Source organism: Microtus oregoni, unplaced genomic scaffold (genome assembly GCF_018167655.1).
Source record: "Microtus oregoni isolate MIOR12 unplaced genomic scaffold, Mior012 000002F_ref0000024, whole genome shotgun sequence".
Lineage (NCBI taxonomy): Eukaryota > Metazoa > Chordata > Mammalia > Rodentia > Cricetidae > Microtus > Microtus oregoni.
Genome location: NW_024543061.1, coordinates 84,716,867 through 85,005,224, shown reverse-complemented (window position 1 = coordinate 85,005,224; position 288,358 = coordinate 84,716,867). Strand labels below are relative to the sequence as shown.

General features: G+C 45.6%; 4 protein-coding genes across 7 annotated transcripts; 2 read left to right on the top strand and 2 right to left on the bottom strand.

The window, feature by feature from the left end:
• The first annotated feature begins 101,959 nt into the window (after window positions 1-101,959).
• On the top strand, window positions 101,960-137,077 carry Kras (KRAS proto-oncogene, GTPase). 2 transcript variants are annotated; one of them, XM_041680236.1, is made up of 6 exons: window positions 101,962-102,160; window positions 105,300-105,421; window positions 118,325-118,503; window positions 120,565-120,724; window positions 128,698-128,821; window positions 132,911-137,077. In XM_041680236.1, exons 2-5 carry the CDS (start codon window positions 105,311-105,313, stop codon window positions 128,815-128,817), a joined length of 570 nt encoding a protein of 189 aa, XP_041536170.1. In that variant the 5' UTR covers window positions 101,962-102,160; window positions 105,300-105,310; the 3' UTR covers window positions 128,818-128,821; window positions 132,911-137,077. The 2 variants fall into 2 exon arrangements, with proteins under 2 accessions (XP_041536175.1, XP_041536170.1); XM_041680241.1 differs by lacking the exon at window positions 128,698-128,821 and having other exon boundaries at window positions 101,960-102,160.
• Window positions 137,078-137,250: 173 nt separating this feature from the next.
• Window positions 137,251-140,586, bottom strand: Etfrf1 (electron transfer flavoprotein regulatory factor 1). 3 transcript variants are annotated; one of them, XM_041680254.1, is made up of 3 exons: window positions 140,454-140,586; window positions 138,271-138,353; window positions 137,251-138,192 (listed from the first exon to the last, which is right to left on the bottom strand). In XM_041680254.1, the coding sequence occupies exons 2-3, from the start codon at window positions 138,319-138,321 to the stop codon at window positions 137,977-137,979; spliced, it is 267 nt and encodes an 88-aa protein (XP_041536188.1). In that variant the 5' UTR covers window positions 138,322-138,353; window positions 140,454-140,586; the 3' UTR covers window positions 137,251-137,976. The 3 variants fall into 3 exon arrangements, with proteins under 3 accessions (XP_041536188.1, XP_041536197.1, XP_041536206.1); XM_041680263.1 differs by having other exon boundaries at window positions 140,462-140,583; XM_041680272.1 differs by lacking the exon at window positions 140,454-140,586 and adding an exon at window positions 140,221-140,433.
• A 191-nt stretch (window positions 140,587-140,777) lies between these two features.
• On the top strand, window positions 140,778-187,271 carry Dnai7 (dynein axonemal intermediate chain 7). The gene is made up of 15 exons (XM_041640089.1): window positions 140,778-140,847; window positions 148,242-148,323; window positions 151,027-151,118; window positions 154,136-154,237; window positions 161,570-161,707; window positions 164,445-164,591; window positions 167,333-167,436; window positions 168,427-168,820; window positions 175,137-175,218; window positions 177,956-178,113; window positions 180,621-180,777; window positions 182,243-182,457; window positions 184,873-185,040; window positions 186,078-186,191; window positions 186,999-187,271. The coding sequence occupies exons 1-15, from the start codon at window positions 140,845-140,847 to the stop codon at window positions 187,269-187,271; spliced, it is 2,229 nt and encodes a 742-aa protein (XP_041496023.1). The 5' UTR covers window positions 140,778-140,844.
• A 173-nt stretch (window positions 187,272-187,444) lies between these two features.
• On the bottom strand, window positions 187,445-240,062 carry Irag2 (inositol 1,4,5-triphosphate receptor associated 2). Its single transcript, XM_041639832.1, has 20 exons — window positions 239,768-240,062; window positions 227,350-227,427; window positions 223,744-223,891; window positions 223,130-223,236; window positions 213,532-213,578; window positions 213,370-213,434; window positions 213,122-213,217; window positions 212,175-212,245; window positions 204,467-204,524; window positions 202,972-203,035; window positions 202,860-202,887; window positions 202,320-202,460; window positions 197,987-198,121; window positions 193,853-194,000; window positions 191,942-191,985; window positions 191,367-191,429; window positions 191,209-191,258; window positions 190,688-190,789; window positions 188,885-188,992; window positions 187,445-188,270 (listed from the first exon to the last, which is right to left on the bottom strand). Exons 4-20 carry the CDS (start codon window positions 223,151-223,153, stop codon window positions 188,027-188,029), a joined length of 1,488 nt encoding a protein of 495 aa, XP_041495766.1. The 5' UTR covers window positions 223,154-223,236; window positions 223,744-223,891; window positions 227,350-227,427; window positions 239,768-240,062; the 3' UTR covers window positions 187,445-188,026.
• Window positions 240,063-288,358: the final 48,296 nt, after the last annotated feature.

Below are 288,358 nucleotides of genomic sequence, written 5' to 3'. Positions count from 1 at the left end.
GAGGAAGCCCATTCTTCCCCAGTCCTGCCCAGATCATGGAAGAAGCAAGATGTGACTGCCCCGCTGAAAAAGGTTCTGAGCCATGTGGCTAACATAGATAAGAATAATGGGTTAATATAAGCTACAAGAGCTAATAAGAAGCCTGAGCTAATGGGCCAAGCAGTTTATAACCTAATGTAGACTCTCTGTGTGATTTTCTTTGGATGCTTACCGGCTGTGGGAATTGGGCAGGACATAAACCCCAACAAGCAGCCCCTCATGTCACACACAAACACACACACACACACACACACACACATTTATAATCCCAAATACATAAATACAACCAGCTTGTCTGCTTGGTCTGGATGTACCTGTGTGTAAACCTCAGAGCTGCCCACTTGGTATTAGATAACCAATTGATGTGCTCTTCCTCTCTTGGGCTTTCTTTAGTTCCTATAGTTCTTTCTCTGTGGTTAAGGCCCCTGGAGCTTCTATGATAGCGTGTCCATTGGTCGTGTCCTCGTCTAGGTCTTGCTAAGGCAGCCATGATGAGGAGAATTCATGGTGTAGTAGCTTTTCTAGGAGACACAGTCTCACAGAAAACTTCCTGTTCCTCTAGCTTCCACAATAGTCCTACCCCTAGTCTGCAGTGATCTCTGAGCATGGGGGTGCCGGAGCTGTGTTGCAGTTGGACCCAATGTGACTGAGCATCAGGGTGCTGGAGCTGTGTTGCAGTTGGACCCAATGTGACTGAGCGACAGAGTGCCGGAGCTGTGTTGCAGTTGGACCCAATGTGACTGAGCGTCAGGGTGCCGGAGCTGTGTTGCAGTTGGATCAATTGGGACTGAGCATCAGGGGTGCTGGAGCTGTGTAGAAGTTGAATCAGGGTGCCGGAGCTACGTTGCAGTTGGAACCAATGTGACTGAGCGTCAGGGTGCAGGAGCTATGTTGAAGTTGAATCAGGTACAGGAGCTGGGTTGCAGTTGGACCCACTGGGACTGAGCTCCACAGATTCTCTAGTTCTCTACATTTTCATCAGGTTTTTGTTGTTGTTTTGGGTGATGCTCTTCCTCTGTTGCAAAGAGAAGTTTCCTAGATAAGCAGTGGGAACTACTCTTGTCTGTGGGTGTAAGGACACGTACTTACAATACAGTTAGGAGATGTTATGGTTTAGTAAAGGGGCAGTTGTCGGCCCATCTCCAAGATCCATGACTTCACCAGCTCTGGGTAGTTGGCTAGGATTCCAGGAGCAGACATGGCTCCGCTCTTGTTAAAGCAAGCCTACTGGTCTTTTTAAAAGCCTCTTCATTTACCAGGCATACAAAACAGAACAGTCAAGCCTGGCATTTCTCTAGGCGGTAAAGTGCCTGCTCCAGAATGTCACACACAGAGTGCATTCAGATTGGTCAGTTACAGAAAGATGGCTTAGCAGTTGAGCGCTTGCTTGCTGTTCCAGAGGACCTCAGTTCAGTTCCCAGGACCCTCTCTAGGGGAGATTTAAGAGACCCTCTTCTGACCTCTGTAGGCATCAGCACACAGGTGCACATGCAAACAGACACACATAACTAAAAATAAAACCATCTTTTAAAAACCTTGCACAATATTAAAATTGTTGGAAAAGTGTTCGATACAAGTATTTTTATATTTACACTGTTAATTCAGAAAATAATGTTTGCATAATACATCTGCCTTTTGCTTTAATCCAAGTTGGTCGTAAGGTAAAACCTGTTTTTATTGACATGTGAAGGCTTAAAAATCTGTGAAGCAACTCTCACAACTGTAGTAACAAAAACCTGACTTCTGTACTTCCAGCTAACAACATCCTGAGGCTCACCCTCCCACCTCGCTCTGAGGAGGCCCGCACACCAGCCCACCCAGTCTTTCTCTTTGGGGCATCAGCGACGACGAGAAGCATTGGCCAGCAGGGGGAGCGCTTTTGTTAAAATCCAACGCGCTTTTTTTTTTCTAAACAACTGCGTTGTCCCTAGCAGCCCCCTTGAAAGAGCTTGAGGCATTGTCTTCACTCTTAAATGAAGTCGCTAAAGGGGCGATGTCACGGCTGAACATAGATGAGATGTAATTTAGTAAGATGCTCACGGCTCGCGCTTTTTGTCTGAGTGCAGCGGCACAGGCTAGCGGACCTCCCTGCCGCTCGAGTCGCGCCCACTTCAAGGACCAGGCGTTTTAACACACGCTGGAGAAAGCCCCTGTGGTTTCATTTGGTTTGGGTGTCTGTTTGCAGATAAGGTCTCTCTATGAGGCCAATCTTCCTGCCTCAGCTTCACCTTCACAAGCGACTGGGAGTCGAGGCACGAGCCACCACACCCGACTCGGATGCCCTTTAAACTCGGGTTTAACCCAGGAGGCGTCGACCTCCCGCGTCTCCAAGCCCTGCTGGTTTTCTTCTCCAGCTCACCGTGTCTTACAGCGACCACACAGTTTTGTTTTGGTGTTCTCAGCATCCGAGTGGTCAGTTATCTCACAGAGCCGTGGCCGGTCCAGATCTCACGTGATTTAAATTTAGCCGCTAGGAGCCACCGGCAGCATCTGCTCCAGGGTCCTAGAAAACTTTCTTTCCTTTTCGTAGAAAGCGAAAGGATCCAGTGTCAACCGGCGAGGTAGAGCTGATGTTCTGGGAAGGTGCAGGGGGTCCTAGAGAACCACCATTTATTTTATTAAAAATATGTGTAATGTATGTTCACACACGGGCATGTAGACACACACGCGCACATGCACACGCACACACACACCATACATAGGTAGTCTTGTTCTCGACATTAGCATGTAGCCCAAGCTGGAACTCGCAGCAGTCCTCCTGCCTCAGCCTCTCCGATGCCGGGATGACCGGCACCGGCCACCACGCCCGATCCCACTCGGGACTCAGGTCCCAGGGTCCAGTGACTCCGCCCACGGTCCGGCCGGCCGGGGAGAGGCGGGCGCGCTCCCGCCCAGGTCGCCACGGGGTTGGGCGAGCCCAGTATGCAAATGAGGGACTACGGCGGCCAATCGGAAGCCGGCGGGGCGGTGACGCGCGCGCCGAGCCCGGTGGTATTTATAGCTCGTATTTAAAGAGCCCTGGGGAGTCTCCCGCTCGCTGGGCGGCGGCGCGGAGCTGCGCGGTGGCTCGTGTCCGCGGGAGGGGGGACGGGCTGGGTCTGGGGACAGAGTGCACCGTGCGGGAGGCTGGCCCTACAGCCAGCCCAGCGGCTGCGTTCCTGGAGAGAGAGCGAGCTCTGCCCCCTGAACAATTAAGACAGAAAGTCACTCTAACCTAGACCGGACTGATTATCACTCTGTAACTCAGGCTGCTGGCCTGTCCTGGAACTCTCGCCGAAATCTTGCCTCAAGGCTGAATTTACAGACTGATAAAGCAGGCGTGCACCATCACCCCTCGCTTGACTATGCATACATATTTATACATACATATTATAAAATTTTTTTAATCATTTAAGAAAGATAGGGATTTGGACTCAAACAAGAGCAGAAGATCCACTCCGACCCCACCCCAAGCCTCAATCCCAGCCACCAGCAGCGGGGGTTTCCTGGTGCAGGCTGCTTGGAAGCTGCCTTCCTGGGGGGAGGGGAGGACAATACGAGCTGGAAAGCCAAGAGTCGTGGGATTAGGGGGCGGGGCTGTTGGCTAGGTGACAGTGTGTTCACGGAAAATAAACTGCAAGATAGCGGCGGTGAACGTCTCGTCTCAGGCGACTGACCTCCAGACTCTGCAGCCAGAGAGCTGCACTCTGCAATGCGAAAGCAGGAAGCGCATTACATCAGAGGACAGAGGAGCCCTGGATGGAACCTGCTGCCTGTAGAGTTGCCAGGCTTCCTCTCCCTTCCACTACAGGCACTATCTTCTCGCAAAGTTTGGCCTCAGACGTGGGCTCAGGCACCGGGTGCTGCCCCAGGGAGGCATTGTGTTTGGCAAACCTGGGTGTCTGTTCACCTGATTGTACAGAGATGCAACCTCAGACTGATCTTAAAGATGGCCAGGTAGTTAGATGTGTTTGTAGAAATCCCATGAAGGGAACTAACCTTAGCGTGATTACTACCCTAACTTCAGTCACGTGGGTGGCAAATGGGGGGAACCTCTAGTATGCAGGACACAAAGGCTTCTCGACTTGCTTGGCAAACTCCTTTTTCAGTAAGCCAGGATCAGGTTGTAACTCACCAGGGACTGGGTCCTGTCTGGTCTCCTCGCTGTTTTTTCCCTTGGAAAGGTGTTTGATATAGATCTCTCCCTGTAAACCAGACTGGCTTGGAGCTGTGTTGTCTAGACTGTTTTATACTCACAGCCTCTCCAGTGCTGGGATTATAGGTGTGTGCCACAGGATCCAACGTCACTGTTCACCGAGCCCTGGACAAAGTGAAGCCAGATAATAAGTCTTTCAGTGCATCTGACATCTTGGAAGATCAGTCCCATGCCTCACCTGCTCTTCCCTGCTCTCTGGTCTACTGCACTCACCCCTGCTCTCTGCACTCACCCCTGCTCTCTGCACTCACCCCTGCTCTCTGGTCTACTGCACTCACCCCTGCTCTCTGCACTCACCCCTGCTCTCTGGTCTACTGCACTCACCCCTGCTCTCTGGTCTACTGCACTCACCCCTGCTCTCTGCACTCACCCCTGCTCTCTGCACTCACCCCTGCTCTCTGGTCTACTGCACTCACCCCTGCTCTCTGCACTCACCCCTGCTCTCTGGTCTACTGCACTCACCCCTGCTCCCTGCACTCACCCCTGCTCTCTGCACTCACCCCTGCTCTCTGCACTCACCCCTGCTCTCTGGTCTACTGCACTCACCCCTGCTCTCTGGTCTACTGTACTCACCCCAGCCATGATTTAACACGGTCGGTGTCAAGTGTACCTAACACGAGTTGGAAAATAGTTGGGAAAGCAAGATGGATTAAGCTAATTTTTCAACAGGCTTGATTTTTTTAAAGGTGTCTTGTAAAATTGCTTCACGATTAAACTCAGAGAGGTGCTTTGCTCCGGGTGTCATTTGGTGATGGTGGAATATTTTATCCCTTGTAATCATACAGAGATCCTAAAATACTGAGCGAAGCTCAGAATTAGCTAAAAACCTTCAAGGTCAAATGAGTGTGCGCTCTCCCCTCGTGAAGTGGTTGTTGCTGTCTCTACTGATCCCTACTGATCCGCCAGAGCAGACTGGATTAGCCTCCCCTGCAAAGGGGGCGGGCCTGCGGGGGCTGTCACTAGGATCCGGGGGTTTTGAGTGAGAAACTGTTGAGGCAGCTGAGGCAGAGTGTCTGTAGACCACAAACGTGAGGAATGGACACAGAAGATCTGGAAGTTAGCCATCGGCCTGGGTTAATGCTGGCCCCTTTCCAGCTTGATGGCCCTAGGCACACCTATGGAGTCAAAGGCCAGTTTCCTCATCTGAAGATTGGAAATTACCTACTCCTCCTGCCAGTGGCCTTACTCCTGACCTCTCTGCCTCCTCTTCCTCCCCAGTCCTTTACACACTGGAGTCTCTGGAGTCTCTTGGAGCCTTCTTAAACCTGGTATCTGAACACACTTTCTTGGGCCACGTATGCCCACTTGCTACGCTGTGACGGCTTCCTGTACGGCCCAGCTGTGGGTTCCCAGCTAGTGGGGTGACTTGGGTGTGTGTGTGTGTGTGTGTGTGTGTGTGTGTGTGACCTTTAGGAGGTGGAGCCTGCCAGAGGAAGTGGATCCCTGGTTGCAGGTCTTGAGGTTGGACAGTCCAGCCCCCATCAACCCATCTGCTTGTTTGCATCCTGATTGCTGACAAGTGTGCCCAGCTACCGCCTGTTCCTGCTGTGTGGCCCTCCACGCCACGATAGACAGTATCCCTGCTCTTTTTAGAGCTAATAGCATTTATCGTTTGGAAGTTTCAGACATTTATACTATGTAAACTGGTCATGTCCATCCACGGCCACCTTCAACTCCTCCAGGGCCCCATCCCTTTTCCTACCCAACCTCATGCTGTTATTGATAACCCCGAGTCCAATTAGACCTGCCCCTGTGCGCACAGGTGTGGTGCATGCACTGGAGCACACACGGCCTTCCTGAAGCGTCAGTCAAAACAAGTCCTTCTTTCCCTGGGCTTCTGCTAAAGCCATGAGAGGTAACTAATGCAGACCCTGCAGACCTCACCTCCTCCAGGAAGGGATCCACGCCCCGCTGTCCTTGCCTGCACTCCGCCCTTCCTCTGCCCCCCACTTTGTTGTTTCCTCTGAGCTCTAGCATAGAATAGGGTGCTGTCCCACCTGGCCTACGGCCTCTGACAAAGCCGCTCCTACTGCTCTTCCAGTTTTTACTGAGTGCAGCTCCCTTCTGAAACTGTCCTCGGCTTCCACCTAACTCCATTGCCATGTGGGTACCCCTCCACTTTGCCCGGGTAGTATATCACCATCACAGCACTAGACACTAGAAATGTAAGTGTTGAGTGTACATTCTGAATCCGGGTTCCGGTCTGTATGGAAGAGCTTTGGTCACGCTGAACCATCAGCATGGATAAAGCCATCTACATCCAGGTGGAAAGGGGCTGAACCCCACTGCCATAGGTGGGGAGTCCATGAGGAAAGAGACTGGCCTGTCTTGCCTGTGTTTCCCAGGTGCCTGGCACAGTATGGGGAGCAGAGAGGTGATGCCCTACTCGCCACACAGACTAGGAGGAGAGAATAGAATTAAATATGTTTAAGTCCCCTGGGTGCGGAGGTATCGAGTAAAGCCCAAGTGTCGTCCTCTGCTTGCTAACACGGGACACAGTTGTCATCTGCTCCTTGGGCCTGCCCTCCTTGTCACCTTCCAGCCCCTCACTGAGCGAAAATGGAAGACATTTAGAGCAGATTCTTAGCCTCACTGCCACAACTGCGCTGGCGTGGGGTTTGCTATGGTTTTAAAGACACCTTAAGGAACTTGGCCTGAAGCCTGATGGGATGAGGTCAGCCAGCTAGCTTGCCAGCTGTCTCATGTCTACCGTTTCTCCGACGGTCTGTTTCTTCATTGGTGCTTGGCTGGCTTGTGCGGGGCTTTGTGCCCGTGTGAGTGTAATCAAGTGTGTGAGGAGGTGCACATGTGTATGTGTATGGGTGTGCATGCCCCTAGAGGCCAGAGGTGAATACATGTGTATGTGTATGGGTGTGCATGCCCCTAGAGGCCAGAGGTGAATACATGTGTATGTGTATGGGTGTGCATGCCCCTAGAGGGCAGAGGTGAATACCGAGTGTGTTCTCCCATCTCTCTCCACCAGAGTCTAGACTAGCCAGAATGCCCTGGGAGTCCTCCTGCCACCAGCCACACAGGGACCGCAGCTGCACCTTCCCCTCACACTCGGCCTGTCACCTGAGTACTAGAGTCAGATGCGGGTCCTACTGGGCATTGCCCCAGGCCTGTTGGTTGCCAAAGGAAGGAACTCATTTCGTGTTTGTCTTTGATTTGTTTATTAAGACCCGGTCTCCTGTAGCCCAGACTGGCCTTGAACTCCAGATCCTTCTGCCTCCACCTGGTACTACCCTGTGCTACCATGCTGAGTAGCAGAATGTTGTTTCAAGAGATGGGACAGAAATTCAGGAGCAGGAAGGCTAGGATAGAAAGGTCTGGCTCTGGAGCCCGTGGAAGCCAAGCAGAGATCAGTTAAGCAAAGGGTGTCTGCAGGCCTGGACAACCTAGTGTAGTCCTGCCCCAAAGAAAACAAGACATGGATGGCCCCAGAGTCAGGTTAGGATTTGAGCTGAATTCTGTGGCCTTACCCAGCACGCAGCCACTCCTTGAAAAGCAAATGTTCTGTTAGTATGCAGTAAACTCCACTTGCCAGAATACAAATATTTTGCAAAATATAAAGTACTCGGGCTGGAGAGATGACTCAGCAGTTAAGGGTTCAAGCTGCTCTTTCAGAAAACCTGAGTTCAGGTCACAGCACCCATCCTGAGATGCTTACAGCTGTCTGTAACTCCTATCTCCAAGGGTCCAACCCCCGTCTTCTTCCGGGCTCCAAGAGTATTGTACTCACGTGTACAGATCCACACACAGACAACCACTTTATACATGATTAAAAATAAATTTTTTTTTAAAGATGTGAAGTATATGCATGTGCAGATGTTTTCACATAGAATGTAATCATAAATATGGGTAGGGAATTGAGAGTGAGGAATCGGCACATCTGCTGTACGGTTAGATGCTAAAATGAAAAGCTGATGGAAGCATCTGCATCAATCAGACGTCAGCTCTAAGTGCATTAGAGACATAGTTCCGGGACTCTGCCCTCCAGGGGCTCGTGTCCGTCCTAGTGACAGAGGCACAAATTCATGGAAAGAAACGAGTAAATGCCAAAATTGTCAAGTGGACACAGAGCAGGGAACTGATCATGTGCTTCTCAGCGGGGAGGAGGTGTCAGAGACAGAAGGACATCGTACCTGAGCATCCATGTAGGAAGGACAGACGCATGGGGGGGGGGGTGAGGAAAGGCAATGAGAAGGGTCCGGAGAGGGGAGAGAGAGCATGTGGTGTGTTGGAGAGAGATGGCAGTGTGTGGAGATGAGGGAAACAGATCAACTGGGCGTGGCCTTGGAGGACTTTACAGCCCCTGCAGACAGTGACCACCAACTGATGAGTGGTTGTTCACGACCCTCTGGTGGACATTCCAACTGTGCGTCACAACCCGCTGGAGGACATTCCGGCTGTGCGTCACAACCCGCTGGTGGACATTCCGGCTGTGCGTCATGATCCTCTGGTGGACGTTCCTGGGGTGCTTCACAACCCTCTGGTGGACATTCCGGCTGTGCGTCACGACCCTCTGGTGGACGTTCCGGCTGTGCGTCACGACCCTCTGGTGGACGTTCCGGCTGTGCGTCACGACCCTCTGGTGGACGTTCTGGCTGTGCGTCATGACCCTCTCTCTGGTGAACGTGCCGGCTGTGCGTCACAACCCTCTGGTGGACGTTCCCGGGGTGCGTCACAACCCACTGGTGGACGTTCTGACTCTGCGCTGTGATCACTGGAGGGACCTGAGATGGTCATAGTCACAATCTGTGTTTGGAAATAGGAGAGTCAAACAGAAAAGGGAATCTCAAAGTACCCCATGTCACAGGTGAAGAAGGTCAGGAATCTGCCGATTGGTTGCTGGGCTTATGTGTTACACACAAAATGTTGAGGACATTGGAATTTTTCATAAACTCACTTCTAAAATGGATATAAATTATCTTCTAAATGAGCGACATTGAGTTGCTTCAGACATAGCAAGTACAATGACAGGAATATTGTCTGTCGACACAGACAGCATCGTTTTGGATATAAAACATGACAGGGAAGGGCCAGGGAAACGCTCGGTGGGTAAGCTGTTTGCTGAGCAATCCCGAAAACTCGAGTTTAGTTTCCAAAATCCACGTACAGGTGGAAGGAGAACACCAACTCCCCAGGGCTGGCCTCTGACCTCCACACGGATGCCATGGTGCATGCGTGTCCATTTGAGTGAGCATGTATACCCATAATGATGATGATAAATCATAAAACTATTAAATGTGACACAGTTGAAGCCTTTATGTATAATGTAAGGATTAATAACTGGAAAAATGATAGAGAGACAGAGTATTTACTTAATTATTCATGTAGGTCTGCGCAAACCCACTTACAGGTGCAGCCTTTTATATATACATATAATATATATTAAATATATAATATATGTATTAAATATATTATATATATTAAAGTTTATTATATAATATATAATGTCTGTGAATAAATTTGAACAGTGGGATGCATTTCCTCCACCATAACACAAGATGTATGTCTCCCTAGGAGTCATGACTGAAGCAAACGGGGGCCAACCTGTGTCTCCTTGGATAGAGAGCTTGCCTGGTGTTCCCAAAGCCCTGATTTGATTTCCAGCGACAGGCAAGTCAGCATGGAGAATCACACCTGGGATCATAGCCTGGCGTGGTGAGCAGGCAAGAGAGCCTTGGCAGAAGAGTGAGTTTGAGACCAGCCTAGGGTGCCAGAGGCTCTGTCTATAAGTAGACACTGGCGGAGAAGATTGTAGCTGTCTATGGGTGTCTATGGGTAGAGGGGATAGATGGAACTATCAGAGTAGCTTCTGAGGGAAAATAGGTAAGTCTTCCGGCCAATCAGATAAGGGAATAAACGGGAAATCAGCAATGATTCGCTCACTTCCAGAGTGCCTGGGGATGCAGTGCGAGTCATTCTCACCAGCAGCTCCTTTAAAGAAACAAAACCTTTTTTTGTTGCCCATATGTGTTTCTTTAGGATGGGGGCGTGTGACAGAGGACAACTCGTGAGAATTCGTTCTTTCTGTTTACGGCATGGGTGCCAGGATGAAACTCGGTAGGTTGCCAGGCCTGCTGAATCATCCTGCTGGTCCGAATGCCACCAGCATCTCCTGGCAGGAAATAGAGAAGCACTTAACTGTAGAAAGCACAGTTGGGACCCACACGTCCTAATGGGGGACAGAAGAGACTCTTTCAAGGCTAGAGAACGGGAGTCGTCGCCCGCCACAGTCCTAGTCAGGCACAGGCCCACGGGAAGTTTATCCTGGTTTTTTTTTTATTGTTGTTGTTTGTTTGTTTTGTTTTGGATTTTCAAGACAGGGTTTCCCTGTGTAGCTTTGAAGCCTGTCCTGGAACTCACTCCGTAGGCCAGGCTGGCCTTGAACTCCTTCCTCTGTCTCCTAAGTGCAGGGATTAAAGGTGTGTGCCCCCACTGCCCGGCTATCCTGGTTTTGCAGAGAACTTTCCGAAAGGGAACAGCCTTGAGCTGAGTCTAGAAGGAGACCTCAAGAGAATGGGAAGCAGACAGGATAAAAAGAAAAGAATGTCACTGTGGTCAGAGGAAAGGGTCAGAGAAAAGGGTGCTCACGTGACTGTGGCCATGTGAGTGCACCTTGCGAGTGAACACAGTATGGTAATTCCATGTCAGCACGAGGCTAGGAAGCCACAGCTGCAGCTGGGGTGGACATAATGAGGTAAACTCCTTGCCCATCATTCGAGGGAGGCAGCTCCTGTGAGCCAGTGAGCGGCCAGGTCACCGGCATCTCCAGCGGGATGGGGAGGCCGGTTTGAAGGAGCCCCTCTGCCTCTAGACCTGCTACTCCTGGGCTAGGACATGCAGCAGAGAATCCTTTCCCTCAATGAAAGGTTTCAGCATTAACACAGAGTCCACGGCCCTCCAGGGGACCTGCTCCTCAGCCGGAGTCAGGCAGGCCTCCAGTAGTGACGCTGTGGAGAGTCTCTCAGCTGATCTGCTGTTTTGGAAATCAAAAGGTAGAAGCTGTTGTCTGTAGAGCCATAGTCATGGACTTTCTGTCCCTATTCCCTGCCATTGCTGCCTGTCTCATTAGGACTTCTGGTGCAATCTGCTGGATTTCCTTTTTTAGCTGAGAACACTTAGCCACGGTTAGAACGCAATTCTTGGAACCAAATAAAATAGCTCCATTAGTTCCATTGCAGCCAGAGAGAGAGAGAGAGAGAGGTCTGAAATTCAAGCTCACAGAGATCCTCCTGCCTGTGCCTCTGAGTGCTGGGCCTAGGGGAGTGAGCCCCACAGCTGCCTGCCTACCCCTTACACTCTAAGGCCACTCCTAGCTCTCCACCCCTTCCAATTCTCAACTTTCTTTTTAAATCATGGACGCTCAGGCTAGATGCGTTGATGACATAGATTTGATCAACCCCGAAGGTATTAGACTGGTTCCTTTACAGTTTGGGCAGATTGGCAACCTTTTTTTCTAAGAGTTCAAAATTCTTGCTGTCAGGTCCAAAGGAAACTTCAATTCCCCAAATTCCAAAAGACAGAGAGACAAATGGCTGCCTGTGGTGCCCAGCGGCAAACCAGCATGCTGGGCTGGAGGCTCCTTCAGTATCACAAGTGCCTGTGACCCCCTTCAGGATCCATGCTAAATCCTTAGCTGCTCTCACCTTTCCCCTACCCTAACTTCCCCAGCCCCCCCCCCCCCAGCTACTCCTTCTCCTTATACTCCTGCTATCTCTGCTTTTTCTGCCCCTTTCCCCCAGCCAATTCTCCCTCCCTCCCTCCCTCCCTCCCTCCCTCCCTCCCTCTCTCCCTCCCTCCCTCCCTCCCTCTCTTGTCCTGTCCTCTCTCTAGCTCACTCGTGTTGAGGCCCAATCTGCCTGCCAGATTCGGTCACTTTCTCTCTGGGCCGGGGACTCTGCTGCCTCTACTGCTCTCTCTCCTGTATCTAGAATCCAAACCTTCCCCTTAGTCTTACCATGGAAGGGTCAAGCTGTCAGCTGATACACCTACCAACGCGTTGTTGAGGACATGGAAATACAGTGAACACTGACAGTCGGGTCCGGTGTGGAATTTTAGGGTTCAGAGCAGAGTTTGCCAGACTGAGGGGAGGGGATCTCCCCGGCTTGGTGTTTCTAGCTCTCTCCCACTGGTTCTTTGGAGACTATCTTGTTGCTTTCTGAGCTGCACGCTAGGTCATGGGGTCATGTGTCTAAGTCGGGGCTCTAGGCCTTTAGCATGTCTGCACAGGTGCAGGAAGCCCTGACTCCAGTTCCCACCCTGCAGGAGGAGCAGAAGTTCGATGCTAACCTTGACTACTTAGGGGTTTGAAGGCAGCGTGGAATCTCATATCAATTAAAAAAGCAAAACTGTTCATGGTGGGATAAAATCAGTAAGACCGCCGAGGCGCAGACCACATTGGGCCAGCAGGAGAGAAAGGATGCCTTTAGCTTCCTCAAAGACCACAGATGCCACCCTTGGTTTGCCTGCTGTGGAGATTTGAGAGTGAAGTGCCGGACAGGTTCCTGTGTTTGAAGCCTCATTTCCCCAACTGGTGGGGTTGTCTTGGAAGTGTGCACGCTTCAGGAGGTGGAGCCTCTCTGGAGGAAGTGGGTCGCTGGGGAGGGACCTTGAGGTAAGACAGCCCAGTCACACTTCCTGTCCCTGCTTTGCTTCCTGCCTGGGGACAGACAAATGCACCCCGCCTGTTCCCCAACTCGACAGGCTGTGTTGCTTCCTACCCGCACTTCCTTTAGATGCTTTTCTCCCAGTTTGGTCATGGTGGCCCCAGACGTGGGGGCACACCTGCTTTGGCAGCAGGGGAATGCCTGGGAGTCTCTCTGGATAAGCTGTCTGTGATCTGCCTGTTCTCCGACTCTGACACTGTTCCCTGCGTGTACATAGTCTTTATGTGAGTCAGGGAGGGGAGCGAGTGGCTCAGCAGGGAAAGGGGCTTCCCACCTAATGACTTGAGCTTGAGCCCCAAAACATGCATGAATCCTAGAGAGAGCCAACGCCTGCCGGTTGTCCTCTGGCCCCAACACACTGACATATGTGGTATATGTGGGTACGCACATAGGACATGTGGGTACGCACATAGGACATATGGGTACACACATAGGACATATGGGTACACACATAGGACATATGGGTACGCACATAGGACATGTGGGTACGCACATAGGACACGTGGGTACGCACATAGGACACGTGGGTACGCACATAGGACACGTGGGTACGCACATAGGACACGTGGGTACGCACATAGGACACGTGGGTACGCGCATAGGACACGTGGGTACGCACAAAAGACACGTGGGTACGCACATAGGACACGTGGGTACGCACATAGGACACGTGGGTACGCACATAGGACATTTGGGTACACACATAGGACATGTGGGTACACACATAGGACACGTGGGTACGCACATAGGACATATGGGTACGCACATAGGACATGTGGGTACACACATAGGACACGTGGGTACGCACATAGGACACGTGGGTACGCACATAGGACACATGGGTCCACACATAGGACACGTGGGTCCACACATAGGACTTGTGGGTAGGAACACAGGACATGTGTATCTGCACATATGTCCGGACATGTAGGTCTGCACATGCAAAATAAAAATAAATAAATGTAGAGAATTTGAGTTTGTTTCTCTGGTGTAGATGACGTTTCTATTTTTAGAGAGTCACCAGGCCACCCTCATGGCATGATTTTTCCTTAAGTAAAAGACAGATGACATCACACGCCAGCCACTCCCACATACTCTAATTGCTCTGTTTAATTTCCTCTTCTAAGAATCAAATGAAGTTAATTATGTTTTCAAATTTTCACTTACTTTTATTTTATTTACATGAGTGTTTGGCTTCTTTGTATGTATGTGTGTACCACATGTGTGCCTGGTGTCCACAAAAGTCAGAGGAAGGCATCAGATCCTTTGGAACTGCAATTGCAGACAGTCATGAGCTACCACATAGGTGCTGGGAATCAAACCCAGAGCCTCTGCAGGAGAAGCCAGTGCTCTTAGCCACTGAGCCACCTCTCCAGCCCCTCACAGGGGGCACAGCAGTGTGTGGTTAGCTTCACAGTGATCTGTTTGATGTGACTAGTTAAATCTAACATTTAGGAGACGTTTGCACATTTAATTAGATTTATCGTTTCCCAGGCATAACTTATGTTGACATTCTTTCTGGGTTGGATGTTGCCTTTTTAGCCACGTGTATTTAGCCACGTGTATTTGGGCCGCGTGTACTTAATGCCTTTTGTTCCTTTTATGTCTTGGATAAAACATTTTTGAGGTTTTTTTTTGAAGGGAGTGCTGGGGGTGTTAAGGGGGTGTCCCACGCCTGAGGGTGTCCTCACAGTCACCACCTTTAATATTTGATCCTCGTGGCTCCACCTCTGGAGCGCTGAACTACAGGCATGTCACTTGCTTCGTGTGTGCTAGGGACTGAGCGCATGCTTCCCACATGCCTCACCCACGCCACACCACTTTCTCCTAACTGAGATACATCTGCAGCAGAACTGGCCCCCTTTTCAATGTGTAGGCCAATGAGTTTGGATATGTTCACAGTTATGTAACGACAACCCCAATCAAGATTCAGACAGTCAGGGGCGGGGCTAGGCAGGGCACTGGCCTCGCCTGCACAAGGCCCTAGGTTTAATCCTCAGCACTGCAACAGAGGAAAATGAAAAGATATAAAGTGTCTGTCTCTTCGTCATCTAGAAAGTTCCCCAGGGCCTTCCATACTGTCCAGCGTTGGCCAGTTTTCTTCTTAGTCTTTTAAATGAAATTTCTGTCATTAGAAGTGCTTTAGGGGAGCGGGTGAGATGGGGGAGCAGGCAAGATGGCTCAGTGGGTAAAGTGCTTGCCCCAAAAGTATGAGGACCAGACTGTACACATATAAAAAAGCCAGCCCGGGTGGTATGAGCCTGGGTCTCAGCACTGAGAAGGCAGAGGCAGGTAGGTCCCCGGGACTCACCCACCGGCCTAGGACAGCAGTGAGCTCCAGGTTCAGCGAGATGCCCTGACTCAAAGCATGAGGTGGGAGCAGCCATTGGATGACCCCACCCTGCTGCAGGGTGCAGGGCACTAATGCTAACAGCTAATAAAGCCTTGCTTCTGAAGACATCAAGAATAGTAAGGTAGAAAATGATTACAGAAGACACCAGTGTTGGCTTCTGGCTACACACAGGTACACAGACATGTACCAGCACACACATGTACACATACAGATACTGTCTTGGGCCAGGCTTGTGGTGCAGGTTTGTGATGCAGACACAAAGAAGGCTGAGACAGAAAGATGACAAGTTCAAGACTGGCCTGGGCTGCAGAGGGACGTCAAGGTCCGAGAGAGAGGTGGTTTGATGACCTTCTGTGGTAGAGTGAATCTGGGCTGTTTAATAACAATGGTTTGGTTTATTGAGTTATTGGCACACGTGATTATCTTTGGTCTCTTGAAACATGATTATTAAAACCCAGTAGGGAAATTGGGGTTCAACCTGAAGACCCGAAAAGCAAAACAGCCAGTCACTGGCTCTTACGTTGACCTCAGTCTGAAATGACGATCCTGCCTTTAGGAATCTCAGAATGAGGCTGAGCCTGAGAGCTGTCTTCTCCTGTCTTATATTCCCCTGTAGAGCTGGGATTAAAGGCACACACCACTGGGATTAAAGGCGTGCACACCCGGTTTCTAATGCAAACTAGTGTGGCTACTGGATTAAAGGTGTGCATTATTCCTGCCTCATCTGTAAGGCAGGCCAGTGTGGCTGTTTTACTCTCTGAACTTCAGGCAAGCTTTATTTATGAAAATGTAAATGAAATATCACTATAGTCTCTTATCTGCCTTTTCTCCCTTCAAAAACATTTACATTAATAGGCAGTCAAAAAGTCTAGCTAGAAGATGTTTATGCTACATTTCCAAAAGCTAAAAAAAAAAAAAAAAAAAACCCGAATTAACCAAAAACCCTAACTAAACAACATCTCATTATGTTTGAGAGGGTTTCCTGGGATGTCGAGAGACACTTGCTGGTCCCTAGTCACGACTGCTCTAGTCCCAGTAGCTGGAAAGTGGAACCAGACTAGATGCCCATCAACAGATGGATGGATAACGAAAATGTGGGACATACACATAATATTTTATACAGAGGCAAAGAAATGTCCAGTTGTGACATTCGCAGGAAAATGGGCACAACTGGAAATCATTCTTTTAAGTGAAGTAAACCATGCTCAGAAAGAAAGACAAATTCCATGTTTTCACGTCTTTGTGAAAAGTAGGTTCAACTATACGTGTGAGCGTGTTTGCGTGTGTGGTGTGGTATGTGTGTATGGTATATGTGTGAGTTGTGTGTATGTGGTGTGTGTGTGGCCCACTTCGTGGTCCCTGCGCCTGTGGAAACTCTCCCCACCTGTACCTTCGTTCCTTGCCTCGGGTTTGCCTTGGCTCACTGGATCCTCCAGAGCTGCCTTGTTTCCAGTCTAACCGCTGGTTCAAGGTCTACCGTGTTTGTTACCTGAGCAAGGCTCACAAGCATCTTCCTGCCTTAATCCCTTTGGTTGTACTTCTTTTGAGAAGTTCAGGATTGTATTGTCAAGATGTCTACACGTTTGCTCTCAGCCTGTGCTTTCCCCAGCACAGGAAGGGAGGTGTCAGCGAACCAGAGAACAAGGGCAGGCAGGCACCTTCTGGAAGGATGACTTCGTGCTCGATCGTTGTTTTCCAAAGCAGGGTATTTTTTTAGCCCTGTAGTTAAAAGGAACCTATACTCGGATTCACTTGTGTTTGATGCTGCCGTGTAGACACCGACCTGGGACAGTTCATTGTCCCGCTTCCTACACTGCCCAGGCCGACTTAACTTTCTCTAAAAACAGTTGTTTTGAAAAGCCAAGTCGTTTCTTTCTTCTTCCATTCTGAGCCCTTTGACTCCTGTCAGTCTGTAGCTGAGGACGTTGGTGCAGGAAAGCAAACATTAGCACAGATTCTTCGCAGACCCTTCCTCGAGCAATCAACAAGGTTGACAGAACTGAAAATATTTCAGCAGCGTGCATTCTCCCTACAAATGCCGCGAGAGCCAGCAGCCAGGGTTCTAAAACATCCAGCAGCAGCACTTTTGTTCAATGTGCTTTTTAAACGGTTAGGTCTGCTTAGCTTTTCAAAGGACAACTTGTCAGGCGGGTGGAAAGGTGCCATCTTACAGCGGTTTGTGTTCCTTTAAAGGGGAAATGAGCTCTGTTTTCTTACCTGACCTTTTTCAGTGTGTGCATGTGTGTCTGTATGTATTGTGTGTGTGTGTGTGTGATATGTGTATGTGTGTATACAAGTGTGAGTGTATATGTCAGTGAGGATGTGTATATGTGTGTACATGTGTGTGAGTGTATGTGTGTGAGTGTGTATGTGTGTGAGTGTGTATGTGTGTATATATGTCTGTGAGTGTGTGTACATGTGTGTGAGTGTATGTATGTATATATGTCTGTGAATGTGTATGTGTGTACATGTGTGTATATATGTCTTGAGAGTGTATGTACGTATGTATGTATAGGTATGTATGTATGTGTGTGTATATATGTCTGAGGGAGTGTGTATGTGTGTGTGTACAAGCACAGGTGTCCTGTGTATCTTCAGCCAGGATGGTTTGAGGAAGCCAGGTCTCTCCCACCGTCCCTGCCCAGGTCGTCAGGCTTAGGGGCAACTCCTTTCCACACTGATCCATCCCACAGCCCTCACTTTCGTGCTGACTTAGGGTAAGGAAAAGCGTGTATCTAGTTTCTGCTGCAACCACATTCCCATCTGTCTGATTACCAGACACGAAAGGGCCTTGAGAGCACGTGGTTCTCAGAATTAATGGGGTGGAAGTCAACACCCTAACATTGACTTAGTACTGCAGAAGAGTAAATTGCTGTGTTCTTAAGAACCCTTTTTATTGTTTTGTGCGTGTATGCGAATGATGTGGTGGGCGGCCCATGCCAGATCACACATGTGGAGGTCAGAGCACAACTCTGGAGTTGGCCTTCTTCCACTGCTGACTCAGGCAGCCAGGCTCGCGCTGCGAGGGTCTTTACATGCTGGGTCCTCTCACCGGCCCAAATCGCTTTTGTTATTAAACTTATGTTTCTGTTCAGCTGTGTGTTAGCTGCTGTAGCTGTGCGACAGAGGATGCTGAAGCTTGGAGCTTTACCACGACATTTATGATGTGACCATGAGGTAGAGTCACGAGTGCTAACCCAGGCAGTTCAGCTTCTTCTCAAGAGGCTGGAGTTTGAGGTCATGGCTTCACTGAAGGGACAAGCACCCCATTCTCACGCTTGGCAAGTTGCTGTTGGCAGGCCTCAGTTTCCCTCCTCATTTGTTGTCTCCCCAGAGGGGCTAAAATAACGAGCATGCAGCGTATCAGGCTTTCCTAAGAGCAAGAAGCCTGAAAACTGTGTCAAAGTCTCCTTCCTTCACGAACCGTGTGTCTTGTGGGCTGAGGACACAGTTCCGTGGTGGCATGTTTGTGTAAGCTGTGCAAGGACCTGGGTCTGACATACATATGTACATGCAAATATATCACACATGTATATACACAGATATACATACACACATGTTCCTACATACATGCACACACGCACACATGTATATACATATATACATGTACATGCACATGTGCGCAGACATACACGTACATACATGCATGTATACATACAATTATACATGCACACATGTACATACACAATACACACATGCATACGCTCATATACATGTATACATGTACAGACACATATATGCATATACACATGTGTACATATACAATACACACATGTGCATGCACACATGTATATATGCATACATATACACGTGCATGTGCACATATGCACAGACACACATGTACACACACAATATACACACATGTAGATACACAATACACACATGTATACGCTCATATACATGTATACGTGTACAGACACATATATACATATACACATGTGTACATACATACATACACACATGTACATGCACACACACAAATATGTCTTACTATCCTGGTTCCTCGTAGTAACCCTGGTTTAATGTGAGGACAGACCACACAGGGACATGAGCCCTGGATGCCGTGGACATGAAGGTCATTGGCTCCCACAGTCTATACCATAAGGACTTATGGGTACTTTTTAATGGCGACCAAAACACAAAAGCACTGTTGTCTTTTCAAATATAAAAATCATTTATACATATATTTATGTTTTCTATGGTATAAACATTTCTATAGTAACACCTGATGACATGCACATCCATCTTATCTCCCAGACCACGACTCAGGCATTCCCTGAGAATGTGCCCAGGATTGCTGCTGGAGCACATTCTCCTGGGCATGTGACGGTCATGCCAGCTTTATCTGAAGGGTATCTTTGTATCTTTGTCAGAATGAGATCCTCTAAGAAAGGTTACGCATGGAATTCAGCCCCAGTCCTAGGCTGTGACTGTGCCTCCTGCTTTCTGTGGGAAGTTCTCGTGTTCTCTTGGTCCTGAGTGAGCCCAAGCTGCTCGCTAGGATGGAAGAACGGAAATTCTACACGTGTTTATTTTTCATTTCTCCTTTTCTTTTTCTCCTTCAACCCTTTCGCCTTCCTCCCCTCCCTTCTTCCTTCCTCCCTCCCTCCCTTCCTCCTTTCTCTTTTCTCCCCTCCTTCCCTTCCTCCCTTCCTTCATCCTTTCTCTTTCCTCCTCTTCCTCCTTCCCTTCCTCCTCTCCTTTTTCCCTTGGATGGAGCCCAGACCCTTCTGCATTCGGACCCACCCTCTCTGCTGAGCTGCCCTGTCATGCCCCCGCCCCATGGCTATTCCCTGTTACCGGTACTGATACTACAAAGCCTGCTGCATACACAGATCTACTGGGATTTTCCTGTAATTATATGTTTGCTCACAATGAAGAAAATCTGTCTGGAAAGCTGTGTGATGGGCTGTCAGTGTAGGAAAACAGAGACCTTTATTTGTCTGTGTTCTGTGGCAGAGCTTTCTCTTGAATCAATGCCCTCCATTGGATATATATTCTTGATCAGTGCCTCTGTCTCCCTTCCTATGTGGCTGCTCTGGCTACAGGAGCCACTGGCTACAGTACTTGATTCAGAGAGGACCTTTTGACCAAGCCTGACAAACCAGAGGACTTACTCTGACTAATTCTGGTTGATCAGAGGTCCGCTGACTTCTTTTAGGAGGCAGAGGAAGATGTCTGCAGTTTGAAGCCATGTTGATCATTTGCAACCTGCTGCCAGTTATTTCACACCGACTGGAGCAAAGCCAGTCTGAGAGACGGAGTTAAGATCAAAGAAAAGTCGCGAGGAGACGGAGGGAGCAATGAGCCACTGGTCCTCAAAGATCCCAGGTTGCCACCGTTGCCGCCACCGTTGCCACCCTTAGCCCTGATTGGATGAGCGAATGGGTCTTCCATTTGTTTAAGCTGGATCTGATTGGACTTGTGTTAATTACATGCTCAGACTCTAACTAGGACATCTTCAGAAGGAGTAAGGGGATTCGTGCTTTCACATTTTAAAAACTATTGATTATTATTATTTTGAGACAAGATCTCACAGATCTCCAAGCTGGCCTGGAACTCACTATGCAACCAAAGTGGCCTTTGAGCTGATCACCCTGCCTCTACCTCCCAAGTGTTTGAACTTCTGATCATCCTGCCTCTACCTCCCAAGTGTTTGAACTTCTGATCACCCTGCCTCTACCTCCCAAGTATTTGAACTTCTGACCATCCTGCATCTGCCTCCCAAGTATTTACATTACAGGTGTGTACTTCCACACCCCATTTATATGATGCTGGCAATCAAACCCAGGGCTTCTTGTAAACCAGGCAAGCACTCTGCAGACTAAGCCACACCTCCAACTCCCACGGTAATGGTATTCATGGTTTTTTTTTTTAAACTGTGTGTGGCAGAAACTGTGCACTAACACAGCAAGGCGGGGTGGGCACTAGATCACACACCCAGCGTAACAAGGTGGGGGAAGCAGGCTTGAGAACCTAGAGTCAAGGACCTGAAAGTCGCTGAAGTTCTCTCTGCCTTGGCCCCGCTGTGTCTACCACTGGGGACATGGCTGCAGTTGCAGGTGCTAGTCTCAAACAATCCCAGTATCTGAGAAGAAAATTCTTCTCTTCTACTTAAGTCAGCAAACACAAGGTCATTCGTCAGTTCTTGGGTAGTTATGTCACCAAAACACAGGTGCTGTCGTTGCCCGAGCTGATTCTTAGCCCCTGTTCTGTGGCCTTGACTCACGAGAGAGCAGGTAGTTTCCATCTGAGGTGCTGTCTAGAGTCAAGGAAGGGACTGCTTCAGAAATGAGAGGCCGGGCATGGTGTTGTACACCTGTGGCCTTAGTACATAGGAGGTAGAATCAGGAGGACCAGGAGTTCAAGGCTAGCCTTGGCTACATAGTAAGCCCAAAGCCAGCCCAGGGACTGGGACCCTTTCTCACTTTCTAACCCCCCAAAAAGTGAGAGCAAAGGACTCTGGTATTGTCACCCAAGACATCATTACAAGGATGGCATCCATCTGAATTTGCTCATATGTTTTGTAACAAATAGATACTAATGTTAAGGAGATTAAAATCAAATAGATCACTGTACATTGCGTCACATATTATGTAATATTATTAAGTTATAAATGTATAGATGTGTTTTTGCTTTATATTAAGTGATTTCCCCTGGAATAAACCAAGTTTCAGTATCAAACCTCAGAAAGTGTGCAGTTTGATTACTGCTAATACAAAACACGGTCTCACGTTGTCTTGGATCAGGGCTTCACGTCTCCGTAGATACCGTGAAGGGATACACATACAGTCCTCAGGGAGATAAAGCATCAGCCTGTGCAGCGCAAGGTAGCCCTCCAGTTCCCTCGGAAGCCACTGCCTCTCCAGTAGCCTCCCATTGGGACGGGTTCAAAGCAGCGACACCGCTCATCTTAAAATAACCTGGGTGGGGCATGTGTGCCCTGGGATCTACAAACCCCACTATAGTGAGAGCTTAAATCATTTTCCTTGCCCCGTGGTCAAAGCGGAACCCTTCCCATCGAGGTACAAGCTCAGCCTGCCGTGCTGAATGATAATGGGTGTATTACTTAGCACCCTGAATTCTTATTTGTCCCAGAACTTCTACAGGGTCCAGAGAGTGATTGTGTTCCGCTGGGGACAGCGCTGCCCTCTGGGACACTGTGGAGTGTAGTCCTTTCCCAGAAACATAGGCAATGCAGAGCCATGGTGTTTAAACCATGCAGGCTGGCTCCATATGTCTTGAGAGGGGTGTAACCAAATATAAAACACTACAGAGGTGAACTCTTCAGGGAGATTTATTTGTTCAGCTTGACTTGTCAGACAAAACAGCGGTGATGTAGAAGGAGCCGGTCCCTGAGGGTTGGTAGTTAAGAACAACTGCTTCAGTCCTACATTTGAGAGTGATTTTGCCCTTAGGGGCGTAGACAAGGTCTCAGGTAAGACAGTCACTAATTGGCTGGAGGTTTGCCCTAGTGCGTTGTAGGAGTTGTTGGGGGAAAACAGGCAGGGGCACACTTTGACCCTGTTCTACCTACAGGCTGGGTGCCCTTTGACTTGTATTACGTAACATTTTAGACCTCTGTTTCCTCGCCGTGATTTAAATATGTGTATTACTAAGCACACGCTTAGACACACATATGCATATTTCATCATGCTGAGCCATATGCTTGCTGATGTGGGTTGCATAAGAGAAGTGGGTGAGGCCGTGTGTCTGGGGTGCTGTGGGCCCTTGTTCAATTATATTCCATAAATTCTGTCATAAGAGAACCTTTCCCAAATGATCATGTGGTTTAAAGAGAAAACTGAGCGATCAAAGATAAATATTAGGGAAACTAATAATTAGTAGAATATTCTGGAAGACATTCTGGCATAGTTGTAATAGTTATTTCCGCCCCCCCTTCCCTGAAGGAAAGGTCAGAGTTCAGACTCCTTAAAGCCTGTTTGCAGGACCTCTTAATTGCTGACTGATAGTCTAAGGTCCTCTGGCTGACAGCCATGAATACCACCTGAAGTGGGAAGTCCTTCTATATGCTGTAAATATGTTTTATTACTAGTGGTTAATAAAGAAGGCAATTTGGCCAATAGCCAGGCAGAATAGAGCCAAGCAGGAACCCCAAGCAAAGGATACAAGGAAAAGGAAGGTGGAGTCAGGGAGCTGCCAGCAGCTGCTGGGGAAATAAGATGTGATGTAACAAGACATGAGCCTCCTGGTAAAATACAGAATAATAAAAGCGGGTTAATTTAAGTTGTAAGAGTTAGTCAATAATAAGCCTGAGCTAATAGGCCAAACAGTTTGTAATTAATCTTAAGTCTCAGAGTGGTTATTTGGGAACTGGTGGGCAGGAGAGAGAGAGAGACCCCCAGTTACAACCACCACTTCACCCTCCTGGAGCTTGTCCTCAGTCATGGGTCACCCCAGCCTTTCCTGTTTCTCGGCTTAGCCCTGCCCCTTAGCTTTAAGGAGGCAGAAGGAAGAGGTGCCCAGAGCCACTCCCTAGCAAGTAACTGACAGACGCTGTGGTCACTACAGGTTCAAATTTTTAAATATCACCAAAACTCATAGGTTATGACAATGACAGTAGGACTGTGTGAGCATCGTCATGTGGTTGCTGCTTTCTGGAAACTGGTCTCCAGTGGCCAGTGAGACACCTAAGCTTGGGGACCTGGGTTCAATCTCCAGAACCCACAAAAAGGAGGAGAGAGAACAGGCTCCCCAGACTTGCATCCCATGGTACACATGTCCTCCACACTTCTCTCTCTGTGTCTCTCTCTCTCTCTCTCTCTCTCTCTGTGTGTGTGTGTGTGTGTGAGAGAGAGAGAGAGAGAGAGAGAGAGAGAGAGAGAGAGAGAGAGAGTAAATAGACAGGAATCAGGATGCGGAGTAGATCAGGTCAGGACTACATAACATCCTTGAAGACAAAGATGAAGTTGAAGCCAGCCTGAGACACATAAAATTGTTAGACGCCAAGTTAACCTGGAAGCCCCACCTGCCCAAGGTAACTGGCTGGGATTCTGGGAGTTAGAGTTCTTGGGAACTAACAGCAAAACCTCATGGGAAAGTACGGTGGTCTGTGGGTTTTGCCCATGTAAGCTCCGCCAACAGTGCCAATTACCTGGAAAGTTTCCAGGTGCTGGTCCTGACCGTGTTCCATCTTGGTCCGTATTTAATATTTCTAATAAAAGCTTACTTAAATTCACTCAAAATGGTGGAACTGTTTTTTTTTTCTGGCAAATTTCAGGATTAATGACAATCCTGTCTCAAAAAATACAAGGGAAATTGTCTCGAGGGACAGTTGTCCAGCCCCTAGTAGGTGAGGCTGACCAGCAGCAACCCCTCCCTGTCTCTCATAGACAGCACCAAGGGGCCACATAATTTTCTTTCTTTGGTCTCTTCAATCCTCTTCCTGCTTTTGTTGTTTTAAAAACAGCACACACACCTCAACCGACCAGGGTCTCAGTCTTTAGCTCAGATTTACTATCCTGTCTCAGCCTCCTGAGGGCTGGGATTAATTTTGAAGTTAGAGATGTACAATGTAACGCCGATTTCTGCTGCATCTCCCATGCTGTGGCTTCTCCACCTTCCCCAGCACCAGGCTTCTCTCTCCACTTCAGAGACATCCAGACGTTGGAGCCGTTCTCTGCATTTTTGCTTCAGGGAGTACAGGACATGACAAACTTGGAAAGCCACTGTCTGAGAAGTGAGAAATAGAGTTCTAAGAAGGAGATGAGATTCCATTCCTGTGGCTGAATCAGGATGAGAAGCCCCGTGTGGAAGCCAGGCGTGGCAGAGCACACCTTTGATCCCAGCAGAGGCAAGCGAATCTGTGAGTTCGAGGCCAGCCTGTCTACAGAGCGAGTTCCAGCACAGCCAGGGCCACACAGAGAAACCCTGTCTTGTGTATGTGTAGATGGTGGCGTGTATGTGTGTGGAGGTCAGAGGTCGACGTCAGGTGTCCGCTGTCAGGGAGGCAGGATCTCTCTGAATGGTCACTGGCTGGCTAGTGAGCTCCAGGGTGTGGATGACCTAGGGCGAGACACTGCAGCTCTTTAAGGCTGGCGAGGGAGCTTGTCTGCAGAAGCTCAGTATTGCTAAGGGGCTGGTCAAGGCGACACCTCTGGTTCCAGTCAGAACACCAGGGGCTCTCGTGGCATTAGCTGAGTCCTCTAAGGAGCCCCTGGAAAATGTCCCTCTCCCTGAGGTATGGAGTTTGTTATCTTGAGAGGACCGTAAATACTTGGAGGGTGAGGTATTCCGAGACTGCCTAACCAGGCCGGCACCGGATTCCTTAACCTCAAAGACCCCGAGCCTGGATGCTGAATGTGCCCAAAGAGAGGCGGAGGGCGGAGGGTGAAGGCCCTGGCAGCCGGCTGTGCTACCTCCTGGAGGGCCCGGCTGCAGCAGCGAGCTCTCTCCCCACAGTCCTGCTGCTGGCTTAAGAGTTCCGCACATATTAATTAGATGAAGGGCTTTGCCGCAAGTCCTGTCTTTACACCTGCCAAAGGGCTGTCAATCAGAACCACAAATCTACTAAGATGTTTTTGGTGATCCTGGGCAGCAACTCGAATCCTTTATTTTTGTTAAAAAGGGATATTTGGTTCTTAGTATAAAAATTTGACATTCTCAAAACTGGAAATTTGATAAATAAGTAAAACTATCAGTATACACACACATATGCACACACGCGCTCATACATACACACCTATATACACACACATAATTGCACACACATATACACACATACATACATACACACACCTATACACACATACATACATATATACACACATATACACACACATATATACACACATACACACACATATATACACACTCATATATATACACACACACATACATACATTCACGCACACCTATGTTATTTCTCAGGGTCCAGAAGATTTCTCAAAACTGATTGGCCCCAAAGCTTGAAGGTGGGACCCAGAACCCACACTTACTAAGCATCACGGGTGACTCAGGTGAAGCTCCGTGGCCGGACTCTCACCAGTAGTTTGACAGTAATGTGTCCTTGGAAACCACTCATTTATTTCTTCTTCATTCAGAAGTCACCGCAGACCTCATTTCTCCCAGCTAAACAGCTGTGCCTGCCTGCAAGCAGAGGCAGGCTCTCCCTTGGGCCTGTTGATTGTCAACATTCCCGCCTAGAAGGAGGGGGGGGGAGGGTCATTGGATGCTCACCTGAGAAAGCAGCTGCCACCCCCACCCCCACCCCCACCCCCACCCCACCCCCACCGCTGCCTGTGAGCAATCAGCTCTAAGCACACCTGGTCCTTGCTAAAGCCTGTAGGCCAGGGTAGGTAATTGAAGAGAGCCTCTGACCTGAGGCTAACGCTGACAAGACCGCCCGGGTCACCCAGCGTGAACTGTGGTGGAATCTTTGGTTGTCATTGTTTAAGTCTGCCCAGGGAAGGGAAGCTCGCCCAAATAGAGGAGAGCAGCCTTGGTTCTGAAATGCCTGCTTTATAAATGATTTGCAGGTTCCTAAAAAGAAATACCGAGTTCCTACTGAATTAGTGCTGTACTCCGATCAGATGAGACTACAAAATGCGAGATAAACACAGGTCAGCTGGAGAAGACAATGCCGATGTTCTTGGGGTCACAAGAGACACCTGCTCTCTCTGATCTGGGAAAGCAGCTTTCTTAGAGTCCGCACAGACGTGTATGAGGGTGGCACACCTTTGCCCTTCGCCCTTTGGTTTGATTTCAGTTTCCCCGCACCAGCTGTAGTGAGCGGGTGCCTGTCTCAGGTTCCTGGATCAAGATTAGCAGGTGGGGCTGCAGCCATCAGCAGAGGCAAGTATATATTTCCTAACCTCGGTCTCTGTGTGGATTTCCAGTACTGTAGCTTTGAAACAAAGACAAGCAGGCTCTATTCAGCTCCCGACAAAAGCAACCGAAGTTGGGAAAGTTTAGTTTGGCCTGTGGTTTGCAGAGATGCAGTTCATCAGGGTGGCAGGGTCGCGAGACAGTTGGTCACTTTCCACTTGAAGTCAGGAAGCATTTGCTCTCTCTTATTTTGTCTGGAGCCTCCGGCCCATGGGACAGGACCACACTGTTCATGGTGGGTGTTATGATTTTCTGTCTTTTTAAGAGACAAGCCACACCCATTCCCTCCCCCATCCGCTGAGGCAGGCTGATCTTTAGCTTCCTGCCCGAGCCCGCTCTTTTTTCCATCTTCCTCTCAGAGAGGCAGCTTCACTTCTGCCTCTCTTCCCACTTCTCCGCTTCCCTCCTTCTCTGTCTCTTTCTCCTCTTCTCTCTCTCTCTCTCTCTCTCTCTCTCTTTCTCTCTCTCTCTGTCCCCCCTTCACCTTTCCCCTCCACAACCCCCTGAATAAATATTCAACCTCACTCCGCAAGTTGTGTCTATCCATGTTTCTGTCTCCTGCCTGCCTGCCATGTGTCTCCCTGCTTGGGACCAGTCACTGCTCAAGGACCGGCAGCCATCTCTGGCTGTTCCCAGAGCCCGCTGCCTGCCACCACATGGCCCGCCACCATCGCTCGGGCCACGGCTCTGGGACCGGCAGCTGTCTCTGTCTGGGACTGGCTGCTCGCAGAGCCCACTGTCTGCCACCACATGGCCTGCTACCACCATTTGGGACCTACAGCATTTCTGCTGCCTACTGCTGCTGGGGATCTTGAAGCATTTTTAAAAAAATATATAAAAGTGGTCTTCCTCAGGAAAATGTCTCTAGAAACACCCTTCTAGACACACCCAGAAGTGTGTCTCCCAGGTGATTCCAAATCCAGTCAAGCTGGCAGATGAAGAAGGAGTCACCTGTGGGTTCCTGGTGCCTTCTTCCACAACGGTCACCCTAGCAGTGGGAGAAAGATAGAGGGAGATGGTAGCTCATGGGAAGGGGGGAATCTATGCAATTGTGCAAAAAATAAGATGTTACTCTCTACAACATGTTCTTGCAAGTTTTTATATAAAGATGTGTTGCCTGGTGTGGGTTCAAATGTAATTCTACAATCAGGAGGCTGAGGAATCTTTAGTTTGAAGCCAGACTTAGAAGCATAAAGGTAATAGTGATAGCTCACCTAAAAAAGAGAGAGAGAGAAATGGGGGTAAGGGAGGATGAGAAGAAAGGAAGAAGACAAAGATTGCCCTCTGGCCTTCCCCCCCCAAATTCTCCCAGTGGTCAGTGCTCTAGGAAGCTGTGATGTTCCATCCAAAGGCTATTAATGCCCTCCTTGAGAAAGACACAGCAGTTGGGGGAGGGCAGCTATCTAAACATCTCAGAACGCCCGCAGTTCCTCCTGAGGGCCTCTCACAACCCAGTGTCCAGCTCCCTCCACAGCATCTGTCCTCTCCAAGGCCTTCCGTTAATTCAGACATGGAGTGTTGGGGTTCCATGGCTGTTCAGGCTTTAAAGCTATGTCAGGTGAGTGCTGGTCTCTTGTTCTGTGTCCCAAGTCTTTCTTAGTATGACCTCTCCTGCTTGAAGGGAAAGCACAGCTCTATAGGTATCATGTAGTCCAGGTTGGCCTCAGATTTACTAGGTAGCTAAGGATAACCTCCAACCCTAGATCCGCCTGCCTCCGCCTGTTGAGGGCTGGGATTAGAGACATGCAGCTGGCTAATGTGGTTCTGGGGTTTGAACCCACGGCCCTGTGCACGCTGGACAAGAGAGCTACCAACTGAGCCACAACACTTGGGGCCCAAATCCATAATCTAATAGCCTCTCAAGGACTTCACACTTTCATGCTAAGTTTAAAGATTACATGTGTGCACTTATGCACACACACAAATGTCACAAGGCTCATGTGGGGGTCAGGGGACAACAGCTGGAGCTGGCTCTCTCCACTACAGGGGTTTCGGGGATTAAATTTAGGTCATCGGGATTTGTGGTAAGTGTGGAGCTGGCGCCCTAGCTCAGATAATAATTTCTTTTTTAAGTTACACATTGACCAGGTATTTAGAAATTGAAGTAAGACATATTTGACCAAAATTAGTCGATTTTTTCTTTTTCCTATCTCTTCTTTTCTTTCTCTCTCTCTCTCTCTCTCTCTCTTTCTTTCTTTTTTGTAAGAGAAGGTTAAACTTAGACCCATTGTGACTATTTCCCCAGAAGGTTTCTTCTTCAAGAAGATAAGTGAAGAAGTGAGAAAGAACACACACCCAGTTGTTAAGAACAAAGAGATGATTCCAAGGCAGGAACCCAGCATCCTGGGAATCTCGCTATACATAGACAATACCCACTGAAAATGGTTACATGCAGCAAATTGGCTTATTTAATTGTAGACACCAGAAAATACGTCAAGAAAAAAAAAGAGCCATAAAGACTTTGGCTCTCACACGATTATTAGTCAGTTCATCGAATATGTTGGGGTTCCAGGGTCTGGCTAACTTCTGCCCACAACGCCTTAGTAACCATGCGTGTAGCGCTAGGGATTACCGATATCTATTTACTTTATTATTTTATTTTGCTTATTTGTAGCGCTGGATACTGAGCCTGGGCATTTCAGTGTACTAAGCATGTGCTGTAGCATCTACCTACCCCAGCCCTTATTATTTTATCTGAAACTATCGTCCCACCAATTTCCCATGCTCTGCCTTCCATGAATGATCTGGACAATGACCTGGGACTACTACGCCGAGTGGCCAAGTCATGCTGATTTCTTTCCTGTTTTTCCTTTTCTTTCTTTGGGGTCTTTTATTTGTTTGTCATTTGCTTGTTTGTTTTTGAGACAAGGTCTCTCTATGTAGCCCTGGCTGTCCTGGAATTACAATGTAGACAGACTGGCCTCAAATTCTCAGAGATCTACCTCCCTCTGCCTCCTGCCCCATCGTGTTGATGTCTTAAAGAAATATAGGACCAGAGTTACAAATTCATTTTAAACTTTATTCTTTCTGTAAGACATATTTTGTTTTGTTTTGTGTGCGTGCACCTGTATGGGGGTGTACACAGGTTACACACATGCTATGTCATGTTGGGGTGTCATAGGACAGTTGGTAGGTATTCTCTCTTGCACCACGCGGGTCTCAGGAACTGAACACAGGCAGTGAGGCTTGGTCCAGAGTATTGTTTTCAAATTATCTTCTGTACCTGTTGTTAAATACTCATGAGCACAGATCACAGAGACCTCGTGGCTGAGAGACTGAAGGGAAGTCACAATGTCTGGAAGAGATGAGCCTGCGGAATCAAGGTTGACCAGCGTCCATCCCTGAGAGCCCCCACACACAAGAGTTGGGGAACACTGCTGAACCACCGTGATGTGACATGATCTGAGCTGTACCTGGCTGGGCATTTTCCTTTCCCCCAGGCTTTGCCTGTACTGAGCGAACTCACTGATACTGGGAGAGGAGAGGGGCTCACTGCTGCTGCTTGAGGTTCACTGCTGCTGGGGGAGGGGTTGCGGGGTGGGGGGCGTTCATTGCTGCTGAACTGCATGCCCAAGCCCTGCAGGGAACTTGCTCCCAGGAGCCACTGAGTGTAAAAACTCCAGATGAGAAAATAAATATACCAATCAAAACGTTTCTTGAGATATGATTCTTTGGAGGAAAATGGGCTTTACAATCTGCTGCAAAGATGGGCAGGGGGTCGATTGATTCATGGAAACTGGTTCTGGCCTGCCTTTCAGAACGGTAACACGCACTCTCTGTGACTGCCAGCACAGCCTAGGACCACACTCTTACCCATGGAATCCGTGGTGAAAGCAAAGTGAGGATTTTCATGTTGTCAGGGTGTGTTCCATTTCAGAGCTGTGTCTGAAACCTGCTCGTGATATGGACTTGAAATGCCAGCATGGAACTCTCCCATGGACCATTCCCAACTTCAGTAAGTTATGGTAAATCTTCAGGGAAATACAGTTCTTGTTTTCCCATAATGCCTCAGACTTCCTCCTCCCGGCTCTGGCTCTGCTTCTATGTTCATGCTGTACTGATGGATTTCTTATGTGTGTCTGTGCATGTGCAGGGGAACACGAATGCACAGGTGTGTGTGTGTGTGTGTGTGTGTGTGTGTGACTTTGAACATGTGTGTGCTTGCCAGAGGACAACCTTAGGTGTCAGACACTGTTCACTTTGTTTTGGTTTTTCTGTTTTGGTGAGTCTGGGTCTTTCTCACTGGCCTGAAACTCACCAAATCCTGGCCAGTGAGCCCCAGCGACCCAGCCATCTTCTCTCCCAGTGTGGGCCATAGAAACCCGAGCCACCACAGCCAGCTTCTTTAAAATGTGGGGATCTGGGAATCAGGCTCATACCCTCGTGCAAGCACTTGACCGACTAAGCCATCTTCCCAGCAACGTGTTGAACGTTTTTGGTTTTGTTTTAACACTTATATATTATTTTTGGTGAGTATGTATATGAATGTGTAGAGATACACACATGTGAACTCTGGTGGCTACTGAATGAATAGCACCCCTACCATGTGTGTGATGGCGCCGTGGTAGAAATGCTTTCTGGCCCTGCAAAGCCTCGCCTTTTATTGCTATTTTTCTGTGTTAGCATAAACAGTTGCATTACTAATTCAGCTTACATTTATAACCCCATGTCAGTGCTGTGTCCCTACATAGCACAAATTCTAATTGGTCTTAATAATAAAATCCCGGAGTCAGATATTAAGGGTGAAAGCTGAAAGATAAGAGAAGCAGAGCAGCCAGCTACTAGTTCTCACCTCTACTGAATCCTCACACAGAATGGGTATCCTGTTTCTATAGTTCTCAGACTGAATCCTGAGCTCCTGTCTCCTCCCGCCTTACAGTCCTCTCTCCGCCCAGCCAAATCCCTTCCCATCTCCACCTCCCTAGTGCTGGGATTAAAGGTATGAGCCACACCACCACTTGGCTCTGTTTCTATTTTAGACTAAATCAATCTTGTGTAGCCCAGGGTAGCATTGAACTCACAGAGCTCTGTCTGCCTCTGTCTCCCAAGAGCTGGAATTATAGGGGTCACCACCTGACCCCTATGGCTAACCACAAACAAAATGTCACCAAATCCCTGGTTTCTTATGTGTCAGTACCGGGAAGACATTTTGCATTTAACTTTTTATGTTATACCAAGAAATATCCCTGCATATCTTTTTATAACTACAGTGCTCCTGACTGATTTCCTGAAACTCTAGCTAAGAAAACTCTATCTTCACACCAAGTACTATGACTCACACCTGACTCACACCTGTAGTTTCAGCAACCTAAGACTGGGTAGGAGGACCGCCGTCAATTTAAGGCTGTTCTGAGCCACATAGTGAGTTTGAGGCTGGTCTGTGTTAATATCAGACACTGTCTCAAAAAATAGTCTTCAAGACTTATCTGGAAAAAAAAATATGTCTGTGGAGTTTTAAGCCAAGTGCCAGGGACTGTACATAATAATGTATTTGATGTGCATTCATAATCACAGTAATATTGAGAAGCTCTCACTTTAGGAATACTGGAATTGTTAGCATTATTGCTGCCTCACAGGGACCAGGAAATACTTGGACAGGAAGACATCGAGAATAAAGCCACGCTTGGGGAAGAGGTTGGGTCAGTCCTGGAAGAAACTGGGGAAAGATGATAGATAAAAACACTGTCCCCCAAAGAACAGCTGTGAGTCAGAGCCACCGTTGTGAAGGACACAGTGGCAGAGCCTTCCCTCGGGGCCCTCTTAGCACTGGCCCCAGTCTAGGAGAATGTTAGCCCGAGGGTCTAGTTATCAGAGGAAAGAGAGAGTTACCCTCAAGGCAGGGCTGGCCTGTGTGGGTCAGAGCGCAACGCTGTACTTCTCCCAGGGCTTGGTCTTCAGAACTCTTTACACACACCTCAAAATTTACATGCAGTCTAGATGCAGGAACCCACAATTGACATTTGAAGCGGTAACCTCACATAAAGTGGCTCCTTGGTCTCTTGATATTTTCCCCCAGATGTCTTTCTGCCGCTAGAAAGTCAGCTGAGTTCCTTTTCACCTGTCAGTGCAGTAGCTTGCAGGCCTATATCCTGAACTCCCTCTTTGCTGTTCATCTGCAGTCTTAGCCCTTCCTTGCTGTTCTTACATCAAACTCATGACAATCCTCCTGCTTCAGCCTCCCAAGCCCTGGGACTACTATTGGCCAACACACCCAGCTTCCTTGCTGCTTTTTAAGCCAGTTTGGCAGTCTCCTGCCTCAGGATGTTCGCACTCCCGGGTTATCTACACGACTTCTCCAACCACTCTCTGGTCTCTCCTCACCTTTTCCAAGTTCTTCTGTCTAAAATAGCAGCTCCCTCCACACCCCTCAAGACACCAGCACCCCTCCCCTTGCTGGTATTTCTCACTTATCTAACTGCGCGTTCATTTTGTTAAATTAGCAGCATTCCATTCTGTTTGAGAGGCCTGTGATTACAAGGGGCAAAATCGTTTTTGTATTAGAAACACTTGCAGCCGACCACAGCGTGAAATGATACAGCGCCCCTTGACCCGGTGGAATACAGTGTTTCCCTCTCTTGCTAAAATGTGGATTCCCTTGGGATGTGGATGTTTGCATGCATGGCTCACGGGTGTTATTCAGCACATCGTGAGTGCTTGATACATATTTATGGATTGAATGTTTAGGGGATAATGAAGAGGTGGTGAGAAGCCTCCTCTGAAGACCAGACGTCTGTTCTGAATTGCAGAAACCTTTCAGGGGAGCCCACAGTGGGTGAGTGGATGTGTGGTTTGAATTTTCTTAACTTTCAGGTGAGAAAGGATCTTTGGAGCCTACAGCAGTGTCTGGGATCCATGAAGTGCTTCATAACTATTCATCAAATCAATGAGTATGCACAGAGTCATTAGGTCCTTTTAAAACTCCTCCCCACACTGACTGGAAGCTCTTCCATGGGGAATAGTACTAAATCATTTCTTTGAGTCAGGCTATACATACTCAGAAAACTCCACAAAGCAAACATAACATTTGGGCAAAGTTAGCATCAAGCAAGGGACTCAAGTACTTTTTCATCTGATGACCAGGGTTTATTAATCTGATGAAGAGCACTGCCCCAAGGGAGGTTGCTGGACGGAGTGAGGCCAGTGGTTGGGAGGGAGGCTGTGAGAGAAAGGCCTCAGAACATAGCCCCTGGGACCTGGTACAAGAAGAATGTGGAGGATTGAAAGGCCATGCCTGACTCCTGCTAACCTTTGACCCAGAGCAGAACTACGGCCAGGGTTGCCTGCTCTCTGCTGTCTTCCACCATCCCGCCTCCGTCATACTTCCTCCAACTGATGTCTCTATTAACCAGTGCCCTGTTGTGCTCTCATTCCATGACAAACACCAGTCCATCACTAAGAGGACTCAGGGCAGGCCCCGGAGGCAGGAGCTGAAGCAGAGGCTGTGGAGGAAGTCTGCTTATTGACTTGCTCCCATGACTTTCTCAGCCTGCTTTCTTCTACAACCCAGGACCAGCCATCTGGGTTGGCACCTCACAATTGGCTGGGCCCTCCCACATCAATCATTAATCAAGAAGATGCCTCACACCCCGATACCAATACCCAGACACTCACCAGAGTCTCAAGTACCCCAGTCTGGCCTCAGACTCCTTATGTAGGCTAGGATGGCCCCATGTAGCCTAGGATGGTCCTGAAATCCAGTTCTTCCTTGCCACCACCTCCTGAGTGTCAAGATTACACTCCAGCTCAATTAGTTTTCCCTATACGCATGAAAATCTCCAATGAGTAGATTTCTTTTGAATATCCAAGAATCTGAAGCATGTATTATTTTTCAATATATATTTTATTAGTCTTGGATAATTTCATTGAGTATATTTTGATTATATTCACTTTTTGTTCTTCCCTCTGACTCCTCCCGGATCCCGCTTGACCCTGAGCTCTTCCCACATCCATGCTTGCTTGCCTTTTCTTTGTTTGGGTTTTGGTTTTTCAGCTAACCCACCAAGTCCTGTTTATGCCACCCATACTCTCAAGGGTGCGAGTCACCCACTGGTGCCCAGAGACCTACCAGGGAACACAACCGCAAGGAAATTTCTCTCCTACTCTGACACTCAATATCCTACCAACTATCGGTAGCCCCTGAGCCAGGGGTGGGGCTCTGAGCACCCCTCCTGTGAAGCACCCCCTTCTATGAAGTCTCCCTGTAGCTCAAATTCAAACTGGTCTTAATAATAAAAGAACTGGATTCAGACATTGGGGTAAATAGTGAAAGATCAGAGGAGCAGAGCAGCCAGACACAAGTTCTTATCTCTTTGAAATCCTCAGACCAAATGGGCATCCAGTCTCTAAAGTCTTCAGACTGAACGCTGTCTCTATGAAACCTTAGACTGAAGCCTGAGCTCCTGTTTCCTCCCACCTTATATTCCTCTCTCTGCCCAGTGGTGTCATTTCCTGTCTCTACCTTTCTAGTGCTGAGATTATAGGTGTGAGCCACCACTGCCTGACTCTGTTTCAGTTTTAGACTGATTCAATCTGGGGCGGGAAAGGGTGGCCTATAAGCCCAACACTTGGGAGAGTAAGGCAGGAGGATAGCCAGGAATTCCTGACCAATCTGGAATGCATGGTGTTTATAAGGTAAGACCCTGACACAAACAAACAAGCAAGATATAAAAGTGGATCATTCCAGTTTGAAAATTCTAAGTTTTAAGCATTAGCTCTGTAATGGGCCACATTAAGTTCCATTTGCAATTTTAAATTTACTGGTCTCTTTTTCAACACCATAATTGAGCTTGCAAAACTTCCTGGTATTAAATAAATCATAAACAATAACCAGTGAACTTGGAAATAGGCTGTAATACACACGCCAATTCAGTAAGATTTCAACTTAAACTCCAAGCCTACATCCATTAGCCACTGTATGCTTCAGTGAAAGACTGGCTTGTTAGATATGATCATCCAAACTATAAACGCCATGTACAGACCATAAGCTGGACCCGAGTGTCAGTGAAATGTGCTTTGTTTTTCTGAGTCTGGGTCACTTGCGTGCTATGATGCTGTCCAACCCCACCCGCTTTCCCATAAGTCTCATTGCTCAGGTTTCCTTGCAGTGGAATGAAGTCCCACTGAGTGTGTACGGCACACTTATAATCTGCTGAAGGACACTGAGGCTGGTTCTGCATCTTTGCTATCGTGACGAGGCCAGCAATAAACGGGAATGTGCAGGTGTCTCCACGGCAGAGCAGAGTCCTTGGGGGCTGTTTCAAGGTGAGATACAACAGGGCCATAGGGGGGTCTAAGGTTGACTGTTTTATTTAAAGAAAACGTTGTACAGGTTTCCAGAATGGCCGCATGGATACACTTATCAGGTAAAAATTAGAGTTCCTCTTTCCCCACATCCTCTCCAGCAGTTGTGATTATCTCTTTTCTTCATGGCGGTTAGTCTGCCTAGGATGAGAAAGAATCTCAGAGTAGTTTTGTTGTTCATTTCCCTGATGGCTAAGGATGTTAATTGCTTTTGTGGGCATATACTGGTCATACATTTTTTCCCAATGTATTTCACTATTTTATTAGCCCATCGGTTGACTTGTTGTGGAATAATCTTTCAGTCATTGTGAAGATGTGTCTTGCTTGGTTTCATAATGAGCTGAGTGGGCAGTAGCTAGCCAGGAGGGAGAATAGGCGGGACTGCTAGGCAGAGAGAGAAGAGGGGGTGAATCTAGGTGTGGGAGAGACACGGGAGGACAAAGAGAGGGGCAGGAGGTGCAAGATGGAAGAGAGGTGGAAACCAGGCGGCAAAACATAAATGACTATAAATGGGTTAATTTAAGTTATGAGAGCTAGTGGTACAAGCCTAAGCTATAGTCTGAGCTTCCACAATTAATAGTAAGTATCCATGCATTATTTTTGTGAGCTGGCAACCCAAAGAAAAATCTGTCTACATTGACCTCTTCTCTTCTCTTCTCTTCTCTTCTCTTCTCTTCTCTTCTCTTCCTCTCTCTCTCTCTCTCTCTCTCTCTCTTTAAATTTTGTAACTCATTTAAGCGTTCTTATACCAACATCCTGTCTGAAGTGTAGTTTGCAGATATTTTTCTCTCACACTCTGTAGGTTGATTGTTGATTCTGCTGAGTCTCTTTGGCTGTGGAAAACACCTGACTAGCAGCTTGAGGAGGAGGAGGAAAAGTTTGTCTAGACCCATGACTAAAGAAGAGAGTCCATCATGACAGGGTGGGCACGGTGGCAGGACAATGAGCCAGCAGGTCACACTGACTCCAAAGACAGGGAGCAGATGAGCCTGGTGTCCGCTCACGTTCTGGTCTTTTATGCAGTCCAGAACCCCAGCCTTTGGAATGGGACCACCCATATTGAGGATGGTTCTTCTCCCCTCATGCAGACCTCTCTGGAAACACCACACAAAGAGACCCCGAGTCTCCCGGGGTGATAGTAAATCTCAAAGTTGACTCGAGGTTACCTCTCACAATTACCATATCCTGTTTGAACTTTTTATAAAAACTCTATGTAGCAGTTACATTTGTAATCCTCCCATGTGGCTTGAGGATGTGGGGTTGGGGTTTTCGCATTTCCTACAGTTGTTCCTCCCTGGCCTACCCTCTCACCCTCGGTCAACACTTCCGCCAACTCAGGCTTCACCTCCGCAAGGACAACACCTTTCTCAGAACTCAGGACAAACTGCGTCCCTTGTCGGATATTGCTAATTGCACTGAAGAGCCTCCGTCTCCAGTGGAGATTGCCACGAAGACGGCATCCATTCCGTAGTCCCTGTTATGAGCTCTCTAAGTCGATCTAATTCCCATGACAGCCCTACAAGGAGCTATAATTAGCCCTACTTTGCAAATAAAAACATTTTGACTAAATGAGGTTATCAACCCAAAACACTCCAGATTCACAGAGTGAGGTTTCTATTACACCAGCCTACTTGAAACATTTTGAAACCTGCTTGGAAACTCTTCATTTTGGCATTTTTTAATTCGTGTGTTAATTTTCATCCCTTTCCATGAGTTATTAACGGCAATATGTGTGAATAAAATATTAACATTTTAACACCGTGTGCTTCTGGTTGGTCCATGCCTAAGTTATAGTCACCTGTGACACAAGGGTAGTGACTATCAACGATACATACTTTTTTTTGGTTTTTTGTTTGTTTGTTTGCTTGCTTGCTTTTTGTTTAAGACATAGTTTGTAGGGATAAGTCCCGCCCCTTGGGGGGCGTGTTCGCCTCAGGCTAATGTTTGCCTATAAATCTGGCGGGCATGCTCCCAGCCACCCCTTCTGCTTTCCTGGTCTCTGCAGGAACGGTGGTTCTGTAAGTCTGTTTCGCCATTAAAGCTGTATATATATTTTTACAGTCTGTCTGCATTCGTTTACGCCGTTACAATAGTTTCTCTAACAACCCTGGCTGTCCTGGAACTCACTCTGTAGACCAGGCTGGCCTCAAACTCACAGAGATCCGCCTGCCTCTGCCTCCCTGAGTGCTGGGATTAAAGGTGTGAACCACCACCACTGCCCGACTGGGTTTTTTTTTTTTAACGATTTATTTACTTGCATTGGTGTTTGCCTACATGTGTGTGCCTGTAAAAGGGTGTTGAACCCCCTGGAACTAGAATTACAGACAGCTGGGAGCTGCCAAGCAGGGGCTGGGAATTGAACCCAAGTCCTCTGGAAGAATAGCCTGTGTTCCTAACCACTGAGCCACTTCTCCAGCGCTGCTCTTGTTTTATACTTTCAAGACAAAAAGCCTGGTGGTGATGGCAAATGCCTTTAATTCCAGCACTCAGGAGGCAGAGGCAGGCAGATCTTTGTGAGTTCGAGACCAGCCTGTTCTATAAGAGTGAGTTCCAGGACAGGCTCCAAAGCTACAGAGAAACTCTGTCTTGAAGAAAAAAACAACAGAAGATTGCTAAACACTCTGTCTGTCTGCTGTCATTTCATTATGTCGCTGTGACAACAGCCATGACTGGAAGTAACTTATGGGAGGAATGGACTGATTTCGCCTGTACTTGCAGCTTACAGGGCATCACTAAGGGAAGTTGGGCCAGGAGCTTGAAGAAGCCGTAGAGGTATGTTGCTTGCTTCTTCATTCTCAGATGCATGCTTACTTTCTCATACAGCCCACGACTGCCTGCCCAGGTAGTGGTGCGTCCCACAGTGGCCCTACATCAATTAAGAGGGAAGCCAGTCCCCCACAGATATGCCACAAGCCAGTCTGACGTGGACAATTCCTAAACAGAGATTCCCTTCTCTGACTCCAGGCTGTGTCGAGATGGAAGTTGAAGCCGACCAGGACAGTGCCTCTATTAAATTAACAGAATGGGAGAGTCTGAAATGAGGAACCTCAAATCCTTGTTATCCATCAAAACCTAGTGTTGACTCAGGTCACCATGGCAGAGGAAATGGATACACCTTATGCCCAAAGAGTCCCCACCCTCAAACCCTTACCTCACTCCTCATCACCAGGCTTCCAAATGAAGGACCCACGTTATTTGCTTTTCCTATGAGGTGAGTCAGCAAAGGGGCTCACCCAAGTCCTTGCTTTGCAAATGTTTTCTCACAAAATAAATTTTAAAGTTGATATTTAGTTATGGCCAAACACATTCAAAAGGTGGCAATAACAACCAAGGTTTCTTGTCACCCGGCTTATTAAAAATAATTTCTCTACACATTACTCTTTTAAACATTCACGTATTACTAAATATAATCACTTACTAAGATGTCATGTGCCAAGATTCAACCCACAGACATATTTTTATAGGCAAGTTACATATTCTCGAAAAATTACAGAAGTACACAATGACTGTCTACCTCCTCAGAGCCAGGCTCCACTCTGGTCTCCCAGAGAAGGTGCTGTATGAGGCTGCAGCTTTCTCCAACAGAGAATACTCATAAAATCTCAAAGGAGATGAAAACACCTTTTAAAAACATGCATCAAACCATTTAATCCCAGAGGAAGGAGAAAACATGAACCCAGAATTACATCCCGTGTTTACACAGTTCAACCCGGTTTACTGTGTTATAGATAAAAAATACCCTGGCATATATTTTATTCATGTATATGCTTTAAGCATTCATGTTTATTCAGTGGCAACTGCTGGAAGCTTCTGATGGGATCATGAGCTTCCGTCCCTGTGGATTTGGTGATTACCAATAAAATCAGACCTGTGAATTGTAAGTGTGTCCCTGGTCAGATGCTTGGAAAGTGTTGTAATGTACAGTGCGCTCGGCCCTGTGGCCATTCTCAAACCAAAATGCGCAATTCCTCTGTGTATGGCAAAAAAGAGAAGAAGAAAAAAAGACATACTGAAATGTCCAGCCTGAAACCAAGGTCTCAGGTGACTTACCTGTGGTGACTCTGTCTTTGAGACCGGGTAGTTTCCACTACATATTGTGACTGACTCTGCTCCTTCATGTATCTTCGTTGAGACTGGCTTTAACCAAAATGCATTTTGAAAGCATTTCGAAGTTAATTAGGATGGCAAAGCTTTTAATGTGGTGTCAACTTGGCACAAGCTAGAGTTTGAGAGTAGGAACTTCAATTAGAACCTCAATTAAGAAAATACCTCATTGCTGGATGGTGGTGGCGCGTGCCTTTAATCCCAGTATTCGGGAGGCAGAGGCAGGCAGATCTCTCTGAGTTCAAGGTCAGCCTGGTCTACAGAGCGAGTTCCAAGACAGGCTCCAAGGCTACATAGAGAAACCCTGTCTCAAAAAGAAAAAGAAAAAAAAATGAAGGAACGAAAGAAAAGAAAAGAGAAAATGAAAATGCCTCATAAGATCAGGCCTGTTGTGCAAGCTTGTTGGACACTTTCGTAGTTGGTGATTGATGGAGAAGGCCCAGACTATTACGGGTGGTGGCACCCCTGAACTAGTAGCCCTGGATTCTACTAGGAAGCAGGCTGAGCAAGCCATGAGGAGCAAGCAGTAAGCAGCACCCCTCCATGGCCTCTGCATCAGCTCCTGTCTCCAGGTTCCTGCCCTGTGTGATTTCTGTCCTGACTTCCTTTGCTGATGAGCTGTGATGTGGAAGTGTGAGCTGAATCAAGCCTTTCTTCTCCAAGCTGCTTTGGTCACAGTGTCTCGTCACAGTAATAGAAACCCTAACTAACATGGGGTAAAACTGTCCCCACGTGTGTTCTGTGTAGAAGGGTTTGTGGAGTGTTTCTTGGGTTTTCCTTCTACCCCTAGCATTTCTGCTAATACGTAAGAGACCTTATGTCTGTCTTCTCACAAATCTAGATGGTGAAACAGAATCAAATGTTTTTATTGGTGTATATAAATGTATATTAATTGTGCATAGTGCTGGCTTTCATAAAGATGATTTCTTTCAAATTTGCCATGAATTTTGATGATTTTGACTCCAGACTCCCCATTCCCCCCATCCTCCCCCTTTAGTTTCTGCCTTCTCATACTCCTGCATGCATGTCATATACATGGGAGTGGTTTGTTGTATCCATATAAAATCCAGTGTCTACTAATGTGGAATACTCTTTTACACTGTGTGAAGATGTGTCACTACAACTGACTTAATAGCGAGCTTTGGGAAAAAGAAAAGCAGGGTCTCTAGCCTGACAAAGAGGGAGCAAGACATGCAGGAAGAGAGGTTAAAAACCCCGAGCCATGTGGAAGCAGAGAGATGATCAGACATGGGTTAAGTTATAACGTAGAACTTTAAGACAATTCTGAAGCCATGTCTGACAACTCTCAGTACTTCCCCTCCTCCCCTGGGAACCAAGGACATAACACCTATGCATGCACGTACTGAGATGTTGGGGACTTTCCATCCCCCTGAATAGGGGCAAGATAACCCTTCGATGTTGACTCAGTTACTGATGTTTTGACTTAGTCCCTGGCAAGGGGGCAAAGTGACCCCTAGAAGTTTCCCCTTACCTCATCTGATCTGGCAACCACTCTCCAGCCAACTATTGGTAATAGCCTTTTTGAATAATCCAATCATAGTAGTTAAAGAACAACCCCCAGACACCTCTTCCTTCTGTGATTTTTCCCTTTAAAAATAGCCTGTACCGGACATTCAGGGTCTTCTAGCCCCCCGACTGCTGGAAGACCCTGTCATGACAGAATTAATAAAATCCTCATGCTTTTACATCAGCTGTGATGAGAAATGGTCTCTTGGGGTGACTCCTCCTCCTCGGTGATTGGACACTAGGGTCCAACAATAAGAGCTAGTCAGAAACAAATAAGCTAAGACCGAACTTTCATAATTAACGTAAGTCTCTGTGTCGTATTGTTGTGAGCTGTGGTCCAAAGCCAAGCCCAACTACCATCTACAAAAGAGAGAAAGCATCAGGGTTTGTCCCTCTGTGTCTGGCTTATTTCGCTTATCACGACCTCTGGTTGTATCCACTTGTCTCGGCACATGGCATTATCTCATGGTCTTGCGGGGCTGTCTACAGTTGTGTGTGTACGTGTGTCGCATCCTCTTTATCCATCACCAGATGATGGACATCTAGGCTGGTTTCATTCCGTGACTTTTGCAAACGCTGTAGCAATAACCATGGCTGGGCACACGCTGCTGTAGTGTGCCGGCTTAAGGACCCTTTGGTACGTACTCGAGCGGTGTAGCTGGGTCATGTGACATTCCTGGTTTCAGTTTTGTGAGGAACCTCCACATCGAGTCCCAGAGTGGTTGTACCAGTTTCCACTCCCACCAGCAGTGACGACGGTTCCTCTTTCCCCACATCCTGGTCAGCACTTGTGGCCACCCAGAGTGACTGTCACAAAGCGGACCAGGAAGGAAGGCTCAGCTGGTGAGTGTGGCAACCATGAGGACCCATAGAAAAAGCTGCTGTGACTCTGGTGTGCACAGACCCTTGGAGCTCCCTGGCTCGGCAGCCTAGCAGAGCCTAGCAAGCTCCGAGCCAGGGAGGACAGACACATCTGAGGTTGACCTCTGACCTCCACATGCGTGCACGCACACACCGCACACACTCACAAACCGTCTATTTGCACCCGATGATAAAAACAGGCACGCTATAAACTCCGGGCTCAGCAGCTGACAGCTGAGCGGCGTCATGCGGTTTCGCTGCCCCAGTTTGCATTTCTGCTTACAACGACGACGACACCAGACTCGATTGCACAAGAGGCATTTCCCAGGGATTTGAATAGAGGAAAGCAGTGGGGAAATTGAATCACAGCCTTCGGCTTGGTGTACGGGCTTCTAGGGCTCAAGAGCAAACAGATTGGGTGACAGCCTTCCTGGAGCAGAAGCCGGTACTGTGGGAGTCCGTCTGCAGTCTTTCCTACTGTCTTTAAACGTCGACCGTTTTAAACCTTTAAGAAGTTATTCTCCTGATAACGTTTTTTTTTTAACACATTAAACTTATTGGTCGAACAAAATAATTAACAATAGGGGCTGGAGAGATGGCTCAGTGGTTAAGAGCATTGCCTGTTCTTCCAAAGGTCCTGAGTTCAATTCCTGGCAACCACATGGTGGCTCACAACCATCTGTAATGAGGTCTGGTGCCCTCTTCTGGCCTGCACACACACACACACACACACACACACACACACACACACACAATATTGTATACATAAATAAATAAACATTTAAAAAAATAATTAACAATAGTCAAACATCAAAACAGAATAACCTGTAGCCAGGTTTGGTGGCTCAGACCTGTAATCCCAGCACCAGGGAAACTGAGGCAAAAAGTGAAGCAAGGACAGGTGGGGAAGTAGCTATCTGGTAGACAGGCAGAGCATCTTCAGACACATCTTCCTTCCTGCTGCCTGAGCACAGACAATGCAGGTTCAGTCAAATCGCATCACCTGTCAAATTCATGGCCACAATATTTAGGATTCCTTTCTTTTCTGTTTGTGTTTGCTGTTTCATTTCGGTGTGTAGGGGAGGTGGGCATGGATGGAGGTCAGAGGACAGCTCTTGGGGGTCTATTCCCCGCTTCCCTTCAAACCCAGGCTGCCCACATCAAGGGTTCTCGAGAGCCCCTCTTCCTTTACCTGCTTTTCAGAAAGCATCGATATAATGGAAAGGACTTTGAAGCTGTAATAAAAAAGACACACGTTTTCGAACCAACAATTAAACTGGAGCCAGAAGAGCCTCGTGGAGAGCGCAGAGTTATTCTCCTGTCCTCCCTGCGTGGCTCTGGAGAAGGACAGGGTGTGCCTCCCAGCAGGCCCCTGCCATGAGCCCCGTATTCATGTCATTGGAGGTGTGACTTCTCATCCAGGGCCTGCTTAACAACATCACTCTTTTGTGTGTGAAGTAGAAAATAAATTTTCGGTTAGATATTTTCAGGAAGAAATGTACTTAGGGCCAATAGTTTGAGTAGATCTGAAGCATGTTCAATCTTACATGTTTGTCAATAATAATAAAAAATTAATGATCATTTTAGCTATTTGTAAATGGAGACTGTGCATTCATTTCCCAGATGCCTAGACCTGAATAATCACACAGAAACTATATTAATTACAAAACTGTTTGGCCAATGGCTCAACTGTATTCCTAGCTAGCTCTTGTATCTTATATTAACCCATTTCTATTAATCTATATATCGCCACGAGTCTGTGGCCTACCCGTAAGGTTCCAGCATCTGTCTCCTTCAGCAGGTACACGGTGTCTCTCTGACTCCGCCTACTCTTTCTGTATATCTCTGTCCAGATTTCCCGCCTGGCTTTATTCTCCCCTGCCATAGGCCAAAGCATCTTCCAAATGTACACAAATCTAGATTCTACATATGAGAGAAAAGATGCATAATTTGTCTACAAAAGTGTTGTAAGTATCCAAAGTGTTTTGTTTTCATGTTTGTGTACTTAGTGGGAGGTTTTATAAAGTTTAAAAAATTACATTTATTTTTATATGTTAATAATTTTTCTATATTCATTATATTATGTTTGTATAGTTATAAATGTGTGTGTGCGCATGCCACAGTGCACATGTGAAGATCAGCACACAACTTTCAGGAGTTGGTTCTCTCTTTCCACCACGTAGGTTCCAGGGATTTGAACTCATGTCCTCAGGCTTGGCAGCAGGTGACTTTACCTATGGAACCATCTCTCTAGCCCAGGAGATTATCTTTCCTAATATCTTCCACGAAAGTTATTTTCTTTCTATGATATGACTCATCTTAATAGTGAGTGTTGTTGTATATAACCCTGATGTTTTTATCTTGCATATGGAAGGACACAATGAATTACTTTAATTCATCTTAATAAGATATGCTAACTCCAGGAACCTTCCTGGGGAAATGGCCTGGTGAGGCTGATGAGGTATAAATCACGTGCCCAGCAAGCCTGAGTCCGTCCTGGAATCCACACAGAGGTGGAAGCAGAGAACCAACCTCTCACACAGGTGTCCCCCGACTTTCACGCTCATGACCACACAATGTCACGCACACACATATAATAATTTAGGAACTAATTTAAAAATCTCCTAGCTGGAATTAAATACCATTTTAAAAGTTATTTTTGCTTGATGTTGAGAATCCCAGTTTATAAAGCAACTCCATTCAGATTAGTGCTGAGGTATAATCTTTATTTCTGTTTCCTGGTTGGGGCTGGTTTATAACATGGGGGCAATACAAACTACCTTTCTGGCTCAGGAATATTGGACAGGGTAGTGTACGTGTATCATTGAGCCCTCGCTAAACAGGGCCCCTTGCCTGGAAGACAAAATTTGCAAGAGATGATACGTCAGCAATGCAAGCCACACTCTTGTTGTGCTTGCTGAGAGAGAGACACTGAGAGTTCCCCTCGCCGCTTCTGGAATCTCGAGCCTGTCGGCACAGGGGAGTTATCAGCAGGTTAAGAGAATGTCTGCACTCCTGAGATGAAAGAATCGCAAAGTGCCGTTCTCACCAGTTCTTCCAGACACATCAGAACCCACACGGGAAGCCTCCACTGCCCATCCCCTGGTCTGCTGCCCCCTTAGCTTCCCAGAGCAAAGGCCCTGCCGCCCTCAGCTCCCCTAGCTGTGCCTGAGAGATGGCCAGAGCTGACCCAAGGCATCGCATGAATGTTCCGAGCATTCTCCGCTGCTCACACCCCTCGAATTCTAGAAAACTTGCTTAGTAGGGGGTGGGCCAGAACTCTCTGGGAGCTAGTAAATTGAAGTCTCTTCTCTCTACAGGGCAGTTCTGGTATGCAGGTGGAGGGACCAGGGTACCTACAGTTATCAACAGTCATCTTACCGCTAAGAGATGTTTCTCCATGAACTGAAGCATGGCAGATTAAGTGGAAGAAATATTGCTCACAAGGGCTGGGCTGTAGTGGCGCAGGCCTTTAACCCAGAACTCTAGAGGCAGAGGCACGTGGATCTCTGTGAGTTCAAGGCCAGCCTGGTCTACAGAGCGAGTTCCAGGACAGCCAGAGCTATACAGAGAACCCTGTCTCAAAGAAATATTACTCAAAAATTTTTGCTTTGTTTTGTTTTTAAATGTAGGTCTATGCCTCTCATTGTTCTAGAATAACGCTTAGGAACAAAACTGGCATTCAAGATAAAGCTTAATTAAGTGGTTTAACTATAATTTTTAGGTCTTTGCCAAAAATATCACAGATAATGTTTCTTTTTTCTGTATTATTGTATCTTCTTCTAGGCTTTCCTGTTCTTCACAAAGTGCTGAATATCTTTTTTGTAGCACAGGAGAGTGGAAAACGGGAGGTGTTGTGTCTCAGGAGCTGATAGGGAGCTCGCCTGACAGGTCGCTCAGCAGCCTGGTGCAGACTCAGGCAGAGGCTGGCATTGAAGGCATTCGCCTCCTGCCTTTGAGATGCCCCTCATGAGCCTCCTCATGCTGCTCCTCTTCTGTGGAGGGAGCCGCCATCAGGCCATGTGGGTTTCCTGTACAACGACTGCCAACCACTGCCGACTCCCCTGGACCTTCCTGGGGCTTAGGGCTTCCTTCCTCTCTGGGTGACATTCTTCACTTAGCCCCGATTTCATCCTTCCCAGACTGGTCTGTGTCCATTAGTCTGTCCTCCCATCACCCTCCCAACTTGACCATTCTTCCTTGACTCTTCATGTCCCATCGTCCCCTGCCCCGTTGTCACTGTGAGCTTGACAGGATCTGGAGTTGTCTGCTGAGGTGAGCCTCTGAACATGCCAGTGAGGGTATCTCAATTTCATTAATAGATGTGCAAAGAGTCATCCCAACTGTGGGCAGGACCTTTCCCTGGGCGGGGTATCCTGGGCTACGTGAATGGAGAGAGAAGGCTGGGCACTAGTCTGTATTCCTTCCCCTTTGTTTATTGTAGAAGTGATGTGGGCGGTTTCTTCCCTGCCTTCTGCTACCCTCCCTACCAGGATGGACTCTGTCCCTCTGGAACTGTGAGCCAGGACAGGCCCTTTCTCCTTTAAGCCGCATTTATGAGTTTTATTGCAGCAGGGAGAGGATGACAAAGACAGCTCTCAAACCTTCCCTCGGGTGTTTTGTTTTGATCTTTTGAGCAACTCAAGGTCTTGTTATGTAGCCAAGGCTAGACTTGAACTTGTTAGTTTGCCAAAACTGACTTTGATCTCCTGTTTGCCCCACTGCCACCTCACTAGTGCAGAGATGACAGGCATGGATGACCATGCCAGGCTGGAGAGCCTTCTCCAACATCTTTTTAGTTATGAAGAACTTACTCATTCCCTTTTGCCAATTTTCTGGAATTTATCCTGGCATCCTGTCACAACTTAAAATGTTAAAGCACAAAGAAAAATGAAGCTTTTCATCTTGGAATTTTGTCCTGTAGACAGATGGGCTTCCGGCACCCGGGAGCCGGGAGCTCTAATCTTCCTTTCTCCACAGATATTTAATCAATGAAGAGAGTGCAGACCTGGAGACCAGACCGACTTAGGGTTGATGTCTATTGTGTGAAATCTAGAATCGTGCCCGCAGGCTACACACTCACCGGTGACTAAATCCACTGCTAAAATGGATTAAGAAATGCCTAAGGATTAGAGAGACACACCTTTGGGTGTATTCATGCAGGCATTTTAGAGAGAGCCTGCTGGTGTGTGGAAGGGATGCCGTGAGTGTGGAGAGTACCAATGGGATCCCAGATGGAACAAAAGAAGGAACACCCCCTCCCATTTGCTTCCTAATTTGCTGAGATGTGAGCAAGGAGCCTCAGCCCCTGCCACCATCACTGTGACGTCTACCACATGGACTGTACACCCTCTAACCACGAGCCACCCCTTCCTCCCTTAAATTGCGTTTTCCAGGTGTTTGATGACAACAGTGGAGAAAGCAGCTCATCACCAGCCTTGTGGTCACTCCAATTAAAGGAGAGCGTGCTTACTAAGACCGGTCCCTGATGTGTGGTATTTTGACTGTATTCCGGCAAATAAAGCTAGCTTGGAGTCAGAAGGTGGAGCTAGCCACTAGCTGACCACAGAGGTTTGGAGGACTATAGACAGAGGGGAGACAGGAAGCAGGAAGGTAGGGCTGAGGGAAGATCTTGGCCCTTTTGGATGGAGGAACAGTAGTGGTCGGAAGTGACTGTGGCTGCTCTCTGCTTCTCTGCTCTTTCAGGGTTTTACCGTGATCTCTGACTCCCGGTTTTTTACTGATAAGATTTGTTAGATTAATGCTTCAGGTCCCTGTGTCTGACATGTCACTGATGTGTGATGCTTCTTTGCCCCTCTTAGCCATTGCTCCCACTAGACTTCTCTCAGCGCCTTCTGTTGGGTTAGTAACATTTTTTTTTTTTTGCCAGATTGCTTTCACATCTTCTTGTGTTGGAGAAGGGAGGCGCTTGTTGGTTCCCGGCCACCTGGCTAGCTCAGTCGGTAGAGCATGAGACTCTTAATCTCAGGCTTGCCTAGGTGACTATAACTTTTCTAGAAGCGCTGCCTTCGCTTGTACCATCTCCTAGCTTCCTGACCTCACTACTACAGTTCTGCCGTGCTCACTGCCACCATTCTGTGACCCATGTGTTACAGAGTAGGTGACAATCTTCTCATTGCCGGCTCTCAGGTCCCCTTAGTTCCTCGCCCCTGGCAACCTAAAAATTACTAGTACTGTAATGATTGTTGTGTCTCTTTAAGAGACAAGCCACACCCACTCCCTCATCTGCTGAGGCAGGCTGATCTTCAGCTTCTAGCCTGAGCTTGCTCTTTTTTCTGTCTTCCTCTCGGAAAGGCAGCTTCGCTTCTGCCTCTCTCCCCACTTCTATGCTTCCCCCCTCTGCCTCTCTCTCCTCTTTTCCTCTCTCTCTCCTCTTTTCTCTCTCTCTCTCTCTCTCTCTCTCTCTCCCCTTCTCCCTTCCCCCTTTGTAACCCCTGAATAAACATTCAACCTCACTCTGCATTTCGTGCCTATCCATGTCTCTGTCTCTTGCCCATCCACCACATGTCTCCCTGCCAGGGACCAGCCACTGCTCAGGGATGAGCAGCCATCTCTGCCTGGGACTGGCTGCTCCCAGGGCCCGCTGCCTGCTGCCACATGGCCAGCTACCACGGCTTGGGGACCTACAGCATTTCTGCTGCCTACTTCCGCCGGGGATCCTGCAGCATTTTTAATTTTTTCATTACAAGTACAATCCAGTGTATTGTATTGGCACACCCCTGTAATCATAGTTCTTGGAAGGCTGAAGCAGGAGAATTGCTGTAATTTGATGTCATCTTGAGCCATAAGGTGAAATCATGTTTCAAAAAATAAAACAAACCAAAAACCTACACAGCCCTTTTGAGCCCCATTCATTGGACAGTCTAACTTCTTTCGTCTGTTTGTTTTTGCTGTCATTGTTGCCTTGGTTTTTAAAATTGCATTGATCGATTGGTTTGTTAATTGGTTGTGTGAGTGTGCTTGTGCCACGGTTTTCATGTGGAGATCAAAGGGCAACTTGTGAGAGTCAGTCGGCTCTGGGGATTAACTCAGGTCATCCAGCTTGGCAGTGGGCACCTTTATGTACCCAATTGCCCAGCAAGCATCTCAACCCGCTTGATTTTTGTTATTAATTTTATTATTATTCTTTTTGTTCATTTGTTTTGAAACAAAGTCTCCCTGTGTAGCCTTGGCTGTCTTAGAACCAGCTGTGTAGACCAGGCTTGACTTTAGGATCCTGGCTGTCTTGGAACCTGCTCTTTAGACCAGACTGACTTTAGAATCCTGAATAGCAGGATTACAGGTGTGCAGGCCACATTGACCAGACTTGACGATCAGGTCCCTGTGTGTGCTCGACACAACAGAGCTTGTGGCAGAGCCACTCTGAGCTCCTTTATCTGACGTGTTCTTAATGTTGCATCTGCACCAGATATCTGGTTGCCAGGAGTGTTCTCCAGGGTCTTCACAGAGAGCGAGTGAGTCATCTTCAGACCTAGAGCTGCCTGGGAATGAATTAGGGCTAAGACTCAAAAGACCTGACTCTGGGGGGTTTTAATTAGCACCGCAGATGGCTTTGCCAAGTGGCACATCAACACTTGTGCCAACAGAACTGTTGTGCTTGGCTCGATTGCCAGGGGGTATCTTACCCGTGTCTGTATTCCCACTGGTGTCTTGTGCAGCATCTGACTACAGCATGCTTGCTGTACAGGCAAGGCGGGTGCATGCTCAACAATCTGCGTTCTACGGAAAATTCCTGTCTGAGCACTGTCTCTTGTCACTTGACGGTCACAGTGGTTTTCCTTTGGTGGGGGGGGGGTAGAAAAGATTCTAAAGTGACTCTGGGTTATTGGTCACATGCCTTTACCTTAAAGAAAATGTGAAGTGGGGTACAGCAGGGCAAACCCAGGGATTCCGCAGTTGGGGAGCTGAAGCAGAAAGATTGCTGTGAGGGTCGGGTCAGCCTGGGCTACAGAGGAAGTCTGCAAAACAGAGTGAGGTTTGTTTCATAGTTTCTCCTGAATCATATAGTCTCAGGAATCTTGAAATTTCTAGACGTACTCTCTGAACTTCAGTCAGAACAGTGTTTACAAAGTCCCTCAAGAGGTGACGGTCTGTGTTGGGTTTTGATACTGTTAGAGAATGCACAAGTACCCCCAGTTATTTAGGGCCGGGTTTAATGTAGCTCCAGGCGACTATCAGAATAATCTCCACCCAGACATTCCTCCCTCCTCCCCTCCCTCCTCCCCTCCCTCCCTTCCCCCCCCTTACTGACTTGTCTGCTTGTTTGGTGTATGTCGCTATGAATGTGGATGTGTGCATGCCATCACACACATGTAGAGGTCAGAGGGCAACTTGCTAGAATCTCTTCTCTCTTTCTACCATGTCTTTGGTGGCAGTTGTCTTTGCCTGCTGAGCCACCTAGCAAGCCCTGACATTTCTCTCCCCCTCTTCGGCAGAGCTTTTGAACAGCTGTGCTACTTTGCATAATTACAAAGTTCTGTTTTATTCAGGGAAATATATTTAAAGTTTCAGGAAACCGTGTCATTAGCTTGCATGTCCCTTTCTGGCAGGGCATTCCTTGCATCAAAGCTGCTTACACTGACTCGCTGGTGATTTTCTTGGATATGCATCGTGTCTAAACTTGAAGCACAAATATCCGAGCTCCAACAACAGTTTCCCTTCTTCCTGTTTGGTTTTACAGGAATGTAACTGTACTCACAAGTTTCCTTGGCTTCCAGAAACACCTGAGGAAAGTGGAATGAAGGAGAAAAGATGATTTTTGTCTACTGGAACCAGAGGCTTGGAGACCGTGGTAAGCTGCCCTCATTGCTCTCAACCTGAGACAAGATTGAACAGTGTGGGAACAAGGTGAGATGGAGTGGAGGGGTTGACCACCTGGTGGCCAGGAAACAGAGTGAGGCAGAGAAGTCAAGCTACCCATTCATTTCCTCCAACTAAGTCACACTCTCCCTAGTATCCGCTGCCTCCCAATAATACATTCAATTAGGAATCCATTAGTAGATTAGTCCATTGATCAGGACAGTATCCTCCTGATCCGATGACCTCCCCAAAGAGCCACAGCCTGGGTCCTCATTTAGCACCTGCACCTTTTGGGGGGGGGGGTGGTGGTGCTGGTGTACTTTGTAGCTGAACCAGAACAGAAGTGTCTTCAGATTCTATTGATTTATTCTGGAAAGTGAAGCATTTATCTAATTGTTGTATGAGGAGTGGCGGGGCTGCATCCCCGGCACCCAGCCGTCCGCACAGCTAGCTTTGCCCGAAATAATTACACACAAACTGTATTCATTTAATCACTGCTTGGCCCATTTCTATCTAGCCTCTTCTAGGCTAATTCTCACATATTAATTTAGCCCATTTCTAATCATCTGTGTAGTGCCCCTAGGTGCGCTTACCGGGAAGATTCTAGCCTATGTCCATCCTGGGTCGGAGCTTCATCACGTGTGTCTGCCTGGGAGCTGGGAGCATGGTGTCTCTCTGAGGCGTCTGCTCCCGAGAGGAGAGCTGTGGAGTCTGAGCTCACTTCCTCTTCCTCCCAGCGTTCTGTTCTGTTTACTCCTCCCACCTATCTTCTAACCAATGAGGGCCAAGCAGTTTCTTTTTATTTAACCAATGACCTTCCTCCATCATCTAATTATTCTTTATTAATAACACCCGAGGAGTCAGATACTGGGGTAAGAACTTGAAAGATCAGAGAAGTGGCAGCAAGGTGAACAGCGACCTCCTCACTCTCTCCAAGAGACTGAGACTCTTTCTAAGCTCCTCCCTACTACTTCCTGTGTCTCTCAATATGTCCTTGGTCCTTCAAAACATCTATGGCTAATCTTGGTCAGCTAGTAGCCAGCGCCATTCTCTGATTCAAAGTAAACTTTATTAACAGTGTTGGGAGTATCAGAGTGCAATCAAAATATCCCACAACAGGAAAGTAGAATAAGAAATGTCTCTTAATGAGACATTTTGTGCACTGTGAAATAATATGCATATAGGCAGTGCAATTGTTGGTTTCTCAAATACAGACTCATTTCTATTGTCGTTTTCTAGAAGTCCTTGCTATGCATAAAGGTTTTCCCATCTCCGTATTGCTGTAGGAGTAGGAGCTTAGTCGGGACCCATGACTCCTCCGCCCTCACAGAAGCACAGGACCTGAAGCCATCCACAAACCTTCTCCAGGACAAGGATTCTGGCTTAGTTCTGCACCACGCATGGCACTGAGGTAAAATTTAGCAAATATACAGGGGCTCCAAAAACAGTTTAACTGAACTGTTTATAATTCCTGTTGTCTGAGGTTTCTCTCCTGCCCGGTCCTGCAGTCATTCAGTCCCAAAGAAGCACAAAGAGGTCTACATTAATTACAAACTGTTTGGCCTAGCATCTCAGGATTCTTATTAACTCTTATAACTTATATTAGACCATAATGCTTGTCTGTGTTAGCCACGTGGCTTGGTACCTTTTGTGGCGAGAGGGTCACATCTTGCGCCCTCTGCTTCTGTGTCCTGACTGCAGACTGAAACTTCCCTCTTCCCAGAATTCTGGTTGCCTGGCCTCTACTTCCTGCCTGGCTACTGGCCAATCAGCATTTATTAAAGAAACAAATCTTTACAGGGTAAAACCATTGTCCCACAACACTTACCCCCTCCTTTTTTTTCAAAACAAGAACTCTGAATCTAATATCTTTTGTTTAGCTTTTTGTCCAGACCATTATCCATAACATCTTGTAACCAACACTCTAAACAAAGATAAATATCCATAATCCATTTCGGGGGGAATGTGGGCGTAGTTTTCCAGGCTACTTCCTATTGACTGGAGGCACTGATAACTTTATGGGGACCTAAAGAAAATTTAGAACTTTGGTCAAGTCCTGACTGGAGTATCCTGTGAGTCTTGATCATCTCAGGCAGCAGTCTTAAACCTGTTCTGGATGTGGAACTCAGACATCTGGGCCATCTGTTCCTATCAGGGTTTTTTCAGGGGGCGGGGGGGTCTTCCTTGATCAAACCTGATTTTTCTTAACCTGGAATGAATCCACAGCCTCTCATTTCCTGTTTCCATGCTTTAAGGGTTGCTCAGCTTGGTATTTATGCCCCCAAAGACAGAGCAGAAAGACTAATTCAGAGACGAGTTAAACCTGTAAGCTAAGACCAGACCAGATGGAAGGACGTGAAGAACACAGCAATGGCAAGAATCTCACTTCAGTGACCAAACTGAAGCTTTTGAAAATCTCAGGGTCAATTATGTGAACTCTGGGGGCTGAGGGGGGGGATGGCTTCAGCCACGTGGGTGACAGAAAGAATATCTCTTTCTTTCTATCAGCTTCCAGAACCAGTTCTCATGAATGCCTGAAATATTTGGTGTGGTGTTCTTTAAAGTCCTGTCAGGGGGTTGTGCCCTCGTCCACCTCCCCCACCCTCTCTGCTTTATAAACAACTATTGTCCTCTTTTCAATACGCTCTTTAGTGTTTGTTTTTGGACACTTGTAGCAAGTCCACACGTCCTTGTCAAGCCTCAGGTTCGCCTTGTGATTCAGGATTTTTCCTCTTAGCAAATGTGCCGTGAGAACTCTGAGAAGAGAAAATGTTAAGCTGGACATGGCCACTGGCTGGAGTCCGAGGAAAGAAGGGAACCTCATCTGAGAAAGTGACCCCTAAAGTCCAGCTGTTAGGCATTTTCTTAATTAGTGACCAATGCGGGAGGGGCCAGCCTGAACTGCTGGTCCTGGGTTCTATAAGAAATCAGGCTCAGCAAGCCAGGGGAAGCAAGTCAGTAAGCAGCTCTCTCCACAGCCTCTGCATCAGCTCCTGTCTCCAGGTTGTTGCCCTGTTTGAGTTCCTGTCCTGACTTCCTTCAGTGATGAACAGCAATGCTGAAGTGTAAGCCAAATAAACCCTTTCCTCCCCAACTTGTTTTGTTGGTCATGGTGTTTCATCAAAGCCATAGAAACCCTAACTAAGACACCTCCTTAAGAAGAGAAAATGCTCATACAGGTAGAGTAGGTGACGCACAGAGTTAAACAGCAGAGGAGAGATAGGCTTCTGGAGGTTCTTTCCATAACCATCAGGTGGACCCCATGATTAGGGACCACCCCTCTCAAACCTTCAATCCTGGCTGAAACCCTACGAGCCAATGTCACCACAGAGGGAAAGTCAGGGGTAAACTAGGGGACAGAAAATGGATTGGACCCTGCACTTTTGAAAGGCAACACCGCATCAGATAAGCCTGCTGGAGTTATGTTGTTTGTAATTTGGCTACATTCTGTTCTGTTATATATTTTTTCCTCTTACTTCTGGCCCCTCACAATGGATTGAATTAGTAATTGAACATGGTAGTAGTTTTAAGAAAACTATTTCCAGTTTCTGCATCCCTTCCATGCCTGCCTCTTGGGCAATAGTGCTTGTTCAGGAAAACTTATCAGGGCTAGCGAGATGGCTCAGGAGTAGAGGGATTTGCCGTGCAAGCCTGGCGACCTAAGTTTGATCCCCAGAACTCATGTGGAGGGGGAAGGAGAGAACCAGTTCCACAAAGTTGTCTTCTGACCTCCACACATGTGTCCACACATCACACACACAGTAATAACAAAATAAAGTATTAAAATTATGAAATGGCTATCCTTTTTTGGGCAGAGTCATGGGCAGTCAGTCTCTTTCCTGATTTATTCTGAGGACGAAAAGCTACAAAGGTTACTGTGGTGATTTGAAAAGTAATGGCTCCCCATAGACTCATGTGTTTGAATGTTTGGTCCATAGGGTGTGTGGCCTTGTTGGAGGAAGTATGTCCCTGTGAAATGTAGGCAGAATTTTCCCATCTCAGCAGCTGCTCCCAAATTACCACAATGAGGCTTATATTACTTATAAATGCTCAGCCAATAATTCAGGCTTATTACTAATTAGCTCTTACACCTAAATAAACCCATTTCTATTAATCTATGTATTGCCACACGGCTTGTGACTTTGCCTGCCCTCTAGCATGTCTTGCTTTCTGGGCAGCTGGCTTATGTCTCTCACTCTGTCCTCCTTTTTCTCATCATTCTCAGTTTGACTTTCCCACCTAACTTCCTGCCCAGACACTGGCCTGTCAGCTTTTTATTAACCAATGAGAGTAATACATATCCTCAGTGTACAGAAGGATTATTCCACAGCAATGGAGGCAGGCTTTGAGGTCTCATATGCTCAAGCTATGCCCAGTGTGGCACACAGTTTCCTAGGGCTGCCTGTAGATCAAGATGTAGAACTCTCAGCTCGCTCTCTAGCACCATGCCTGCCTGCACGTCATCGTGTTTCCTCCCGTGACAATAATGGACTAAGACTCTGAACGGTAAGCCAGCCCCAATTAAATGTTTTCTTTAAAGAGTTGCTGTGGTCATGGTGTCTCTTCACAGCAATAGAAACCCAAACAAAGTTACTGTAGAGAGAAGAAAGAGCTCTGACTTCACTCTAGAAAGATACTAGGAATCTGGGGATCTGCTGGCCCTATTAGCTGGGTTAGCTTCAACACACTCCAGAGCGGAGCAAAGAGGTGACTGGGAGAACCGCCCCTCCGAGTAGGGCACAGGGCCTATCAGGTCTACACACAGTTCTCTAACCCTCTCTGTGTTCCTCAGCCTCTCCGCAACACTTGGTGGGCAGCTTCAGCTTGCCGGTCCTATTGAAGATTGTGTAGATGATGGGCAGAGAGCCAGGGATGACATGATAGGTGTTAGTTCCAGAGTCATTTCCACCTCAGGCATGGCTGATGCCGTGACTGTCACCTCAGGCCAGGACCAGAGCCAGACCCTGCCCTCGGATGGCTATAAGCCCTCAGCTGTGGAGGAATTCGTTAGATAATAATAGCTAATGAAAGCCTCTGAGCAGAGAGCGGAGAAGTCAGGGTGGAAATGAAAGACCCAGGTCTCCATGCTGACATCGCCAGCATCGCAATGACAGAGCCACTCCGCAGCCCCACGCCCTCTTTCCGTGTCTTCATTGCTTCACCCCAAGAGGACAGAGCTTCATGTCTTTGAAGGAAAAGGGTCTTTGTGCAACAAACAACGGTAACAAAGGGAAGGACCAGGAAACTGGACTAAACCAAGATGAAGAAGCTGTTTAAAGCAGACATCCTGAGGAAAGCAGAGGCTGGGGCACAGGCCACGAAGAGAGCAGCAACACGACTCGATGGTGAATGCCTCATACAAACGTGCAGCAAGGGCTGTCGAGATGCTCAGCGGGCTGAGATCCCCGCTGCCGAGCCTGGTGACCTGAGTTTGAGGCCCTGAGCCCGGGTGGTGATGTCAGGAGAGATCCGGCTCCTGCAAGTCGTCCTCTGACCTCGGGCATTGTAGCACATGCCCCACCTTAATGAATAAATGAGACGCTTTAAATTTTCTGTGTTAAGAAGTCTTACAAATTACTAAAGAACAAGACATCTCGGGATAATGAGCAGGGTATCTCAGTAGAACATTACACAGATCCAAGTGTCCAGGGAATACATGGAAAGGGGAGGAACCTAGTAGTAACAATAGAATTTACTCTAAGTTCAACAGAGGTAGAACCCAATCCCAGTAGGAGGAAGAAGGCATGGTCCAGGCCTGGACTGATGGTTCAGTGGGTAAGAGCACTTATTGCTCTTCCAGGTAACGTGGGATCAGTTTCCAGTATCCATACTGGGCAACATATAATTGCCTGTCACCCTAGCTCCAGGGACTTCCGCTTCTGGCCTCCCTGGTGCGCGCGCACACACACACACACACACACACACACAGTGTTTAGGAAGGAGGTAATTAAATAGTAAAAGTCCAACAACAGCCCCGTATCGGCAAGAGAACATGATCTCGCTCCTGCCACCCATGTGGTGTGTATAGATATGAACAAATTAAAGCCGGGTAATATTCCCTAATAAGTATTTCTCTGTAATCCATTAGCAGATATGTAAACCCTCACTTGCATCCATGTGTACAATAAAGTTCATAAAAGTGTTATTTCTATTAACCAAAGTAGAACATGACCCAAGCGTCAACCAACAGCAAACAGATAGTAAGTGGCGGGGCATTCGTTCAGTGAAGCCGGCCCACACTGAAGAAAGGAATTCATTTCAGATGGAAACAGCCTTGAAGCGTCTCAAAAGCCCACCACAGAGCCTGGGGATATCTTTCAGCAAGCCGGTGCTCGCCTAGTCCCGATTAGAGCCCAAGTACATGAGTTCTTTTCCCCTTCACTGTGACAATCTCTGACAAGAAACAAGCTAAGGAGGATTCACAGTTCGAGGGGTACGGTCCACCACGGTGGGACCAGTTCCTGTCTGTGGTATCAGAGGCTGCTTGCTCACACCTCAGTGGACTGTGAAGCCCAGGAAGAGGAACGCTAGTGCGCAGATGGTGTCTTAGTTAGGGTTGCTTTTGCTGTGAAAAGACACCGAGGTCATGGCAACTCTCTTGAAGGGAAAACATTTCATTGAGGTGGCTTACGGTTTCAGAGGTTCAGTCCATTATCATCATGGAGGGGAGCATGGAGGCAGATACGGTGCTGGGGAAGGAGCTGAGAATCCTACATCTTTGGTCCTCAGGCAGCAGGAAGTGAACTGAGACACTAGGTGTGGCTTAGGCATTAATGAAGTCTCAAGCCACACCCACTCCAACAAATCCACGCCTCCTTATAGTGTCACTCTTTTTGGGAGCCATTTTCTTTCCAACTACCACACATCTCTCTGTCTCTCTCTCGTGTCTCTGTCTCTCTCCTTTTCATTCAGTCTAAGGCCCACCCACATTCAGGGCAGTTCTCCACTGTGCATATAATCCTTTTTAGATTATATTCTAGTCTTTCAAATCCAGTCAAAGTGGTCATGAAAGTTAGCCATCACCTCCCACGGGAGAAAACAAAAGATGGAATCAAAGCAGCTTGAGATGTTTCTCAGGGGTGGAGCACTTGCCTGGTGTGGGATCTTGGGCTCAGTCCCTAATTCCAGGTGGGGATGTTGGGGTACGGAGAAGCCAATGGAAAGCAAACGTTCTTAGTCTTAAGAAGACCTGTGCAAGCAAATTAGTACTCTCAGAAGAGCCTTAAATCCAGCTGGAACCAACCCAAATTACAGGGCTTGATGACTCAGAAACTCGTACCATGACTGCTAAGAAGCAAGGAAATGAGAGCCGTTGCCGTTTGTGTTAGTCTGCGCATGTCACGTGAGCAGCAGAGGCTGCGGTGACGGCTGGAAAGGGCACCGGCACCAGGAGTGTGGGATATGGCAATGGTCCTCAACTTGATGTGGTCACAGATTTAAGATCCTGAGTTGTGTGTGTGTGTGTGTGTGTGTGTATGTGTGTTGTATACTTTACTGCCTATGTGTTATGTACCTGTGGTGGTTTGAAAGAAAACAGCCCACAGAGCGGCACGATTAGGAGGTGTGGCCTTGTTGGAGGAAGTGAGCTACTGTGGGCTTTGAGGTCTCGTTTGCTCAAGCTTCCCTTCGTGTGACTGCGTTTGAATCTACATCCCAGCCTTCATACTTGTGCAACTTTGCTTTGTCTACGAAGCTCTCCTTGGTTCCCCTTTCTTCGGATTTTTAAAGGTAGGATCTCATGCAGCCCAGGCTGGTGCCCAAATCACTATATAACTGATGCTGCCCTTGAACTCCGAACCTCCTGCTCCTACCTTCCAGGTGCTGCCGTCTAGGCGTGAGCCAACGTGCTCAGCTTCAATGTTACTTTAAAGAGTAATTTCTACAGCCCTATGAATGTCAAATGTTTATTATGAAACAGCTTAAAAAAAACCATACAGGAATTTCAAAACTGTAATGTACTGTGTGTTCATAAGTTGCCGTTTCTGTGAATAGCAATAGGCAAACACCTACAAGAGCCAAAAGGCTGCTCTTTGCAGAGACGATGCCCGAGAAGCACATCCCAGCAGTGACGAAATATCATGCTCCAGGGGCAGGTGGCTACTGGCCAAAAGCTCTGCGCGGAGAAACCGGTCCTGTCTGGACCAGCTCCACTGGAAAGTGGAACCAGATGACTTAGCTATTTCCTTTTTTAAAGAAAAAAAAATTGTCTAGCAGTGCTCACAGATAAAGCTTCACATCAAAATATGCAAAGATGAAGTCAGAAAACTCAAGGTAAGGTTGAAGCCCGAGAAGGCACCCTGCGAGTGAAGAGTCAGAGCAGCTAGAACGGCCACGTCTCTGGCTGGCATGCAGCTCACACATCGCCAACAATCTCCGTTTCTTATTGGTGGCTCCCGTGACCTGATCAGTAGCGATATAACACACGGTGATCTTCAGAGAGTGTGTTATTTAAAATCCTGTCTTTCGTGGCTCCACAGAGGAATCTTATATTCTGTGTATCCTACATCTAAATGCTGTTGTCTAGTATTAATTATGTATAACCTGATGAAGTCAATCCTAATGCTGTCCCCTTTGGTGGTTTAGTGGCATGCGTAGAGATGAACACAGATATTTCTGTGTCTCTCTGGATTGACTTAGACTTTGGGCATGAGAGTGATCTACAGTGCTCTCCTCCCCACTGCCAACCAAACCTCCTGAATCCCCATCGACATCTTTACCTTTAAATGTCTTCAACTTTGGACTGGGTAGAGCCCACAGGTAGAGCCGCTGCCTGCATCCATGTCAACTCTGGGTTTGATCTTCAGAAACAAGAAAACTAAAGTTTTCAGACTCTGTGTGTCTTAGTAACTTTTCTTTCACTGTGGTAAAACACCATGACCAAGGCAATGTATAAAAGAAAGTGTTTAATTTGGGGCTCACTGTTCTAGACAGTTAGATAACATGACTGTCTTAGCCAGGGACATGGCAGCAAGCAGGTGGGCATGAACAATGTTCACAACATCTTGTGTTTGTGTACATGCACAGGTTCATGTATGTGCAGTCACCTATGTGTTCCGGTCATGTGTGTATTGGCCAGTTGTCAACGTGGCTGCAGGCACTGACCACCTTATGTTTGAGACACAGTCTCTCACTGGCCTAAGGTCGCACTGCTCAGCGAGCTCCAGGGATCTACTGATCTCTGCCGCATCAGCACTAAGGTTATAAGTACACATCCCCACATCTGACTTTTTTCTCTTTTTAAGACGGGGTTTCCCTCTGTAGCTCTGATTGTCCTGGAGCTTGCTCTGTAGACTAGGCTGGCCTCATAGAGGCCTCAAACTCATAGAGATCTGCCTGCCTCTGCTTTCTGAGTACCAGGATTAAAGGCGCGCACCACTACTGCCCGGTGTATTTTTCTGATTTTTATACACCGTAGAAGTCACAGTAACCAGCAGATAAACACAATTATTTGGGGAGAACAGGAATTGACTGGTGTGATGGCCAGTGTTGGCTGTCGACTTGGCAGCTCTAGAATCACAAGGGAGGTGGGACTTACCTTGATTTTGTTTTCTAACGTGTGAAAATATCTTAAATGTAGGCAGCGCCCTTCCTTGGGCAACAGACCCTGGACTGTGCAAAGGGGAGGGAGTGATCTGAGAGCTGGCCTGCAGGCTTTTGGTCCCTGCTTCTTGCCTGTGGGTTCAGAGAGACCCCATCCATGACAGACAGTAGCCTTGAACTATGAGCCTATTACATCCTTCGAGGTATTTCATCACAGCCATGAGAGAAGAAGCTGAGACAGCTGCTTCTAAAGGAAACAGGGACCCTTTCACTTCAGGCTCTGGGCCTATTTGGTGAGTGACAGTTGCCACTTCCTCTACAGCAGCCCATTTTCCCATGATGCTTTGTACTTGCTGGAACCAGAGCCTCACAACTGGCGCTCACAGGCATGCCTAGAATTTCAGACACAGAAATGGTCAGCTCGTTTCCCCTTGGCCTTTAAAATAGCCCCTTTATCATAAATGCTAATAAAACAGCTTCCCCATCATTTGACATGGGGTGTTCAAAGCAGTGCCTGAAGAATCTAGTTTAATCTAAGGGACCTTTGGTTGTGGGTTGTGTGACGGGGAACTGACCTCTGTCACACGTCTGCTTACCCGGAGAGTGGAAGCAGCATGAACCACCATCCTGTAAATGGCAGCAGTTTCGTTGGCAAGCCCGCCATGCACTGGTGATGCTGCCTCCCTCCCTAAGATACTGCCTGAAATCTCTTAAGTTTGCAAGCCTTGGGGAAAATAAATAACCAGGGCTGTCAAACAAGCTTCATTGTCAGCAATCTGGCCTTGGGATGCAATGCGGGACGTAATGTAGGTCCGGGGATGCAGGTTCGGGGATGCAGCTCTCGGTCCAGTAGGTTGAGCTGTCTAGCACGAGGAAAGCCCATTTCCATCACTAGCATTGTATAAATTACACATGGTGGGGCCTGTAAATCAAGCACTTTGGCGTAGAGACAGGAAGACTACAGTCTCAAGGCCATCTTTCACTGCCAAGAAATTCAAGGCTAGCCTGTGCGATGTGAGACCCTATCTCAAAAACAAAAAAAAAGAACATGAAATCGTAAATATGACAGTGAGCTTTCCTTTGGTTTAAGAAAACAATTTTCCTTTCTTTTCATAAGATAAAATATAATATACTTTTATATCTATTAATAAAATCACCTTAGGAAAAATTTTATGTTAATTATTTAACATATACATTGAATTAATTCCTTTCAGGCCATATTAAAAATGGAAGTCAAGAAACTGGCAAGATTGTTCAATGGGTAAGATGCTTGCTACCAAGCCTGACAACCTTGGTGATAAGGAACACAGGAAAGAGGGCACCAATGCCCCCAAATTATCCTCTGACTTTCAAGTGCACACAGGGTATTCGTGTGCCCCCATACATACATACGCACCCATGTGCACACAGGGCACCCGTATGCTCCCATAAATACACACACACACACATACACACACACACACACACACACACACACACACACATAATGTTCTTGAAGGTATTTTTAAAGTGAAATCCAAATATCGTGATGAATTTTCTTTCTATACTGCCATTTCTAGGTGACGCATTGTAAGTTTTGGGGCTGGAGGGCTCCGGGAGCCCTGTCTCTGAGCCCCAGCAGGTAGCCTCAGAAAACTTCTGCCACACTTGGCTTAAGGGAAGGGAAAGCAAGCTACAGACACAGCCAGGGCCACATCTCTGTCTTCTCTGTCATCTGCTGGCTCTGTCTTCAGCCTTGAAACAAGGAGACGAAGGCCATCCCAGGTGCCAACTGCAGATACAGCACAAGAGGTTCCAGAAGGTGACATCACTGTCCCTCTTTGTGCGTCACCCAGGGTGGTGACGCACCTTAGGAGAATTCTCACCTTAGCAGAATTATGTTCTGATGTTCTAAATCAGTCTGTGGCTGGGGAGCCACGTGATTACTCAGAACACTGAGATCCAGAACTGATCCCTGGAGGCAAATGCTCCTGGCAGCCCCAGCCCTGGGAATAAGAACCAAGATAAAAGTAGCATTCTGTTAGGATGAAAGGCAGAGAAATTGGCTATTGATTAGGCCAACACCGTGGCCATTTTGTGAAGTGGAAGTGGGCATTGGGGGAACTGGACAAAACGTCATAAGCTACCAGGAGTCCTTTGCCAGGTGTGGTATCACACACCTGTGATACCAGCACACAGGAGGCTGAGGAGAAAATTGTCACGATTTTGAGGCCAGCCTTGGTGTCCTGGTTTCCATTCTACTGCTACGGTAAACACCATGACCAAAAGCAGCTTGGGAAGGAAAGGGTTTATTCGACCTATAAGGCTCTTGAAGTCAGGGCAGGAACCTGGACGCAGGAACTGAAACACAGGTCATGGAAGAGCCAGGCTCTCTGACTTTCTCAGCCTGCTTTCTTACACAAGTCAGGACCACCTACCCAAGGCAGCATCAACGACGGGGGGCTGGGCCTTCCCGCATCAATCATTAATCTAGAAAGAAAGTATCTCACAGATTGGCCTACAGTCAATTTGATGGAGGCATCTGCTCAGCGAAGGGTCTCTCAACCTAGACAGAAGACCCTAGCTGGTGTCAAGTTGCTAAAGAACCAAATCTGTACACTGATCTACAAAGTGAGTTGGAACTACAAAGTAGTTCCGGGTCTACACAGCATCCTGTCTCAAAAGAACAAAATGAATTTTAAAAAATTCTGTAGATGAAATACAATTTATCAAAAAAGAATTAATTTAATATATGCATGGATATTTAATGTTTTCTCGTTTGGTGCTAGGAGTAGATTATATGTTTTAATTTAATACCTAGAAGCATGAGCCTCGGTTTCACTGTGTGCAATTATGGTATGGCGGCTGTTTTACTAATTCTTTTATATATACAGATAATATTTATTTTCCTTAGGCTTCACACGAGACAGGAGTCCAGCTTTTGTTTTTGTAGAGAGCTACTGAAAAATAGAAGGGCTGGTTGGTCTCGGCTTCTTTGCCGCCCTACATGGTAAACACAGAGTGTTCCCAAGCCTGTGACATCATCACCTATTACACCTTCGCAAATACTTCTCGCATTATCAAATGGAAGCAGAAAAAAAATGAAGGGAGGAAAAACAAAACCGCAGAACATCGAATAGATTTAACCTTTCTAGCAAGCCAGTCGAGACTTTCAAAGAATTATATTTGTTTTTCAATTTAAAATGGGAACATTTTGACTTGGAGTTTGTTTTTATAATAGGTTGCCTACAGAGGTCCCTGGTGTTTATGAGAGAGACAGCATTTGCTTAGATGTTTTATACAGAAAAGCATAAAGTGAACCATTTCCTAATGTCCATTGGTAACCACCACCCCCTTGCTTATTTGGAGAAAAATTCAAAGTAAATGCCCCAAGGACTAGAAATAAAAGTCTTTGAAACCTCTTTCCTCTAGAGATGCGCTGCCCAAACAGCAATTTTTACTTACATGACTTCAAAGCAAGAAGGACTATGCAAACCCACAGGAAACGGAAGCGTGTTCTTCACACTGATTCAGTCCTGTCTAATTTGATTACATAAATGCATGGCAAAAGGCAGGAAGGTTGATGAGGTCATGACTGAAGACAGCAGCTATGAGACTGGGGGAGAGCAGAGAAGTGTTTCTGCCTACGATGAAAAGAGATCATTTCCACACAACATGGCTTCCGTCACAGCCAGGCTTCCATCACAGCCAGACTTCCGGTGGCCCTTCATCTTCCCACCCCCTTCCACACAACGTGGCTTCCATCACAGCCAGACTTCCGGTGGCCCTTCATCTTCCCACCCCCTTCCACACAAGATGGCTTCCATCACAGCCAGACTTCCGGTGGCCCTTCATCTTCCCACCCCCTTCCACACAAGATGGCTTCCTTCACAGCCAGGCTTCCATCCCCTTCATCTTTCCCACCATGTTTTTGTCACTAAATCCCTTGTGAAATTTTCTGCGTCCCTTACATCACCATGCTGTCTGTCCCAACATTTTGTTCTCTGTGGCCAAATGTTTTTTAAAAAGTCTATTGTAAGCAAACATATATCCTTAGCCTGGCACTTATTTTTATTGTATAATTTATTGTGCCCATTTATCTCTGATGGTGGTTAATCTTCATGGTTAACTTGAAGGGCTCTAAAATCACCATAGAAACACACCTCTGACCGGGTCTGAGAGTGTCCCTAAAGAGGTTTGACTGAGGAACCTCAGCATTCATCTCTCTCTGATTCCTTACTGCAGACAAAATGTGACCTGCCATGGTAAACTCCTACACCATGATCAACTCAACCCTCACACTGAGAGCCATACCAAACCCCTCACTTGTTTCTGTCCAATGTTTGGTCATAGTGATGGGAAAAGCCATGACCACACTTTCCTTTTGATGTGTCAAGGTAAACTATCATCTCAGATAGTCTCCCCCACCACTTCAACACGATGTTCGTGACTTAGAGATCAGCACGTGTGAGTCTTTATTTTCCTTTCAGGTAGAAATATATGTGTGGAGAGATGGCTCCATGGTTAAGATACACAAGCTAGGTTCCCAGCACCCGTATGAACACCCTATGAGTCCAGTTTCAGGGGATCTAACACTCTCCTAGATGCCTCACATACCTGTCTTCATATGTGCACACATCTATCCAGGGAGGATTCTACTGTCTTTGAGAATAGCCAAGTGCATTAGTCCTTTGTCCTCTAGTGTTGAATTGTGTGCTTTACATAAATGTGATCATTTGTTTATCCATTCTCCTGTTGAGGGGCACCCAAGCTGTTTCCAGTGCATGGCCATTGCTAATAAAGATGTGAAGATTCCTGTGTTTGTCTTCTTTGAAGTATGTTTTCATTTTTCTTGGATCAATAGTAGAACTGCAAGGTCTTAGGGTATGTTTGTATTTAACTTTGAAAAATACATGTAAATCTCCTTATGAATAGCCACCAAGGTTGTTCTTATATTTTACATTTATCATGTGCGAGGGTTCTGATTGCTCCTTGTGACATGGCAGAAGTTCTCATGCTAGTCTTTCTGAGGAGTGTGCAAAGCTCTCTGCTGTGGTGACAAACACTGTTGTGTGTCACTGTGTGCTTGTGTCCTTCCTTTCGGGGCGTCTGTTCAAATCTTTACCTTTGTATTCAAAGAGTTATAGGAATTCATTATAATTCTGTTTCATAATCCTTTGCCAAAAACCATTAGCTTAAGTATTTTTTCTCCTGTTTTTGGTGTGTCTACTGATTGTCTTTTGTTAATCTTATGAGATGTTAACTTTTGCAAAGTCTAAATTACACAAATTTTCTTTCCTGCATACTGTTTCCACATCTTACTTTCTAAGAGAACCTTGCCTGTTCCCAGGTCTGCTTTCCCCTGAAAGTTTCTTGAGTTTGGCTTCTGTCCTAGCTTCCTTTCTGTTGCTGGCCCAAAACAATTTAGGTGAAGGAAGACTTTTTAGTACATGCAGATTACTGTCTATGAGGAGAGGAGCACAGTGGGGAGGGAGAGAAGGGGGAAGAGAAGCAGGAAAAGTTCTGCCTGCCCAGCCTTTGAAAGGAGCAGTGGGGAAGAGAGACCAGGAGTGGGCAGAGCTTGTCTCTTAAAGGGACCCTTGCTTGTGTGTACAGACTAGGACCCTGGGCTGTCCAGAGTACAGCCTGGGTACATCCTGCCAGATGACAGGGCAGGCCAGCATAATGCCTGAATCTTAACAATCATAATAATCACAAATGATGTCAAATGACGGGGAGATAAAACTCCGAGGAGAGATCACCAGAGGAAAGGGCATCAGTTTCAGCTCAGGGAGACAGCCAAGCTGAGAGAAAAGGTAAAGGCATAACACCCCAAAGAAAGTGTGAGGAACAGGGTCGTATATGCCAAAGGCACAGGAAACACTAGAGCCCCGAGGTGAAGTCAAGCCCAGAACATGGAAGGATGTTATTGAACAATTAAGTGTGTCTAGCAAAGAAAGCATTTGGGAAAGCTTCGCTGGGCCCACACTTGACAAAATGAGTAGGTGTCATTCTGTCAGTGAAGCGGGGGGGGGGGGGGGGTGTTCTAGACAGGGCAAGCTACAGAAGGCAAAAGAACTAGGCAGCAGAAGAGAGCTAGCGGTGGCAGAGGCAGGAGCCTCTGTGCAGACCTTGGGGGAGGGTGTTGCAATAAAAACGTGTTAGTTTGTGCATTTATTATGACTGAAAAGAGACTTATTAAGGCCCACAGATGATATTAGTGTATGCTTTGTGTGGATGAGATGAAGCTGGGAGACCAGTCGGGGTGACTTAGACAGCCTCAGGGAAGGGATGACTGGAAATGGCATAAGCCGGTTGTGTATAGCAACTGAGTAGGGGATCACGCTACCATGTTTCCTGACTTGGATGGATGATGGTGCCTTTCACTGAGAGGAGGTGTACATGTGGTCACTAAGAGCCAGGAGGAAGGGGGGAAATGAGACTTGCGACTTTAAAATGTTGAGTTTGAGACCCTTGTGAAGAATGCAAGAAGAAGTGTAAGGAGGCCGATTGGATGTACAGCCCTGCAGCTCAGAGGAAGGGTCAGAAGTGGATGCACGAGGAGCCATGGTGTATGGGAGACATCCAAGCCCATGGGACTGGAGGACCACAGAGGGACAGGAAGGGCCTGGGAAGGAGGAGCTTCAGTGTCCAGGAATTCTAGGAAGATAGATCACGTAAATCAATGTATAGCAACTGAGTAGGGGATCGCGCTACCATGTTTCCTGACTTGGATGGATGATGGTGCCTTTCACTGAGAGGAGGTGTACATGTGGTCACTAAGAGCCAGGAGGAAGGGGGGGAACTGTGAAGGAACTGTGAAGATTTGGAATGAGTTTACCTGGTGGCCTCAATAAAAAGCTATTATTTTTCTTTCTTTCTTTAAAATTGTTTTTATTGAGCTATGTATTTTTCTCCACTCCCTTCCCTTCTCCCCTCCCTTTCTACCATCTCCCAAGGTCCCCATGCTTCCAGTTTACTCAGGAGATCTTGTCCTTTTCTACTTCCCATGTAGATTAGATCTATGGAAGTCTCTCTTAGGGTCCTTTTTGTTGTCTAGGTTCTCTGGGGTTGTGATTTGTAGGCTGGGTTTCTTTGCTTTATGTCTAAAAGCCACTTATGAGTGAATGCAAATTATATTTGTCTTTCTGGGTCTGGGTTACCTCACTCAATATGATGTTTTCTAGGTCCATTTATCTGCCAGCAAATTTCAAGGTTTCATTATTTTTTTCCACTATGTAATACTCCATTGTGTAAATGTACCACATTTTCCTTATTCATTCTTTGGTCATGGGGCATCTAGGTTGTTTCCAGGATCTGCCTATTACAAATAATGCTGCTATGAACATAGTTGAGCACATGTCCTTGTGGTATGATTGAGCATCCTTTGGGTATATACCCAAAAGTGGTATTTCTAGGTCTTGAGGAAGGTCGTTTCCTAATTTTTTGAGAAATCACCATACTGAAATCCAAAGCAGTTGTACCAGTTTGCACTCCCACCAGCAATGGATGGGTGTTCCCTTCACCCCACATCCTCTCCAGCAAAAGCTGTCATCGGTGTTTTTTATCTTGGCCATTCTTATATGTGTAATATAGCATTTCTCTGATGGCTAAGGATGTTGAGCATTTCCTTAAGTGTCTTTCAGCCATTTTAGATTCTTCTGTTGAGGGTTCTCTGTGTAGATATGCACCTCATTTTGTATTGGATTATTTGTTCTTTTGATGACCAGAGTTTTTTTGTATGTTTTGGAGATCTGTCTGATGGGGGGTTGGTCAAGATCTTTTCCCATTCTGTAGGCTATCGTTTTGTCTTGTTGACCATGTCTTTTCCTTTACAGAAGCATCTCAGTTTCAGGAGGTCCTATTTATTAATTGTTTCTCTCAGTGTCTGTGCTACGTGGGTTATATTTAGGAAGGTTATATTGTCTCCTGTGGCAATACATTCAAGTGTGCATCCCACTTTCTCTTCTATGAGGTTCAGTGTGATTGGTTTTATGTTGAGGTCTTTGATCCATTTGGACTTGAGTTTGGTGCATGGTGATAGATATGGATCTATTTGCATTCTTCTACATGTTATGCCAGCACCATTTGTTGAATGTGCTTTCTTCTTTTCCATTTAAAAAGCTATTTTAACTGCATTGAATTCAGATGTTTGATCGTCACGGAGAGAGAAGAGATGACAAGAAGAGTGACAGCAGGGGACATCAGCAACTTCAAAATGCTGTCCTGAGGGTGCACAGCCATCTGCAATCCCCAGAGAGGGATCAAAGGCAAAGAGCACATTCCGTTAGCTGATTCCTCATCACGGATGGTGTTTGCATGCAGATAGGACTGGGCTTCATGCTTCGACTCGCACAGGTATAGGTGTGCAAAATTGTTTTGTTTGTTTGCTGCTTGTTTTTTCCTGGCCCCTGATCTTTACAATTATTTGTGACCCCCTTTTCTCTAAGTCTATTATGCACCCTGTCTGGTTGCTCCAAGGTGCTGTAATTGAGATACAGCAGTACTTACTGATAAAGTTATGTTGATTCTGGTAGCAACGTGCCCAGATCTTACCTTCACCATATGCAAACTGAATGACCTCAGAAAGTTAACCTTACCAGGACCATTTTCTCTTCAGTAGTGTAGGAAATGCCACATAGCACTAGACATAAGCACACAATGGTATGAGGTCAGAAATACGAAATCTAAAGGAGTCGTGCTAATCGTACAAACATCAATTTCTTCATTTTGATATCTGATGGAGGAAGGTCATTGGCTAATAAAGGAACTGCCTTGGCCCATTTTATTGGTTGGAAGATAGGCGGGAGGAGTAGGCAGAACAGGACACTGGGAGGAAGAGGAAGTGAGCTCAGACTCCACAGCTCTTCCCTCGGGAGCAGACGCCTCAGAGAGATGCCATGCTCCTGGCTCCTGGGCAGACACACGCCAGGAAGCAAGCCGTCAGGTTAGACATGCTGAACCTTTCCCGGTAAGACCGGTGCTCACAGATTATTAGAGATGGGTTGATCGGGATATCAGAATTAGCCAGTAAGGGCTAGAGCTAAAGGGCCATGCAGTGTTTAAATGAATACAGTTTGTGTGTTGTTATTTCGGCCATAAGCTAGCAGGCGGCTGGAGTGTTGGGGACGCAGCCCCACCGCCGCTCTTATTACTACAGATATCGTGCTACGATTATGTGGTGTTGGCTGTGTGTACATGTTTATGTGTTTGTGTGCATGTGTATGTGTGCCGGGGCATGTGCCCAGGGGTACAGAGGCCAGAGGTCAACATCAAGTGCCTTCTGTTCTGCTTCAGTCTTTAGGACAGGTTCTCTCTCTGCACCTTGAGCTGGGGGATTGGCAGCATTGGCTGTTCAGCCAGCCCCAGGGATGCTCTGTCTCCCTCTGCAGCGCTTCCTCCCCAGCACCAGCTGCACATCAAGTTCACCTCCACGTTTGGTCAGCAGAGGCTCTACTGCCTGAGACATCTCCTCAGCTCACTGTGTGTGGCGTTCATACATGGCCTTAGTCCATGTCTTTGCAACTTACCACAGATCTTCAGCTACTTTAAAAAACTGGAAAATTATGAATATACCAACAGCTCCACCATGAGATTTTTGGAAAAGTAAGTGATTTTTACATGTGTGTGTAAAGTTTTTAGAGCACACACGCTAGGCACCATATTAAATGTACCTGTTACTCAAAGGCAACTTCCATTGTATCTGATTTACTTTTATTTTTATGCATTTATTCCCCAAAGAAAACCAAATACCTCTTGTTTATTTAGTTAAAGAAATTGTTTAGATTTCCTTCTTCATGTGTGTTTGAGTGTTAGCCTGTGGTATGTGAGGTCCTTCTGTCTATGTGTTGCTTTTATTGGTTAATGAATAAAGAAGTGCTTTGAGCCTATGGCAAGGGCAGAACAGAACTAGGCAGGGAAAGCTAGGCTGTATGCTGGGAGAAAGAGGGAAGAGTCAGAGAGAAGCCATGGAGCCACCAGAGACGGACACTGGGAACTTTAGCCAGTAAGCCACAGCCACAAACACTATGGACTCTGGCCATACACAGATTAGTAGAAATGGGTTAAATTAATATGTAAGAGTTAGTCAGTAGGGAGCTAGAGCTAATGGGCCAAGCAGTGATTTAATTAGTACAGTTTTATGTGATTATTTCAGGGCTAAGCGACCAGGAACCAACAAGTAGCCCTTTTCTCCTACAAGCCTGAGTGTATGTCTGTGTACTCTGTGTGTTGCTTGGAGACCAGGAGGAGGTATCAGATCCCCTGGAATGTTATAGATGGTTGTGATCCACTATGTGGGTGCTGGGACTGAACCCAGGTCCTCTGCAAGAGTAACAAGCATCCTGACTGCTGAGCATCCTCTCCAGTTCCGTATTTAACAGCTAAGTCTAGTATGAATGGTTCAGATGCTGCTATATCTAGGGATCCATATGCTATGCATTTATTGTTGAGAATGGCGTACAGTCTGAATACACTTGTTTTGATGTTCACGGAACAGTCTCCCGTGCTAACACCTTGTGTAACCATGGTGCATTTGTCTAAACTGTCAACTGAACTCTGGGTCCCCTGACTTCCCACTGGTGTACTTTCTCCAGGCCAGGAGGCCTTCCAGGCCCCTGTGACCCTTACTCATCATGGTTTCTGGCCTCCTGAGTTTTTTGTGACTTTTATGACCTTGTTGGTTATGGAGAGAATAGATCCGGTTCTTTTGCACGTCCCTCTTGAGATCTGGCCCATATGTTTGCCCATAGTTCAGTGGTGTGGTGATGGAGGAAAATCATTGGCTAATAAAGGAACTGCCCTGGCCCATTTTATTGGTTAGAGGATAGGAGGGAGGAGTAAACAGAACAGAACGCTGGGAGGAATAGGAAGTGAGCTCAGAGACTCTGACAGCTCTCCTCTCGGGAGCAGACGCCTGAGAGAGACACCATGCTCCCAGCTCCCGGGCAGACGCCATGCCCCGCTCCCGGGATGAAGCTCCGACCCAGGATGGACTAGGCTAGAATCTCCCCGGTAAGCGCACCTTGGGGTGCTACACACAGATGATTAGAAATGGGCTAAATTAATATGTGAGAATTAGCCTAGAAGAGAATGGGCCAAGCAGTGTTTAAAAGAATACAGTGTCCGTGTAATTATTTCGGGGCATAAGCTAGCCGAGCAGGCAGCCGGGGTGCTGGGGATGCAGCCCGCCGCTCCTATTACTACAGTGTGGATTTCGGAAAAGATCCCACAGACATGAAGGACCATCATCGTCAGGTGTTACCAGAGTGGACACACAGAGATGTGACCGTCACTGTTGAGTCATGGTGGCTCCAGCCCAGTTTCCTCATTATAAATCATTAGTTTTTCCTTTCCAAATGGATTCTTCTCTTCAAGCTGTGAAAGAAAAGTCACACTTTTAAGCCTATACAGAGAAGAATTAAGTTCCAACTCTGATGCAGGAATATATATATGTGTGTGTGTGTGTGTAATTTTCACATGTGTGTGTGTGCGCATGCACACACACGCACACATGTTATTGTCATTTTTTAGACAGGGCCTCTTATAGCCCAGCCTGGCTTTGAGCTTGCCACACAGCCAAAGATGACCGTGAATATGTGACAGTCCTGAGTGCTGGCGTTGCTGGTGTGGCCAGCAATTCAGGGTCTAAAGCTCTGTAAATCAAATGTCAGACTTTGTGCTTGGTAGGCAGGCGCTCTACCAAGGGAGCCACATTCCCAGCTCTTGTGATGGTTTACTGTGGTTTGTTGTCAAGGGTTCATATGTTGGAAAATGGGTGGCTGTGTTGGGAGAGGTGTGGGCCCTTGAGAGGTGGAACCTAGAGGAGTTGCTTAGGACCCAGGGGACACAACCACAAAAAGATCTGAGGTAGCTCCTTTGTCACCTCTGAGTCTATTTCCTCCAAAGGCCCTGGCATAGATAGTTGAATTTTCATCTGATAGCTCATGTCAGGCACCCTGAGAGCCAGCTCATGCCAGGAACCCTGAGAGCCAGCTCATGCCAGTGCTGTGTGTTAGGCCTCAAACCTGGCCCAATGGTAAGATGCTTATTAACATATCAAATCAGATGCTGGCCACCAGTACCTCAGCACCACCAGTACCTGCCATACCCCTCGCCCTTCCCCTGGACTCTCCAGCCCAGGTACGGCTGGGTTTCCCACCCTGCAGCTCCTCTGGGCCCACGTAACCTAGCCATTCTGGCCATGCCAGTATCTCGGTTTCCCACTCTCTTGGTCTCCTGGCCTCTTGACCACCCCATTCTCCCTCCCCACTAACCCTTCTCCTCTCATGGCTAGCTGGTTCAGTCAGCCGGCAAGGCCCAGTCTGGACTCTTCAGACACCTTCCTGTCTCATGTTGTCCCACATACATGTAACAACCTTCTCCATGCTCCAGGAATCATCATGTCCTCCTCCCTTATGTTTCGTGTCCTCATTCACACTCCCGGACTGTGACCCTAGTAAGGTCATTCTTTACAAATGTCCCAGTCTGGCAACAGACTTTGCCAACACCTGCAAGAGGACTTACAATTCTCAGGACTTTGATTGTGCTGGCTGTCTCTCCTCACACTCTGAGGCACGTGGTCTCTGCTACCCTGGGCAGAGGAGACGACGCACGCTACATTCGTGGTATAAGACGCTTCAGAGTTAAACTTAGGGATTCCTGAGGGCGGCAAAACTCAAGCTGAAGAACCGTGGGCTTTCCTGAGTGGACAGAAATTGTCCTGCGACTGAAATGTAGCCATGCATGGCACCAAACTAGTTAAAGTTGCCAACTCATTTTCCGTTATCCTCCATTGTTGTGGGGTATTTAACTATGGAAAGGTGTGTTGCATCTGTTTCACCTTGCCTGCCTAAGGTACCTGATTGGTCTAGTAAAAAGCTGAATGGCCAATAGCTAGGCAGTAGAGGGATAGGTAGATGATAGATAAACAGCCAATTTTGCTGTCCTGATAAATGTTCTCAAGTCTCAGCCCCTTCCGGATTCTGTGCACTGTTTGTGCTCCCTGTGGTACTGACTTAACATGATGTCATCATTCAGCACCTGCACTGGTGATCTGAGCCACTGGCCACTTGCACAGCTATCAGCTGAAAATGATGCACAGCTCAGAACTTTCCAGTTTTACAGACAGATGTAAGAGTTTTCTCTCTCGTGGCAGATGCTGCCCTTGACGGAGGAAAGTCACATTTAGTGAGAGAAAACCTTAGCATGAGGAAAGCTCTGCTGTGCCCAGCTGTGAGGAACTTAGGTGTCTGATCTTCTAGGCCATGAACATTTGCTCCACAGTTCTTCACTTTTCTGGGAATAACACTAGGTACTTTGGGGAAATCTCTTTGCTTTGAACTCTAAATGCTTCTGGTTAGAATAACAAAACCAGGGGTCAGTGGGATGACCACAGGCTATATGCCTGACAAACAAGCTCTTCCCTCCAGGCTTTTCCCGCCAGAATTATGGCGAGATGACACTCCCCTCAGAGGGACTGATCCGAGGCAGTAGCTGCCCAGAAACCAAGGTTTGGAAGCATATAACTGCCACGCACAGATAAACTGTCACTGGGTGGCAAAACGTACTGAGACACTAAGATTTCTTTCCCAGACTCTTGATTGGTCACTAAAGAAGTAGATGGCTGCCATCTTATAAAGACACTCAAGGAGTCCCATGCTGTGGGATAATGGTCTGTACTCTGTCACTTGTATTATTTTAAATAAAACGCTGATTGGCCAGTAGCTGGGCAGGAGGTAAGAGCGGGGCAACCAGACAGGAAGCAGAGGCAGGACAATGAGAACAAGAGAATTCTGGGAAGAGGAAAGGTCAGTCAGCAGTCTTCACCCAGCTGCAGAGGAAGCAAGATGAGAATCCCTCGCTGACAAAGGTACCAAGCCATGTGGCTAACACAGACAAGAATAATGGGTAATAGATGATGTAAGAATTAATTAATAAGAAGCCTGAGCTACTAGATCAACCAGTTTATTATTAATGTAGACCTCTGTGTGTTTATTTGGGACTAAACGGCTGTAGGATCTGGTGGTACAGAAACATCAGTCAACAGTCCCATGAAGAAGCTCCTACGGAAGGTGACTAAGGCCATGTCCCTGCATTGTCCCTGCATCCAGTGCCAACATCACCATGTGAGTGGTCCACCTTAGAACCAAATCATCCAGCCCACATGAACCCTTTGGATGTCCCCACACTTGTGAGAGACCTGCTACATAACTAATTGTCTGGCCATTTCCAAAGTTCACAGTCTTTAATTCCCTGGAACTGGAGTTACAGACGGTTGTGAGCTGCCATGTTGATGCTGGGAACCAAACCCAGGTCCTCTGGAAGAGCAACAAGTGCTCTTACCTTTTTTTTTTTGGAGTCCAGTCCAACTTCCCATTCAATGAGTCACCAAGTGGTGTGCAAGGCTGGTCACTGTTGGGCATGGATGGCCCACTAGTGCCAGTAGCTGGTCACTGATGGGAGTGTTTGGTTCACTAGTGTAGGTGATTGGTCACTGGTGTGCGTGCCCTGTCCACTAGTGCAGGTGGCTGGCTGGTCACTGGTGGACATGACTGACCCACCATGCAGGTGGATAGTCCCTGGCAGAAATGGCTGGTCCACTGATCCTTGGTATCAGGCAGAGTGATGGGGTCAACAGATCCGTGTTTTCACGGCCCCAGCCTTAGCTCTGCTGTGATCCTATATACCTTCTCTGCATTTGATTTCCTCATCCACCAAATAAGACTCTTAAACAAGCACAATGCTGAAATTACGGATTTTGAGCAAGTCACTGGATTTTGAATCTTCAAGAATTGGTTGCTGTGGTTTGAATAAGAAATTAAATCACCCATGGGCTCACTTGGTCCCCAGCTGGAAACCTTGCCAGTTAGGAGGAAGCGGTCACTGGGGACAGTCCTCAACACTCTGACTAGGCTCCACTGGCTGAGAGCAGGTGCAGTGTGGTTCCGTAGCCTCCTGCCTCTGCCGTCATGACTTCCCTCGTGGAAGTCCACTGCCATGGTTTCCTCACTGTGCTAGACTAAATCCTTCCAGAACTGGAAGCCTGCATAAACTCCTGCTATACTTTGTTCTTATGGGTGTTTGATCCCGGCAGTGAGAAAGTAATTAAGGCATCAGTCTTATGAACTGACAAGCCAGTCGGGATGGCCAACACGCACGTGCAAACGGCAAGAGACGTTTAGTCACGTCTGGGGTTTGATATCAAGGTGGGATTTATAGGATGATTTCATTTTTGGAGAGAATCTGAAAAGAAAACCTTATCAATCGGATGAGAGTAATGTTTTCGAATGCTCTTAAGAAAGCGTAGAGAAGCCTGGGGTGATTCGTAGTTATAAAAATGTCAGTGCTTCACATTTGAAAAACAAAGAATGCTTTTCAGGGACTCATAATTATAATCACAATTCAATTACATATTAGATAATGTGTGTGAATAGCTCATGAGGTAACGTCTCCTCCTCATCTTCTCTATAATCCCTAGATTGTTCAATTTAAAAAAATTCAAAACACTGGATGTTTACGACAAAATCAAATTCCGTGTCTGTGGTGCATATGAATATCTGTATGGCAAATCACTTGTAAACGCTTCTCCGCCAAGCACTGTGTTGCAAATGCAAAACCCTCAGCGGGCAGTTTTACTGATGTCTATGGTGAAAGTCCCCTCTCTCAGTTGGCAATGGAGGATTAATTCATGATCAGCCATGCCCAACGTTCGACAGTTATCAGCATATGCCTTCATCCTGATACGTGGCCTGCTGTATTTCTTTATATCCATACATCAAACCCATGAAAGAGCTCCCATCCCCCAGACAGTTGAACAAGGACAGACTGAAAAAGAAAATAACGAAGAGAAGATGACAGAGTGAGAGCTGGCATTTGAGATTCTCCCTCTAATGAGACTTTAAAACTCTTTGTTACTCTAGGGGATCTTTGTCTATCAAATAAATAAATAATAATAAAAAACCCTATAAACATACAAAATCTAACACAGAAAACCTGGACCCTCTGGGTGCATAGCTGATTTTGCTGCTTCGGTCCTGGTGCTGTTTCTGCCTTCCCCAACCTCCCTGTAGCATGCTGGGTTGGGAAACTAACGAGATATTTCATGATCCCTTCTTAACTTTACATTTTAAACGTCAGCAATCTTCCTTTGGTACATATACCCAACCACCCTCACCTAGCAAGACGATTTGGCCTGAGCTGTTCACTTTTGGAAGGTTTTCCCCGCCAAGCTGTAGACTCATGTCAGGTGGATTTGGCGGTGATGATGACCACGAGGTACAACTACTGCCGTCTGGGGGCCTACCTGCCGGCAGACGACCGTGACAACAAGCACAGTCAACACACGTTAACACTGGGTTTGTTTAGTTTCACAGCTGAACAATGAAACCTGTGAGCCTTCCAGGCTGAGTTTCCTGGGCTGCAGCAGTTTGCAGCTCTCCCTGGAAAAGCATCATGGCGTCTTGGTGAGACATTCCCTCTAGGTGTCTTGCTCTGTTCTTGCGGTTGTTTGGGCTGCTCCTTAGAGGGAGGTAAAGACTCAGCCTGTGATGAAGCACTTTCTTCTGTCTTGCAGTTTGCAGAGGAAGCATCCTGGGGGTGGGGGTCAACCCTGGGCAAATGCAGAAGTGGAGGGAGGGAAGACAGGAAGCAGAAGCCATGAGTAAGCAAAGCCACAGAACAGAGAGAAAGTGAGCGGAGTCAGTAGTAGTAATTGGAAAATAAGCAGGTAGGGAGAAACAGACGCAAGGGCTGAATCACGGGTGTGGCAGGGAGCCAAGGTCTCCAGTGAGGTCATGGGAGGGGAGCGGACAGTGCTCACTGGAGCTGCTTTTCGGGGCTCACCCTATGGCTAAGCCGGGCCAGCTAGTTCTCCATTCACTGGACAATGAGCCCTTCATTAGTTCACCTACTTCTCCGTATCGTGTGTTTTTAAACAAACCTGGAATAATTGATCAGGTGATGATTTTCTCATTCTTCACACCCTCAAAGGACCAAATTAACAAACACTACACTGAAAGAAGCCGTCATGAGACCTGGGACAGCATAGGCGCTCCAGAGGCTGTGGCCCTGGGGTTCACAAAGAACTCCTACAAGCAAAACCAAAACCTTCATACTAATTCTCAAATGATACTAATTCACAGCTGTTTGGGAGTTTCAGTTTGGTGACTTCTTTATCTAGCCTAGAGTGTGAGGAGTTGGGGGAGCGGAGGTGGGGGCATTTCCTTTGCTTGCTTTTGCTGGGAAGCCCGCCTCCCCCCCCACAAATTCAGATATGGAAATAAGATACGTGTTCTAACAAATTGGAAGGTGGATAGACCTCTTGGGATCTGGAGTTTCAGAAAATATTTTAGATTATTTTTCCAATATTATGGGCTGGGTAAAAGAATGAACTGCTTTCATAATAATAGAAAATACTTCTTAGAGTTCAAATGATCTCGGGGGATGTGGTATTCTTAGTTCTGATTCATTTCACCTAACTGTGTTGTTTAATAAGAATTGTTTGTTGCTGGGCAATAGTGGCACACACCTTTAATCCCAACACTCCGGAGGTAGAGGCAGGTGGATCTCTGTGAGTTTGAGGCCAGCCTGGTCTACAAGAGCTAGTTCCAGGACAGGTTCCAAAGCTACAGAGAAACTCTCTCTCAAAAAACCAAAAATAAATAAATAAATATAATAAAAAGAACTGATTGTTGTATAAAGGCCAAGTGATTGAACTAGGAAATGTCTCTGGCTAGTGAAAATGCCTTTTAATTTGATAATTTTCCCCAGCTCCAGTAAAAAACAAAAAGATCACAATCAGAATTCCAATGAAGAAAAACTACATTCTTAATTTAGGTATAAAAAGATAAGGGAAAAATTGAAGGAGAGAGGGAGGGAGAAGGTGGGGAAGGAGAGGGAGCAGGAGAGAACTGTGGTGTTAAAAGGTTATAGGTTTGTGAACTAAACGCCGTACATCGTCAACAACCCACTTTTCTCTTGACCCACCCTGGCTCATCAGACTGGTACCATCAGGCTAGGCTTCGGCTTGGCTGCATTGCAGCTCTAGTCTCTGTCCGTCATGAGTCTCCTCAAACATCCTTACAGCAGCTCCTGGTTGTTTCGCCTCTGCTCTGCTCCGAGAGCGTGGTGGTCCATGTCTGCTGTACCCCTGACTATCTACGTGGTCAGGCTGATACCCAGCAAAGGTATTCCTAACTGTAGTCAGCCCCAGAGAATTTATTCAAATCCCATTAACAGTCATTGCTGGGCCTAAGGACGTAGATTCTGCAACTAGGCCCAGGCACGTGACCATCGGCGTAGAGAACGTGACGCACCTGATGTGAAAATACACACGCAGCCTTTGGTGTGGTTCTTGGTACACTGCTAAGATCCCAAAAGTCTTACCTTAAAAAATAATCATGAGTAGTCCCCCATAACATAACATCGAGTCTCAGCAGTTTTCAAAACAAGGAAGGTTCTTTATAAATAAAAGTCAAAGAGAAGTAGATTTTGTTTTTGGCACACGGTGATACCTCTGTTCGTTTTTTCAGCACAGCCTGAAGTATCCCAGGTGATGGGCTCTTGAAACTCTTTTTTTATGCCCTGTTGACTGGCTGAGTCTTCTCCCTTGAGTGAGTCATCTGCTCTTACTCATCTCTAGGTGAATTCAGCTGGCCAGGGAGCAAGCCTGCTGGAGGATATGAAGCATTTGGTTCTCGCTCCTCCCAGTGTTCTGAGTGTGTCAGCTCTCTTTGAAATGACCGCGATTGCACGGTGACATAGTCAGTAATTCCTAGAGTAAGACCTTTCCTTTTCTAACTCTGGCACAACTCTGACTCTGGTCCCCGTAGGGGTGTGGTCACTGCCCAAAAGACTCTTGGATGGATGACACAAAGACCATGGAGTCATAAATGACTGCCCTGTATGTCCAGGAATGACAGGGCAGCCTTTAACCGAACCGAGTCACAGCTGGGGACAAGAGCGAGGGTTTAATGAAGTCATTACAACCAACTCCTGAAACAGCTCCGTGTAGCAAGTCTCATTTCACAGATAAGGACACCGAGAGATAAGCAGGCGAAGTCTCATGTTCAAAGATTAACGAATGGAATCATTTCTACAGCTGTTTCCTTTGCCGTGTGTGGGACTTGAACCCGGGGCCATGCTCAAGCAACAAGCACTCTACTACTGAGCTAAATCCTTGGCCCAATTTCTACAACTTTTTTTGTAAATTTAGAACTGTTCTAAAATATAACTGTTGTGTGATAGTTTTTGTTCTGACAAATAAACCTTGCCTGGAGATCAGAGGGCAGAGCTAGCCACTAGTTAGCCACAGAAGCTGGGCGTTGGTGGCTCACGCCTTTAATCCTTCTGGAGGCAGGCGTAGAGAGGGTCTCAGGCCTTTTAGACTGAGGAAGGAGACAGGTAGAAAGCAACTGGAGGCTACTCCCAGTTCTTTGATCTTCCAGGTTTTTACCCCAATATATGACTCCTGGTTTTTATTGATTAAGATTAATTAGATTAATGCTTCATGTAGCTCCTTTTAATAAAATAAAATTTAAATCAGAGATAGTGAAGAGACTCAGTGAGGACCAGAGAAATGGCTCAGAGGACTAGAGTTTGAATTCCCAGCCCCTAGATAACAAACCAGACATAGCTGTGTGTGCCTCTAACTCCAGCCCTGGGGCAGAGACAGGTGAATCCTGGGAGCTCGCTGCTTAGCTAGTCAAGCCAAAGTGGGGAGCGTCAGGTTAATGAAGTGTATGTTGTGAGGTGATAGAGCAGAAAACAGTAGAGGGAGACACCTAATGCCCTGTCTGACTTCTGCATGGGTGTGTGGGCACTAACAATCCCACACTCCGGTACCTAGACAAGACAGACACACAGAATCTGGAAAACAAGGTCACTGTGTCTCAAGCTGAGCGCAAGGTACCTGTGCTTTGTGGCTCTAGTATTGTGTGGCTTGGGTCTGGGAAGACTAAACCCATTGTGGAAATGTGGTCTTCTAAGTTTCTGGTAGAGCTTGCCTGCTTGCTGTTGGCCCCTCAGTCCAACCTAAGATAAAAGTGTGCACAATTAGTGTGTTTAATGAACAACCAGAAGCCCCCACCTTTTCCTGGAGGCCTATGGGAAATACAATGGGTAGGTATCAATTAATTAATGATATCTAATAATTTGCTGCTTTTCTCATCTGTGTGACCCGATACCTGATGAGAAGCAATTTTAGGAGGAAGGGCTTCCTTTGGCTCACAGTTTGAGGGGCACAGTTCATTACAGTCAGGTAGGCATGGTGGTGGGCGTGGGAGGCTGCTTGCTCACGTCTGGGTGGATCAGAAAACAGGGAGACGTGGGTGCTGTTGCGTAACTGGCTCTCTTTGTGTTGTCTTAGCCTGGGGCTCTGCCCTAGGCTGCTGCTGCCCACATTCAGGCAACCTTCTCTAGAAACATCATCACAGAAATCCCAAAGGTGTTCCTCGTGAGTGACCCGGGTGATTGTTAATCCAATTGGGTTCATAATTGAAATTAACCTTCACAGATAGCCGCACGTCACCTGCACGCTAGCCTTCCGTCAGCAATTTGCACGTGGCTCACTGTTGCAGGGCTCGTGCCCTGATTGGAGAGCAAGCTGAGGAATGCTGGGAGTGAGTCATCACGTGCCCACACACTGGCCTTTGACCTTCTCTGTTTACTAGCACCGCTAAAAAAAAAAAAAAAAAAAAAAAAAAAAAAAAAAAAAAAAAAAAAAAAAAAAAAAAACCTGCTCCTTCAAATGCATAAATAGTTATTTATAGAAGGCAACTGAGAAAGTCCCTGCTGTACTGTTGGATTCCGGGTGAGAACATGAATATAGAGATGGTGACGTTTAAAGGACAACCTGCAGGAGCCCAGACTGGTGGGAAGGATGGGTGGAGATCCTCTGTCACTGGGCACTTTCCTTGTGACTTTGTAAAACAGTAAACAGAAGTCAGACCCCTCCATGGCCAGCGGCTAAGAGGCAATGCTCTTTAATTCCCAGCAGAGACCACATCTGTCTCTTTCACAGGCACACCTTGAACTATGGGATCTCTCCCAGTAGGTGCTTAGTAAATAGCTCTCACTGGAAAGAGCAAGCCAGGTATTTTTGAATAATTTTATGTCTAATCACTCTGGGAAGAAGAAAAGAATGGGAGGAGGGAAGGAGGCTCCCTGGACTTTCTCCCTCTCGGCTCCCTGCGCTCTTTGTCTCTATTTTCAGAAGGCATACACTGTTTTATTATTATAAAAGTCAAAAGAAATTGCTTAAGTTTAAGCATAATCAGAAGGTTTTCTGTCTTGGCTGTGCGTGCGCGCATGCGTGTGCACGTGACTGTGCCGTGTGCCTGCAGGCAAACACGGGAGCAGTATTTCAGGTGTCTTCTTCTAGCCTTCTCTGCCTGACTGGCTTGAGACGGGGTCTCTCACTGAACGGGAAGCTTGCCATTTGAGCCTGGCTGTCTGTCTGTCCAGCGAGGCCCCTGTCTCTGGACAGAACAGGTGCAGCCATGCCCAGCTTTTGATGTGGGTGCTGGGGATTTGAACACTGGTCCTGATGCTTGCTGGTCCCAACGCTCTCGGGCACTGAGTCATCTCTCTGGCCCCAGCAACTTTCCGTTTCACCACCCACAGTTCATCATGTGGAGTTGAAGAAATAGCCTTCCAAACATCCCCTGTGTACATATGCAAAGATCTATTTATTATAAAAAAAACAGGACCGTAGAATCGGAAAATATACTTTTATTTAACAATATATTAGAAAAAATATATCTTTTTCTAATCCTAGGTGGCTGTATGACAGCTGTAAATACTGAGACTCTGTCATATACTAAAAAGGTCTAGGATCTGGTTTGTGCAGCAACAAACCAGATGCTGAAACTGTGTCTCAAATAAAACAGTGAAGTCTATACTGAAGGCTTATGGTTTTTAGTAAAATTTTATACACGCGTAAAATGTATTTTGATCCTATTCGCCTCCCCCGTTCTTTCCCCTAACTCCATCAGGATTCACGCCCCATCCCCTCCCTCCTCACAAACACACACGGGTGTGGAGCAATCCACTGGAGATGGATTGGTGCACCAGGGGCACACTTTAACAGAAATTGACCCCCTTCTAGCAGCCATTCGCTCTGTCTTTCTCCTCTCAGCCTGCCATTACCCTTGAATGGCCTACAACAACGTGTTTTCTAACATTAAGAGTATGACTCTAGCCTCTTACCGGCTACCATAACAGAACATTGAAGGTGGGTAAACACATATATAAAGGGGTTCTTTCAGCTCACAGATTGAAGACTGATAGACACAGAACAATTGGCCTTGTCTGTCTGACCTCTGGTCAGCGCAGGAGACTGACTGTGTTGAGTGGAGTTTGCTGCAAGGGTGTGTGTGTGTGTGTGTGTGTGTGTACGGGTGTGTGTGCATGTGTGTGTGTGGCTTCAGTATGTCTTCAGTGCTGGTCCCTAAAATGGTCTTTTCTTATCAGAATCTACCATTGAACTCCAGAGATAAATTATCATGAATAACTTAGCCATTAATCTCCTTTTCTTTTAAACCATGGGTGTGGACGTTGTCCATGTGCGACAATGGTTAGGCCGAGGTAGCCCAGGAAGAAGATGAAAAGTAACAGCGTAGAGTCTTGGGAACTCCAAACCTGAAGGAGGGCGCATGCAGCTCATCCTCGCCTTAAGCGCATCCGGTTTCTGAAAGTGTTCCTACTTGAAGGGGAATTTCCCTATGAGAGAACCATGTAGAAACTAACAGTGAGGGCATCTGAGCTCGTGAATCTTCCTACGCTGTCGACATGAGGGGCAGCTTGGGTGGCCAGCTGTGCCTTCTCCTTCATGCTTTGTGGAATAATCGGTGCTGTGCCACGAAACTTCATTGGTTCAGTCCCACAAAAGGTAACCGATTTTAAGAGAGAAACTCATCTCCTGAAGTAAAAGCAAACTGTGCCATTCAGCCCGGTGCTATGTGTCCTTGTTCCCAAGTAAACATAGAAGAGAGCTTGTTTGTTTGTTTGTTTGTTAGAGTTAATTTGCACTGACAAGGGTGGCTTTGGCTCTAAGCTGCCTGCTCCGGTTCCCATGGGTTCCCGCAGGAGCAAGGCACAGATGGTGGGTAAGATCGAGATTCTTGGATTGTCCTCTGATTGCAGAGGGCAGATGCACATAGTGACTGGGTTGAATCTGCAAATAATAGGTGAGCATTTTGTGGTTAAACAGAATGCCATTAAAGCTTCATGATGGAAAATGCTGACCAGTATGTAAAGTTTGAGGTAAAGATATTTGTCTCTGTTAATGGTACAGAAGTTTCGCTGCAGAGAGCTGCTTAGCACATGGAGGCTAGCGATGGTCATACATTCTCATGGCACCACAGATTTATGTTCCCATGGAAATAAAATGTGCCGTATGGAAACTGAAGTCAATGCAAAAGGTGAAAGTTGGTGGGTTATGGGTTGGACCGATGGTTAAGAGCGTCAGCAGCTAAGAGCACTAATTGCTGGTAGACAACCCAAGTTCAGTTTCCAGCACCCGTGTCTGCTGTAGGACAAATCTATATTCTGTCAATTATGTTTTAAATAAATGCTGATTGGCCAGAAGCCAGGCAGGAAGTATAGGTGGGACAACCAGACAGGAAGTAGAGGGGGGGTCAATGAGAGCAAGAGTATTCTGGGAAAAAGGAAGCTCTTTCTCCAGTCCTGTCCAGACTCTGAAGAAGCAAGATGTGACCTGCCCAGCTGAAAAAGGTTGAAAAAGCTGTTGTATGAGGTGAGCGGGCTGCATTCCGCCACCCGGCTAGCTTAATCCCGAAATAATCACACAGAAATTGTATTAATTAAATTACTGCTTGGCCCATTATCTCTAGCCTCTTATTGGCTAACTCTCACATCTTGATTAACCCATCTCCATTAATGTGTATTGCCACTTGACTGTGACTTACCGTCAGGAGTCTAACCAGCGTCCATCTTGGGCAGGAGAGCCATGGCATCTGCCTGTCTGTCCTTCCCAGCATTCCGTTCTGTCTACTCTGCCTACCTAATTGCTACCCTATCAAAAGGCCAAGGCAGTTTTTTTAAATAACCAATGAAAGCAACACAAATACAGAAGGGCCTCCTACACCACTGAGCCACATGGCTAACATATACAAGAATAATGGGCTAATATAAGTTGTAAGTGTTAATAAGAAGCCTGAGCTAATGGGCCAATCAGTTTATAGCTTGTGTAGACCTCTGTGTGATTTTCTTTGGGACTTAACGGCTGTGGGAACTGGGCAGGACAGAAACCCCAACAAGCCAGCCCCCAAGTTACACGCGTCAGGCAGCTCACAACCCAGCTCCAGGGGTGATGATCTCTTCTGGATACCAAGATATCTGTACTCATGTGCATATTCACACACACACACACACACACTCACACACACACACACACACACACACACTTTAGTTCTTGAAACATTTTTTTCTAAAAAAAAAAAAAACCTGGTGGCTTTTATGTAGAAACAGCCACTTTGAAGAGAATTTTACCTCAGTACAGAAGCACAATACTCATTTCTCTAATTTTAGAATGCTTAAGAACGCTTCAAGTCTAAACGTGGGCTAGTGCGGCTTGCACGGCCATGAACACTTTCTTACTGTGCTCAGACCTCTTGTTCTTTTAGCTCAAGCAGCCTTGACTCTAATGGAAACCAACCGCGGTGTCTGATGGAATGAGGGTTATTTCCCCCTCTTCCCACACATTGAGGTAATCACGAATGAAAAGCTATGATGTCATTTCTTTTAGAGTCAAATCATTCATGTATGATAAGTGGTTTGAAAGCATAATAAGGGTTTTACATAAGTGTTTTATGCTTTTATGAACTTGTCTCTGTGGTGTTTGTTCAGGATAGCCATTACTAAAGGAGCTATGTTAGGCAAAGTCCACTTCTGTAATTTGTGTTAGAGAAAGACACTTTACAGAATAGGCACTTGCAACTCGGTGAGTGAGGCCAAGGGAGAGCCTTCTTAAATGAGGAAATGTTCCTCATAAAAATTGTGTTCTGGATACTAAGAGCAAAAATGTCTCATGGTGTAAGTCTAGGACCATCTCCTTCACACACCAGCTAGAAGATCTAAGGAGCGGAAATAGCACATTACTCAGAGAAAGACAGAGAAAAGAAAACAAAGGGTGTGCTGTTAGTGAGGTTCATTTTCTAAAAATGTCATCTATACTTTACTAGAAACTCAGTCACGAGGTCTTTGTCTAAACGTGTCTCCTGTCCTCACGCCACCCCTTGAGTCTGTGTACTGGGCTTAAAGCATCACCTGGTAATTACGTCAGCATTTCTGAGAGGCAGCAAGCGCTACTGAAATATTGTTTAAAATGTGTATAACAGATTCCTCGGTGGAGGAAAACAGAACACTGACAAATGCCCCCATCTTTGCTCCCACCCGACTTTGACTATGCCTGGCTTCTGCAGGTGAAGACTGGAACTGTCTGAGCACACTGCTGAGAATGTTGGCAGTCCTCCTTGCGAAGGAACCAACACCAGATAATAATTGCAGCACTTTGTCAGGTAGGACGGATTTATAGGGAGGGTGTGCTCTAGGCGCACAGTAGCGTATTTCTATTGAGCATCTGCCCTGTAACAGGAGTAATTGAATCCCCGTGGAGGGCACACAATGACTGGAGTAAGGGTCATTCCTTCAAGCTTAAAGTCAAGTAGGAAACAGAAAACAGTGCATACATAAAATAATGTTGAGTCTAATGAGGAGTTCTGATTACCTTATATACTTATGTCCTGTTCATAAAGATAAACTAGCTTCAACTTTTTTTAAAAAATGAATATATCATATGTTCCACTTCGGGTGGTCTGAGCCATGGATGGTCTGAGCCATGAGCTCTGTTCCACACAGAGGTCTAATTGATGAGCCACTCAGTGGTCCGTTTGTTCAAGTTCGCCTTCTAGACTTCAAAGGGGATGCTCCTAGGGAACTCATTGATGACGTGGATGGCGCTGAGAAACAGAGATGGAAGACTATTTGGTCACCAGGATGGCAGAAAGCCAGAACAAGGAGCGACCAGTGATGTGTCATTTGAGGAACATCTGAGTGTGGTGGGTCCCCAGCCCACCGTGTCCAGGGAGACCGCTCTGTTACCAGTTGACTCCGAATCCCACCTGCTCTCTCTTTGCCCCCCTGCAGAGCACAGCAGAGAGATTCCTTTTTATTAGGGAGAGACCTGGGTGTGCCTGCTCCTAGCACTCTAAAGAGTCCCTTCCAAACACAGGGAACACTCAGAAGGGTGATGTCATCAGTGGCAGGTTTTCGCGAGGTGGTCTCAGCGCCTGACAGGAAGGAGGCCACACAGATACTGGGACAAACAAGAAAGGAGATTGGGAATTATTGTATTCCGAGGATCAGATAGAGGCTTTACACCGACAGCAACATTTGAGGGGTCCTTCAAGTAAGAGGGTGCCTCATTGGAAGGGAAGGAAAAAGTGCTCCCCCAAATCAACCTCTGAGACTGAGATTTGAGAGGTGTTTTTGAGGTGTGGTGTTGTCCTGTTTCAAAAGCCATGTAAAAAATGCCAGAGAGAGCATTGTGACATAGTTGTCAAAGGGTTGTGCCAACATCCCGCACAGACCCAGGAAACAGGTGCAACACTCAGGCCCATGCTCACTGATGGTTCATCTTCATCGCCAGCTTATCTGGATTGTGAATCCCCGGAAACCAGTCTCTGGGTATGAGATTCCCCAAGACATTTAATGGACGCAGGAAGACTCACCCTAAATGAGGATGGGACCATTTCATTCCCTAGGCTAGGGTCCTTGACTCAAATGAAAAAAAAAAAAACGAAATAAATGTAACATTAAGCCCAGCACACACCCCTCTCTGCCATGTGACCAGCAGACTCCTGCTCCTGCAGCCAAGCCCTCCCCCCTATAGAGGACTGTACCCTCAAACTGCAGTCAGAGAAACCCTCCCCGCGGTGACTTTGTCAGTCTTTCCTCAGAGCAACAGGACAGTAAACACAGAAGCTCCTTGCTAAGATCCACTTTACCAGTGCTGAGGGTCAGGGAAGTAGGAGTGGCAGGTGGGTGCTGATGTAGACACACATCAGGATCTGAGGCTGGAGGACCAGTGCTGAGGGTCAGGGAAGTAGGAGTGGCAGGTGGGTGCTGATGTAGACACCACAACATCAGGATTTGAGGCTCGAGGATAAAGAGATCAAGGTCAGGCCCCAGTTATGAGATTGTTTATCTCCAAGGAAGACAACCAAAATGGGCATTGACAAGCCAATGAGATTAGGTCGGAAAGGTAGCCGCCGCCTTCTGGAGTGTTGTGATGCAGATAGCTGCACTAGAGGCGTTTATGAATTCTAAACAAGGAAGAAACATCAGAGTGGTTCTCAACAGAATCTGAACACAGTATGAGCGGGGAAGAAGAATCACACCAGATCAAATTTATCAAATTTATAACTCTCCTTTCACTGTCAGCCGTGCTCACTCCCATGGCCCATGTCTGACTGAAACCAGGCTTGGGATGGGTGACTTCCCAGTGTTCCACTCCAGAGAGTTCTGAAAAGATGGCCCCACAGTTTACCGGGACTAGAACCCATGCCTTCTTTGTCTTTATTTTATAGAAAAAGAATCAGACAGTGTTCGACATCTCTCTTGGAGGCACCAAGTTTCAAGATCGTCGTGTTCATAAATACACTCCCCTTTCAGAAGGAGCAATTCCCTTCCAAGAATGCTACAATGTGCAAGCCAGCCATGACCGTGTGTGCTAGTCACAGCCTCGGACATGAAACTTCAAAGCCAAGTCAAACATGACGCACTTTAACATTAGAATAAAGGATTTATAAAAATATATCCACACAGCCTGGGCTGGAGAGGTGGCTCAGTGCCTAGGAGCACTGACTGCTCTTGCAGAGGACCCAGGTTTGGTTTCGGTCACGTGACAGTTCACACCTGACTGTAGTTTCAGTTCTGGGGGCACTGACTACATGTGGTGAACATACATACGTGCAGAGAAAACACATACACATTAAAAAAGCTTTACAACCAAACATAGCTTCAACAGCTTGTCGAGCCGAGGGCTACTGGGACTCTATGATGCTGTCACCAACCAACACATTCAGAATGTGCAAGGAACACATATCACACACTCCTCAGTACGCACACTCATGTGTACATACCCAGCATATGACATGGACTTGTTTTTTCATTCCAATCTCTATATTTTAGTTTTTTTTCTTTCTTCAAACTCTTTCGAAACTACAGAGATGATGTTGCCTGCACTCTTGGGCCTTTAGAAGCACTGATATAAAACATCTTCATTCACAAAATTCTATCAAGGGCTGAGGATATGAGCCAGGTAGTAGGATGCTTGCCTAGCATGCACAAAAGCATGAGTTTGATCCTCAGCCTCAATTGTACCTGCAACACTAGGACTGCAGATAGAAGTAGAGACAAGGGGGGTCAGCAAGTTCACGGTCATCCTCAGCTATGTGGTGATTCAAGGCCAGCCCAGGCTACGTGAGGGAGAATGTAAAATTAGATTGGTTAGGGAAAGTTTACTCATTTTGTTTGCTTTGCTAAAAGTGATTTCAAGCTAACAGCGTAGAGGAGAAAGAAACAGTGTTCAGAATATGTTCAGAATAGGCCTTGAGCCGCCCCATGCAAAAGCATTTTGACATTAGCAGAGGCAGTCAAATGGAGTATTTTTTCGGTCCCTCATTGTTAGTGGAATAGTTTGTTTCAGGATGACTTTCTGGAAACACATATTTATTCTTATTAAGCATGTTTTCTTGGTTGGCCACGTTCTTACTCATTCTGACACAAGTCAAACTGTTTCAAGCCTTAACTTTTTCCATTTAACATTTTCTAGTGTCTATTATGCATTCCGGTGATGGAAAGTCCACAGTGAGTAAAACAGGCCAAAAAAAAAAAAATCCCAGCTTAATTTCTCGTTCAAATAAGGCAGACCGTAAACAGATAAATAAACGAAACATATTGGGTGGCAGATGATGGCATGTTCTTTTGAAAAAGAAATGTGGACAGAGGGAAAAGAAACTGGAGTTCTTTAGAATAGAAAGAACCAGTCAAGGAGGCTAGGGAAGACCATGCGGGGAAGCAGCACTTCAGCAAAGAGCTTTGGAGTTTCCTAGTGTTGGCACTTCTGAAAATACAAGGGAAAACTTAAGGAGACAGAAAGGAATAAAGGGAAGAATAAATGAAGAAAGGAAGGGAAGAAGGAAGGAAGGGGAGGAAGAGTTGGGGAGGGAAAAATAAAAAGTGAAAGGAAGAAAGTTAAGAATGATGAAGGCGGTAGCCATGGTAACCCATCACAGCAACTGCGGTCCCTCATGGACCTGGTCAACTGACAGAGCCTGGAGACCACAGAGCATCTAAGAGTCATTCCACATCCTTGCTTTCACTCACAGCCCTCCTTCAAGCCAGGGGGAGATTCTCCAGCTTGTTTGTCAGCTAAGCGCTCTTCAAAATGCACAGCAATTGCATTTGGAAAATTTTATCAACAGCCTGGGAAGCTGAGCCAATATTTGTAAAGCACTTCAAGGTCCTCACTCTTCCAAGACTGATCTAAAACCAAGGGGTTTCCTGGGACAATGTAAGTGTATCATTTGTGTGTCTGTTCTCTCTTACGCTTTATCTCAGTGGTGTGTTTTCCTGACCACCACTATCCATAGATGCTGGGACATGAGGGTCCAGCCCCTTTGAAGCTTGGGAAAGCTCACTATTAATTGGCTCTTTTGCAGGCCTGGCCCTGTTGTATAGCAAACAGGCTAGCACAACTCTCTTTTTCACAGTGGTTTTCCAAGTGTGACAGAGGCACTCTAGAAATTCTAGAACCTTTGCGAGACTTTGGTGAAGTCACGTCTACATAGGCCTCATCGGGATGTGGAAGTATTATGTTCCTGTTCCACTTTCCTAACTCATGAATGGACAGCCTTCTTTTCCAGAGGCTGACTGTGATATCTGAACAGATAGAACGTAGGGGCAGATGTGGGTATCTAGGTTCTTAGACTAAGCAAGAGTTCTCAGTGTTAAAGCAATGCCAGTCTTCAGATCCCAAAGAGATGATTCACAAAAGGGGACCTAGGAATGGCCTGCGAGTATATGAAAGAACAGTGAGCGTCATTCATCACCAAGGAATAGAAATCAAAACCATGAGGTGTCTGCTCACAAGGGTTAGCCTCCCCGTCTGAGAGACAAAGAAGGACAAGCTCTGGCGAGCATGTGGAGAAATAGGCCTCCTTACCATGGGTGGCCGGGAGTTCAGGAAGTGCCGCCATTGTAGAAAAGATGATTACGAAGGTGCCTCCGCTATCGAAAATAGAACCACTGTGTAATCCAGCAGCCCTATTGTTGTTGAATATGTTGCCAAATTAAATGAAGCCTGTGTATCAAAGAGATAATTGTTTCATGGTTTTCCCAGTGCCATGCAAAAAAAGGGTCCAATGGAGTGTGCACCAGTGGGCGGATGGGCAAAGGAAATGTGGTTTGTGTACAAGATGGCAGGCCGTGTGGTTGTACAAAGAAATGAGGTTTTACCATTCGTTGTTTGTGTTCTGACAAATAAAACTTGCCTGGAGATCAGAGGGCTGAGCCAGTCACTAGCTAACCATAGAGGCCAGGCAGTGGTGGCACACACTTTTAATCCCAGCACTCAGGAGGAGGAAGCAGGAAGATAAGGAGTTCAAGGCCACCCTGAGGTAAAAGAGATTGAACCAGCCTAAAAGAGGAATGGAGCCCGGTGGTGGTGGCTCACACCTTTAATCCCAGGATTTGGGATTCCATGCCTTTGATCCCAGTACCTTGGAGCATAGGCCTTTAATCTAAGCATTAGGGAGGTGGAGACAGGAATGTAAGGCAGGTGGAGCCAGGATCTCGCCCGCCATTCAGGCTGAGGATTTGTGGAGATAGGATTGCCCATTCAGTTTGAGATTTAGTAGAGGAAAAAGTTTCTGATGACTGGCTGCTCTGCATCTCTGATCTTTCACCTTTCACCTTAATACCTGACTTTGGGTTTTTATTGATTAAGACAAATTAGATTTATGCTTCAGTCATTTATGATGCTGTGGATGAACCTGAGGACACTAAGTGAACTTCACCAGGCATAGAAAGGCATGTTCCACCATCTAAAATGTGTAGAGACTGACACCTGATGTTGGACGGCTAGGGTATAGGGAGATGCTGGTCAGAGGGCTCAGAATTGCAGTGTGAGAGGGCGTGTTTTTTTCTGAAGTCCAGGAGAAGCAAATGTGTAGACAAAAAGGAAAGAATTGATCGCCTGGGGATGGAGGTGCAAGGAATGAGACCGGAGGAGCGAAGAGCTAGCAAGCGTTCGGATGAAATGTCCTAGATGCATGGTGGTGATGGTTGTACAGCCATAAGAGCGAGCATACTGCAAACTACCGGAATGTATCACTTACCTGGATGAAACGGTTTTAAGAGGGCTGCCAAGGCTCAGCCAGGAAAGGTGTTTGCTGCCAAACCTGATGACCTGAGTTCAATTCCTGGACCCCATATGGTCTTCTGACCTCCAAACACATGCTGTGGCCTGTGCTAGAGCACAGACACACAGACACACAGACACACAGACACACACACACACACACACACCCCTATACACTCACAAACACACATTTTAAATAAACATAATAAAACTTTTAAACAAACTTTTAAAGCTAATAGCTTTCATTATTTTTTAAATGTAGTTACCTTGTAACAATTCATGTATAATAACACACAAGTTTAAGTATGTACAAAGACCCAGGCATCAAAAGGTCTGCAGACCCCTTCTCTGTACAAGGTGAGCACCAAGAAAGTAGAGCTTTGTTTGGCTTATGTGTCAGGATATCCAGGATACCCCAAAGTGTCTCACTGCACTGATTAAACAAAATCCTGCTCACAGGTTACGTTAGTTCTCATAAGTGCAAAATTTAGTGTATTGTGTCTTAAAGATGAGATTTTGAATTTTTAAAATAGGGCCTTCTCTTACATGACTATTCTTTTTTTAAGGTTAGCATCCAGAGGATTCTTTGATCAGGATTATTTTACACAAACATTTAAATTACTTATGGAAAGAATTCAAAATAAAAAGAAATTGTTATTTGTCTCCCTTTAAACCTCTCCAGGTTAACATAACCCAGGCAGAAGAAACTATTTGGCAGTCACAATGACCTTCCAGAGAGTCTAGAAGAATTTAACGAAAAAGAGACTTGCTCCATTCAACTGAGGACACATGGATTCTAAATGAGTTCATACGCAGGCCTAGGTACAGCTTATTATACATTCCTCTGCTCTGTGGTACATGCCGTCACGTATGCAGTTCACTGTTAGCCAAGCATCCTATGTGCACGAGGCTGTGTTTGAATACGCAGTGCCATGAACGGCACAGAAACTCCTCATCCTTTACCTGATAACTACAAGTGGGGAGAAATCACAGAAAATCAGGCATGTGGCCAGTAGGTTCAGTCAATATATCCTCAGGGAAGTTAGAAGGAAATGATATTTTATTTTATTTTATTTTGGTTTTTGAAGACAGGATTTGTCAGTGTAGCCCCGGCTGTCCTGGAACTCATCCTGTAGACCAGGCTGGTCTCAAACTCAGAGATCCGCCTACCCTGCCTCCTGAGTGGTGGATTAAAGGTGTGTGCCACCACCACCTGGCTTAGGAAATAATTTTTAAAATGCATCTGATGGTTTCTATCCTTAAAGATAATCTGAATGTTGAATGTGATACTGTTGCACTGGGTAGGCTGGACAAAAAGCAAGACACCCAAACTAACTTGCACAGCCTTCTCTGAGAGTAGGCTATTAGTACTCTTTCCCTTATAGCACTTCTCAACAACTTTTTATTATTTAGAGAATATTTGATTAATTTTTGTAATCAATCTCACATAGATAAACCTTACATACTTAATACAGTGTATGGGCCCTGTACAAATGGAAGAAAATTAAGTTTGAACGTTTCTAGACCAATACATCTGTTAATTTTCTGTGCAATGCCAACCAGACATGGTAAACAATGACAGCTTGCTCAGCAGCAGCAACAGCAGCAGCAGCAGCAGCAACAACAGCAGTAGCAGTAGCAACAACAGTAACAGCAGCTGCAGCAGCAGCTTTTCCAGGTTCTGCAGTCACTGGGACGAAACTGGGAAGACATCCAGCATGCTCCATTAAAATCAAAATCAAAACCAAAACCCCAGAAAACAGCACACTTTTGTTACTGTTGAGACCCCCGTACCATTTTTTTTTTATTAGCCTTTCAATCATTACCTGTAACGAAAACTCCCCAGGCAACATCAGTTAAAAGAGCCCTGACTAGACCCTGGCCACCACGACAAATCCCTAAGCAGGTACAAGGACAACACATTTTTATCAAGTGACTCCTGCTCACCAGCTCCTCTCAGGGCCTCCAGGATTCAGTGGTCACTGACTCATGAAATTTATATTTCACAGGGAGAAGCAGACAGCAAACAAGCGATCGAAGTCATTTCAGAGATGAACACCATGAATTAGACAGACAGAGCAGGGCAGAGTGTTAAAAGGAGAATCATTGCAGGGTATGCGTTAGGGATGGGGTGAGCAGGGTGTTGGGGTCCCTCTGTGACATGGTGACAGTGAGCTGAGACAAGGCAGAGGGTAATGAGCTCTCTGGAGGAGCGGTACCCCACCCCCCAGAAAAAAATTACAAGCCTGCCAATTGCAAACTGCACGGAGAGATTCGTGCTAGCTGGCAGGTCTAAGTGGGGTGTGCTTGGTGTGCACCGGGAAGGGAAGGGGCTGGCTGTCAGCACTCGAGCCTAGGGGGGCCGAAGGTTATACCTGGTGGGGTCAGAAGCAAGCAGAAACTAAGACATGGAAGGCCTTGGATTTGGGATTTCATTTCTAGTGCTTTGAGGAGTCACTGGAGTGCTGGCTTTGGACACATAAGCCGTGCATTTGTAGGAATCAGCGAAGCTTCTCCTTGTGGAGTGGAGTGTGGCTGTAGCCAGAAGCAGAGATCTGTGAGCTACTGACTGTCTCTCCAGGGAGGGGTGGACTGCAGTGGTGGAGGTGAAGAAGGTGACAGGAGAGAAGAGATTGGTTATTTAAAGTTGTCCAGGAGGTATTTTATAGATGGGGTACTATCTCTTTCTAGGCATACGGCTTTCAGACATCCATGGATTTGTCTGGACTCAGGGTAAGTCAATGGAGCAGTTTGCCATTCCCACTACCACCAGGCATGTTGCTACCCAGTTCAAAATGCTTCCCCTCAGGTCCTTTCCCTTTTGGTCTCCCTCAAACACTACTTTCATCGTGTTTGCCTTGCTGATAAGCTCATATGTGTATTCATGGAGCTATTGAGCAATGGCAGTGAGCTAGTCTGGTTTGGTGGGTGTGGTTCACACACCTGAGATACAGCCCTTACTTCCTCCAGGATTTTATGAGAATTTACCTAGATAGATGCTATTAAAACATATGGAATGATTGAATGGGAAAACAGACAGTTGGGTTTATTTTACCTCTTGAATAAGAGAAATTTTAGTGGTGAGGGCAAGGGGGCCATGTTAAAAAAAAAAGACACAGGATGAGACAGAGGCGGGGTGGGGGGAGAATTAGAGAAGGAGAGGGAGGGAAATGAACGGGAGAGATCATGTTAAGAGAGAACACTTGCTTTGAGAGTCTGGGAATCAAAGTCACAGGGAGAAGAGGTGCGGGACTTTAGATGCCCTCAAAGCTGGGTACTAAGGCTTTGGAGTTGATTCTGCTGGATGTAAGAAGTCGTTAAAAATTTGCCAGCAAGATAAAGACTTAGCGAAGGCTTAGCCGACACTAGTAATTATTTCACTATGTAATTTTACCATCTTTAGAGAGTTGTTACAAACCTGGCATGTAATTCACTAGACTTAAAAATACATGTGCCTTGCGTGTGTGCAGCCTCCACGGAGTCGACACACAATAATGTCTGATGGTGGAGATGCTTGGTGTGCTCAAGGAAGACAATGATGACAGCCCCTGGTCTGGATGGAAAAGAACACATCTGGGAGGTGAGGAGGTAGCAAGTAAGATGTTCCAGAAGTGCACGAAGGGAGAAATATGGGAGTGAAAAAATGCTTTGAAAATAGGTTCAGAGAGATGCCTCAGTGGTTAAGATCATATGACCTTGTAAAAGACCCAAATTTGGTTCCCAGCACCATGCTGGATGGCTCACAACTGCCTGTAATCCCAGCTCAAGGAGATCTGATATACTCTTCTAGCTTCCAAGGATACAGCACACACACACACACACACACACACACACACACAGAATATGGAAAAATAAATTCATTTTAATTTTTATTTATTTTGAAAAATAAATTCTTTTGAAGCATAATTAAAGAAACTGTAAGCAATTTTATGCAGAAATGTGTTTTTAAAAATACTAAATTTTCATGTCTAATGTTTTGGAAGGTCTTGATGCCAGTCAGGAAAGATGGAAGAAGACAGTGAGGAGAATTAGTTTAAAAGAGTGAGATGAATTTGGTTCTGGATGGAGTACAGATTGCATTTCTCATCAGAAATAGCTTGAGGGAGGAGAGGGTTATCTTGGACCATACTTTAAGAAGACAAAACTCATCCTGGAGGGAAGACATGGCTGCTGGGGCCCTGTTCACAGTGTCTGAAGCTTGTGTACACTTTGTTACATTTTGGCAGATGAGGAGACAGAGATCTGCGGTGGGAACCCAGGCCTCAGGGCAGGGGCTTCAGGGACACACCAGATATGCTTTACCTACTGAAGGTTTCACAAACTCCCCAGACAGCGCCATCACCTGGGGACCAGGCATCCGAACAGCAGGACCACGTGAGCGCTGCCAGACAGGATTTGGCCTTGGTGGCAGGATATTCATTTAGAGATGGCCTCAGAGACTAGCTCGATGGAAACAAAGTGGCTCTGAGGAACTCTGAAGTTCTGCCACAATTCATTCGCTTCAGCAAATGCACACAGAACTGTCTGCTCTGAGGTGGAATCCAAAGCTCAAAGATGGGCCCTTGATGGTTGTGTAACCCAGTGAGGAAAGCAGAGAAGGCAAAAAAGAATTCAGTCTCACAAAGTGTGTAGAGGGGACAATGTGTTGAGTAGGAGAATTAGGCAGGCCCCACTCACCTGTGCAAGCTTTCTACCTGAGCAAACAGGCTATCCCAGAGAAGGGCCCAGGAAAGCAACGCAGATGGCACCTCATGTTGAAGTCCCTGCCCTCCGTCTGGTTACTCTGGCCTCGACTGCTACACCCTGATGAAGGTCTGTGGTCTTGTAGTTGATAGAAAGATGTCCAGACACTCACCCGGGAAGCTGCCCCCACGGTGTTTCTGTTCAGTTCCCAGTGAGTGACAGACACAACACAGGTTGTTGTGACTGTGGAGTGGACACCAGAAGCCTGGACATCAGGAAGAGACTATGTGTGAAGATGCTCAGACGGACTGGCTCATGAACAGAATTACCAGAGTTACAGGAAATAGAGGCCTCTCAGGAAGGCTGGGGAAGGTTTCAACCCCACCATTGAACCACAAGGAGCACATCTGCTCCCGGACAGAACAATAATTTTCTGGCTAACAACATGATCTTTTGTTTTATTTTGTCTTTTTTGATATAGGGTCTATGTGGCCCAGGCTGGCCTAAAGTTCACAATCTCCCATTTCAGTCATTAGGATTAAGGGGAACCTAGCTGATACGATTTTTCTCAGATGTCCTTATTTCGAATAACTTCCTAACATTTGTGGTGTAGTGGCCTAGAATTTCACGCCTTCTAAAGTCCCAAGAAACATAAGAAAATACTCCTGTTGTTTGGCTTTGATTCTGTCTGCAGAAGAGAGTGCTCCGTGAAGAGGGGTCAGGTGATGGTCAGAAGACAGATCAAAAGGCTGTGTGTGTGCACATGTCCAGAAGAGTCTAACAGTAGAGGACAGAAACCAGTTACAGCTCACAGCAAGCCCACTGTAATGAGTCTCTCCCTGTCCTGACAGTCAGCTTCCAAATAATTATACAGAGACTTATTATTAATGATGAAAGCTTGGCCTTTAGCTTAAGCTTGTTTCAGCTAACTCTTATAACTTAAATTAACCTCTATTCTTTATTAATCTACGTTCTACCACACGGCTTTTACCTCTATCACATTCTGTATGTCTGACTTGTTCCGCATCTGGATGGCTTCCCAACCTTTCTTCTTCCCAGAGTCCTCTCTGTCCCCGGAAGTCCTGCAAAACATCCTCCTGCCTAGCTATTGGCCATTCGGCTCTTTATTAAACCAATCAGAAGGTGCCTGGGCAAAAACACATCTTTGCAGTGTAAACAAATATTCTGTAACAGCCCACAGTAACAGTCATGCTTGCTGCTAGTCCCTCTTCCTTTCTGTGGGATTCTGGGGCCTGCCTGTGTGTATGTTCTCAGGAAGAGCACAGAAACAGGTCCACTAGTAGACTCGCTAGTGCAGCCACTAGGCTTGAAGGGAAGATAGTCGTAGAAAGTATGGCTGCCAAGAACTTGAGTGTCCATGTGCCGATGGCTAGCTGCCAGGTTGGGATTTCTTGATTTGTTAACAGTGAAGGTTTCTAATCTGCTTCACATCAACTCTGTGACACACATAGGGGGTGGGCTAGGAATCTTAATTTCTGCAAGGACAGCAAATTATTATGGAAGCACCCCAAACCCCACCCTACCCCCTACACCTGTCCCGGGCCCTGGTACTGTCAACTCTGTGGTATTGAGGAAAGAAAGAGAAGATCACCTGAAAGGTGGATGCTAAGAAAACATCCGAGTGTGGACGATGGAGACGCCTAGCACGGCTTCCATAAGAATCGCTGAGGGAGTGAAGGGAGAGAACCTCTGTGAGGTGAAGCTGGAGAGAGGGATGCACAGGACCAACAGCAGGGACTGTCCCGCTCAGCTTTTGTTGCCAATGGGTGTTGTGGGAGGCCGCTTGGTCACTTGTTCATTTCCTGGCTACTCAGCCCCAAAATAACCACACAGAAACTATATTAATTAAATCAATGGTTGGCCCATTAGCTCTATCTTATTGACTCTTACATCTTAATTTAACCCATTTATATTAATCTGTGTATTGCCACGTGCTTACCAGGTAAAGTTCTGGCGTCTGTCTCAAGTGGGGCTACATGACTTCTTCCTGACTCTACCTTCTTCCTTCCAGCATTCAGGTTAGTTTTCCCTACCTAGCTAAGTTCTGCCTTGCGGTAGGTCCAAAGCAGTTTCTTTATTCATTAATGGTAATCACAGCAAAAAGAGGGGACTCCCACATCAAATGGGGAACAGCCTAGAGTGGTCTGGGGGGGGAGGTGTCAAGCCTACCCTGAGGGATTGCCCAGATCAGACTGGAAGTGGACATGTCTGAGGCTGATTGTTAATTGATATAGGAGGGTTCAGCCCACTGCCCACTGTGGGCAATATCATTCCTAGGCAGGCAGTCTTTAGCAGCAGAAGGGAGCTAGTATGAGCCTGGGAGTGAGCTTCTGCTTCAAGCTCCGGCTTGAGTTCCAGCTCTGACTTCCCTCCGTGATGAATTGTGGCCTGAATGTGGGAGCCAAATGAGCCTTCTTCCTTCTAAGTTGCTTTTGGTCAGAGTGCTTTATCTCAGTAACAGAAGAAAACCAGCAGCAGGAATGCAGACTCGTTTTGGGAACCATGAGCCAAGATGGTAACCGAGACCCTGTGGATGGGTTAGATTTCTGCTGCTGCTAGAATTTTTGTAATCAGCATCGAAATGCTACACGGAGCACTGTGGTCCTCTTATGATGCAGGGTACCAGTTGCTGAGAAAGACACCACTCACCGTGGACTTAACGCAGCACAGAATCCAGCTGTGGTAGGACACAAAACAGTGTTCAAACGCACACTAATCTAACAAATTCACAGTGCTCGTCATGCAGCAGAGTTTTCTAGTCACCCTAGAATGTGGCTCATCAGAAGGTGACCTCAGTGCGGTTGTAAAAGCCGATTTCATAAGGTGATAAAGGCAGACAGTAACGGCTTAGAGAACGCTAAGCAAGGATTTAGTCCCAGAGAGGGCGCCTAGAGTGTTCGTCCAGCAATGCATGACTTTACTGAATGTCTTATTTGTGTCTGTCCTGTTACAGCCACCAGAACTTTGGCAGTCAACAAAACAAGCCAGAATCCTTGCTCTCATGGTTTATGCTTTGATGAGGAAAAAAGAGTTGAGAAACAAAAAAGAGCTGGGCATAGTGCCACGTGCCTTTAATCCCAGCACTCGGCAGGCAGAGGCAGCTTTGTGAGTTTGAGGCCAGCCTGGTCTACATAGCAATCCTGTCTCAAACAAACAAACAAACAAGAAGAAAATGAAATACTAAGGCAGATCAAAGGGTGACAAGTTTTTTGGAGGAAAATAAGTAGTATTTGGGGATTGATGGGTAACTGCAGTATCGAAGATGTTCTTTAAGGAATATCTTATTTAAGGCCAAAAAAAAAAAAAAGACATTTAAACAAGACTAAAAGGCGAAGATAGAAGAGGATGCACTGGGCATTGATAGCACGGGAGATGGGTGAGAACAGCTTTAGAGGAAAAAGCCAACCTCCCCTCTTCAAAGAGCAGCCAGGGGTCAACGTGAATACATGAGAAGAAGGAGGTGCACTGCTAGAGACAAGGAAGAAGGTAGGGTAGCCAACAGCCTAAGGCAGCCAGAGTCTTGGGAGAATTTTGCTCTTACATTAAGTGCAATGGGAGCCAATGGGGAACTCAAGGCAGACTGAGCTACTCTGACAGTTAGGGCACTTCAGCTTAGCAGTCTGAAAGTAGACTCCACGTCTTTCCTCATCTATAAAATAGTGGCGATGACTCTAATGTGAGGGTGTTGTGACAATTCAATAACATTGTAAGCAAAAACACTTAGCAGTTACTTGGCGCCTCCTGGGCCTCCCACCTCGTGCTGGGAGGAAGAGGTCAGGGTACGAAGAGTGACAGTTTGGCCAGCTGACATTACTTCGGGGATCTACTGGGACAGTTTCCTGGGCGGCTGATGATGTGGCTGCTGCAGAGACTCGGCAGGGTGGGTGGGCAGTCCCTTCGGCGGCGCGGGCCCCGGCTCTGCAGGCCTCCATCGATGGCACTCCCTCGGTGGTGGCTCAGTGCAGTCTCTGGGAAGGCGTGTTTATCCGCCTCCCGGTTTAGCTCTGGATGTGAACCGAGGAACGTTCGAACGCCTTGCACCTCGTGTCCGGAGGGGTCCCCCCGGATCTGCCCCGTGCAGCCAGAGCAATCTCACAAACCAGCTCTGCCTGTGGTTTCCGGGCCGGGAAGCCAGCCTGGGTCTCCCTAGAGAGACCCCGCCCGGGTTAGAAGGCTGCAGGCTCCCGACCCTCCAGCCAAGCGACCACGCGGAGGGCAGCGGCCGGGGTCCGCCCCCGGCGGGACTGCGCGCGCCCGCCTGCCCGCCCCCGGGGAGCAGCGGGCGACCCGAAGCGCGAGCCCGGGGGCCGGGGGTCGGTGTGGGGCCACCGCCTTCTCTCAGCACGCTCGCGCGCCGCCGCCCTAGGCCCATCCCGGCCGCCGCTTCCCGCCCCGGTTCCCGCTGGGCTCGGCTCGCAGCGCCGAGGCCGCTCCCTCCCTCCCTCCGTACTCCCGCCCCCGCCCGCCCCCCGCGCGCGCGGCCGAGGCGGAGCCCTGAGCGCATCGATTGGCCTGCCTCCTTGCGCCCGCCCGCCCTCCGGGCCCATCGCGCGCTCCGGGCTCGACTCGGCAGGCGGCTGCCGCGGCGGCTGAGGCGACGAGCGCTGTGGCGGCGACTGGGGCGGCAGAGGAAGGCGGCGGCGGCGGCCCGGTCCGGAGTCCCGCTCCGCTCCCCGCGCCATTTCGGACCCGGAGCGAGCTTGGCGCGGGCCTGAAGGAGGCGGCGGCGGCGGGAGCCTGAGGCGCGGAGGCTCCGCGGCGCGGAGAGAGAGGTAGGGCGCGGACGGCGGGAGCCTGGGCCGCTTGCCCGGGTGCCGAGCTCGGCGCGGCCGGCCGGGCGGGGCCGCGGCGCTGAATGAAGCCGGCTCGGGGAGGCGGGCGTGGGGCGCCGAGGTCGGGCGGCCGCCGCTTCCTGGACTGGGGAAGCCTTCCTTCCTCCTCCGCGCCACCCCGGCCTCCCCGCTCACCCGCCCGCCTGCCCGCCAGCCCGGCCTCGGCTGCAGCCGGCATCCTTGCCCGGCGCTCGGCTCAACTTGTCGGGCGAGCCCCCCCCCCCCCACACACCCCAGGTCGGGTGCGAGCCCCCGGGGAGGTGGCGGCGGGAAGTGCTCTCACCCCGCGGCCGGAGGTCCTGGTGGATCTCGGGGGAGGGAGGGGGGGGGGGATATGCATCTGCCGCCGGGTTCGCGACCGCTCCCCTCCCCCACGCGTGTCTGGGCTGTGACATTGCCGCGGCCACAAAGGAGGAGGTGGAGGTGGCGGCGACGGTGGTGGCAGAACAGGTGGCCCACGCCCTGCGCGGAAAGCCCGCGACCCGCAGGGGAAAGCAGAAAAGTTAATGCGGCAAGTCTGGGTGGCTTTGTGTGTGCGGAGCCGGAGCAACGGCGAGAGCCGAGGCAGGGGGCTGGCCCCGAGTGGAGGGAGCGCAGGCAGCTCGGCTCTCAGAGCCTCAAGTTTGAATCGCCTGCTGTCCCGGCCCCTTTCCAATCTGACTCCAGAGTTCATTGTAGCCTTCGGGCGGACCACTGTGAAATTCTCTCAGCCCCAGCCCAGAGCCAGCCTTGTGAAAGCTCGATTTTCATCAAGGCAAGGAGTGTTAAAAAACAGAATGACATGTTACGTCTATCGTGGAAGAATCGTCCGAGAAGACATGTTGAAAGGAAAGGCCTGTTCCTGATAATCACTTGGGAATTAGCCGTCTGTCTGGTGTCACTCCTGGACCGGGGGCCGGATTGCGGACCCGACATGTGACACACAATAGACATCAAGTGTGCTTGGTGTCAGTACATTTACTTTGAAACTGTAACCATCCTCGGGCATCCTGGGCTTTAAGAGATGGCAGTAATTTCATTTTACACCTTTTTTTATTATTATCAAAATTATTGGAATCTAGTCCCGGTCACACCCCTTTTGTAACTGGGCGGGAAGTGGGGGGTCTTTCTGACGTGAGATCTTCCTTGAGTAAGACATCTTTTTTTCTAGTGGACTTAAATATTACTAGGTTTTAAAAACCCGACTTGAGAATTTTTATTTTTAGCAAAAACTAGTGTGTAAGTAAGTACCAGGAGACATGCCTCTAGTCACGCGTGTGATCTAGTATCTGTCCCCAGTAGACTCTAAGTTGTCCTGGAGGACTTCTTTACACCCCTAAACAATTATTGAGGACCTCAAAAGTCCTTTGTGGGGACATACCAGTATTTACCACATTAGAAATGACAATTTTTTATTTTTCAGTTAATTTAGAGCTAGAAATAACATGCCTGTTGGTACACGAATGCATTTTTAATGAAAAATAACTTTTCTCAAGCAAAATATGAAATAGAGTGGCATTGTTTTACATGTTAGCAACCTGTTTAATTGTAGGTCTTCACTGGACATAATTGTATTCTCTCATACCTGCATCTTATGTCACTGCACTCGGAGAAGTGTAGTAAGAAGGCTGAAGTACAGTTGTGATAAAAACAGTCTCACCTCTTGCTCCGCACACACACAGTCTTAGCCCCACTAGGGTCCCTCCACTGCCCTGTCAGCTAGCACACGTTTGCGGGAGGGGCAGAGGTCCCATTTCCACCTGATTCCTTTCCTGCCGCCTGCATCTGTTATCAAACTCAAGGCAAACAGGTAAGTTCTGTTAGTACTGGCTCCCAGGACGGCTCTAGGCAGACCAGGAGCGGATAGGTGGGGCGGAGGAGGCAGGGGGTGGGGGTGGGATGAAGGTCTGGTAACAGTGGTTTCCTGACCTTGTGGTACTGTTACTGAGTGGCTCAGGCACGAGGTGAGGACAGGGTGTTGGAAAAACAAAGTGCATTTGTTTCCTCTTCGTGGCTGCCTGAATAATTCTTGGTCATCAAGTAGACTGTAGTTTGTGTTTATTTACACTATACACACATACATTGATGTGGAACTAGTCTACAATTCTGGCTTACTGCCATTCTTTTACATCCATGCCCCCTTTTATTTGTAATAATATGTATTCTATGAGGGAAAGGAGATAAAATGATTATGTTCATTTTGTTTAAAAAAGTTTGGAGTGGCAACAAAAAAATAACAGATTTTTTTTTTCTGTTTGGGGAGTTAACTGTATAAATTGCCAGTTGTCCCTGCACCTGTTGGAAGACAGTGTCCTGTAAGCAGAGTAAAAGTTGCAGCCCCTGCTGAGGAACTCTTCCTAGCCGTCATATTTTTCTCTTGTCAAAAGTAGTGTTTATCTCTGAATTTTACTCCATTTTATTTTTCTTGTACACAGGTACTGTTTTTTAGTACTCATTTAGGATTATATATTATAATTGATGTGATCACTTATGCGGAATAGTTGATCCCCACACCCTTAAGACACTCCTACTCTTTAGCTTTGTTTCCCCCACAGGGACCTTACAGGTAAGATGTCATCAGGTAGTATCTCTTTGAAAATGCCACATGTTTGTTCAGTACCTAGGTTCTTCTTTGCCCACAATTCAGTTTGGACACTAGACTCCTATTTTGTTGCCTGTCAGGGAGATTTCTTCAACTGTTGGCTCCAACAAAGACACTCTTGGCTACCTGCTTCTAACTGAATATCCAGACCGCAAGAAGTGCAGGGTGGGTGTGGGGATAGCTGTCAGCAGCTTCTGTGGGTGTGTCCCAGGGTACATGTGCTCAGTGAGATCATGACTGTTCCTCTGAGAGCCATAGCTGTTTGATCAAACAAGCTGAATGAATACAGGACAAAGGAATTGGTTTCCCTGTATTTTTATTAAGTGTTGATGAGGTTGTAGGCACAGCTCACTCCTGTGTGAATCTGCAGTCACTGAGTTCCCAATGCCTTAGAGTTTTACATAGAAAGGTGAGTGTTAAGATATTGATAAGAGAATTTGGTAATCTTGTGTGCTACATGTTCTAATTTAGTTACATTTTTATTATTTTTATTATAAGGCCTGCTGAAAATGACTGAGTATAAACTTGTGGTAGTTGGAGCTGGTGGCGTAGGCAAGAGTGCCTTGACGATACAGCTAATTCAGAATCACTTTGTGGACGAATATGATCCTACAATAGAGGTAAATCTCACTTTATATCCTATCTATGATTTGTGTAGGGCGGTCGTCCTTTGCATAAAAAGATACCTCTGATCACTTTTGTTTTTATGAGAAAATTACACTGAATGTTCTTTCAATTCTATGTCATGTCCTTTAGTTTCAAGACTTTAAACTGAGTGATAGTAACCATAGATGCCAGGAACCCGACTTCTCTCAAGAGAATGTACAGAGTAAGGTACAGGGTGCCCACTGTGTGCTTGTATTTGCATTTTGATAAGCATATGTTATGATTTTGTGAGCTGAGAATATAGATTTGCATTTGACCTCAAGGTTTTTTGTTTTGTTGTTTGGTATTTTGGAGTCAGGGTCTCACTATGTAGCTCTGACTATTCTAGAACTCACTATGTAGACCAGACTAGCTTTGAATTCATATAGATCCTGCCTTGCCTGCTCTGCCTCCCAATTGCAGGACTAAAGAGGTGTACCACCATGCCCAGCACAAGTCATTCTTTTGAATGCATTTTATTTTTCTGAGTTTTTTGGAATTTTGATGTGATGGAGAAAATTTGATTATACTAGAAAAATAAAATCATTTGATGGTTGAGTTATTTAAATAATACAATTTGATGAGTAAGATCTTCAGGATTATTTTCAGACATTTTTTATTTCTTAAAATCTTAATCAGTTAAAGGCCAACTGCTAAGTAATAAAATTAAAACCTGGACGAGATCATGAAAAATCAGGTAATGTGTCCTATTGCTGGCAATAGGTTTACATTTTCCAGAGCAAAGAAGGGGTTATTCAACCTCCAAGACCAGGGGAGGAGCTGTTCTTTAATTGTGCTTGTTAACTCATTTCTCACAAGGTTATTCACACATTTATGTGTGGTCTAAATATATTAAATTTAACATCAGTGAAGCCTTTGAAATAGCTTTTATTGTTAGATTATTTCTTAGACATCTTTACCGCAGTGTGAAGATGTCCCAGTCCCTAGCTTATATTCTTTGTTCTAATGTCCCATTTTTAGATTTTCGAGGTAGGTGCTACTGTTCCCCAGGTGGACCTTCAGATACCTGAGGCCTGGCTTGAAGTCTTGGTCCTCCAGCTTCTACCTCTTGAGTGACCCCTGTGCCTCCGTGCTCCTGTGGAGCAGGCTGTGCTGGGGAGTCAAACCCGGGGCTTCTGGTGTGCTAGCCAGCCCTCTGTCCTCTACATTCCTGTTTCATGAGCCAGTTTAAAAAGAAAAAAAAAAGTTCTGAAGAATTTTGTAGAGCTTTGGAATCTCTAGCTATGATACCTCAAATAAGTCAGTGCCCTGTTATGTCTCTCTGTGTCTTGAAGAAACACTGAGCTGAGATGGGTTTTGAGGGCACTGGTAAACTTGGAAAAATGTTTATATAACTTAGAACATTGAAGGTTGATTAAATAACTGTTAGGAAGTGTCAAATAGTTTTAGTAGTACACCACCTTCCAAAAATAGAGCAGAATGCTTATTTGAGAAGATTTGACTTAAACATAAAATTGACTTTAATTTGGTTTCCAAATTTACATTTAAATTGGTGATGTAGAGCTCCTATGTACTATTCTTTATACATTTATTTTGACAGGTCAGTTCAGTGCTGTAGGTAGTTCTGCTTTCTTCTTTGAGGAAGATCAAAGAGTTGACCCATTTTGAATGATGTTCTAAATCATGGTTGCTCGGTGTGTTCTACCATTTAAACCCAATGTAAAAGGAAGTTTAATAGAAGACATGAAGCGTAGACGTTTTCCTGCGATTTGGAAGATGACGTCAGCAGAAGTAATCATCTTCCTTGGAAATCCGAGCAATTCCATTGTACTTTCTGCTGTTCAGTCATACAGCTTCATGGATATATACAGCATGAGGCCAGACGTGCAGGATAAAATAGTTTAGGAATCCTTTAGCTCAGAGTTGCTAAAGTTGCTAGCCCTCCATTATGTGTAAGGAAAGTAGAAAAGGTTTACAAATTTGAGTCTCTTGCTCTGATTATGATTTCTGCCAAGCCAGAAGACTTGACTCTGGGGAGCACTGATAACCTGTGAACTTTGAAACTGACATTCCCCCAGGTAGTTTAGCCTTCTGGAGAAAAGCATCAGATTGTTCGTTATCTTACAAGCTGTGGTGAGTCTCCAAAGAATGGACATGGTAGTTTTTTGGGGTAGTCCATTTCTAAAAAGACTTTAAAGAGACTTGATTAAATGAAAATGCCAGCTTCATACTTTACAAAAAGTTTTAATTGATGAAAAAATGTGGTCAGAGAGAAGATTCATGGAATCTGGGTCTGGTGGCATATACTACTCTGAGTCAGGAGGATTTCCAGTACAAGACCTGCTTGCATAACAGATGAGGTGGAAGGACAGCCTGGGCAACTTAATCAGACCCCATCTTAAAGTGAAAAATAAAAGATGGCCAGGTGTAGCCCATTGGTGAAGTGCATGTACTTTGGTTCCATTAGTTTCTCTACTTTTAAAAAAATGGCAAGAAATTTTTTAAAAATTTAAATGATAGTATCACCAAATTTTATTTTAGTGACTTAGAATTTGTGAAAATTTTGATTTTTTTTTTTTTTTTTACCTATAAACTTGTGAGGTGTTCTAATGGGCCTAAGGATATTTAGCTACTTAGTAGTAAGACTGAACTTAAGTTTTCTGAAAACAAGTGATTTCCACTATTGTATTTTTGTTGTGGTTGCTTTTTGGGTTTTGTTTGTTTGAGACAAAAACAAAACAACAAAAGCTTGTTGTTATTTGTATTTTTAACCTATAGGTACAACCTGTGATTATATCAGTTTATAAATTTATACACACAGGGTTTCTCTGTCTAGCTCTGGCTGTCCCAGAATTCACTCTGTAGACCAGGCTGGCCTCAAACTCAGAGATCCACCTGCCTCTGCCTCTGTAGTGCTGGGATTAAGGGTGTGTGCAATTGCTGCCTGATCACTATGGTATTTTTTAAAAGTAAGAAAGTAGCTGTCTTTCAAACTAAGAAAATATTTAATAATCTTTTAGACTATTCATCAGTATACTATGACTTGAATTTAATTTTCTAATGACAACCTTATGGAAGATACATAACAGAGAAGAACACGGGTGTGCCCCTAAAACACATTAACATTGGACACAGTGTAGATGAGAATCACCTTTTCTGTTCTGAAATATTTTTGTCTTTTATGAAGTCCACTAAAGTTTTTCAAAGAAATAATTAACTTGTTAGAGAGACATGGTTATTACGACCTTGTAGGAAGTCCTCAAACAATACTCAACTAGAAATAGCAAAGAATTAACTAGCCCAGAATATCAGTGGTTCTGAGGTTAAATAAAGTCTTGTGTGTTGCATATAGCTTTAAACATTGCTCAGATTATCAAGTTTATGCGCCAGTAGGAACTTTTACTTTGGTTTTCAAGTATGACAGAGGTTTAAGTTTACCTTCTGTAAAGTTAGATTACCGTGCATTGTGCTGTCTTTCTCTGAAGGTGTATTAAAACATTGTGACTTGAAAATAGTCTTATTTTAAAAGCAGTTTTGTTTGAAGAACACTTGGGGAGTTTTCTTTGAAGCTGTGACCAGCTCTTCTCCCTTTGGTGAGTGCCCTCTGCTGGTAACTTACTCGCTTTTATAATAGAGAACAATGAAAACTCAAGTTTGTTATTTTTTGTATTTTAAGCTATAGATATAACCTGTGATTCTATCAGTTTATAAATCTATCAACTTTACTTGGATGTCTTGTGTAATTAATAGCTTTACATTTTAAAATAAGTTTTACTCTGCTAATTACTGATACAGAGATTACCATGTATATTACCTAGTCCTAGCTACGTAGGTGAAATATGTATGAGACAAAGGGAGACAAAGTAGAACAGACTGCATTTCCTTGTAAGTGCTGGTGGGCTTAGCTTGTTGGATGAAAGGACTAAAAGCTGCAGTCCTTGCTTGTGCTCTGGGGCCACTGCATGGACTTTGAAGCATTGTGTGTCAACAAAGGATTCTAGGAAGGGCTTGTTCAAAATGACAAACTGTGAAGGTTCCCATTTTGTATACCAGTTGTCTGTTAGAAAATCCACAAAATTCAGGCAGTGTATTTTGATCAGTATTGAGTGTTTACTTAGTATTTATTTAGATCTGAATTTTAAAACCTTGTTGGCTGTGTATCTTGAGATTTTTATGAATAGGTTTTAACAAAACCTGGAATCCCTTAGTTCATAAAATATTATTCAAAGCTCACTTTGTCTCATGAAGTTTTCCTGAGGTTTGGAGAAACACGAGGAGCCAAAAGGCTAGATGACTTTCCTTCATGACGCCTACTCGTCTTAGATGTAATTTTAGGAGCAGAATTTAGTTTTGATCCAAGGCTATATACTTTGAGAGCATTAATTTCTTGCCTCTTTGTTGGGAATGAAGCTCCTTGGTAGAGTTCTTACCAGGCACGTGGGTGCCAGGAACTGAACTCGGGTCTTCTGCCTGAGCAGTATGTACTGCTAACTGCTGAGCAACCCAGGCCCTATTATTGTGATCTTAATTTAATAAAATTGGTAGGAATGAATAATGATGAATATTGAGAGAGTTAGGGATGGATGTAGCAACTGCCTTAGATAATGTTATCAGTTTTTAGTAAAGTCCATCATGTAGGGAAGTCAGGGCAGGAAATGGAGGCAGGAACTGAAGCAGAGGCCATGGAGGAGTACTGCTCACTGACTTGCTCTCCATGACTGGCTAAACTTACCTGCTTATTCAATTCAGGACTGCCTGCTTATGGTAACTCCACTCACAGTGCTGGCTGGACCCTTCCCACATTAACCATTAGCCAAGAAAATATCTCACAGACTTGCTTAAGAGGCCAGTCTGATGGAGGCATTTTCTCAATTGAGGTTTCTTTCCCAGATATGGCCCTTCCTGTGCCAAGTTGATAAAAAAAAAAAAAAACAAAACCTAAATAAACAGAAAAACTACCAAGCAGTACAGAACTCAGACACATACTTTAATATTAGATAGTATTGCTAGGAAGAATATGGGGACATCTGCACAGTGCATGTTGTGGTACACACAACTTCATCAGACTTGCTGATGGTCAGTTTGGCAACACCTACCAAAATAAAAACTGCATGTCGTTTGACCAGGTAATTCAACTGCTCAGAAATTGTCCTGTGGATTTAATTGCTAAATGTTTAAAAGATAGCTCAGCAGTTAAGAGCACTGATTATTCTTCCAGAGGTCCTGAGTTCAATTCCCAGCAACCACATGGTGGCTCACAACCACCTGCAATAAAATCTGGTGCCAACTTCTGGCCTGCAGGGACACATGCAGGCAGAACATTGTATACATAATAAATCTTTAAAAAAATATATGTTTTAAACAAGAATGTTTATTGTGCCGGTGAAGATTATTGACCTAACCCAGGTTTAGTTCCTAGCACCCATATTGATCAGCTTACAGTTGATTGCAGTTCCAGCTCTCCAGCGTCTGATGCCTTCTTCTGGTACCTGTATATATATATATATATATGATTTACTTACATGTTCTCAGGCTTGTGCACGTGCCTCTCCCCACATATGTCAATATAAAATAAAAACTAAAACATGAAAATAACTACATGTCTGCCAATGGAAAATTAATGCATAATATTATGATCTGTCCATACAAGTTATGTTTTCTTTCTTTTTTTTTTAATATTTATTTATTTATTATGTATACAATATTCTGTCTGTGTGTATGTCTGCAGGCCAGAAGAGGGCACCAGACATCATTACAGATGGTTGTGAGCCACCATGTGGTTGCCGGGAATTGAACTCAGGACCTTTGGAAGAGCAGGCAATGCTCTTAACCACTGAGCCATCTCTCCAGCCCACAAGTTATGCTTTCAAATTGTTGTAAAAGATTAAGTAAGCGTATATGTACTAACATTGGAAAATGTCCATTATATAGGCTGGGCCACACCACATTGTGCTGAACACTGTTTATCTAGACTTTATTACTCCTTCATCCTCTGTGATCATTTAATTTTTAAAAGTGAATACACATACTTATTCCCCAAAAGTAATTAGATTCTATTGGAGCTGAGGAGACAAAAACAGAATTTGGAGATAGAGTGCTGAAATTTTAGATTGTTAGATTGATACAATTAGAATATCCTCTTTTTACAATTACAGTGAGTTTCACAATATGGACAACTCTTGGTTTGAGGAATTTGACAAGGCCAGGTAAAGAGAAGATTCTCCAAGAGAATGGCATTGGCATCTGTAATTGTTAAGACTGGCTCCATGGTCCTTTAAGCCTCGTGGTCGTACCTTGACACAAGCAGTAATTGGTGGGAGAATGCCCTGTGACTTCAGAAAGTCATGGATACGTGCCTTTGGATAGTCTTGTTTTCAAAACTGGTTTCCTTGAGGTTACTGAGATTTTTGAACTAATGGTAGTTTTCTCTCTTAGGAGTAGCACACATTTTATTTTCTCTAAAGTATTATCGTTAGAATTTGGGAGATAAGTTTTTGTTTTCTTTATCCCTACTTTTAAAGAATTTTGTAATCTCACACTTTGTCATGGACACAAAGTTTTTAATATCCTTGTTCGCCAATCAGAAATAGAAATCCTGAACTGTTGGTTTTAGCTCTCCTTCCTTGGACTTGTCCAGACCTATTTGTTTTAAAATGGCAACTAGAATTGCAAAGATCATTCTCAGTGCAGATGTCTCATGATACTATAAGGACAAGATGTGCTTCTGAACAGTTGCTAGTGCCAGGTCAGTAGTCACATGCTTGATAGACTGTATAAAGAATTGCAGTTAACTTTTTATAGCACTTTTCATTTTATGAAGGGATTTTTGTTTTTAATTATTACCTGTATATTTTGTTTTTATTGTTTAAATTTTTTTATTATGTATATACTATTTTGCCTGCATTTTTTGCCTGTAGGCCAGAAGAGGGCACCAGATCTCAGTACAGATGGTTGTGAGCCACCATGTGGTTGCTGGGAATAGAGCTCCTGACCTCTAGAAGGGCAGCTGTTGCTCTTAACCTCCAGGCCATCACTCCAGCCTCCTTACCTGTATATTTGTACTGTGTATGATTATATCTATTTTTACCACGGAAAGAACAATGGCTTGGAGTAGATGGGGAGCTGAAGTAGTTTGCCAGTACCACAAGTAGTTTTCTGTACCACAAGGAAGGAAAGTTCTATAGCTGCCTGTAGCTAAAGACTCCATACCTATCTTTATCTTAGATTTCTGTTCTAGTCACTGAGACCTGCCTTTTAGTTTTGTCTTTATGTTAGACCCAGTACAGCAACCTATGAACATCAGGAATTAAAATTACACCCATCTTCTCTACACTTCATCTCTGTTTCTGTCTTTAAAACACTGAGCTGAAAATCACATAGAATGAAATAACCTTTTAAAGTATGCAGTCAGTAATGGCTAGTCCTTCCTCAGTTACAGCCATCACTGCTGTCTAGTTCCAGGATTCCTCAACTCTTCTCCTTCCACTCTCTGTCCGCATGTGCATATTCTTGATGTGGAAGTGTAATCTACAGTGTGGCTCTTTGTGTCTGATTTCTACCTGTTTGCAGGGTTTACCCTTGTTACAGTATTGACACTTCATTCCTTTTTATGGTAGGGTAGTACTCTATTATGGACATACCATATTTTGTTAATCCCTTCATCAATTAATGGGCATTTGAATTCTCCTTTAGGGCTTTGTTGAATAGTAGTTCTGTTGTATATGCACAGATTTTTGTGTGACCATCCCTTTCAGTTCTCTTGAGATTGGCCCTGTGTTTAACTTTGTAAGGACCTGCCCAGTTACTGTTCACAGCTACTGTATCAGCCACCTGTGAGGGCAGCTGTGCCAGGTGTGCAGCTAAGTGTTCTCACAGCTAGACAGACAGTCTTATCCCTGCCGCCCTTTTGTCTCTTGTAACCATTTCCTTATTCCCCTACTTCCTTCTTTCTCCCTTTTGTTTTAACAGCTATTGGAGTCAGAAGTGCAGTAGATATTTCCACATTGAGAACTTCATATGGAGGGAGAATTAGTTAGGTTCTAGAAGACTAAAGAGCAGAAAGACAGCACTGGAGTAGTATGCAACACCCAGAAGTGGCTGCCATCCCTGATAATCAGAATTGCTACAAAGATTTGGGGGCTATTGGAATTAAAAACTCAAGATGTGCCCAGTGGTGCGGAGGCTCCCCCTGCAACCATTCCTGGTTTCTCTGAGTGTGTGCTGAGCTGAAGCAGCAACTAGAAGAAAAATATAAAACACTCTTCACAGTTTGTTAACAATGCTTGCAGTTGGGATGGAGAATCTAAGTGCCCCTTCCCTAGAAGCATTTCAGTGGTAACTGGACAGAATAAAGTGCAGTCTGTGTGCAGGACTCTGCAAACCCACTTTGCTTTTTTGCCCTGCTTTATTCCCTGCTATTTATTCTCTCACTAAGCTAAGATGTAACAGCTCTCAAAATTTGTGGTACTCGGCTTAGTGTGTTTTGTGTTTCTAGATTTTTCTCTGTTCCTGTCTACAGTGACCTCCCCCGATCTTTCTTGAATCATATAGGTCATGTAGGCAAACTTCATTCTTTGTACAGTGCCGCTGCACTTTGTCCTGTTCAATGGTAACATTTTCATTTCCTTAATTACTTACATTGATTTCTTTTCCTCAGATCTACTTCCTCCATTTACAGGCTGAGCTGGTTGTGCTGGTACACACCTGTAGTTCTATTACTTGGGGACTGAGGCAGGTGGGTTTTTATTTTGAGATCATTCTGGACCAGGTAGGCATGGTAGTACATGCCTTTAATCCCAACACTTGGAGGCAGAGGTAGACTACCTGTCTGAGTTCTAGAACAGTGTGTTCTATATAGCAGCTTCCAGCACTACCTGTTTCATGAAAGAGAAAAAGAAAAGACGAAGAAGAGAAAGAAGATGAAACAGAACTTTTGTGTGTGTGTTTTCAAACTGCATATAAATTGAGTATCTTACATGAAATGCTTGGAACCAAAAGTGTTTCATGACATTGAATTTTCTTTGGGCCATCAGCTCACAAAAAACAATATGGAGACTTATTAATTATAAATTCTCAGCCTATAGCTTAGGCTTGTCCCATTAGCTCTTATAACTTAAATGAACCAATTTCTATTAATCTATGTTTTGCCTCGTGACTTCTTACTTCTCTTCCATCTTGTACCCTGTTTCCACTCCATGTCCTCTGGTGTCTCTCCCATGCTTAGATTCATCTCTTCTTTCTGCCTAGCAGTCCCGCCTAACCTCTTATGTCTAGCTATTGGCCAGTCAGCTCTTTATTAGACCGAAGACACATCTTTACAGGGTGCAAAAAGATTATTCCACAACAGCTTCAGATTTCAGTTTCCAGGATTTTTAGAATGTTTGTGCATATTTTACTGTTTGAGCGTCCAATATTTTAGATATTAGAACAGGTTTTAAGTTAAGGAGCTGTATTGCCTGGCAGAAAATGTGATCTTTAGGATCACAGTGACTGTTCATGGGAGTACAGCAGAGTAGATAGGAATGAATTTATAAACCTATTTACATACTCCGCATCTCACACATCCCCCCTGCCTACAATTCTTTTTTGTTTATTTATTTTTCTTTTTAAGAGTCTGTGTAGTCTTGGCTGGCTGGCCTTGAACTGAACCCAATAGACTCTGACCTCCAGCTCCTGATCCTCACGCCTCAGCCTCCCAATGAGTTCTGGAACTACAGACAAGTGCCACTCAACTCCAGCCTTGCCTGGTTCTGTTCTGTTACTAGTCAGACCACGTTGCTATGCCGATCGCTAGCTATGTTTGAGAACTGACCATGCAACCCTGATAAACAGTGATATGGAACACACCATTCTTTAATGGATTCAAGTCTTGAGAAGGTAATAATGTAAAGTGCATGACTATTTGCAGAGAAAGTAAATTTCATAGTTTTTCCTGATAGATGTTGCTAAGCAATGAAAAGTACTTGTAATACATGTTAAGAAAACAGCAGACCACTACACAAGTAAATCCCCAAGCTACACACCATCTGGTCATTCTGCAGGTCTACTCATAAAGAAAGGCACAGATAGTACCTGCAATGTCTCAGTACATAGTGGCTGCTGTCATTACTGTTAGGAGTTATAGGAGCCCTTTCAGTGAAAGTTTCATTAGCTTAAGTTTTCTGTTTACCTTTGCCTGCTTTCCCAATTTGATCATTCTAAAAAATGAGCGTGCTGAATATAATTGTGTTAACTAGAAAACCACAAATTGTTCTGGTCATTGAGGTTGCGTTGTCTTGAGTGATTTATCATTTCAAACATTGAAGGCAGATGGGTAGTGGTGCACACCTTTAATCCCAGCACGCAGGAGGCAGAGGCTGACAGATATCTGTGATTTGGAGGCCAGCCTGGTCTACAGAGTTCCAGGACGGCCAAGGCTACCCAAAGAAACTCTGTCTCAAAAAAAAAAAAAAAACAATACAAGTCAACATAAAAAAGATGCAAAGGAACCAAGGCATGGCAGAAGTTGGAAGATACAAAAATTAACATTATTCCTCAAAGAAATGCATGATAAAATCATACAAAATTTTTAGCTTATCAAAATATTTTTTTAATAACAATACAAAAATTTTGTTAGTGGTGATGAATGGGTGCATTCCTGTTTGGGAAAGTGATGTAACGCATATCCTTAGATGTACACCAACTTTTTTGGGGGGAGGAGTGGAGGGTCCTGAGTTTTCCCAAGTAGCCCAGGCTAGCATTAAACTCGCTGTGTAATAACTCAGGTTGGCCTCCTCCCTCCCTGGGATTACAGATGTGTACCTCAAAGCCTGGCTGTTTTGTCGTATTATAACATTTGTACCTCATTCAATTTAGCTCTTCATCATCCAGAATTTAAGACAGTTGAAAAACCCAGCTATCCTTAGTCTCTTACATATCATAAATGTTCTAAAATAGAGCATATTATTATTGTGCTTTTACATAAACATCTATAACATATATGATTAAATGAAAATATCATGTACTAAATTTGTTAGTATTTTGTAATTAAAAATGACTTATTTTATTAAAATTTATAAGTTAAAAATTTATCTTAAACTTATACTTGGTTTTAGAAGACATTTTGAAAACTGAAAAAGATTTAAAACTGTTGATTTGAAAATCTTTTCATGCAAATTAGTTTGTTGGAAGCAGTAGTTTTTGTGAAGATATGCAGTATCTTTAGCACAGAATATTTGAAAGGGGCTGGGTACAATTTAAAAAATTTTATTTTTGTGTTTTTGTTAACATAATTGTAATTAAAATTACATTTATCTTTTTTGTATCTATATTAAGTAGATGCATCCATTCAATAGATATTTATTGATTCCTGCAATGTTTAAGACTTAGCACTCATGTGTCATGCTGAGCCAAATAGATGTAGTCCTGCTAATTTCCGGTTCAAAACCTGGTGGGGGTGGGGCATGGACTTAAATAAGTACACAGTTAGATACATGGCACAAAGGGGACATTGGGAATGTTGGAGGAGAGCTTGTCAGGTTTTGTTTCCAGGATAGAAAGGGACAGTATGGGGAGTCTGAGCAAATGACATGATCTGCATAGGAACAGTTCTCTGCTTCCTTGAAGAGAACAGATCTAAGATACAGGAACCACTGCTAGGAACCAGTGGCTGCCACAGACAAGAGAGCTGCTCTGGACTAAGGGAGTCAGAATCTGTATCTGCACGTTGTACTAGGGAACAACTAATGGGTGGTGGTGGGTGCCTGGATGTGTGACTCACTTTGAGAAGAGGTAAATGCTGTGATACTGACTGACTGTGTACGTTTTCTGTAAGACCTTTTAGGATGCCTTGTTAGTGGATAACTGTCATTTTAAACTGTTATTTCCTTAAAATCATCATACATGGCACTGTTTCAAAGGCTATGAACATCAACGTGTAGATGGCATAGCACATATATGTGCCTCCTAATGTATGTATAATCGGTAGACAGATAGATGGATGATTGGTAGGTAGGTAGATAGATGATATATAATAGGTAGATAGATGATAGGTAGATGATATATAATAGGTAGATAGATGATAGAGAATTGCTTTCCAAGAGGAATGTGCCTCGTTGTATCGTCAGAAATGGTTTAATTCTCCCTGCAGCTCCTTCTTGCCCGCAGAGTGCATTTTATTTTGAAGTTTTATGTTACCTCACAGATGGAAAATATGTTCTTTAGCGTGGAATAACTTTTCCTTATTCTCATAGTGTGCTGAGTGAGTTTAAGTGACTTTATTTTGTCCTGACTTACTGAGGATATTAGTGACTGACTATCTGGTGAACCTTCTTTGAAGGCAGGAAATAACACTCATTTAACATGTGAAATATGGGTGCTTTTCTTTGCTCCGTCATTAACTAGTTTCCATGTAGAATCTATTTTAAATTGGCTGGACTTTGTTATTGTATACTTTGATAATATGATCATTTATTTTTAAGTAACAATTTGTTTTTAGGATACTTCAAGTTTATGAAGTTATTTTACTGGCTTACAGGGTGAAATTGGCAGATTTTTATGAAAAGGCTATGTGGGTCTTTGTCACATCATCTTTGGGGACTCTTGAGTTAATTTTAGTTTCTTTGGGTATGTGGGGGGTATTGAGACAGGGTATCATTATGTAGACTTCGCTTGCCTGGAACTTACTGTGTAGACCATGCTGGCCTTGGACTCACAGGTATCTGCTTGCCAGTAGCCTTCTTAATAGGTGCTAAATGGCATCTCATGGTTTTGTTTTATTTCTCTTAATGATGTCAAGGGCTTATTGGTCACTGGTCTGCTTTGAAGATTATCTGAAGTGCTTTGCCCATTTTGAATGGAGAAATCTGTTGCTGAGTTGGGTATGTCCACCTTTTAAAAGATGCACTGTAATAACCCAGACTGTGTTTCTGCCTTCTCAGGATTCCTACAGGAAACAAGTAGTAATTGATGGAGAAACCTGTCTCTTGGATATTCTCGACACAGCAGGTCAAGAGGAGTACAGTGCAATGAGGGACCAGTACATGAGGACTGGGGAGGGCTTTCTTTGTGTATTTGCCATAAATAATACTAAATCATTTGAAGATATTCACCATTATAGGTGGGTTTAAGTTGAATATAGAAGTTGACTTTGAGAAGTAATGATAGCTTCATTTATTGATTCTTTGCTAATTGTTATACCTGTATAATCTTTAAATTTGAAAACACTTGTGCCAAGTATGCAGAATTCCAGTTTTATAAATGGAGCTTTTTTTTTTTATTTTTATTTAATTTATTTTTTTAGGTTTTTGTAGATAGGGTTTCTCTGTAGTTTTTTGGAGCCTGTCCTGGAACTTGCTCTGAAGGCCAGGCTGGCCTCAAAATCACAGAAACCCACCTGTTTCTGCCTCCTGAGTGCTGGACTGAAGGCGTGCGCCACCACCACCCAGCACAAATGCAGCTCTTTGGGGTTGCTGCGGTTGCATAATTTGTCCCAGTTTGTGCAGATAGTGGTAGTGCTGACTGAGAACAAGTTTCTGATACCAGGGTCCGCTAGAGAAATATAACTGTTAATGTTTTAGAGACATTAGATACCAACCAGAAACAGAAGCATGGATAGTCTGTTTGAGATGGTGCCACTCAGATGATCTTTAAAAAATCATATTTTATTACAGAATATCATAGGGTGACTAAGCAGTGGCCTTATGTGTTTTTGTTTTGTTTTGTTTTGTTTTTTTTAAAGAAAATACATTTAGATGGCATAAGAGGTTGAAGAATTAGAGCTATTGCTGGTTTTTATGACTCTGACAAATGTATGTAAGATTGCTTAATCATTACATGAGATGTACTTTACATTCTTTCCTGGAGTTTACAGTAGTCATCACATTGCTGATTAAGCTGTGCCACATAACCATGAGCAGCTGGGTAAGAAGGAGCATCTCAGTGATAAGGAAGGGGAGACGGAGGAAGAGCTTCTCTGTAGTGGTGCAGAGAACGCCTGGGGATGTGAACCCACCCCACTGCTGCCAAGCATCATTTTAGACATTCATGGAAAATTGTGAAGGAAAATTTACAATTTTATTCTAAATTTAGGCTTTATTTACATATTACATTGACAGCAACACATGAAAAGGACTCTTAACAGAATACACATTGTAGTTTCTTTGGTGTTGCTCTTCAGGACTGGAGAGCTGGCTCAGCAGTTATGGACAGGTGTTTCCTTTCTTGAGGATCCATGCCAGTCATCTCATAACCACTGCAGCTGCAGGGAATCCAGTACTTTTGGCCTCCATTGGCCCCTGAACTCACATGCACATACCTATACATACACACACACGATTAAAATTAAAATCAGTCTTTCCAGTGATTATCTTTCTCTCTTGAGTAGTACAGTAGTCTCCTTTTCCCATAGTTTAATTGTTTGACATTTTGCTCATGCTCACCTAAATCTGAAAAATACTAAATGGAAATTTCTAGAAATAATGTAGCTTCTATTACATGTTGTTACAATTTTTATTTTATATTAGTCTCTTACTATACCTAAATTGCCAATTAAACTATATTATTGATATGTGTATATGGGAGAAATAGTATATGAAGGGTTTGGTACTGTCCCCAGTTTGAGGCATTTGGTCAGGGGTCTCAGAATATTTGCCCACAGATGTCAGAGAAAGGTCTTGTGAAATGTCAAAGTTATGTTAATACTGGTAATTCATGTTTGGGTAAAAACAAGGGTTATCTTATTCACAATACAACTTTGGCTGGGGTTGAACTTACTTTATAGATCAGACTGGCCTGGAATCAGCAGAGTTCATCCTGCCGATTAAAGACATTTTCAGTTGTACAATACCCATTTATGTATCATGTTTCTAAGACAATTTTAAACATGGTACTTTCAATTTGGAACTTTTTAGTATATTTCTTATTGTTGTATATACTCATGCAAATGAATCCTTTCTGCTGTAGTTGAGACTGTATCAGTATTTGAGTTTTCAATAGACATGTAAGATCCTTGTCTTAGAGGAAAGAATAAGTAAGAAAAGAAAGGAAAATATGGTATGATAGAAACTAGGATTTATATGAAGAAATCATTCAGTCAAGTTCTGTAGGACAAAAGTTGAGGGCAAGGTTTGAAATATTTTGTGTTGCTCATGCTTCTGTTTCAAATTTGTTTTTTCTCCAGAGAACAAATTAAAAGAGTAAAAGACTCTGAAGATGTGCCTATGGTCCTAGTAGGGAATAAATGTGATTTGCCTTCTAGAACAGTAGACACAAAACAGGCTCATGACTTAGCAAGAAGTTATGGGATCCCATTCATCGAAACCTCAGCAAAGACAAGACAGGTAAGTAAAACTGGAGTGAGTGTAAGTGTAAGTGTGCATGCCCGCATGGCTGTTGTTGGGTGCCAATCATTCAGTGTGATTCACCAGAGTATAAATAATGTTTATTTGGCTTCTCTTGAGTGGACAGTACTTTTTATCCAGGGACCATGATATTATTTTGGATTCGTTCTCTGTCTCTTTCTCTTTGTCTCTTTTACTTTTTTTTTTTTTCTCCTTTTGTGATGGTGGGGATTGAAACAGGATCTGTGTTCTACACCCTCCAGCCTGGCCTTGAACTCTCAATCTCCTAAATCTGTTTTCGGGGAGCTGGGATTATGGGTGTGTTCCACTGCCTGGTGTTTTGTTTTCTATTCATATTGAAATTTCCACGTACATTTTACATTTAGGATTCAAGAAATGTGGAAAACATTTTCCTGCTTAAATGATACAAAGAACGGTGGAATAAATTTTGAGTTCCTTATTTTAGAAGCAGTTTTAAGAATTCACGTTTCGGGGCTGGAGAGAGAGATGGCTCAGTGGTTAAGAGCATTGCCTGCTCTTCCAAAGGTCCTGAGTTCAATTCCCAGTAACCACATGGTGGCTCACAACCATCTGTAAAGAGGTCTGGCGCCCTCTTCTGGCCTTCAGGCATACAGACAGAATATTGTATACATAATAAATAAATATTTTAAAAAAAAAGAATTCACGTTTCAGCTGGGCATGGTAGCACACACCTTTAATCCCAACACTCAGGAGGCAGAGGCAAGTGGATCTCAGTGAGTTTAAGGCCAACCTAGTATACAGAAGGAGTTCCAGGACAGCCAGGGCTATACAGAGAAACTCTATCTTGAAAAAACAAAAAACCAAAACAGAAAACAAACAAACAAACAAAAAAGAATTTATATTTCTAGATTAAATTTTATTGTATCTGAAGAATTATATTTAGGCAGAAAGTTTTGAGGTCTAATTCTTTAGGGAGAAAGTTGTGATTAAAATAAGGGAATATTTAGAAAGTGAACAGATAATTTTAAATTATCAACTACATTGTTCTGACCAAAGTATATGTCAGAACCTGAATTTTGTTTCAAAATCATCTTCATTTTAAAACTAACTTTAAATTTCAGTTGATAATTACATCATTTGTGTTTGCAATGGTAGTTTAGCATAAGGGAAAAAGCATCCTAGGAGTGAGTTCATAAAGACAAGGGGAAACCGTTGTGTGCACTGAATGTTGAGTTGATTTGTAGTGCATGAATTTGCTCAGAGATTTATGGGAACGCCCATAAAATGGTTTTGTAAAGTTTAACTTCTGCGATGAAATTTTTTAAAATTGAGGAGCACCTCATTTCATCACACTTAAGTGTATAAAGGGTCATCACAGAAATGTTTACTGGATTTTGTGAGGGATGTAAAAATTTAAACAAATTTCAAACATGCAGATGGATAAATACAAAGAAAATTTCCCTAGGAGGTCATATGTGCCTATTCTTAGCTGTACAAATAGGGTGCATGTTGAAAGAAAACAGTGGATTCAGTGTGAAGTCTTTATTTGGCTTATAAAAAGTGAATTCTTGTAGTTTGAATGTCACATGGATATCTCCTGGGTTCCAGTCTGTGCAGCTGGCTAAGAGTTTACAAGAGACTTGATGTGCCTCACTTGGATGATAGAGGAACCATTTCATTCATGTCCATCCCATGTTCTAATGACAGGAAGAGGCTTGATTCAATGTTTTATTTCCTGGTTTCTGACCAGTCTCGTGGATTTTCCTCAAAAGCAGCCCAGAAAACATAATTATAATATCTATGACTTTCTTCTATGTTAGAAACAGTTCTTTTGAAAGAACGCAAATATGAAATGTAAGAATTTTATTGAAAACTACTATATAGACTTTACCATTAACATTTGACTACTTGCATTGTGTAAACGTATGCAGAAAGATACCTTTCATGCTAGTGGTCCTTGTAGTTGACATTTCACAGGAAAAAGAAAAGCCCGAGACTGGGATGCAGCCCAGAAGAGCCTCTCATACTTGAGTGGGTTAGCATCGGAGCCTGGGATTCTGCACTCCTTTGCCCTGTGGGCAGTGCTGGTGTGGGTGTGGGCCACAGAGCACAGTGAGAGGAGTCTCCACCCCTCACGCAGAAGGAGCTTCAATAACTGCATTTAATTTATTGTTTGTGTTTGCAGAAATGCTTTTGTGTACTATGGTTCATAATTGATTAGAACATCGTCTGGCTTCCTTTTAAAGTAGCCTTTTAGCTTTAACGATGTTCTCTCTCTCTCTCATACACACACACACACACACACACACACACACTTCATTTTTTTCTTGTTTTTAGTGTTTTGATAGTTGTACAGCCCAGGCAAATCTCAGACTCATTATGTAGCAGAGGTGCCTCTCCCTCCCGTATGCTGGGACTACAGGCGTATGCCACTGCCCAGCTTACTTGTCAGTGTAAAGTACGGTGCAGAAGTGGATTCTCTTAAATTTGCGTTTTAGATAGTGTGAGTTGTCTAACATGTATAGAGGTAAGATATACTAGAACTTCTTAAGCAGTGCTTAGCATTTGTATTTATGTCTTTTTTATTGATTTTTTTTCTATTTATGTCTTTTGTGTAATGTGTTTCTAAACTATAACCTATTCTTCAGTGAACTTGTTGATTTGTTTAGAAATGTATTTGCTTGCTTTGAGAAGTCATTAATATTGCTTGAAATTTAATATTTATAAAGTTATGGAAGATTCTAAAGATTTTACTAATTTTAAAATTACTAATCTAAAATTTTAGTAATTTATAACATACAATGTACATTTTAATAAGTTTTATATCTCCAGTTTTTGTGAAAATTTTATGCTCCTTTTTAGGGAGTTTTGTTACTGTCTTTTATTTGCTTATTGTTTTACTTAAGTATACATGTCCTTATTGTATTTTGTTAGCAACTTGTTCTTGTTCATGAGCTTAACAAAAGCACCAAAAAAAAAAATCTACTTATGGTCATAGGAACTGAACATTCATTCGGAAGTTCTTGCAGACTTAAGTGAAGGCGTGGCAAGCATTTTTGCAGAGGCGCAGATAGTAATGTGGTATCTTACACATTATTTTCCCTAAGAAGCCTTGATAATGTAAAACTCCTTGTCAGCTTATACCAGAACAATTGACCCTGCCTGCACTTGGCCTGTGCGCGGTAATATAAGAATCTCAGCCTCTCTAGGTGACAGTTGATGAAATTGTTCGGCCTAAAATCATATTTTACCATTTTAAAGCAAAATTTGTGTATTTAGTGAAAAATTGTATCTTATTACATTTCCCCTCATTTTCTTAAGTCAGCAGAAGCACCTATGTGGCACTAGTGGAACGGCTGACTGGCTGTTTACACACATTTCAAACCATGTATAGGTGTATATGTGTATGCATATGAAATTTGAAATTTATGCCCTGGCAGTGCTAAAGCGTGCATGGGCAGCTCCTATATGATGGTTCTGTTGAACTTGTCCATTTGGGTTTCATGGTCTAAGTTGTTGAGGACAGCTGACCAAATCTCTTCCTCAAGAGGACACCAGATCTCATTACAGATGGTTGTGAGCCACCATGTGGTTGCTGGGAATTGAACTCAGGACCTTTGGAAGATCAGGTGGTGCTCTTCACCACTGAGCCATCTCTCTAGCCCCATTTTATTGCTTTGAAGATAAGGGTTGCAGAATATATTTTTACCAGTACATTATTTTTTAACTTTAAAATACACATTAACTTACCAGTAGTATGTAAGGATAAGTTGGAGATTAGATAGATAGATAGATAGATAGATTGTGTGTGTGTGTGTGTGTGTGTGTGTGTGTGTGTGTACGTGTGTGTATTGACAGGGTTTTGCTGTGTTGCCCAGACTGTTCTGGAACTCTAGACTAAAGTGATTCCCCTGCCTCCCCATCCTCAGTCTCTGGAATTACAGATGTGTGGCATTGAGCTTAGCTGTTTTCATGTCTTTATCTGAAAGGGCAAAGGGGCTCAGTTAAACTAGCTGGTGTGCTATGATGCCCCGGTATTCTTAGTCTCTAAAGAGAGCCACTTCACATTTATCAAGACACTTGGGAATTGACAGGCTTTTCTGAGTTCTGGACAGCGTGTCAGAAAAGGCTGTTGAGACTGAACACCTTGAGGATTAGCTGTGAATTTGTGAAACCGATAAAGCCAAAAGTCAGAGCGAGTGGGTGTCAGGTAGATGACAAGCAGGGGTTTCAGAATAGCCCATTAAAAAAAAAGCCGGGCGGTGGTGGTGCACACCTTTAATCCCAGCCCTTGGGAGGCAGAGGCAGGGGGATCTCTGTGAGTTCGGGACCAGCCTGGTCTACAAGAACTAGTTCCAGGACAGGCTTCAAAACCACAGAGAAACCCTGTCTCGAAAAAAACAAAACAAAACAAAAAAAAGAAAGTGAAACAAATTTAAAACCTCAGGTGCCTAATCTAATAATTGCCCTCCCCCATGAGATAAGTGTTTTGAACTTTGAGTTAGAAGTGGACAGTTATTGAACCCTTGCTGTACTTCAGGAACCCTTACATGGGTAGTAGTTTGACAAGGTTTCTTGAGAAATAATCAGGGATGTGGGGTCGTGTCTCTATTCCCTCCCCAGAAGGCCAGGGTTGCTGCTTCTGTGTAGTCACAGTTGATGCTACAGGTGTGTCACTCCCTTGACAGATGATTCAACAGGGAAGAAAACCCGTGATACAAATATAATCTCTTACTGATAGCAAATGAAAAATGTTATGTTAGCAGGTCTCCAGGGGGTGCTCTGTTTTCATAGTCTCATCTGCTTTGACCTCAAACATTGTCATATCTCTCTGTTTACACAGGAATTACATGCTTAAACTTGGATACTCTTGTTTATACATAGATATTTTCATTTGCCCTCGGGGTTCACTAAGTGACATTTTAAAGTGTCAATAAGTTATACCCTCAAGGACAAATCTCTTATGCACCTTGAGTTTAGCAAGTCGTTGTAACTACCTTATTTTTAAATATTACTTCAAAGTTCAGCATATTAAAATCAGTATTCTGCATTATAGTCCTGTACCTTATGTAGTATTTAGACCTAAGAGGCTGATGATGGTAGGCCAGGATACATAGCACTGTTGTTAAGATCTCTTGATGGCAGCATAACTGTGACACATATTTTCAAGGCATAACTAAGTATGTAAAATGTGGGAAATTACTTTTTAAAATGAATTTAAATTTCATATTTGTAAAACTAAGAAATGGGGGGGGGTTCTGTAGTAACTATTTCTTGGTGTTAATTATCTTGACCCCTGAGACCCTAATACCGAATCCCTGGTGATGGGTAGTTGTCTCTTTAATTATTGGCTTCCAATTCTCTCTCTGCATTGCTGGAAACAGAAATCATCTATTCTTGTGTTGGTGATGGGGATGCTCACACTGAAAAGCAGACAGGATCAGATTTTCTTCTGTTGGAGGGCACACCCTCTTTCTCCTCTCTCCATAGCACATCGACCTCCACACTGACAGTGTGACTTTGATTTTAAAGAAGTAATACAGATTTACTTTCTTTAAGATTTTAAGAAAATATGAGCTTTTGCCTGGTTTGTCTCTTAAATAAATGTATAAATATATGGAGATTTTTTTCATTGGCTTTCAAGTTAAAAGAGAGTAATTATTTATGAAAATATAGATTGACCAGTCATGTTTTACATTTTAAATGCTTTGTAAGTCACTTACCTTAAATAACTTATTTTTATATAATCTGAACATTTCTGATATATTTTGAAGAATAAATAAGTAAAACTTTCACCTTGAATTAATGAGAAAACTACTAAAAACATTCAGATACAAGTGGGGATTTTATTTTAAATGCCACATTTAGTGATTTTTAAAAGTTGAAAATGTTTGTTCCCCTGTAGGAAAGTAGTTGATTAAATTGATTCCATTAAAATAAGATTGGGTTGGGATGCCGGAGAGATGGTTCAGGAGTAAAGAATGCTTGCTACAGTGGGCCATGGTGGCACACACTTAATCCCAGCACTCAAGAGGAAGAGGCAGGCCTGGTGTGCAAAATGAGTTCCAGGACAGCCAGGCAGGGCTAAAAAGAGTGCTTGCTGCTGCTCTTGCAGAGGGCATGACTTTGGTTCCTACCCTCTCACTGGGTGGCTAGCAGTGACTCGAGCTCTGGTGCCTCCGTCTAGCCTCCAAAGGCACCTACCTGTACACATACACACACATAAAAATAATATTTTTTTCTATTTTTTATTATTAGATTGAATATTTTTCATTGGGTGGCACATGGTATTAGGCAGAAGTTTATATTTCAATATGGAATCAATATTTAAATCCTGCTTCTTTACTGAAACTCAGTTTTACAATTTTAAAGGTAAATTACTGAATTTCACTGAAGTGGTTCTTAATACATTTTTGAGATTTATAAAACTTAATGTGCCCTAAATTATTGAAGTACTTTTTCCTAACTGTTAAATGCAGCAAATGACTTACACATGCAAAATGAAGCCTTAGTTGTTGGCTTATTACCCTCAACACTGACTGCCTGATCTCTGTTCCTGATTGAATTTAAAATAAATTGTTTTTTGGCATATTAGCTTCTTAGGTGCTAGGTACATTTATCACATTTGGTTCAATGGAAAAACTTATTTTTACCAATTGTAGAAAAAAATAGAATATACTAATTCTCTATATAAGCAATTCATTATTAAAATGAAATAAAATCCATTTAAAAGTAAATAGTAAAATATGCCAAATTTCTTAAGTATTTACCTTTTTTTTAGAAGAATGGACATAAATATTACATCTGAGGTTGAATTTGTACTACATGTATGTGAAGTTTCTGAACATTAGATAAGCTCCTTTGGTGATGCATTTTTCTGAAGAAATTAGCATTATAATTATAAGCACTTTGTGCCTCTTAGGCTCTTGCCTAATTTTCTGTTTTGAGAAAGTTGAAAATCTTTCCATAAAGGCTGTTTATGATTCTCCTTGTAGATTTATACCACAGCCTTAAGCCAGAAAACCCCATTAGAAGGGCAGAGAGATCGCATAGCAGTTAAGAGCACTTACTATTCCTGCAGAGGTTCTGGGTTCAGGTCCCAGGACCCACATGGTGACTCACAGTCTTGTTATCCAGTTCTAGGTGATCTGAGTCATTCTGACCTTTAAGGACCAGGTGTGCACAAGGTGCACAGACATACATGCGCTCGAAACACTCATGCACATAAAATAAATTCCAAAATAGTTTAAAAGAACCCCTCTTTAGAGTATGCAATTAAAATTCAAGGCACACAGGAGCATCTGCAGACTGTTGGAGACTTATATAAGGATATAAATGTATTGCTCCTATCTTATATATTTCAAATAGTTTGTGGAGTTTCTTGCTTTGGTAAATGGCTGCTACTTAACTTATTTAAATACTGTAATTATCCATCCACTGTGGTACCAGTCTCAGATGGGCTTAGGGATTTAGAAATTAACTAGAATTACCCATTGGAGATAGAACTGGAGGTTCCAATGTTTTGAATCACTTTGGTTGGGACATGGATTTGAGGTTTGGTTTTAGCAAAGCGTCAAGTCTCTAGTCAGCCTCTCTCTCTGCTCCCCTGCTGGGTGGAAGGTGACATCAGTGGTGTATGGAGGTCACCTGTCTTCCTTTGTTCAAGGAAAGTTCAGACCTAACTTCAGTTCCTCAAACTCCAGTTATTATATCGAGAAACACAGACACAGAGCTAGGCTTTTCAGTCTCCTCTGATTCCTAACTAAAAATATTTAACTCTTGATTCCAATAAAAAATTAAATACTTTTGAGAACAAACCAGGTTCTAGCTCATGTTTTAAAGCCGCATCCTCAGTTTTACTCAATCTGGTGTCTGCTTTAAAAAATTCTCAACTATGAAGCTCATAATCCAAACTTCTTACACATGGCTCTCCCAGTAAATTACTCTTCCAAATGAAACAGACTTTAAAGGAGTTGTGTTTTACAATGCAGAGAGTGGAGGATGCTTTTTATACATTGGTGAGAGAGATCCGACAGTACAGATTGAAAAAAATCAGCAAAGAAGAAAAGACTCCTGGCTGTGTGAAAATTAAAAAATGCATTATAATGTAACCTGGTAAGTTCAGCATACTCATTTTGGTACAAAGCAGATGTCTTTCACAGGTAACAAAGCAGACAGAACTACTTAGATGTGGTGTTCTGCTTTGAAGTGTTAAAAATAAGAAACTTGTCATTTGTTTCTGTAATGAGTGCACTGATTTTACAAGAGATTGTTAATTCTGACTGACACCTTTTGGTGACTGCAGTCGACTAGTCTGCATTTGTCATAAGCTCTAATGGCTGCATTAGTTTTAAGTAAACTAAGCATTTGAGAACTGATGGTTTATTTAAAGGAAATCAGATTTAAATTTTAAGATAACCAGCAGCTTTTGAGTAAAAAAATATGTAATAATAATATGGCCCAGAGGTGGGACAAGGCCCAAGTTAACAGTTTCCCCCCTGTGCTTTGTAGCTAGGTGCCTACCCAGGGAGATCTGGGCACCGTTGTGTGCTCCTGTACCCATTCCAAAGCAGCTGTGTTACTTCAGGTCTTGTGCTGTTTCCATGTAGCTGCCATCATCACTGTACAGGCTGCTCCAGAGGAATGCCAGTCTCCTACTTGTGAATCTAGTCAATGGTCCACAGTGAACACCGCTCCAGCATCCCTGCACACACCTTATGTGGTCCTCAACCTCCCCATTTCCCACCTTTTGGAACTTTGTATCTGAAAAGTACCATCTTGCCAGAGTTTTGTCCCTACATAGACACCATGTTAGCCCTGCCTCCCTTCCCTTAAGTCTTGCCTCTTGTTGGATCACAGTATTCTTATCCCTAGTTGGATTAACAAGCTAACATGTGATTACCCAGTCTCTAAGAATCTCTTCAACCCCCTAAAGTGGGCATTGTGGCTTTGTGTATTTCTAGTATACTATTTTTAACTATATGGTTTTTATGTTGCATTGAAGTAGCTTATGTTTTATTCTTTTATTAGACAATAGACTTCCAGAGATGGACCATATATTTTAATCTTTTGTGCCCATTGTGTGCTGGAATTCTTGGCACATAGGTACTTTTTTTTAGTAAATATTGAATGGACCCTTTAACTTCCCTGTCTAACCCAGATTATATTTTGTGTAGTTCACCCAATTCTTCACTCAGTGAGTTGACATTTGTAGATGCTGTTGTCATATATGTGTATCTTGAGAACATGAAACAAAATTAGTGTTTAAGACCACTAAGTGATGTAAACTCAGAAACAAAGCAATACTTGCATGGCTTTCTAAGGGGATTATAAACTCCTATAATTTGTGTCATTGTGTAGAGCCATACTTCCGTTTTAGAAATTGTGCTACAATTCAGCATTAAAAATGCAATTTGAAAAGTTAACCTTTGAAAATAGCAGTCATGACCAGATTTAAGTGGCGAGTTTAACCTTATTCCTTTTCCAGCCTCACTCTTAGATTATTTTAAAATAGAACAACATTTAGAGTATGTGGTACACTTAACATTATATTCAAAACGAAGGCAGAATCACACTGTCCGTCTAAAAGATAGAGTTGTAGCAGTGACTGGCGTGAATGCTAATAGTTTGACCCTATGAATTGAATCGTTGTGATTTTAGTGCATATAGCACAGTCCATATAAAGAAAGGGTATATTTTATGATATTTATAGTTAGATATAAAGTTTTTATTTAATAGCGATAAATACATACTAATTAGTTGTTCATAGTTGTAAAAAAAGGGGTAAGTGTAAACAGAATAATTAGCAGAATATGACATGTGACTTTATGAGAATTAGTTCCCACAAGAACAAGGAGTTCACTGCCCTGTGTACATTAACTATGACATTTCTCTAACCTTGAAGTCATCTACTTAGAATAACTGCAGAACCTGAGAAGAGGGTATGTGCTGTTAAGTTCTGTTTTCCTTGTCTCTTAAATGCTTGTATTTTATTCCCCCTTAAAAAGTTTCATACAACTATCCCTCTCAGGATTTCTATTTCTCTGCATCATTGTTTTAGTATCATTGGTCTTTCTTCATTATAAAAATAGCTCGAGGGCTAATGAGATGGCCATCCAGCCTGAGGACCTGAGTTTGTTCTTCAGATCCACTTGGTGGGAGGCAAGAACTTGCAGGTTGTCCTCTGACCTCCATATGTGTGTCATGGCATGCACACAAACACAGAAATAAATGAATGTAATTTTTTAAAAAGTTGAAACAGAGTAGCCAATATAATGCGTGATCAAAGGGAACTCGTGAAGGTTAAAAGGGAGTTAGATAAGATTGCATCTCAGGGCTGGGAGATGGCTCACTGAATATGCACGCTTATTGTGTTAGTGTGAGCACCTGAGTTCAGATCCCTGGAACTCACAAAAAGCTGGCTAAGTACCAGCTGTAATTCCAGCATTGGGGCAGGGGTCAAAAGTAATCATTGGAGTTTACTGGTCACCGGCCTAGCTCCAGTCTCATTGGGATACTTTGCCTCAAGGGAAGATGGTGGAAAGCAATGGAACAAGACTCCTGGTGTCCTCCTCAGGCCTCCTCTTGAATACACAGGTACCCCTCCCCCCCACACACATGCAGACAAAAAGATTTCATCCAATTCCAAGGGTCTATGACCCTAAGTGGTAAAGTGCCAGTGAGTCATAGGTACTTTTATTATGTCCTTGGAAGGGTTTCTCACCGCGTTAAGGACAGCGTGGAAGGAAGAGTCTGTCTTCCTTTTCTGCCTGAGTGGATCTCATCCTCTAATTCAGCCTTGACTGTATTGTTTGTATTGTATCAGGAATGGTGTTCAGGAGGTGAAAAGCACCAGTGAGAGCAGATTCGGGGTTTGGGGCAATATATATTTATTCACTCGCATTCTAATAGATGATACTGGCATTATCCTGTTTCTCTTTGTTAAATGTGAGCAAGCTTCATTGCCATTCTACCTTTCTAACTGTACCGAATTAGGGATTAGTTGTCAAAATGAAAAGTTGAAAGTATACAGAAGTGGCTTAACTTGTTGGGTGCCATTCTCCAGATTCCCTCTATTGTCTAGGTTTGGAAGCATTATTAGGTTAAAGTTTCTTTCTGTAGTTCCTACTAGGATGAACAGATAAAATAAAGCATGGCCACACATTTCTTCAGCATCACTTCTGCTTTTAACAAAGATAAGGCAAGGGCTTACTCCAGTGTGAACTTGCATATTTAAGGTTTAAAGTCAGTTTTCTTACTTCTAGAATGTACTCTTCATGCCAGGGTCTAGGAGGTTGGAAATTACTCTGACTTAATCAATTTTAGTCACAACTGAAAAAATAGCAAATAGATGTAGGCTTTAATTACTAATGTTGAGGTTCTTTGAAGATGGGTTTTTATATGGCAAGTTTTGAATAGCTGAACAGTAACTAAAACAGAGCATCTTCTGCAGTGTGGTCAAGTCCATCACCTCTCAGACAACTTTGCTCATCACCAGAGGTCAGGAGCATTACAACAACTTTCAAGGCAACAGTGTCCTCAAGTCACATGGCTTACGGTCCAAAGTCCAGAAACTCGGGGACAATTAAGTTGTATATATAAAGGCACACCTACCATACATGGAGGCAAGCATTGAGAATTGTGTCTAAGTTTGCTAGTAGGGAAAAATTAGTAGAAAATTAAGTCCTTTTGTGGGAAAAAAAAGTCATTTGTTAAGCTTATGTAAGATTCTGTGCCACTTACTATCTCTGCATGCTATGAAAGTCAAGTTTCTATTTCTGTAGAATACCAGGACTGGAGAGATGGCTCAGTGGTTAAGAGCACTGGCTGTTCTTCCAGAGGACTCAGCCACGCAGCACCCACAAGGCAGTTCACAACTGTTCCTGGGGATCTGATGCTCTTCTCTGGCCTCTGTTGAGCACTGTACTCACATGATGCAGACAGACGTGCAGACGAAACACTCATACACATTAAGCTGTTTTAAATATCATAAAATTTTTAGGTAATAATTTAAATATTTTAAAATGTTAGAGTATCCATGATGCGATACTTAATGCTAACATTCTGGCCCATTCAGCTACCACAACATCAGCACAAACTGGACTTGCGTTTGTCAGTAAAGTTTCCATTGACAGTGACGTCTATCATGGGGACCGCAGGCCATCAAATGCGTTAACATTTTGATTCTTTTTTGATATATTTCAGGGTGTTGATGATGCCTTCTACACATTAGTCCGAGAAATTCGAAGACATAAAGAAAAGATGAGCAAAGATGGTAAAAAGAAGAAAAAGAAGTCAAAGACAAAGTGTATAATTATGTAAATACAATTTGTACTGTTTTCTTAAGGCATACTTAAGGTGGTAATTTTTGTACATTACACTAAATTATTAGCATTTGTTTTAGCATTACCTAATTCTTTTTTTCCCCTGTTCGTGCATACTGTCAGCTTTTATCTTAAATGCTTATTTTAAAATGACAGTGGAAACCTCTTTATTCCAAGTGCCAGTATTCCCTGGGTTTTGAACTTAAACTAGCAATGCCTGTGGAAGAGACAAAGACCTGAGACTGTCTTGAGTTCTGGTGCGTGCCCTTGATTCCTTGCTACTTCTTTCACCAGCTGTGAGCGTTGGTGTGAACCATGGTAATGAAGCTTTTGAGCCATCCTGTTCTGTGTTTCATCAGGTCACAGAATGAATTAGTAGTAATTACAGCTTCATCTGAGACCATATGATTGGTTCTGCTAAGACTGAGGGATCACAGATTTATGGGCTTCCCTTTGATTCCCTTCTAGCATGTCCGGAGTCTGTCATGCTTCGTAAGTGTAGTTAGTCAGACTGTTCACAAAGGCTTTCTCTTGCTTTCTACTGCTATTACTCATGTCATGCCCCAAAATAGTATATTTTTTCTAGAAAAGGGGGAAAATGGGAAAAAAAAAAGGCAATGGAAAATAGTGAATAAAAGTCCATTCCATATTAGCTAAATTACTGTAAGATTCCTAATAGCTTTTCCTGGTAAGGCAGACCCAGTAAGAAATAGTAACCATTTGGGCTATATTTACAAGCTATTAAATTTTTGTAATAATTCCAACAATTTTAACATTATATAAGTTATCATAAGAATTAGTATAATCCCAATGTCAGAGTGCTCTTTCTTAGCCTAACTTTTAAAGTGTTTTGAACTTATGTCTTGATAGTAGTTTTAATTCTGGTAGAGAAACTGAAGATGATTTGAGACAGTTGCAGCTTAACAGGTGTTGAGATCAAACTTACAAGACTGGGCCTTACGTGACCTGTGATGAGCAACAGTCAGTGTTGGTCAGGATGAGGACAAGGAGAGTTTGGACAGCTCAGTGCATTCTCATGTAGCAGTTCTGCTGACAAATCTGGAATATTTCTTTTGTTTATAATAAAAAATATTTAAATAAATTTCTGTTAGTTTGAAGGTTGAGATGTTGGGGTAAGAGGCTACAAGGAGAGTAAATCTTTAGGACAGTGTAGTATGAAGGTTTGAGAATGTGTGTGACTAGTCTCTCACTCTGAGCAAACATTCCTAATACTTCCCCAGCTGATGTGTACTTAGAAATCTCTGCTCTAAGGATAGACAACAGCAAAAACAATCCCTTCAATGCACTTAAAGCATTCCTTCAAATTTCTGAAGTGACATTAAAATCCACTGGACTATGAGGACTGGATGTCTGTCTTACAAGTCTGACTGTAGGCAGATCACTGTCTTACTCAGTGCTCAGTCATCTCAAAGGCTCCTCACAGCTGTGTAACTTATAGTCCTTTACACACTGATACACCGAGTTGTCACGCTCAGCACAATCTGTAACTTTTTTACATGGATTATCATCTTCACTGCCAGTCCTGGGCAAAATTGTGCAATAGGTAAAGTTCATAGTTCAGTATCCATTCTCCAATTTCCAGATGCCCCAGACTTAGTATAGTTTCCTTTTAATACTTTATTTTCCCCCACTTCAAATTTTATTTTTGCAATGAACAACTCCATGAAAGTTGCCCACTAAGGAAGGTTCATCAAAGCTGCCTATAAAAGAATCCAACAGAAAGCAGACTGGGATTTGAACTGATAGCTGGTTTCAGGAGGTCACTACAGAAATTTAATGTTGATCCTTTTTGACTTCATGCCTGCAGCCCCGTCCAGTGGTGGCTAAGTAGAATTTTAGTGTGGACAAAGAGCACTGTCTGTGGAAGAAGAGCTTAATCTCCATCTGGGGATCATCCTGGTTGATAAGAGTCCACTGTTTTAATGAATGCAGCCTTACAGTGAAAACACTTTAAAGTTTCAATCAGAAAGCTCATTTTTAAAGTCAGAATATATTTCCTTAGCATTTATTCAGTACTTGTCTTAATGCTAGGCACCACACAGGCACTGGGGATGTGATGTGGTGTCCCCAAAGGAGGGACACAATCCTTGGCCCGAGGTTTGTAGTGTGTTTGTAATACTCTAGTAGTAAGATGTGTGGCCGAGGTTTCAGTTTTGCAGAGAGGTGTTTGCAGTTTCCTCTCGATTCAGCAAGAATTGCTGGTTGTGATTCCAGTGCAACTTTATTTCTTCTAAAAGAACAGAAATTCCCTAATCTAGTTTTCTCCTTAAGTACATAATTTTTTTTAAAAAACTTATGAAAATTAAATATTGTCTTCTAAAATAGTTTATTTTGGGTACAAATAAGCAGGCACCTGAATTTATTTGCAAGAAAAGAAAATTAGTAGGATTCTGAAATGTTCTAAACTCTACATGTTCATAGAGCATTCTTTCGGTGGATATTTTAAGTTTTTTTAAATATGTGTGTGGGTTGTTTTTTTTTTTGTTGTTGTTGTTGTTTTATTTTTTGCTTTTTTTTTGCTGGGGGATCTGGCTTCTCTGTGTAGCCCTGGCTGGCCTCAAACTCACAGAGATCTGCCTGCTTGTGCCTCCCAAGTGCTGGGATTAAAGGCCTGAGCCACCGCTGCCCGGATATTAAGTTTTAACACAATTAGTGACGCTTCTTGTTTCTATACAGAGGAGCAGGTGTACTTCAGGAGCTGTGGTGCATAATCAGATATTTACTGGAGACTCTGGGCAGTGTGTTAAGTAGTGGTAATTACCATTGTGTAAATTTTGAATATTTAGTCTTTTGTTAACAAGAAGGTTTTGTAGAGATTTTTCAAAGGGAAAAAGTCCGAGGAACAAACATAAGTGCTCTCTAGTTACTACAGCCTGTTGAAATTGAAAACCAGTGCTAAATCACAGTCATAGGCATTAGCATATTTGTGGGGATATAGCAGACAAATACAATTTGAGTAAATATTTTCAGTCAGGAGTTCTAGGCTCTACTGACTTGAGTCACACTGCATAGGGATTTAGATCCTAATTTTTATAGATTAAAACTTTTCACTGTTGCACAATTTTGTTTAACATACATAAAAGTTACATGAGGCATGTCAGAAGTTACAGTTTGCAGATTCATCTCATTTTGTATTCCACTGATTCTTCCATTTTTTTCCCCCCAAAACAGTAATATATATTTAGGAGGGATTTTTGTAGGCAATAAAAATTTAAACTCCATTTGTTAAAAGTAGTAATTTCTTGATAATTGTGTAGCCATTTTTTTAGGCCCCAAAAGTTACCTTAAAGGTGAATTTATTCTTAATGACTTCTGTGTAATACTGGGTAGCATGAACTCTGTGCTGAAAAATTGAACAGATACACCCAGTAGGTGTAAAATTATGTCACAACATGAAAATTATTTCTAAAGAAGTGTATTAGTTTTCAAAGAATAGTTATTAATTAGATTCAGATTTGTGGTGTGCCTGTTTGGGGCGGCAGTAGGCATTTTAGATGAATTTGGGAAAATTCAGTTCTCTGCAGAAATGCCAATTTCAGACCCACCCACCCCCCCAAGCTAACTGGGCTGTGTCCTGATTTATCTCCAGGTCCCCAATTCCACTGTCTCATTCTTCATGTTGAAAACACTTCTGCATTTTTATTTGAGTGCCAATTTCTTACTAGTGCTATTTCTTAATGTACCATGTTTACCTGGAATGTATTTTAACTATTTTTGTATAGTGTAAACTGAAACATGCACATTTTGTACATTGTGCTTTTCTTTTTCTTTTCTTTTTTCTTTTTTTGGTGTGTGTGGGACATATGCAGTGTGATCCAGTTGTTTTCCATCCTTTGGTTGTGCTGATCTAGGGAATGTTGGTCATATCAAACATTAAATTTAAAAATGACCACTCTTTTAATTAAAATTAACTTTTAAATGTTTATAGGAGTATGTGCTGTGAAGTGATCTGAAATTTGTAATATTTTTGTCATGAACTGTACTGCTCCTAATCATTGTAATGTAATAAAAATAGTTATGGTGACTATAAAGTGTGTAATCACGTATTTCTTATTGTGGCTGAGGTTCAAGTCCAGAGTCTCAACGTTTGTTAGGCAAGCATCCACACCGAGCTACACCTCAGCCCTGACTGTGGGTGTTTCTTGATGGGAATTTGGAACATCTGCCAAGTAGCTGATAGGAACTCCATTAAGCAGACACTTTTTGCCACTTTAATTTGGAAAGTTCTTTATTTATAAAGTTGCTAAGATTATTATATAAACGTTAAAGTGTTTGCTTAAATATGCGTCCTGTTCAGGTAGGCTCACTCCACACTAGCAAAAGTATATTTGCTTTGATGGTGGAAACAGGAACCTTACCCATGAAAGCTAGTCCAGGCTGGACGGGATTTGGGGTTAAGGGGAGCTAACGGCTACATAATGCCAGTCACCTGCTGAGCATCCTCAAACTCAAAGTCACCTTGATATGTCTTATTTTGAAAATTGCATTCAAATCATTTTGAGGAGGTGTTTGTAGACAGCTTTGAATATGTACTTTTCTCTACTAGATGGGGGAAATCACAAGCGCTCACAAGCTAAAGGTTAATATACTTGTTAGACACCATTTGCTGAGGATAGTCTCATTAGTAAATGGAGAAATCGACTAAGGATAATTCGCTATAACATTAGAAAATTGGGTATGTTTATTTTCTTGAAAAATTGTATTCTCATGAAAGGTGCTAAACTTAGAAAGGTGCTGCTGTGTTAATAAAATTTGAGCATGAAGGATTACGAGTAGAGCTCAGTATTGATGAGGCTGACACAAATGTATTAGGGCACCTCTGGGTTTTTAAACATGTACTGTGACAGTGTGAATGGAATCATTTTATAATAGTTGGTACACACAAACAGCTGGCGCTGTCAGCCAGGTGTTGATAGCAATGGTTGGTTAGTTGTTGGTATCTGAATAGTAACGTTGCTTCATAGCTCTGTATTTCCTAAGGAAGTATAAGGCCTCTAGCTCCTTCATCACAAATTCTCCTCGTGCAATGAGCTCTTTGATCTTCTCTGGGTCCTTCACATCCTTGTTTTTAAGGAAAACATTCTTCAAACGCCTTTTAAAATAGTCTGCTCCTTTTGGATAGTCCCGTCCAAGATACAGCAGCTTTAAAAAGAAAGATGTGTTTCTAAGCAATCCATGTCATATGATAACATTTGTAAAGTTGGCAGCATAATTACTTACATTTTTGTAAAGGGCTAGTACTTCTCCTCTCAAAGAATTAGCCATTTTCATTTAACATGGAATCAATCCACTCTTATACATACCTAAAGAAAAGGAAGATTTTTCTTTTCAGATAACTGCTATGTACTCTTCATCACAAACATTACATATTGGGGAAGTGGTAAGCTTGTTTTTATCTTTGTGCGCAGGTGTGCACTTTCCACCGTATGCATGTTGGGGCCATGCCCTCTGGTGTCAGTCCTTTCCATAAACCGTATTCAGTGAGCTGGCCCTGTGTTCAGGGACTCCAGCCTTGCTGGGGTCTTGCTCGTGTGTTTTATTCACTAAGATATACTCCCCAGAATGGTAGTTTGTGCTGAGAGCTTTTATAATCTAGGCTCTCTTAGCTTTTCCAAGCCTGTTTGCATACCAAAAGGAAAACTGTCTACCCCACTCTCAAGGTTAAGCGTCATTACTTGGGAGACACTAAGAGTCCAAATCTCAAAAGGTGTTCTCGGAGGAGAGTTAAAGACGAAAAGAAACGGTGTTGGGAGATCAAAGAGGTTGGCGCAGAACGAGAATGCACAATGATGGAATGAGGGCAACTGAAGCATTTGGCAAGGACTCCACAGGAACAGACAGCATCTGCAGTGGTGACCATGCTTCTTATGTTGAGTGGCTCAAGGTGCCAAGGAGCAGAGTTTGGGAAAGGCCTCACTTGACCATGCCTAAATATATTCCCATTTCTAACCTCTTACATTGCATCTTTATCAGCTAGGCACAATTCCACTGTTGTTATGGCTGATTAAAAGTGCTTGCCAGGATTCTGCCCTGTAAAATTACTTGTTCCCAGGAATCTACTTCATGTAGAAGCAAATGAATTTATAAACCACCATATGGATGGGATATTTTAGGAGGCAATATGGACTAGAACACTAGTTCTCAAACTTTCCAAATGCCATGACCCTTTAATAGTTCCTCAGGTTGTGGTGACCCCCAACCACAAAACTACTTTTGTTGCTACTTCATAATTAATTTTGTTACCCTTATGAATCGTAGCATAGATGGTTTTAGATGACCCCTGTGAAAGGGTCGTTTGACTCCAAAGGTTGCCACTCACAGGTTGAGACATGCTGTACTGGAAGCTCACTACAATAGGGACTGTCTGGGCCTCTTAAATACTGAGTAAAGGTGTGCACTTGTACATCCAAGTCCTTTATGCATGTGTGGTTCTTATATTGATCTTTATATAATCTGGTGACACCACAAAACAATAGTAGTAGCTTTGTTGAGTAATTAAAAACAAAAGCTAACTTTCCAACAACGGCTTATAGTGAGCTAAATTTGAATTTGTATGCAGTGGATGGTGAGTTTTTATCTCGTTACCAAGGCTCAGAGGGCAGTAAGATCATAAGTATTACGCAACCAATAACTTTAACCCACAAAAACTAGCTGCCAGTAATACTTAGGAATAGAACATTTAGTCAGGGGCATGTAAGAACGTGATAGAACATTAAATTGGAATTTAGATAGGGGACATAATTTTACTTCGTTTTGTGTTTAATAGGTTGGACAGGTCTTAAACTGGGGTTAGGACAAATAATTGACTCGGTTTCTGCTACTTTCCGGTTGGTGTAACGTGCCATTTCTTTATACAGAGAGGTGCTCCGATTCTGAAGGCTGCTACAACAGCGCAACTGAGTCGGTGACCTTGGGACAAAACGGGCTCGCTGGATCTTAGCCACGTCTACCGGAATAGTTTGCCCAGGAATTAATTCGAGTCACTTTCACACCTTGTGTGGGCAGCTCTAGGGGAAAGGGGCGAATGTTTTGCACAGAAACTAAACCATCGCGGTCAGTGAGGAATCTTCACTACTTTAGTCTCTAGGTAAGGACCCTCTAGGAGCCCATCTGCCTCGCCTACGCGGCCAAGCGACCTCCTGGCGACCTGCCCAGAGCCGGTGGCTTTACCTAGTCGCCGGCTGGCGCCATCCTTAGATCCCCGGGAAATGGCTTGCTGCGGAGCACAGAAGCGAGGGAAAAACCCCTTTATAGAGTCGGGCGTGGCGACCCACGGCTGTAACCCCAGCTCGGAGGAGGAGGAGGAGGGCTAGAGGGATGCCCGCGAGTTCCAAGTCAGCCTGGGACGCAGCGTGAGAACACACAGCTCCCCTCCCACCGCAGAGCCCGCTCCTAAAGCATACTTCACCACCTGCAGGTCCGGATCCGGAAAACCAGTCGCTCGGCCGCCGCGCTCCAGCGCTTTGCGGCAGCACGGCCGTAAACGCTCTGACAGCGGCAGTCCTCCCTCGGAGGGGGCGGGGCGCCTGCCGGAAGTGGGCGGGGCGCCGGCCGGAGTGGGCGGCCCTAGGTAACTGGCCGTGGGGGCGGGGCTCGTGTCGGAAGTGAGCTAGGGCTCGAGCCGCCAGTTTATGACAAGGACAAGACTCCCGCCGGAAGACCGCAGGGCGACTGCGCCGGCGGACCTCCGCAGAGCGCTGGGATTGGTGCGTGGGCGTGGCCTGTCGCCCTGACAACCGTGAGCGTTCCTACGCTGCAGAGTTCAGACTTTTCCTTCCAGAGGGTCCTTCTCTCATGGTGAGCCGGGGAAAAGGAGGGAGACGAGGGGCGAGCGCGGACTGACGGGAGGGGAGCCGGTGGACGGGCGCAGTCCCAAACCAGCTCGTGCAAACCGAAGGTGGCGGGGTCCGCACGTCTCCCGTAGCTAAACTCGAAACTTGATCCTTACCGAGTAACTTCCGGTGATGCGCATTCCTTTTACTCTGCAACCTGTCAGAAACGTTTTCAGACCAGCGGCGATGGCTTAGTCGACTTTGAAGTTACTTCGTATGTCTTTCCTAGGAACCTAAATTGTTTTGCTTCTAAGTAGTCAGCCTACACTCATTCATTATAATAAAGCTTGCTATTTTGTTTTTCTTGCATTTCAACTTTCACGTCTTCACCAAGGAGACCGACCAACATGGAACTAACGACGTGTATGTTTCCCATTCTCCATCAAGAGATCGTGTTTTCACATTCAGTTTCACAACTGACACGGAGAATGCAATTACTGATTTTGTAATTGAAATTCAGAGTACATTCTTTTTTATTTTATTTATTTATTTATTTATTTATTTATTTATTTATTTATTTGAGACAGGGTTCTTCTGTAGCTTTGGAACCTGTCCTGGAACTAGCTCTTGTAGATCAGGCTGGCCTGGAACTCAGAGATCCGCCTGCCACTGCTTCCCTGGTGCCGGGATTAAAGGCGTGCGCCACCACCGCTAGGTCAGAGTACATTCTTTATGATTCCTGCAGGAAGTCAGAACAGAGTATGCCAGCGCCCCTGCAGCAGGCAAATTGAGCGGAGTTAACTGCCACGCTTTACCATGGTAACAGCTGTGTTTCTGAAGCAGTAAATAAGTTATCAAGGCCAGGTAAAGAAGGAAAGACTGGTACTTTTAAACCTCTTTTAAAATATAAATGTGAATTTTCTGTAAGTGGTAGGAAGAAATGGATACTGGAGAACTCCCCTGGCAAACCCCAGCGGAGCTTAAGCCAAATCAAAACCTGTGGCAGTTTACTAGAACAATCACTTGTTTGCTCCATCGAAACGAGTTTGAATTTCTTTTTCCTAGATCTGCCTAGCACAGTTTCTCAAAGACTGACCCTGCAGCTTTTGTTTCCAAGCCGGTCGGAGGATTTGCTTAAAATATAGAATCCAGGAAGTTGTGACTTCAAATCTCCTATCTCAGGGTTTTCAGGGAACAAAGTGCCATAAACACGGTGGCTTAAACAGAAGCTGCCTGCCTCACCGTTGTGGAGAAGGAACATCTGAGACCAGAGTGGCAGCCTTGGGGGGATTGTCTCTACTTCTAATAGTACCTTGGGGTGTAGGAGTGTAACCTCACTTTTCACGAAATGTTTATTTTCTTTGTGAGAGTCTATATTCAAGATTTCTCTTTCTACATGGGTACCAGTCATATTAATCCAGAGGTCCACCCAGTTTCAATAGCAGGTCATCTTAATTTGGTGAAATCATCGCTGACCCTTTATCTAAGCAGGTCAAATGTGACATACAAGAAGTTAAGATTTTAGTGTGTGAATCTGAAAGGACATAATCCCACCCCTCAGTCTAAAGAATTATAATACAGGAAAAGGGCGTGACTACATTCACTGGTAAGTCCAGGCATACGGATTTCTCAGAAAGCAGTGACACCTTCACTGCTGAAGTTTGGAGAGCAGGTTTACTCCTTGATGGCTCTTGTGTTGGCAGGAAGGACAAGGGTGGGGCTTTTCTCAAGCCTGCTTCATGTTAGAAATAGAAGTGAGAGATAAAAATGTGTGCGTTGTCTTTAAGATGAGTGCTTGAGACTAGGGCAGGGCATTCACATAATCTCCACGCGGTGTTTGTTTCAAGATGGAAGCGTGTTGACCGTGTTGACCATGGTTGTAGGGATAAAAACCCATCTGTAGAAATCACACAAGGGAAAGCTGCCGTGGTCGTCCCTGTAGCTCTAGCTAGACTTTAGAGTGTCCTGCGTGTAGATCACCAGTAACGATCTAAGGAGTGAATCTCTGAAGTGTGTACACATTCAGGACGATGTCATTGAATGTATGCCGACTTTAGCGCTTGTGTATTATAATGATGCTCCTATGGCTTGAACCAGTATTTCCTATAGCTCTTCAGAGCTGCAAACTGTGTAACTTATACTCACACAGTTCCTTTACAAATCTTCACCAGAAAGCTGATGGGCACACAGGACTTCTCGGGAATTTACGAATAGTATTACTGAGCAATACTTATAACTGTAAACCAGTATTGAAGTACTGTGCTTTCCAAAATGGGTAGATCGACTTTAACACATGTGGCCGGACAGGCTTCATTTTATCGTTGGTTGGCAAACTTTAAAAATCTGACGGCCTCCCCATAAAAACCACCAGCCTTACGTAATAGAAAGGTTCCTTTATGAGCAGCCCACATTTGCAGATGTGATGTAGTACCACTAGCCAGCAATTTGTGCTGGCTTCTTTTTACAACATCTTTTCAGTTTAATGTACCTAAAGAGTCACCCAAAAGTTCCAAAGAAGGTACAAAGAACATTCCCTTCACCAGTTTCTCCTAAATAATGTTCTATGCTGTGCTTTGTTGAAAGTATCTGAATTCTCTTTAAAATATGTCAATGCTTTTGTTTTCCAACCATTTAGGGTCCCAAACCAAAAAAGGTATGTAGAAATTATGTTTTCAAAATAGATAGTTGTATATATTGTACAAATGAGCTTCTTATGAAATTTTGAAATAATTTTCTAGTTATAGTTTATAGAATTTAGTAAGCTCATCTTCTAGATAATAATATTGTTTAAATAATTGGGTAATTCTTCACAATTACAAATTATCTTACACTTGATGATATTTCTAGTTTGAAATTTATAAATTGCCTTTAGTTCCTACCTGTGCCTGGATTTGAGGCTTTAGATTTCACTTCCAATGTAGAATGTGTTGGGTTAAACTGTCCTTCTACTTATTTCACATAAACCTAAAATGTAGTTACAGGCCTGCTGTGATTGGCACAGGCTTGTGGTTTTCTGCGTTCCTTTGCACAGGGTAGAAACTGAGGTTGGCTAAAGGACACGCTACCCCATATGTCTGGAATATTGAGGTTGGCTAAAGGACACGCTACCCCATATATCTGGAATATTGAGGTTGGCTAAAGGACACGCTACCCCTATGTCTGGAATATTGAGGTTGGCTAAAGGACACGCTACCCCATATATCTGGAATATTGAGGTTGGCTAAAGGACACACTACCCCATATATCTAGAATATTGAGTTTGGCTAAAGAACACGCTGCCCCTATGTCTGGAATATTGAGTTTGGGTAAAGGACATGCTATCCCATATATCTAGAATATTGAGGTTGGCTAAAGAACACGCTACCCCATATATCTGGAATATTGAGGTTGGCTAAAGAACACACTACCCCGTATGTCTGGAATATTGAGGTTGGCTAAAGGACTCACTACCCCTATGTCTGGATGTCTTTTCCATCCTCCCTCCCTCCCTCCCTCCCTCCCTCCTTCCCTCTCTCTTTCCCTCTCTCCTTCCTTCCCTTTCTTTCTTTTCTTTTTCTTCTTTTAACAAAACCACTTCTCAAGTGTGGCATGGCATCTCACACCTGCAGTCCCAGCTACAGTGGAGTTTGAAATAGGAAGTTCATGAGTTTGAAGGCAGCTTGGACCAAAACCAAACCAAAACAACCTCCCTACCCCTGCCCAATAAAAACAAAGACACAAACAACAAACAAAAACTGTTTGATCAGACATTGTCCCCCAAATTAAAGTCTAATAAAACAGTTAAAAAGAAGCTGCATTGTTCTAGTTGTGAAATACTCAGACTGATCGCGCTGGGCCTGAGGTCCTAAAAGGCAGCAGTGTGTGGGGCTCAGCAGTGCTTACCTCTCTCAGGAATGCGAAGAGCATCTCGGTCTCGCCCTAGTCCTGTCTATGGTCAGAACCCTGACCTGTTCACCTCCCTGACCACGACCGGAGCATAGGCTTAATGTACCTGCTTTAAAGTATGTCCTACCGTTCTCTCTTGAAAACTCAGTCACATCCGACCCTCCTCGTCCCTTGGTCCTGCACTCATGGATTAAACCAAACAAATTAAGACTCTTCTTCAGACATGTTACCAGAAGGTTGGGTGTGGTGGTGCTTTCTTTGATCCCAGTGCCCAGAGAACCACAGGTTCTAATCCAGCTTCAGCTACGCAATGAGACCTTGCCTCAAAAAAAAGGGGGGGGGGGACCAAACTCAGGTCCTCTGCAAGAGTAGCAAGTGCTTGTCCCTCTAACCTCCAGCATCCACATGGTGGCTGTCAGTTCTGTAACTCCAGTTCCAGGGATCTAACACCCTCTTCTGACCTCTGTGAGCACCAGGCACACACAGGATGCTCATACACATATAATTTTTTAAAAAATCAAATGTAATAGGAACAGTACTGTGTATTTTGGAAATCTAGAATAAATAATTTGGAATGTTTTGGTGATAAAGAAATAAATATTTGGGAAATCCCTCTACAGAGAACACATGCAGACTTTTATGTAGAGTTGTTCCTGGACAACAAATGCAGCAGCTGCCTAGATTGGATGTGTAGCATGTAGGAGAAGATACACACAGGTCGCATGCACACACTATGTGACCTGCGTGTATGAACTTCGGCTTTCATAGAGTGCTGTAACTCACATGAAGAGGGACTGTCCACTCTCTGGGTTCTCAACACATGTGTTAGGATGTGCCTACATGTTTGAGTGCAGTCAGAGGACAACATACAGGAATCTGTTCTCTCCTTCTACCACATGGGTCCCCGAGACTGAACTGAGGTCAGTCCTAAGTCTTGGCAGCAAGTGCCTTTACCTTCTGAGCCACCTTGGTGGCCCATTCTTTTCCTTCAGCTCTCGAGCTCTTTATAGCCAGGCCATCTCTTCTGAGGCCTTGTGTACACTTGGAAATGCTCTACCACTGAGTTGGAGTCTCCATCCTTAGCACGTTTTTATATCTGGAACATTTAGTGCTGTGCCTGGTCAGTATGGAAGTTGAGTCAACGTTTGTTGACAGAACACATGGAAGCCTGTCGAATCTACAAGCACGTGGGCTCTGGATGACCCGGGATGAATGCTTCTGTGACTATGTACTGAATAGTTACACAATCAAACATTTCTTCAGGGAATCACTGCATGCTCTCTGTGTGTAGCAGTTACAGGGATGCACCACCACGCTCCTCTGCACCTCAGCAGCAGCTCCTGCCTCTGTGCCTTCAGCTCTTCCTGACCCCTCTGTGGAGTCTTCCAGAGCCTTCCAGCTCCCTGCCTGGTGGCTGCACGGCCCTTCTTATGGCGCCGTCCCCTAGATGTAAAGACTCCTTGAACACAAGCTGAAGTACTTGTAGACTTGCTGTGTAGATGTCTACTTGCAGTGTTTATAGGTGTGCAGTGTTTATAGGTGTGCAGTGTTTATAGGTGTGCAGTGTTTATAGGTGTGCAGTGTTTATAGGTGTGCAGTGTTTATAGGTGTGCAGTGTTTATAGCTGTGCAGTGTTTATAGCTGTGCAGTGTTTATAGGTGTGCAGTGTTTATAGGTGTGCAGTGTTTATAGGTGTGCAGTGTTTATAGGTGTGCAGTGTTTATAGGTGTGCAGTGTTTATAGGTGTGCAGTGTTTATAGGTGTGCAGTGTTTAGAGGTGTGCAGTGTTTAGAGGTGTGCAGTGTTTAGAGGTGTGCAGTGTTTATAGGTGTGCAGTGTTTATAGGTGTGCAGTGTTTATAGGTGTGCAGTGTTTATAGGTGTGCAGTGTTTATAGGTGTGCAGTGTTTATAGGTGTGCAGTGTTTATAGGTGTGCAGTGTTTATAGGTGTGCAGTGTTTATAGGTGTGCAGTGTTTATAGGTGTGCAGTGTTTATAGGTGTGCAGTGTTTATAGGTGTGCAGTGTTTATAGGTGTGCAGTGTTTATAGGTGTGCAGTGTTTATAGGTGTGCAGTGTTTATAGCTGTGCAGTGTTTATAGCTGTGCAGTGTTTATAGGTGTGCAGTGTTTATAGGTGTGCAGTGTTTATAGGTGTGCAGTGTTTAGAGCTGTGCAGTGTTTATAGGTGTGCAGTGTTTATAGGTGTGCAGTGTTTATAGCTGTGCAGTGTTTATTGGTGTGCAGTGTTTATAGGTGTGCAGTGTTTATAGGTGTGCAGTGTTTATAGGTGTGCAGTGTTTATAGGTGTGCAGTGTTTATAGGTGTGCAGTGTTTATAGGTGTGCAGTGTTTATAGGTGTGCAGTGTTTATAGGCGTGCAGTGTTTATAGGTGTGCAGTGTTTAGAGGCGTGCAGTGTTTATAGGTGTGCAGTGTTTATAGGTGTGCAGTGTTTATAGGTGTGCAGTGTTTATAGGTGTGCAGTGTTTATAGGTGTGCAGTGTTTATAGGTGTGCAGTGTTTATAGGTGTGCAGTGTTTATAGGCGTGCAGTGTTTATAGCTGTGCAGTGTTTATAGGTGTGCAGTGTTTATAGGTGTGCAGTGTTTATAGGTGTGCAGTGTTTATAGGTGTGCAGTGTTTGTAGGTGTGCAGTGTTTATAGCTGTGCAGTGTTTATAGGTGTGCAGTGTTTATAGGTGTGCAGTGTTTATAGGTGTGCAGTGTTTATAGCTGTGCAGTGTTTATAGGTGTGCAGTGTTTATAGGTGTGCAGTGTTTATAGGTGTGCAGTGTTTATAGGTGTGCAGTGTTTGTAGGTGTGCAGTGTTTATAGCTGTGCAGTGTTTATAGGTGTGCAGTGTTTATAGGTGTGCAGTGTTTATAGGTGTGCAGTGTTTATAGCTGTGCAGTGTTTATAGGTGTGCAGTGTTTATAGGTGTGCAGTGTTTATAGGTGTGCAGTGTTTATAGGTGTGCAGTGTTTGTAGCTGTGCAGTGTTTATAGCTGTGCAGTTTCAGGCTCCCATCACAGGGATTTTCCTTGCTTCTGTACATTAGAAGCTCATCGGTTGCTCCAGTCGTACATTCTCGCCAGTGTTGTCCCTGCTGTGGGATGCTTTATATGATTATTTTTCTTGTTCATTTTCTGACTAATCTCTACAGTGACCAGAGTCTATGATAGGCACTAATTGGCTCTCTAATTGAGCTGATGTACATGAAAAATTGGCTTCATAAAAATCAATAATTATTTTCACAATTGTTAATCGTTAAGATGAACTTTTTAAATGTATACATATGTGTGTGGGCCTGTGTGATTTTTATATGCACCACAGGTGCCTGAAAAGGCCAGAAGAGAGCATTAAATCCCCTGGAGCTGGAGGCACAGGTGGTTGCAGAGGACCTGACCAGGGTGCAGGGAAGAGCAGGAAGTGCTATTGCCATTGAGGGGCACCCCAGTAGCTGGTATTTAACTGTTTGAAGGGACGTGTTCTTAAGTAACTTGTGATATCAGTCTCTAATGTTGTGGTCTTCATTAAGCCTGCCGGCAAGAAAAAGATCACCAAAGCCGAGCGACTGCGGCTGCTGCAGGAGGAGGAAGAGAAACGCCTGAAGGAGGAAGGTACGCATGCCATGGCAAATGCCGCACTGGGTTACGTAGCCTGGAACCGTAGCCAAAGGTTGACGGCGGCACAACCACTCAGCATTTTCAACAGGCTTTACTTTTAGAATGGAATTCTTCGTAGCATGTACTCAGAAAGATCTATCAGTACACGCTCAGATTGTGCACAGTCGGATCCGAGCGTGCACGGAATCCGTGCTGCCAGAGTTCAGGACTCGGGAAAGACCAGGCTCTGACAACCCGCTCATCTTTTGATGTTTTGCCCCACACAACATTTGGCTTATTTCAATTAGCAAAAAAAAAAAAAAAAAAATCATTGCTTCTCAGAGATTCATACCCAGCTGATCAGTCCATACCTTTGTTTGGTGATTTTGTCAAGGCTGTCATAAAGTGTTTATAATTCACTAATGAAAACAGGGACATTGGTGCTGATTGTGTGGTAAGAATTCCAAACCTAATATTATTAAAGATGAGAAAGTACATATAACAGCCTTGTAAACAGAGGTTTTTCTATCCCACCCTGTCCTGCAGCCACTTCTAAACAACCACTCAGAGGCTTAATATTAATGACAAACTGTTTGGCCTATAGCTCAGGCTTATTACTAACTAGCTCTTACATTTAAATTAACCCATTTCTTTTCATCTGTTTATTGCCATGTGGCCATGACTTTTACATGTCTGCTGACATCTTGTTTCTTGGGCAACTGGCTTGTGTCTCCCTCCTCTCCTCTTCCTTCTCTCTGTATTCAGTTTGTTTTCCTGCCTAGATTTATTCTGCCTTGCTATAGACCAAAGCCTCTTTTATTATCAACCAATGAGAGAAACATATATTTACAGCGTACAGAAGGGTTATCCCATGGCACAGCCTAACTTTTTAAAATCCTGTTCTTTTTAAGATTTATGTTATTTATTTTTTATTCTTTGTATGTGTATATTTGATGCACAAGGGAGTTCAGGTGCCCACAGGGGCAGAGGTGTCAGATTCCTCTGGAACTGGTTACAGCTGCATGATGTGGATGCTAAGAACCAAGCTTGGGTCTATGCCAGGACAATATGGGCTCTTAACTGCTGAGCCCAATTTCTCGGTGTTTAACAATATCCGTTTGCCAGTCAAACTAGCAATCCCATTCATTAAAATGAAACACTGATAAAAAATATTGGCTGATTAAATACTGTAGAGTAGTTTTTTATAGTTTGAGTGCTCCTGATGGTCAGGGATATTAAAATTCAGTATCTGCAGGTTTCTGTTCAGGTGTTTAAGCTACTCTATTGACTTTTGTAGATAACAAAGCACATTCTTTCATTGTCTAAGGTTTTAGAGTTGTCTGTTGGTTGAGGGCACTGGTACTTGGCCATGCGTGTGGGAAGCAGAGGGCAATGGTGGGAGTGCTTCCTCCCACATGGGCATCTGGGAATCAGACTCGGTCCGTAGGAGGCCTGGGAGCCATCTTGCCGACCTTTATCCGTCCTTTTTAAATGACTGAAAAATAGAATATCAGGATCTAAATCTTGGGCTTATCTCATATCCTTAAATGTGTATTTCAAATTTTTGTTTTAGATATACTTATGTGTATGAGCATTTGCCTGCACGTATGTCTGTGTACCACATGCATGCAGTGGCTGAGGAGTTCAGAAGAAGGCGTTGGATCCCCTGGAGCTGGAGTTAGAGATGTTGTGAGCTGCAGTGTGTGTTGGGAACTGAAGCCAGTTCCTCTGCAAGAGTAGCCAGTGCCCTAACCACTGAGCCACCTTGCTAGCATTGATAGTTCATATTTTATTATAAGTAGTGAGAGCAAGAGCTCAAGGTAATAGCTTTCTGACAGTGTTGACATCAGTTACAATGATGGAGCTGCTACATGCCTTAAAATCATTGAGCTGCTCTAGTTTTATCTCTGTGTGTATGTTTGTGTGTGTGTACGTGCACGTGCATGTGTGTACACACAGGTTCATGCGTGCTAGCCAGTGTGCTTTTGGAGGTCAGAGAACCACTTGCAGTACTCAGTTCTCTCCTTCCACAGCGTGGATTTCAGGTATTGAACTTGGGTGGCTTGGCTGCAAGAACCTTTACCCAGTGAGCAATCTCACCACTATCAACTGAAAATTTTGTCTTTTAGATTTATTTTTATTTCACGTGTTTGAGTGTTTTGTTTGCACATATGCCTGTGCACCATGTGTGTGACGTGCCCCTGGAGGCAAGAAGAGGGCATCAGATGTGCTGGAACTGGGTTACCATTGTAGACCTCCTTGTTTGGGAAACTGAGTCGTGTTCCCTTTCCTATGGATCTTCGTTTCTAATGGACAGTCATCGCCTGCAGCCCTGCTTTCCCAGGGCATTTTCATGCAAAGCTAAACGTATCTGACTCGGGAATTTCTTGATGGCTGGAAAGTGAACCATTTTTTCATTCCACCACAGAGTAGAGGCTGTGACACCATAAAAGGTCACAGTCTGTGTTGGAAATACTCGGAGGCGCCTCAAGAATCCAAAACATGCCAAGTAGTGGTGGCCTTTAATTCCAGCACTTGGGAGGCAGAGGCAGGTGGATCTCTGTGAGTTCAAGGCCAGCCTGGTCTACAGAGTGGGTTTCAGAACAGTTTCCAAAGCTACAAAGAAACCCTGTCTCGAAAAACAGCAACAACAAAGAATCTCAGACTCTGTGGCTGAATATCTGCAGTTAATTCTTGATTTCTTTTTTGGCTGTTCAGAGGAGGCTAGAATGAAATTTGAAAAAGAAGAACAGGAAAGGCAGGAAATACAGCGGATTGAGAGGGAGAAGTGGCATCGACTGGAAGAGAAAGTAAGTATGAGTGACAGGGCGGTCATGCTGACCCGCCCGAGTCTGTAGCAGTGTCCCAGGTAGCGTCGTAGCCTTCTGCAGCAACGCCCAGCCCAGCCGTGGGTGTGGGCCTCACCTCACACACATTTTCAGTTGAGGGCACAAAGGTCATTGGTTTAACAAAACAAAACAAAACCAGGGTCTCTCTTTGCCGCTCTGGTGTCTGGAACTCTGTGTAGACCAGGCTGGCCTCACACTCACAGAGATTCGTCTGCCTCTGCCTCTGCCTCTGCCTCTCAGGTGCTGGGCTTAGAGGCGCGTGTCGCCATGCCTGGCTGCAATGTTTGCGGTTTAAAAAATCTCCTAGCATCAAGCTCAATGTAAGACACCTGGGTTCTCACGTTAATCTCAGCGTTCTGTTAGATGTTTCAGCAGAAGCCTGTGAAGAAAAGCTCACCTGCCCAGACAGATTACAGAATTGGGGGAAAGGATGCAACAGGGCTGGAAATGTGTCGGGTGGGAAGGCTCCTGCCTCAGAACCGTGAAATCTAAGCTCAGCATGACCATCCAGTTGTCCTGGCTGTCTGGAACTCCAGCACAGAGGGCAGAGACAGGCGGATCCTGGCAGCTCACGGCCAGCTAGCCTAGCCAAACTGATGAGCTGCAGTTTCTGTGAGGGAGCCTGCTCCACAGCATAAGATGGGGAGTGGTCAGGGAAGAGCACATGCACGCATGCACGCACACACACACACACACACACACACACACACACGCTCGCATGTGCTCTCACGTGTGCTCATATCCGCAGAATGGGAAAACATCTTCCCGGGTTTGCAGATACTGTGGCGTTCTTGGCCAGTGCACCACAAATGCTGACTGCTGCTCTTGTCTGTGTGGCAGAGCTTGTGCTGTTGCTGAAGCTGGGATCAAACTTCAGTCTCAAGTGATTCTTCTGCTCCAGCTTCCTGAGCAGCTGGGACCCCAGCACATGCCACCTTCCCAGTTCTGCTACCTGAAGCCACATTTGAACACACACCCGTTAGTGGGCACACTCCCCCGTTAGCGGGCACACACCCCTGTTAGTGGGCACACACCCCCGTTAGTGGGCACACATCCCCGTTAGTGGGCACACACCCCCGTTAGTGGGCACACACCCCCGTTAGTGGGCACACATCCCCGTTAGTGGGCACACTCCCCCATTAGTGGGCACACACCCCCGTTAGTGGGCACACTCCCCCATTAGTGGGCACACTCCCCCATTAGTGGGCACATACCCCCATTAGTGGGCACACTCCCCCGTTAGTGGGCACACACCTCCATTAGTGGGCACACACCCCCATTAGTGGGCACACACCCCTGTTAGTGGACACACTCCCCTGTTAGTGGACACACACCCCTGTTAGTGGACACACTCCCCTGTTAGTGGACACACACCCCTGTTAGTGGGCACACACCCCCGTTAGTGGGCACACTCCCCCATTAGTGGGCACACACCCCTGTTAGTAGACACACTCCCCCGTTAGTGGACACACACCCCCGTTAGTGGGCACACATCCCCCGTTAGTGGGCACACACCCCCGTTAGTGGACACACTCCCCTGTTAGTGGGTACACACCCCCATTAGTGGGCACACTCCCCCGTTAGTGGACACACTCCCCCGTTAGTGGGCACACACCCCCGTTAGTGGGCACACACCCCTGTTAGTGGGCACACACCCCTGTTAGTGGGCACACACCCCTGTTAGTGGGCACACTCCCCTGTTAGTAGGCACACACCCCCGTTAGTGGGCACACTCCCCCGTTAGTGGGCACACACCCCCGTTAGTGGGCACACATCCCCGTTAGTGGGCACACTCCCCCGTTAGTGGGCACACACCCCCGTTAGTGGGCACACATCCCCGTTAGTGGGCACACACCCCCGTTAGTGGACACACACCCCCGTTAGTGGGCACACATCCCCGTTAGTGGGCACACACCCCCGTTAGTGGACACACACCCCCGTTAGTGGGCACACATCCCCGTTAGTGGGCACACTCCCCCATTAGTGGGCATACACCCCCGTTAGTGGGCACCCACCCTGTTCGTGAGCACACTCCCCTGTTAGTGGGCACACACCCCTGTTAGTGGGCACACATCCCTGGCAACCAAGCCTTGCTCTTGCCCTCTAACAGAGCTGATTTCCAAGCACTGATGTGTGTAACACTGGCTGTTTCTTAGAACATATTGGTTGCTTACTTCCAAATGTTGATGTGTCTTATTCTCCATTATCAAAATATCACATATGTGTTAGGTGTGGTGGCACATGCCCTGAATCCCCACACTCAGGTGGCAGAGGGAGCCTAGTTTTTATTACATGCTCTGGACATCCAAGGCTACAGAGTGAGACCCTGTCTCAAGGAAGAAGTTGCAGGGGTTTGTGTCGCTGCCAGCCAATCAGAAGTTTTGAAAGACTTGCTGTTCTACAGATGTAGCTTTTTTTTTGTCAATTCTTTGTTTAAATGCTGAACTTCGTCTCCAAACAAATATTTGATTTATGTCCTTGACCTGTTGTGTTTACTTCATACATTTCTGGGAGCATATCTACCGAAACCCTCAGTTATAGAGACAATTTCTCAGGACACCATTGCCTTTGGTGTGCACAGCAGTTCTCAACGCCCTCTTCCCACTCTGTCACACAAAGTGGGGGAGGATCTAGGAGACTCGATTCTGCCCTCTGGCAGGATGGTCTTGTGTGCAGCGGCCTCTCTCTCCAGCCCCCAAGCTAGCGCAGCTTCAGGCAGCTTCAGGCCGTTGCCTTGATTCCTGCTGAGACACCTGAGACTGTACCATGCACTGTAGGGGTAAGGACTCGCTCCCAGAGCTGGTTCTCAGATCCCAGAGGCCCCTCAAACATCTGAGATCCCACTTTGAAGCTATGGCTTCAAGCTGTCTCCGTGTTAGCAGCTTTAGTCCATTTGGGAACGATATATTCATCCACGCAGGTTTTAAATGCTCCTTGTGAAATGTAAAGCAATCACTGTAGCCCTCCTTCTGCGGCAGGACCTTGAAAGGAGAAAGGAAGAATTTGAAGAGCTTACTTTGCTAGAGGACTGTTTTCCTGAGGCAGAGAAACTGAAGCGGGAAACCAGAGCACTGTCCCAGGTGAGACTGTTTCCTTCTGGGACCACGAGGGAACTGCAGTCTGGGACCACGAGGGAACTGCAGTCTGGTACCACGAGGGAACTGCAGTCTGGGGCCACGAGGGAACTGCAGTCTGGGACCACGAGGGAACTGCAGTCTGGTACTCACTTTTTTTTTTTTTTTTTTTTTTTTTTTTTTTTTTTTTTTTTTAATCAAGACAGGGTTTCTCTGTGTAACAGCTCTGGCTATCCTAGAACTCACTTTGTAAACTAGGCTGGCCTCGAACTCACTGAGATTCACCTGCCTCTGCCTCCCAAGTTGCTGGGATTAAAGGTGTGTGCCACCACGCCCGGCCCGGTACTCATTTTCATCCTGAGAAGCTTTACTAAGAAGAAAATGTGGGGTGGTGGAATGGCTCAGTGGTTAACCCTGTGCAAGACAACAAGTTTGGCTCCCAGGGTCCGCCATTCAGGCTGACAACCACCCCTCACTCTGCCTCCAGGGGATCTGATGCCCTCTTCTGGGCTCTGCAGGCACTGCACACACAGAAATAAATAAAAATCTAAAAACTTCTCATTTGACACATACATTGTTCAGCTCAGCTATTTGTCACTAAAGGGACACGCGGAATGTATGGTTCCTCTCACTGACCACTTGTTGGGAACCCATATGTGCTCATTGTATTGTGCGTCAGTGCAGCCTGCTTCACGGCTGTTTGTTAGCTGAAAGGTGTGGAAACTGATCAGGCAGCTCTTTCAGCATGGCTCCCACGTTTCCAGCTGTGACACCTTTGTGTCCGTCCCTCAGCCGTGACCCTGGATGTTACTACTGCTGCTGTTGAGGGGCCATCACCTGAGTCCCTGGCAGGTGGGAAGCTTGAGTGATCTGGGTTTGTGCTCTGTCCCTGTCCTCTCACAGAAGCGCTGAGATGGCCTGATGGGCGGGCCACACCCTCAGCAGCCCAGGACAGCACAGCCCGACTTCCTGTCACGGGTGCAATGACTGAGCCTAGAGAGGAGGCCAAAGCCAGACTCGGCCAAACACTGGGCCCTTCACCAAGCTGAGGCTGCAGAAGGCAATCTGGAGGGATGGACACGGCTGCTCCAGTGACATCACGCTTCACAAGGAGGTTATTCCTTATTGCTGACATGGAGAAAGACCAGGCCAGCCCACCACCCCTCCGCCAAGGCCAGGCTCTTCAATTTCATGAAGACCAGATGGGAAGAATCCACAGGAAAAAAGTTTGAAGCTGGCAGAGGCTAGTTCATGAAATTCTTGTCATTACAGAATACCTGTGCACTGAAAATCAAAACTGAGGGAAGCTGAGGCTGCATCTATGCACTGAGCAAAATAGTGTGTAGGTCAACCCTGGGAGCAGCTCTGGCTAGACCCTGAGGTCAGCAGCCAGCTAGGTGGAGGTCAACCCCGGGAACAGCTCTGGCTAGACCCTGAGGCCAGCAGCCAGCTAGGTGGAGGTCAGCAGCCAGCTAGGTGGAGGTCAACCCTGGGAGCAGCTCTGGCTAGACCCTGAGGCCAGCAGCCAGCTAGGTGGAGAAGGCTGGGACCCAATGGATTTAAAGTTGTTCCCTGGGGCTCCTGACCATGGTAAATAGTATCTAGTGACGTCATTGGCTTCTGTTCTCTCCACTTGTTGGTTCTGAGGCTGTGCAGTTTGGTGAATGGGGTTTTGATGTGTTCTCTGCACAGATAAGCTATGTGTGGCCTTACTGACCTTGCCATGGTTCTGCTTGGGGACAGTCTGCCAGACCAGAATCCGAGCTCCAGGTGCTCTCCGAGGCATCAGATCTTCAGGCAGAGGCTACCCCCACGTCCATGTTATTTCCTGTTTTCTGGCCACATCTGGCAACTGTGGGCAAATGTTCTAGATTAGGAGTCTTAGCTGAGTTTGACCAGATTTTTGGTCCAGGAATACAGCAGGGAAGTCTTTTGCATCTGAGTATGTCAAAGTGGAAACAGAACTGGCTTTAGTGGACCAAGAATGTTCATGTAAAGACATCTCCAGCATCTGAGTGAGTGAGATGGGGAAAGGAAGTCTAGGTGAGAATTCCAGACAGCAGGCAGTCATGGCCCCATCTGCAGGCTAGAAGTCCGTCTCTCGGAGGCTCTTCTAGGTGGTTTATGTTGATGGTGTAACCTTGGGGCCTCACCCAGGCTCTTTCCGTGCTATGGCGGGGCCTGTAACGCTGCGGTTTGTGCCGCCTGTCTGAATTGGTAAGACCCTGAAGTGTGGATTGGGTCTAACACTACATTTGAAGCTCTAGCCAGTTGCATCTGTTATATTTTCAATAACATGCATTCATGATTAAGGAAATGGGTGAGTCTTAAATGGGAAAAATAAACTGAGATTGTTACAGCCACCATGAGGAAGTGGCTTTGGGTAAAATTGATTGCTTGCTGGAGATAGTGCAAAAAGTATCTAAAAATAGCATGGAAAAGCTGTGATTAGCTGTAACTTAGCATGCTGGCTCTGAAAGCGGGTGAGTTACTCAAGCAGTTGAGTCCTTGGATCAGTGGTGGTGTTGTCTGCCGTGTGCCTTGGTTGAACTCAAACAGCAGTGTGTAGCTGTCAGTGTGCCCCGCTTCTGCTGGTGGTGGCCCTGCCCTGATGTCAGCACCTCAGTGGAAAGAACAGCTCTGTTGGAAAACTGCTTTGTTATTTTGGAACCTAACTAGAGAAGGGGATTTACATCTGTGGAGAAAGTCTCCCTTTATGTGAGTTCTTTTCTTTCTGCACCAGTGAGGGAGAAGTCAGCCACTGGAGGCTTACACAGGGGAGACTGCAAAGCCCGGGTCTGCATGTGTAACCAGCCTCAGCCTTGACTGCTTGGTTGCTTTGCACCAGGATTGTGCCAGGTTCTCTTCCCTGGCAGATGATTGTAACCAGACGTGAAATTGGATACACAGACATGGAGTTAACACTTAGGGCAGTGATCAGGGAGGTCAGTCAGGAAGGGCAAGGTGGGTGGATGAACGGACAGACGGATGGACAGGTGGGTGAGTGGATGGACAGATGGAAAGACGGACAGATGGATGGATGGGTGAGGGAATGCAGAGGTGATAGTTTGGAGGGCGGTGTTTGAACAGAAGATGGTTTGCAGCAAGGTAGGTATGGCAAAATTCATTTTCTCTGTGTCTGTCTGTCTCTGCTCCAATTTGTGATGCCCCTGCCTCAGCATCGCAAGTACTGCCATTCCACCAGCTTCGCTGCTGTCTTAGTTCATTTGCAGAGGTTGCTCACAGCTGAGTCTCTCTGTCTTCAGAGAGACAAAGATTTCAGAAGCCTCGTCTTGTGCTGGCAAATTGCAGTGTTTGGTGTCTTTTCTGAACTCCCTCAGTGACAGGCTGTGTTAAAAGACAATTCTAGCCAATGTTAATAAACTAAGTGACCATCAAACTGAGGTGGAACTTCCTGTTGTGTCTTTAGTAGACTGTTCAGGGATTCTCTGTGCAGTGGGTGCTGGAGACGGTCCAGGGTGCGCTGTGCAGTGGGTGCTGGAGACTGTCCAGGGTGAATGGTGCAGTGGGTGCTGGAGATGGTCCAGGGTGTGCTGTGCAGTGGGTGCTGGAGACGGTCCAGGGTACGCTGTGCAGTGGGTGCTGGAGACGGTCCAGGGTACGCTGTGCAGTGGGTGCTGGAGATGGTCCAGGGTGAGCTGTACAGTGCAGTGGGTACTGGAGACGGTCCAGGGTGCGCTGTGCAGTGGGTGCTGGAGACGGTTCAGGGTGAGCTGTACAGTGCAATGGGTGCTGGAGACTGTCCAGGGCGAGCTATGCAGTGCAGTGGGTGCTGGAGACTGTCCAGGGTGAGCTGTACAGTGCAGTGGGTGCTGGAGATTTACAAACACCTTGCTCCTCACACTGACCTTGTGTATCTGAGAAGGCCAGTCTGACAGGGTAAGACGGGCCTGAGCAGTAGGAAGCATGCGTTCTCTTTACTGACCAAAGGTAGGGGAAGCTGTTCTGAAGAGGAGTGTTGGCCTCTGTTTGCACTGCCAAGTGAGTCTTTTCTCCTGGATATAGTCTCTGAGAAGCAGTGACCAGCGACTGGGCTGATAACAGGTAGGTAGTGTAGAAGGCTCTAGTAGATTCAGGGTCACAGAACAATGTCCCGAGGGCCATGAAGGAGCAAATGGGGCACACGGTGGTGTAGGTGGAGAAACGACAGAGCAGAGGCACTGCCAGGCGCTGTGAAGGAAAGGCTCTTCCCCGCTCACTCCATCAGGTAACTGACAAGCCAATGGGGCGCCTCACGGTTAGCACCGGAGCCAGGCTTACGGCTTGCTGGATACCAGTAAACCGCTGGTGAGCACCTTGGCTCTGTGTGGAACAAGACAGATGCCACTGTGTCTGCTGGACTGCTGGGCACGGGAGGGACCTCGCTATGGTGAGAAGATGTGTTTCCAGAGATCCTGAGGCATCTGATGTGCACAGTGATAGAAGAAAGCTAGCAAGTCACTGTTTCATGCATTTTATGAGAAATCAAGATTGCTCCAAAAGGCAGAGAGAGAATATCTAAATTAACAAAATCAGAAATGAAAAGGGGGACATAACAACAGACATGGAGCAAATACAGAGGATCATCCGGTCATATTTTGAAAACCTGTACTCCACAAAATTGGAAAACTTAAAGGAAATGGACAACTTTCTGGATAAATATCACTTACCAAAATTAAATCATGATCAGATAGGCAAATTAAATAGACCTATAACTGCTGAAGAAATAAAAACAATCATCAAAAGTCTCCCAACCAAAAAAAGCCCAAGACCAGATGGTTTCAGCTCAGAATTCTGCAAGATTTTTAAAAAAGAAATAATACCAATACTCCTCAAATTATTTCACACAATAGAAACAGAAGGAACATTACCAAACTCAATTTATGAAGCTACAATTACCCTGATACCCAAACCACATAAAGACATTTCTAAGAAAGAGAATTACAGACCAATTTCACTCATGAACATACTATATAAAATACTGGCAAATCAAATCCAACAACACATCAGAACCATCATCCACCATGATAAAGTCGGCTTCATTCCAGAGATGCGGGGATTGTTCAACATACAAAAATCTGTCAACATAATCCACCATATAAACAAACTGAGAAACAAAAACCACATGATCATCTCATTAGATTCTGAAAAAGCTTTTGACAAAATACAACATCCCTTCATGATAAAGGTCATGGAGAAAGCAGGGATACAAGGAACATACCTAAACATAATTAAGGCAATATACAGCAAGCCAACTTCAAACTAAATGGAGAGAAACTCCCAGCAATCCCACTGAAATCAGGAACAAGACAAGGTTTTCTACTCTCTCCATATCTATTCAATATAGTTCTTGAGGTCCTAGCTAGAGCAATAAGACACTAAAAGTAGATCAAGGAGATACAAATCAGAAAAGAAGAAGTCAAACTCTATTTGCTGATGATATGATAGTTTACATAACTGACCCCAAAAATTCTACCAAGGAACTTCTACAACTCATAAGCACTTTCAATAATGTAGCAGGATACAAGATTAACTAAAAAAAAAAATCAGTATCCCTCCTGTACACAGATGATAAATGGGTTGAAAAAGAAATCAGAGAAACATCACCCTTTATAATTGCCACAAATAGCATAAAATATGTTGGAGTAACTCTAACCAAGCAAATGGAAGATTTGTATGACAAGAACTTTAAATCTTTGAAGAAAGAAATTGAAGAAGACACTAGAAAATGGAAAAGATCTCCCATGCTCTTAGGTAGGTAGAATTAACATAGTAAAAGTGGCAATCTTACCAAAAGCAATGTACAGATTCAATGCAATGCCCATCAAAATCCCAGCAAAATTCTTCACAGACCTCAAAAGAACATTACTCAACTTCATATGGAAAAGCAAAAAACCCAGAATAGCCCAAACAATCCTGTACAATAAAAGAACTTCTGGAGGCATCACAATCCCTGACTTCAAACTCTACTACGGAGCTACAGTACTGAAATTAGAATGGTATTAGCATAAGAATGAACAGGAGGACCAATGGAACCCAATAGAAGATCCGGATAATAATCCACACACTTTTGAACACCTGATTTTTGACAAGATGCAAAAAATATAAAATGGAGAAGGTAAAGCATATTTAACAAATGGCTCTGGCATAACTAGATAATAACATGTAGAAGAATGAAAATAGACCCATATCTACCACCATGCACAAAACTCAAGTCCAAATGAATCAAAGACCTCAACATAAAGCCAGCCACAATGAACCTCATAGAAGAGAAAGTGGGAAGTACACTTGAACGCATTGGCACAGGAGACCACTTCCTAAATATAACCTCAGCATCACAGACACTGAGAGAAACAATTAATAAATGGGACCTTCTGAAACTGGAAAGCTTCTATAAAGCAAAGGACACGGTCAACAAGACAAACAACAGCCTACGGAATGGGAAAAGATCCTCACTAACCCCACATCAGACAGAGGTCTGATCTCCAAAATATACAAGGAACTCAAGAAGTTGTTCAGCAAAAGAAGACATAATCCAATAAAAAAAACTAGAGTACAGAGAACTCTCAACAGAGGAATCTAAAATGTCTGAAGGACACTTAAGGAAATGCTCAACATCCTTAGTCATCAGAGAAATGCAGAGAATTCTGATGGACTGGTGTGTTACACTCTGTAATCGCAGCTTCAGGGGGAACTGCGTGAGGTCGAGGCCAGTCTGGTCTACATGGGGAGTCCATGCCATTCAGGGCTACAGAGTGAGACTCCATCTCAAAACAGGAAGTGCGTTTGTGTGGAGCCAAGGGAGGATCTGGCGATTTTAGGTGATTTCTCTGGTTGTATATTTTATATCAAATTACTGGCTAACATCATCCGTAGATTTTGTGTAAACTGTGGTTATTAGATTGTGGCTTCAGACTTCCAAAAAGGCAGCTAGGGGCTGGTGGGATGTTCAGGGGATAAACATGCACGCCACCAAGCCTGACCACCTGGGTTCATTCCCTAGGGCCCACATGGAGGAAGGAGCTAACTGGTGCCCTGCATGTTGTCCTCTGCCCTCCGCATGCACACAGTGGTGTAGACATGTTCCCTTCCCCCAGTAAAAAAATATTTTTGTTTGTCTTGTTTTTCTGAGACAGTGTCTTTCTGTGTAGCTCTTTCTACCCTGGACTATCTATGTAGACCTGGCTGGCCTCAAACTCATAGAGATCTGCCTGCTTCTTAGTGCTGGGATTAAAGGTGTATGCTACCACCACTCAGCTAAAACCACAGCTTTTAAAAGTTGATTTCCTCTTTGGTTGTATCTTCACGAGTGTGACCCTCACACGCTTTTATCCCCAGTGGAAGCACTACCTCAAGTGTGATGGGAGCCCTGACCCTTCGATTGCTCAGGAGATGAACACTTTCATTAGCTTGTGGGAAGAGGAGACGAATGAGACCTTCGAGCAAGTGATTGAGAAAAGCAAACTGGTGCTGTCTGTAAGTACTGCAGGCTGCCCAGCTCTAGACAGTACACCCCAGTGCTGTTTGTAAGTACCGCAGGCTGCCCAGCTCTAGACAGCACACCCGAGTGCTGTCTGTAGTACCCCAGGCTGCCCAGCTCTAGACAGCACACCCGAGTGCTGTCTGTAGTACGCCAGGCTGCCCAGCTCTAGACAGCACACCCGAGTGCTGTCTGTAGTACCCCAGGCTGCCCAGCTCTAGACAGTACACCTGAGTGCTATCTGTAGTACCCCAGGCTGCCCAGCTCTAGACAGTACACCCGAGTGCTGTCTGTAGTACCCCAGGCTGCCCAGCTCTAGACAGTACACCTGAGTGCTATCTGTAGTACCCCAGACTGCCCAGCTCTAGACAGTATACCTGAGTGCTGTCTGTAGTACCCCAGGCTGCCCAGCTCTAGACAGTACACCTGAGTGCTGGCACACCCGAGAGCTGTCTGTAGTACGCCAGGCTGCCCAGCTCTAGACAGTACACCCGAGTGCTGTCTGTAGTACCCCAGGCTGCCCAGCTCTAGACAGTACACCTGAGTGCTATCTGTAGTACCCCAGGCTGCCCAGCTCTAGACAGTACACCCGAGTGCTGTCTGTAGTACCCCAGGCTGCCCAGCTCTAGACAGTACACCTGAGTGCTATCTGTAGTACCCCAGGCTGCCCAGCTCTAGACAGTATACCTGAGTGTTGTCTGTAGTACCCCAGGCTGCCCAGCTCTAGACAGTACACCCGAGTGCTGGCACACCCGAGTGCTGTCTGTAGTACCCCAGGCTGCCCAGCTCTAGACAGTACACCTGAGTGCTGTCTGTAGTACCCCAGGCTGCCCAGCTCTAGACAGTACACCCGAGTGCTGTCTGTAGTACCCCAGGCTGCCCAGCTCTAGACAGCACACCTGAGTGTAAGTGAAGACTTTAAATTCCTACCCAGCATCTGTTGCTGTGGTTTGGGTTTTAAGTGCTCCTCTAAGGCCTGTGGTGTTCTCTGCTGAGTTGCCAGGATTTTTAGGAGCGGGTTCTAGTGGAAGGAAATGAGTCCATTAGAGTGTGTTCTTGAAGGGATGGTGGGATCGTCCCAGGCTTGGCATTCCTCTGCCCAACCCCCACCATTGTTTTTAATACTAGGCTAATGGCTCTCTCTTGTGATAGTTTGTCCTTGTCATTGTGCCTTGCTGAGATTTACCTTCTTAGTGAAGATAAACCTGATTAACAGTATCCAACTTCTGTGACTGCAGATAAGACGCATAGACTCATCTAAGGAAAACACTGGGAGAGAGTTAATGACTTGAACTATTTTGTTTCATTAAAAGAAAAAATAGGTGAGATCCTTTAGGCCACAGGAAAACTCTGGAAGCCTTTGGAACCCCAGATGGACACTGTCTATCCAAATCCCCAGTGGCTCCATTTCCTTAGAGGCCATCACAGCCTAAAGCCATGATGGGAATGAGTGGACTAGTGTGGCTGGGAGTCTCAGGCTGTGACTGACAGGAGAATGCACTCCGCAGAAGGTCAGAAAATATGTTTGGGTCCCTTTTAGCTTATACGTATACACTGAGACTCCTTAATTATAGACAAATGGGGAGTTACACCAAAAGATTACACGGGCACACAGAGCATGAAGAACAGAAAGACAGAAGAGCAGCCGACCAGTGACGGCAGGGCAGGCCAGAACCTGGGCAGGGATGTCTGAAGCCGGCCCAGAGGAGGAGGAAGATGGCATTTAAAGAAGCAATGTTGACAGTCACCCAGAACTGGAAGATAGACATCCTCTAATTCATGGAGCCTAGCAATCTCTAAGAAAAGATATAGACTTAGGACATTTCTGACACCCTACACACCTAACGTGTATGCAAACCCCCTCACACATACCAAATGTATATGGAACACACACACCATTTTTTTACCTTTTGACACCCATCTGGGTGTCTGCGATTTGATGCTGACACTAATTACCCAGAGTTAGCAAAGTCCCCGTGAATAAGGTTTAATTTGCTAGCTGTGCATGCCTTCCATCCATCCCCAAGGTCACCTCTACTTCTGAACCAGCTCTAAGTAGGGCTCCCCTAACTCCCTTGGATGGGACACTCTATTAATGGTTCACCAACACAGGGAACCGGTGCTTGGATCCAGCACAGGCAGCCAGATGAAGAAATACACAGGATACAATACGCGGGGAAGGTTGAAATGACTTCCTGAGCTCTCTGGATGTCTGCATGCTTAGCAGCCTGATGTGTTCACCAACTAGAAGGTTCTCTGTACCTTACCTTTAAGCGGGGTTAAGGAAGTATCGTGGTGTTGACGGGGTGAAATCATCCCTCAAGGCCGAGGATCACAGTGAGCGCCTCCACCCCAAGTACCCTTCTGTGCCCTGAGAGTCACTGGACTGACACTCGCTCACTCAGATGCAGCCAAAGTTGGATCATTATTAAAAACAAAAGCAGTTTCTTCTACCCCAGCCCTGAAGAAAATCCAGTCTTGTTCAGTAACAACAGAAGACAGATTGAGATGCCAGCTTGGTCTTGGGTGTGAGGAACAGCATTCTTCAGAGCTGGATACTGAGAGCGTTGTGCCCATGGGGTTGGAATCGTACATTGGAATTCTCTGGAAGAAATGTCTTCTTTCTCTGTGATCCTAAATTAAAGTACAGAAGATGGGAAAGAATTTCTCTTCTTGATCTGAAAGTGATGGGCCATTTTCCAGGTGAATGATGAAATATTCTTTACGTTTCAGTTGATCAAGAAGCTGAAGTTAATTTTACTGGAGACGCCGTCCTGTGATCTAGGAGACAGGATGGTTGCGCAGCATCGAGGGTCGATTCTGCGGCTGCAGGAGCTCCTTAGTCAGAAGGTGGATGTGGCCACAGAGCTGCTTCTCCGAGTACGGGTAGTATTTCTCTTACGGCACTAACTTTAGCAGGCTGTGGTATCCTACTATGCACCATGGTCTGTTAATGTTCCTAAAAATCTTAAAATGCACTCCAGGACAATTAACGAAACGAAAGACCCATGCTTATGTGATTTACCAACCGTTAGTAATTTGTTTCCCAAGGAGACAAGACATTATTAGCCAAAAGCTCATTTTCCTTATATTTGCCAAAGTTGACTGAATTCATTAAGAAAAAATCTTCCCAAAGTAGTAAATGGTATCTACTATAGGTAAACCAGTTGATATAGACTACAGCAAGTAATGCCCTAATTCCATAAGTAATATAGAAACATATAATTAAAAGAACAGTACCATGAGGCCCTTATATACCCTATGTAAACTATGAATTTTCAGCTTTATTTAGCTAATTTATGGATAAAAATAAAAATATAAATGTTTGGTAACATCTTCTTTGTCTCCCTTTTCCCCTTGTACCATTCAGAAGTATGTGTGTAGAGGAGCTGTGGGCTGCTTTCCTGCCACCTGGCTCCCGGCCACCTGGCTAGCTTATGCCCCAAAATAACAACACACAAACTGTATTCATTTAAACATTATATCTAGCCTCTTCTTGGCTAACTCTAATATCTTGCTTAACCCATATTTAGTAATCTGTGTAGCACCACGAGGTGGTGGCTTACCGGGAAAGATTCAGCATGTCTGACCTGGCGGCTTGCTCCATGGCGTCTCAGGTTGGAGAATCCTGGCAACTAACTCACTTCCCTTCTTCCCAGCATTCTGTTCTGTCTACTCCACCCACCGAGGGCTGGCCTATCAAATGGGCCAAGGCAGTTTCTTTATTAATCAATGAAATTAACACAAAAGGAAGACCCTCCCACATCATGTGTGTGTTATACATTTCTTCCCCAAATATCTTAGTAGCAATGATAAGTAATTGTAAGCTAGTATACTTCATAAAACTCATCATTTCATAATTCTGATATCTGGCCCTTCGTCTAAAGTTCCAATGAATGTTTTATAATTTTTAATTCTGTTGCATTTTTTTTGAAGAATCATCAGAACACGGTCTGTGGGCACACACTGCACAGTCATCAGAACACAGTCTGCGGGCACACACTGCACAATCATCAGAACACAGTCTGCGGGCACACACTGCACGGTCATCAGAACACGGTCTGCAGGCACACACTGCACTGTCATCAGAACACAGTCTGCAGGCACACACTGCACGGTCATCAGAACACAGTCTGCGGGCACACACTGCACGGTCATCAGAACACGGTCTGTGGGCACACACTGCACGGTCATCAGAACACAGTCTGCAGGCACACACTGCACGGTCATCAGAACACGGTCTGTGGGCACACACTGCACGGTCATCAGAACACAGTCTGCGGGCACACATTGCTTCAGCCATTTTGTCTTCTGGTTCTTTTGGTTTAAAAGAGTCAGCCAGAGGGTCAGCCTTGTTGGGATGTGTTCTAAGTTTAAACAGTCCTTCAGAGAGAGCTGTGCAGAGGCTTATTATATGTATTTTGATAAATAAATCAACCTGAAAACCAGAAAAGCAAAGCAGCCAAGCCGCTAGAGAAGTCTTACCTCTGCCAAGGCTGGGCGACTGCAGACTAAGCAGACAGCCCCTCCCCCTCTTATTCCATATTCTCTCTAGTGCTGGGATTAAGGGCGCATGACTCCCTAGTACTGGGATTAAAGCTGCAGGCCACCACCATCTGGATTTATTTCTCCATTGATCTTGTGTAGCCCAGGGTGGCCTTGAACTCAGAGATCGATCTGACTCTGTCTCCCGAGTGCTGGGACTAAAGGTGTGTGCCACCAGTACCTGACCTCTTGTGGCTTTAGCTTTGCCTCTGGCCTTCATGCAAGCTTTATTTATTAAAATACAGATGAAATGCCGCTACAGAGCTGAACTTACCCTGTAGCATGCACATCACATTCTTGATCTACTGTGTGTTGTAGGACAGATGGTGCGAGGGATGGTGTAGGGTTGTTGGTGCCCGTGATGTTTATTCTGTAAAGGAAAGCAGACATGGCACCTTTTCATCTTATTTTATATAATGTACATTTGCAGAGGAGATGCTGGTAAAAGTCAGATGTTAGTGCACCAGAGGGAACCAGGGAAACTGGTGGTGCAGGGCAGTGGTACAGCATCCCTGGCACACTCAGCACCACACAGATGTGGAAAGAAATACCAGGACACGAAGGCGAAGGGAGAATGCCTGACTCCAGTCTGGCTGGGTATGTGTGCATTTGCACATGTGTGTGCCTGCCATGTGTATGTATGCGTGCATTTGCACACACATGCGCCTGTTCAATCAGAACCCCAAGGTTGACAGCAGGACCATGCTTGCCTGCTCCCCACCTTGTATGCTGAGGCAGGAACCCTCAACTGATCCCAGACCTCGCAATAGAGCTGGTCTAGTTAGCCAACTTCCTCTAGGAATTCCTATCTCTGTCTTTCCTGGATGATGATGCAGGAAGCCACCAGGCATCAGCAGAAGTCCGGGGGACCCCACCTTTGGTGCTCACACACGGTAGTCACTTTAACCACTGAGCCATCCCCTTGACCTCCCAAGTTTTTTTTTCATAAAAATTCTTTGCTGTTTTGATTTAAACTTACTTTTATCCAGATTATTCCGTAGTAATACAAGGAACCCAATATACCAGTGACCGTGTGACTGTTCTGCACTGTGTGACTGTATATTTCTCTCTTACAGGAAGCTAGTACCTTAGCAGATCTGGACAGTGGGAACATGGAAAAAATCATTCAAGACGAGAATGTCACCCTGTATGTGTGGGCAAACCTAAAGAAGAACTCCAGGTACTCCCCACCCACACCCCACAGGCACGGCGTTTAGTAGGGTGGCTTGAAGTTTAAACATGGATTGCTCCAGGAGTCATCCCCGTGTCTAGTACAGATATGTTACAGTGAATGCCATCTCTCCACATGCTGGCCACACGAGTGGTGCACATCCATACATGTATTAAAAAAACTTTCGTGTGCATAAAAATAAATAAACTATTTTAAGAAGTGAGGAACCCCCTTTCCACCTTCAACCCTGCCAAAGCTGACCTGGAACTGGTGGTCCTCCTGCCTCAGCGTCCCCGGTGCTGGGTCGCAGGTGTGTGACATCAGGGCTGGCTTTGAATTTCATTTTTGATGTTTCATAAAAGGAGTGAACAAAATATTTCCCAAGTTGTATTTTCTACAAAATGTTGTGGTTTCTGTCGACTTCAAGGCAACATGTCAGTGCAGAATGCCACACAGAGACTCATGAAGGACACCCATCTGTAGAAGAGGCGAAGGCGGCAGGCTTTCCTGCATAAGAAAGAAATAGTGGGGACAGTAAGGTTTGGCTTTATTCTCATAATAGCAGGAGAGGATTGCAAGGATTAATTCAATGCCAGACTGACTGAATGCCCCATATCAAAAATGTGGCAGGCACTGAGAGAAGTCTAGAATAGGGTGGATTTTAGAGTCATCAGTGAAAACCATTGTTTTCAGTGTCGTAGGTTCTTCCGGGAGGGTCATGTGGAGCCTCTTAGAGTTCATACAGGGAGGCCTCTTCCTCCTCCTCACCAGGAAAACCAGAGCACAAATTGATACCCTGGGAGGACAAGCGAAAGTGAAACCATAGATTGTCAGAGCTGGGGTGGAGCACGGAGAGGCTCCTAGGGAGCAGTGCTCCAGGTAAATCAAGTATGCCCAGGACACAAAAGGAGGGGCATTGGCACATAGCTACATAGTGTGCTGTGAGAGCCTGGCCTTCTCCGGCTCAGACTCTTTGTCTCCTTCAATTAATTACGGCAGGTATCGAAGTGTGAAATTCTCTGGAACACAAATTGGATTTGAAATCCCAAAGATACTAGCTACAAGTGATGTCGCCCTTCGGCTCCTACACACTCGCTATGATCATGTCACCCCCCTATTCCCCACTGCCGTCCCTGAGGAAGAACGCGTTCCCATCGTAGAGGAGGAGTTCAGAAAAGAAAAGAGCACAGAGAAGGCCCTCAGCACAGAGAAGGCCCTCAGCACAGAGAAGGCCGTCAGCATGGAGAAGGCCGTCAGCGCGGAGAAGGCAGTCAGCGCAGAGAAGGAAGCCACCAGCCAAGATGAGGAGCCAGAGCTGAAACAAGACAGAGAGTGCAGCTTAGTCCCAGAGGAGATCATCTCTGAGGCACTAGAGTACAATGAAGTACCAAGGGTAGGACATTGTCTGTCTGTCTGAGGTGGTATCTGATAACATATTCCAGGCTAGGTAGCCCAAGCTGGCCTCCAACTTATAGCTGTCCTCCTGCCTCCGCCTCTCAAGTGCTGTGATTGCAGGCGTGAGACACTTAACTTGTGCTCTCAACAGAGTCTGTGAGTTGTTAGCTCTGTGCAGTAAGCATTTGCGGCCCCTGGAGACATTCTTGAGATTTTTCCTGAGCAAATAGAGCTATTCGGAAGCCCCTTTCTTGCCCACCCTGGTTTCCAGTGTGTCTTTCTCCCCTCTGCTCACAGTCAGTGCTTGGAGGAGCAGCTGCTTTGGCCTCCCCGTTCTGTATTGTCATGCTGCAAAGCCGGGAGACCCGGTGCAGGGTGCTTGGACATGTCCCACCTTACAACAAATGCTTGCACACCCTGGAGGGGTTCCGTTTTTTGCCATTTCCCCAGCATTTGGCTTTCTAAGACTTGCTTTTTGAAACATGGTCTCAATATGTGTCCCTGGCTGTCTTGGAGCTCACCATGTAGACCAGCCCGGCCTAAAACTCACCACTCACAGAGATCTGCCCGTCTCTGCAGCTTGAGTGCTGGAGTAAAGGCGCCGGCTACCAGCCAGGCGATGGATGACCCTGAGGTACAGCACCTCTAGAGGGCCTGTCCTCTCTGCTGTGCTATTTGAGCAATTGAATGGCTACAGCCCTGGGACTGGGGGAAAGGCTCAGCCGGCATAGTGATAATTTATTTGTATTTTAATAACTCACACTTGCCTGTAGTGCAGAGCTGCATCATGAGAGGCCGAGGAGTAGGACTCAGTCCCAGGACTCAAGGCCACCCTGGGCTACAGAGATTGACTCTGTCTAAAGAGAACCAGAACTCACACACCAGTGCCCCCAGCACTCGGGAGTCACAGCCTTTGATCTCAGCGCTGGGGAGACAGGAGTGATATGGCTGGATGGAGAGGGGAATATAAGGCAGGAGATGAGCTCATTGCAGTGTGAGGTTCGGTGGAGAGCATTGCAGTCTGCAGTCACTCTGAGATCTCCCCTTTGATGTCTGAGCCTTGGGAGAGGAAGCTTGACTGCTTTGCTTTTCTGGTCTTCAGCTTGAACTCCAATATCTGTCTCTGGGCTTTTATTATTCGTGCCACAAGCAGAGAAGGTGTTTGCTATATAAGCATGGTGACCTGACTTCAAATCGTAGCACCCGTGAAAACCTCAGAGTGTGGCCTCACATACACTTGTGACCCCACCGCTGTGGAAGAACAGAGACAGGGTCCACAGGGCTTGCCGGCCACCATCCCAGGTCAGTGAGAGAGACTCTGTCTCTAGAGGATAAGGCAGAGATCGGTAGATCAGGACGGCCAGTGTCCCCGTGCACACACGTACACACGTGCACACATGTACACACGTGCACACACAGCCAGTGTCCCTGTGTACACACGTACACACACATACACACACGTACACATGTGCGCACACAGCCAGTGTCCCCCTCTGCCCTGAGTACCTGTGCACACACACACGTACACACACAGAGACACTGCCAGGGTCCCCCTCTGCCCTGAGTAACTGTGCACACACACACACACATGCACACACAGCCAGTGTCCCAGTGCATACACATACACACACATGCACACACAGCCAGTGTCCCCCTCTGCCCTGATTACCTGTGCACACACACACGTACACACACATGCACACACAGCCAGTGTCCCCCTCTGCCCTGATTACCTGTGCACACACACACGTACACACACACAGACACAGCCAGGGTCCCCCTCTGCCCTGATTACCTGTGCACACACACGCACACACAGACACAGCCAGGGTCCCCCTCTGCCCTGAGTACCTGTGCGCGCGCGCACACACACACACACACACACACACACACACACACACTATTAAAAATGATCATGCTCCTGCTGTTGACTTGTGATAATTTTCCAATTGTCGAGATTTTTACACATTTTCTGTTAGAACAACTTTGGACTTGAACAGTTTTTTTTCTCTGCTCAAACCCTCTTTTGTTGCTACAGCCCACTAGAATTTTCGGGGACCCCCAAACTTCAGTGTGAGTACACGAGACAAGCAGTGTACTGATTTGAAAGGTTTGCTTTCTTTAAGTATGGGAAGTGTTAAAGGAATAGACGGTGTGAAATACAAGTATGAATTGACCCTGCAGGGCAAAGTTCATCCCTAGGTCATTGGAAGGAGAACACAGAATCCTGAAAGTTGACCTCTGACCTCCACACGTGTGCCATGGCATGACACATGTGCACACACAAACACACATCTGTACTATTTGTACACAAAAAAATCTAGAATTTTAAAATGTTGAATTATTTGATGTTCTAGGAGCATGTTGAAATACAAGAGTTGTTTGAAGAAGTTTGAAGACTCTAGAATCTAAAGCAACAGAGACAGTGGGTGTGAGTTGACTCTCAGCGCAGATAGTTGTGTTTCGTGTGTGAGTGTGACAGGAGCATTTGAAAGGCCTGTAGGGAAGAGAACCAGAAAACGGGGCAGGGCCGCTGCAGAAGTGAGAAATACTGATGTCCCCCATCTTTACGAATCTGTCAGTTGTCAGGAGGAGGGGTGGACTGTCTAAAAAACAAGCTGATAGAAAAAGTTATTTAAGAAATGATTTTTTGTTTTTGGTTTCGTTTGGTTGCTTTCTTGGGGTTCAGATCTTCTGGTCCTTTCTCCTTCCCAGGGCCAGTGAAGATTGTGTCCGACTCCCTGCAGCTCAGGCTTGGCGGCCTGATTTGCTTTAACTGTAGAACAGGAAGCAGTGTGTGTGGGTAGGAAGGGATGGGAAATTGTCTCTGAACCCAACACCATTTCAATGTAAATGAAAATTTAAACTACAAGGATATGAGGTTGACTTAGAGTGGCAGGAGCTGCAGCCGTGGCGTCAGGAAAACCAAGAGCACACGAGAGGTCTTGATGTCTCTAGCAGTGGGTCTCGCCCTTCCTAGCGCTGCGACCCTCCGTACAGTTCCTCATGCTGTCCTGACCCCACCCAGAAATTTCCTTTTCTTGCTGCTCCATAGCTATGATTCTGTTGCTGTTATGAATCATAGTGTAAATACCTGATATGCAGGCTAGCTGGTATTCAACCCTCGTGAAGGGGTCATTTGATCCCCAAGGGGTCATGACCCAGGGGTTGAGATTCACTCCTCAAGAAGGTTCCTGAACTGTGAGCATGTTAGGTGATTTCCCACTCTGTCCCCAGCGGCTTCACCGTGGTTCATATTTGATGTGAGTCTACGAGTATCTTACACAAGAATTACATCAACTTAAAACTGAAGAACGATAATTAGAGACTTCATAATTTGAACCCCAACTTGAATTTGCACAACTAAAACATTCTGTCTTCTAGCCATGACTCAGTTACGGTGGCCTCATGGGGTCATGGTTTGCCATTCTGTAAATTTGTAATTTAGGAAACAGTTTTTGTAGAAGGTTTTAGTTCCAGTTGTGTGTGTACCTTTGGGTCTGTGCGCATGAGTGCAGTACCAGGGGAGGCCAGAGGAGGGCGTCACAATCCCTGGAGCTGAAGTTCAGTGGCTGTGAGCTGCCCCATTCTGGTTCTGAGAAACAATCCAGGGCTCTTACCCTCTCTGCACCACCCCCAGCCCCTGGATGATTTTCTGTTAAAAGCCTAAACCTACAAATTCATAATAACTGAAGGGCCTGTGTGTGCTAAGACTTCACGTCTGCCCCATTGGTGTTTGATTTGCTCTCTGAACTCAGGAAGATGGAGCTTAGCTTCCTTGGCCACGTGGCCATTGAGGGTGTGGCTAGCTAAGCCTGCCTGCTTTTTGTTACTGTTTAATGCTGCCCTGGGCAGCTTCTGTTTGGTGTGATGACTGAAGAAACATGAAGACACCAATGGCATCCTGTGAGATGCTCCCGAAGCACAGCTGAAGAGCCCGCTTAGCTTCTCCAGAGCTGTGAGGCACAGCTGGGAACTGAGGTAGGGAGAAGTCCCAACCTGACAGCTTGACAAGTTCTCACCACCCTGAGATGAGGGTGACCTGGATGAGGCGCGTTCCCAGGATGTGGACTGCTGACAGACCTCCAGCTAGGCAGCACTTCACTTGCATATGTCCAGAGGCAGAGGCACCCAGGCGGGATGGGAGTTGGAGCCTTTGATGGGTGGGATCCTGCTCCCTGGTGCCTTTCCCCTTGCCCCACGGAAGGGGACCAGGTTTCTGTTAATGGCTCTAAGAGCTTTAGCAACAAAGGCTGGTCCGTGCCCTCCTCTTCTGCACCTTTAGACTTCTTTCCTCATCAAACTGGCCATTTTTCAAAGCATCCAGCTCCCTCGCTTTGAATCTACAAACTGAGCAGTGACCACACAGCCTGGATGTTACAGTCTGGAAATGTCATCCGTCAGACAACTTAGTTCAGTACTTTGGGTCCAGCCTGACTCAGATTTTTAGGGACCGGGCAGAGTGAAGCCAGATTCTCTACCTGGATGTAACATAATGGGCTTCTAGCCCACTTCCCAGTGGATTTCCCTCCCCCATGAAGCCCCACACTACGCATACGCTATCTGAAAAACCATACCGGCTCCTGTTTCCTCAGTGTTTCGGTCTTCCAATCTCCCACAGAACAGTCCACTGAGCTCTGTGGACAGATCTCTAGGGCTTCCTTGGCCTACAGTCCCAGGCTGCCCTGTGCCCTTCCCAGCACCTTCCCAAGCTATGAAAACATGGCCAGGTTGCTCCCAGCGACACGCCTGCTCCTTGGTGCAGTCTTTCCTGTTCCTTTTCTCACTGATCTTTCAAAATACACGACAGAAGACACTGAGGGAAGGGAGAGTCTGTTCGGGCTCTTGGTCTGACGGGACACAGTGCATCACTGGAGACATGGCAGCAGGAGCCTTGAGCAGCTGGCCCGGAACCTCTGCAGTCAGCCCGCAGCGAGATGGATGCGGGTACTCAGCTCCTTTCCTTTCTCTTTCTCGTCGGGTTGAGAATCCAGCACCCGGAATTGTGACTCTGTTCAGGGTGGGATCTAGTCAAGCTGACTGAAGATTAGTATACATTTAAAATTAATACTCTTCCATTAAATGACAGTGTAGGTTTCTTTTCCGTGAGCTTATTAAGAAGTTGGCCACTAGAGGGCTCTTAATACCGTCTCTTAATTGATTTTAATGGCTTTAATACATATTTCAGGTGTATTCTAAATTTGTGTGTAGCACAAAATATTTAGAAGGGCCTAATTTGACTATGACATAATTATGAGAATTTTTAAAATAATAATTGATTTTATAACTATTTTATTACCTTGAGAAATAAGCAGATGGATATGGGTCTTTGAATTGAAAGTTTAAGTTGCAAAGTGTCTCTTTAAGGGACTCTGAACTTTGAGGCCCTGGGTTCAACCCCCAGGCCTTCAAAAATAAAAACTTACAAGCCTGTATGAGGTTAAAGTTTTGTGTGTGTGTGGTACTGGCAACCGAAGCTAAGACTATGTATGCTAGCTTAGTGTTTTCTACTGAATGATCTTAGACGCTTTGCTTGTTTGCTTCTGTGTTGTGTTGTTGTTTGTCTGTATCCAGTGGTTTTGAGACAGGATGTCATGTAGCCCAGGCTGGCCTTAAATGGCTATATAGCTGAGGATGACCTTGGACTTCTGAATATCCTGCCTTCAACCCTGAATGCTGAGATCACAGATGCAAGCCTTCATCCCTGTTTTATGCAGTGCTGAGGGTCGAACTCCAGTCCTCCTGCATGCTGGGCAGGCACTTACCTGAGCTATCTCCCCAGTCCCATTCTTGTTTTTAGTGAGCTGATTGTGGAGGAGTGACGGCTGACATTCTGGATATATGCTGGTGTGTGTACTGAAGAGATTGCATGTGAGGACCAGGAGATGAGGCACATAGCAAATCAAAACAACACGTAGTTTCCCCTGAAATGACAATATTTAGGCTACATGCTAGAAAGTGCTGATGATGAACGGTTTTGCTATTCTTTGGTTTTGGTTTTTGGGAAAGGGTCTTACTCTGGTCTGGCCCTAGCTGGCCTAGAAGTAACTCAGTAGACCAGGCTGGCGTGGAACTCATAGAGTTCCACCTGTCTGTGCCTCCCAAGTGTTGGGATTAAAGGTGTGCACCACCATGGCCTGCCCGGCTGATGATAGATTTTTAATGGGTTAACTTTGTGGGTTTCGAGTTTACCGAATGCAGTGCCACGGCATGCCCATATCGCAGGCTGTTTTGTGGACCGACGTCTTCCTTTCCACTCACTGGATAATTTCCGTGGATGCTGACACTCACAGCCGCCTGTCCTTTGGTTGCAGATTTCCTACCAGGAGGATGAAAGTGCCGAAGCTACCAAATATGAACTGGAGATGCGGTTGCTAAGTGAAGCTGTCTCAGCAGGTATTCCCATTACCCCCGGTGTGTGACAGAGGTGGTGTTCTTAGAAGAGTAACACAAGGCCATCGTAGAAAGAAATCTTTAAAGCAGAAATCCTTCACCATCCCTCTCCCAAGACAAGCGGTGTTCAATCTTCTGTCTGTTGTCTCTCACTATGTACCTTTTTGGTTTTAATGAAACTGTGGGACCATATCAGATAAAACATTGATGATCACTTTCTTTCTTCTACTCAATATTAAGTTATGTCCTTCAGAAAAATATATGTCCTGGACAAGTGATATTCAGCACTGATCCCAGGATACATTGGCAGCCTGTCTCATCTACTGAAGAAGCTGCATAGTACAACTGGCACAAGGAGCGTCGCTTCAATCCCTGCTGCTAGTGAAATGATAACTTTCTTCTCTGCACTCAATGCAGTGCATACTCACAAGCACATGCACGGACACACGCCCGAGTCCTTCACAGTCTCTCCCAGCAGGTGGCCTACACTGGACACACCTGGGAAAGGAGACGGTGACCACGTGCCTGCCTTTTGTCTGATGATCTCTGTCCTCTTAGCTCTCACTGCCCCCTCTCAGTGACGTTGAAGGAATCTGTTCTGTAGACTTCCCGGCATATTTGTCCTAACCCTCTGTTTCCTCCTTACATTTCCTAACACTTCACTCTTTGTATTCTTTTATTCAATTATTTCTATATTCTGAGGCAGTGTCTCATATAGCCCAGGCTAGTCTCAAACCCTTTGTAGCTGAGGATGGCTTTAAACTTCTGATCTTCCTGGCTCCACCTCCAAGATGCTGGGCTCACAAGCAAGCTTTATGTGGGGCCAAGGATCGAACCCAAGGCCTTGTGCGTACTGGGCAGCACACTGCCCAGCAAGCTACGTGGCTCCTCCATCTTTGAACTATGTCTGTAGTTGTACCAGGGAAGGTTTTTCTTCTCCCTAGACCTACGAGGCTCAAGTGGGCTGTGGGGCTTCTGACAGCACCACAGTTCCCTCCGTGGTGACGCCCAGTCAGAGATTTCATCACCATCTGGATTTGAGCACAGCAATATTTCTGGCTTCTTTTTAGGCCAATAAATTGTAAATTAAATACATTTAAAAGTTAGCTGGGTGGTGGTGGCACACACCTTTAATCCTAGCATTTGGGAGGCAGAGGCAGGCAGATCTCTGCATTTGATGCCAGCCTGGTTTACAGAGTGAGTTCTGGGACAGCCTGGGCTACACAGTGAAACTCTCTCTCAAAAAAAATAAAGAGTGAAGTTTGTTAAACTTTCACAAAGGAGACATGTGGGACCCCTGCCACATCTCTTTCAAGGGAGTAATGTCACTACATCCCTGTGTCTTACTGCCTGCCCGTTGCTAGCTCTACACATTCCCACTCTTTCTCCTGCCAAACTCCTTGACATGGTACTAACTCTGTGACACGGTACTAACTCTGTGACAGGGTACTAACTCTGTGACACGGTACTAACTGTGACACGGTACTAACTGTGACAGGGTACTAACTGTGACAGGGTACTAACTGTGACAGGGTACTAACTGTGACATGGTACTAACTGTGACACGGTACTAACTGTGACACGGTACTAACTGTGACACGGTACTAACTCTGTGACACGGTACTAACTGTGACAGGGTACTAACTGTGACAGGGTACTAACTGTGACAGGGTACTAACCCTGTGACACGGTACTGTGACACGGTACTAACTCTGTGACACGGTACTAACTGTGACAGGGTACTAACTGTGACACGGTACTAACTGTGACAGGGTACTAACTGTGACAGGGTACTAACTGTGACACGGTACTAACTGTGACAGGGTACTAACTGTGACACGGTACTAACCCTGTGACACGGTACTCACACTGTGACAGGGTACTAACCGTGACAGGGTACTAACTGTGACACGGTACTAACTGTGACACGGTACTAACACTGTGTAGATTTTATGGTTGAAGGAACTTGGACTGGACATATTAGTTAGCTCTGGGGGGAGGGGCAGGGTCACAGTACCTAGCCTGGGCTAGCCCAGTCCTTGCCATGTGGACCCTTCTGCCTGTCCCTCTTGGGAACTGGGACTTGAGGCGTGCACCAACACAGCTGTACAAGTTTGCAGAATCAGGTTCGGCCACCGCTAAGGTGGTGTTTGGAGGTGGCTGTCTGGTGGAGAGGTGAGAATAGCCCTGTCCCAGTGACCACTGGTGTCCCTTCTCAGTCCCTGGTTGTTAGATCACAGGAGCTCACTTCCCTGGCTTTGCTGTGAGCTGGGCCTATTTTTGTTGAAAAAACCATTTTTCATTTGATACATTGGCCAAGTTCTACTTTTCCACCATGAACCTTCCCATCCTCCTCCTTCGGAGTTCCAGTCAGGTAATGTCTCATTTTAAGGACTAAGTTTGGTAATTATCAATTTTTGATCAAGCTATTTTTGTCTTTTATGAAACAGAAAATGTTTTACCAGTAATACATGCTATTATATGTAACCTTCTACAATGCTAGCGTGCACTGCAAACAGAGCCCTTCCTACCCCACCATGCACGCATGCACACTAGCACACGCACCCACGCACACCTGCTCCCCTCGCAGCTGGCTGGTGAGACACTCCGAGAACCTCGTGTAAAGTGAAGTGCCCAAAGACAAACCTCCCTTACCAGTCCTGGGATTTTGTTTTCTTTTCCCTCCTGCCACAAAAATGTTCCAGTCTGTTCTGAAGTTGCACTATTATGGTTCGTTTAGCACAGCTGCACCTGGTGGAGAATATTGTGGAGCTGCCGGATTTCCATGAAAAAGAGGTGGATTTGTTCCATTTCTCAACCCTGGGCGGAGTGTACCACCTGGACATCCTAGCACTGCCCCCTCAGTGCAAGCCAGTGAAGGGCTGGGTGCTGGTGGAGGTATGGAGACGCTGCCCTAGAGATCACAGTGAAGGGCTGGGTGCTGGTGGAGGCACGGAGACGCTGCCTTAGAAATCACAGAAACAGTAGAAATTGTTTGAGTTCATTTCCCATCCTCTCGGTATCTAATACACGTTGATTCTATTTTTGGAGAAATTCTTACTTGCTAACTTAGTTGAAAACCCACAGTCCAGGCCAGGCGGTGGTGGCGCACGCCTTTAATCCCAGCACTCAGGAGGCAGAGGCAGGCGGATCTCTGTGAGTTAGAGGCCAGCCTGGTCTACAAGGGCTAGTTCCAGGACAGAGAAACCCTGTCTCGAAAATCAAAAAAAAAAAAAAAAAAAAACCACAGTCCTGATGCCCAAGAGTGCCAGCTGATCCTTAATACTGCTAGTCTACATCAGAGCTTGGCAAAGATCGTTTTTTCCTGTTAAATGGCCAAGTGGTAACCATTTTTGCCTTAGTCGGCTACCCTGACTGAGAACCCCACAGCCCTCCTCTTCGGTGCTGAGGCCTCTGTAGGAAAGTGTGGGCACGCCTATGTTCTGGTTCAAATGTGCTTATGAAGGGCAGTGGTATAGGAACATCCCGGGGATCGGAGCTGGATCTGCTCGAGACTCAGGCTTGCTGTAACCACCTCTGTGACCACTCGGGAATTTCCCACATGACACCCACTAACTCAGAACTCAGGCTAGGGGTTCAGCTCTGTGGTAGAGCATGCTCCTGGCATGGAGAACACTGGGAACCCTGTCTAGAGACATAGTGGCACCTGGGGGCATCCACAAATGTCACAGTGGCTGGTGGCCTCAGATCCACTGAGTCAGCAACACCCTCTCTTGCATCTGACAGTCGGGGTCCTTGCCCGGCTGTCACGGAGGCTCAGCCATCTTGGGCTTCTCTACCACAGCTGCCCCATCTTCCTCAGCCCCTCCTGGAAGGACCTGGTAGATTCCATCTGTAGAACTTCTGTTCGCTCTGTTTCCTGTGAACTCCAGGCTGTCCTGCAGCCTATGCCACAGACCACGGTTTGTGGTGATCCCCCTGCCTCAGCTTCCCAAGCGCTGAGATCACAAGTGTGCACTGTCCGAGTTCATTTATTTTAATTTTTAGTGTTTGGTTTTATTTTTGTTGTGCAGGTGCAGACCGATCCCACCTACGGCACCTGCACCATAAATCACTCCACATGAAAAATGTTTCTTATTTCTAAGAAAACAAAACTTAAAAAAAAAGGGTGGTGTTTTTGTTTGTTTGTTTGTTTAAATCCATACTCCCACTCCCAATCCCTGGGAAGGAAGATGAGCCCCTACCCATACTAGGCCAACTGACCATTTGGACAGCCCTTCTCAGAATGTTTCAAAAAATATGCCAAAATCTTAATTCAAAGACTTGGGTTTGATTAAGGCCCTGCATTCAAACCCCAGCCTCACAAAAGAAGCCACCCTTCCTCTTGTCCAGTACCACTTTGCAGACTTGGCTTGGCAGACCTCATGTCGTAAGTGTTCTAAGTGTCCGGAGATAACTTCTGTCTTGCAGATACTTTTTTTTTTCCTGATCACTCCTAGCAAGATCTCAACATTTCAGGGGTGCCACACACTGTCCTATGTGCTGCTGTATACCTGGGTTTTATCCATGAGGCTCTTGCCTGGCTGATTTCAATCAAGCCTTTCCTTTCTCTTTCTCCCCCTGAAATAAGAACAGGTCTACAGGAGATAGCGTGGTCTGCACACACTCCACAGAATCTATACAAGAGAGGGCATTGGGTGGGCAAATGAAGGAAACAATCCCTTTGGGGCTGGTGGTGTGGCGCCATGGTGGAGTGCTTGCCTAGAAGAAGACACGCCCTTCAGTGAAGGCAGCCTTCAAAGCGCTAGCCACAGGAAGGCTCACCCTGAGATGGGTTTTTGAATTTTGTCAGTGTCCTGCTTCACCTCTTCACATCTAGCATTGCAGTTCCCAGAATTCTCCCCACACCGGCTGTGGCTCCTGAGAGGCCTCTGTGTGCTTGCTTGATTGCAAGGCTCTTTTCGTTTCCCACCTATCCCATGAGAATGTTCTTCGGGACTTTCCGACAGTTTCATCCTCCCCTGGCGCCTTCTCCCCCTGCCGATCCAAAGGTTAACAGACCCACCCTGCCGCAGGAATTTGCTGTCAGCCTGAGCTCTACACCCCTCCTTCCTGTGCTACTCCAGGGGCACCCACACTTTCGTTCTCGGTGTTTGAGTGTTGGTGTGAACTTGAAGTCTTCTTGTAGTCCTTGTGGGTCTCCTGATTTCTCTTGTGCCCTGATGATGGGCTCTGTGGAATACAGGCCCAAGATGTAGATGATGAAGAACACTTCTGGAGCCCAGCCTGCAGGAAGCTCCGTGGTTGTGGTTAAGTTTGGCAATGTTTTCCCCTCAAACATTTATCTCTGAGTGGGTGACAGTGAGTAGAGCTCGTTAGGCAGAGGTGGGTCTGGCCATCGTGACCACCTGCTAATTTTTATCATTCTGGTCCATTTTTAAAAGATACGCCAAGAAGGATTGCAGAGGTTTACATATCCTCCAGAAAACACAGACGAACCCGATCCAGAAAGTGCCTTTCCACCCATAGAAGTCACACTGGAAGTCCACGAGAATGTTATCTTCTTTGAGGACCCCCAGGTCATAAGGTGGGATGCTGAAGGTACAGCCATGCCTCAGCCAGCAAGGCGGGTAATGCAAGTGACGGCAGCAGGCCGTCCTCCCTCCCTCCCTCCCTCCCTCCCTCCCTCCCTCCCTCCCTCTCCCATGGTTTTGAGACAGGGTCTCCTAAAGGCTAACTGGTCTCCAAGTCAAGGTATAGTCCAGGATGGCCCCAAACTTCCTACCTTCCTGCTCCTACCCCTCAAAGGCTGGGCTGGAGCCCAAGGCCTCTACTGCTGGGTTGTGCTGTGCCCTCTGAAGCCCCAGCTTAGGACTTCTGTAGCTTACACTCATTATTGGCTTGTTTTGGTGGAAGGGGTGTGCATGCCACAGCACTCATGGAGGTCAGATCACACCGTACAGGGGTTGGTCCTCTCCTTCTACCCCACGGCGATCCAAACACACATGGTCAGGTTTGGCAGGAAGCAGTTTTACCCACCAAGCTACCTCGTGCCTGCCCAGAAGGGTCACTTTAAGAGTTTATCTAAGATTGCCCCCACTAGACTAGAGAGCAGGCTTAGTGGGCATGGCACCCGCTACAGTGGTGTGAGGACCGGACTTTGAATCTCCAGAGCCCATGAAAAGCCAGGCCCTTAGCAAGCCTCAGTAGCCACTGTGTTCCTACAGTAAGTTGGGAGACGGAGACCAGAGAACCCCAAAATCTAACCAGCCTGGCCTGCATAGCGGACAATGTCGGACTCTGCCTCAAGTAAGGTGACAGCTGAGGACCAACACCTGAAGTTGTCTTCTGATTTAAAAATGCCACTTTGCATCAGGGACGTGGCTACACAGTTTCATCCGGTTCCTAAAGCGAGATCGTATGCTTGGAAACCAGAGAGTTGTACAGCTGTTTTAACACAGAAGTGAGAAGGCTGGAGGTAGCTCAGTGGTTAAGAGCACTCGCTGCTCTTGCAGAGGACCTGTTTTCTGTTCTGAGATGCTCACAACCATCTGTAACTCTAGTTCCATGGGCGCTGATGTCCTCTGCTGGCTTCTGTGGGCAGTGCATGCAGTTGGCACACATATATACATGTAGGAGAAACACATGAAAATAAGTAACAAACTTGGAAATGATCCCTGAAAGTTTAATCTTTAAACAAAAACAAACCTTTAAAAAGGTTTTACCTGCTTTGCTTGCAGGTAAAAAGAAAGAAAGAAAGAAAGAAAGAAAGAAAGAGAAAGAGAAAGAGAAAGAAAGCCTCTGAGCATGGCTAGGGAAGGATGGGCGCATGCGCACGGGCCCAGGCAGGAGAGGGGGCTGGAAACGGGTGAGAGAGAAGGCAGCAAAGACAGGCTGAGGGGAGTCTCCCTCCCCCACGGACCCTGGAGGCAGGGATCTCCCAGCAGGGGCGCTCTTCCTTGAGAGTCTAAATACAGAAGACAATTAGGACACAGTACAAGTATTTAGATGTTTTCACTCGCTTCTTTAGGAAAACCGTGAAATAATGTCATCTTCTGTCGCAAAGGTAAGCTCTGGAGGACAGATGGCATCAGCTGTGTCGTTTACAATCGAGAAGAGAGGCTCATTACCTTCAACTTGGATACTTTGGGCCCCGTCACCTTGATTCAAGACGCTCATATTAACATGCCTTACCAGTCCTGGGAAATGCGACCCCTCGGTGTGAACAGGGTCCTCATCACTGTGACCACACTCTTCACCGAGCTTCAGATACACATCAAGGTGGGTGATGACGTCACAGTCACAGCCCGCCTACACACTCAAGTAGAACATAAGGGTTGGGTTGTGTGGTGTGTCACAAGCACTCAGGTAGAATGCCCTGGAGCTGTGATTTCCAAGCCAAGTCCGTGGAGTAAGCAGCAGTAAAAGGGGGTTCCAGCTTGTTCCCCGGTTCCTAGGGCTGGTGCAGTCATCCCAGCAAGCCTCACTCCTTGTCTCTTCTCTATGGCTTGTCTTGGTGAACAAGACTGCTTACTGCCCCTCAGGAATAGCCTTGGAAGCCCCAGAGCATGAGGGGCTCCCCACAGGCTGAGGGGAGGGACTTGCTGCACCGTGGTCTAAGGGACTTTCTTAGGCAGCATGGAGGTGTTTTAAAACATATGGGGTGAGGGTGTACCCCTCCACTTTCTCAGTATTATTTTGTGATGTGCAAAATAAGCTTTTGTAAGAAGAGCTGCAACCCTTCTGGATACAGTAGAAAGGCTCCCAGACCATCAGGCTCCAAGCCCATGTGGGACAAGCATGGTGGAAAACACATTTAATCCCAGTATTCAGAGGCACAGGTCCCGGCCAGCCAGAGGCACACTGTGAGATCCTGTCTCAAACAAACAAAACAAATAAAGCCTCTGAGGGGGTCATTGGGTGACTTCTCAAGCCCTTAAAATACCGGCAGCCTGCCTGCCGTCTATTAGGACAGCTGTCCTGAGAGTGTACGGGGTATTGCCCTGCTGGCCTCGCTGCCTGGCCTCCCTCCCTGGCCTCCCTGCCTTCTCCCACCACCCAGTTCAAGCCCAGGGAAGATGCCATGCATGATTTTAGTCTACTGGGCAGAGGCTGATGCCTGTGTCTATTAATGAACATGCAGGTAGGTCATAGATGAAGGGACTCTGGCCAGCTGGAGTGTGGTGACATTTTGTTTGTGATCTAACAAATATCACTTGACTGAAGATCAGAGTGCAGAGCTAAGCCTCTCATCAGCCATACTTGTCAGGGAGTGGTCGTGCACACCTTTAATCCCAGCACTCAGGAGACAGAGGCAGACCGGATCACTGTGAGTTCAAGGCCACCCTGGGCTACCTGAGATTGAATCTGTCTAAAAGAGAAACAGAGCTCACACAAAGGTGATCCCAGCACTAGGGAGGTGGAGACCGGAGTTAACGACATGGCTGGGCAGAGAGAGCAGTATAAGGCGGGAGGAGACAGGAACTCAGCTTCAGTCTGAGGTTTCGTAGGAACAGGATTGTCCCTTTGGTCTGAGGATGTCATAGACGGAAGAACTGGTGGCTGGCTGCTCTGCAGCTCTGATCTGCAGCATTAACCCCTGTGTCCGACTGGGTTCTTCTTATTAAGACCAATTAGACTCCCTGGCAGGCCTTGCCATCTCCCCCATTCCCTCTGCCTTGCTGAACACTGTTAGAGTACAATCCTAAAGCTAGCCACCAAGGTCTCTTCCCTTAATCGGCCACTTCCTCCTTCTGACTGCCAAGGTCTACCTGTCAAAGTATTGAAGTCCAACACACAAAAGCTCCCTTTGGTTCTCCCAATCAACATGAGTAATAGAAACACACCACGTGGGGTGGCCCATCCTGACACAGACTGCACCTTTTTCTCCCCCTGCACGGTCATTTGCTGCTGTTTTTCTGCCGGAGACAGAAAGCAGCCACTCTATATAAGTCTTCACCACTTAATAAAGGATCTCTCTGTGAAAATGGGTGTTTGGGTGTGGTTTGTGCCTAATCTGGGGTCCAGGAGGGAACCCGCCAGGCAGGAGGCAGGGTGGTCTCTTTCAGTACAGTGTGCACGCATCTTTGGGTTTTACAGGCGGCCCCTGTTCAGGTGGCAATCAAGCTCTCGAATAAGATGCAGCCGGACCAAACTGATGAACGCCGCAACTGAGAAATGCATGGTGGGTTTTGAGTATTTGGCAAGAAAAAAACCAACTGACTTCATTTTTACACTGGACAGATACTGAGATCATTTAGATCTAGTGGGTTAAATAGGCAGGACTAGCTGCATTCTTATTTTGTACTCCTTCAAAACTGGACAGTCTACAGCATGTTACATCTCACAGATGTTAAAAATTAAGAATAGGTCCTAAAGTACAATCATGATTGTTTACTGGCTACTTTAATTCAGAATGAACACAGAGTGCTCTCACATCTTATAAAATGGGTCTGAGGCACCATTCCTAATCCCTCAAGTACCCAGAGGAGCTTTGGAAGTTAGCGAGCTGCCTGAGGCCATGAGGGGACCCTGAGGTGATGGGACCCCAGGCGGGGCTTCCAAATCAGGCCCAAGACATACCAACTGCACTGTTTAACTGTAGAGTGGCCTATGATTTCAGAACTACCACAGTGAGAAGGCTAGACCTGGCATAATACTGATTAAACCAATTTCTTTTCTCTCCTTGAAATTTAGGAAAGCCTCTGCATGTTAGCGTCAATCAAACTGAGAAGCCAGGAGCATTTGTCTCATTTAGAAGGGAAGTGGATGAGGCCTGTGCCCTTCATCATGGCTTTGAAGGAGGCGGGGCTGAACATCTTCCCGACTGTGTACTCTCACTTCTACGTCGTCATCAACAACAAGGTGACCGAGGCTCTCTAAGTTCAGTGGAGTGGGAACCTAGGTGCTCCTGCGGCTAAGCGACCTGCCATCTCCATGGTCACTGTTGGCAAAAGCAGCCCAGCCGCTGCTCATTTTGTTCATTTTCTTCCCTTCTCCAGTGCTGGGTCTAAAGCGGGGCTGTGACTGTCTCACCCGCGTCACACGTAGGCCCCAGCCTGCAGAACCATGTCTTTGTGGTCTCAGCAGGGTCCCCATGTCTGTGCTATTCTGTGCTCCTTCTGAATCTGGGCCCCTGGAGAGCAGGGGCTTTGGACTGTTCTAGCGGCCAACCCGGCACTAGAATGCCAGGTGTGGGGACTGCCCTGAGTCACGGAAGCGTTCTGTACTGTCGAACACATCTGTCACCTTCTGGTGTCTTTCCACCTTGTCAATCATGTCCCTAAGGGTGTGGACATAAATACGCAGATAGAACAGGTCAGTTTTAGTGACCCGGTGACACAGTTAACTGTGAGCACCACCCTGCTCCTGTCTGTAGAACAGGGCCTGCCCTGGGAGCTGACAATGTAGCAGAGAATGAGGGGCCTTGCACGTTAGAAAGGCAGAAAGTGCTGTGGGAAAACAGAGCAAACAGAGGAGGAGGGAGGCGGTGTAAGCAGGCTCCGGAGGAGGCTGGACTGCACAGTCTGGCCCGTGGCAATCTCAGCTGGAAAGTGAGGTGTGTACCCCTGGGTTGTCTCGGTGGGGTGGCGTGGGGGGCTCTTTCTAGGTAGAAAGCCCAGCTGCAACCAGGCCCCCCAAGGGAGCAGCCAACTAGCAGGTCTGCTGAGGAGCCTGGAACTGTCGGACTAGGAAGGGCGCAGTGTTGGGGACAGCTCACGGAGGACTCTGTGGACACTGTTCACTTTAGGGCATGTGCAGAAAGGGAAAGCCGCTGCCTGATTGAGAGTGGAGTCACAAATCTGATGTAAAATTGGAAATCAGGACAAATGACAGAGAGGTGGGGTGGGGAGGCTTGCTGGAACACTTGAAGACTGACTATGCACACACCCTCTGGACAGGTCCCCATGGTGGAGGTGAAGGCCTATCGACAAATGGCCCTACTGAGCTCTGCTTTCGCATTCAAATGGAGCAAGTGGAACATGAGCTGCAGTTCCTCCAGAGTCGTGTTTAGGGTACAGTATGCAAACCAGGAAACTGACCCTGTCTTCCAAAGAGAAGACACCCAGGAAGTGGATGGAACCACCTTCCCCTCCTCTTAAAGGGGAAATCCACATTCAGAATGTTGTGACATTCTGAGTTCTGGTGTGTCAGACCACTGAAAGACTGACCGTCTTTACCAACTCTGATAAGGGACCCATGTGTGCGAGTACCTATGGCTCATGGGCGTCCTGCAGAGTAACTTCCTGACGTACTACTGCTGACGCATAGAACAGACACCTTCCCAACTCAAGGCTGGCTGGTTTTCCCCTGAGCTAGGCTGGAAGCCAGAACCTCATACATACTGTATGTATGTCCCATCACCAAGCTGTTAACTCCCTCCCCTCCCCACCACCAGGCTTGGCCGTGAGTATGTCAGCATAGAGCAGCCACCATGTTTCTTTCTCTTGTCCCTACTGTGAAAGCTGGGTCTGCATGGTACGGTCAGTGTCTGTGGGTGAGGTACCCACTGTTGGCTCAACTTCTAGAGCAGTGCCTGGGTAACATCTGTCTCACGGAGACACGGGCAGCTGCTCCACAGACGCCCCAATGCACATAGCTTCGTGGTTTAAAACAACTCAGAAATAGGGCATGCAGCGTGGTTTAAAACTCAGAAATGGGGCATGCAGCATGGTCTCAGCTGTGCTGAGCCAGCCTGGTCTCCAGAGTGGCCAGCCTGGTCTACAGAGTGACACTGTCTTTCAGCTGGGTGACCTGGGGACTCAGCAGCTCCTTTCCTTGTGCATGTCTTGGCATTCCCAGAACTGAAATTCTCTCTCCAGGTGAAGGAAGGCCTGGCAGAGGAAGCAGAGGAGCATCTCTGGGCCCTCCTCATGTTCAGCGGTGACAGGGCACAGTTGCTGAAGATCAGGGAAGACAGCGAGGTGTTCTCCGAGGCCCTCAAGGAGGAAACAGAGTTTCACTCTACTTTGTACCACATGGCGAAGGACTTTGCCTCTCCAGAGGCGATGGAGAAGGTTAGGCACTCAGATTGCCAGTTCATCGACTCCGTGTGCCACATGTTGCTGTCCATCCGGGTTCTTAGCTTTTCCTAGTCTTCACGGCCCATGCAACAGCTGGTGGGATCCTCAGACCCCAGGAGGAATCAGGTATTCTCCAAGTGTTGCTATGACAAACTACTAAGATGATCTAAGAGCACTGTATATTCAAGTTCACTGCATGAGATTGGAATAGTTCTTTATTTTGATACATTTCAATAAAAGCACTATGTCTCTCTCTCTCTCTCAGAAAGCTCACTAAAATACCCTAGGCAGCATCCCCTCCCTGTGCTAAATAGTTGGGGAATTAAAATATCTCAGCAGCTCTGAGAACCCTGTAGACAGAGGTTTCTGTCCTGCCTGATTCTGCAGCCATTCAGCCCCAAAGAAACACACAGAGGTCTACATTAATTATAAACTGGTTGGCCTGTTACGTCAGGCTTCTTACTAACTCTTACATCTTAAATTAGCTCATAATTCTTGTCTATGTCAGCCACGTGACTTGGCACCTTTCACTGGTGAGGCATTCTCATCTTGCTTCCTCTGTGTCTGGCTTCCTCTGTGATGAATGCAGACTAAGCCTTTCCTTTTCCCAGAATTCTCCTGTTCTGGTCACCCCGCCTATACTTCCTGCCTGGCTACTGGCCAATCAGCATTTTATTAAACCAGACAAGTGACCAATCTTTACAGAGTACAAAACCACTGTCCCACAGCAAACCCTGGTTTCATGCTATAATTACTTGAATATTACTACTTTATGAACCTCAGAGGGAAATGTTAAAAACCGAGCGGGACATTTGGCTGTGCTGCAGTCAGACTGGTGGGTGCCCATTGTGCCTGAGTCTGGTAAGCGGCCATAAGATGTGTTCCAGAGACATCCAGGCGCTGCCTTCCTGTGTGGGCGCAGCTTCCACCGCCGTCTGGAAGAACTGGCCGGTGAGGAAGCTCATGAGCGCTGCAAACAGTACGATGAAGACCATGGAGAGCCAGAGTACCCTGTTGGCTCTTCTGAAGGACGCCTGCAGGTGAGTGACCCAGGAAGTCACCGAGCTGCAGCTGTGGGGAGAGCACAGGGGAAGGGCAGTCACAGCATGTGGAGCCTGGAGACTCACCTCTACTGGTGGCAGGAGTTACAGAGTACCCCGACAAGGCTGCCTTAACTGCACCTTAGGACGGAGCCTTGGTTTAGGGTACAGTCTGCGCTCCCCCTTTCGCGACTATTAGAATGAAAGGAATAGCTGGCCACAATGTGGGGTCTGTGACATGGGCACTAACGCAATTTATCCTTTCAAATGTACTTCCCACTGAACCAGCACCCTTCCATGCTCAAGTAAGCTGGAGAAAATCAACCTTCATACCACCTCGCTGGCCTCTGCACCAGTCCCCAGGCTGTTTCTCTGGGACTGAGCCTGGGACTGAGCCTGGGAGAACCTGGGACTGAGCTTGGGACTGAGCAGGGCAGAGCCTGGGACAGAGCCTGGGACTGAGCCTGGGACCAAGAGTCAGGTTCCTGCACTGCATAGAACAGGGTTGGGGAGCTGCTGCCATGGGCCACCACCACACTATGGTCCGTCTTAGTCATAACAATCCACAATCTAGAAAGCAGTTTGAGCGCCATGGCTAGCCCCGTGTTCTCCATCCCCGCCCTCCACAGTGAGTGAGCGTCTTACACTGCCCCGCTGTCCCAGCTGGAGGGGCTGCTTCTCTTTTCAGAAAGGCTGGCCTTCCTGGTCGTCTCCACTGCCTCTTCTCCCGGTGGTTCAGGGGCATCTCGGGTTCTGCAAATAGGTTTTGAAACCAATGATAAAGCGCTATGTTTACAAACCACCACTGAGGGCTCAAATTCTAAATTTTAGATCACCAAACTTAGAGGAATTTCAGATAACTTCTGTGTAGTATGCTGGCCAGTGACACCCACAAGAGGAAATTCAAGATTCTAAGCGATCCTTAACCATGTCTGCTCAATAGTGCGGCTCCGTGTGCCCCTCCTGAACCATACTTCAGCGGCCTGTTGGTGGCCCATTTCCTGAAATGGTAACTCCTTAGAAGAGCCGACTCTCCTGTTTCGGTATCTCCTGGGAGCAGTCTATGCACTCACTTCCTGGTAGAGCCTTGGCAGGTCTCACCCTTGGAGTGGTCCTCCTGTCTCTGCCTCCTCAGAGCAGGGGACCCTAGGCATACTCTTCTGGCTTCTTTTTGATAGTGTTTGGATCGGTGCTGACTTGGAATATGGTCCAAGTGCCGTTCCTCTAAACATGTTAATTTAAAAAGCATATGAAAATATGCTGAACGTGAAGCTAGCTGAAACTGGTACTTAGAGCCCTAGGAAGTGTCTAGACTGCGCGTATTTTAAATCATAACCCAGAGAGGGCACCCTCCACCTAAGCAAACTGACCTAACTAATGGCTCCTGGTTCAGTTTGAATTTTGTAATCCTTAGCTCATGACGCCCATGATTGCCAGAGGAGAGTGTCTAAGGAGGAGGGGACATGAGGGGACAGGTTCCATGAGCATCTTCATCTCTGTCTTCTGTTTACAAGGACTGAGTGAAGCCGTAGGCAAGCAGTCTTTGAAGGAAGCCCTTGTCATTTTCCCTATGTAGCTCAGGCCGTCACTATAAATGGGGAGCATGTGCCTGTGTTGTCAGAAAAGACTGTCACCATAGCTAGATGGGGACACGGGCTGCAGGGTCCCGGGATGTGTGAGATGCCTGTGTTGTCTCTTCCTGATCTTAGGGCTGAGCAAGTGTGCTGGAGGCGCTCAGGGATATGTTTAAAATCCCTTAAATGAGAGACCTGAGGGGGAAGTTATAATAGGTGACCAAATGGACCAAATGAGGTGGCGTGAGAGGCAGTGGCATTGAGTTACCTCACCCTTTGCCCTCTGGTTTTCACTGTGAAAGCATATAGCATATTTGAACTCATTAAACTTGCTGAACATATTCTAGACATAGTGGTGACACCTGTGATCCCAACATTCAGAAGTCTGAGATAGGAGGATTGCTTTTAGTTTGAGGCCAGCTAGGGCTACATAGCAGCCCCTGTGTGTCAAAAAGACAAACTCTGCTGAGCAGAGAATGAAATGTCTCTCCTTTACACAAGGCAGACATCACAAAGGGCATAAATTACACATGCAAACATATTCTCTACCCATTCTGGTTTAGTACTCTAGGGTGATGGAGATTTTAGTTCTGTGACCCTGGCGATGGACACGCCTAGGTCTGGGAAATTCCAGGGCGTTATTAAAGTACTGCCACACTGAGGGCCGGAGGAGCCACTGTGTTCCCAAATGACGTTTATAACGTGGTTCAGAGTCTCTCTGTCCTTCTGCAGGTCTCAGCTCATACCAGACTGGCGGACATAACATGACAGATCACTGCAGGCCTCAGATCACACCAGACTGACGGACATAACATGACAGATCACTGCAGGCCTCAGCGCACACCAGGTTCATGGCACACCACAAGTCACCTACTTCACGTCACATTTCTCGTCGTCGGCGTCTGCCCAGGAATAGGTGCTAATAAATCGGTGTAGCGAGGGGCGGTGCTCACTCTGCTTTGTCCCCAAAATTCTCCTACACAAAGATAATGGCCATGTGATCAGCAAAGCTGTTCCTGCTACCAGTGTGTCCCCCCACTCTCAAGTCAGTGCAGAAATCACACGGTAACCCTTATTCCCCAGGGCAGCTGCCACGACAGAATGCCACTTTTTTTTTTTCAAGACAGATTTTTCTCTCTGTAGCTTTGGAGCCTGTCCTGGAACTAGCTCTTGTAGACCAGGTTGGCCTCGAACTCACAGAGATCCTCCTGCCTCTGCCTCCTGAGTGCTGGGATTAAAGGCGTGTGCCACCACCACCTCACCCGAATGCCAGTTTTAATGTCTGCACTGCTCACACTCTGAGCAAATCTAAGGAAGGTTATAGTAAATGTCTATCTGCTTGAGCCCCACTCTCGGCTTGCATGGGTTCCCAGAGTGGGCACAGGTCACACTTACCAGCTGCTCGACCGCCGACTGAATCTGTCATTGTTTTCCACCCCAGATACCTTTGGAGGGCCAAGAAATGGTAAGATAGAGTTTAGTGAAGGAATTACATTTGGGTCATAGGGACAGACGAGTTTACTTCCAAGGCAGAGGCCTCCAAGTGCACTTACCATCCCTATATTTCCAAGATTCCTGGGTAAAGAGGCAATCGTCACTCTTCGAAGAGACGATGGCTACAGAGGAGAGAGAAGTACGATTAGAACATTGGGGAGGAGGTGTCACGTCCTCTGCATGCTGCTTGCCAACATGCTCAGCTGTCAGGGGAGCGTTTGAGGGCACTGCATGGAAAATCATCTTCCAGAACTATTTGCCAGCTTATAGTCCGTCACCCCCAGCCTTGGCTTTATGAATTCCGCCAGCCAAGAGTGAGGTCTCTTACCTGGGCTTTCATGGATCTGTCTTCAGCTCACACCGAACACCTTTGCTCTTGGGTCACACTGTGCGTGTTTGCACCGAGAAACATGCTTATGTTTATGACCGTTTTTCTTGTATTTTTCTAAAAGACTAGCTGTATTGTAATTTAGCCAAATGTGTTTTTCTTCTCTTTTGTTACCTTCCCTTCTCTGCTTAGAAGATTTAAATCCCAGTTCTGTGACTTCCAGTAAAAGGTACAGTATTTCAAATACCATCTTAACATCCTATGAGCATTTTATCAGTATTTTTTAATTATGAAATTAGTAATTACCTTGGAATTTAGAGAAGATGAACGTTTTTTGATCTGACAGTCATCTAAAAGGAAACATTACCACGTTAAAATTTTCTGAGAATTGTGTATGTTCTCCCTGCGTGTATGTCTGTGTACCACATCTGAGCCCCCCATATCTGACCCCCCACATCTGATCCCACACACCAGACCCCCCACAACTGACCCCCCATATCAGACCCCCCACATCTGACCCTCCACATCAGCCCCCCACATCTGGTCCCCTATTTCTGACCCCCACATCTGAGCCCCCACATCTGGCCCCCCACATCTAACCCCCTATCAGACCCCCACATCTGACCCCCCACATCTGACCCTCCACCTCTGACCCCCAACCCCCTAAAACTGAGTCACAGTTAGCTGTGAGCCACTGTATGGGTATTGGGATACTGCAAGAGCAGCTTAACCACTGGGCCATCTCTCTGGTCACACGTTTTTACATTTTAAACTCACACATGCATCTCTGTCAAGTAAAGGTCATAAATGGTTTATGACGACTCTGGAGGTTAAGACAGGAGAATTTCTGTGGCCAGCCTTGGTTACAGAGCCACACTGTCTCAAACCCTAAAACCAAGACTCTAGGAACTACTCACAAAGATGTTTAATTTGTTCTATTTTGTGGCACTAGGCTTGAGCTCAGGGACTTCCTACGCGTCTGGCAAATGCTCAACCCCTGAGCAATATCTCCAGCCCCGACAGCCCCCGTATAAACCACTAACGTTTCTGCAGCAATATCTCCAGCCCCGGCAGCCCTTATATAAACCACTAACGTTTCTGCAGCTGTCTACAGTGCCTGCTAGCATGCAGAAGAACATCCAATAGAGGAAGCATTACTAAAGTAAGAATTCTGTTCAGAAGAGCTCATACTGTTTACTTTAAACCATCGAGAGCTGGAGAGACCGCTCAGTGGTTAAGAGCAGTGGCTGCTCTCGCAAAGGACCCAAGTTCAATCCCCAGCATCTATGTGAGTCTCACAAGCATCTTTGTGCAGTTCCAGAAGGCCAGGCACCCTCTGCTGGCCTCCACGGGCACTGTATGCACACACATACAAGCAGTCATGCCCACAAAATAAAAAGAAGTAAATCAAAAAAAAAAAAAAAAAAGATTTATAGAAACCACATGTTCTCATCTGTCTCCCAATCTAGGATCAATAACTCCTTCAAGAATCCAAACTATGGGGTGGGAGCGGTTCATTTATTACACATTATCATGTGTGGAGAAAGAACCAGCTCTGATGCACCCTGGCTAGACACTAGAGTCTTCTTAAGGAGTGGGACGAAGGGCCTCGTCTCTGTGATCCAAAGTAAATTCATGGATTCTGAGGATACCACAAAGAACCCGCGGTGTCTTTCTGTATTTCCCTGATATTTTATATAAAACACAGGAACAAAATTTTTTTCCTAATATAACCTGAACTTAATGATCCTACTAAAAGATGCAGCAAGACAGTGAGGAATCGTGAAAGAGAATATTAAGAAATCATAACTATTATCTTTTAAAATTAAAACTATGTAGGCCAGGCATGATGGTGCACACCTTTAATCCCAGTACTTGGGAGACAGAGGCAGGTGGATCTCTAAGTTTGAAGTCAGTCTGCATCCACATAGGGAGTTCCAGGAAAGCCAGGGCTATATAGAGAGATCCTATCCATGAGGAAGGAGGAAGGAAGAAGAAAGAAGAAAAAAGAAGGAAGAAACTAAAACTCTGTGTGTGTGTGCGTTTGTGTGTGCGTGTGTGTGTTCACTTGAATGTGGGTGCAGTTGCCCATTGAGGCCAGTAGAGGGCATCAGATCCCCCGGAGCTGGAATTGCAGGCTGCTGTAAACTAAGGGACATGGTTTCTGGGACCCAAGATGAACAGCTCTTAGCCGCGAAGGCAGCACGTCACCGTTACCCTCATCTTCCAGAGGGGCGAAGGACCTCTCGTTCTGCAGCAGAACCTGCTTCAGTTCCTCCAGCTCGGCGTGTTCTTTGGCATACATCCTCTTCAAGTTCTCCACATGCTGAATCATGACTTCCACCGCCTTGCTCACCCGGCTTTCCTGTAAGAGTCAGCTTCCATCAGCAACACCGTCCTCAGCGCTCAGGTAAAATACACTGAGGCCTGCAGGGTGGCCTGGCGAGTGAAAAGCCCGCATGCAAGCCCGAAGGCCTGAGTCCACCCCTACAGCCCACACTGCAGGACAAAGCCAGCTTTCCCAAGTTGCCCCCTGACCTACACACGGGCACTGAAGCAAACCTGTACACACAGCCACACACACGTGCAGGCACCCACACAGGTACACACACACACACACACACACACACACACAAAAGCTGCTTGTCAAAGAATAAAGTGTTGGAAGGATTAGGATTTGACATAAGCAGGACCATTTTGGAAGCCACTGTGTTAGTATAGTGGGGGCAGGGGGAGTGGTGACTTAGGTGCAGTTGGTAGACATGCCAACAGCAATTGTGGCTGTGTTCTCTTGCTGGTTTAAAGAGCAACAAGGCACATTTTAACAACTGATGCAGGAGATAGGAGTGTTGAAAGTCTCCCCCATCTGGTGTGGGAGGTCCTTCTGTCTATGTGTTGATTTTATTGGTTAATGAACAAAGAAACTGCTTTGAGCCTATGGCAGGGAAGAATAAACCTAGGTGGGGAAAGCTAGGCTGTATGCTGGGAGAAAGAAGGGCAGAGTCAGAGAGATGCCATGGATCCACAGCCAGAGGTAGACATACTAAAACTTTGCTGGTAGACCTCAACCTCGTGGTAATGCACAGTTTAATGAAGATGGGTTAAATTAAGATGTAGGAGTTAGCCAATAAGAAGCTAGAGCTAATGGTCCAAGCAGTGATTTAATTAATGGAGTTTCTGTGTGGTTATTTCCGTTCTGGGCGGCCGGGACAAACAAACTGCTCTCCTTGCAACACCTATCAAATCTCCACTAGTCCCGGCCTGTGCCACTAGGAATGGGGGGAGGGAGGCAGTGGGTAGTGAAAGGGCCCGAGGGCCTGGTTTTAAGCAGGCTAAGTGCAGCATGTGTCAGGCATCTGGGAAGAAATGCCAGGTGCCATCAGGACCTTGAGACAGAAGATGATGTGAAACTCAGAAATCTGAGGGTCACCTTGGTTTTGTGAGTATGTGGGTGGATTTACACCACCTCTGTGCCTCCTCCATCTTACAAACCATGTGCACCTGTCCCAGTGGGAATGGTCCCGTAGACTCGGAAGAACTGGTAAATGGGTTTCGGTTGGCAGGATTGAGGCTTATGTTTCTGGGTAATCTGGGACAGGATGGGATCGTGTGTACAGGTAAGTGGCTGCCTTCAGACAGTGCAGGAGAATGACTGTCTACAGCTGTGGAAGGTGGGCAGCATAAGGGTTCTGACGGTAGGTTCAGTCCGAGGCAGTTCCCTCCCTCTGTGTCAGTTTTCTAGTAGCAAAGTCACTATTGACGGTGAACGCAGGAAAGGCACGGTGGTGGTTTGAGGACAAGACGTGAAGCTGATTTAGAAGGGACAGTAAGCTCCCGGGCCCCACGTGAAGCATTCAATATAAGTGAAGAGCTCAGTCAGCATGGGTGAGCCTGAGTCAGCACAGGTGAGCCTGAGTCAGCACAGGTGAGCACGAGTCAGCACAGGTGAGCCCGAGTCAGCACGGGTGAGCCCGAGTCAGCATAGGGTGAGCCTGAGTCAGCACAGGTGAGCCCGAGTCAGCACGGGTGAGCCTGAGTCAGCATAGGGTGAGCCTGAGTCAGCACAGGTGAGCCTGCGTCAGCATAGGGTGAGCCTGGGTCAGCACAGGTGAGCCTGAGTCAGCACAGGTGAGCCTGAGTCAGCACCGGTGAGCCTGAGTCAGCACAGGTGAGCCTGATCATCACAGGTGAGCCTGAGTCAGCATAGGGTGAGCCTGAGTCAGCACAGGTGAGCCTGAGTCAGCACAGGTGAGCCTGAGTCAGCACAGGTGAGCCTGAGTCAGCATAGGGTGAGCCTGAGTCAGCACGGGTGAGCCTGAGTCAGCATAGGGTGAGCCTGAGTCAGCATAGGGTGAGCCTGAGTCAGCACGGGTGAGCCTGAGTCAGCACAGGTGAGCCTGAGTCAGCATAGGGTGAGCCTGAGTCAGCACGGGTGAGCCTGAGTCAGCATAGGGTGAGCCTGAGTCAGCACAGGTGAGCCTGAGTCAGCACAGGTGAGCCTGAGTCAGCATAGGGTGAGCCTGAGTCAGCATAGGGTGAGCCTGAGTCAGCATAGGGTGAGCCTGAGTCAGCACAGGTGAGCCTGAGTCAGCACAGGTGAGCCTGAGTCAGCACAGGTGAGCCTGAGTCAGCACAGGTGAGCCCGAGTCATCAAGGGTGAGCCCGAGTCAGCACAGGTGAGCCTGAGTCAGCACAGGTGAGCCTGAGTCAGCACAGGTGAGCCTGAGTCAGCATAGGGTGAGCCTGAGTCAGCAAGGGTAAGCCTGAGTCAGCATAGGGTGAGCCTGAGTCAGCACAGGTGAGCCTGAGTCAGCACGGGTGAGCCTGAGTCAGCATAGGGTGAGCCTGAGTCAGCAAGGGTGAGCCTGAGTCAGCATAGGGTGAGCCTGAGTCAGCACAGGTGAGCCTGAGTCAGCACAGGTGAGCCTGAGTCAGCACCGGTGAGCCTGAGTCAGCATAGGGTGAGCCTGAGTCAGCACCGGTGAGCCTGAGTCAGCACAGGTGAGCCTGAGTCAGCACCGGTGAGCCTGAGTCAGCACAGGTGAGCCTGAGTCAGCACAGGTGAGCCTGAGTCAGCACAGGTGCACTGTTTTCCCTCTGACAGGGGCTGGTAAGGAAGTGGTTTGGAACATGGAAGGTGGAATGGGTTCATGCGGTAGGGAACTCTGGATCTGATCATAGAGTTTAAAGCTTGGTCAAGAAAGAAGATGGGAGAATATGGGATGGAAAGTGTGGGGGAGGCAGAGACTGACAAAAACACATCTCCATCATCATAGCAAGAAAGCTATGGATCATGCTTAAAAGGGAAACATGTCACTAAGGGACCCAGTAAGCATGCGACCGAGAAACACAGATGCAGACACAAAGTTGATGGGGGTAGGTGAGGCAGCTGACAGAGACAGCTGGGTTTTTAAAGCCTTGTGCACACATAACTTTAATCCAAATGAAGATCAACGGCATCCCCAACTGAGGGATTGAAAACGCTAGGCTGTATAACACGCTGTCAGACTGAAGCCTCCAACACGTTAAGTGTCTTCCTAAGGAAACCTTAGCCCATCTGTTCGGTGCCGATTTTCAGGAGTCTCCTGGGAACTTCTCAAGATGCACACTTGAAACCCTACTTTTCTGTGACTCTGTATAACACTCAAACGAAAGCAGATAGGAGGGTAGGCAGGGGTGACCAAGGAGACCGCAGTCAGCACTGAGGGAACAAAGCCCCACTGCTCAGGCATTCTGGAAGGTGCAGTTGTGCCAGTGACGCAGGCGCCAGGGCCCTTTCCCAGCCACTGCACAAGTGCACGGATGCGGGTCGGTGTCCTCAGAGTCCCCTGGTTCATTATTCTATCATTTGTGTTGTGGTTCCGACTCTCTCCATGGGAGTAAAAACAAAACAAACAAAAAAAACCAAACAATACAACAACAAAAAAGCCCAACAACAGCAAAAACCCTTTATAAGTTTTTCAAGAAGAGCGCGGAAGAAACACCCTAAAAAGAAAGTGGGGTCTATTGTGATCTGGGAGAGAAAGGGGCTTACATCTCACTCTGAAATACACTTCTGCAAACCCACAATGCAGACTACACAGGGCCGTGCCTCCCTCTTTGGGTCAGTCAGCTCTCACCCCATCTCTGCCTCTTTTCCTCTCTTTCCCACCTTGCATCCCTGGCTGGCCCGGAACTCAGTGCAAACTAAACTGGGCTTGGACTCACAAGCACGCACTTGGCTTTGCATCCCCGGTGCTGGGTTTAAAGGCTTAAACCCACAACTGGAAGCCCAGAAGCGTTCCGAAAACGTCTTCTTATTCTGTAGCCCACACTCTGCAGGAGCATAAATCCTCTCAGCTCCACTGTTACCTGATTGATGGCCCCCAGCATCTCCGCCCTGCTGGCCACACGCGTCGCACACTGGCTGAGAAATGTTATACTCTTCTCCAGCTTCTTAATGATCTCCTGAGCCTGGTTGTCGTCGTCACATAGAGGCGCTAATGACTGTGTGGGGAGCAAAGCATTAAAACATGCTCGACAGTGTTTCTAACACCAGCTAAACCACTTTCAGGTCTAAGCATCCGATGGAGAGCAGAGAGTACCGCCAAAGCCCAGCGGTGCAGGGCATCCAAACACTGTGCTAGGTCACAGGTACACAATGCCTAGTCTCCCCCTTCCTGTTGTGTTACCCCCATGTGCGCTCACTTTCTTCCATGGCTCACAAGACAGGATGAGATAAACAGATAATGCCCGTGAATGGAAAGTGTTACATGAGGACAAATTAACTTTTTCAGAGGAGAATCACAATAATTTGAACTGGATCAAGACTGATTTTAGAATCACCTAGGAGATACCCCATTGGGTGTGTCTGTGGTAGTGCTTCCAGAGAGGAGGGAAGACCACTTCTGAATACGGGGACCACCATCCCATGCCTGGGGCTCCCCACTGAATAAAAGGAGGAAAAGGAGGAAGCCAGCTGTGGTGGTTTGAGAACGACCCCCATTGGGTCATACATTTGAATACTTGGTCCTTGGTTGGCAGAACTATTTGGGAAGGATTAGGAGGTGCAACCTTGCTAGAGGAGGTGTGTCACTAGGAGTGGGCTTTGAGGTTTCAGAAGTCCACACATCCCAGGTAGCTCCCTGTCCTGAGGATGAGATGTGAGCTCAGCCACTGGTCCAGCAACTATGTCTGCCTGCCATGCCCCCTGCCATGATGGTCAGAGACTCACCCTCTGAAGCAGTAAGCCACAATAAACTCTTTCTTCTATAGATGACCTCGGTCGGGGTGTCTCAGCACAGCAATAGAATAGTAACCAAGGCACTGGTTGAGCACCTGCCTTCACCTTTGTCTGCCCTCTTGACTGGGTCTCACAATCATGGCTTGGGCTGTTCTTGTCACCATGCCTTCTGGCCATGATAAACTATGGTCTTAAACTTTGTGCCAGTCACAACAAGTCATACCACCAGGCACCACAAGTGGTAGACTGATTAATAATTCTGGAAATGCCAAGCTTTGACCTTTTTGGTTTGATGTGGGATTCCCCTCTGTATGCTATGAATATGTTTTATCACCATTGGTTAATAAAGAAGTTGCTTTGGCCTATGGCAGGGCAAAATATAGCCAGATTAGATGAGATATATAGAGAGTGAGTAGGCAGAGTCAAAAAGAGACACCATGTAGCTGCTGAAGGAGAAAGATGCCTGAAATTACCAATAGGCCACAGAATCATGGAGATACACAGATTACTAGAAATGGGTAAATTTAAGATGTAAGAGCTAGCTAGAAATATGCCTAAGCTATTGGCCAAGCTGTGCTGTAATTAGTATAGTTTCTGTGTGATTATTCGGGTCTGGGCAGCCAGGAAATGAACAAGCAGTCTCCGGTTGCACTGGCTTGCTCTTTATATCCTTTCAAATAATACTGCAACACAACTCCACATCCTTGTTATCACATAGGCACAGTGACTGGTGGCCACATTAGAAACACAGAGATATGTCTAAGTTGCAGCTAAAGAGGTTGTTGGCCAGCAGAAACAGCCTTTGTCAGATACCAACAACCAGTTGAGAAAGAAGAGCAGACGTGAGATGTAGGCAAGACAAGGTTGGTAACTACAACAGAAATATGAAGAAATAACTGGGTAAGACCAACTGATTGATAAAAGCCTTTCAACAAGGAAAAGCCTGGGACAAACAGCTTCCCTGAGGAATTCTATCAAACAGTAAAGAAAAACTCACACCAACGCTTTAAAAATCCTTCCCAAACACCCAACAAGACATATTATTTCAGCCGGGGAGGTGGTGGTGCACGCCTTTAATCCCAGCACTCAGGAGGCAGAGGCAGGTGGATCTCTGTGAGTTTGAGACCAGCCTGGTCTACAAGAGCTAGTTCCAGGACAGGCTCCAAAGCTACAGAAAAACATTGTCTCAAAAAAAAAAAAAAAAACCAAACCAAAACAAACAAATAAAAAAGACATATTATTTTGTTATTTCCAAACCCCTTCTATGAGAACTCATTACCTCAATACTAAGGCTGGACAGATGCTGCAGGCAGATAAAGAAATAACCCTGAGGAATTCTAATGCTAAGTCTTCAGCGAAATACTGAATTCAGTACATCATGACCAGGTGGAATTTGTTGCTAGGATGCAAGGTTAGTTCAATACATGAGACTCATTTGAGATAATGTACCACATTGGTAGAAAAGATAAAAGCCACATAATCATAGCAAAAGAATCAGAAAGCATCTGAAAAGATGAATCTGTGATTCTTAAAAACATTTTTAAAAACATTACAGAAATAGGAAGAAATTACTTCAACATAATAGAAGCCATGGGTCAAAATCCCACGGTAAATGTCAGGGTCACTGGCAGAAGATGACCCCTCCCTCTACACCTAAGAACAAGCCAAGGGCTACACCCTCACTTCTATGTAACATATTATGGTATTGGTTTAGTTGCCAAAGCAATGAGGCAAGAAAAATGACTTTTAAGGAATCCCAAATAGAAGCTAAGAGGTATAAAATATTTCTATTCACAGTGTGATTTTTACCTGCAGCATATCCCAAAGGCAGAACAAAAATTCTGAATTAGCAAAAATTACAATATTCAAAAGCAGCACAAGAATCAGTCGTGTTTCTGTGTCCTGACTCTTCTTAAAATAATAAACCAAGGAAACTGTTTATTTAAAATAAATATTGCAAAGAATATAACACCCCGAAAAAAAACCAAAGCAAAGAAGAAGAAGACTTATTCCTTGAAACCTATAACATGAAGACACAAATGGAAAGGTTGATAGGCCTGATGACCAAGCAATCTACAGAGTTTGTGGAATTTCAACAGTATCATCTGGGAGTGAGCAGAAGTAGAGAGATGTGGGGGCTTGGGGAGCAGAGCTCAGGGTTAGAACATGGGCCTCACATTCCTGAGACTCTGATGCTGATCCCTCCCACTAAAAAGTATGAAAAAGAAAAAAATGTTGAGGAATATTTTAACTATGTAAAGATGTGTTGCTATTTCACCTTGCCTGCCTAGGGCACCTGATTGGTCTAATGTACAGCTAAACAGCCAATAGCTAGGCAGGAGAGGGGTAGGCAGGGCTGGTGGAAAGAGGGAATAAGTAGGAAGAGAGAAGGAGGATGAAGAGAAAGAGAGAGACCCCCGGGGGGGGGGGGCAGGTAGCCAGACAAAGAAGCAGCAGGAACAGTGGACATAGAGAAAGAAAAGTCAAAAACCCTGAGGCAAAACATAGATTAAAAAAAAAAAACAGGTTAAGTTATAAGAGCTAGCCAGAAACAAGCATAAGGCAAGGTTGAACATTCAAAGTTTGAAGTCTCCGTGTTATGATTTGGGAGCTGATTGGTGGCCCAAGAGAAAAAGGCTGGCACAAAAGCTACCCTAAAATTAGGGTCGTCCATTGAGGAAGAGTGAACAGCTCGAGCGACTCAATGAAAGGTCAGAATCAGAGGCGCCATGCTTCTGATTCTAACCCAGGCAACACAGTTGGAGAGGTGGCTGAGTAAGAGTGAGCACATGTCGCCAGCACACATGACTTGAGGTCAAACACCAGGACCCATATGGTGGAAGAAGAAAATTCCCTCAAGTGTGAGCCATGGAATGGCCCCCAATAAATATAACCGTCTCCTGGCCTTCATACATGCTCCGTGTTATGTGCCCCCCCATATACAAAATAAGCAAGCATAATAACTTTTGAAGAACATAGTACACACCACCTCCAGTAATTCAAGTGGGATGGTACTGGAGTGAACACATAGACTATAGAACACACCAGAAGGCCAGAAAACAACTTATGTCTGTGGTCAAATGATCTGTGAGAACAAAACCAAAAACACACAACGGAGAAGGGATGTGTCTTCCAGGAACAGCGTTGAGAAAAGTGTGTATATCCATATGCCTAAGTATGGAACTGGACTCCTATACCATGTATAAAAAAAACAAAACAGACAGTAACTACAGGGTTGGTCATGTGGCTGACAGCTGTAGTCATAGCGCCGGAGTGGCTGAGGCCAGACAGGGAGAGTGAGAAGGAGGGGAAGCCTGTAGACACGTGACTGCCTGTCTCCAGACAAGGAGAGGGAGAAGGAGGTAAGCCTGTGAACATGTGACTGCCTGTCCCCAGACAGGAAGAGGGAGAAGGAGGTAAGCCTGTAGACACGTGACTACCGGTCCCCAGGCATTCGCTCACCTCTAAGAGCTTTAAACAGTTGGTAATCTCTTTCTTCAAGTTTTCCTCGGCCAGGTCCCTGGACCTCTCTTCAAGCTTGACTCTCTTCTCCAGTGTAAACCAGTCACACTTAAGGCCCAAAGACAGCCTGAGAAATTCTGCCTGCGGCCGCAACAGAAAAAACAAGGAGAGCAGTTAGAGCAGACCCATGTCTCAGAGGGGTAAAGCCAAGCCAGGCATCCTCCTCCCTGGAATCCTAGGCTGCACTTAGGCTGGTAACTGGCTTGTGCAAAACCATCATGGGACCATAAGTACAGAGAGAGGGGCAGAAGAGGGAGGGGAGTTGGAGAAAGGGAGGGAGAGAGGAGAGAGAGAGGAGAGGGAGGGGGAGAGGAAGGGGAGGAAAATAGGGAAAGGGGAGTGGTTAGAGAATGGGAAGGTGGAGAAGAGGGAGGGAGGGAGGGAGGGAGGGAGGAAGGGAAGGAGGGAGGGAAGGAGGAAGGGAAGGGGAGGGGACAGGGGACGGAGGGAGTAGAAGGTAGTCATTTGCTTTGAACTCACCTCCACTTCCTTCTCACTAGCTGAAGTGCTGCGGAGGAGACAGAGAACTTACTCACAGGTGTATGACCCAAGGGAAAAAACGGCCTCCACACCCAGTGTGAGGGAGACTTACTTCTCACGCTGCTGAAAGCTGACTAACTTTGCAGGTGCTTTGGGAGGCGGGGAAACCTCAGTTTCTGCAGAAAGACAAAGTACTGGATTAAAAAGAGTTAACATCCCAAAGCCCATTTCCACCCAATGCTATTCTGAAATAAAACTTGTTTCATTTAAATGTCCTAGGTGACTGGCAGCTAAGGCACTTGCTCACACAGTAAGAGAATCAGCTAAGCCACCGCTAGGAGCGCACAGACTTGTACCTCAGGGCATCAGTGATGGGTGAAAACCAAAGACAGCCCGGAGTCAGAGCACCCTGATGCCCTCTTGATGTTTCAGCTCACCACATGAGACCCACTGCCTGCGTGCCCCTCTGCTGTCCTGGTCCAGCCTTTGAAAGCGGCAGTGTCTGCAGCACTTCCGGTAACAATGCTGCTAACAACGGTGTTTGTCTAGAATCACCACAGAAACAGAACTCCAAGGCACGTCTGCGAGGGAGCTCCTAGACTGGGTCAGATGACCTGTGGTGCCATCTCTGCATGTGGGGGGGCACCATCCCATGGGCTGGAGTCCCAGACTAAGTGAACAGAAAGTGAGCCAAGCACCAGTGTTTGTCTACTTCCTGGCTGTGTGCGCAGGGGACCAGCGGCCCCACGCATGCTCCTGTTGCTACACTTTCCCCATCACAATGGAAGGATGGTATCCATCAAGGTACAAATCTTCCCTCCTATAAGTTGCTTTTCTCACAATTTTTTGCTACACCTCGAAGAAAAGCAACTGATCCAAAGAACGTTGATGAACACAGAATCAACCTCACCGTTCCAGAACAATCTCTCTATCATGACAGTTTTCTATGTGATGGCTTGGAAACATGAATGACATTGGCTTTAGAGTTGACAAACTTTGGCTCTCAGACGTATGATGCAGCCAAGTCGCGACCTTGTCGAACCATCTACATGATAGGACGTGATTTTATGTAACTACTGAGTCACGTGAGAACTTCACAGCAAACCCACAGTGACAAATAGTTGCACTAATTTCCTGAGGCTATGGAACCACTGTTTATCCGCCTTGCCTTGCATTTGGAGGGCTGAAATTAGGCAGCTAGCAAGCTGAATGCTCAGATTATGACAATAGTATTATCTCAATAAGGTTTGCTTGTTTGGTTTTGTTTGGGGGGTTGTTTTGTATTTTGTGTTTGCTTGGGGGTTATTTTGAAGACAGGGCCAAATGCACCCCAGCGTGACTGTGAACACACTGTTTATCTAAGGTTGACCTTTAGCTGCTGACCTTCCTGCGTCCACTTAGAGAGCCACCAGGCCTGTCCCATGGGACAGTCAGACCCAAGGGTTCATTTGAAATAAGACGCAAGACTTGATCCTATTGGCTGATCTTATCCCAGGGTGCGGAATGTGTTGTAGGTAGGTGGCCGACAGCTTTGCCTATGATATATCACCCAGAACCACTAACAGGTCATGTGACGTTGTGTGCATTTGCGCCTGCACATGCCTTACCTCCTGTGGTGCTGTCCTTCCCTCTGTCTTCTACTGTTCCGAGTCCCTCTCCTGCTTCCTAAAATTGGAAAAACTTTTGATTTGCATATGTGGGAAGCAAAGCTCCCTGCCTCCTGTCCTCTCCTGGCCTGTGTCTATCAAATCGCCCTGCAGCACTCTGGGAACTGGAATGAAGGCCAGCCCAGACAGGGCCAGTGGAAAGGATTGCATGGAGGCCAAAGTAACATAAATGTAGGATCTGTAAAAGGACGCAGTTGTCACGAAGGAAACCAGTGATGTGCATGGGGAGGAGGAGCCATTGGGGCTCTAGCATGAAAGGAGCTGTGCTCCAACTCCTCCACCCAGGCACACAGGGTGGTGTGTGGGGATGTATACAGTGCCATCTCAGGCTACAGCAAGGGGCGCCTTCCATGGCATTATAGAAACATGCCTGTTAAGATCCATTCTTTTATACCTTCATTCCACATGAACACACACGTGCACACATGCATACACACACACACACACACACACACACACACACAGAATTTAGTTGTTTTGTTGTCTTTGAGACAAGATCTCAATATGTAGACCACGAGCCCGTACTAGCCTGGAACTAGTGATCCTCCTTCCTCATGCATTCAAGTGCTAGGATTACTTGAATCAAAATGTAATTGAATGGATAGCTTCATTCAAATGTTTTAAAACCATTAACCAGCTGCTATAAAAAATTGTGTGTGTGCCAAGGGTGTAGAGGGCAAAAAGCCTGTGCACACAGAGAAGCCAGAAAAGTTAAACACACAGCTGACCTCTACAAAGGAATGAGGTGTGTACCTGCTCCTCCTAGAAGGCTAGGAATGATGTCGTTTGACAGCCTGCTGATCCTTTGCTGCCTGATGAGACAGGCTCTGCCTTATCTCTCAGAATTTGCTTTTATCTATCTAAGACCTTTTCCCCTAAGTCTTGACCATAAAACCCACTCTTTAAGATTTATTTATTTATTTGTTTTTTAAAGATTTATTATCTATTTTATGGATAGATGAGTGCTCTATCTGCAAGTCCACCTTTACACCAGAAGAGGGCATCAGATCCCATTATAGATGGTTGTGAACCATTGTTCATGGTTGCTGGGAAGTGAACTCAATACCTCTGGAAGAGGGGCCAGTGCTCTTACCACTGAGGCATCTCTCCCATAAAACTCACTTTTATGAGTGATGTCTCTGTGGTTCACAACAGCCTAAATGACTATGTTATCTTAGGGCCAGGCCAACCCCGACACCCACAGGCATTGTGTTTACCTCAGTCAAACTCCTAGACCCTAAATCTTGGGCACTATCTCTGAGTCAACAGTACCTATTCTTTCAAAGAAACCAGATGGACTCGGTAAAGAATCTCAATGTAAACATGTCTTAAATTGTGTACTTTATCCAAATACCTTTTTCAAAACTGTGCTGTGCTCAAACATGGCTAAGATCTGGGTCAGACTCTCGAAGTCCTGGTCCAGCACTAGTTACAGTAAAATTGACAGGCTCAAGGTTCGTTCTCCTCTCTTCATGGATCAGGTTTTCCCTGCCTGCTCTAAACCTGCAGGGATCGCCACACAGGCATAACTGTGTGAGCAGGTTGTGCTGACTTGTCTGGAAGACTTAGTGGGAATGCTGAAGGCACACAGTTGTTTGTATGATGCCGACACAGTCAGATGAGTGGGAGCTCATAGAAAGTAGGCCTAATGCAGCAGAACACATGCTGTGGCCTCTCCTCCCCCTTAGTCCCCACTCCCAGGGCTCTATGCACATCCCTGACACATCTTTCTTTCCTCTGTCATGTTGATCCCCTCAACCTCCCTCCCACTTCTAGCTCATTCCTTTTCTGAATTATCAGCTCCTAGAACCTAGAAACACATTTTGCCTGGAACTCCCAGCAGCTACACCCAGCAGGGTCTCAAAAGCATTTCCTACCAGGCAACCTACAGCAAACACACCCTCCTAAGAACCAGAGAGGGCAAGAGAAACCAAAAATCAGAACATCCACACAGTAAAGACTAGAACAGACATCAGCACCTAGATCTACAGTCATCATAGACCCAGATTCCTAAATGCCAGTAATAAAACACAGTAACAGCCAGGACAATGTCTCCACTAGAACCCAGAAACCCTGCTCCAACAGGCCCCGAGAGAGGCAATACAGCTGAGACTTAAGACAAGAACTTCAATCCCAGCACTCGGGAGGCAGAGGCAGGCGGATCTCTGTGAGTTCGAGACCAGCCTGGTCTATAAGAGCTAGTTCCAGGACAGGCTCCCAAACCACAGAGAAACCCTGTCTCGAAAAACCAAAAAAAAAAAAAAAAAAAAAAAAGACAAGAACTTCAAAATAACTTCTATGAGTATGTTGGAGGTCCTTAAAGAGGACTTGGATAAATACATTTATGAAAACACAAACAAACAGCAGAATGAAATGAAAAAAAAACAGTTCAAGATGTAAAATCAATAAAGAAAACCCAAACTGAGGGAAGACTGGAAGTGAAAAATTTAGGAACTCGATTAAAAACCTCAGAGGCAAGCCTTGTCAACAGAATACAAGAGATGGAAGAGAGATTCTCAGACATTGAAGACAAGATAGAAGAAACTGATATCTCAACCAAAGAAAGTGTCAAATCTAAAAAATCCAGGTACAAAACATGCAGGAAATCTTGGCTACTCAGAAAATATCAAATGGGAATTGAGGAGAGAGAAAAAAAAAAAACCCAGGTCAAAAGCACAAAATCCTAGAAGAAAATCTCCATAACTTAAAAAAGGAATTGCCTATCAAGGTAAAGAAGCATTCAGAACACAAACATACAGAACACAGAAAGAATATCAAAAGCTGCAAGCGGAAAAGATTAGTTAACATAGAAAGGCAGACCTATTAAAATAACACCTGACTTTTGTTGTTGTTTGTTTGTTTTTCTAGATAGGGTTTCTCCACATAGCCCTGGCTGTCCTAGAACTCATTCTGTAGACCAGGCTGGCCTCGAACTCACAGAGATCTGCCAACCTCTGCCTCCCAAGTATTGGCATTAAAGTCATGCACCACCATCACTTGGCTCAACGCCTGACTTTTAATGGTGACTCTAAAAGCCAGAGGGCCTTCACTGATGTTCTACAAGCTCCAAGAGACCACAGGGGCCAGCCCAGACTACTATACCCAGCAAAACTTTCAACCACACTAAGAGAAAGATATTCATGATAAAACCAAATTCAAGCAGTGTCTATCTACAAATCCAGCCCCACAGAAGGTGCTAGAAGGAAAACTTTAACCTAAAGAGGCTAACCATGCCCCCAAAACACAAGGAATAAATAATCCCAGACCATCAAATCAAAAGGATCAAGAGGAACCCACACCACAACAAAAAAATAACAAGAATCAACTGTTTATTGACAACTCTTAACATCAACGGTTCCAATTCATCATAGGACATAGACTAACATGTTTAATAAAAAAATAGGATCCATCCTTCTGCTGCATCCAAGAAATACACTGTAATATTAAAGATAAACAGCACCCCATCCAAGTTAGTGTCATTACCTGACAAAATAGACTTCAAACCAAACTAATGAGAAGAGATAGTGAAGGACACTACATGCTCATCAAAGCAAAAATCTACCAAGAAGACATTGTGATTCTTAACAACTGTGCACCAAACACAAGGACACCCAAGTTTGTAAAGTAAATGTTACTACAGCTTAAATCACATATTGACCCTCACAGAGTGACAGGACCTGACTTCTTACCACTCCTACCAATAGACAAGCACTCCAGACAAAACTAAACAGAGAAATGCTGAAGCTAACAGATGTTAGGACCTAACAGATACTTACAGAATATCTCACCCAAACACAAAAGAATATACCTTCTTTTCAGCACCTCATGGAACTTTCCCCAAAGTTGACTATGTACTTGGTTGGACTCAAAAATCTTAACAGATACATGAAAATTGAAATAACACCCTGCATCCTATCTGACCATCACAGATTAAAACTGGATATCACCATCAACAACAAAAACCACAAAAAGATTACAAACTCATGGATACTCAATAACTCACTACTGAGTGGAAAATGGATTGAGACAGCAATGAAGAAAAAAATGAAAGACTTTCTGGAATTGAATGAAGAAGAGTATACAACACACCCAAACTTACATAACACAATGCAGAAAGTTCTAAGATGCAAGTTCATAGCAGTAAATGTCTAAATAAAAAATTGTGGAGATCTCATACTATTAACAGCATACCTGTAAGCTCTGCAACAAAAAGAAGCAAGCACACCCAAAAGAAGTAGGTGGCAAGAAATAAATGCAGGTCTGAAACCAATAAAATATAAAAACAAAGAGAACAATAAAAAAATCAACAAAACAAAGAATTGATTCTTTGAGAAAAATCAACAAGTTTATCAAACCCTTACCCAAATTAACTAAGAGGTGAAGAGACAAGATCCAAATTAACAAAACTAGAGAAGAAAATGGAATCATAAAAACAGACACCAAGGAAATCCAGAGAACCATGAGGATGTATACTTTTAAAATCTATACTCTACCAAATAGAAAAATCTAAAAAAAAATGGATAATTTTCTCAATATATTAACCTACCAAAGATGAACAAGATCAGAAAAGCAATTTAAATAGCCCTGTAACTCCTAGTGAGATGGAAATAGTAACTAAATGTCTCCCAACCAACAACATCCAAGGGCTAGATGATTTTAGCACAGAATTCTACCAGACTTTCAAAGGATAATTACGGCCAATACTCCTCAAATTATTCCACAAAATAGAAACAGAAGGAGCATTTCTGCAGAGTCAATGCAATCCTGACCAGAATTCTAACACAATTCTCCACAGATCTTGAAAGGAATAATCTCAGCTTCATATAGAAACACAAAGAACTCAGGAGAGCTAAAACACTCCTGAATGATAAAACACAAAACAACAACAACAAAGGCCCCCAAAACCATCAGGACAGTATCATCATTCTTAATTACAAATACTGCTACAGAACTATAGCAATACAAACAGCACAATTTGGGCACATAAACAGAAACATTGATCAATGGAATAGAATTGAAGAAGGTATCAAAAAGTAGAAAGATCTCCAATGTTCATGGATTTGTAGGATTAATATAGTAAAAATGGCCATTCTATCCTATCTAAGTCATCTACAGATTTAATAGAATCCCCATCAAAATTCTAACACAATTTATCACAGCTTCAGAAAAGACAATTTTCAGCTTCTTATGGAAACACACACACACACACACACACACACACAAAACCAGGATAGCTAAAACAATCCCAAATAATAAAAGAACTGAAGGAAGCATCACAATTCACAATTTTAAGTTGTACTACAAAGCTATAGTTAAAAACAAAATAAAACACAGCATGGTATTGGTATGAAAAAAGACATGTTGCTCAATGGAATCAAAATGAAGACCCAGATTAAAATCCATACACCCATTGACACCTGACTTTTGATGAAGAAGCCAGAAATACCCACTGGAAAAAGTCAGCATCTTCAACAAATGCTGCTGGTCAAATTGGATGACTGCATGCAGAAGGAGCTGATCTATTGGGAGCTCACCAAGGCCAGCTGGACTGTGACTGAAAAAGCTTGGGATAGGGCCAGACTCTCTGAACATGGCGAACAATGAGGGCTGATGAGAAGCCAAGGACAATGGCACGGGGTTTTGATCCTTCTTAATGTGCTGGCTTTGTGGGAGCCTAGCCAGTTTGGATGTTCACCTTCCTAGATATGGACGGAGGGGGGAGGACCTTGGACTTTCCACAGGACAGGGAACCCTGACTGCTCTTTGGACTGGAGAGGGAGGGGGAGAGGAGTGGGGGGAGGGGGAGAAGGGTGGGAGGACAGGGAGAAGGGTGGGAGGAGGGGGAGGGAAATGGGAGGCTGGGAGGAGGCGGAAACTTGTTTTTATTTTCCTTTTCTCAATAAAAAAGAAAAAAGAAAAAAAAATTAATGCATTGAGAGTAACTCTGCCTAAAAAAAAAAAAAGAAAAGAAAAGAAACCTCACCCACACACTCGCTTTTCTGCCTGATGACACAAATGTGTGTCTCCTTCTCGGGTGGGTTGTTAAACTGTAAGATCTTACACGCTACTGATGCTTTGCTCCAACCTGAAGCTTGTCAGTGTCGTCTTGTTTCATCTCAAACTCTGCGCTTCTTCCTTCCTCCCTTCTCTTGTCATTTGCTCTTTTAGGTTGTGCTCTGGAGGTGGGCCTTCCTTTGTGTCCTTCAGTCATTCATGTGATTTACCTTGTGGATCTCATGCTTGCCACTGCCTCCCTTCTCTGAATATGACAACAGCATCAGGACTCGTTCCCTTCCCTCCACAGTTTTTATAATCCACAGTTCTTAAGATTTCTTCATGACTGTCTTGCTTTGAGATGAAAGGAATCTCCACCCACACCCAGGAGAGTCTCCCACGAAAACGAAACATCCTGAGTTTATTTACCTCTGCCCCTTTTAAGGGGAAACAGCAGCATCTACAGCAGCCAACACTGCATCCTCATTCTGCTCCACACGGAAGGAGGATTCCAAATAACGTGCCCATCACTCATCCCATTCCTTTTTGACTTTAACATTGTTATCTACCTCACTGCGCCCAAACCCTCATCCTGTAGCTTTCCTGAGTTACCTGCATGGATCTTTGTGGTTCTTGACGCTGCACTGAGCTGAAGACAACAATACTTATATATCCAGCATGCACCTTCTTCCTAGCCCCCCTCCCCCCACACACCCGAGGGAGTAATGTCTAAGAAAAACCCTTGGAGAACCATGAAGCAGGTTACCCTTCAACCATGGATGCACGTGGCAATGGACCTTCACACATACAACAAAGGTAGTAAAATATAAGCAAGAGCCTTAGAGAATCATGGCCCTAGAGCAAAGTCTCCAGGCTCTCCTTCAACCATTCTCACGAGTGACAGTGGATCTTCCTTCATGAAAGGAGTTCTGCTGTGAGTGTTTAGTGTTAACCTTTAAAACCATGTAGCTCTCACAGCACCTCCCGTGATCCTCCTGGCTTTCACTCCAACCAGTTCTTCTTTCAAACCAGTAATCTCATGACAATCATTGACTGTCTGCTTTGTCACATGATCAGCATCACACACATGCACACACAAACACACAACACATACATACAATGTGTACACAACACACCCATAACATACACACAACAAAACACACACATATACATACCACACACACATACATATACATAAACACCTATGCACAAAAGCACACACACAACACATACCACACACATGCACACAACACACATGTACACACACAACATACACAACACACACAAAATACACATGAACACCACACATACAACACACATATGCACACGCAAACACACAACACATGCACACATTACTGATTTGTGTAGCTGTATGCAATGATGCATTCATCACCTTGTCTCTGATCTAGGATGCATTAGCGAGTGAATGACATTCAGCATGAAGCAAGGCCATCCTCACTTGGATTCATCTCCAAGCTTACCCAGGTCGATAATACCCTGGCCATATAATTAAATTCTAGCAACCCAGATTTGTTTCCTAATATCTTGAGAGAGTAAAATATGATTTTCAAAGAGCATTATGTAAATTCAAAGGGACAGCTGGATCCTCAAAGCTTGTCACTGCCTTCGCTGTTAGCATGGACATTACCCTCACCAGCTGCGATGCAGCCTTGTCTGCGCTCACGGAGTCCTGGCTTGCAGCATTATTCGGAGCTGGGCTGTTGCCTGCGAGAAGAGGAACCAGTGAGAGACTGGGGAAGCAGTGACAAGCAAAAGAGGAAGAGACAGCGGGGTGGTGATGTGGCCAGACCAGCAAAAGCAAAGGCTGACATGTGACAGCAGCTAATGGCTCCCGAGCACACGCATGTCGGCCAGTGCACAGCCAGGGATGCAGGAGCAGCCTTTCAAACAGGGCTAGCTGTTTCTTTAAGCTTTTCCCGGGCTAAAGCGGCCTTTTTCTACTACAGAGCTACGTGGAAGAAGACGTGGTTGCAACTTGGCTTTCCTATAGCTTGACACATAGTTTTGCAAATATTGTATGCAAGGCTGGTAGTGATTGTGATGTGGACACTCCCAGATACCAGGCTGTCAGGCTGAGAAAAGGGACACTTTGGGGACACTGTCATGTGTAGTGACTTCTCTTCATTTTTGCACACCCTGCACAGAATGCGGCCTGCACTGCCTCAACCCTGTGCTTCCTGCTTCTAGAAGAGTCGAGGGTTATAAACGACTATACGAAATAAAAGCAAAATAGATATAAATTTCTTTTGGAAAATATGATTCCTTCTATGGAAGTTTTCTGTTTTTCCTTAAATTTTAGGGCTGGGACTGACATAATGACACCTAACTAAGTATAAACCATTTCTGTCAAATGACAATATTTAAGGCCTGCCATAACATATCCTAACCTTTCGTCTGAGACAGTGCCATCACCCTCACACAACAGACAGACTGCATCAAGGTATTTGACAAGAATCACTTTCTCTGAAGAGGAACACACCACGTTATCAAGCTCCCAGGGCCAATGACCCGACTAGCTTGTAGGCACCACTTAGGGGCTTGCGGGCTTAGAAGTGGCTCCTGAGCCCCGCGACAGCGTACCTGGCATGGCAGAGGCCGATCCCGCTTCCTCCTCCTCGCAGAGGGATTTGCAGTTAAGGTCCCCAGGAGTCATGTGCAAAGTGTCTGATCCAGAGTCTGGGGACAGGAAGAGGCTGGCTGCGTGAGAGCCATGCAAACGAAGCATTTGCCTAGGCCCCTCTTATTTGCACACCCCTTAGCAGGCTGTCAAACACCAGGGCTCAGTTAGTAACAAGAACCCCAGCTTTCTCTGTCCTGCCTCTACTCACCACTCAAAGTCACGGTGCTCTCTGAGGATGAAGTGTGATTGGCTGAGGGTTGTGTGAGAGACTCCCTGACGAAAGGAGACAAGAAATACCTTCAACATGGAGGGCAAGTGATTTCATTAAAAACCCACAGAATGGGCACCCAAATTCAAAAGCAGGACAAACCTGAGCTGTGGCAAGCTCTCAGAATACAGGCGACCAACACCATTCTCCTGCAGGGAACAAGGAGACGCGTGGTCAGTGGTTTGACAGTGTGCATCCCAGAAAGGCAGCTTTAGACCAGTATCCTCAACAGCTTTAAATCAACCCACTATTTCCTGGGCTCCGGGGAAGATCTGGGGGGTGGGACCTTTAGGGAATCTTCATCTGCACACTTTCTCTGAGCCGTTCTCACAAACAACACCCCACTTTAGAGGAAACCTGATACATCCTTGAGCAAAACAAATGCTAAACCCCAAGGGCAGATGGAGTTTATCTCACACACTCAAGGCCTGTTCTTGTTCGAGGGCTGCACTATGTGACTGCCACATTTTTATTTATGAGACAGCTACTCAGCATCCAACTTTCGACTTGAAACGGCTCTTGGGTTTCTGAGAGATAAATTATACACTTTAGACTTAACTCATATTGCAGGGATTTGATAGATTACAAGCAGTTCAACACCCATTATTCCATTCAAAGGCAGTACTGAACTGCCAGGGCAAGTTGTGAAAGCTGTAAAAGTCTCTTCAAACCTTAAAATTTATAGTAAGGGTTCTTGATTAGAGAGGATCTGGTTGCGGCACTAGGATTTATACACACGCTTATGCTCTTTCAAAAAGCAAAGGTGGGTATTGGTCTGGCCGGGTGCTTCCTTTTAAGCCCTGGGCTTTTCCTGGGAGCTTGCTCTGCTTGTTATGTGTTTAGGAAGGGAAGCTGAATTCAGAAGTGCTATCATGCTCGCATGTCTGTGGCAGACACAGACAGGGTGAGATGCAAACGCGCATAACTGCACACAGGTGTGCACAGTATGATCAATTGGATGCAGAATCGTCAAAGGCTACAGCCAATGGCAGGCCACAGAAGGCCTGGTGAGGGCTTGTTTTTGTTATTTTTATTTCATTGTTAGTTTTAGCAGTGATGACAAACCAAGAGCGTTGGCCATGCCGGGCAGGCACTCTGTCTGTGTCTATTTAGTTTGTTAAAATCTACAGACGTCAGGGTGAAGGCGCTGATGCTGAGTCTGACGAGCTGAGTTCAATGCCTGGAAACCAGAAACGTGGAGGGAAGAAGGAGATGACAACCACAAATAGCCTCTGACCTCTGCATGTACACTTTAACAACATACATGTATACGTAATCTCATTTCCCCAAAACTGTTCTACAGAGGGTTTTCAGGGGGAAATGCAAGGAATTAAGGCCAGGGAGGAGGAGTCTACCAAGGGTCTGGGAGGCAGTCAGTCTTCTGAACCACACTGAACTAAACACAGTGTCTTCTCCAGCACAGACTAACTCTGAGTATGCACTGACGTGGGGTATAGGGAAAGAGAGTGTCTAAACTGTTTAGACTTACAAAGATTTAAATACAAACATGGGCTGGAGAGAGGCTCGGCAGTTCAGAGAGCCGGTGGCTCTTGCAGAGGACCTGAGTTCAGTCCCCAGTACCCGACGTGTAAGTCCATCTACAGGGGCTCTGACACTCTTTCCCAGGCACTGCAGACCCCTGCACATATATGTGCATACATTCACATGGACATATGGTAAATCTTTTAAAAAGCAAATATTAATTGTAATGTGTTTCCATGTCATCCGCTCTGATGAGTTGCAGTACTAACGCCGGCCCTGTCTGCTGGCACCTTGGTGCTCAATGCTTGAACGTAGGCAGAACTGTGTTCATGCCCTACTAGATGGCTCCGAAAGTGGGAGGGAGGAACACACTTCACCTTTTAGTAACAATACTTCTATTTTAAAAGCCTGGTTGTCCCGTTTAAAGCCAAAACACAAGTATGGTAAACATGTAAGATTTGCCCCCAGAGGCCACAGACAAGTTTTGTCTGTAGGGTGCCCTACAGTGTTCTGTTCACTGTAACCGTAGACAGTGCAGTCGGAAGGCCCTTGCTTGCACAGTAGAAAACCTCCCATCTCTTGTGCTGAAACATTCTAGGAAGTGTTTTAACAACTGTCCACACCAACGTCCTGTGCCATCTGGGAGAAACCTCACAAACTGTGTGGCCATCCGTCTCCCCATAGTCCTGCAGGGTCACCCCCATAGTCCTGCAGAGTCACCCCCACAGTCCTGCAGGGTCACTGTGGAAGCAGGCGGATTTAACTCTCGGGTTGTTAATCTTTATAAATCTCAGCCACCAGGATATGACACGCAGCAGAACTCAACCCTAGCCTGTCAAAAGTGTAGCTCAGGAACACGTTCATCCATTATATGAGAATAGACAGAGGAAAGGGTTGGCTTTCTGTTCTTCAAAGCTCATTTCAAATTTGAGGTTGCAGTATAGGAGAATTGGAGGGAAGACCTTCTAGACATCTATGTATGTGGAGTGGGATAGGAGTAACTTAAACCCCGTTTAAACCACTATCCCACACTCATATAAGACTTAACCCACTGTGGCCTGGACAGACTGAGGGAGAATCTGCTGAACATATTTTAAAAGCATAGAAAACCAAGAAATAGAGTAAATTCAGGTAGGAGTCTGACTTACTTGTGGCAGATTCGCTTACTCCATGAAGCAAACACCCAGGAGGAACATGCTCTCCTCTCGGGCAATCCATTCAAATAGAGACCTGATCCCATTTACATGAAAACCCAGGCCCCAGCCCTTGCTCTTGTGAGCAGGAGTTACCACAGGGCGGGGTTGGCAAAGCATGGATCAAAATGAGAGTCTCCTATGGGCTGGATCAGCAAACACAGGCCGCTCACACGCTCACACACACACACACACACACACACACACACACACACACACAGAGAGAGAGAGAGAGAGACAGAGAGACAGAGAGAGAAACAGTATGTCAATGTGGACATAGAAAAGTAAGTAGAAAGAATAGGGAAAGAAAACGGGATTTTAGGAATTCATTAGCCTAGATAATATTCTAGGGCTGCTTTTTCTCAATAAAATGCTGCTTTAACTCCTCTTTAGAAATGGAAAGAGATTCCTCCTGATGCTGCCAATGGAATTCTACTCCTGGGCTGAGTGTAGCCAGCTACTGCTAGTCAAATTAACAAGAGAGAAAAGAATGCAGCCAGCGTTTCTGCAGCCCCAAGACGGGACTCGGCGTCCATTTAAATGCTCCCAAGAGAGGAAGAGTGAGTGTGTGGCTGAGCTGGCACAGAAACAAAGTGAAATGTCCTTACTTCTCTCCCCCTTTCTTTCTAACCCAAAGCACACCACACCCTCAGACCCGTGGGGCACACCCAGCACTGAAAGGTTCACTTAGCAGTTATCAGTCAACATCAGCACGGCCCAATCACGTAGCTGGCAATGTTATTTATTCTCCAAGGTTATTAATGCCGCACCTCCATACAGACTGAGAAAACAGGACAGACAATAGCCAGAAAATCCCCCAAATAGTATCATATTGATCCCACCCTCTGCCTCGGTGACTGCTCTCCCAGTGACAGCCTGTCTTGTTCAGAAACAAGTCGTGACATGAACGAGAATCGAAGGGAGGAAAAATAGTTGAGGTCTTTTAAACTCTAAGTACAGATTTTCATCTCCGACTCATTTGCTCTTTGAGACGGGAGGAAGCGTCTGAGCTCAGTGCCTCTGATCCTTCTGACTCTGGGTCAAAGGCACAAATACTGTTGGCAAGCATTTACTGTGGTGCCAGGTTGGGGCTGGAGAGATGGCTCAGCAGTGCGGGGCACCTGTTGCTTTACACAGCACCCGAGGTCAGTTCCCTGCACCTGTGCTGAGAACCACACAGCTTCTAGAAACTATAGCTCCAAAGGAGCTCCCTCCTCTGGCCTCTGTTAGTGCCCTCATGCATGGTCGGTTTTACACACACACACACACACACACACATAAATCTTGAGGTTGGAGAGAGCTCAGTGATTGAGAACACAGGATGCTCCTGCAAAGGACCTGGGTTCGATTCCCAGCACTCACATGGTGGCTCACAGCTGTCTGTATTCAAGTCCCAGGGGATCCAGTGCTCTCTTTGGGCACTGCATACATGTGGTACACATGCATGCAAAACAGGCAACACATCCCAACACACACGTTACCAAGTTTCTTTGTAGGCACGCATCAGAGACCAGTGGAAGAAGGGAACATCTGATTTGTTTTGTTTTTAGGCAGTGTCTCACTCTGTAGCCCAGGCTAGCCTCAGACTCAGTCCACCCTCCTGTTTCAGTCTCCCAAGTGCTCCATCATGGAATTCCCTGATTCTTGGACATTCAGGGCAGGAACAAGCACCTAGCATGTACCCAGGTTTGCAAGGCACTAAGAGAACAGCTGCCTACTCTTTAGCCCAGCAGAGAAGTCAATGCCTGAGGAGAGGCAGGCAGGCAGTCTGAGGAGGGGCCATTGCCTGGAGGGAATCGTGATTCTAAGGAAATGGACACAGTCTGTGGAGGGGGCAACAGCGCCGGAGTCTGTGCCCCAGACCACTGTCCCCAGCACTGTGGGACTGTCTGTGCATCTCAGAAACTCTGCTCTGAGAGCACCAAAGCGTGAGGTACTGCGGTCTACTGCTGACCTAGGAAAGAGACTGGCCGAGGCTGAGGTACATACAGTCAGGCTGCGGGCAGTGTGGCCAACAAGCAAGGATTTCAAAGAGGTGTAGATGTAGGGGAGGAAAGCAACCTCTTTTCTCCACAAACCCCAAACTTTATGTCTGCCTGGAGCCAACAGACCTAAAAGTCTGCACTCTGGTGACGGCCCTGGTGATGCTGGTCAGAGGATCCACGAGAAGAAAAGCTTCCCTGCTCACTGACAAGAAGAGGGGCCGGTCATGGAGTGCCACTGTTTTCCCGCTGCGTGGCATCAGTGTGGCTGGTTTCCATGCGTCAGTAGGCAGGAACTTAGCTGCAGAGACACATGTGTAGCTACGTATGTAACAGACATAGAGGAGTGTGTTTGTATGTATGCGTGTAGATACCCAAAGGCCTTGCAAAGTAACATTCCCTTCCGCAGGGGACACACACTCAGGCAGGTGCAACCGTGTGTACAAGTTCCCACAGCTAATACATGGCCAGTCTTCACCCAGGTCTGCTCAGTCCCTAACCTTATTCATGTGGCTAAAAATTCATCAGCAGGAGCTGGCAGTAGGGTGAGCTTCTCTGTACTCGTCCTGTGGTCTCAGCAGCTTCGCGTTCCAGGCTCCTCTTGTCTGTTTTCTCACACACTGAATCTTCCTCCACATCGCTGTGGAGCCCCAGGAAACACATTTCATCCAAAGGCTTCCGTGTAATCTCACTTGCTTCTCTCGTGGGTCCCTAAGCAAGTTCTGTTCTCTTTAAGAACGCCCCACACAGAACGCCTGAATGCTGCAGGTCACCCCTTGAGACTCTCCCCGTGCCTGACTCCTTGGCCCACTCAGAGACCCTCTGACCAACACTGGTGTTCGGTTTCATCTTCCGTTGTGATAAAATTAGATAATGAAAGAGTGGAACTTTCTCTGTGGAAGTGGGGAAATGTGGGAAATAAATCCTGAGACCTTAGGAGCACAGTTGAGAGACCCAACACGGCCATTTTGCTGAGCCCTCCCTGTCGGTCTTTCAGCCTGCAGCAATGACAGAGTGGTCGCTGGGGGAGGACAAGACCTCACATCTACTCAGGGTGCTGGGCACACACTCGTTAGTGACTAAGGAAGGGTTCTCTCTCTAGGGCTAAGGACCCCGAAGCCCCAGGTGAGCTGAGAACTCTCAACAGTGCTAAGTACACTTTCTGCAGAAAGCGAGGACCTGGGGAGCTTCTGGGAAAGGGTCTACATGCCAACAGCCCATTGGCATCTACCATGGAGACTTCACATTCTGAATAAAGGGCAGACTGCTTCTGTGTCCCCGTCTAATGCTCTCCACCAAGCCTATTGCCTGATACAGGACGAAAATAAGGAACCGAGGCCAGCAAGATGGCTCAACAAGCAAAGATGCCCGCTACCACGCCTGGTGACTGCATCGCAGTCCCCGGGACCACACAGAGGATGGAGAGAAATGACTCCCAATTAGCTACAAGGTGTGCTCTCTTCCACAAGCACACCATGACGTGAGTACCCCAGGCTACCCTCCCCAGACAGAAAAATAAATACAGTGAGTGACGACCACGTGACATGAGTACCCCAGGCTACCCACCCCAGATGGATAAACAGTGAGTGACGACCACGTGACCAGAATATGCTGACAGGAAAGGGAGAACACAGTTACTGGGGCCTTGAGTCTGGTGACATGGTGCTCACTTAGAATCCCAGCACACACAAGGCTGAGGCAGGAGGATGAAAGTCTTTGGATAGTCTAGGCTAGACAGTGAGTTCTAGGCAGTGTGGGCTATAGGAGTCTTCTAAAAATCATCTAGTCAGGACTAGCAAGACGGTGCCGTAGGTAAGAAGCTCACTACCTGGACTATGACCTGAGGTTGATCTCTGGATCTGCACAGCAGAGGAGAGAACAGACTCCTGCAAAAATTGCCCTCCAGCCTCCACTCAGGGACTGTGATCCGCTCCCCTCCGCGCTTGGAAAAATGTTTAAAAATAAATTTCAATTTTAACCCTAGTTAATGGGGCCGTGGAAAGGGGGTGCAATAATCCAGAAAGGAAGGCCCTTTGGCCATGGGTTGGTTTTTCTGCAGCATTCTCTAGGTAACCCAGGGAAACCTGACCTTGAATTCCCCCATCCCCATCATTAGCAAACCCTCCCTCAAGAAGTGGAGATTTGTGAGCACTAAAAATCCGAGTTACCACAGAAAGCCTTGAGAAGCAGCTGGTGTTTGAAACTGGCCTTGGCGAGTGAACAGAATTTTGCCCAATGGAGAAACAACATTGCTGCAGGGGAACGCCCCTGGCAGGTCTGCAAGGTTCACCACTGCCGCACAGCCTCCTGGTTTGGCTGAGGTACAAGATAACCACAAGGCAATGCCAGGGAAATGAAGGTAGAAACACAGGTGTGACAAGTGACAGAAGAACCTGAGTGTGAGGCAAGAAGTTCATCGTAAGGTTGGTGAGGGACAGAGATTGTGGCTGACAGCCAGGGGTTAGGGAAAGGCCACCGTCATTGCGTACCTGGACGAACACGGATTATGGGTTCTGCTCATGCTTACTTTGTACTTGTTCTAATCCCTGGACTATGATTCATGAGAGGCGGGGTGCCAGGTGAAGGGAGGCTTTCGGGGATGTGCTCAGAGAACAGCGTGGGGGCAGGCTGGAGGAGACGGCAACCTTAGGCTGTAAGCATTTATGGAGAGCAGAAGCCCAAAGTGACAGTGTAGAGAAGCTGCGGTTTAGGTCACTGTACAGCGCACAGACTCAGACAGCTTCCTGGGGCTGTGAGAAGGTGGTGTGAGCCTCCGCAGAGGACCCAGACCGTCTTCCAGCACCATGCTGGAGGCGTTTCTACTGTGATTCTGGGGACTCTTGTTTCTAAATGGGTGTCAAGATGAAACAACTTGGCCAAGACCCCACAGAACAGATCACCAGATCCTGTCAGATGCGCCAAGCAGCCATGAGTGACCTTAATGCAGGAAGCAGCGAAGCCCAGTGTGCTAAGAGGGGATGCTGAAACCCAGGTCCTTTGAAGCTACAGGAAGCTGAACTTAGCCCCGAGTTTGCTACTTACTAGCTGAGTCATCCTCAAGCGATTTAACTCCCCCATCTCCAGGTGGTTCCTCTGCCAGAGCAGAGACGGCCCCCACTCTGGAGGCGGAGAGGGTTAAAGCGGCCTGTGGAAATGCTTGGAGAGGGTGAATGTGGCCGTGGAAATGCTTCCCTGCACCGTGCCTGATGCTCAGCTCAGTTCGTGTTGCCTCTTCCCTCTTCGTTGTGAAATTAGTGCCTGATAAAAGGGAAATTACTAACAACCAAACATCCTGTACATGGCTGAGGTCAACTTCCTGTATTAAAACTGCAGAAGAAGGCTAAGTGATAGCAAAGGAGGCTCGTGTCTTTTCCCTCTCTTGTCCTTAGCTTCTCAGCAAGGTGGGCACCAATGAAAATAAATCATGCATCAATTGTTCAATATAAAAAGTACACACAATTATATATCAGAAATTACATAAAATTTATAGAAGTGGACGCATGCACGTAAGTGGGAGATGGAAACAACTCTTAAAAGAAAGCAGAGAGAGAAAACCGTTTAAAAGTGGGGCCTCTGATCTCAGGAGGCATATTTACATGGAAAATCAATAAGGGCTAACAGACACATGCAAAGATGACAGACATCACTATTCGTTAGAGAAATGCAAATCAAACCCTTCGGGTCCTCACTTTGCATTCTCTGAGCTGGCGACAGTCGCGTGGTGTTGGGATAACGTAGAGAAATTAGAATCCTCGGGTTCTGATGGTGGCAGAGTAAACAGCATAGGCCACGGAATGTGTTCTGTAGATCATCGAGACATTAAACATGAGGGGACCGCACGACCACACGAGAGGCAGTACCTCTACTTGTGGGCCTACACACAGAAGCATTTTAAAACAGTTTATACAGAAGCTTATGCACGGTATAAGGACTGAAGTACTGTTCCCAACAGGCCAGGAGCTGCTCAGATGCGTGTGAGCCCACGGGGAAGATAGGGGCCGTCAGTACAGCAGTGCTGAGGACCTGATATAGACTAGAAATCTAATACTTGTTAGAAGCAGTCAGGCCCCAGAGGCCAAATAGTGTTGATTCCCTTTATCAGAGACTTCCATAAGAGGCAGCTCTTTAAAGAAAGGAGGTTGCTGATTGTCTAGGGATAGAATGCTGGGACAGAGGACTACATTGTTTTGCTTGGGACAGGGGTGGGAAGAGTGATCAAGTGTTCTAGTATTCTGGCATTTCTCAATTCCGTGACACCATCCACAGAATTAACTGTTTGGGGTGAGAGTTTTCCTCCAGAGAAGAATGATGGATGGGCAGATCCAGACTCTGAGGAAGGCACACCAAGTACATCCATTGGCCTGGGGTGGTTGAACAATGGCCTTTCTGAAGGCGGTCCAGGTCACTGTCATCTTCAGCAGAGTACCATCTGTGCCTGCCTTTGGCAAGGTGGACTCTTTGATAAGGAGCCAATGCCTCAAGGATCATCTAGCCTTGATCTCAGTTCCTGGAAAGCCATTGCCGGCTGAGATTTATTGCTGCATTAGCAAATTTAAATAACAAAAACAAGATATAGCACCAAGTTCAGCACACTCCACCCAACTCCCCCTTTACTCATTCACCCTGGAACTTGTCTTTATTTTTATTTCAGATTTGTTTATGTGTATGGGTGTTTTACCTGCACGCGCGCGCGCATGCGTGTGTGTGTGTGTGTGTGTGTGTGTGTGTGTGTGTGTGTGTGTGTGCAGTACCCATAAAGGCCAGAAGAGGGTGTCATATTTCCTGGAATTAGAGTTAGGGATGGTTGTAAGTCATCATAGGAGTGCTGGGATTTGAACCCAGGTCCTCCATGAGAGCATTCAGGACTCTTAACCAATAAACCACCTCTCCAGTCATATTTATGCTACATGAGTAACAGAAAGCCCCCAAATGACTGAATTTTAACTTCCTGGCTTTGGAGCTGGATATTCTTCACATATGTGAGTTCCAAAGGGGACCAGAGCCCAGCAGTGCTGGAAATGAAGCATCTCCATCCATACTCACTTCTACGCTGAAGTCCTCATTCATCCTGGTGCAGGCTAGAAGCTCTGGACCCAAGGTGGAGCCTCCTGCGGGGACAGGGCACCTGGGGTGGAGAAGAGAGTGGCTTCCTGCAGGTGAAAAACTGCAGGTTAGCAGGGGCCAAACTGCACCATAGTTCCCAGTAGCCCCACCTGGTCCAGTCAACTTCTAGTCAAGCAAGAAGCCTCTATCTCCTTCAGAGAGAAGTTACTAAGCACAGAAAAGCCAACCAAAAATGAAAATAAGACATTTGCAATTCAAAGTCTTCTTTCCTCTCCACTCCAGAACAGAGAGGACTCTCACTGGGGAGTTAACCCTGCCAGACCAACAGAAGCTCAGGTGTGCGATCAGTCCTTTGTCTCTGGAGACTGGGGTGCAGGATAACAGACACAAGCAATGTCCATGGCTCACCTCAGCTAACTTAGCAGTGAATTTGCAGTATGCCCTGCAAAGCTGTCTCATGAAATTCAAAGGCAACGTCTGGATTCCAGACGCACTGCTCAGAGAGCTAGGGGACACTCCATCCGAAACATAGCAAAGAAATAACAATATCAGATAAAATACAGGAGAAGGGGTACAGCTGTGATCTGACGTACTGGGGTCCTCTCGTCACGTGCGAAGCTCCATCTGCCTCCTGCTCCGGGGGTCTTTTACACAGAGCACGGATTGGTTTCTTGGCACATGAGACGGATGTCAGTTCCAGCCTTGGGATGGCTGTAAGACCGTCAGGATACAAGGCATCTACTGAGAAGGAAGGAATGACGGTGGAGGTGAGCTTCCCATTCAAAGTGCCTTAAAGACTAAGCTCTTTCTCACCCAAGAGGTTGGTTGCCCCATGTCTGAAAAAGTGAAAACCAACCCTATTTTCTAACACTTTATCCTAGAACCCCTAGAGGCCTAGTTACATGAAGGTAGAAAACAAACAACAACAAAACAAACTGAGGGGTGGGTGAAGGAGCACAGAAAGCCTTTGCCCACTGAGCCACTAAGAAGACAGCATCCATCCAGCAGCCTGTTTTCATATGTGAAGCTTTATTAGAACACAGCCATGGCCATTCATTCGTGGACCGTCGGTGGCTTCTTGTGTGTTTCAGCAGTGCAGCTGAATAGTTGCCACGGAGACCACGTGGCTTGAAAGGGATAAAATATTTACTATCTGGCCTCTCAGAGCAGCTCTGCAGGCTCCTTAGGGGAAAGCTATGGGACCCTGTGATCAGAACCCACCAAAAGCGTTGTAGGAAGCACACTGCAAAGACAAGCCACTCCTTTAGGGGAACGCGGTTGTTGTGTTTCGGGGTACAGGACAAGGCCACGTTTAATCTTTAAAAATGGCAAGCTTTCTATCAGTCACAATCTTTTGGTTCAAATCTGGGCTTTGCTCCTGCAGGTTGTGTGATTGTAGGTAGACAGCGTCTCCACTCAGAACCCTAAATCTCCTCTACGTAAAGGGACACGGGATCTCAGGCAAAGCATGTTTGACACTCCTGTTTATTCCTCTTGGCAATGAGAGCTCTCCACGGGATACGTGGCACTCAAGGGTGTGAGCTGCTCTCAGAGCCCCCAGGTTCAGCTCCCAATGGCTCCCAACCTTCTGCAAGCCGAGTTCTGGGGCATCTGATGCCTTCTGGGCTCCGTGGCCACCAGCACACAGATGCTGCATTTATATGCTTTCAGGCAAAACAATCTCACACATAAAATAAAATAATAAAAACTTTCCAATGAAACTAAAAGGTGCCAGGAGCCAGGGAAGCTCGGTGGTGGAGCATCACCCGGCATATTCTGTCTCCAGTCCCACAGAAGTCAATACAATAAAATGGGAGCTACCCTAGCGTGGCCCTATGGGACTGTGGAGGGAACTAATGCCGTTGTCAGGCACCGTAGAGTGCAGGACGCTGCGCGATTCTACCCTGTGGATCGTGTTTGGCTGAAGGTTTCAGGGAGTGAAACAAACTGGTTTAGGTCACCAGTCTAGCCCGACACCTGTCAGGAGCAGCTTGTCTGTTTTAAATGATTCGCAAACCACTTTATGTTCCTTCTGAAGCTTGTCTTTGTAACCTCTGCCACCCTCTGTCCTTTTGGGAACACACCAGGCTCTGTCCGCCATCACACCCAGGCAGTGTTGGCGCTGTCTGACTCTGAGCCCTTCTCAGGATACAGTTCTTTTACCTTTGGCCTGACCAGAACAGCCCTGGGCCCCACCCTCTTTCCCTTTGTTTCCTCCTTGCTCCTCTAAACCCACCTCAGCTCTGACTCCACAAAGGTGAAGCTTGCATGGTCTTCTCTCTGGAGCCCTGGTTTTGCTGTCCACACACCACCCGTCAGATTCTTTCACCACGTTCCCAAAGCCTTCTCCTTCCCCCAGCCACCTACTATTCCATCTTCTACGGAATGTTTTCTGAACTCAGGTATTGTTGCTTTAGGACTTGTTCTTGATTAGATGTAATGGTACCTGGTTATAGGGTGGATGTTCAGGTATATATTAATTGAATCCATAGACAAAGGTCCAATATATCTCTTTGGACAGATATCATTGTTACTATTTATTATCTCTTTTGAGAAGCCCCTCTCCACCTACATGGGCAGGCATGGGGGCATGTCCTTTCACCTAGCAGAGGTCTACACGGACACAGGTCTTTCCAGGTCAAGGGTCCCTGCCCAGTGCTTCCCTTTTGCCTCCGCTGTGGTTTGTGGCAGGATTGCTTCTAAACAAAAAACCAGCATTATTCACTGTCTAAAGGAGAGTTCCACCCCACAGTTTTCAAGATAATTTAAAAAAAACTCATTGGGGCAGGGACAGATGGAGCAAACATGAAGTGAGATGGGCAGATGGGTGGACCTCAGAGGAGTTGGGAGGGGAGGAATAAGGCCAAAATATATCATTTGAATTCTCAATTAATAAAGAAAATATTTTAAAAAAGTTACCAGACAGGTGCTGGGGGTGGTTATGCAGAGCCCTGGCTATTCTTGTAGAGGACCCAGTTTCTAGTTCCTAGAACCAACATGTGGCCCACAACCATCTAGAACTCCAGTGCCCACGGTCCAGCACCCTCTTCTGGCATCTGTGGGCACTGCACACACACCGCGTACAGACATACATGCAGGAAACATCCCACACACATAAAATAAAAATAGATAAAATTTCAAAGATGAAAAGTAGGCAGGATGTGACTGGTCCCAAATGAGGATGTTACAGAGCAAAGCTCTCAGAGTTCTATCCAGGGCCACAGAACAAGAGCAAATCCAGCTGTGTTTTCAAGCCTGACCTGGAAGTGCAGGCTCAGAGTTGCAACACCTGGGAGGCAGAGGCAGGAGCATCTCAAGTTCAAGATCTGCCTGGGCCACAAAGTGGGTGCAGGGCTAGCCTGGGCAACTTAGTGCGACCTTGTCTCAAAACAGAAAGTAACAGGACTGGTGTATTTGGTTTAGAGGTACAGCCTTTGCCTGTGTGTGAGGCCCCAGGGGTTCAATACCAAGCATTTACAGGCAGAGCCGGAAAGAACACCTGGCAGTGGAGTTGAATGGCATGCTCAAATGCCACCCAGTCCCCACAGTTCCCGCTGAGACAGAAACTAGGCTTTGAGGAAGTGGGTGGGAGTGAGGGGCAAGCCCAGCTACACAATGCCTCGTGGTTCTGTAATCAAGAGGCCGTATTGCTGCCTCTTAGACCACATGGTATAACTAAGAAGGAAAAAGAGGAAGGGATCCATTGCCTGTCTGGTAATCTTTTGTAGATAAGCCACATACTTAGATTTCCTAGCTCGTTCATACACACTGAATGGTTTTTAAATTATTATTATTTCTGTATATGGGTATTTTCCCTGAAGTATCTGAGGAGGCCAGAAGAGGGTGTTGGATCCCTTAGAAATGGAGTTATAGGTGGTTGTGAACTGCCAGGTGGGTACTGAGACTCAAACCCAGGCCCTCTGGAAAAACAGCCCATGCTCTTAACCCCTGAGCCATCTCTCCAGCCCCCATCTTTCTTCTTCCTTTTCTGCATTGGGTGTTTTTGTATCCCCAGCTGACTAGAATGCACTATATAAACAAGGCTGTCCTCGGATTCACAGAGATTAGCCTGCTTCTACTTCCTGGATGCTGGGATTACAGAGGTGCAACCACCACCTGGTTTGAGCTACATTTTAATTTTGATATAATGCTGAATTACAGTTGTTACCTAAGTAATTAAAAAAAAATCTCACACTTACCGGTTTCCCTGGTAGAAGCTGATGTCTTTCTGTGCAGGACAGGGGACCATAGTGAGGAGACTCCTCGTCTAAAAAGTCCTGTTGAGAGACAATGGTGGAGAATATTGAAAGACAGAATATAATACAATCAGAAGCAGAAGACACACCAGGCCTTAGAGCATGCCCACAGCCTAAAGTGACTGAAAGTGGCCCATTTCCATCACTAGTCTTTAAGGGAACACATAACTGTTGAAGGAGGCTGCTTGTTTGTATCCCAGCTACCCAGACTCCAGATATAATCACACAGAAACTATATTATTTGCAATACTGTCTGGCCAATAGCTTAAGCATATTTCTGGATAACTCTTACATCTTAATTTAACCCATCTCCATTGTTTTATATTTTACCATGAGGCTCGTGGTCTACAGCAAGGTTCTGGTATCTGTCTTTGGCCGGGCTGCATGGCTTCTCTCTGACTCCTCCTTCCTTCTCCCAGCATTCAGTTTAGTTTTCCCTGCCTACCTCTGTTCTGCCCTGCTCTGCTATAGGCTCAAAGCAGTTTCTTTATTAACCAATGGTATTCACAGCATACAGAGGGGAATTCCACATCATATAAACCTCTCATTGCATTCTCCTCATTATTTAATCTAGAAGTAAAATCCACACTTGAACAGAAACTGAATGTCTTGACACTGAAACCCTTATGTTGAAAACAAAGACATGTGCAGAGACACACAGAGGCCACAATGGCATCTGTTAGTCTTTAGGGAGCTGCTGAGACGGACGCAGGGCAAAGGCACTTGTTGTCAAGACTGGTGACTTGGAGCCCTGGAACCCACAAGGAGGGAACTGACTCCCACAGGTTGTGCCCTCCATGTGCATGCATATATATACACACACACACATATAAATGTCAATTTCTAAAAAGTTGAAACATATATAGTCAGAAAACTGTGCTCTTCACTCAAGAGTTTGGCCCCTGCCAACCGTCACTAATGCTAAAAGTGCCATTGTTCTTGGGAGGGTTAAACCAGCCTTGGATTCCTGGACTTCCAGAGCTGGGACCAGAGGTGTGTGCACCACACCTGCCCACACTTCTCTGGGTATGGGGAACCTTCAAGCCTGACTTCCTTTGGGGGCACTTTATGTGCTTGCCCTAATTTATGGGACTTTATTTGCCTGAAGGTGTCTATATCTTGTTTATATTTATATCATGTGTCCTGAAAGAGCTATGTTCAAACATCACCCTTTCTCTCTTCTGCCCTTCTTGCTTTTCCCTTAGACTCTTCATTTATGAACTAAAGAGGAGATTCCCCAAGCTCCTGATGGAAAGAAACACATTTTACTTTAGGGTCATCTGAAGGGAAAGCTGAGCGAGGGATTAGCAGCTAAGGCCGCTTGCTGTACAAGCAGAAGGACTGGAGTTCGGATCCCAGCGCCCAAGTGAAAAGCTGGACATTACATAAACCCCTTTAACGCTAGCTCTGAGGGATCCAAGTGTTCAGAAACACAGGAATGAGTGAGTGAACCTTGAACTCACTGGTGAAGGATGCCCAGTGCTCTTCCAGAGGACCTGGGTTCAGTCTCCAGCACTTACACAACAACTCACAACTGTAACTCCAGCTCTAAGGAACCCAGTGCCCTCATCTAAAGTCCTCAGGCACAACACACACATGTGGTGCACATACATACTTGTAAGCAAAATACTCATTTACGCAGAATAATTTTTTAATTTAAAAATTAACAAACATTTTAAGAAACGAACAGTTTGGGGTTTAACAAACATGAAAAAAAGAGGAAAATATCCCGACAGTCTATTCAAGGCTGGAGAGGTGTCTCCACCAGCAAAGTACTGGCCTCTCTGGCATGAGAACCTGAGCTCAGCATCCATGTGAAATTGTGGGTGATGGATGTGGTGGCACACATGCAGTCCTAGTGCACGTGGGCGTGGTGGACTTGCTGGTGTGCTTGTCTGGCCAAACAGGGATCTCAGACAACAAGGTGGAAAAGAAATTGAGGAAGACATCTCTCTCTCACACACACACACACACAAATGCATGCACACAAACACACACACATACACATATGCACACTTGTGCACACATACACATATCTGAATACACACTTGTATGCATCCACACACACATAAATAAAACATGTTGGAAAGCACTCAGAATTTCAGCTTGTGATCCTTGATTGGAGGATGCTGGTCCTATCAGAGAGAAGGGTCCTAACATGAAAAGCTGGCTCTCCATTAACAGACACAGTTGGGCAAAGCCACCAATGAGATGCTGCCTCTGTCCAGAAACTGTCAGGAGCTCCTTGCTAACATGAGCGCTCTCCTTGTGTTCTGCTAAGTTAGCATCAGAAGCTCTCTGAATTAGCCATCTTTGCCACCACAAATAAGCACCTATCAGTGGGGATTTTGGTTTTTGTCTTGGCTTGAGACGGCAAGCCGCGGAGCAGTCCTTCAGCGAGCTGCTCTCAGTGTAACGCAACACTGTAGTGAAGAAAGAGTTTGCAGCCAGCTCAGTCCGACCATGTTTACACCTCCTTTCCGCTAGTTCCTGTCACTGCTTGGAAACCCTTTCATGGCTATACTTTGGGATCCTCGAAGGCAGGTAGAGGGAGCTCAGACTTCTGAGAATGGATTCTAAGTTAAATACTCAGGTCAGACGGGCTAGAACAACTAACCTCTGTCACTTGCGGGCATTTAAATCTAATCATATAGGCGCAAGCACACGGCCTTCAGAAGTGAGCATTAAATTATCCAGTCTCAAACAGAAAAACAGCTGGCAAGATTGCTCAGTAGGTAAGAGCACTTACCGTGGAGCCTAGCGGTCTGCATGCAATCCCCAGAACCTCATAAAGGAGAAGGCAGAGAACCAACTCCAGATAGCTGCCTTCTAACCTCCACACAAGTACTCCGACCCTTGTGTGTACACAAATATGTATGTTTACACACACACACACACACACACACACACACAAATAATTTTTAAACATTTAAAAAGAAAATAGAAAACAAAGCAAGCACTTCGCCAACGGAACCGTCTCTAGCCCAGAACTCTTATTTTTGTTTGGGGTGGGTGCAGGGTCTTGCCTGGCCTGAACACTGTAGGGCTCAGCATGGCCTCACAATGAAGACACTCTGAGAGCTTCAGCCCCCCAGTGCTAGGTTGACGGGTGTGAGCCTCTGTGTCCTGGAGACCTCTTAGTTTTGTGAAACCATGCTCACTGTCGGGAGACACAGACACCTCCTCCCAGTTTACAAAGAGTGGCCAGCCAATGCTTCCAGAAGTTCCCATGGGGTTTCTCAAGGCTGCATAGCTCCAGCATACAAACCCAGCATTCCCTCCGCACTACCTGCCCAGTACGTGCTGCGCACCGGATGTGAGCAGAGTGGCATCATTTATACAGCCTATCTACAGCGAAGCATTCAAGCTGCAAACTCACTTCCACAGATGGCTCTCACAACGAGTAGCGGTGATTTCCATATTTTCCATATGACAAAACAAAGCCAGACGATGACCCCCCTGTTTGCATTGAACTTTGCATCCTTCTACAGAGGGGGAGCTGCAAAGTCCGGGACATTTAAGCTTCCAGAAGAACCAAGGCAAACAAGGCCACTGCTCCTGCTGCTGCCAGCTGTGGTGGAAGATGTGGCCAGGTGTCTCAGGTTCCCTGCAGGGAGGGAAGCTGACCTAAGTAGCTTTCTAAAGGCAGGACAGTGACATTTGGGCTGAGGCTGTATTTGTAATTGGGGACTGAAAATCAAAAACCTACCTCATTCTCAGAACTGCAGTGTTCAGTATCAATGCTGCCACACACCTGCAATGAACATCTTCACAACACAGTACTGGAAAAAAAAAACCAACTTCATGTTCTGGGTATTGAAAAATAAGAGTTGGGGGGCTGGTGAGATGTCTCAGGGAGCGTAGGTATTTCTGTGCAAGTTTGGTGCTGAGACTCCCAAAAATTGTCTCCTGACCTCCACAGACATGCTGTGTTCATGCGTGTGAGCACACATGTAAACTAAAACCATATGAATCAGGGTTGGGCTGGGCATGTGTCTCTGTGGAGGCTCCAGGCTTGGGGTCAGCAGGCTGGGAGCAGCACAGAGGGAGTGTTTGCCCCAACACCCGTGAAACCAACAAGGGTTCAATTCCCAGTACCAGAAATAAGTTATCAATTAAAATTTTAAATCAAAATCAATGAGCATGGAAGCTTCAAGTGGAATTTTGTTTATGACAAGAAGCTAGAGCTAATGGGTCACACAGTGATTTAATTAATATAGTTTCTGTGTGGTTAATTCGGGTCTGGGCAGCCGGGAACCAACACATGGGAGTCATACGCCTTTAACCCCAGCACTGAGAAGGTGGAGACAGGAAGGGATACAGCTGGGCAGAGAGAGGAATATAAGGCAGGAGGAGACGGGAGCGCCATGCAGCCTGGAGATGCAGTCTGAGGACAGGATGACCCCTTTGGTCTGAGGATTGGTAGAGGTAAAAGGTCTCTCTAGGGACTGACTGTGCTACTTCGCTGGTCTCTCAGCTTTCACCCCCTAATATCTGATTCTGGGTTTTTAGGAAGAACAATTAGAATTCGTGCTGCAGAAGTTATTCATCTAATGACTTGTGTATCTATTAATAAATAAATAAACTCTTCAAAAAAGGAAAGAATGACCAGTCAGAACACGAGAAAAGCACTCAACATTATAGTAATCTACAAAGACAAATTAAGACCAATGACATCAGTAGTGCCCAAACTACAAAGACTGGAGTTAGGGGGCTCAGACTCCCATTCAGCACTGGAGGCGTCTGAAATGCTCGACAGAGTGGAATGCATTTATCATGTTTATTGTATGTGTATGAGTGTTTTGCTTCCCTGTATTTATGTGCACCATATGAGTGCAGTACCTTACTAGTCCAGAAGAGGGTGTCACTGGAGCTGGAGTTACAGATGGTTGTGAACTACCATGTGGGTGTGGAAACCAAACTTTGGTTCTCTGAAAGAACAATAAGTGCTCTTAACATCTATGTCACCTCTCCAACCTCTTGGTAGACCTTTTAAAAGTTAGAGCTCAGACTAAGTTATGACAGTAATTCTACTCTTAAGTATTTATGGTGAGCATGTCTCCACAAGCCCTGTGTACAATCCTTCACAGTGACTTTATCCACAACTAAAAATGGTAAATATCGATTTCTAATAAGAGACAGAATCAATGTGTGGGATATTCATAGAGACAAAGGCAGCCCAGCAACTCAAATAATGTTATCCGTAAACACAACACAGACAAATCTCAAACCTGGGGAGAGATGGACGACAGACACAGGAGGAGGACACCTCCAACTTCCCTTGGTTCCAGCCCAGCACAGCTGTCTTGGTGACTCCACAGCTGCTGACTGACTGTGGTGTGGCCAGAGGTAGGCACTCACCGGGAGGCAGCTAGAGGAACTTTCTGGCAGAAATTCAATGTTTTCATATGCATTTTCTAATTGGCTGATCCGTACATTTAAGGCCTGAATGACTTTTATGACTTTGCATGAAGGAGAATTAAAAAATTCACGTGAATGAGAGCTGGGCTTGATGGCACACACCTTTGATCCCAGCACTCAGGAGTAGAGGCCTGCAGTCTGTGAGTTCAAGGCTATAGGGGTCTACGTGAGTTCTATGACTGCCAGAGCAAAGGCGAGGCGAGGAGGAGGAGGTGGGGGAAGAGGAGGAAGAGGAAGAAGAGGAGGAGGAGGAGGAGGAAGAGGAGGAGGAAGACCAAATCACATAAGTGAAAATAACTCTCATATATAGAGTACAGTGTGTTTGCTCTGAGACCTGAGCTTGGTTCTATGCACCTATATCAGTTGTACACAACCACCTGCAATTGTAGTGGTTCAAAGGGATCCGGTGCTCCCTTCTGGACTCTGAGAGTGACTGAATTCACACACACACACACACACACACACACACACACACACCACACACACACACACACACACCAACAACAACAACAACAATGAATGAGAAAGAGGGAAGTGGCGGTTGGCACATGGGAGCGGTTAGGGCAGTGGTTCTCAACTTTCCCAATGCTGCAAACCTTTAAACACAATTCCTCACGGTGTGGGGGTCCCAACCATGGAATTGTTTTCATTACTATTTCATAACTGTAATATTGCTACTGTTATGAATTGTAATGTAAATTTCTTGTATTTCAGGTGGTCTTAGGCAAATCCTGTGAAAGGGGGTCAAGACCCACAGGTTGAAAACTGCTGGTTTAGAGATGGGAAAGGGAAGGAGAAAATGACGTAATTATGATTTCAGAAATAAAAGAAAAATATAATAATAACAATAATGACAACAATAATAATGTTTCGAGAACTGCAAGTGCTTTCTCCTCTTGCAGAAGGTCTGAACTGGGTTCCCAGCACACATGTTAGGCGTCTCTTAACTACCTGTAACTTCAGCTCCAGGAGGACCCTCCTCCATGCCTTCAAGGATGTCTGCACTTACGTGTACATATACACGCATACAAATAATAAATAATAAAATAACAATGAATCTAATAAATAATAGAAAGAAAATAATGCAAGGTTTATGTGATCCACATGTTAGGAAGAAAACACTTGAAAATGTGTGCACCACTGTCACGAGGACACTCAGAGAACTCTGCAGTTGTTGGTAGCCCAGGAGAGCACATGGGCCACCAGATGTTCCCTTCAGAAGGCCCAAGGGTGCCAGAAAGGCACAAAAGCAACCGCAGAAATGCTGGAGCCACCGAAAGACAACAGTACTGGTCGTTTGTGGAGGAAGGGTGGCGGGGGGAGGGGGGGAGGCAGGGGAGCTGGAGCACTGGGCTGTGAAGGCAAACACAGATTCTGTCCCCACTCCGGAGCTCTGTGAGGCTGGGAGGACTGCCCAGGTGCAGGGACGTTGAGGGAGTTGAAAAGGCTCCTGCCACCTGCTTCGCAGATACAGGATCTGGGTCTTTGCTGCTGAAGGTCACAGTCCAACCCTTCCAGCCCGGATCCTGTTTAAAGATGAACTGGGACCAGAGGAGCTTCCCATCTGAGAGCAGGCCATCCCTCACTTCCCATCTGAGAGCAGACCATCCCTCGCTTCCCATCTGAGAGCAGGCCATCCCTCGCTTCCCATCTGAGAGCAGGCCATCCCTCGCTTCCCATCTGAGAGCAGGCCATCCTTCACTTCCCATCTGAGAGCAGGCTATCCCTCACACACCAGTTTCAGAGGAGGGACGGGATATTCCGGAAGCCCGTTTCAGCAGAATGCACACACCAAGCCTGGCTGCTGAGGCACATGTGCTCTGCTCCTTACAGTTCTCGGGTAGCATTCCCAGGGTGGGAGGGGGGGGGGGAGGAGGGGGAGGGCAGGATGGGGACACAACACTGGCTCCTAGCAATCAGGTGACTTGTCCAGCTTTGTCAGCTGTTCTTGCAAATGCCAGCTCCAGGCCCTTAAGCCACATCCCACACCATCTGCATTAGCTCATCTATATCTGTACTATTCTTCACATTTATTTATTGTGTGTGTGTTTGCACGCTCAAACACACATGCATGGGCACGTACTATAGCATGCATATGGAGATCAGAGGGCATCCTGTGGGGATTGGGTTTTTTTCTCTTACTGTCTTAGTTCTGGGATTCGGACTCAGGTTGTAGGCTTGGTGGCAAGAGCTTTTATATCCTGAGCTATCCAACCTCTGTATCTGCATTTGGGGAAGCTTGGCCCTCTACCCCATCAGAACTGCTGAGCAAGCCTTCTTTGGCTTTGTTTCCTGTCTCACCATCATCCCAACCATTTGCCTCTTTTGTTTGTTTAGTTTTGAGACAGGGTTCTGTTATGTAGCCCAGGCTAGTCTTGACTCCACCCCATGCACTGGGAATACAGGCATGGACCCCACACTTAATTCCCAGGGCCTTTTATCTGGATGTATGTCTTAGTCGCCCGGACTCCTCTTCCTTCAGCTGCTATTCCTTTAGTCTCAGGACATGTGACTGTCTTCCAACATCTGTCCTCAGGTACACCCCTCTCCAGTGCCACCCCTCTCCACATGAAAAAACATCAAGAACAATTTCCCACGAGTGCCACGGACCGACTCAGGGGAGCCACCCAGACCGTGGGAGAAGCAGGGTCCTGGTAACAGGAAGGCACAAGTTCGGCGAATGACAGACAGACACAACACACAAGAGAGTGGTTGGAATCTGCTGCGATTTTACTGAATTCATGTTTTCATTATATAGTATTCAAACAAAGAACAAATCAGAAGGTCATGTATCATTGGTTGGCACAGTATGAAAGCTTCTTTTAGTCACATCAGCGATATTTAAGAAAAGTATATTGTCAGGAACAGGTGTTAAATATAAAGCATCCTTAGAAGAGGAAATCTTGTCCTTGAGAACGTAAACCTCAGACAAGTGGTTTTATCTTATGAATTAAGTTTCTGTCTCATTATCGCTATCATGGCCTTTCCTCTTCCTAACACTTTATTTCATCTAGTGACCAAATATACCTAATCAGTTCTCTGCACCTGCTGAACTATACTTTTTAGTACCTTCTTATGCAGCAGACATCATAGGGGTTGGAATCTAGCAAGCCTATCCATAAAGTTCAGAGTATAACATAACAGTCTTTGTCCATCAACATCAACCCATCTATTCCCTTGCTCATCACACACCCTGTATATGACAAAGGTTCTGCTGTAGTCTTATACATTCCCATACTGTGCTTCCCTATCCCAGAGCTGTTTCTGAAGAGAATGATCCTTGTCTTGTATATTTAAACACTATCATTACTATGAAAGAGATTGTGCAAAGCTCATATCCCGCATAGCCAGCTACTCGAGAAACCCATCTATGCCTCAGCGGTGGCTAATACCGGGCTGGGCCATCTGCCATTGACCTCCAGGAAGCCTAGTCCCATGGGACACATAGCACCCGTCCGGTATAATGACATATGTCATGTCACACAGACGACACTGGAGTTGGTGGGGCACACGAGACAGTGAGGGAAGCCTTCCCAGTCTGTGACATCCACACACAGACACTGTTCATGAATGAGACTGCCCTTTTCAGGCTCTCCCTGCAACACAGGACTTTTCGGTTCCTACAGGCAATCCTCTTGTGGTCTGTCAAGAGGCAGTGTGCGAGCTCAGATTAGCTCTAGTCTGTGCTTCCTATAGATAAGAAGCCCTGTATGAGCTGAATGTGTGTCCTCCATCTAAGAATGTCTTTACATGTCCTTTTCAAGTAACTACCTGTTGATAATCCAGTATAGCCACTGTGACATGAACCTGCAATCCTAGGGTCTACACCAAGGAGCATGACACAGGAATTCAAGGTCATGTTTGGCTGTACAGCCATTTCCAGGCCTGGACTACGTTAGACTCTGTCTCCAAAAAGTACAGGAGGAGCTGAAAAGATGGCTCAACACTTAAGAGCACCAGCTGCTCTTCCAGAGGACCAGGGTTTGATTCCCAGCACCCACATGACACACAACCATAAGTAAACATATGTAAATCCAGTCCCAGGGGATCCAGTACCCTCTTCTGGCCTCCTCACGTGACAGACACACAAATGGGGCTCAGACACGCATGCGGGAAAATTCTAATACAAAATAAATAAGAAACAAACAACAACAAAGAAACAGATAACCAATATTGCCTATCAGTACAAGATATAATCAAAGAAGAAAGAAAACATGCAGATGGCCACAAAGATAAATATAATTTAAAAAGAAAATATATATGCCGCCACCAGAGCCAGCTAACAGCTCTAAGGTTCCTCCCTCAGAGTCCAGCGCGCCCTTAAGCACTTCATGTGCCAGGCAGCCTGATGCGGCAGCAAATGTTATCAAGGACTTCCTAATTTTACTTCGTGCACATTCGTCATCGCTGGTCTGAACGTTTGGAAAAACCAACCCCAGCTTCCCACAGCTGGCAGATGAGTTTGAGATGGGTCAGAGAACACTTGCTAATTTATTCAACTAACTGGTGAGTTTCAGAACAGCTGAGGACATTTGAATAGTTTTCTTTCCAACTCAGAATTCAAACATCTGACTCACAATGCAAGCAGCATGGGTGGTGGTGGGGGATGTGTGTGTGGCTACTGACCTCTGAGGCAGTGGGCAGTGGTGTGTGTGTGTGTGCGTGTGTGTGTGTGTGGCCACTGACCTCTGAGGCAGTGGTGTGTGTGTGTGTGTGTGTGTGTGTGTGTGTGTGGCTACTGTCCTCTGAGGCAGTGGTGTGTGTGTGTGTGTGTGTGTGTGTGTGTGTGGCTACTGTCCTCTGTGGCAGTGGTGTGTGTGTGTGTGTGTGTGTGTGGCTACTGTCCTCTGTGGCAGTGGTGTGTGTGTGTGTGTGTGTGTGTGTGTGTGTGTGGCTACTGTCCTCTGAGGGAGTGGTGTGTGTGTGTGTGTGTGTGTGTGGCTACTGTCCTCTGTGGCAGTGGTGTGTGTGTGTGTGTGTGTGTGTGTGTGTGTGTGTGGCTACTGTCCTCTGTGGCAGTGGTGTGTGTGTGTGTGTGTGTGGCTACTGTCCTCTGAGGCAGTGGTGTGTGTGTCTGTGTGTGTGTGTGTGTGTGTGTGTGTGTGTGTGGCTACCGTCCTCCCTTGTCGTTGTCCCAAGTCTACCTGCTGTGCAGAACATTTTGAAAACATGAACTAACTTCCCTCTTTGCCCAAAGTTTGATTTTAAGAGGTTTTGAGAAAGACCTTCACATGAGGAAATGGCCATAAGTGAAACCCCCGCAGCTGCGCCTCTCTGGAGAGAAGTACAAATACCTGCCTGTTTAAGGGATCCTGGTGGCTTAAGCGCAGGTCAGGGGAGGAAGGAAGTGTCCTCATGTCATCCAGGCCTGGGAAAATGCACTCAAACCAGGGGCACAGCTCAAATGACATCCAGATCAGCAGTCCCCGCAGGCTGGGCTAGAGGATGCTTCCCAGTGGGGAGCCCACCGTGGCCACTCTGGGGTGAGTTATAGCAGCCGACTCTCCTGAACAGACACTGCAAGGAAGCCATTGCAGCAGGGGGCTCATAAAGCTGGGGGTCGTAATATCGATTTCATCAAGACAGAGGTGTCCAGTGGGCTAGTGCTCTGAGCATGGGGTCTAAGAGAGACATGACTCACCCCAACCTGGGCAGAGCTGCCTTTTCACACCTCCACACAGCAGCCCTGATCACAAGAAGACTTTCTTCAAAGTCCCCAGCAATTACAGCTTTAGCCTTCGTGACTTCAAATACGGTTTTTAGTGCTTTTGGAAACACTGAAACCCAGTGAGTTCAGAAAGCAAAAGACAGCAACAATAAGATACCACCACAACATCGCTATTCTAAAACGAGGCAATTCCTCCAACTCCTCAGCCACTTCCTCAGACCAATAGGGAAAGGCACAGGAATCCACAACAATCCCAGACAGAGCACTTCTACACTAGGGTCGTCCTCTTCCTCCACAAGGACGCTCTATAAAAGGAAGATCCATAGTGCTAGAATAAGAAGTTTGCAAAGCCGGTCAGTGGTGGTGCACACCTTTAATCCCAGCACTCAGGAGGCAGAGGCAGATGGATCTTTGTGAGTTCGAGGCCAGCCTGGTCTACAAGAGATAGTTCCAGGACAGGCTCCAAAGCTACAGAGAAACCCTGTCTCGAAAAACAAAACAAAACAAAACAAACAAACAAACAAAAAACCACAACAAAAAACAACCCCCCCCAAAAAAATAAATAAAAAAGAAGTTTGCGAACAAAAGCAGCTGTCTATAAGGGGTGAGATAAAGAAGCGTCCATTTTCCATTCCACATGTCTAGAATAAAGCAGGTTTACACATAGCTTGACATTTGTAATTTGACAATTGTCTTCTTACATGACTTTTAGTAAATTATCATATGCCCTTGGCTGACACCCAAACATTCTAAATACCCCAGTATCAAAAAGTAAAGTGGATCTGAGCACGGTGGAGCACGCTGTTAACCTCAGTACTCTGGGGCCAGAGGTTGATGGATCTCTGTGAGTTCCAAACCAGCCTGGTCTACAAAGAGTTTTAGATAAGTCAGGGCTGCGCGGTGAAACCCTGTCTCAGAAACAAAACAAAACCAAGGCTAAAGTGTGCATACAGTTCCACACATATACACATATATGTTAAAAGCAATTTTCATGTGTTTAATATTAATTCACGCTCTTGCACACAAGGCCAATGTGCGGCCACTGAGCTAAAGCCCGCTTTGTTTCATTTTAAAGGGAAATACAACCATAGACCCAGTCAGCAAAGCCAAGGGAGACTAACATTGCTATCATGTTCCTAGCAGGAGGATGAGATCCCTCCGCGCGGTTTCCTAAACTGTTCACTGCGTAACCCAGCAGCTGGGTTCCAGGAAAATGGCAGAGGTTCTGCTCCAGCCTGGGCGAAAGGAACTGGCAGGGAACGTGCTACTTACATGGCAGGTCCAGGTCTTCTGCTCCGCGTGTGGCGCTGGGTGCTTTCAGTTCGCAGATTCCGCAGAACTCCCCTAGTTTATGCCACAGGAACTCGGCTTTTCCACAGGCCGCAGCCTGGTCCTCCACCTGTGTCGCCTCTGCTCAGGGCAGTCTGGGTTTGGGCAGCGTGGAGGGCACCGGGCACTTGCGCTCAGGCACAGGAAGCTAACTGGAAATGTGCTTTTCTTCTCAGGGAAGTGATAAGCCTGGGCTCCACTTCTGCAATTCTGTTTGCATGGGCGCAGCCCGCCCAGCTCCTTCCACCCGAGTCCTGAGAAGCAAGTTAAGGCTCTCTGTACTCCCCTCTTTCGCTGGGCTGACACCGCCTTCTTTATACCCCACACTTCCTCCACTCACGGCTTGCAGCCAGCCTCCTGGGACAACTGAACAGTTCCTTTTTTTTTTTTTCTTTTTTAACTTCACAATTTCCCCAGAGTTTAATGTTGCCGAGGTCTCCACACCCCTGACTCTGTGTCCCCCCCACCCCCAGCCCTGAGCTGTCTTGGTGGAACCTCCTCTTGGTGGACAGCATCTTGCAGCAGCTTAACCTCTAGTTGCTTCTGGCTGAAGTCAAGTCTTTAAAAAGTAAAGGAGAGAGAAAGAGACAGACACCCCAAGACCCGAACCATAACTTTCAGTGGCTTTTCGATCAAGAGTGTGGCTTTGAGAAACTGTGGTGAGCTCAAACTTCGTTAGAGATCACAGGGAACAGCGAAAGCAGAGGAAAACACAGGCGTTTAAATAGAGTAACCCCGGGCCTCACTCTGGCTGTCTCAGATAAACACGTGGATTCCTATTCGACTCGGGCCTGACCAGCTTCCCACGCGCTCAGCCGGTAACACCTGCAGCTCACTTGGAGGCTGTTCTGCTTTGAGAGCTGGGTGACGTGTGCAGAGAGAGGGCGTGGAGGCAGACGAGTGTTTGTTTCAAGACCTTAATCAAGGGAAGCACGGGTAGCATTAGGACAGGAAGTCCCGCCCCCAACCCAGCTGGAAACTCACTGGCTATTCCCACCGCGAACGCTTTGCAGTCAGGCTGTGCCCTTGGCACTCCTCAAGCTGTGCCCCCTTGCGCTCGGCACCCATTCTCCCCTCGCCAGCGAGACTGCTGTGTGGCACACTGACGATTCGGTGGCTACCAGAGACAGCTTGGCTCGAGTACAAACATTAACCTGCCAGGAGGGTCTGTGTGGGGAAGAGATCAAAGCAGAAAGAAGCCAGCATCAGTCCATCAGTCCCGGGCCCCTTGCTGGCATCTCCAAGGTTGGTGTGCAGTTAGAACCCCACGTGTGCCTGCATTTTGAGCACCTCATTCTTTGGTCGAAGGGGCATTTAGGTTGTTTCCAGGTTCTGGCTATGGCACACAAAGCTGTTATGAACAAAATGGAGCACATGTCCTTGTGGCACGATTTAGCATCCTTTGGATATATACCCAAAAGTGGTATTGCTGGGTCTTGAGGTAGGTTGTGTTCTAATTTTCTGAGAAATCGCCACACTGACATCCATAGGGACTGTACCAGCTTGCATTCCCACCAGCAATGCAGAAGTGTTCCCTTTTCTCCACAACCTCTCCAGCATAAGCTGTCATCAGTGTTTTTGATCTTGACCATTCTTAAGATGGAATCTCAGAGTTGTTTAATTCTCTGATGACTAAGGATGTTGAGCATTTCCTTAAGTGTCTTTCAGCCATTTTAGAATGGACAAAGAAGATGTGGTACATTTAACAATGGAGCATGACACAACGGGAAAAAATAATGACATCTTGAAATTTGCAGGCAAATGGATGGACCTAGAAAACATCATATTGAGTGAGGTAACCCAGATCCAGAAAGACAAATATCATATGTATTCATTCATAAGTGGCTTTTAGGCATAAAACAAACTAAAAACCAGCCTACAATTCACAATCCCAGAGAACCTAGACAACAATGAGGACCCCAAGAGAGATACATGGATCTAATCTACATGGGAAGTAGAAAAAGACAAGATCTCCTGAGTAAATTGAGAGCAAGGGGATCACGGGAGAGGACAGAAGGGGAAGGGAAAGGAGTGGAGGGGAGGGGAGAAAAATATATAGCTCAATAATTTTTTTTTTTTAAAAAAAAGAGCACCTCATCACATCAGAAGCAAGAAGGGCCACACGAGCTTTCAGCACCACACTCGAAACAGACACGCTCCTCAGAGTTGCTGACGTGGGCACCCACAGTCACTTATGGCCAGGAGCCACGGCTCTGAAGCAAGAACAGTGAGTGGGTCATGTTGACATCTGCGCTCCTAAATATTGATCGTCGGTGCTTATTAAAACAGCTAACGTTCTTGTCAGACAGGATCTCCTCTTAGCCCGGACTGGTCTCCAATTCCCTATGTAGCTGGGAACTTCTGATCCTCCTGTGTCTCCCTCCCTAGAGCTGGGATTACATGTCCGCAGCACACACCTGATTTATTCAAGACTGGGAAGTAAACTTGAAACCAGGGCCTTGTGCATGCAAGCTAAACTGGCATGCTGTGAGCGAGCTGTGTCTCCAGCCCGAAATGTACGTTCTCTGTGTTTATGTGGATGGTATAGTTAGCGTGTACAGTACTGTAAGACACAGCGTGGAGAGCATGGTTAAATACGGTGTATCTTTGTTGGCCGTGGGTACGATGCCATGCAGCAGCGACAGGAAGGAAGCTCCTTGTCATGTATGATAGACACTTCACACCTGCTGAGAACCCTTCACTTCCTCTTCCCCTCAGCCCTCAGCCACTGCTTTTCTGCTCTCTGCTTCTGTAGACTTTAACTATTTCAGATACTTCATGTAAGGAGGGTCTGGAAGTCACAGTCCTTTGTGACCAACAGCTTACCTAGTCTGATATTCTCTGGGACCATCTACACTGTCATACATGGTAGAGCTCCCTTAAGGCTGAGCAATATTGTCCCATGATACATTTTATCAGTTCATCTATGAATGGACCACTAGGCTCGTTCCATTTCTTAGCCATTGGACACCTCACTGTCTTCACCCGCTTGCACCGTGGCAGCCATCTGGGTCATTTCTGCATCTTGCTTGCTACGAGGCCCTAAACTGCTGTCACTGTTCTTGTGGCTGTGGCAAAACTCCTGTCAAAACGCAGCCTGAGGGGGGAGGGTTGGTTGGCGCTCACACCTGAGAACAGTCCTAGCCCAAGATGAAGCCCTTGGTAGGAGGCAGAGGTGGCCACCGCTCCTGCCACCCCCACAGCAAGAGCAGAGAGAGGGATGCTGGGCTCAGCTCACCTTCTCCTCTCATTGGTCTAGGACCCCAGCCTGGGATAAAGGACCACTCACATTTAGGATGTGTTTTTCCGTTTCAAACTCATTGCAGCCACACCTCACAGACACAACTAGAGGCTCCTACTGAGTCTAATTCTGCCATGTAAACAGTTAGCCATCAGAACAAGGGAGGCTGCAGATCTGGAATCTCTCAGTTGCAGACTCTGGGGCCAATAGCATACGCTCAACCTCAGTTCCCCTGAGCTTCCCCCAGCTCCCCCCAGCTCCCCTCAGCTCCCCACGCAGACAGATCATACAGACAGACCACCTGTGCCTGTTCTTTCCAGACTCAAGTCACCTGCCACGGCATTCTGCCATTATGTATAATGTTCTTCATATCACTTACCACTCCCTATCACTGTATAGATACACGACGTTTCTGTCCCTTGATTGGGTCCCTCACAACCCCTTAGTTCCCTGGAGGCAGCAACCTCTTCCCCATTCCTGTGGTTCCCCAGCAGCCATGAGCAAAGAGGCAGCTGGGCTGAGCACACAGATTCTCAGCTCTGGCCATTCTCACCAAGTCCTCTGAATTACATGACTCCATTGACTGTCCCTCCAGGAGGCACTCAAATCTTCTTTGCTCACTGGTGGTTGGTTATCTCACAGAACGGATGCCTTACTCTCCTCAGCTAACACTCCTGCGTCATCTAAACATAGATAACGCCCCCTTCCCCCTCTCCCTCTCACAAAACATATCCCTAAACATTTTATCCACAGTTAAAACCTTCAGTCAAATCCCTTGATGTGTGGCCTCCTGCAGCTTTGTCTGTCTTTTTTTTTAAATTTTATTTATTTATTTATTAAAGATTTCTGCCTCCTCCCCGCCACTGCCTCCCATTTCCCTCCCCCTCCTCCAATTAAGTCCCCCTCCCCCATCAGCCCGAAGAGCAATCAGGGTTCCCTGCCCTGTGGGAAGTCCAAGGACCACCCACCTCCATCCAGGTCTAGTAAGGTGAGCATCCAAACTGCCTAGGCTCCCACAAAGCCAGTATGTGCAGTAGGATCAAAAACCCATTGTCATTGTTCTTGAGTTCTCAGTAGTCCTCATTGTCCACTATGTTCAGCGAGTCTGGTTTTATCCCATGCTTTTTCAGACCCAGGCCAGCTGGCCTTGGTGAGTTCCCAATAGAACATCCCCTTTGTCTCAGTGTGTGGGTGCACCCCTCGCAGTCCTGAGTTCCTTGTTCGTGCTCTCTCTCCTTCTGCTCCTGATTTGGACCTTGAGATTTCTGTCCGGTGCTCCAATGTGGGTCTCTGTCTCCTTTCATCGCCTGATGAGGTTATTACTCAGGAGGATGCCTATATGTTTTTCTTTGGGTTCACCTTCTTATTTAGCTTCTCTAGGATCACGAATTATAGGCTCAATATCCTTTATTTATGGCTAGAAACCAAATATGAGTGAGTACATCCCACGTTCCTCTTTTTGGGTCTGGCTTACCTCACTCAGGATAGTATTTTCTATTTCCATCCCTTTGCATGCAAAATTCAAGAAGTCATTGTTTTTTACTGCTTTTTACTGTTTTTTACTCTAATATGTATATATTTCATACTTTCTTCATCCATTCTTACATTGAAGGGCATCTAGGTTGTTTCCAGGTTCTGGCTATTACAAACAATGCTGCTATGAACATAGTTGAGCATATACTTTTGTTGTATGATAGGGCCTCTCTTGGGTATATTCCCAAGAGTGGTATTGCTGGGTCCAGGGATAGGTTGATCCCAAATTTCCTGAGAAACCACCACATTGCTTTCCAGAGTGGTTGCACAAGTTTGCATTCCCACCAGCAATGGATGAGTGTATCCCTTCCTCCACAACCTCTCCAGCAAATGCTATCATTGGTGTTTTTCATTTTAGCCATTCTGACGGCTGTAAGATGGTATCTTAAAATTGTCTTGATTTGCATTTCCCTGATCGCTAAGGAAGTTGAGCATGACCTTAACTGTCTTTTGGCCATTTGAACTTCTTCTGTTGAGAATTCTCTTTTCAGCTCAGTGCCCCATTTTATAATTGGGTTGATTAGCCTTTTACAGTCTAGTTTCTTGAGTTCTTTATATATTTTGGCGATCAGACCTTTGTCAGTTGCGGGGTTGGTGAAGATATTCCCCCAGTCAGTGGGTTGCCTTTTTGTCTTAGTGACAGTGTCTTTTGCTTTACAGAAACTTCTCAGTTTCAATAGGTCCCATTTATTCAATGATGCCCTTAATGTCTGTGCTGCTGGGGTTATACGTAGGAAGTGGTCTCCTGTGCCCATGTGTTGTAGAGTACTTCCCACTTTCTCTTCTATCAGGTTCAGTGTGTTTGGACTGATATTGAGGTCTTTAATCCATTTGGACTTGAGTTTTGTGCATGGTGATAGATATGGATCTATTTTCATTCTTCTACAGAATGACATCCAGTTTTGCCAGCACAATTTGTTGAAGATGCTCTCTTTTTTCCATTGTATACTTGTAGCTCCTTTATCGAAAATCAGGTGTTCATAGGTTTGTGAATTAAAGTCCGGGTCTTCTATTTGATTCCATTGGTCGACTTCTCTGGCTTTATGCCAATACCAAGCTGTTTTCAATACTGTAGCTCTGTAATAGAGTTTGAAGTCAGGGATGGTAATGCCTCCAGATGATCCTTTATTGTATAAGATTGTTTTGGCTATCCTGGGTTTTTTGTTTTTCCATATAAAGTTGATTATTGTCTTCTCCAGATTTGTGAAGAATTTTGATGGGGATTGCATTGAATCTATAGATTGCTTTTGGTAGAATTGCCATTTTTACTATGTTGATCCGCCCAATCCAAGAGCAAGGGAGATCCTTCCATTTTCTGGTGTCCTCTTCAATTTCTTTCTTCAAAGACTTAAAGTTCTTGTCAAATAGATCTTTCACTTCCTTGGTCAGAGTTACCCCAAGATATTTTATGCTATTTGTGGCTATCATGAAAGGTGATGCTTCTCTGATTTCCCTCTCTGCTTCCTTATCCTTAGTGTATAGGAAGGCAACTGATATTTTGGAGTTGATCTTGTATCCTGCCACGTTACTAAAGGTGTTTATCAGCTGTAGGAGTTCTTTGGTAGAATTTTTGGGGTCGCTTATGTATACTATCATATCATCTGCAAATAACGAAAGCTTAACTTCTTAATTTCCAATACGAATCCCCTTGATCTCCTTATGTTGTCTTATTGCTATTGCTAGAACTTCAAGCACTATATTGAGGTATGGAGAGAGTGGACATCCTTGTCGTGTTCCTGATTTTAGTGGGATGGTTTTGAGTTTTTCTCCGTTTAATTTAATGTTAGCTGTCGTCTTGCTATAAATAGCTTTTATTATATTTAGGTATGACCCTTGTATCCCTAATCTCTCCAAGACCTTTATCATAAAGGGTGTTGAATTTTGTCAAATGCTTTTTCAGCATCTAATGAAATGATCATATGGTTTTTTTTCTTTCAGTTTATTTATATGATGGATTACATTGATAGATTTGTGTATGTTGAACCAGCCCTGCATCTCTGGGATGAAGCCTACTTGATCATAATGGATAATTTTTCTAATGTGTTCTTGGATTTGATTTGCCAGTATTTTATTGAGAATTTTTGCGTCGATATTCATGAGTGAGATAGGCCTGTAATTCTCTTTCTTGGTTGGGTCTTTGTGTGGTTTTGGTATCAGGGTAACTGTAGCTTCATAAAAGGAATTTGGCAATGATTCTTCTGTTTCTATATTGTGAAATACATTAAGGAGTATAGGTATTAGCTCTTCTTGGAAGCTCTGGTAGGATTCTGCATTGAAACCATCTGGTCCTGGGCTTTTTTTCGAAGGGAGATTTTTGATAACAGTTTCTAATTCTTCGCAACTAACGGGTCTATTTAGATAGTTCACCTGGTCTTGGTTTAGCTTTGGTATATGGTACTTAACTAAAAAAATGTCCATTTCTTTTGCATTTTCCATTTTTTTTGGCATACAGGCTTTTATAGTAAGATCTAATGATTCTCTGAATTTCCTCTGTGTCTGTGGTTATGTCCCCCTTTTCATTTCTGATCTTATTTATTTGCGTGTTCTCTCTCTGTCGTTTAATTAGTTTGTTGATCTTGTTGATTTTCTCCAAGAACCAACTTTTTGTTTCATTGATTCTTTGGACTGTTTCCTGTGTTTCTATTTTGTTGATTTCAGCCCTCAGTTTGATTATTTCCAGTCTTCTACTCCTCCTAGGCACGTCTGCTTCTTCTTTTTTTTTTCTAGAGCTTTCAGGTGTGCTGTTAAGTCCCCAATGTATGCATTCTCCGTTTTCTTTAAGTGGGCACTTAGTGCTATGAACTGTCCTCTTAGCACTGCTTTCATCGTGTCCCATAGGTTTGAGTATGTTGTCTCTTTATTTTCATTAAATTCAAGGAAGACTTTAATTTCTTTCTTGAGCCAGGTGTGGTTCAGTAGTTGACTGTTCAGTTTCCATGAGTTTGTCGGCTTTCTGGGGGTAGCATTGTTGTTGCCTTCTAACCTTAATCCGTGGTGATCTGATAAGACACAGGTGGACACTGATATTTTTTTGTATCTGTGGAGGTTTCCTTTGTTTCTGAGTATGTGGTCAATTTTCGAGAAGATTCCATGAGCTGCAGAGAAGAAGATATATTCTTTCCTATTTGGGTGGAGTGTTCTATAGATGTCTGTTAAGTCCATTTGCTTCATTACCTCCAATAATTCTCTTAATTCTCTATTAGGTTTCTGTCTGATTGACCTGTCCATTGGAGAGAGAGGTGTGTTGAAGTCTCCTACTACTAGTGTGTGTGGTTTGATGTCTGCCTTGAGTTCTAGTAATATTTCTTTTACATAAGTGGGTGCTTTTATATTAGGGGTGTAGATATTCAGGATTGAGACTTCATCCTGAGGAATTGTTCCTGTTATGAGTATAAAGTGTCCATCTCAATCTCTTCTGATTGATTTTAGTTTGAAGTCAGTTTTGTTAGAAATTAGTATGGCCACACCTGCTTGTTTCTTAGGACCATTTGCTTGAAAAACCTTTTCCCAACCCTTTACTCTGAGTAGATGCCTGTCTTTGGCTAATAAAGGAACTGCCCTGGCCCATTTTATTGGTTAGAGGATAGGTGGGAGGAGTAAACAGAACAAAATGCCGGGAGGAAGAGGAAGTGAGCTCAGACTCCACAGCTCTGCTCTCCTCCTGGGAGCAGACGCCTGAGAGAGACGCCATGCTCCCGGCTCCTGGGCAGACACACGCCATGAAGCAAGCCGCCAGGTTAGACATGCTGAACCTTTCCTGGTAAGACCGGTGCTCACCGATTATTAGAGATGGGTTGATCGGGATAACAGAATTAGCCAGTAAGGGCTAGGGCTAAAGGGCCAAGCAGTGTTTAAAAGAATACAGTGTCCGTGTAATTATTTCGGGGCATAAGCTAGCTGCGCAGGCGGCTGGGGTGTTGGGGACGCAGCCCCGCTGCCGCCCTTACTACTTCATATGGCGCCCAGACGTGTGGACAACTAAACCCATTTAAAAAACCTGAGAAGGCTTAAAAATAAGGGAGAGAGAGTTTAACACAGATTTTTGCTGTTTGTTGGTGGCGTGCTGTAGAGAGATTTCCTGATTCGGCAACAGTAGTAGAAAAAATGCTATGTCATTTTAAAGCGCGACTTCCTGGGGCTGTGTCGCCATTGAGATCTCTGTCTGGCTCCTGCGGGAGACAGAGCTTTTGAATAGAGCATTTGGAGTAAAGTGGTACGATTTGTTTGATGGCAACTAGGCTCGCTGTGTTCTCGGGTCTGCTCTGCTTGTTAGAGGCAAGCAAGCGCTTTCATCTAAGAGAGGCTTCCTGACTCAGCTTCAGCTGCAAAACCCTGCAGCTCATTAAGAGGTCCTGCCACGAAACACTTAAATGGTGTTGAAGAAAAGCTGAACGCATGCTTTTCGGTTTTCAGCCGTAGCAGGAAAAAAGCTGCGCTGTTTAAAAATGCCGGCTTTCTGGGCTGTCCGGCCAGGACAAACTCTGACTCTTTTACAGGCGGCTTGTGCGGTTTGCAAGCACAGGCTGCTGAAGCTCGCTTGCTGGCTACAGCCAGTACCTCAGCCATGAGGCTGGAAAGCTAAGGAATGGGCTGGATCCAGCTGGCAAAGCCACGCCTTTAATCCTACTGATATTGCTTGGTAAATTAAAGACTCGTGTGGTCAGAAAAAGAGAGACATAGAGTAAAGAGAGATTCAAAGACAAAGAAAATTTCTAAATGGTTTGAAGTGTGTTAAAAATATATGCAGACTAAAATTTAAAGTTCTTAAAGTAACAAAAAAAAGGAAGAGAGTTGTTGTGTGTGGTACACACCTTTAATCCCAACACTTGGTAGACAGAGGGAGATAGACCTCTGTGACTTCAAGGTGTGGTAGCACACGCCTTTAATCCCAATGCCTGGGAGGTAGAGACTGGCAGATCTCTGAGAGTTCAAGGACAGCCTGGTCTACAGAGTTACTTCAGGTGAAAGATACAGAGAACCTGTCTCAAAAAACAAAGAGTTAAAAGTAAAAATAAACAAAATAGAGGTTAAAATAAAACAAACAAAGATGGAAAATACACAGAGAATCTTGATACTGTATGTTATTATGCTCTCTTTAAATTGTTTGAATGCTGAGGAAGAAGCAACAGCTGCTAAAAGATATTTATTTATAAATGCTGCTAAACTAATCCGACATAGATATTTTGATGCCTTGACTTTGAAATTTGGATCTAAGGACATGATGCTTTGGAAAGGAGTTTCTTATTTTGTTTTCACAGAGGATGAGACGCTGTTCATTTCTTCTATTCCAATTTGGTATGATGGACCACGCCCTCCTGAAGGGTTGGTGTAAACGCCTTCAAAAATTTGCTTCGCTCAACTGCCAACTGAGATGAAACTAGCACACAGGTTATACCATGAAAGACCTAATTAACGACACCCCCATTCAGCAGGAAGCAGTTTGGAGAGAAATAACTGCGCCCATATTCCCAAAAAATGTTTATAAATGTTCTTTTACATTTAAAGGGGGATATGATATAGGTATGAATAATGTGCATTAGTATAGATTTTGCTAGAGATTTACGGTCAATTTTGTTATATTGATTAAGGTATTGTGATTGTGTAGTTCATTTAAATATGTACTGTATAATTAAGAAATATAGGTTGTTGATGGATAATCATAAATAATAGTCAAGTTTGTAGTCATGTTAATATTTTCTAGATGTACATAGATATATTTTAGATAGACATTCTTCATGTCTTTCAAAGATTACAGAATAGGACATTTAAAGTTTTAATAACTTAGGACTTTTCATGACAATGAGACATGTCTGCTCCTGGCAGCACCAATCTACTTCAAGAGGAAGATGGGCATCGAAGAGGCACCTTAGGGAGTTTGATAGCCATTTGGGCAAGAAACTGCTCTTGCCTGGACTATTGCATAAACTGGACACAGAGAACCCGCAGAGAGAGGACTACTAAACTTGCCTAAGGTGAGATGATCTTTCGGGGTTCCTGATTCATGAAAGAGTCTGTGAGACATTCTGCAGGACACAACAGATAGTGACTGAACTGACTTTGAATTTTCCTGCTTTATGGAAATGTCTGCTGGATACCATGGGCCTGAAGGCTGAAGATGGATGCCCCAACGGTACAAAAGAACTTTGGGTGACTGTCCAGGCAGCGAGATGTCTTTTTCATTTCTAGTGTTTGAAGTTTCTTAGTTCTTGTTTACTTAGGCAATATTATATCTTTCTGGAGTCTTTGATGGAGTTAAGAATAGTTAGTTATAGTTTTCTTTAGTTATGATAAAGATTATTGTAACTTTTACTTGATAACTGTTTGGTTATGTGTAATTTTGCTATGTTAAGTTAAAGCCATTTTTTTTTTTGTTTAAACCGAAAAAGGGGAAATGATGGAGGAAGGTCATTGGCTAATAAAGGAACTGCCCTGGCCCATTTTATTGGTTAGAGGATAGGTGGGAGGAGTAAACAGAACAAAATGCCGGGAGGAAGAGGAAGTGAGCTCAGACTCCACAGCTCTGCTCTCCTCCTGGGAGCAGATGCCTGAGAGAGACGCCATGCTCCCGGCTCCTGGGCAGACACACGCCATGAAGCAAGCCGCCAGGTTAGACATGCTGAACCTTTCCCGGTAAGACCGGTGCTCACCGATTATTAGAGATGGGTTGATCGGGATAACAGAATTAGCCAGTAAGGGCTAGGGCTAAAGGGCCAAGCAGTGTTTAAAAGAATACAGTGTCCGTGTAATTATTTCGGGGCATAAGCTAGCTGGGCAGGCGGCTGGGGTGTTGGGGACGCAGCCCCGCCGCCGCCCTTACTACTTCAGTTGAGATGTGTTTCTTGCAAACAGCAGAATGTTGGATCCTGTTTTCGTATCTAATCTCTTAGCCTGTGCCTTTTTATAGGTGAATTGAAATCATTAATATTAAGTGATATTAATGACCAGTGGTTGTTTACTCCGGTTATTCTTATTGTTTTTGGTAGTTGAGTTTGTGTGTCTTTCTTTTTTGAGTTGTCCTGGTGGAGGGTCGCTAGATGCCTGAGTTATTGTAGGCAGTGTTGGCAATGTTGGATTCCTTGGGTTGTGATTTTCCTTCTATTACTTTCTGTAGGGCTGGACTTGTGGCTACATATTGTTAAATTTTATCTTATCCTGGAATGTCTTGTTTTTTCCATTGATAGTGAACAATAGCTTGGCTGGGTATAGTAGTTTTGGTTTGCATCCATGGTCTCTTAGTTTCTGCAGTACCTCTCTCCAGGACCTTCTGTCTTTCATGGTTTCCATCGAGAAGTCAGGTGTAAGTCTGATCGGTTTACCTTTATAAGTTACTTGGCCTTTTTCCTTTGCAGCTCTTAATATTCTTTCTTTAACCTGTATATTTTGTGTTTTGATTATTATATGGCGAGGGGATTTTTTTTTGATCCAGTCTGTTTGGTGTTCTGTATGCTTCTTGAATATTCAAAGGAATATCTTTCTTTATGTTGGGAAAGTTTTCTTTCATAATTTTATTAAAAATATTTTCTGGGCCTTTGAGCTGTGACTCTTCTTCTTCTTCTATTCCTATTATTCTTAGGTTTGGTCTTTTTATTGTGTCCCATATTTCCTGAATGTTTTGTGATGAGAATTTGTTGGCTTTGCTGTTTTCTTTGATCAGTGTGTTTATTTTCTCTATGGTGTCCTCAGAATCTGAGATTCTTTCTTCTATCTCTTGTATTCTATTGATTATGTTTGTTTTTGTAGACTCTGCTTGTTGACCTAGATTTTCCATATCCAGCTGGTTCTCAGTTTGTGTTTTCTTCCTTGCTTCCATTTCAGTTTTCAATTCTTGAACTGTTTCCATTACCTGTTTGATCGTTTTTTCTTGGTTTCCCAGGGTATCATGTACGTATTTACTCATTTCTTCAAACTTTGTATTATACTTCTCATCCATTTCTATAAGGGCGTTTTTTTACATGTTGTTTAAGGGACTCTATTGCTTTCATAAAGTCAATTTTTTCCACTTCTTCTGTGTTAGGTGTTAAAGTCCTTCTGTTGTAAGATCATTGGGTTCTGGTGTTTTCGTGCTGTTTTTCAGATTGTTGGGTGAATTCTTGCCTTGGCCCATCTCCTCCTATCGATGCTATCTAATGGGTCTTTTAAAACCGGATCAGGTTTCCCTGCTGGCCAGGGGCTTCGCTTACAAAATGCCCCCGCTCCATTTCCTGGCTCCTGCCGCGGGCCAAGATCTCTCTCACCACTCAGAAGGGTCTTCAGGAACAGGACCAGGCTCCCCGTTAGCCAGGGACCTCGCCAACGAAGGGCCTACCTCTCTGCAGGCCAGCCACCAAAACAGAGAAACTCCCGCTGCCCTCTGCCCTGAGCTCCTGACCCCGCGCCCAAACAGGCTAAACTGGGTGATCCCGCAGCCCCGCAGAAGGGAGGGAGAGTGAAGGAGGCCCCCTGGGCGCAAGCTGGGATGGGCCAGGGAGAGAGAGGTCACAGCAGAGGAGGAGCAGCCCCAGCAGAGGGGACCAGCCCTCGCAGACTAACAAGGGGGGGTGTCAAGGGGGTTGGGGAATGTCCCCGCTCTGTTTCCTGTGTCCAGCCGCGGGCCAAGAACACTCTCCCCACTCAGGAGGGTCTTCAGGGACAGGATCAGGCTCGTTCGCCAGTGGACCTCTCCAATAAAAAGCCTACCACAATCCAGGCCAGGCCCCAAAATACCTACTTGATTTAATTGTAGCGGGGTGATCTGCTCTCCGTGTGGTGCGCCTGTCTCCACCGCTTGCTATCTGTCTTGAACTGTGTCCAGAATGTGGGGGCTGCAACCATCTCAATATTGGTAAGAAACAGCCCTTCCAAAGCTAGGGTCCTAGAATATTTCTTAAATTATTTTATTATTTTATGTGTATTTTGTCCGCACGTCTCTGTGTGCCTGGCACCTGCAGAACCCAAAAGTGTGTATCATATGCTCCTGAAACTGGAGTCACACACAGTTATACACTGGGACTTGAACCCCTGTCCTCTGGTGTAACGGCGTAAATGAATGCAGACAGAGTGTAAAAATATATATATATAGCTTTAATGTAGAAATAGACTTACAGAACCACCGTTCCCGCGGAGACCAGGAAAGCAGAAGCGAGAAGCTCGGAGCTTGCTCGCCAAATTTATAGGCAGACATTAGCCCGAGGCGAACACGCCCCTTAAGGGGCGGGACTTATCCCTACATCTCCCCTTTTTGTCTAAATAAGACAGAACTAAACCAAATACAACTACATACAATAACAACAAATAATAAATACAACAAACAATATTGAGAACAAAAGCTTTGCTAAACTTTCTATCTCAAGAAGTCCAAATAATGTAAAGAATAACTACAATTATATAATCTTCAACTCAGTCAAAGATCTGAGAAGGGAATAAACACTACTCAACAAACGAGATATATCCAAAATGTGCAACAATTGACAGAGACAACTGACTACCTGGGCAATCACCCAAAGTCTCGTTTGCAACATTGAGTCAACCAATTTTGGCTAAGGCCTAACATAACTGACATACCATTATTAAAGGCAAGGAACTTTTCAAAACTATCTTACCCTGTCTTGGCAGGATATGACAGTCCTGTTTTATCCATTGATGCACGCTCTGTATCTCTGTCAGTGGTTGAGGTATGGGCATTTCTTTGCCCAAAGGCCAGTTCTGCCAAATAGAAAGGCTCCAGATAGAGTGTTTTTGGTGCTCAACATTCTCTCGGGAATAGAGCGGTGTTGCCAGGAGCAATTGTGTCTCACTATCACGAAACTCTGAGTTAGATTAAAGGCCATTTTCTACAGCTCTTTGAAGAGGTTGAAGATTATCTATCTATACTGAGTATAATCTCTATATATCTAAAGAACCTGATTAGTCTAATTATAAATGACAAACTTAGATGACAATTAGTCTATATAATTCTCAATATCTATCTAACTTAAAGACTAAGACAATAAACGACTGTGAAACAAATGAGGACAATGACCTCCAAATATAAACAATGTACAAATATACATTGCAGTAGGTAAATATATATCAATACACAAATATTATATAAGTATCTTAATCAGAGGTAGAAATGTACACTGCAATGTGGTAAATATATACAATATATATATATATATCAATACAATATATGTCAATATATAAAAATGTTTTAAACAGAGGTAGAAACATGCATGCGTACAATAGTCAATATAATTTAACTTTGTATCAATATACAAGAATCTATACCAATATATTTGTCTATTATCCCATCATCCCTCTTTTTTTTTTCTTTCAAAATGATCCCTGAGCTTATAAAATTCCTCCCCCAACCCTCAATCATATACTAATTATAATCAACCCCTAAATGATGTCCCTAAACCCAAGGGCAAACTTTACTGGGAGAGGGGACGTCGTTCTCTAGAATTACTTCCAGCTGTCATAGGGGCGACGTTCTTTCTGGGGGATCCTGTGAAAGTAAAATGATGGTTAAATTTCAAGATAATGTCTTTTAAGATTGCAAATAGTCTCTGAGTATTCTCGTGCAGGTCTGGCCAAAATGTTGCATAAGATGTGCACCATTTCAGCTAACCAAGTTGGAACTGTCTTGTGCAGCTGGTACCCAAAGCAGGTCTTGTAGTAGCGCTGTCAGTATCACGACGTCATATCAACCAGGTGGAGTTGTTGTTATGGGGCCCCATCTTCTTCCTGGAAACTTCAAATGTCACTTCAGGAAAAACTCATTGTTCATTATGAAAAACTTAAACATTAATCATATAGACATATATATATATATATATATATATATTCAATGAAAGACATGATAGATATATTCAATGAAAAGTATGATAGATATGAAGAAAAGCAAAGATGTTTTCTAAACTCATATTTCTTTCTGTCCCATATCATGGCTCTTGACATGAGACAGAAACTCCAGAAACTCTGGGTTTTTCTCTTACTAACAGGCTTGGAATTGGAGAGGGACTGAGCCAGAGTCCAACTTCAAAACCAGCTTTATAAATTTAGAAATATGGTTTAATATTACTTACACAACCCATTCAGTTTTCTTGATATTTCCTATTGGGCAGGTATTTTTCCATCTGTCAGTATCCAAACTTCCAGGGTCCCTTGAATTTCTCAAAGATGAGTGTTTTCCTGTGGAGATAAGAACAGAACCCTGCCCCCATTCTATATGTTTTTCTTACCACCTGTATGAATATCATCGTTGTGGATGAGTTGTCATTTCTCCTTTCCAAGAGGTTTCTCCTCTTCAAATCGAAACTTTATTAATTTTGATGGTATCCACAATTTTTCTTCTCCTGTGGAAACAAGAGCAAAACCCCTTCCCCAACGTAGCACATCTCCTGGCTTCCACTGAGAGGTCAGCACATCTTTGAAATAAATCGGTTGATTTAGTTCAGCAGACTTTTCCATTATCCAATGTCTTTCTGCTGCTGTCGTTCCTTTCTCATTAGCGTTAAGAAAATTCAAGGTTAATAAAGCATTATGTAATCTATTTCTGGGGGTATTTTCAGTCCCTTTCTGTTTGTTCAGCATATCCTTTATAGTACGATTTGATCTTTCTATAACTGCCTGACCTGTAGGATTATTTGGTATACCTGTAATGTGTTTTATATTATAATAATCAAAAAAGCGTTTCATTTTCTTAGATACATATGCTGGACCATTATCTGTCTTTATTTGCGCAGGTATACCCATGATGGCCATAACTTCCAATAAATGTGTGATTACTGAATCAGCCTTTTCTGAGCTCAGGGCAGTAGCCCATTGAAAACCTGAATATGTGTCTATGGTGTGGTGTACATATTTTAATTTGCCAAATTCTGCAAAGTGGAACACATCCATCTGCCAGATTTCATTCCTTTGGGTGCCCTTTGGATTAGCCCCTGCAGGCAGTGGCGTTTGGTTATAGAAAGAGCAAGTAGGGCATTTCTTTACAATCTCCTTAGCTTGTTGCCATGTAATTGAAAACTCTTTCTTCAAACCTTTGCTATTAACATGATGTTTTTTATGAAATTCAGAGGCTTGTAGCACACTACCAATCAATAATTGATCAATTTCTGCATTACCTTGTGCTAGAGGACCTGGCAGACCCGTATGGGATCGGATGTGTGTTATATATATAGGGCAAAGCCTGTTCCTGATCAAATCTTGAACCTGGAGGAACAATGAGGTTAGTTCAGTATCATCAGGTATAAATTCAGCAGTTTCAATATGTAAAATAACTCTTTCTGCGTATTGTGAATCTGTAACTATATTAATAGGTTCTTTAAAATCCCTTAGCACCATAAGAATGGCATATAATTCCGCCTTCTGGACAGAAGTATACGGACTTTGTTCCACCTTATCCAAGTCTTCTGATTTGTAACCTGCCTTCCCTGATTTATTGGCATCAGTATAGAATGTACGGGCTCCAGTTATTGGAGCATCACGGACGATTCGAGGAAGAATCCAAGAAGTTCTCTTTATGAAGTTAAGCCGCTTGCTTTTTGGATAGTTGTTATTAATGTCTCCCAAAAAATTAGCACAAGCTCTTTGCCATGGTTCATTATCTTCCCATAATTTCTTTAGTTCATCAGCAGTGAAAGGCACTATAATTTCTGCTGGGTCTATGCCTGCTAGTTGACGAAGTCTCAGCTTGCCTTTTATAATTAACTCAGAGACTTTTTCCACATAAGTTTTCAGTTTCTTACTTGGTTTATGTGGTAAAAAGATCCATTCCAAAATAATATCATCTCTCTGCATTAAAATTCCTGTAGGAGAAATTTTTGATGGTAGTATGACGAGAATACAATCGAGCTCTGGATTCACCCTGTCCACATGTGCCTGTTGTAATTTTTCCTCAATCATTGTCAGTTCCTTTTCTGCTTCAGCTGTTAATTCTCTGGGACTGTTTAAATCTTTATCACCATCCAAGGTTTTGTTCAAATGAATTATTAAATCAGGTGTTATTCCAATAGCTGGTCGTAGACTGGAAATGTCTCCTAACAGTCTTTGAAAGTCATTAAGAGTCCGTAGGCGATCTCTCCTAATTTGTGCTTTTTGTGTCTTAATTTTTTGCAAACCTATTTTATAACCTAAATAATTAACAGAATCTCCCTTCTGAATCTTTTCAGGAGCTAATTGCAATCCCCATTTAGGTAAAAGTATCTTTATTTCTTCAAACAGTCTGTTCAAGGTATCCATGTTTGAATCGGATAACAAGATGTCGTCCATGTAATGGTATACTATAGATTTGGGAAATTTCTTGCGTATTATTTGCAATGGTTGGTTCACAAAATATTGGCACAGGGAGGGGCTATTTAACATACCCTGGGGGAGAACGGTCCAGTGGTACCTCCTCGAAGGTTGAGAATTGTTGTAAGTAGGCACTGTGAATGCAAATTTTTCTCTATCTTCTTTTTGCAAAGGTATAGTGAAAAAACAATCCTTTAAATCAATAACTATGAGAGGCCATCCTTTTGGTAATAAAGAGGGCAAAGGAATTCCAGATTGCAGAGGGCCCATAGGTTGAATAACCTTGTTGATGGCCCTGAGATCTGTCACCATTCTCCATTTACCTGATTTTTTCTTAACCACAAATACAGGAGAATTCCAAGGGCTGGTAGACTCTTCTATATGTCCAGCATCTAATTGTTCTTGTACCAGCTGTTCTAAAGCCTGTAACTTTTCCTCAGCTAAAGGCCATTGCTTTGTCCATATTGGTTTCTCAGTCAACCATTTTAGAGGCAAGGCTGTTGGTATCTCTGAAGGGACATCAATTGCTTGTTCTTGTACAGCCCGAATGGCCGGTTTTCTCCGTTTGTAATATCTTTTAATATTATTCTCAGAAATATAGGCTCTAGATTTAGCAGGAATGTTAATTTCAGTATTCCATTGTTGTAATAGGTCACGACCCCATAAATTCATTGCGATATTGGCTACATATGGCTTTAATTTTCCTATTTGTCCCTCTGGCCCTATACATTCAACCCATCTCGTGCTCTGCCTTACTCGAGATAGGGTTCCAATTCCCAGGAGCTGAACATTTACATTCTGAAGAGGCCAATACGGATGCCAAGATTCTGGGGTAATGATACTTACATCAGCACCTGTGTCCAGCAGGCCAGTAATAAAAATGCCATTTACACACACTCTCAGTTTAGGTCTTTGATCATTTATAGAAGTTTGCCAAAACACACGTAACTTATCTTTCTGATCATTATTGCTTGTAACAGTAGGCATGGGGCTTCCTAATTGTCCTGATGAGGCACGTTCTCTGCAGAAACTGGATATGACTGAACCATGTTTGCCATGGGGGCCTGTGAGGCCCCCCCTCTCACGTTTCCCGGCTGTATCAGGTTGCCTTGTCTATCTCTTGTAGACCTGCATTCATTCGTCCAATGTCTGCCCTTTCCACATCTTCTACATAAACCTGAAGGCTGAGTCCTCCTATTTCTGTTATTTCTAGAAGATGCATTATTATTATTATTTCTGAAAGATGCATTATTATTATTATTATTATTATTATTATTATTATTATTTCTGAAAATCCGTTGTCTACAATTCCTTTTAATATGACCCATTTTTCCACAATTAAAACATTTGGTATTCTGGTGTCTCCTTTTACCATTGGAAATTGCTTCTTCTACCCATGCTTCAGTGCCATAATCAAATGTATCAACATTGAGTGTATGCAAGACCCATTCTTCCAACGGCGCTGATCTGAGCTTTAAAGGACCCAAAATCCTTTTGCATTCCACATTTGCATTTTCATAAGCCAAAGACTCAATCATTATACGTCTTGCTTCTGGGTCAGATATTCCTATTTGTACAGCCTTAGTTAATCTTTGTAAAAAGTCACTAAAGGGTTCTCTTTGACCCTGTTTAACTCTGACAAATGATTCCATTCTCTGTCCTGGGTCTTGTACCCTGTCCCAAGCCCTTAAGGCTGCTGTAGTACACATGGAGAGTGTGTTTTCATCCAAATTAGCTTGTTCCTGAGGATCAGAAAAGGGCCCTTCACCTAGAATTTGATCTAGGGAAATGTCAATTCCCTTCGCTTTTTCCTGCTGTTCTAAGAGTCTAGCCTCTTGCCTGAATAAGCATTTCCATTTCAATTGCGGTCCACTCTCGAGTACTGCAGAGCTCAGCTGGAGCCAGTCTGAGGGGGTTGCTCTGCTTGTCGTGGCCCAAGATCTTAGCATCTCTTTAACAAAAGAGGCTTGCATCCCAAAAGTCATGACAGCCTGTTTTATTTCCTTGAGATCATTCATACGCACAGGTTCCCATGTATCCTCCTTGATGACCCTAGGGTTTTTGGAACCAATCACCTTCTCTGTTGTTATTACTGGAAAGGCAGGTAGAGCTGTAGGTAGAGCTTTGTGGAAATTGTCCCGGAGAGACTTACCCACAGATGTAGTTAAAATTTTCCTTTCTACCCTTTGCTCTTCCTCATCAGAATTTAGAAATTCCTCAATCTTTTCAATTCTATTCACCATTGCTTTCTGCAATGTCTGAATCTCCTGTCCAGAATTATGTTCCAAAGCCTTCATTGAGGATTCTAAAATATGAAGTTTGTCCGTTAGAGATAACATCTCATCTTTGGACATAATTTTTATGGCATAAACCGTGCCTTCTTGTATTGACAATCTTTCCGTCAATCTGTCATAAGCTTTAGACAAAATCCGATTGTCACATTCAGCAGTTTTGATTCTCTCAGTTAATGTTTCATTTCCTACAGAAAGGGACTGAATCTTATGGTCCAGATCAGCTGTTCCCTCTTCCATAGTAATGAATTTCTCCTTAACATCAGCCTGAAGAACTTCAACCTGATTCTTGAGAAGATTGTTATCAGCCTGGAGAACTTCAAACTGATTCTCGAAAAGATTGTTATCAGTCTGGAGAACTTCAACCTGATTCTTGAGAAGATTGTTATCAGCCTGGAGAACTTCAAACTGATTCTTGAGAAGATTGTTGTCATTCTCAATTGTTTTTAAGCGTTCAATCTCTGCCTTAAGAATCCTGGATTCGTCTCGTAAAGACTTTATCATATTTCTATTATCAAACCATTTGGTGCCAATGAAAACTACGAATCCCAGAAGGATCCATATATGTGGGGTGATAGACACCTCTTGTAAAATCTCCCACATGGTACAATTAAAAAAATCATTAAATTCTTGAACAGTAATGTGTTCAGACATTTTATTTATAAAAGAAAATTTTTTTACCTGCAAAGATCGGTTCCTGCCAGTGGTGGTCTCTGTGTTTTTGGAGCCTGTCCTAGAACTAGCTCTTGTAGACCAGGCTGGCCTTGAACTCACAGAGATCCGCCTGTCTCTGCCTCCCAAGTGCTGGGATAGAAGGCGTGCACTACCAAGGCCTGGCAGGCCTCAAACTCACAGAGATCTGCCTGCCTCTGCTTCCCAAGTGCTGGGATTAAAGGCGTGCTCTACCACTGCCTGGCCGGCCTCAAACTTGTGATCCTCCTGCCTCTGCCTCCTTCAGCAAATCCTACCGGCGTGGGCCACCACAACCGGCCAAGTCACTTTGTAACAGACCAAATCTGACGCTGTGGCAGCTTTTGTTGCAAAACCGCAAGTACTTGAGCTTCAGGCAGTGGGGTTCAGGCAGTGGGGTTCCGCTGCAAAACTTAGCCAAGGCAGGCAGAATGGGCCTGTGTCGCCGAGTGTGTCTCGGACTCGGCACTGGGGCCGGAGTCACGAACTGAAAAACAGCACCGGGGAGGGTGCTGTGTTAGCTAGCGGGCTACCCGCTTGAGTCGGGGGCAAAATAGCCCGACGTTGGACGCCAAAATGTAACGGCGTAAATGAATGCAGACAGAGTGTAAAAATATATATATATAGCTTTAATGTAGAAATAGACTTACAGAACCACCGTTCCCGCGGAGACCAGGAAAGCAGAAGCGAGAAGCTCGGAGCTTGCTCGCCAAATTTATAGGCAGACATTAGCCCGAGGCGAACACGCCCCTTAAGGGGCGGGACTTATCCCTACACTCTGGAAGAACAGCCAGTGCTCTTAACCGCCAAGCCATCTCTCCAGCCTTTTTGATGGCTCTCCTATTAGAGTTAACTGCAATGGGTATGGAAGTGAGCAAAAGAGGCCCGATCCCCCACTGTTGCCTCAGCACCAACGGTGAGCCAGACAAGGTGCCTGTGTGGAGAGAAATACACATCTCACAAGGGCACCAACTGTCCTCTGACTGGGCCACCGAGTCTAGCAGGAAAACACAGAGCTGCTCAGGGAGGCTTGACGTGTCAGCCTCTCTCCAGTGAGTACTGTGGTGCCAACGAAAGCTGCTGCCTTCCGTGGTGGTGACATCTATGGGGGAGTCTGCTCACCCGCGCAGCCCAAACAGTCACTGCCACAGGGAAATCTACGCTCCCTGCTCTGGGGGGAAGGAAGTCATCATCATCTCAAGACTTCTACTTCCAGGCTCTGGAGCATTTGGCTTCTTTACATTTCAGGAAATAAAATAATCTATTTGGCTATTTCCTTTAAGCTTAGTCTCTTCAGCATCTTCTCCAGCCAATATCACAATACTTCCCGGTTCTGAATTATCAAATTCTGTGCTAGGTTGGAGTTCTTCCATGAAAAGCTGCCGGGTGATCATGAAGTGTGCCTTTCTTCTCAGCACTTGGGAGACAGAGGCAGGTGGATCTCTGTGAGTTTGAGAAACCAGCTTGGTCTAGAGAGCGAGTTTCAGGACAGGCTTGAAAGCTACACACAGAAACCATGTGTTGAAAAATAAAACCCAATAAGTATAAATAATTAAAAGAGAAACTGTAACATGACCAGTGCATTCTCCCCTCAGGGGTGGTCACTACTACTACACCCCAAATTATTACTGCATGGGTGGCTGTCGTGGTATTTCATTTGTATTTTAATAAGTAAAGCTTGCCTAAAGACCAGAGCATAAAACAGCCCCACTGGTCAGCCTTACAGACAAGGCAGTGGTGACACACACCTTTAATCCCAGCAGTCACACTAGTTGCCATAGAAACCAGGTGATAGTGGTGCAGGCCTTTAATCCCTGCCCTACAGAGGAATAGAAGACAGGAGGAGACAGCTCTCACACACAGTCTCATCCTGAGATTCCAGGAGGCAGGATTGCCACTTCAGACTGAGGTAGAGGTAAGAGCCAGTAGCTGGCTGTTTTGCTTTTCTGATCTTTAGGTTGAACCCCAATTTCTGTCTCTGGGTTTTTATTAATCATGCTACAGGTTCCAATCCGCAACCATCTAGAAATTATTATTATTCAATATCTCAACTAAGTATTAAATTGTATTAAGTGCCTACCAGATGGTCAAAATCAAGTTTCCTTTTCTTCTCAATTAAGTAGGTTTCTTGCTATCTCATCAATCATTCAACTGCTTTAGAACAATGTGGGGCCAAGGAACACAATAAACCCGCCACTGCTGATCATCACAGCCAAAAGCAGCTTCTTAGAAAGCAGACTGGATCATGGAAATGACTCACCAGTTAAGAGCACTTGCTGCTCTTCCGAAGGACCAGAGTGAGATTTCCACTGCCTACACCAAGCTGGGCAACCACCTGTTAATGCTAGCTCCACAGGATCTGACCTCTGCAGGCATGGGCACGCATGTGGCGCACTTACAAACACACAGATACACACAAACAATAAAAATAAATCCAAAAGGCTAGATTGGTAAAGGGATTGAAAATAACATCCTACAGTAGCTTAATTTTTCTTGAGCTCCATCTAGAGGTGAACTGGTGGGTGTGGGAAGCGTTCTGGCAGCCAAAAGAGGTACAAGGTGATGGGCAGATGAAAGCAGAACCTTGTTGTATGCTTTCTTCCGGACAAAGCCCAGAACTGCTCCCTGGTAAGTTCTCATGAGTTCTGCTGCTTCCTGAGGTGACAAAGCTGTCATAGGTACATGCTGTCCTTCTACATATGCTAAGTGAATGTAGAATTGTTTTCCAATTCAATGCCTACTGATTCCAACCCCCTTTCAAATCTAAGAAAACAAGCATATTCAAGTTTTAAATTTTAAATATTTCATTTATCTGTGTATATGTTATACCTATAATGATATATATGTAATATATGTGGCAGGGAGCTATGTGCCTATGAACACATGCAGAGGCCAGAGGAGAACATCAATGTCCTGTGCTTTCTGTCTGACTCTCTTGAGACAGTGTCTCACTGTATGCTGGTGGCCATCAAAGGCCCCTTGATGTTCCTGTCTCTGCCCTCCTAAGCCCCCATGTTTCTTCAGCAGGTACATTGCCCACTGAGTCATCATTTCTCTCCTTCATTGGCTTCTTATTCACCCAACTATATACAACTACCACAAGCTAGGCTCTTTCCAGAGAAACTGGAAATACAAACATGAAGACAATAGTCTGACTTCTCTAGCCATATAGAATGACAGCAAAAAAAAAACAAGTGTGACTCTCTCTCTCTCTCTCTGTGTGTGTGTGTGTGTGAGAGAGAGAGAGAGAGAGAGAGAGAGAGAGAGAGACAGACAGAGACAGAGAGACTGACCTTTACTGAGAAACAAGGACGAGAGAAGGAAGCTATCCAGTCAATATCACTTCTGGAATCCTGCCATACAAAGATTGACCCACAGACAGCAACTCCAGACATCCTAGCTAAGGGCCCGTCTGTGAGTCAACATTGACCCAGAACTAGGAGGTCAGTTTCTGGAAGGTTCTAGGAAAGCTCCTCTCCCTTTTCACAGTGGGCTTCATTTGGGTCCCAACAGCACTCAGATGCGTTTGGATCCAACCAGCAAACCCTCGGGAGTGATTACAGATACTCTCTATGACACACGTGTGGGGTACCGACTGTTGATGCGTCACCGTGAATTCCATTACTCTCCCTTCATGTTCTCTTAACAAAAGCCATATTCCTTTGTTTGTCACAGTGTCCTGAGATGGCAAAGCTGTTCTACCTGTATTGTGGTTCTGGTCCATTGCTCTGAAACAATTACCATCCTAACAAAGGTCACTATTCGGGCGATGGTGGTACACGCCTTTAATCCCAGGACAGGCTCCAAAGCCACAGAGAAACCCTGTCTCGAAAAACCCAAAAGAAAAAAAAAAGGTCGCTATTGTTATTTTTGAAAATCATAGTCAGGGATTGATGTCACTGTCCTCACCCAACAGTCCCGAGCAAGCAAGCTTACAAGGTCCCAGAACACTGGATCATTTTCTCTGAGAGGCTTCATTGGAATATGCAATTTCTCTTGTGGCTCAGTGGTTAAGAGCACTGATTGTTATTCCAGAGGAATACCCAACACCCACATGGCAGCGCACAACTGTAACTTCAGTTCCAAGGGGTCTGGCACCCTCACTCAGACATCCATACAGACAAGACACTAATGCACATGAAATTAAAGAAAAAAGAAGAACACTCACCTGTAAACAGTACCGTTAGTGCACGGACACAGGAAACATGACTTGTGACTCTGGTCCATCAGAACAACAGGTGTGTGTGTGTGTGTGTGTGTGTTCAGTTCACCCACTAAGAGTGGGTGGGTTTGCCTTCCATTCACAGCCGACACACTCAGTGTCCACTTCGCGTGTTTCCTGCCCTGCTTTCTCCATCTGCACGGATCATGAATGATAGGACGCACTGCTGACTTGTAAAGACTCAAGGACATTTTCTCCCTTCAGCCTTAAAGTTTGGCTCCATTTCCGGACTGTAGTGGAGTGATGAGTGCTTGAAACAGAAGTCACAGACATGTAGCCCCCAGTGGGCCATCTAAATCCCCCCAGACAAGCTGGAAGGAAGCTAATGTCACTCTCACACACCCAAGAGGAGCACCTGCCCCCAAGATGTCCCCTCTGCAATCAAGGCCAGATCGCAGCTGCCTTCAGGAGACATCTGACATTTTCTCAGCTACAGACATCAAGGAGCCATCGCAGAGATCAGTGAGCTAAACAAAACACTTGCTAATGCACTGTGCATAGAGGCAGAAAACACAGGAATAAAAATGTAAGGTAGCAATGTCTGCATCCCTAACAAGTCTTTTGGGTTTTGCCCTGTTATAAAGACTATGTCAAAATACAAAGCAAAAATCAAACCACAAACTTCATAAAAGTAATTCATTTAGCCATTTCAGATTGACTATTCACACACTAAAAATTCTAGTTTCTATTTAGGAAATAAAAATACAGTATGTCTAAAAGCATGTTGTCTCTAAGCATCTTCCCTTCAGGTAAATGTATTTATTTGAGAGCTGTGGGAAACCCTTGAGGGCTCCAGCTGTTGCTCATCTGGTGGGAGGCTCGCCTCACATGCTCAGAACCCTGGCTCGACCCCCACACTGCATAAAGTGGGTAAGCGTTGCATACCCATGACCTCAGCACTCTGCAGGCTGAGTCATAAGGGTCGGGAGTTCAAGGTCATCCTCAGACACACACGTTTGAGGCTACCCTAAAATACATGAAATCCTGTCTCAAAACAAAACAAAAACCCACAACAAACAACCAGAATAACAAAAACTATACTAATGTTCAGCTCACGGATGAACATGTCTGCCTGAACAAAGTCACCAATCTGAGGATTTCCAAATTCCGAGTTCGCAGGAAACACTTCCAGACACAGGGGCTTCAACTCGCTGTAGCTTTGCAAGAAATTTAGAAGCGATTCTTGTCCCCAGGCTATGAGAATTTAAACTTGAATTTAAAAAACTATCAAGAAATATCTTCCAAATGTCCTAGGTGGGTTTCAGCCAAGTTCAGACCTGTGAGAGTAAGCTATGTCTACGCAGGAGTTATGTTGTAGGCTTTGCCGCCTTCTGTACCAGGAAGCCATGAGTACACGGGCAGAGGTAGAGGGGAGGTGTATGTAGGACTCCCCCCAGTTATTAACCTCACCTCTGCCAGTCTGGGCAAGAGTGAGCTCATGGTATAGAGACTTCCCTTCAGAGGCCGTATCCTTGCCATGCACCTGGATCCCGTTCCCTGGAAGAAACAAACACCATAGTCAGGCCTCATTAGATGTGACTCCAACATGGCAGAGGTCACCAGAACAGGTGTCGTTTATCACCAGGCCCTCGGTGAGTGTCCTCACGGCTCATGCGCTGGATGCTTTGTCCTCAGCTGCTGAAGCTATCGGGGGGAATTATGAAACCTCTCGGCCAAGCTTGAGAAGCAGCTCTCTGCAGACACGCATTTGAAGCGAATACTCCGCTCTAGTGCCATTCTCTCTCATGTTCTTACTCCCCGTTCTCCCGCCCTGATCCTCCTCCTCCTTTCTCTCTCCCATCTGCTTCCACTCCACCATGGGGCAAGAGTAACTTCAGCCACAATGTCAACCCTACAATTCCATCACCATGGCATTCTGCTACGGTCAGTTCAGAATCAACCGACAAAGGGCTAGGCTGAACTTCCAAATGATGAGACAAAATAAATTCTTCCCCCACCAACAAAAAAAGTCACATGTGGTATAGAGACAAGAATAGTCTCTATCCTGCATGAGCTACAGACCAGTGACTCTGGGTAGCCACAGTCAAGTATGTCACACTTGGAAGGGAGGAAAGAAGAAAGGAAGGAAGGAAGGAAGGAAGGAAGGGAGGGAAGGAGGGAGGGGGGATGGAGGGGGAGGGAGGGAGGGAGGGAGGGAGGGAGGAAGGATGGAAGGAGGGAAGGAAGGAAGGAAGGAAGGAAGGAAGAAAGGGAGGGAGGGAAGGAGGGAGGGGGAGGGAGGGAGGGAGGGAGGGAGGGAGGAAGGATGGAAGGAGGGAAGGAAGGAAGGAAGGAAGGAAGGAAGGAAGGAAGAAAGGGAGGGAGGGAAGGAGGGAGGGGGAGGGAGGGAGGAAGGAAGGAAGGAAGGAAGGAAGGAAGAAAGAAAGAAAGAAAGAAAGGGAGGGAGGGAGGGAAGGAGGGAGGGGGGAGGGAGGGAGGGGGGAGGGAAGGAGGGAGGGAGGGAAGGAGGGAGGGAGGAAGGAAGGAAGGAAGGAAGGAAGAAAGGGAGGGAGGGAAGGAGGGAGGGGGAGGGAGGGGGGAGGGAGGGAAGGAAGGAAGGGGGGGAGGGAGAGAGGGAGGGAGGGGGGAGGGAGGGAGGAAGGAAATTCGAAACAACAACTAAAAAGAACAAGAATGAAAATCTTACTGGAAATCTAGATTTCTGTTATCCCCTAGATCAGGAGCTGTGGGCACACACATGCAGCCTTGACATAACGTGACAAACTGGAGCCTGGCCGAGGAGCTGCTCCCAGCTGGGAAGTATGTTTTTCTCACTGCTGGTGGAGTGCTGCAGTGTGTGTGTGTGTGTGTGTGTGTGCGCGCGCACGCGCGTGCGCGTGTGTGTTCCATTGCTTCCCTAGCTCCCAGGGGTCCTGAACTGGTAAAGTGTTTGTTCTCGCTCTCCTGAGAGGAGAGTATTTCTCTCTCTTCCTTCTGTCTTCCACTGCAAGTGTTCAGTTTGCTTACAAGGTGTTCTCCCTGAGTCTCTGGAAGCCACTCGTAGCCACCATTTCTAAAGCCAGCGCCGTTTGTTACCGAGGTAGCTGTGGTCACAGGTTGTGAGCAAAAGTTCCTATCTTTATAACTAACAACTAGCCAAATAGAGTAGCACACCACTGGGGACATGTTCTTCCCCATCCCTAAGGGGAAGGGCTGCACGTTGGTTTGCGTTGCTGTAATCAAATTAACTTCAGTGGTAGCTGATGGCTAACACTAGCAGAACTCAGGGTTCCGTCAGTCTTCTTCCAAACACAAGACAACCAGCTTCTCCACTCAGAACTCTCCCATCCCTACCACAAAGGACTATTGTGTGACCTGCTAAGGGCATCAGGACTTTGAATAGGACTATTATGCAAATTGCCGCTTTCTTTAAGGTTTGGACAGAGCCAGCCAATCCTGGAGGATCCCAGTCTTGGGGAAAGGACGTACCTTTTGCAAATTTGCATCTTTAGTAAGCAGCTTGTCCTCATACATCTGCGGCTGCATCTGAAAAGACAACTGGGTGAAGCCACTAGGGTGTGGCTTTCAAAAACAAGCTTAGAGTCCTTAAGAGGATTCTACCAAGGGGACAGACTTCCCAACAGCCTTTGACATCGCATGCTCCTTTCTTGGCAAAGATGCCCTCTCCTGGCCTTGGTGGGCACCACGTTCACACATACACACACACACACACACACACACACACACACACACATCACTATCACCACCACCACTACCACCACCACATATATGTGTATCATTTAAATTAAAAAAAAAAAGCTCTTTGGTCTCAGTGGCAGATGCAAGACAACAGTGTATATGTTGTTATTTGCTAAGTGTTGCAATGAGACTTACTATGTTAGTCTGCCACTTGCAGAAGGCCACTGATGGCAGTCAAGGCTACCCCACCAGTGTCAGTCAAGGCTACCCCACTGATGGCAGGGACTCTGCTCCTACATTAAAACCAAGAGAAGTGGAAAGATATCCCATGGGAAAACTTGTACACAAATGCTTTCAGTCACATTACCCCAAGAACCAAGAAATGGAGCCAGCTCAAATGGCCATCAGCTGAGAAACAGACAGGATGCAGCATTGTAATCAAGGGAATATTATTCATCAAAAAAGAACAAGTATATACTAGAACATGAATAAACATTTAGAACATCACAAAAGAATACAGTCATAAAAATCATATACTTTGTTGTTGCAATAAGAGCGGCGGGACTGCGTCCCCAGCACCCGGCCGCCCGCATGGCTAGCTTATGCCCCAAAATAATTACACAGAAACTGTATTCTTTTTTTTTTTTAAATATTTATTTATTTATTATGTATACAACATTCCTTCCATGCCTGCCTGCATACCAGAAGAGGGCACCAGATCTCATTATAGATGGTTGTTAGCCACCATGTGGTGGCTGGGAATTGAACTCAGGACCTTTGGAAGAGCAGTCAATGCTCTTAACCTCTGAGCCATCTCTCCAGCCCCAGAAACTGTATTCTTTTAAACACTGCCTGGCCCATTAGTTCCAGCCTCTTATTGGCTAGCTCTTACATATTGATCTAGCCCATTTCTAATAATCTGTGTAGCCCACGAGGTGGCTTACCAGGGAAGATCTTAATCTGTATCTGTCTGGAGTGGGACAATCATGGCGACTGCCTGCTTCAGCTTCTTTCTTCCAGCATTCTGTTCTGTCTACTCCGCCTACCTAATTTTCTGTCCTATCAGGTCAAGCAGTTTTCTTTATTAGTTAACCAATGAAAGCAACAGATAAGATACAAGACCCACCTCCATCACTTTGTGATTCCATGTGCAAATCCCATATACCAAGAGTCCAGAATAAATAAGTATAGAAAGACAGGAAATTGACTAATGGTTGCTTGGAAATATTGTAACAATAAAGGGGCTCTCTTCAGGAGATATGAAAAGAATTTAAGTTCAGTCCTGGTGAGGGTTCCCAGCTGTGGGAATACAGCAAAGTCGTAAAGTCCACCTACCTCCCTCCTGTGAGAAGATTGCTTCACAGCAGCTGGACTCGCGACCTAAAGCTGGTTCCAGAATGCGGAGTGAGAGGAAGTTCCTGACTGTAATTCAGACATCTTGAAACACCTAAATTCCAGAATCAAGGGCTGCAGTTGTGTTGTAAGGCACACACACCTTCTGGAATACTGATTTGACCCAAGACAATGTCTGAAGGCACTGGGAGGAGCCTGCTCAACACGCTTTCCTGGTTTCAGATAATCCCTCAAGCTTTGTTTCCAGCGAGTCTATGTCCATGACTCTTAATATTCTAGAGCAAAGAAGAGTGTGTTTTAGATTTAATGCCACCCATAAAACAAACAAGAAACCCACAAAATCCAGACATGAGCCTGACAAGGCAAGATTTCTTCCTGCAGCCCATGTGGTTGAGGGGGGACGGTTGAAAATCTCATTTTTTGCTACGGGTGCTTGAAGTAATAAGGTGTTTCTGTCTCCAGGCCCCCCTGGAGCTTCTGCAGAGTCCTCCCATCACAGAGGACCTGGCACTAGTTAATGTCCACGTCTGCTACAGGCAGGTGCTAAGCTGAGGATGCTGGTTTAACAGTCACGAATGACTGACCCTGGAAAGTGAGGGTCCTCTTGGCTTACAGAGAGTGACAAGTCTGCATGACTCTCACTGGTAGCAAGGCTGGAGTAGGCTGGAGTTCAAGGTCTGGACAACTATTGCGGATATCCTGGGAACAATGCAACCTCTCTGGCATTTGGGCAGAGGCTTAGGTCAAATGGCTTTTTGCTCAGAAACCACTGCCTGGCTCATTTCCTGTGGCCTCGGGAAGCTGTGTAGAGACCTGTAAAGCCCTCAGAAAACTGACAATTTCTTTTTTTAATTCAATTGAGTTTTTTTTATATTTATGAATTTGCCTACCAACTCTGGGAAATAATCCAGGAATTGCTGGGTTCCCACAGATCAGCACATATGACTGAGACAGCTATGAAGAATTTGTTGGTTTTTGAGACAGGGTCTCAATATAGTCCAGGCTGGCTTTGAACTTACTATGTAGCTGAGGGTGATCTTGAACCTCTAACCTGCCCGTCTTCACCTCTTAAGTACTGGGATTATAAGCATTATCAACATCTGGTCAAGGATTTTAACCTTGGGGAGAAAATTTTTAAAATATTTTTTTCATATTTTTTGCATGCCTGTATGCACATGTGTGTGTACACTCATGTGCGTGTGTGTGCACACATGTGTGCATTCTTAAGAACACAAGGTGCTGGGAACGGACCCAGGGTTCTGTGTGTGTGGCGAGCACTCTGTCCCTAAGCCCAGCCCCAGACCTTTACACTTGTATTTCAGTCATGTGTCCTCTGATGACTTACCAACTGCTTGTTCTGGGCCACTGCCAAGGTCTTCTGCCCCTCTGAAGCAGCCATGGTCACCTTCAGGTCCTCCAGCCCCTCCTTTGAAAGATCGCCCTTCCAGACAGCTTGCAGGGCACTGCGCGGGTGGGGCCGTAAGTGAGCAAACCTCAAATTAACCAGGACTATTTCTGGACCCAAGCTGAAACCACAAAAGGCTGAAACCAGGTGCCCAAGATAGTAAAAAGTACCACAGCTACCTAATTCAGGGGCTTAGCAAACAGCATGTCAGGGGAGGAAACAAAGAATAGACACAAAGTCCTACCCTTCAAGCTCTAGAGGGGAGAGTGGGAGAGAGAGAGAGAGAGAGAGAGAGAGAGAGAGAGAGAGAGGTGCACAGTGGTGGGGCTGTATTTAGGAGAAATTTGAGGGAGGGATAAAGAGCAGATATGGTCAAAATCCATTGTTATGGGTTATGAAATTTCAAAGAATAGAAATATATTAAAATATGGCTTTTTATTCCAAGGAATTAGCATTTCAGGTCAAATGACCCAGAATCGTATACCATGACACATGCCTGCACACACATGATGCATCATGCACACGGGGGCACACACACACGCACACATACACACATGCACACACACACACACACACGCACACACACACACATAATAACTTTTTTGCAGTGACTCTCAACCTTCCTGATGCTGTGACCCTTTAATTCAGTTCCTCATGTCATGGTGACCCCCGACCATAAAATGATTTTGTTGCTACTTCCTAACTATAATTTTGCTAGTGTTACGAATTGTAATATAAATATCTGATATGTGACCCCTGTGAAAGGTTCATTCCATCCACAGGCAGAGACCGGCTGGTTTACAGTCTCCTGGAAGCCTATCTGTCGTGCCTGCCTCAACCAGCAAGGAAGACGCAACACTGGAGCTCTTCTTGCAAGCAGTTTATTTAGGACCTTGTTCTCCCCCCCCCCCTCCCCGGGCAAACCTCTCCCAGCCCTTAAAAAGGCACAGGTCGCCAACTCCGGATTGCCAGGTGGGCACTGCCCATAGGTCCATGCATATGCAGGCAGCTGACAATCATTGCGTGATAATAGCATGAGTCAGGCCTCAGCCATAATAGGAGTTGATTATCACAGAGAGCACTCGCTTTCGGGATCACGGAGGGCGGAAGCCAGCACCATCAGGTGCGGCTCCACGCAGCTCTCTACACCTATCATTGCCAGGATGACGCGTTCCTTTCCTGCTACTGAGTAATGAGATTTAGTCAGAGTGATTGTCCAGAAATAATTCTCTGTGTGGGGCTGCCACGGAAGCGGAGAGACACGTGCCTGTCCTCAGAGTTTACAGAGCCATGTTGGGGGGGGGGGAGAGTACTAGATTCTGAATGACATATTTAGTAAAGAGAGCTATTACAGTATTTGAGACCATCTCAGCCCCAGTAATAGTCCAAACAGCCATCAAGGCAGAGCTGGGTAGGTACGCTCTGATAATCGGTGTCTAGGTGTGTCCTATTATGCACCACACTAGATCAACCGTTCTCAGAGGGTCTCAAGGGGCAATTTCCTTTTCCCTGCTAAGGAATTGGGCTGACCATTTGACAAATGTTGGCTGAGCTCCACCTCTGCACGAATGTTTCACTGAGCATTTAAAACGGTGGCTGGCGAAAGTGAGGCTGAGCTCAGTCTCCAGGTGGGCAGCTCACAGCCATTGGCAACTCCAGCTTCAGGGGACCTGATGACCTCTTCTGGCCTCTTTGAGAACTACATGCACATGGCAGGTGTGTGTGTGTGTGTGTGTGTGTGTGTGTGTGTGTGACACACCAATACTACTATTAAAGAAATAAAAAGAAAAATGGCATTAAAAATGAGAAGCAAGAATCCATGGCTAGCCGGGTGGTGGTGGCGCACGCCTTTAATCCCAGCACTCGGGAGGCAGAGGCAGGTGGATCTCTGTGAGTTCGAGGCCAGCCTGGTCTACAAGAGCTAGTGCCAGGACAGGCTCCAAAGCTACAGAGAAACCCTGTCTCGAAAAACTAAAAAAAAAAAAAAAAAAAAAAAAAAAGAATCCATGGCTAGACTCCATTCTGATCTAAGCCAGGACCCTGCTTCTTGTAGCCCTCGTGACTCAGACCTGGCTCCGGCTCCGGCTCCGTACAAAGCTCCTTTGCTGGTGACTGTTCTCTGTGGCCGTGCTTACAGTATGGACGCCCTGCCTGAGGGTCTGTGGTTCTTTAGTCCCTGTTCGCTGGAGCTGGACCTTATCCTCTCTCCAGGACACAGGTCCCTCGAGAACACATTTAGTCCCTGTTCGCTGGAGCTGGACCTTATCCTCTCTCCAGGACACAGGTCCCTCGAGAACACATTTAGTCCCTGTTTGCTGGAGCTGGACCTTATCCTCTCTCCAGGACATAGGTCCCTCGAGAACACATTTAGTTCCTGTCACGCATGCAGCTGCCACTGTTTTCAGTGCAGGGCTTTGCACGGGGTGGGGCTTCGCCTGCCCTCTGGCCTGTCTTTTTAGATCATAGACACATCAATCTTACACAATACTGTCCACTCTCCCTAGAAAAGATCTCACAAGTGTTTGTGGTAGGAACCTGGGGTGGCTCACTTCCTGCTAAGCACAGGTTACTCTGACGCAGAAATTCCACTGCTAAACCTAACCCAGAAGAGCTGAAAATATTTGAGCTTTCAGTATAAAAGTACACCTAAAAACCATTAAAGAAACATTTGTTACAGTATTGTTCTTATTAAACAAGAAGCGTAAATAACCTAAAAGTTTATTAGTTGAAGAACAAATGAAGAATAGAATATGGTATATCCAAAGAGTGGAGTAATACTCAGCCGTAAAAAGGACCAACTGGCGGTATTGCTATAACATGGGCAAACTTTAAACCTTGATGCTAAGTAAAAGAAGCCAGGCACAAAAGGCCACGCACTGTTCTAATTCCACTGACATGAAACACACAGAATTCTAGTGGTTTCCGGGACCTGAGAGAGGGGTGGGGACAGAAAAGGGACCCCGCTGAAAGACATCGAGTTTCTGCTTGGGTGATGGAAAGGAATTAGACAATATTGGTTCCTGCACAACCTTGTCAACGTACGAACAGCCTGGGTTTAGAGACTCCACAAGGGTGGACTTCACGTGATATAAATCACACACTGTTGAAGGATTTATGGAACAGAACAAAACTGAAATCCCAGCATGCCCTGGGGCGCAGAGCCTCACGTTTTCATCTGAAGGTGCAGGCTGGTACATTCTCTGCCAGCTGCCTCTTGGCTTCTTCCGTGGCTTCTCATGCCAGGTTTACATGGAGTGTTCTCCTCCTCCAGTTTCTGCTTGTTAAAGCGCAGTTCTGCGATCCACATGATCAAGTCAGACATCTCCCTGGAGGTGAGAGGAGACACGCGAATGGCCTTCAGTGCCTCTGTCCCTTCTCAGCAAAGCCAGGCAAGGGGTTAACACAAACTGGAATAAAGGCTCTTGACTTTTCACCCTCTCCCCTTCTAGTACCGTAAGAATAGTTCACGTAGACAATGAGTATTCTCCTTGCCAGGCGTGGAGGCACATGGCTGTGTTCCCAACACTCAGGAGGTGGAGGCAGGGGGATAAGAACGTTAAAGTCATCCCCAGTTACATCTACACTCAGATTCGGGCCAGCCTGGGTTTTGTAAGACCCTGTCCCCAACATCCATCCGTATGTATTTGCATTTGTACATACTACATATGTGTGCATGCCTCCCTTACAATCAACTTCATAACTTTACTTTCATGGAATTTGTTACAAATAACCCCAGAGGTCCACATTGGAGATATTTTTCATGACCAAGTAAATAGATTTTTTAGATTACCAATCCTACACCAATTCCCATTCCTGGTGAAACAGGTTCGAACACAGAAGGTGGAGAGTGAAATATTTCAAGCCATCTATGTTAGTTTTTCCACAAATAATAGTTTATGATTAAATAATGTGGGCTGCAGAATAAACAGGAGAAGACAGGAAGGAAGTTGAGGCGTCCAAAAAGCTGAGGACACTCAAGACTTGCTTAGGCAGGCCCCCAGGACAGACCTCAAAGCCAGACAGGGCATCCGGGACTCCTGGGGTCTTCGGAGCTGGAGGACCTAAGAGAGATTCAGCAAGGACTCACTTCTGCCATGCCCCACAACTCTGGAGATGCTCACAGCTTGACCCATCTGGTCTCACATCTTCCTGTGGCTCAAACACAGAATCGTCCAAGCCGCTGCTCCATCGATGCCTTGTTCCTTCCCTGGAGCCAAAGGCAAAGCCAGCATGAGTCCAGACCTCGTGGATCCAAGTGCATTCATTTGCCCGCATTTGAGGTTTAAAGCACCAGTGTGCTGGGGCATGGCTCAGTGGAGAGTGAGCATGCTTGCCCAGCAAGCTAAGGACTGAAGTCCGGCTGAAGCCACGTGATGTGGTGGCCTCCTGGAGTCCCTCCCTGCGCTCGGTACTCAGAGACACGACGATGCAAGCTGCCTGAGTAGATTACTCAGAATCATTGAGGTCTGGACCAGGTTTATTTGAGGGGAGGGGAACACCAACTGGCTCCCAAATCATGACACAGAAACTGGTTATTAGATTTGAATGCTCGACCTAGCTTAGGCTCACTTCTGGCTAGCTCTTTCAACCTAAATTAACCTGTTTATCTTTATCTACCTTTTACCTTGGGACTTTTCACCTTTTCTTCCACTTGGCTCTCATGGCAGCTCATTTCCCAGAGAACGGCACCTTCCGCTAAGCCATACCACCCCACTCGAGGTCTTGTCTGATCTTGGAAGTTAAGCAGGGTCAGACCTACTTAACACTCGGATGGGAGGAAAACATCCCTGTCCCCATCACAACACAAGCACGCCATTAGAACCCGCTGGGGGTGGCCTCACAGGAGCCCGGCCCCTCAGCAGCCACAATACAGAATGTACCCCAGCAGGCTCCCTCACAGACCTGCTGGCAGTGGGGCTCAGCTATGAGGTAACATCTCTCGGGAGGTCTTGGGGTGCTGTATGGGGAGGGGCAGCTACTGGACCACAGTGATGGGTGATGCAGGCCGTGCCCAGGAGACTTCTGCTGGATCTCTGCTCACCTCCTGCACCTACAGTGAGCTAGCCACTCCTTCATGATGCACTGGAAGGTGTCAAGGTCCACACGTGGGTTTGTATTTTCAGGATGGTCCCCAGCTCTTCAAGGTCACTGTCTTCTGAGACTTGGCCAATGGTTTGTCTCAGGTAAGCTATTATTTTGTCCACTCCTACTGTGTCTACGGGGGGCGGGGATTACTTTTGAAGCTGAAGTGTGTTGTTTTGAGACAGGTTCTCATGTACACTGGGCCAGCCTCAAACTTCCTTCGTAACCAAGGATGCTCTTAGGTGTCTGATCCTTCTGCCTGCACCTCTTGAGAGGCGGGACTACAGGTTGCATAACACACCTGAGCTGTGTGATGCTGGGAACTGAACCCGGGGCTGTGTGTCTCCTAGGCAACAAACTGCATCCCGAGTTTTGGAGACATTTTGTATTCAACTTTATGTACTTTGCATGTGTAAGTTGGAACACATGTGCGCATGTAGAGATGCAAGGACAGCTTGTACAAGCCGGTTCTCTCCTTCCACCATGTGGGTTCCGGGGATCGAACTCAGGCCGTCAGCCTTTGAGCCATCTCACTGGCCTGAAATATGCATTTTTGATGAGTGAGCTGCTGGTGCTATAGGCTCTAAAAGTAATTCATATAACTAACCCTTGCCTTCCAGTGAAGCTGGCAGGGGCGGGGTTGGTAGGAGGAGCACATGGATTCCCGGAAATTGTCCTCTGATCTCCATGTGCACATGCCCACACATACACAACACAGATAACTGGATGTCATAAGCATTCAAAATTAATAAATGCAGTACACCTGTAGACATGTATATTGAAATATTTCTGGGTGAAATTTGCTGTCTGAGAATTAGCCCTAAAGAGAGAAAATGGGGAGAGCTAGAAATGAGACCTGGTTGATAATGACACACAAATATCAAGGGTTTTAAGATTGTATTATGTTTATTTTGTTGTGTGAAAGAGAGCATGTGTATAGTACAACATGCATGTGGTGGTCAGAGATCTTTTGGAGGGTTTCTTCTTCCAGGTGTGGGTCCTAACATGAGTGTTAAGGCTTGCACGACGAGGTCTTTGTGTGCTGAGTCACCTCCCTAGCTCCGTGTAAGGCTTCTTTATGTTACCCTCTTTACTTATGTATGTCCTTTAAGACATTTCTGCAGTTAAAAAAAGCCAGAGCCATGCATGCTGACAGAAGGAACCATGAAAAGATACACAACAAATCACTAAGAACAGTTAGGAGGGGGCTGGAGGGATGGCTCAGCGTTTAAGAGCACTCGCTGCTCTTCCAGAGGTCCTGAGTTCAATTCCCAGCAACAACATGGTGACTTACAACCATCTATAATGAGATTTGGTGCCCTCTTCTGGTGAGTATAAATGCAGGCAGAACACTACATACATAATAAATAAGTCTTTAAGAAGAAAAAAAAAGAAGAAGAACAGTTAGGAAACAGGATTGCTGATTTTACACTTTTTTTTGTTTTGCTTACCAAGCTTCACCAAAATGGTGACTTTCTCACAATGGACAGGAAATATTTACACACTAAAAATAACCTGAGGAAATTTTGTAAAGAACTAACTCCCCCCCCCAAAAAAAACCCATAAGTAAAAAGCTAAAATTAAAAGGTTTTAAGCTACATTTGGAGAGTAGTTTCATATCCTTGAAGCATCTGTCTCCTGAGACCAGTCCTACAAAGGGTAAGTCATTCTGAGCTGTGACTAGGGAAGTCCCTGAAATAAAGAAACAGCCATGAGCTAACAGCTGGGCTTGCTTTCAAATTAGATTGTACCCTCCGTGTGTGAAGACATGGAGACACAGCCCCACATAAACCTTTGCCTTCTGGAAGACAACCTGGTGAGTTCTCTCGCATACTTCACCTGTGTGCTGTGTGTGGCACTCTCAGAAAATGCCAGCCAGAGACTCTTCCCCACGGGTTCGTTGGCACCTTAGTAGGCTACATCCTGCCGGCTGCCCTTGCCTTCCATTTTCAACCCTACCAGAAGGAAAAGTTCAGGGATCATGATAGTCACTTTTCACGAGGGAGAGTTAATCTGAGGAGATTTTACTTCAGTGACCATCAACCCATCAACTCACAAGACTGATATCTTCAATAGATCATTTTTTGAAAGTGGTTTTGGGGGCTGGGTGCAGCTCAGAGGTATAGTGCCTGGCCACATGCATGAGGCAGGACCTGGGTTCAATCCCTAGTAACATACATGTTCACACACATAAAAATTAAATTTAATTAGCCGTAGGCTAGACTAAAACACACATCTTTAATCCCAGCACTAAGGAGGCAGAGGTGGATCTCTGTGAGTAAGAGAATAGCCTGGTTTACAAAGCATGTTTTGGGCTTCCCAGGGTCACAGTGAGACCTGGTCTCAAAAAAAGAAAAGAAAAGAAAAGAAAAGAAAAGAAAAGAGAGTGGGGAATCTAGAGGGGATGGGGTTTTGCAGCCCTGTCATATTAAAGATTACTGCAGAATAACAAGTAAAATACGGAAGACATTTTAAGAAAACAGAGGGGGATAGAAGAGAAGGCTCAAGGCTGTTCTTCCAGAGGACTTGGGTTCAGTTCCCAGCACCCACATGGTGGCTTACAGTCATCTGTAACTCCAGTTCCTAGGGATCTGATGCCTTTCTTCCCTCTGTGGGCTTCAGACATGAGTGGAGCACACACACACAACCGGGTAAAACACAAACACACATTAAAAGAAAAATGTAAAGGAAAGAAAGGTGGAGAGAAAGCAGAATGAGCTAGAGATGTGCTATTGTAATGATCTGTTCCGTCTCTTTAAGAGAGAAGCCACGCCCACTCCCCTCCCCAAACAGGCTGATCTTTAGCTTCCAGTCTGAGTCCCTCTCTCTTTTTTTTTGGTTTTTTTTCGAGACAGGGTTTCTCTGTGGTTTTGGAGCCTGTCCTGGAACTAGCTCTTGTAGACCAGGCTGGTCTCGAACTCACAGAGATCCACCTGCCTCTGCCTCCCGAGTGCTGGGATTAAAGGCATGCGCCACCACCGCCCGGCAACTTTTTCCATCTCCCTCTCCCCACTTCTCTCCTTTCCCCCTTCTGTCTCTCCTGCTCCCTTCCCCCCTCCTCTTCTCCCCTTCTTCCTTCCTTCTCCATAACCTGCTGAATAAATATCCAACCTCGACCTCACTCTGTATGGCATGCCTATCCACATCTCTGTCTCTTCCCCGCCGCCATGTGTCTCCCTGCCCTGGACCAGCCACAGCTTGGGAACCTGCAGCCAGGAACCTGCAGCTGTCCCTGCCTGCGACTGGCTGCTCTCAGGGCTGCCACTGCTCGGGGACCTGCAGCGTTTCTGCTGCCTACCGCCGCTGGGGATCCTGCAGCATTGTTAATAATCCATTTCAGCCATCCTGCGATGTTCTGCTTCCGAGTGCCTATCAGCACACAGGACTCTAAACCGCCTAGATGGAGTTCCCTAAATCTCAGACTACAGACACATTTACCTCCTCTATGGTCTGTTTCCTTGGCTCCTGCAGTGGAGCTCCTATGTGGGGTTTTGGGTTTGAACTCAAGGTCTGTAGGAAGGAGTTGCACCCCAACCAGAACCCACATTCTCCTACATGGCTATTTTGCTGACATGAAGATCGGGCTCCAGTGACATTTGTTTCAGGTAGATGGCTGTGGTTGCAAATATGATTGAGAACTCTGGTTTATACAGATGTGCACAGAATATAGACATTTTAAAAGAAACGGGAGAAAGACACACACCTCAAACAGAAGGGATAGAGGTGTGGCTCGGTGTTGAAGAGCACTGGCTGCCCTTACAGAGGACCCAGGTTCTACTGCCTGCACACACGTGGTGACTTACAACCTGTGTCGGTCATCCGTGACTCCAGTTTCAAGGAATCTAATCTCCTCTCCTGGCCTCCAAGGGCATCACACACATGTGATACACATACATACATACATACATACTTACATACATGGAGGAAAAATACCAATATTGCAAAAAATAAACATAATTTTTTAATGGAATGGGATGGGGGAGGGAAGAAAATTGAAGGTATAATATAAAGCTGCTATGACAAAATTCATCAGTTTGTATGACAACCTAAAAATCAAAAAATAAAAAGCCAGGAATGGAACAGACACCTCTATTTAGATGTATAAAGTTTGTTGTTTTTTTTTTAATTTCAGGCATACTAAAAGGTAGATATGAAGCAAGTATTCTATTTTTTTTTGAGGCGGGGGTCTCTTCTTATATAGTCCTAGCTGCTCTGGAATTTACTTTGTAGACCAGGCTGGCCTTTATAGGACCCAGCCATGACAAGCTCAATAGAGGCCCAAGTCTCGGTATTTTACCCTGAGACAATACCTGGTTCCAAGGAAGACCACAAACCAAAACTACCCAGGTACCATCCAGGAACAGACCATCCAAAGGAAATTCCTAACCTTCCAACCATTGTGGACAGGATCACATGCCAGCACACACCCATCACTTTTCACCATGACAACCCTAAAAAAATACCAAACAATCAGGAGTCTTGAATTTTAGAAATCCCTCAACCCAACCTCTGCTATTATAAAAACCCCACCCCAAGTGAGCTCAGGGCCCTTCTATCACACCAATGTGTTGGACACACGAGAGTCTGAGTTTGAACTTGAATAAGAATAAAGGCTCTTTGTGCATGGAAACCTTGAACTCAAGAGAGCAGCTGCCTCTGCCTTCCAAGGGTCTGTACCACCTCACTTGGCCAGAGAAAATATTTTAAAGCATGGTTGTTTACCATCATCCTTCAGAGATAATTTTCTCATCACCTGATCCCGAGGAGTGTCCCTCCCAGAGCTGCAGACAAAGCCAAGGACTGGGGCCCTCAAAGAGTTTGAATTGCAGCTGCCATCTAAATCCTTGCTGGGGATACTCCCCCCTTGGCCAGACTGAGGCTTCAGAGGTGGAGGACTCCCAGACTGAGCCTCCAGTGGTGCCAAGATCTCTGGTGTGAGAAGCCCTTAGAACTCTCCAGAACAACTGAGTAATGCCATCCTAAGGAGAGCTGGGCTGAGATCTGGTCGCGGCTCTTGAGGACATGGTCTCAGGGCAGAACTTGAGAAGAGAGTCCAGCAGAGGAACACGAGTGGCAGGCATTCTCCTCAGCATCTCCACAAAGGCTTTCTTGGTTTTAGACTGTGGACTGTCAGGGCTGCTGGGCTTGTGTTTAGCAATCTGTCTAACGGGATTCAAAATGGCCTCTCCCGAACGGCTCTGATTTTCAGACAAATACTCTCTACTGGGTTGTATACTCCTGCGCTTCCTACCTTGCTGAGACCATCACCCACTTCCCATGAGTTGGAAGTGGCTAAATAGTAGGCAAGAGCATATTTTTGAAGTTAGCATTGTTCTAACAATGATTTTGCAGTTAGCTGTTTATTCCCAAGTTGGACTTTTACAGGGACTGGATACCAGGTGTTAGCTGCTCTCAACAACTTCCCCTGCATTGAACACGGCAGTCAACTTTTCAGGAACTGCCAACAGCCAACGTATATGAAGTTCTCACCTTGAGCAGGTACCTGCTAAGTTCCGTCTATGTAGCGGCTCATCCTTAAAACGGTGCTCTGAGGGGCTGGAGACTTGGCTCCGTGGCTAAGAGCACTGGCTGTACTTGCAGAGAACCTGGGTTCAGCTCCCAGCACCCAAAGGTGGCTCACAACCACCTAAAACTGCAGTTCCTGAGGATCTGAGACACCCTCTTCTGTATGACACACATACAGGCAAAATACACTCAGAGAGAGAGAGAGAGAGAGAGAGAGAGAGAGAGAGAGAGAGAGAGAACACAAAATAAAGAAAATCTTAAAAATATGTAAATAAAAATAAATTAAAAATAACAACAACCACCAGACCTCTGGAATAATGTTACTACTGTCTCCATTTTCTGGAAAAGAGAGAATTAGGTGCACATCCAAAATCTTTTAAGGTGCCAAAGACACTATGGCTGTGGCTCTGTTGCCACAGGCCTTGACTACCATGCCCCAAGCCCTGAGTTTGATTCCTCAGACAGGACAAATGGGGTGTGGTATACACACCTGTAATGCCAGTACTCAGTAGGCATAGGCAGGAGAGAGTTCTGGGTCATCCACAGATAAGAGGTAAGTTCCAGGCCAGCCTGGGCTTCAGAAAAGCAGAAAAGAGCAGCTCTAGACCCATTTTTAAACCCTGGCCATCTAGATTCTGGAGCAGGACTTCTAACCATATCACTTTTTAACTTGTTATCTATCAATCTATCTATCTAATATCTATCTCCTATCTATCAATCTATCTATCTAATATCTATCTCCTATCTATCAATCTATCTATCTAATATCTATCTCCTATCTATCTATCTATCTAATATCTATCTCCTATCTATCAATCTATCTATCTAATATCTATCTCCTATCTATCAATCTATCTATCTAATATCTATCTCCTATCTATCAATCTATCTATCTAATATCTATCTCCTATCTATCAATCTATCTATCTAATATCTATCTCCTATCTATCAATCTATCTATCTAATATCTATCTCCTATCTATCAATCTATCTATCTAATAACTATCTATCTAATGTCTATCTCCTCTCTATCTATCTTCTATCTATCTATCTATCTATCTATCTATCTATCTATCTATCATCTGTCTGTGTATCTGTTTTTGAGACAGGGTTTCTCTGTGTAACCCTGGCTGTCTTGGAACTCACTCTATAGACCAGGCTGACCTCAAACTCACAAAGATCCTCCTGCCTCTGCCACCTGAGTGCTGGGATTAAAGTCATGCGCCACCACCCATCCACTTTTTAATTTATACACGACGTCATATGATGCCATAGTTTGTAATGATGCCAGCTATAAACAGAGACTACTCTTTTGTTTCCAGCCATCCAGACCCAAACAATCACACAGAAACTATATTAATTACAACACTGTTTGGTCAATAATTTAGGCATATTTCTAGTTAGCTCTTATATTTGAAATTAGCCCATTTCTGGTAATCTGTGTATCATCACAAGGCTGTGGCCTACCAGTAAATTCTGGCATCTGTCTCCTTTGGCAGCTACATGGCATCTCTCTGACTCCACCTACTCTCTCTATCTCTTCTGATTTCCTGCCTGGCTTTACGCTGCTAAGCCATTGGCCCAAACAACTTTATTCATCAACCAATGAAAGCAACACATATACATCCCATATCAGTCAGCGGCTCCCACACATTCACCAACACCATCTCCATTGACACAGCCCTGCTTCTCATCCATTGAGAACTTCAGAAAATCTATTCTGTGCAGAAGTGTACGTGGCTTGTGGCTGAACTTCATAGACGTCCCATCAGATACATGAGAAATCCCCTTTACAAAGAAGCTGAGACTCAAAGGGGCATAGTAACTTATTAAATTAATGGTTCCAGTGCTAAGATTTGAGCCAGAGAATGTCTGATTCTAGTACAGTTTTTGATTTATTTGTTTTGTTGGTGGTAGGACTTGAACCTGGGGCTTATGAGGGCTTAGCGTATGCTCTATCAGTGTGCTGTGCCCCATTCCTCCAGCTTATTTTTATTGCATTACAAGATAGTCTTAAAAAAAAACATGAATTCTACTTATAAGAAAAAATTAACCAGGCGGCGGTGGCATACGACTTTAATCCCAGCGCTTGGGAGACAGAGGCAGGCGGAGCTCTGAGAGTTTGAGGCCAGCCTGGTCTACAGAGTGAGTTCCAAGACAGCCAGGGCTACAGTGTGGAACCCTGTCTCAAAAAACCAAAAACCAGAAACCAAAACAGCAACAAACAAACAAACAGAAACCATGAAGCAAAACTTCTGTAAAAAGTGTGTACATCATTGGCAGCATTGACCCTCCGCAATCACACACAACACCTGAGATCGTTAGGTCCCAAGACATTCTCCCCACAGCTGCTGGGACTGTCTGTTCCCAGCTACTTTCATATGACGTCTTTGCGGAAAATTTTGAGAGGAAAAGAAACATTAAGGTGGTGATGAGGAGTCGCCTGTGAACAGAGCACACCCAAGATGACGTCTTACGGTGCAGCGACTTAGAAGGAACAGCTGGATAGCCCAGCTCCTTCCACGTGTCTTCTCAGATACTGGCTACCTCTTTAGCTGGGGTCTCAAATTAGTTGGCTGTTTCTCTCTTCTACAGTAAAATAATTGAGGTAGGCTTGGCATGACGCTAGCAGGGACCAGTGACTAGACCCTGGGTTCCCCACATGTCTGGCACACCACCCACTCTTCCGAAGCTATAATGAAAGGCCTCACTTCATAGGAGCTGGCATCTGACTCACACTCAGTCCACAGAGTATTAGACAAGACTTCCATGGGCTTTTGCGATCCATTTTCCTCCCCAGTGGTTCTGCAGTCCTATGTCTCAGGTAATCACTGCTTGGCACCGCAGCACCAGGTCTTACAGACACCACTTAAGACTGTTTCCGACCCAGACAAAGCTTCCTGGGATTAGCTTGGTTTAGTCTCTTTTTTTTTCTTCTATTTTTCTTTTAATATTCTTTTTAAACTAAAAATATATTTTTCATTTTACATATCAATCCCACTTTCCCCTCCCTCTCTTTCTCCAGTCCCCCTACTCCCCCTCCACACCACCCACCTCCTCCCTTGGGGAGTCAACAAAGTCTGGCATACCAAGTTGAGGCAGGACCAAGCCCCTCACCCCCTGTATCAAGGCTGAGTAAGGTATCCCTTCATAGGAAATGGGCTCCAAAAAGCCAGTTCCTGAATCTGGGGATAAGTCCTGGGCCCACTGCCAAGCCTGCTGCCCTAACAGATCAAGTCACATGACTGTTGCCCACATTCAGCTTAGTTTGGTCCCATACAGGTCCCCAGGTGTCAGTCCATAGTCTGTGAGCTCCCACGAGCTCGGGTCAGCTGTCTCTGTGGTTTTCCCATCATGCTCTTGACCCCTTTATTCATTGGATCCCTCCTTCCTTTCTTCAACTGGATCCCAGGAGCTCAGTCCAGTGCTTGGCTGTGGGTCACTACATTTGTTTCTATGAGATACTGAATGTAGGTTCTATGATAACAATTAGGGTAGTCACTAATCTGACTACAGGGGCAGGCCAGTTCAGGCACCCTCTCCACTATTGCTAGATGTCTTAGCTGGGGTCATCCTGGTGGGTTCCTGGGAATTTCCCAATTACCAGGTTTCTCTAACTCCATAATGGCTTCCTCTATCAAGACATCTCTTTCATTGCTCTTCCATCCATCTGTTCCTGCCCCAAATGGGCCTTCTATCCCTCATATTCCCATCCCCCATTCTCTCCTATCTACCCCCTCCAAGAACAGATGGTGCTGGCATAACCAGATGTTGACATGTAGAAGAATGTAAATCATTCACATCTGTCCCATGCACAAAATTCAAGTCCAAATGGATCAAAGGCCTCAACATAAATCCAGTTATACTGAACCTCATAGAAGAGAAAGTGGGAAATAGCCTTGAATGACATAGGGACAGGAGACCACTCCTTAAATATAACACTAGTGCCACAGACACTGAGAGCAACAATTAATAAATGGGACCTCCTGAAACTTAAAAGGCTTCTGTAAGGCAAAGGACACAGACAACAAGACAAAACGGCAGCCTACAGAATGGAAAAAGATCTTCACCAACCACACATCAGAGAGCTGAGCTCCAAAATATACAAAGAACTCAAGAAACTAGACACCAAAATACCAAATAATCCAATTAAAAAATGGGGTACAGAGCCAGGCGGTGGTGGTGCATGCCTTTAATCCCAGCACTCGGGAGGCAGAAGCAGGCGGATCTCTGTGAGTTTGAAGCCACCCTGGTCTACAAGAGCTAGTTCCAGGACAGCCAGGACTGTTACGCAGAGAAACCCTGTCTCGAAACAAACAAACAAACAAACAAAATGGAGTACAGATCTAAACAAAGAATTCTCAACAGAAGAAACTCTAATGGCGCAAAGACATTTAAGGAATTACTCAACATCCTTAGCCATCAGAGAAATGCAAATCCAAATGACTCCAAGATAGGCATTCTGACATGTGTAAGATGGTAAGATCAAAAACACTGATGATGCTGGAGAGGATGTGGAGTAAGGGGAACACTCCTCCATTTGCTGGTGGAAGTGCAAATTTATACAACCACTTTGGAAATCAGTATGACGATTTCTCAGAAAATTAGGAATAAGCCTACCTCAGGTACCAGCAATAACACTCCTGGGCATATACCCAAAGGATACACACTTATACCACAAAGACACTTGCTCAACTATGTTCATTGCTACATCATTTATAATAGCCAGGACCTGGAAACAACCTAGATGTCCCTCAACCAAACAATGGATAAAGAAAATGTGGTCCATTTACACAATAGAATATTGCTAAGAGGTAAAAAAAAAAAAAAAAAAAAAAAAAAAAAAAAAAAAAAGTATCTTGAAGTTTGCAGGCAAATGGATAGAACTAGAAAAAAACCTGAGTGAGGTAAGCCAGACACAGAAAGAAAATATGGTATGTACTCACTCATAAGTGGATATTAGATGTGAAGCAGAGGATAACCAGGCTACAATCCACGACCCCAGAAGAGCTAGGTAAAAAGGAGGGCCCGAAGGAGGACACACATGGAGGACCCCAGGAAGGGGAAATAGTTAAGCCTGATTTAGTCTAATGCAGCAGGACTGAGATGGGAACCCGAGAAGATGGGATAATAAAGATTTCCCAGTGCAAGCTGTCTTCTCTGTGACCTGAAACATCTCTATCTTTTCTGGTTTGTCCCTCATTTTAGATCCTGGTGGAAAAGCCTGTGTGTATCTCCCAAACCACAAAGGACCACACATCTAGGCTTGGTGTGGTGACAAACCTGTACAACCCTACCGTTCCTCTCCAGGAGGTGGAGTCGGGGAAAAAACAACAAAACAAACAAACACACAGCTCACACTTGCTATGTGCTGTAACCTATGTAAAGGCGCTGACAGAAAGTGAAAGCCAAGAGTGACCTTTACTAGAACTAATTGCTTGGAGGGGTTTATCTGTTTCTGTGGTTTGTTTTTGTTTTTGTTTTTTTAAAGACAGGTCTCACTCTTTAGCCCTGGCTAGTCTAGTACTCTCTATGGAAATCAGACCTGCCTTCAAACCCACAGAGATCTGCCTGTATCTTCTTGGTTCTTGAGTGCTGAGACTAAAGGCATGCACCACCCACACCCTGTTGGTGTCAGAGATGGCTCAGAGATAACAGCATTGGCTGCTCGTGCTGAGGACCAGGTTCAGTTCCCAACACCCATGTGGTGGTTCACAACCATCTGTCATTCCAGTTCCAGGGGACCTGACACCCTCTTGTGACCTCCCTAGGTACCAGGCACATAAATGGAGCTCAGACATAAGTAGGTGTGTGTGTGTGTGTGTGTGTGTGTGTGTATCTGCATACAAATACATACAAATACATTTGTATATATGTATCTCATATACATAAAACAAAAATAAATAAACCTTTAAATGAAAAAAAATCTCACTTTTCGTTTTATATTTGCATACAAATATGGTCCATTTGTTTGCTGGACTCTCGATGTCAAAACCATATGTGTGTGTGTGTGTGTGACATTACATGTAGTGTGTGTGTGTGGGGGGGTCCTGAGCATGTTCATGTGTTATGTGTTTGAAAGTGCCTGCAGCATCCAGAAGAGTTCACTGGATCCCCAGGTATTGGAGTTCCAGGTGGTTTTGAGTGGCCAGGTGGATGCTGGGAACCAAACCCAAGTCCTCTGGAAGGGCAGCCATTGTTCTTAGACACTGAGCTGTTCCTTTCTCCAAGCATCAGTTGTGCAGCCCGGGCTCTCAGTTTAACCCTTTAATGACTATCGCCATGGGCAGTCAGTCAT

What these genes read in the sequence shown, in the direction of transcription:
- Irag2 (XM_041639832.1), bottom strand. Translation starts at nt 223,153, where the DNA reads ATGAATGAGGACTTCAGCGTAGAA. An exon ending in ATCGGCCTCTGCCATGCCAG is followed by an intron (nt 212,246 to 213,121) that starts GTACGCTGTCGC and finishes CTCTTCTCGCAG; the next exon opens with GCAACAGCCCAGCTCCGAAT. An exon ending in TGCTGGGGGCCATCAATCAG is followed by an intron (nt 194,001 to 197,986) that starts GTAACAGTGGAG and finishes TGACTCTTACAG; the next exon opens with GAAAGCCGGGTGAGCAAGGC.
- Etfrf1 (XM_041680254.1), bottom strand. Translation starts at nt 138,321, where the DNA reads ATGAAAATGGCTAATTCTTTGAGAGGAGAAGTACTAGCCCTTTACAAA. An exon ending in TACTAGCCCTTTACAAAAAT is followed by an intron (nt 138,193 to 138,270) that starts GTAAGTAATTAT and finishes TTCTTTTTAAAG; the next exon opens with CTGCTGTATCTTGGACGGGA.
- Kras (XM_041680236.1), top strand. Translation starts at nt 105,311, where the DNA reads ATGACTGAGTATAAACTTGTGGTAGTTGGAGCTGGTGGCGTAGGCAAG. An exon ending in AATATGATCCTACAATAGAG is followed by an intron (nt 105,422 to 118,324) that starts GTAAATCTCACT and finishes CTGCCTTCTCAG; the next exon opens with GATTCCTACAGGAAACAAGT. An exon ending in CCTCAGCAAAGACAAGACAG is followed by an intron (nt 120,725 to 128,697) that starts GTAAGTAAAACT and finishes TTTACAATGCAG; the next exon opens with AGAGTGGAGGATGCTTTTTA.
- Dnai7 (XM_041640089.1), top strand. An exon ending in GGCATCGACTGGAAGAGAAA is followed by an intron (nt 151,119 to 154,135) that starts GTAAGTATGAGT and finishes CTTCTGCGGCAG; the next exon opens with GACCTTGAAAGGAGAAAGGA. An exon ending in CCACAGAGCTGCTTCTCCGA is followed by an intron (nt 164,592 to 167,332) that starts GTACGGGTAGTA and finishes TCTCTCTTACAG; the next exon opens with GAAGCTAGTACCTTAGCAGA.